This window comes from Trichosurus vulpecula, chromosome 7 (genome assembly GCF_011100635.1).
Source record: "Trichosurus vulpecula isolate mTriVul1 chromosome 7, mTriVul1.pri, whole genome shotgun sequence".
NCBI classification, from domain to species: Eukaryota; Metazoa; Chordata; class Mammalia; order Diprotodontia; family Phalangeridae; genus Trichosurus; species Trichosurus vulpecula.
In genome coordinates, this window is record NC_050579.1 from 15469792 (window position 1) to 15757055 (window position 287264).

Here is a 287264-nt window from a genome sequence, read left to right on the forward strand (position 1 = left end):
GGTAGTGACCAAAAAGAGCAAACTTGGATAAAGGAAAGTCATGGAATATTATTACGCCATAAAAGAGCAAATCAGAAAAAAGCCATGGGAAGACTTGTATGAAATAAAGCAGAAGGAAGCAAGCAGCACCAGAAAGGCTAGACATAAGGCCCACATGAGAGTCCATGAAGAGACACAATGAAGCCAAACATAACGATTATGCCTATTGATGCCCGTGGATCGGGCACAGTGTTACGCACGGGGCATGATGACAAAGGCAGGTGCTGAGGAGGTACACCACGCTACTTTTGGTAGAGAAGCGGGAGATGGAGACAACGTGTCACATGTGAGCCAGGCATGGAGAAGGTGGCTTGAGCCGCCTCCATACTGGTTTTCTTTGTTGCAAAGGAAGACTTACCCAGCTTGGGGGTGGAGGGAGGTGGCTGCCGGGAATGATGTAAACAATAACGGCTGCCGTAATAACCGCAGGTGGCATTTACATGGCGCTTTAAGGTTTGCGAAGCATTTTACGATTATTAACTCATTTGATGCGTGGAAATAACTGTACTGTAAGAGACGAAAGGTATCTGTAAATGTTGGGCTGGTTGGTTTGAAATCCCAGGGTCACCTTCATGCCTGAGGAAGCATCTAAACAGGGCTACTGCCCGCTGCTGGAAAATGCCACGAACCCAGGTCAATCATTGGCTCCATTAGCAATTCATTTTCTCTACCCTCACTGAATGCTGCTTTGGGGGAGGCTGGAGAGGACTGGGCCGGACCTGGGACTTCATTGGTGCAAGGCAGCTTCCATGGCGAGAACTCCCTTCTACGGATGCCTTTGGTACCCTGTGTGACTGTTTAGAATCTTCCTGAGTTGTCTTAGGGCCTAGGGAGGTTAAGGCATTGTTCAGTGGCTCAGAGTGGGCCTGGGCTGGGGGCCCAAGTCTTCTTGGTTCTGAAGCCAGCTCTCTATCCACTGGACCACACAGCTTCTCTTCAAAATTCTGCTCAAACTGTTTTATTCTTAAAAATAACAGTAGCTGATGTGTGCAGGGCATTCAGGTTTACAGACTCTCTGTGGACACTATTCCGGGTCAACCTTTTGAGGTAGACAGTGAGGTACTGGTATGCTCATTTTACAGACAGGGAAACTGAGGGTGAGGGACTTGCCAAGGGGTGCGTGGCTAGGAATGGGAGCTGAGCTTCTGGTTTCCTCATCTATATATTGAGGTGTTTGGACTAGATGTCCTCCAAAGCCCCTTCTGACCCTCAATCCATGACCCCAGGAAGTCCTTTTGCTCTACCTGGGCCTCAGTTTCTTCATCTGTTAAGTGAAAATTTGATGACTCCTTGATGACTTCTGAAGTTCCTTCCAGCTTGGAATTCATTATCTTATTATCTCGTAATTAGAAAAATGAGGAGCCGGAAATAGGCCGGAGTGTTGGGAAAGCTGGGCAGGGAAGGGTCACTGAGGGGACCCATGAGGGCTAATGGGGTGGGCCAGCCCCATCCCAAGTGTCTTAAACGACACCCTGCCATATGAGCCTGAGTCCTGAGTTGGCTCTGGGAAGACAAACGAGATGAGCAAAAACATTGCCAAGAAGCAGGACAAAGCATGACTCTGCAGTGGTCAACTCTGGGGCAGAGGATTGGAGATTAAGAGTCATCTGGGGCCTTACTGAGTCCAACAGCTTCATTTTGCAGATGAGGAAACTGAGGCTGAGAGAGGTAGGTGACTTGCTCAAGGCCACACAGCTAATAAGGGTCTTGAGGCAAGATATGAATCCTTCCTGGTACCAAGTCCAGCCCTTACCCATTGTAAAATTTGGTTAACTTCAGTTAATTGTAAATTAATGTTCAGTTAATGTAAATTCAGTTAAAGCTTCCCAAGGCATGGCTAGCCTGTTTGCTCAGCCAATGAAGCCATTCCTTCTTGACTCAGAGGTCTGCTTCTCATGAAGGGACCACAGGACAACAATCTTTCTTGTCTACACATTCCTCATGCTTGACTCCATTCTGTGATGATGTCAGCTGAGCTGGGGGCTGGGGGGAGGATTCAATCTCACCTCTCCTCTTTACAGGAAATTAGGCAGAGATGAAGAGGTGGGCACTGAAGGACATCAACAGAGTCCAGTATCAGGATCAAGGGGAGTTGTGAAGTCAAGTGTCCCATGAGTCATCAGCCTTTCTGGCTGTTGGGATCCTGGAGAATGTTAGCAGGGGACCAGGGCGGGAGAGGAGGGTAAGCTGGGTGCAGACATCATCCTGGAAGCCTGAAGCAAGTCCCAGGGACTAGATGTAAATGGAAGAGAAGTAGAAGGGTCAATCATGTAGACAGCCTTTGCGTGAAGAGAAATGGAAAAATGGCAGCTAAGGAACAATAAGGGAAGGAGAGACAGGAAGGAAGAAGAGGTCAAGCCTCCCTCTTCTTCTTCCATTGATTTGGGGTTTGGTGCAAAGATGAGGCCTCCATGGGAGAAGACAATGGGGGAAGACCCAAGGTCAGGTGAAGAAGAAGAGAGATGAGAAAAAAGTGATGAGAAGATGAAGAAAAGTCTGTCCACAATGGACGCAAGAGTCCCACAACATATAACTGGTATTCCTAAGAGGCCAGGAGCCACGTCCTGATGCATTTGGCCTGTGTGTGATGGATGATCTCAGATCGGGAGCCTGAAGAGACCCTAGAGGTTATCCACTCCAACCCCCTTCTCTTACAAATGAGGAAGTTAATGCCCAGGGAATTCATAGAACCATAGATCTAGAGCTGGAGGGCACCTCCACGGTCATCTACTTCAATCCTCTCATGTTATAGATGGGGAAACTGAGGACCAAAGAGGTAGACTTGCCCAAGATCACCCAGGTGGGAAATAGCAGAGGTAGGCCCTGACTTCATACGCAGTACACTTTACCACACTACGATGCCAGTGAGTTGGGAAATTTCAGCTGAACCCAATTGATCCTTCTTATGGGGGTCCTCACCTGAGCAGCATAAACAATGACACCCAAGACTTAAATCTGGAAGGCTAGCTTCCTTACTAGTAACTAGGCTGGCCTTCCTTCTGACAGTGGAAGGAGCAACCGACAGCCTCATGGTGAACCCCTCCAGGCTGGACAATCCATACCTTCTGGTGGAGATTTCCTTTCCCACTGGACAGATCTGGGCAGAGATGAGGCTGGCTGAGGTAAGGATTTCTTCATTGGCTGGCTTCAGGATTTGAACTGAGGAGCTAACCCTAGCATAGATGGCCTCCTCTGTGAGATGGGTCCTAGCTTTGAATCCCCAAGAGCAGGGGAAGGGCTAGTGACAACGGAAGCATTGGAACCCATTCATCATGCCCATGGGTGCTTCTGGGACTGTCTGGTATAGGAAGGAGGCCACACAAAGTTTTCTATAAACCTCTTCCCGGAAAAGCGGTGGCTTCTAGACAGGTAGGAGTTAATGTGGTCTACGAATAAACGAAGATTAATCCTCAACAACACTTAATGCAGCTTAGAATGCGATAAATTATTCACATCTCCCAGCCTAATAAGCAGGCAATAGACCTCTCGAGCTATAGTTTACACCTGGGCCCCTCCTCCTAGTTAATCATCTCGAGAACACCCGACTTAAATAAGTGCCTGCTTCTTCTTCCCCCTCCCCCAGGCCCTCCACTAAATTAGATCATGCATTCATTTCATGGGATCCTGACATTTACGGGAGTCTCACATTAAGATAAACATGTTATGAAATGTAAATGAATAGATCCCTAACAGCAAACTGAACTCTAAGTCATTAGAAAGCTAAGGACGGTACAAGAGAAGGAAATGCACCTCCCTCCTCAGGGCAGAGAGGTGGAGGCTTACCAGGGCAGAATGTTGTACATGTTGGCAGACCTTGGACACTATATTGGGGCTCGCTGTTGAACTGTTTTCCTTTGTTATTAGGAGGAGGAGGAGGAGGAGGAAGGGGGGTGCATGTTCAGATATGACTGTGATATAAGGGCAAAAGACATCAACATGATTTGTTTAATAAATAAATAGATATAGATAAACAAGTACATGGACGGATAGGCAAGTAGATGGACAAATGGATAGATAGAAAGAAAGACATGGGTAGATGATAGGTAAGTAAATAGAAAAGTAGATGGATACATAGAGAAATAAGTAGATGGATGGATAGATAAGTAGATAAATGAATAAGTAGATGGATAGATAAATAGATAGATAGGGAAGGAGATGGATAGATAGATAGATGGATAGATAGATAGGGAAGGAGATAGATAGATAGATAAGCAGCATAATACAGCGGCAAAAGGACTGGCTTGGAGTCAGAGGACTTAGATTCAAACTTTGCCTCTGTCACTACCTCGTTTCTGCCTCCTGGCTTCCTTCTAGTCCTAGATAAAATCCCACCTTTGATGAGAAGCTTTTCTCAGTCCTCCTTAATCTTAGTTCCTTCTCTCTGAGATCCGACGTAGCTTGTTTGTACAGTTGTTTGCATGTTGTCTCCCAAATTAGACTGTGAGCTCCTTGAGGGCAGGGACCATCTTTTGCCTTTCTTTGTATCCCCAGTGCTTAGCACGGAGGAGGGGCACATAGTAGGTGACTATTCACAACATGGCCGTGGGCAAGTTGTTTAACTTTTCTGAACCTGTTTCCTCTTCTGTAAAAAGAGGGAGTTGGACAAGATGGTCTCTAAGGTTTCTTCCAACTCTAGATTTAGAATCCTATGACCCCTTAACATGTTACAAAGGAGCCCCATGGCTAGGCAGGGGCTGTTGGAATCCCAATCCCTGCTTTAAGGGAAGAAACAGTTCTCTTCCGGGCAAAGTCCCAGGAGGCTCCTTTGCACTTGGGATACCCCTACCTATATTTACTTTGAGGTAATTCAATCTTCCTTTGAAGGTTGACCCCAGTGGCTCCCTTCCCTCCAGAGACCGGCTTCTGTTTGTAAAGGGGATTGGGTTCGAAGCTTCTGTGGGCTCTGCATCAGTGAGCTGCCATGAATAGAGCTGTTTGTGTTTAAAGGCTGACTAGTCACAAGAAATGTGCCCATTGACCCTGAGTAGGTCACTTTCCTGCTGAGAGCCTCAGTTTCTTCATTTGTATAATGAAGATGATAATAAGTATTTACCTCACAGGGCTGTTGTGAGGATCAAATTACACAAAGGTAAGTTAAGTTCTTTTCAAATTAATTAATTAATCAACAAACATTCATTCAATGCCTGCTATGTGCTCAGCGCTGTTCATAGGCATTAGGGATGCAAAAACAAAAGAAAAACTACAAGACTTAACGTACTACAGACATAGTAATTACTATTTTTATTATTATCTCATTCTCATTCCCTTTTTTTAATGGGATCCAGATCTTCTTCTCCTTCTCCTTCTCCTTTTTCTGCTACTCCTCCTCCTCCTCCTCCTTCTTCTCCTTCTTCTCCTTCTTCTGCTTCTTCTCCTCCTTCTTTTCCTTTTCCTTCTCCTTTTCCTTCTTCTCTTTCTCCTTCTTCTGCTTCTTCTTCTCCTTCTTTTTCTCCTCCTCCTTCTCCTCCTTCTCCTCCTTCTCCTCCTTCTCCTCCTCCTCCTCCTCCTCCTTCTCCTCCTTCTCCTCCTTCTCCTCCTCCTTCTCCTCCTCCTTCCCCTTCTCCATCTCCTCCTCCTCCTCCTTCTCCTCCTCCTTCCCCTTCCCCATCTCCTCCTCCTCCTCCTCCATCTCTTTCTCCCTCTCTTCTCCTCCTCCTCCTCCTCCTCCTTCCCCTTCTCCATCTCCTCCTTCTTCTTCTCCTCCTCCTCCTCCTCCATCTCTTTCTCCCTCTCTACTCCTCCTCCTTCCCCTTCTCCATCTCCTCCTCCTCCTCCTCCATCTCTTTCTCCCTCTCTTCTCCTCCTCCTTCCCCTTCTCCATCTCCTCCTCCTCCTCCTCCTCCTCCTTCCCCTTCTCCATCTCCTCCTTCTTCTTCTCCTCCTCCTCCTCCTCCATCTCTTTCTCCCTCTCTACTCCTCCTCCTTCCCCTTCTCCATCTCCTCCTCCTCCTCCTCCATCTCTTTCTCCCTCTCTGCTCCTCCTCCTTCCCCTTCTCCATCTCCTCCTCCTTCCCCTTCTCCATCTCCTCCTCCTCCTCCTCCTCCTCCTCCATCTCTTTCTCCCTCTCTGCTCCTCCTCCTTCCCCTTCTCCATCTCCTCCTCCTCCATCTCTTTCTCCCTCTCTTCTCCTCCTCCTTCCCCTTCTCCATCTCCTCCTCCTCCTCCTCCTCTTCCTCCATCTCTTCTCCCTCTCTTCTCCTCCTCCTTCCCCTTCTCCATCTCCTCCTCCTCCTCCTCCTCCTCCTTCTCCTCCTCCTTCCCCTTCTCCATCTCCTCCTTCTCCTCCTCCTTCTCCTCCTCCTTCTCCTCCTCCTTCTCCTCCTCCTTCTCCTCCTCCTTCCCCTTCTCCATCTCCTCCTCCTCCTCCTCCTCCTCCTCCTCCTCCTCCTCCTCCTCCTCCTCCTCCTCCATCTCTTTCTCCCTCTCTTCTCCTCCTCCTTCCCCTTCTCCATCTCCTCCTCCTCCTCCTCCTCCTTCTCCTCCTCCTTCCCCTTCTCCATCTCCTCCTCCATCTCCTCCTCCTCCTCCTTCATTGTCATTATTACTACCTAAATCCAACTCGCTTACACGTCACAGCGTCACCTCCCTGGTGTCACGGTCCTCTTCAAGAATGAAGGACAAGTAGCAGCAATTACTACCACCACCTCAGAGGACCACAGAATGTGAAGCCAAAAGGGACTTTTGCAGCCACACGACCCACGTAGCTTCAGGCAAGCCCCTTACCCTTCTCTGGAATTCAGAATTTTCATCCATAAAATAAGGAAACTATGCATCTATGATTGAGTCTAGGGCTGTCCAAAATGCGACTCTCAGTGTGATTTGTGCGGCCGCCTACAAGCATAGAAATTGATATAGATGCTTTAGTGAAGGAAGCGGAGCTACTGCAGAGCTCTCACTAAAATGGCAAATCAAAACATATTGCCTATTATTTCAATAAAAACCTAAGGTTGGACAGCCCTGATCTAGTCCAAGCATCTGATCTCATAAATGAAGAAACTGATGCCTGGGGAGTGACTTGTCTAAGGTCACACAGGTGATAAATGATTCTGTGCTACTCTCTAGCTCTGAGGATCAGGAGCAGAGGGAGTTGGTATAGAGGTAGAAGTCGCCTTAGAGGTGATCTAATCCAAATCCCTCACTTTACAGGTGGATAAACTGAGACAGAAGCAGCTAGGTGGTGAAGCAGATGGAGCACCTGGCCTGGGGACAGGAAGACCTGACTTCAAATCTGGCCTGAGATACTTATTAGCTGTGTGACCCTGATCCAGTCACTTAACCCTGTTTACCTCAGTTTCCTCATCTGCCAAATGAGCTGGAGAAGGAAATGGCAAAATACTCCAGTAGCTTTGCCAAGAAAACCCCAAATGGGGTCAAGAAGAGTCGGACATGACTGAAAAATGACTGAACGAGAACAAAATTGGGGACAAAGAAGGGAAAAGAGGGCTATAGAATGAGAAGGATGGACATTCAAGACAGGAAGAATGGGCCAATAGAGAAGACACAGAGGGTGATGCTGAGATAGTTTGGGATTGCAGTTCTGCCTTCCAATATGTCAGCCACTCCTTCCAGCTCCGTGTCCTCTTCAGCTTTGACAAGCACAGCATTGATGTCTTCCTTCAAGTCACTGATGAAAGCATGGAACAGAATGGAGTCAGCATAGAACCCAGAACACCCCACTAAAGACCGCCGTCCATGAAATGAGTCTCTTTGGGTCTAACCACTCGAGCAATTCCAAATTCACCCAACCCCTTGGTTATCCAGCCCATCGTTCCCCAATTTGTCCACAAAGACATCATGAGAGAGTCCGCTCACATGCCTGCAGAGTGTCTGTGGCCTTGCTCTGATCCACTGCTCTAGTAACCATCAAAGAAATGAATGAGGGTGACCTGGAGCAAACTATTCTCGTTGAAGCTTCAGGCTCTTAGTGCCCAGTGATGGGGGCAGTTAGAGAAGAGAGTCAGGAAGTCCAAAAGTTCAGATCCTACACTTAGATACTTAATAGTGGTGTGGTCCTGGGCAAGTCACTTCAAGACTTTGGAAGACAGTTTCTTCATCCATAAAGTGAAGCGGGCTCGCACTAGGTGTTCTCTTAGGTCCCTTCCAATTGGAAATCTAGATGAGATGATTGTTTCCCTTTCTAAAGCCTCACAAACCAGCCTTTTAATAATATATCACAGCAAGAGGACCTATTCCCCTATCCCAGCTCTATAACTGAATAGTTCTGGGGCTCTTTTCTGTGCCTCAGTTCCCTTACCTGTGAAACAAGAGGATTCAAACAAACCATCTCTGAGTCATCCCTCCACCCCGTTTTCAATTTTATGAATGATCTAGAGCTCGGCAAGAAATCAAAGTCAAGATCCCTGGGCTAGAGTGTGTAGATTCACCCTCCTTCACTTTTTGCACCCTGGGACTACATCACTATCTTGTTTCATTGTGTGCAAAGAACAGTAAGCCCTACAGCTCCAGGGTCTTCTCTCCTCTCTTAGACTGTGCTCCTTTTAAGGGACTAAGCCTTATTGTCTTGGTTCCCTCCCTCCCACCCTCCCCAGAGAGCTTACTGAGCACAATGCCTTCTTCTGTAAATGTTTTTTGAATGAATGAATGAATGCCAATATGCTTTAGTAACTTTCCATTCAACAGATTGGGTGCTTCAGCTGTTCTATTGGCCATGGGGGTGGAAGGGTTGGCTTATTCTATCATATTTCTGCCAACTCTCAGCCAGTCCATGAGCTTTCTACCTTGGCCACAGGGCAAAATGGTCCATTTGAAAGGGGTGGGGTAGAGGACAAGGTCTGAACCTGACCTGGAAGATAGGCAACTCCTGAAGGAGGAAACCTTATCCACTAATACAGGTCAGCGCCTTCTCTGTAGCATATAGCCTCACAGAGGTGACTGGAGCATTGTGAGGTGAATAGGGTCATGTGGCTAAGATGGGTCAGAGGCAGGACTGACTACAAGTCAGCTTCCTGGCTTTAAGGCCAGCTCCCTGTCTGTTGTATCTTGCTTCCTCTTTGTAAGAGGATAGAAATCTCTGAGCTTGCAGTTGAATCAGAAATAGTAGAAAAAGTACTGATCTGACAGCCTAAAGACTCAGTCCTCTCACTTCCCTGCAGTTCAGTTTCCTTTTTTCCCATTTGGACTGGTTGGAGCCCTATCAGCTATAAAAATATAGAGTTTTTTAGAGAATAACTAGAATCAACATCAATATAGCCCTCTTAAGGTGTGCAAATGCTTTAGAGATACGATCTCAGTGGAGCATCACTTGTAAGTCAGGTGCTATGAGTATCATTTTACTCCTTTTACAGGGGAGAAAACTGAAGTTTAAAGAAATGAAATGACTTGCCCAGGACCACACAGCTAATATTTGTCAGAGGTAGGATTTGAACATAGGTCCACTATTTGATCTAGCAAGCTGGTTTGCCTTATCTCTAAGTAGGAGGGTGGAAACATCTCTGCCTACCAAAGTCCCACTCATCCTTCATGGTTTAGCCTGGGTGTCCATTTAGTTCATGTTTATGAAATCATCTAGTTTTAAGATGCCACCTACCCATCTATAGAGACCAAGCCAGGAGGTGGCTGGTTTATCCGCTGGGTTTCGGCACCATCTGGTGGCTTTAGGCTGTAATTCTCAGTCTCTCTGTTGCCACCTAGTGGCCACTTATAAAACAAATTTTATATTTGTTTCTTGTTAACATTTTAAGCTACATAACCAAATCAACAATCCCTTATTAAACATCTAATATGTGCCAGGAACTGCACAAAGGACCAAGAGTATGAAGAGAGGCAAAATCCAGTCCTTGCCTTCAAGGATCTAGCAGTCTAATGGGGAAGACAATATGCAAACCTTCTGTAAAAAAGGAAGATGTCAAAGGCTGGATGAAAAACTGGAACACTAATGAGCTGTTGAGGCACAGCCGGGAGTTAGGAAGACCTGAGTTCAAATCCAGCCTCAAACACTTGCTGGCTGTGTGACCCTGGGCAAGTCACTAAACCCTCCTTGCCTCAGTTTCCTCTTCTGTAAAATGCACTGGAGAAGGGAATGGCAAACCACTCTAGTATCTTTGCCGAGAAAACCCCAAATGGGGCCAGAAAGAATCAGTCATGGCTGAAACAACTGAACAACAACATCCCAAAGAGATAAAAGAAAAGGTAAAAAGTTCCTCTGTATGCAAAAATATTTGTAGCAGTTCTTCTTGTGGTGGCAAAGAATTGGAAACTGAGGGGATGCCCATCAATTGGGGAATGGCTAGACAAGTTGAGTTATGTGACTATGATGGAACACTACTGTGCTATAAGGATTGGTGAGCAGTTTGATTTTTAGAAAAACTTGAGAAGACTTACATGAACTGACACAAAGTGAAGTGAGCAGAACCAGGAGAACATTGTGCCTGCATAGTAGCAGCAATATATTGTATGATGATCAACTGTGAAAGGCTTAGCTCTTCTGATCAAGACAACGATCCAAGACAATTCCAAGGGATTCATGATGAAAAAGGCTATCCACCTTCAGAGAGAGAACAGATAAACTTTGAGTCAGATTGATGCAAACTTTTTAAAAACTTTATTTTTCATTTGTGTTTTCTTTTGCAACATGGCTAATACGCAAATATGTTTAGCATGACCTCACACATGTAATCAAGATCAAAGTGTTTACTTCACAAGGAGGGGGGAGGGATCAGAGGGAGGGAGAGAATTTGAAACTCAAAATTTTTAAAAATGAATATTAAAATTTTTATATGTAATTGGGAAATATTTATTGAAATAAAAAAATTAAAAACAAACCACTGTGCAAACAAATGACAGACAGGATAAATTGGAGATAATCAACAGAGGGAAGGCACTGGCAATGATGTTTCTGGGAAAGCCTTCTTGTAGAAAGTGGCATTTTATCTGGTACTAAAAGGAAGCCAGGAGGCATAAATAAGGAGGGAGGGAACATTCTGTTTCTGGCATAAAGGAGAGCCAGTAAAAATGCACAGTTGGGAAATAGTGCTTTGTTTGAGGAAGGAATGAAGCATTTATAAAGCACCAACTATGTGCCAGGCACATGCTAAGCACTTTACAATTATTATCTCATTTGATCTCACAACAACCCTGGGAGGGAAGTGCTGTTATTATCCCTATTTTACAGTTGGGGAAACTGAGGCAGAAGTTAAGCGACTTGCCCAGGGTCACGTAGCTAGTAAGTGTCTGAGGTTGGATTGGAACTCAGATTTTCCTGACTCTATCTACTGTGCTACCCAGCTGCCTCGGAGGTTGCAGAGTAGGATCTACAAGACTTGGTAATTAATTAGATGTGCAGAATCAAAGATGCAAGATGCTGTAAGCCCGGATGATGGGAAGGATGGTCTTATCCTCAGCAGAAATAAGGAAGCTTATGAGAGGGAATGGTTTATTGGGGAAAGATGCTGAGATCTATCTGGGGCATGATGAGATGCCTGTGGGACGGACATCCAGCTAAAACTACATAATAAACAATCAGTGACAAGCAGCTGGAGCTCCAGATTGAGACTAGAGCTAGACGTGGACATCTGGGATTCATCTGTGTAGAGATCTTTGAAGCCATGGAGTGGATGAGATCACAAAGAGAGAAGGGAAGAGGCTTCGTTCAGCACCGAGCCCTGGGGTAGCCTCGTACACAGGAGCAGGAAAGAGACGGGGATTCTGCAAAGGAGACTGAGACGTATCTGTCAAGGTAGATGGAGGAGCACCTCCCCGCAAAACTGCTTTGTGAAGTACCAGAGTAAAGGATCTAGGAGGAGAGGGTGGTAGGTCAGTGTGTCAAATGCTGCAGAGAGGTCAGGATGAATAGGGACTGAGAAAAGGTCATTTGGCCATAAAGAGATCACTGGTGACCTTGGAGAGAGAAGAGGCAGTGGCTGTGACAGAACCTTCAGAAATGGTTGAGATGGAAGCCAGGTTTTAAGGGGTTTCAAGTTAGCAGGACATCAGAAAGTAGAGGCATTGGGGAGATGGCTTTTTCTAGGATTTTGACTGGGAAAGAGAGGAGAGATATAGAATGATTGATAGATGGAGGGGATAAACAGCAGAGACACCCAGGAATACAGAGGAGACAAATCCCATGAGAGGAGCCAGCAACAAAATGACTCCCCAGTGTCCCCCCGATTTGGGAGGGGCTGCTGCATGGCTGGCTCGGGAAGGGTCCGCTATATGCGAAATAATGATAACAAAACTAGTGTTTATTTATTGTAACTTTAGGGTTACAAAGTCCTTTATAAATGTTATCTCATTTTATTCTCACAATAACCCTGGGAGTCAGGGTTTACAGATGAAGAAACTGAGGCAAATAGAGGTGAAATGATTTGCCCAAGACGACAAGGCTAGTGTCTGAGTCTGGATTTGAACTTAGGAGAGCTCTATCTACTTCATCATCTAGTTCCTACTAAGAGTGGAATAGACTCAAAGGGAAGGGAGTAGAGCAGCATTGTACAGTGAGGAGACACGGACCCTTCTCTTTCTTCTCTGCAGAGGTGAGGGACTCCGATGATGTGTTGCCTACTTTTGCTAAGTGATTTTTTCCCCTCTTTTTTTGTGGGAAGGGAGAGCTCTTTGGGAAAAGAAGTGGGAAGGAATAGAATGGTACAAGCATGCTTTCTTCCTGTTTCAGAATCTTAACTAGTGCTTATATGGGAATCCCCTTTTCTTTACCTATTCTCCAACCTACATCCGGGTAAAGACTGGCATGAGAAGGACCACCCTCCTACACTCACTAAACTGGGAAATAAAAGTGATGTAAAAATAAAAGATTACTAGAAAGTCTTAAAAAGAAGAAACAGCAATGCAAGGTTCAAAGACAGCTCATCCAGAGAAACAATTATGGAGTCTGAATGCAGATTTTTTTTTAAATTTAAATTTATTTATTTAACATATTTAGTTTTCAGCACTGATTTTCACAAGAGTTTGAATTACAAATTTTCTCCCCATTTCTATCCTCCCCCCCACTCCAAGATGGCATATATTCTGGTTGCCCTGTTCCCCAGTCAGCCCTCCCCTCTATTATCCCACTTCCCTCCCATCCCCTTTTTCCTTCCTTTCTTGTAGGGCAAGATAAATTTCTATGCCCCATTGCCTGTGTATCTTATTTTCTAGTTGCATGCAAAAACTATTTTTTTTTGTTTTTGAACATCTGTTTTTAAAACTTTGAGTTCCAAATTCTCTCCCCTCTTCCCTTCTCACCCACCCTCCCTAAGAAGTCAAGCAATTCAACATAGGCCACATGTGTAACATTATGTATAACCCTTCCACAATACTCATGTTGTGAAAGACTAACTATATTTTGCTCCTTCCCAACCCATCCCCCTTTATTGAATTTTCTCCTTTGACCCTGTCCCCTTTCGAAAGTGTTTGTTTTGGATTACCTCCACCCCCATCTTCCCTCCCCTCCATCATCCCCCCCTTTTTTATCTTCCTCCTTCTTCTTTCCTGTGGGGTAAGATACCCAACTGGGTATGTATGGTATTCCCTCCTCAGGCCAAATCTGATGAGAGCAAGGTTCACTCATTCCCCCCTCACCTGCCCCCTCCCCTCCTCCCACAGAACTGCTTCCTCTTGCCACCTTTATGCGAGATAATCCACCCCATTCTATCTCTCCCTATCTCCCTCTCTCAGTATGTTCCTCTATCATCCCTTAATTTGATTTTATTTCTTTTAGATATCTTCCCTTCATCTTCAACTCACCCTGTGTCTGCTCTCTCTCTTTTACACATATATATATATATATACACACATATATAAAAACAAACACATATATACACATACATACATATATACATAGATATATACATACATACACATTCACTTATATATACATAAACATATATATATATATATATATATATATGCATATTCCCTTCAGCTACCCTAATACTGAGGTCTCATGAATCATACACATCATCTTTCCATGTAGGAATGTAAACAAAACAGTTCAACTTTAGTAAGTCCCTTGCAATTTCTGTTTCTTAATTACCTTTTCATGCTTCTCTTGATTCTTGTGTTTGAAAGTCAAATTTTCTATCCAGTTCTGGTCTTTTCACTGAGAAAGCTTGAAAGTCCTCTATTTTATTGGAAGTCCATATTTTGCCTTGGAGCATGATACTCAGTTTTGCTGGGTAGGTGATTCTAGGTTTTAATCCTAGCTCCATTGACCTCCGGAATATTGTATCCCAAGCCCTTCTATCTCTTAATGTAGAAGCTGCCAGATCTTGGGGTATTCTGATTGGGTTTCCACAATACTCAAATTGTTTCTTTCTGGCTGCTTGCAGGATTTTCTCCTTGATCTGGGAGCTCTGGAATTTGGTGACAATATTCCTGGGAGATTTCTTTTTGGGATCTATTTGAGGAGGCAATCTATGGATTCTTTCAATTTCTATTTTGCCCTGTGGCTCTAGAATATCAGGGCAATTCTCCTTGATAATTTTTTGAAAGATGATATCTAGGCTCTTTTTTTGATCATGGCTTTCAGGTAGTCCAATAATTTTTAAATTATCTCTCCTGGATCTATTTTCTAGGTCAGTGGTTTTTCCAATGAGATATTTCACATTGTCTTCCATTTTTTCATTCCTTTGGTTCTGTTTTATAATATCTTGATTTCTCATAAAGTCACTAGCTTCCACTTGCTCCAATCTAATTTTTAAGGTAGTATTTTCTTCAGTGGTCTTTTGGACCTCCTTTTCCATTTGGGTAATTCTGCCTTTCAAGGCATTCTTCTCCTCATTGGCTTTTTGGAGCTCTTTTGCCATTTGACTTAGTTTATTTTTTAAGGTGTTGTTTTCTTCAGTGTATTTTTCAGTATTTTTTTGGGTCTCCTTTAGCAAGTCATTGACTTCTTTTTCATGGTTTTCTCGCATCCTTCTCATTTCTCTTCCCAATTTTTCCTCTACTTCTCTAACTTGCTTTTCCAAATCTTTTTTGAGCTCTTCCATGGCCTGGGACTAGTTCATATTTTTCTTGGAGGTTTCTGTTGTAGGCTCTCTGACTTTGTTAACTTCTGTCTGTATGTTTTGGTCTTCTTTGTCACCAAAGAAAGAATGCAAAGTCTGAGACTGAATCGGGGTGCGTTTTTGCTGCCTGGCCATGTTCCCAACCAACTAACTTGACCCTTGAGTTTTTCAGTGGGGTATGACTGCCTGTAGACTAAAGAGTTCTATGTTCCACGTTTGGGGGGGAGGTGCCAGCTCTGTCACACCAGTGCTACTCCTTCCCCAAGAACCCCCAACCTGGACTGGGCTTAGATCTTCAGCAGGCTGTGTATTCCTGCTCTGATCCACCACTTAATTCCTCCCACCAGGTGGGCCTGGGGCCAGAAGCAGCAGCAGCTATAGCTGCCCCACCTCTGCTGCCCCCGGGGCTGGAAGCCGAACCTCGAACTCCTTCCACTCCTGCAGCTTTTCCCACTAACCTTCTCTGCTGTCTTTGGTGTTTGTGGGTTGAGAAGTCTGGTAACTGCCGCAGCTCACTGATTCAGGGTGCTAGGGCCCCCTCCGCCCGGCTCCTGGTCTGGTTGGTCCACACCGCTCAGGCTGGGCTCTGCTCCACTCCGTTCCCAGCTCCCAGCTCCCAGCTCCGTGTGGGAAAGACCTCACCCAGAGACCATCCAGGCTGTCCTGGGCTGGAGCCCTGCTTCCCTCTGCTGTTTTGTGGGTTCTGCAGTTCTAGAATTGGTTCATAGCCATTTTTTATAGGTTTTTGGAGGGACTTGGCAGGGAGCTCAGGCTGGTCCCTGCTTTCCAGCCGCCATCTTGGCTCCCTGAATGAAGATTGAGGCAAACTATTGGCTCTCTTTTTTTCCCCTTCTTTTTTGGTTTCGTTTCTTCTTTCTCATGATTCATTCCATCAGTTATAATTCTTCTTTCCAACTGGACTGTTGAAAATAAGTTCAATGCGAAGGTGTATCTAGAACCTATACTGGATTACATGCTGTCTTGGGGGGGAGAGGGGAGGAGGGGTAGGGAGAGAAAACTTGGAACTCAAAAACTTGTGGAACTGAGCGTTGTAAACTAAAAATAAAAAATAAATAAATAAAAAAAGAAGACAGCATAGTGGAAAGAATGTCCAGAGGACCTGGATTCAGATCATGACCTTGCTACTTATTACCTATATTACTTTGGTCAAGTGATTTCCCTTCTCTGGACCTCAGTTCCTTCATTTGAAAGATGAGGGGGTTGGGTTAGATAATCTCTAAGCTCTCAGTCTATAATCTTATCCAGCCTTCAATCCTCATGTGAAGAAATGTAGGGACCATCACGATGGAGAGTATTTGGATGAAAATTGAGAAAAACAGAAGCAAAATGGTTATTAGAATATGCTATAGACTAGTGGTTCTCATAGTGTGGTCCAGGGACACCTGGGGGTCCCTGAGACCTTTTAAGGAGTCTATACAAGGTCAAAACTATTTCCATCCTTATACTAAGAAGTTTTAATATCTAATACAGTAAATATCAGCAGATATAACTGTAGCCAGAATGGACTTTGTTTTCTTTGAATGACTCAGCTCGCCTCGTTGAGCTTCCCTGGACGCTGGGGCTTGCTCTTCCGGGGCAGGACCAGAGCTTCCTGTGTGATGAGTCGTGGCGCTGGCTGAGGGGGGGTGTGTTAACGTCGTCTACGCTGGGGGAGGGGCCAAGTCAAGAACCAATCGGCCCTGGTCGTTCAGGCGGCGCTTGATGATGTCAAAAACTCTATAAGAGGGGACAGGACAGCTTGAAGATCCTCCTTTCCTTTTCCAGTTGGAGCCAGAGACACCTACAGCTGAAGCTGAGCTGCCGGTAGCAGAGCTGACTAGAGGCTAGTGGGTAATCTTCTTACCGTAGAGGGGAAACATGTATACGATTTTGCCTTATACCATCTCGCTTCTCTGTGGCCTTCTGAGTACCCTTGTAAGGCGGACTTATTGGACCTGGAAGCTTTTGATGAAAATATCAAAATGGGGACGCTGGTTTGTGGGCTTGTTATTGTGGAGTGTAAATACATGCTTTAGTTCTCCTGCCTTCTGCCTAGACAATTCCTTATATCCTGTGGTTCCGGACCTTTTAGGCACATATGAGATTCTCTTTGAAATCATAAATTCTGCCTTCCTAATATAATAACCCACATAAACAAAAGCTCTTTGAGGGCTCCTTTTTAGGTCTTGAGACCAAAAAACCAAAAAACTAAGAACTGCTGTCATAGACCAACAGGACAGAAGGAAGAAATAGGTGATAACTTCAGGAAATAGGAACCTGGTAAAGAGGCATGATACAGTAGCAATAGGGGAATTTCAATTATCCTGACACCTATAGGAACTCTCTATTTGCCTGAAGCTGAGCATCAAATAACTCCTAGCTTGCCTTAATAATAATAATCTAATTCTTCTGAAAGTTAAGCAGCAACTTTATCTGTCTAGCAGAGAAGTGGGGATCTACTGGATCAGAGTGTTGTATACGCTATCAGACTCAGATACGGAATCAGGTGTTTTGGCTGAACTGTTTTTCTTTATTCTGATACCGAGTTCTGTTTTTGAAATGGTGAGTTTGAGAAAGATTCAATGGTGGAAGGAGGGATTTCCTAGAATGAGGATGATATAAAAACAAAAGACATTTTAGAAAGGTATTTTAAAAATCTATTCAATGCAATAAACAAAAATTAAGTGCTTGCTGTGTGCAAGTCACTTTTTCGCAGAAGTAGAAAAAATAGGCCCCTTGAGGGAAAAGGACCACTCTGCCTCAGGATTCATGATAGTAAAGGAGAGAACAGCTGGGCACAGGCTGACCTAGGCCCCAGATCTGAGGAAAGCAGATTTCAAAAGGTTCTTAGGGGAAGAATAAGAAGGTTCCACAGCTAATATTCTGAAAAAGTCAGCCCCAAAGAGGGCAAGTTCTTGATAATTAAATTTTGAAGCCGCAAAGACAATCAATTTCTTAAAAAAAAAAAGTTTGATTGATGCTTCTGACCTTTGTTGCTGTTTTGTTCTTCAGTTGTGTCCTACTCGTTATGACCCCGTTTGAGGTTTTCTTGGCAAAGATACTGGAGTGGTTTGCTATTTCCTCCTTCAGTTCATTTGACAGATGAGAAAATTGAGGCACACAGTTTGAAGTGACTTGCCCAGGGTCACACAGCTGGTAAGTTTCTGAGGCTAGAGATGAGTCTTCCTGATTCCAGGCCCAGCACTCTATCCACTGAGCCACCCAGCTGCTTTTGGCCTTTACGTCACAGTCTTTTCTGGGGTGGTCAATGACACAACTTTCCTTTTTTCCCCCTAACAAACTCTAGCTAAGACGAGTAAATGAAAATATTCAGTACAGTAACCATATGTGAAAATGCACACAATATTCTGCCCCAGTAGTCCCCCACCTTTCCATTGAGAGGAAAAAAACTAAGTATGTCTTATTATCTCTTCTCTAGGACCTTCACTCAATTTTTTTTACTTACTCATAGAAATCATAGTTAGTACTCCATAAATGCTTAATGAGATGACTTTCCCCTACCTTAACTCTGGTTCCTGTAGACTCAGCCTAAGGTTTTAAAATATACAAGAATGATGAGCCTCTTATATTTCATAAATTCAGTACTGCTTTGCTCCTTCTTTTGCCCCCACCTGGAATTTCCCCCAGGAAAATCTCCAAACAGATAGCTGAGGTCTGTCCCTCTACCTCTCAGTCATTCCCCACTAAGATTCTTATCTCCTTCCCCATTCTGGGAGACCGGAAAGGAAACACACTCACTTTATAATTGAGTATTTCTTTACTGCATGAAATAGGCAGATCATAAAACCCAGCGATGTGACTCCCCCAGCAGCTGCACAGCAGTCAGTGAGAAGGGCAGGCGTCCCCTGACCCCTTTATCTGAGGGGCACACGAGGCCCTTGGGGAGTCTCACTGTTGTGTTTAATGACCTGCCTGTTTCACGCAGTAAAGACATTCTAAACTCCAATGTGAGCATGTTTTCTTTTGTCAGCCCTGCTGCTGATGGCATTTACTCTTCCCAAAGGAACATTCCCTGAGTGTTAGCCGAAGAGTCGGCAGGTAGAGGAGAGTTGCTATTTGCCAGCATGCCTCTCCCCGCCCCCCGCCCCGATCGTATTGCGCCCCCCTTCCGAACTCATAGTCATCAAGAGGTGGAAATATACTGTTTCACCCCAGCTCTGGCTAGGAAGCCATTGGGGTCAGGGTCAGGAGCCTGCTCAGATTATTCCCAGGGATCCCTGCTCAGGAATGGGCTGCTATATCAGCTCCTTCTCCTTTGGGATTCTCTCCCTAAGGGAGGGACAGGGAGCCCTCCACCATGCCAGGCATGTTTCCCTCTGGGTGGTCTGGCGCCCTCGAACTATTGTTTTATACTTCTCCCTCCACTGTATCTATCAACAGCCTACAGAAAGCTGTCTATACCCATTATCTCAAAGCTTCACTCACTTCTCAAGCCCTTGTAATGTGTCTTTGACCCACCTTGACACTCAACTGGAGCTGAGCTCTCAAAGTCACCGATGAACTCTCCATTGCCCAACCCAAGGCACTTGAATCGGCCCTCATCCAGCCTTTGCTGCTGCTGTCTGGGTGTTCACTCCTCATCGGGTTTCTATGACATTACTCTCTCCTGCTTCAGTTATTTACATGTACCCATTCGAATGTAAGTACATTAAAGATAGGGAAGGGGTTCTGGCTTTCCTTTCTATCTCTAGAACTTGGTAAACATGGTACACGAAATAAATGTTTGTTGACTGACTTCTCAGTCCCATGCCCTAACTGAGGATATTCAACAAGGCTGTCCCCTGGGTCTTCTATTCTCTCTCTCTTTGTGACCTCATCAGCTCCCAGGGATTCATTTTGCATCTCTATGCAGAGGACTCTCAGATCTATAGATACAGTCCCAGTGTCTCTGCTGAGCTCTAGCACTGCATCACCAACTGCCTCCTGGACAGAGCCAATTAGATGTCCCATACGCATCTCAGACTCAGCATACCCATTGTCTTTCCCTCAAGACCAAAATCTTTCCCCCCAAACCAAATCTTCTTCTTTCTATTTTTATTTCTTCTATCTGTCTAGTCTACCTCTGTGCCCAACCTCGGAGTCATGCCCCATCCCTCACTCACCCTCTTCCCCTATATACAATCAAGTGCCAAATATTATTGGATTCCACTTCACAACATCTCTTGAATCCCTTTGTCTCCACTCCCACGGCAAATATACTTATCACCTCTCCCTTAGACTATTAAGGAGGAAGAAACAGTCATGTACATGTCTCTCCTGTTGGAATGTAATAACCTCCTAATTGGTATCCCTGCCTTCCTTCCCATCTTCCACCCAAAAGAATATTCCTAAATATAGGTCATTCCTCTGTTCAATAAACTCCAATAATTTTCGATTGCTCCTGGGACCAAAAACAAACAGCTCTCACTTCACAACCATGCTTTAACCTACTTAAAAATGTATGTTTAAAAAATTATTTTGTTAAATATTTCCCAACTATATGTAATTTTTTAAACATTCATTTTTTAAAATTTCAAGTTTCAAATTATCTCCCTCCTTCCTGCCCCTCACCCACCCCTTGAGAAGGCAAGCAACATATCGATTATACATGCAAAGTCATGCAAAACATTTCCATATTAGCCACGTTTCAAAAGAAAATACACAAAAGAAGAAACACCAAGAAAAATAAAGAAAGTTTAAAAAGTATGCTTCAAGCTACACTCAAGAGTTCATCCATTCTTCCTCTGGAGCCAGATAGCATTTTTCACCATATATCCTTCAAAATTGTCATCGATCATTGTCTTGATCAGAGTAGCCAAGTCTTTTACAGTTGATCACAGTTACAATGTTGCTGCTGCTGTGTACAATGTTAACCTGGTTCTGCTCACTTCGCTCTGCATGAGTTCATGTGAGTCTTCTCATCCACCTTACCTTTCTAACCATATTGTACATTATTGCCTTACCAGTTCATATAAGTCTTGGCATGCTTTTTCTGAAATCTCTTCCCCCACCATTTTTTTTTTGTCAAACAATAGTATTCTGTCACCTGGTGCGTCAGAGTTGGTTTATTTTGCTTTTCTCTAAACAACAGTCATTTAGAGCATTTTTTTCATATGACTATATATAGCTTTGATTTCTTGTTCTGAAACTGCCTGTTCATATCTCCTACTTATTAACTAGGAAATGGCTCTTTTTTCATAAATTTGACTCAGTGCCCTAAGTATTTGAGAAATGAGGCCTTTATTAGAGAAACCTGCTGTAAATTTTTTAATATTACTTTATTGTCTTTTTTAGCAAAATGTAGTTTACCTGGTTATCTCTTTCAATTAGGTCTATTTTTAGATTTCTATACCCCACTGAGTGTGTGTGTGTGTGTGTGTGTATATATATATATATATATATATACACATTACATATATACAATTACATTAAAAGTGAGATTCAAGTATTGCCCACTGCCCTCCACTTCATTTTCCCCTCCGCTATAAAAGCTCTTCCTTGCATGCCTCCTTTATGTGAGAAAATTTGCCCTATTCTACCTCTCCCTTCCCCCTTCTCCTAGCGTATCCCTCTTGCTCACCCCTAGAAATCATCCAACATGATTGACTCATAACCATGCCCTCTGTCTATGTAGACTTCTTCTAACTGTCCAAATAATGATGTTCTCAGGAGTTAAATGTATCATCTTCCCACATAGGAATGTAAACAGTTTAACCTGATTGAATCCTTATGGTTTTTCTGTCATGATTACTTTTTTATGCTTTTCTTGAGTTTTGTGTTTGAATATCAGATTTTCTATTCGGCTCTGGTCTTTCCATCAGGAATGCTCGGAAGTCTTCTATTTCATTAAATATCCATTTTTTCTCCCTGAAGAATTATATTCACTTTTGCTGAGTAGGTGATTCTTGGTTGTAATCCTAGGTCTTTTGCCCACTGGAATATCACATTCCAAGCCCTTTGATCCTTTAATATGGAAACTGTTGAATTTTGTGTGATCTTGACTGTGGCTCCATGATATTTGAATTATTTCTTTCTGGCTGCTTCCAATATTTTCTCCTTAACTTGAGAGCTTTGGAATTTGGCTATTATGTTTCTGGAGGTTTTCATTTTGGGCTTTCTTCTAGGAGGTGATTAGTAGATTCTTTCAATTACTATTTTACTCTTTGGATCTAAGCTATCAGGGAAGTTTTCCTTGATAATTTCTTGAAATATGATATTTAAACTCTTTTTATTTTTGATAATGGTTTTCAGGTAGTCCAATATTTCTTGATTTATCTCTTTTTGATCTATTTTCCAGGTCAGTTGTTTCTCCAATGATAGATCTCACATTTTCTTCTATTTTTTTCATTCTTTGACTTTGTTTTATTGTTTCTTGAAGTCTCATGGAATCATTAGCTTCCACTTGCCCAATTCTAATTTTTCAGAAATTATTTTCTTCAGTGAGCTTTCATACCTTTTTTCACTTGGCCAATTCTGCCTTTTAAGGAGTTCTTTTTTTTCAGTGAATTTTTGTGTCTTTTTTTTTTTTAGCCATTAGACCAATTCTGTTTTAAGGTGTTTTATTCAGTATTTTTTTCAGTATTTTTCTTCAGTATTTTTTGTGCTTCTTTTACTAAGCTGTTAATTCTCTTTTCATAATTTTCTTGCATTACTCTCATTTCTTTTCCCATTTTAACTCTACCATTCTTATCTCTTTCTTTAACTCTTCCAGGAATTCTTGTTGGACTTGGGTCCAACTGGCATTTTTCTTTGAGGCTTTGGTTGTAACTATTTTCCTCATTATTGTCTTCTTTTGAGTTTATGTCTTGGTCTTTCCAGCTACCATAGTACCTTTCTATGGTCAAGTTCTATTTTTGTCATTTGCTCATTTTTCTGGTCTATTTCTTGTATTTTTAACTTTATGTTAAAGTTGGCCTCTGCTCAGCTGGGGGTGGAGGAAGTGGGAAAACACCCGTTCCAAGCTTCAAGCTTTATTGTACTGCTGTTTTCAGAGCTAGTTCTGGGGGTCTGCAAGTTTTTGATGCATCTAAGGTGGTGTGATTCAGAGAAAGGTGTGGTCACTGTTCTCATGCTTTGGTCTTTACCTAGGAAGAACCTTGATCTCCTGCAGCCAAAAATATTAGTGATCCTCTTGGCCCTGGAACTGTGACCAGGGCCCCTGCTCCCTTGTGACCAATCACAAGTGCTCCTTCCTTCCCCAGAACTGTGACCCAGAACTGCTCATGGGTAATAGAGCTGCCAACCACTGCTGGCTGCACCCAGTGCCAGCAGAGGGCCCCTTGTAATCTCTTTCCGACCAGTTGTCCAACCCCCTTTCCATCTCTGGGCTCAGAGCTCTCAAAGCTGCTGCTTCTACTGCTGTTATGGCCACCTCTAGGGCCCAGGCCTGGGGCTACTGTCTCACCCTGGGCCTGCACCCACCCTGGTGGCACAGAACTCTCCTCCAAGAACTCCTAAGTTGTCTTGGGCTGCAAATATGTCTCCCTCTGAACTTTTGTTAGCTCTGCTGTCCTAAAATTTGATTTGAGGAGTTATTTTAAAGTTGTTTGGAGGAGAATGTTGGGAGAGCTCAGCTGGGTCCCTGCCTCTACTCTGCCATCTTGGCTTCACCCCTCCTTATATTAATTTTGTAGTATTTTTGTCTCCTCTGTTGGAATGGAAGGATGGCTTCATTGTTGTCTTTATGTCCTCTGTGCCCAGCCCAGTGCCTGGCATAGCAGAGGCACATAATGCTTGCTTCTGAGCGACTGCTTGGGCCTCCTGTCAAGATGACCAGCCCGTCTTTTTCACAGTCCCATTCAACAGGACAATGGCATTCCCCATTACTTTACATTCTAGGCACTAGCCTCCCACCCTAGCTAGGCACAGTGATGCAGTAGAGAGTGCTGAACCTGCTGTCATGTGATGGACATGAGTTCAAATCCCAGCTCAGCCACTTAGAACCTGTGTGACCTTGCTCCAACTTTCCTGGCCTTGGTATTCTCCTCTGTAAAATGGGAGTGGGGTAGGGTACACTAGCTGGCTTTCAAGGTCCCTTCTGGCTCCTATGATTCTACTCCATATAGGACCTATTCCAGGTAGAAACTGGAGAAACAGGAAGGAAAGCTTTGCTTTTCTCTCCAGGGTTCCATATTTATGGAAACTGAGGCTCTGAGTGTCTGGCCTGCCAAGTCACACACCTGGTGAGTGTCAGAACTCAACTCTGCCTCCAAATCTGATGCTCTTTCTTCTTTACCATAAGTGAGTGGAGGTGATTGTTTCTTATATGCGATGATTTGAAAAGCACCCTGACCCCAGCTGCTGATCAGAGTGCCTAAAATTTCACCATTAGAGTCATTCCTTTGGCCTCAGAGTTGTTTCTCTAGTAGGCCCCTTTCAAAATACAACTACCCTTGCACCATCATCATGAAGATGTTACAGATCAGTTTGTGCAACCATAGCTGCAACCTGGGAGATTGATAACAGGGTGACTGAAGAGGGCACTACCCAGAATTGTTGGACAAGGCAAGAGGCATGGGAGAATGGGGACCAGCCGGGGATCCCAAACAGCCAGACATCAAGATGAGGGCGTGAGGCATCTCCTGTTCTACTGGGGAGCCGCCTCTTCAACACCTCTGATGAAAGGTCTGGGGCCTCTGCTTAGACCCTCCCAGGGACAGGAAAGTTTATGTGATCAATCAGTCAGTCAATGAATTAGTATGAATTAAGCGCTGATGCTGTGTTAGGTGCCAACAACACAGAGACTAAACTGAAGCATCAGACACTGGGCGAATTCTGGATCCTGGAGCTAGGACACCAGGCTGGGCCCCTGCTGCCACCGGTGGGGACCCCTGGACTCATCCTGCCTCTCCTCCTCCTCCCCTTTATTGTCAATAAGATGACGTATGTAAATCAAATGAGACCCCATGCAAAACCCGTGGCAAGAGGGTCATCGATTTAGAGCTGGAAGGGCCTCCAAGGCCATCCCATTCAGTCCCTGAATTTTACAGATCAAGAAACTGAGGCACAGTGAGGTGGGGCGTGGAGTGACTTTCCCTGGGTCCTACTACTAAGAAGTGTCTTGATGTCTTCCTAACTCCAAGAACACACTGACCGTGATGTCTGTCCAAATACAAATGATGCCTGTCCATGTAGTCACACTGACACACGCACATATATGTACACACCGCATACGTGTATATTCCCATAGGTGCGCTTCCATGTACAAGCTCGCAAGTGTTAATAGAGGCACATAAACACATGTGTGTACGTGCGTGTGCAGATAAGGGTGTACGTGTTCACACGCATGCGCAGGCATTGTCTATTTGTGTGTGTGTGTGTGTGTGTGTGTGTGTGTGTGTATCTCAATATTTTGTCATCTAGGTACACAGACACATTAATACACACACACAAGCTATCATTATTTTCCAGACTGTGTACAAAGTCACTTAACCTTCCCGAACATCAGCCCGGGTCTACGATCTTATGAAAGCCTAATGAGACGGAATGAGGCGCCTGGCCCTTTTAATGGGGGCGTGGTTGGAGCCGCCGAGGGAGGAGGAGGGAGAAGAGAGGAGGAAGAGAAAGCGGAAGCCTCCCTGCGGCCGCTGCGCATGCGTGCTGCTGAGGGGGCGGGGCTCTTTGGCCTGTGACCGGAGAGGGTGCAGGTAACGCGTCGTGAGGGAGACCAGAAGCGGGGGGCTGGGTAGCGCGCGCAGGGGGCGGGGTGGGGTGAGGGTGGGGGAGCGCCGCCGGCCCGGAGCTTCCCGGCTTCCGTACCAGGCCCTGGCCCGTCCCGGGGGCGGGAGGAGCGCGTGGAGGAGCCGCGGGTCCGGTCGGGCCGGCAGTGCCCCTGCCCTCGGGGCCTGGGGGACTGCGGGGGAGGACAGAGGGGCGCCGGGCCCCTAGCCAGGTTAGATGGGAGCCGGGAGGAGGGGAGTGGCCAGGGCGGGGGGAGGGGCCGGCCCAGAACGCTGTAAGGATGACAGGTAGTGAGCCTCCTGTTGAGGAGTCAGAGTGACAGGCAGGTGATGAGCCTCCCTTGCAGGTAAGGATGACGGGTAGTGAGCCTCCCGGTGAGGAGTCAGAATGACTGACAGGTAATGAACCTCTTGATACAAGTCAAGATAACAGGCAGGTAGTGAGCCTCCGTGTGTGGGCAAGGATGACAGACGGGTAGAGAGCCTCCTGGTGCTCAGGTGCTCTTCACTCTCCTTGGAGCAGGTTGAGGGTCAGTCCAGGCCTCGCCCCTATGGCTGCAAATCCCTCCCTCCCTCCGGGGCCTGAGAGATGGGATGAAGAGCTTAGGAGAAGAAAGAAAAGGTGCTCCTGTGTGTGTTGGGGGGGAGGGGCGGCGGGCACAGGGCTCTTTTGATTGTTAGTGCAGGGAGCTTCCATTGTGGAAACTCCTTCCACCGTGGCCGGCTGCAGGCCGCTGCGTTGTGTCCTCCGTTCCACGTGAAGGCTCCTGGGCCGCATGAGGAGCTGACTCTATCCCTGGAGACCCCGGGTCAGCTTGTGCCTTTGCTGGAGATCTGCTAGCCGCTCTCACCTCCCAGAGTGGATTTCTGTGCATCCTCGTGGTCTCAGGCCGTGGCCTCTCGGAGGGCAGGAAGGGTTGCCTTGCTTTCTAGCCCTGACCCTTAGGGCCGCCCGATGAATGCTCACCAACTATCTCACTTGCCCCTGGTCACACAAGTAGGGTTTGCACTCGGGTCTTTGGCGCCGCTCTATCCTGACAGTGTCTTTTCTTCGGTTAGACGGCATCAGTGATGCGTGCTTCCCCGTGTCCTGAGCTAGTAGAATGCTCTCTCCTCCAGATCTGGAGCTGGAAGGGACCTTAGGGGTATCAGTCCAACTCTGGCTGGGGAAACTGAGTCCCATGGAGGAAGGGGAGTGGCCTGCCCTGGGGTCAGAGGTGTCAGGAGCACAAAGATGGAGTAAGACAGCCCACTCCTGGGGAGAGAAAGGCCAGGAATTACTCTATGAGGCGGCATGCGGTCAGAGGAACCAGGAAGGCCTCCTGCGTTCCTCACGGAGGAGGAAGTAACGGGCAGCTGCCATTCTCTGGGGTTCACAGAATGCTTTTATGCAGTTCTCTTTATCCTGGCATGTCTGGCAAGCAGTGCCACTGAGACTTGGTCCCATTTTAGAGGTGAGGAAACGGGTTCAACGAGGAGAAACGAGAGGGAGCGAAGACTTCATTTCTGCAGTTTTTCCCACCATTGCAGGCTGCTGAGCCAGGCCATCAGGAGAGAGCTCCCAGGGGCCAGAGAGTGGGGCTTCTGTGGGCGTTGATGGCCTGGAGAGGCCTAGGTAAGGCAGCTGGCCTTTGGCAGACATGCTTGCGAGTTAGTGTTGTCGCACATGTGTGTGTGCCTGTGTGTTACGTGTGCTTGTCTGTCTCTGGCGTGGCCTGTGATCAGAGGTGTTGGGCCAGTATGTGCCCTGAGTTACGTTCACGTCCGAATGGGGATATGTTTGTATGAGTATGGCCAGGGCGGGCCGTGAGGGCCTGTCATCAGGGAGGCTGCGGCTCCTGTATCTCTTGAGCTCCTCTGGTGTCTGTGCTAAATCTGGCACGGATGGTGGAGCTGAGGACCACCCAACAAGGCTGCCTGTGGAGGGGCACACAAATAGAGCAGGCTAATGATTCCATGCCCGCTGATCAGTAGTGGGGTCAGGCCCATGAGAGGCCATGGCCTTTCCAGCCTGGGTGAGGTCGGGAGACCCAGCCTTAGAACAAGAACATGATGAGGCGGGGAGCCCTGGGGAAGCTCAGGGGGGCATCTGATCACTTAGTATTCTGGATGGTTGGTGAAGGCAATGAGTGTGGATGGATTCAGGTGTAGACCCCCAAGCCAAGTGCTGGTGTAGCTGAAGCAGTGGAACCAGTGATGATGTTGGAGTCAGGACCTAGGTCCAAATTCTGACTGTCCCTTGCTTGTGCCAGGCCCTGAATGCCAGCATAAGGAGTTAGTGCTTCATGTAGTTGGCAGCAGGGAGCCCCTGAAGGCTTTTGAGAAGAGGAAGGATGTGTTTTTTCATTGCCTTCGTTCTTCCCCGTTCTCTTGGTCTGCCTAGGACTCTGTCCCTTCCTTGGCTTGGCCCTCAGGACCCCTTTGCTGCTTCCTCGGCCGGTTCGCATTTTTGTCCTGCTCTTCTGCTTCCCTCTGGGCCAAACCGCAGTCTCCACCGGCTCCATTCTTAGCGTGGAGATGACCAGATGCCCCTGGAGGAGGTGATGAAGCTGTGTGCCATCAGCAGGATCACCGATGTTCAATCATCCCATTTGTCTCCTTTTGGGGCTAAGACTCCTGGGGAAGGCAGAATCCACTTCTTTTTTCTCACTCCTGTATGAACTCTGCAGTCTGGCTTCCAGCCTCATTCAGCCAAAAACCCCCTCTCCTGAGTTCCCGGGGTCTTTTAATGGCCTTTTCTCAGTCCTCCTCCTCCTCCTCATCTTCTCTGTAGCTTTGGATGCTGTCAGTTGCCCTCTTTTTCTCTACACCCTTGTCTCTAGGCTGGCTCCTGGTTCCCCTCCTCCCTGACTGCTCCTGCTTTCTGCTGGATCTTCAGCCGTGTCATTCCGCTGACTGGGGAGGCTCCAGGACTCTATCCTGGGCTCACTTTCTGAATGATCTCAGTGCCTCCCATGCTTCCCATCATCATTTCTGTGCCAATGACTCTCGTGTCTCCAGCCCTGGCCTCTCCCTTGACCTCTAGTCTCACACCTCCAGTGGCCTTTCAGACACCTTGAACTGGATGTCCCGTCTTAAATTTACCATGTCTGAAACAGAGTCATCATCTTTCCACTTCCCCTCTTCCCAAATTCTCTGTTCCTTTCAAGGGTACTACCCTCTTCCCAGGCCCCCAGGTTCTCAGCCTAAGTGTTATCCTCAGCTCCTCATACTCTCTCACCATCACCCTCTACCCCATCACCATATCCAGGAACTTGCCAAGGAGGGTCGTCTCTACCTTTCTAACATCTCCCAAATATGCCTCCCCCTCTCCTCCTGCACAGCCACCCCCTGGTGCAGCCCCACATCATCTCCCACCTGCACTGCTGCAGCAGCTGCTGGGGGGGCAGGGTCTGCCTGCCCCACATCCCTCCCCACTGCAATCCATCCTCCTCTTGGCTGTCAAAGTGAGCTTCCTAAAACACAGTCCGTATCACCAGGGGCTCCCTACAGCTTCCAAGCCTTTTTTTGGTGTAGAACGCCCTTCATACCCTGCACACTCCCTGCCCTTCTACCTCCTTCTCGATGCAGGAACACCAATGAACAAGACCCTCCACCCCCCAGGTCTGCCACCCCTCCATCCCTTAGTTCTGCCACCCCTCTGCCCCCCAGCTCTGCTGCCCCCCCTCCACCTGATGCTGTCCAGCTTCCTTCAAGTCTCAGCTATGATATCTTCATTTGCAAGAAGCCTTTCCCCGCCTCCTTGGTCTCGATGCCTTCCCTCTGTCCATTCTTTCTGTTTTGTCCGTTTTAGAGCTTGTTTGTACCTATCTCCCAAGATTCTGTGCGCTCCTCAAGGGCAGGGGCTATCTTAGCCTTTCTCTGTATTCTGAGTGCTTAGCACAAGGCCTGGCACACAGTAGGTGGTTACTGAGTGCTAGTTGACTGAAAGAGCTCAGCAAGCAGGACCACCCAGCACCCCAGAGTCAGAGCTCCTCTGGGCAGTGTCCTAAGTGAGCAAGACCACCCAGCACCCCAGAGTCAGAGCTCTTCTGGGCAGTGTCCTAAGTGAGCAGGACCACCCAGCACCCCAGAGTCAGAGCTCCTCTGGGTGGTGTCCTAAGTGAGTGGGACCACCCAGCACCCCAGAGTCAGAGCTCCTCTGGGTGGTGTCCTCGAATCTCTTGATTTTTGTTTTAGCTCATTGAAAACTGGCAAGGTTCTTGACGCCTGGCATTGAGCCGGCACGCTGCTGCCTGTCTTTTAGAAAGAGCTCTTTGAGGTCAGAGCCTGGCTTTAGCTCTTCCGCCTCTCTCAAAGCCTAGCTCGATGCCATTGGCACCATTGGTGCTTAGTGTTTGCTCGTTGGTTGGTTGAAAAAGACCGACCTTAGGAAAGATCAAGATGCCAAAGTAAATTTTGCATCTAGACTGATTATTGTGAAGGCAGTTTTTCGGGTGCTCAGGATAAACATATTGAGCACCTACTATGTGCCAGGCACGGAGGATACAAAAAGAGGCAAAAGACAGCCCCTGCCTTCAGGGAGCTCACCATCTAATGGGGCGACAAATCCATTTGTACAAGCAAGCTCTACACTGGACAAAGAGCTAATACTAAACAAAGAGAAGGCACTGGAATTGGGAGGGGCTGAGAAGGCTTCCTGTAGGAGGTGGGCTTTAAAGAAGCCAGGGAGTAGAGGGAGGGTGTTCCAGACATGAGGGACAGAGAAACTCAGAGCCGAAAGATAGAGGGTCTTGTTTGAGGAGCAGCCAGGAGGCTGGGGTCACTGGATGGAAGAGTTGGTGTCAGGGTATAAGAAGCCTGGAAAGGTAGGAGGGGCCGGTTGTGAAGGACCTTGAATGCCAAACAGAACAGTTTGTATTTGTTCCTGGAGGCCATAGGGAGATGTACAATGATTGGTAGATGGAGGGGATGAACAGCAGAGAAGCCCAGGAATACTGGGGAGACAAATTCCATGAGAGGAGCCAGCTACAAAATGACTCCCCAGTGCCCCCCGATCTGGCTCGGGAAGGGTCCGCCATATGCGAAATAATGATAACAAAACTAGTGTTTATTTATTGTAACTTTAGGGTTACAAAGTCCTTTATAAATGGTATCTCATTTTATTCTCACGATAACCAGGGAGTCAGCGTTTACAGATGAGGAAACTGAGGCAAACAGAGGTGTTTTGCCCGAGATCACATGGCTAGTGTCTGAATCTGGATTTGAACTTAGGAGAGCTCTATCTACTTCACCATCTAGTTCCTACTAAGAGTGGAATAGACTCAAAGGGAAGGGAGTGGAGTAGCCCTGTACAGTGAGGAGCCTTCTCTCCCTTCTCTGCAGAGGGGACTCCGATGGTGTGTTGCCTAGTTTAGGTTTATCAAGTAGGGGGTCATGTGATTAGACTTGTGCTTTAAAATTACTTTGGTGACTGAATAGAAGGTGAATTGGCGTAGGGAGAGACTTGAGGCTGGCAGACAGCCCTCCCCCCCACCCCCACCTCCAGCAATGGCTTTGTAAAGACCCATTTCTACCTCATAGATCAATCTCATTTCCTTTTTATTACCAAATATTGGGCCAGAGAGATTGGGGGAAGGCAGTATTGTCTCTCAGCCCGTCTTTAGCATGGTCTTGGTACTCTTCTATACAACGTGCTTTTCGGTAGTCTAGGGGCATAACTAATTACGGAGTTGCATTTAAAAATTAAATTATATGTGGTTCTTAAGCCTGAGAAAGAGTAGGGAGGAGACTGGTGTTCTGAAGGGGTTATCAGCCTCATCAAGTAAGGAATGCTTCTCCAGTGTTCACATGGGGATATTTCATCATTGACCTGTAGGCTGGAATGAAGTGCTTAGATAAAGAGCTTGGAGGGAGGGGTCCAAGCTTCTTGGTGGAAAGGATTGGGATCTTCAGACGCTGCCTGTGTGGAGATGGGTTGGCCATGCGTTTGTTTAAACAAAAAAAGTGTCAGGAAAAACTGCATTGCAGAAAATGGCTTCTCCTTTATTTTTTTAAAAGAAGGATCAGTTTGGGAGGTAGGAAAATGAGCAACCCAGGTGGCAGAAGGACAATGGCTGGCCAGATGGGAGGGATAAGAAGACTCAGGTGACAACCCTGGAATAGAGACAGAAACACTGGGCCAGGAAGGAGGAGACCAGGCTGTTTGGCTTAGTTTAGCTTTGATCTCAATCCGGGGCCTTGCCTCAGTGAAATTGTGGAATGTAGAATGGACAAGGTGATCTATGAATGCCTCCCTCGAATGTTCCTAGCTCTGAGGTGTCCTGGAGTACACAGAGTGACAGTATGCCATTCATTGTCATCACCATAAAGAAACCCTTAATTTAACTGTGTGTGATAGATCGACAGAGGTTGTATAACCTGAACTCCCCAGGCCTGCCCCCTCCCCTACACAGACACACACACCGAAAGTCTTTGAAGGCTCCCAAGGAGGTCCAGTGCTCAGAGATCAATGGTACTTCATCTCCAGGGAATCTCAGAGCCACCTCCAGTTTGGGAATTTAAACCTGGGGGGACACTGACACTGAGTGCCATGGGTGGTTGGCATGCAGATCTGATGGCTGGTTAGCCAGATGTCATAGTGGTGGGGAGCAGAGGGGCCAATCATTTAACTTGGATACATGTAGCTGTGCCATCAGCTGGCACAGTGTGTTCCAAAGCTTTAGGCCCTGCTCCAGGCTGGAGTGATTGGGATCCCAGGATCTCAGATTTAGAATTGGAGCAGACATGGCACTGTAGTCAAGACAGGCAGAGCCTCTGTCTTCCATCTGTTTGTGAAGACACCAAGACCAGCAAATGAGCTGCTGGGGGAAGGATTCTGAGTGACTCCCTGAGGGACCTTGGGTGGACCCCTTTAGGCCTCTTTGTAAAAAGAAGGGGTTGGATTAGATGATCTCAAAAGTCCCTTCCACCTCTATATCTGTGATCCTTTGATCCTCTTTAAATATTAGGACAAGTTCTGAAGGTCCAGCCTTCTCTGGCAGATTTTGTGTGCAGGGTATACTGAAGTCCGAGAGCTTAAAGCTGCACCAACACTTTTGGGACACTTCGAATGCAGTATCAACAGCCAAGTTTAAAGATGGTCTAGAAACTATGTGGATTCTTAGCATCCCTTTGTCCATGGCTCTGTCCCCAACAGTGCAGAAATGGAAGGGCCACAAAGGACTGAGGGCCTCCATTTGTAGTTTTTTGTGTTTCATGGACTGCTGTGGCCACAGAATTCATGCCCAAGCGATGACCCTCTTAGTGTGCTTAGCTTGGCTGGTCCTAGGAAAGCAAGGTTGGACAGTTGTTGAGGTCATCCTTGGACCCTACCCAGCGTGGTAGAACCTGTCAGAACCTGTGGACCTCCAGATATAAGGGCACAGAACTCCACTCAAACCATCCTAGACTGGGAGGGATATACAGGTGTGTGTGGGTACAAATATATGTATTCTACCTATGTGTACGATAAATAGAGAGTATTTCTAATTATAAATAATTTGTAATTTACTTTTTTAATGCAACCCTATAATTAGTTGTGCCCTTAGCCTACTGAAGGATAATCTTGATAAAGGTGAGTCAGGAGACAGTAATTGCCTCTTCTAATCTCTCCAGGCCTAGTTCTCTCTCTCCCACTCCCTCTCTCTTCTCTCCTCTCCTCTCCTCTCCTCTCCTCTCCTCTCCTCTCCTCTTCTCTCTTTCTCTTTCTCTCTCATCCTTTGTATGTTTTTATTCTGTGTATACAGATAGGTAAGGTACAGCAGGTTTCTCCATGCTGGAAAGACTTTGAGGACAGTTGTAGCAGCTGCCCAAGTCTGTTTCTGAGGACCAGCTGAGCTAAGTACACCCAGAGGCTCATTACCAGTTACCGGCAGGCTGGTCCCATTGGGATGAATTCTGTGGCCATGACAGCCCATTAAACAAAGAAAACTACCAAAGGGGGCCTCGGTCCTGTGGGGTCCTGCCACTTCTGTATTGTTGGGGGCAGAATGCTGAGAAAGGGGCTGAGGGCTTCCAAATCTAGACCACCTACACATCTGCCTGAGGTGGTGTGTGTGTGTGTGTGTGTGTGTGTGTGTGTGTGTACGTATGCATGTATGTACATTCATGTGTGTACATGCATGTGTGCATGTGTGTGTCTGTACACATGCACATATGTATGTCTCAGAATCTTCTAGAGAAGATTCTCCATGTTCCCTCAGAACCAGCCTCCTCCTCTTGCAAAGAGGCTCAGAGAGGATGGGATGGGGCCTGTCCATGGTCTCCCATGCACCAGAAGGCTTTTTCTTACAGGCACAGCACCCTTCTCACTTCAGCCCATTTCCTCCTAAAGTCTTCAGTAGAGGAGGAAAACCTGGGTCCCAGCTTCCTCATTTGTAAAAGGACTGGCTGCTCTCCCCTCCCCCAAGGTCCTCCTCCTCTCTAAATCTTTGACCCTGTGACCCCAGTCATTGCCATCTTAGGACCAGGGCATAAATCTTTATTCTGGAAGCTTGCCTGTCTGCCCTGACCATGTACACAGCCACACGTAATCCTGATCAGTCTAGGTTAATTTAGGTAAAGGTCTATCTGCAAGTAAGACATTAGAGGTGGGAGAGGGGAAGATAGCAGCTTCAGTGTTGCCTCCACTACACTGGTGGTGGCTTCTCCTGGCCTGACCCATCCTTCCTTCCCCTCTGTGATCTCATATTCACCAATTCACTGGCCATTTCGAGCTTGGTTAAACCGTGTGTGGTGTAGAGAGAAGAGTGGTTTGGAGGCAGGGGGATGGGAAGTGCCGCATCTCTGCTGGGTGTGGGATTTGTAAGGCTAGGCCAACCCGGAAGGTTGTCAGTGACTTCTGTGGTCCCTGGGGGAGGGTGGGACTAAGGGAGCTGCTGGCAACCGAGGGGGAATGAAGGTGGTGAGGCCCCCGAGACACTCAGAGATATCTTGCTTAGAGGGAGGGTATTGATAACAATTTACCTAGGTTCAAAAGAGTGAAAGTCGATAGGATCCTAGGCTCACAGTTTTAGATCTGGAAGAGGCCTTCAGGGCTGGCTAGTCTGCCCCCTCCTATTCAGGATGAGGAAACCAAGGCCCAGAGTGGGAGCATACATTGTACATGAAGCCGCAGAACCCTGTGGTCCAGGTCTGCATTTCCCAGATGAGGAAGCTGTTAAACTGATGTTAACAGACATGTGAACTCAGATGTTAAATGATTTGTCTAGGGTTTCTATGAATAAGTCTGAGGTGAGATTCGGACCCAAGGCTCCATGCTGTTCTAATAGAGGCTTTGCTTACCCAACTCGTTTGGAATCTAAAAACTGCAGTGAATATAATTTGGGTGTTTTCTTTCCTTTCTTTGAAAAAGCTCTGAAGAGAGAAAGCAGCCTCCCTGTCTGGCCCTGTCTGAATGCAGTGATCAGACGCTAAGATGGCGAGTGAAGTCGATCCTGAGAGTGAAGGGGTGGTCCCTTCACCCCGAGGAGGGCTTGGGGAAGGCCTGGCCCAGGCCCTGGAGGCTTCACTCCCCAGACTCTCCTGCATAGATCTGGACAAGGACCTGGAGTTCAGGAATGAGCTGGTAAGAGCTCAGGCTGTTGTCGAGTAATGATTGTTGATGTAGGGGAGTCCCTGTGTGGAATGTCTCACTCTTGGAGCTCTGCTGATGATGGCGAGTGATTACATTTCTATGACCAGAGGATACATTCTGGCAAAGTCTCATCTCAGCACTCCAGCTTGCCAAGGAACCATGAAACTCGGTGTGGAGCACTTTCCTGCTGCACCCACTGTATGTGAGAAGCAGTAAAATGTAGAGATCAGGGGCTCTCCTTGGACCCAGGAGGACCTGGGTTCGAGTCCTGCCTCTGACCCATCCTGGCTGTGGGACACTGGGCAAAGCCCCTGAGCTCTCAGTGTCCCCGGAAGCTCTCTAAGACTGAGTTACAGGCCAGTCACCAGTCTGCATCTGGGGAAGGTTCCATTCTGGACTTCCCCCTACTGATGAGATCACTGGACCATCCTAGGACTCAGATTGACTCTTTGGGGATTTTGATAATGACTATGTATAGAGATTTCCTACTGTGGGATGTTGGGAGGTGGGGAGGAAGGTGGAGAGCCTGAACGCTGCTCATCTGCCAGCATGTTACCAGAATGGCAGAGGAGGCTGTCTGCCTTCCTCTCGACTCAGTGGTTACTAACATTGATTTAGCGTGGAGGAAGGAGATGAGGCAGCTCAGTCTCCATCTGGGATCAGTCAGGTCAGATCCCTTGGCCTGCCACCACCCCTAGCCCAGTTCGGTTATAGAAGAACCTTGTCATGACTTGACCATCCCTTTGTTTTTATTTTTTAGATCGATGACAAGGAGTTTGATATTCCTCAGGTGGACACCCCTCCCACCCTAGAAAGCATACTCAATGAGGTGGGTAATGAAGGTTCTTTATTTCTGTCATGAGGCTGTGGGATGTGCAGATCACTTTGATTGGGGCTTTACCGTGATTTCACTTGAATGTTTCATGTTTTGATCCCCCGAGTGCTTCCATAATCTCCCAAGGAAAACTAGCAAAGACTCCCATGATTTGTCTTAGTTACAACCGCTACGAAAAAGCTGCTGAAAGTGTAATCGATCTCTTTCCCCGTCTAGATCAGCAAGTGTGTAGGTGAAGGCTCAGGTGGTAGCAAGGGTCAGTTTATTCCATTGATAGAGGTGCATCCTAAGAGTAGTCGACCACGGAGTCTAGACACTTGTGGTCCACGAACTCGTTTTTAAAAAATATTTTGATAATTGTGTTTCAGTGTAATTTCCTTCCTTTGTATGTAATTTGCTTTATGGATTTAAAACATGATTCTGAGGAGTCCATTGGCTTGTCTGTGAGACTGCCAAGGGGCCCAGGACATAACCAATGTTAAGAGTTCCTGCACTGGAGGGAGGTCTCTGTGCTGCCTGGAGGAGGGGGATTCTCTAATCAAGGGCTGCAGGCTGGGAGCATTGACCCTGTCTTTTTCAGAGTTTCTGATGAAGTCTGAATTGTCCTGCTTTTGGGTTTGCAAATCTGAAATCTCAGAGCTGACACCCAGGATGACGGGATTCAGAAAAGTTCACACAGGCCGAAAGGATGGATGGGCCAAAACTAAGAAGTCATTGCAGATCGACGTAAAGGCTTCTATTTCTGGTCAAGACAGTTGCCTTAGTACAAAGTGGGGTAGATGCGGCTGCCCGGCAGTGTCTGCGGGAAAGATGAGGAAATTCCAGGTGACTGCTTGTATGATGAGCAAGAAGATCCGGCCCAACCTTCAGCTTCCCTGTAGAGGCCGTATAGGGTCCACAACAAAGGAGGTGAAGGTCTTTCGCTGCTCTGCTCCAGTCAGTATCATGTTAGTACTAGCTTTGGGCCCTACATTCTGAAGGGTGTCCAGAGGATAGCCACCAGGATGGAGAGGGACCCGGAGACTGTGCCGTAAGAGGAGCGGGTGAAGGAACTAATGATGCTGAGCTGGAGAAGAGGGCACTTAACGGGGGAGGGAGCTGGCAAGGGCATGAAAACTGCAACCCAGCCAGGAAGTGGCTAAGCTGAATTTGGACCCAGGTCCTCTCGTTCCAAAGCCAAGATTCTCTCTACTGCTTTGATTGACATGACATGAAGAAAACCAAAAGTAGTCTTATGGGCTCAACAAGGCACCTACTGCCTATCTACCAAGATCATTGAGTATCCCTTGAGAGATAGAACAATAGGAATGTTTACTGACCCTCCGACAAGGCATAAAACAGGTCAATGCATGCTTGTATCACTGTGATGGAGGAGACCCAGTGTAGAGATCTGCTCTGTGGATGGCGAATCCACTGCTCTAGTTTGTGGATGACGTGGTGCTGTTTACATCAGGCCCCAAAACACATCCTGAAAGAGATCTGGAATCCTCCACAGAGATGCCCAGACCTCCCCCACAGGAAAGATTAGATGGATGAAGGATATCTATTGACCAGATTTCAACATGCAGCTCAATGGACACCCTATAGACCTTGTCCAAATGGGACAGTGAGCTGGGTCTGGAGTAGAAGAAGAGAAGAGTGGCCTGGATCATCTTCAGAAAATGGCACAGCTCTCTGACTGACCCCATCACCACCAAGACCCATGTTCTCACTACAAGCAGTTTGTTGGTTTTGATGTGTGGCAGGATATGTGTCCCATATCCTGGGACATATAAGCCACAGCCTCTGAAGAACTAAAGATAAGAATCACATAGAGGGTGACAGAAAGGTGTGTGGTGCGTGTGAACAGGCTACAACCTATGGCCAGTGAGGAACGCTGAAGAGGAGTGGGAGAGAGGGATGCCACAGGAGGACTGTATGACAGAAATGGGCTGGCCATATGGCAAACTCGAGGGATGCAGAAGGATGACCAGGGTCTGTCTTCATGGGGCAGGGCAAGAGTAGCCATAGAGATAGGGATACAGAAAAGAGGAGTAAGTAGAAAGAAAGGTGTCAGTGAAGTATTTTTTAAAATATCGAGAAGAAAAGGAGGGATGAGAGGGGCACAGACAAGGAGGGCAGTGTTGGGTACTTCCAAGTTAAAATTAATGTATATTAAAAGGAACAAGCTATATGTAGTATTTTCTGGTCTTGTATATCAAAATGTTTGTATTTGTTGATAATTTTCTAGTTCATAATAAACAGTTTTTTCCCCTCCTGGTAGTGTTTTATTTTTTCCAATTACATGTAAAGATAGTTTTCAACATTAAATTTTTATAAGATTCACAATTGATCATTGGACAATATTACTGTTACTGTGTATAATGTTCTCCTGGTTCTGCTCACTTTCCTTTGCATCAGTTCATGTAAGTCTTGCCAGGTTTTTCTGAAACCATCTCCCTCATCATTTATTATAGCACAATATTCCATCATATTCCATCTTAATCATATACCACAGCTTGTTCACCCATTCCCCAATGGATGGGCATCCCCTCAGTTTCCAATTCTTTACCACCACAAAAAGAGCTGCTCTGAGTATTTTTGTACCTATGCATCCTTTTCCCACTTTTTTGATCTCCTTAGGGTACAGACCTAGTGGTATTGCTGTATCGAAGGGATGCACAGTTACATAGCCTTTCGGGCATAGTTCCAAATTGCTCTCCAGAATGGTTGGAGCATTTCACAAGTCCACCAACAGTGCATTAGTTTCCCCATTTTCCCCCATCCCCTCCCACAGTTGTCATTTGCCTTTTTTGTCATAATAGCCAATCCAATAGGTATGAGGTGGTACTTCAGGGTTGTTTAATTTGCATTTTTCTGATCGATAATGACTTAGAACATTTTTTCATATGACTCTAGATAACATTGATTTCTTCTTCTGAAAACTTGCCTCTTCATATCCTTTCGCCATTTATCTACTGGGAAATGGCTGTTATTTTTTTAAAAATTTATTTAATATTTTTAGTTTTCAGCATTGATTTCCACAAGATTTTGAATTACAAATTTTCTCCCCATTTCTACCCTCCCCCCCACTCCAAGATGGCATATATTCTGATTGCCCCGTTCCCCAGTCAGCCCTCCCTTCTGTCACCCCACTCCCCCCCATCCCCTTTTCCCTTACTTTCTTGTAGGGCAGAATAGATTTCTATTCCCCATTGCCTGTATATCTTATTTCCCAGTTACATGCAAAAACAACTTTTTTTTTTGAACATCTGCTTTTAAAACTTTGAGTTCCAAATTCTCTCTCCTCTTCCCTCCCCACCCACCCTCCCTAAGAAGGCAAGCAATTCACCATAGGTCACACATGTAAAACCCTTCCACAATACTTGTGTTGTGAAAGACTAACTATATTTTGCTCCCTCCTATCCAGTCCCCTTTTATTCATTTTTCTCCTTTGACCCTGTCCCTTTTCAAAAGTGTTTGCTTTTAATTACCTCCTCCCCCTTTCTGCCCTCCCTTCTATCATCCCCCCTTTTTTATCCCCTTCCTCCTCCTTTCCTGTGGGGTAAGATACCCAATTGAGTGTGTATGTTATTCCCTCCTCAGGTCATATCCAATGAGAGCAAGATTCACTCATTCCCCCTCACCTGCCCTCTCTTCCCTTCTAACAGAACTGCTTTTTCTTGCCACTTTTATGCAAGGTAATTTACCCCATTCTATTTCTCCCTTTCTCCCTCTCTCAATATATTCCTCTCTCATCCCTTAATTCGATTTTTTTTTTAGATAACGTCCCTTCATATTCAGCTCACCCTGTGCCCTCTGTCTGTCTGTCTCTCTCTCTCTCTCTCTCTCTCTCTATATATATATATATATATATATATATATATATATATAATATATATATATATATATATATATATATGTGTGTGTGTGTGTGTGTGTGTGTGTGTGTGTGTGTGTATGTATGTGTATATTTTTATTCCTTTCAGCTACCCTAATACTGAGGTTTCATGAATTACACACATCAGCTTTCCATGTAGAAATGTAAATAAAACAGTGCAACTTCAGTAAGTCCCTTATGATTTCTCTTTCTTGTTTACCTTTTCATGCTTCTCTTGATTCTTGTGTTTGAAAGTCAGATTTTCTATTCACCTCTGGTCTTTTCATTGAGAAAGCTTGAAAGTCCTCTATTTTATTGAAAGTCCATATTTTGCCTTGGAGCATTATACTCAGTTTTGCTGGGTAGGTGATTCTAGGTTTTAATCCTAGCTCCACTGACCTCCGGAATATCATATTCCAAGCCCTTCGATCCCTTAAGGTAGAAGCTGCTAGATCCTGTGTTATCCTGATTGTGTTTCCACAATACTCAAATTGTTTCTTTCTGGCTGCTTGTAGGATTTTCTCCTTGATCTGGGAGCTCTGAAATTTGGCGACAATATTCCTAGGAGATTTCTTTTTGGGATCTTTTTTAGGAGGTGATCGGTGGATTCTTTCAATTTCTGTTTTACCCTCTGGCTCTAGAATATCGGGGCAGTTCTCCTTGATAATGTCTTGAAAGGTGATATCTGGGCTCTTTTTTTGATCATGACTTTCAGGTAGTCCAGTAATTTTTAAATTATCTCCCCTGGATCTATTTTCCAGGTCAGTGGTTTTTCCAATGAGATATTTGACATTGTCTTCCATTTTTTCATTCCTTTGGTTCTGTTTTATAATATCTTGATTTCTCATAAAGTCACTAGCTTCCACTTGCTCCAATCTAATTTTTAAGGTAGTATTTTCTTCAGTGGTCTTTTGGATCTCCTTTTCCATTTGGTTAATTCTGCCTTTTAAGGCATTCTTCTCATTGGCTTTTTGGAGCTCTTTTGCCATTTGAGTTAGTCTATTTTTTAAGGTGTTATTTTCTGCAGTATTTTTTGGGGTTTCCTTTAGCAAGTCATTGACTTGTTTTTCATGATTTTCTTGCATCACTCTCATTTCTCTTCCCAATTTTTCCTCTACTTCTCTTATTTGCTTTTCCAAATCCTTTTTGAGCTCTTCCATGGCCTGAGACCAATTCATATTTTTCTTGGAGGCTTTTGATGTAGGCTCTTTGATTTTGTTGACTTCTTCTGGCTATATGTTTTGGTCTTCTTTGTCACCAAAAAAAGATTCCAAAGTCTGAGTCTGAATCTGAGACCGTTTTCACTGCCTGTTCATGTTCCCAGCCAACTACTTGACCCTTGAGCTTTTAGTCAGGGTACGACTGCTTGTAGAGTAGAGAGTACTTTGTCCCAAGCTTCAGGGGATGTGCTGCTATTTTCAGAGCTACTTCAACACAGCAAGCTCTGCCACACCAGTGCTCCTTCTCCCCCAAGAACCACCAGACAGGATTGCTGCCCAGATCCAGGCAGGGCAAAGCAGGCTTTGCACTTCCACTCTAATCTGCTGCTTAATTCCTCCCACCAGGTGGGCCTGGGCCAGAAGCAATTGCAGCTGTAGCTCTGGAAGCAGCCTCAGAGCTGCACCATCTCTGCCACCCCTGGGGCAGTGGCCGACCATGAACTCCTTTCACTCTGTCCCAACAGCTTTTCCCACTAACCTTCTCTGTTGTCTTTGGTGTTTGTGGGTTGAGAAGTCTGGTAACTGCCACAGCTCACTGATTCAGGGTGCTACACCTGTTCTGCCTGGCTCCTAGTCTGGTTGGTCCTGGTGCAGCCCAAGCTAGGCTCTGCTCCGCTCCCAGCTCCGTGCGATAGACCCTTCCCAGCACCCATCCAGATTGTCCTGGGCTGGAACCCTGCTTCCTTTTGCTATTTCATGGGTTCTGCCGCTCTAGAATTTGTTCAGAACCATTTTTTATAGATCTTTGGAGGGACCTTGGTGGGGGGGACTTAAGCAAGTCCCTGCTTTCCAGCTGCCATCTTGGCTCTGCCTCCACCCACCCCCCCAATGGCTCTTATTTTTGTAAATTTGCTCTGTTCCGTAAATATTTTAGAAATGAGAACTTTACCAGAAAAACTTGGAGTAAAAAAAAAATTTCCCCAATTTCCTACTTTTCCTTCTAATTGTGGCCGATTGGTTTTGTTTGTGCAAAACCTTTTTAATTTAATGTAATCAAAATTATCCATTGTACTTCCTGTGATCTTATCTAGCTCGTTTGGTCATAAATTCTTCCCCTATCCATTAAACTAACAGGTAATTTCTCACACACTCCTCTAATTTGCTTATGGTATTATCCTTTATGTTTAAATCATACACCCACTTTGACAATATCTTGGTATACAATGTCAGGTCAACCAGCACCCCCTATGTGCCACCCACTCTGATTAGCAGCAGTTGCTGTACTTGCCTTCCTCTCCTGATAAAAGACACAAATGAAGGATACGTTGATACGGTTCCTTCAGATGTTAAAACTGTGAGGAACTAGCTTTGTTTTGAAATCACAACTAACCATAAAGGAACAACTAGCTCTGCTTGCTGGACCATTTGTTTTCTACTCTAAATAGAGGAAAGCAGTCAGTCAGCCAGGCAGCATTTATGAAGTCCCTACTCTGTGCCAAGCGCTTGGGCCACAAAGGCAGCGGTCAGTCCTGCCCACAAGGAGCTCAGTCTGAAGGGAAGACAACAGCATTAGAGCTTCTGGCCGAGGGAGCGGCAGACATAGGGTTTCACTGGTCTAGGGACCTCTCAGTGTAGAGCCTCCTCTGCCCAGTGTAGGTTATCGGCTTCTGTAAGAGCCTCGGAGAGTTGCCTGCCACACCAAAAGGGTTAAGGGGATTGTCTGGGATTGCCAAATCAGTGCTTGTATCAGAGGCAGGCCTTACAAGAGTCCTCTGGAGTCCAAGGCCAACCCATTATTCACCACTCCATACAGCCTCTTCACATTTCACTCTGATAATCCTGTACCTCTCTCATAATGGCAGAAGGACGAATGTGGTAGAGACGAAAAAAAGCACAGATTGAACTTTATTTGGGATGTACATGTGGCTGGATTTCTGCCTTGACTTTTCTTATAATTGGCCCAAGCACTAAATATATGGGACTGTTTTCTTTCCCATTTTTTAGACTGATGATGAAGATGAGTCCTTTGTTCTTGAGGATCCCACTCTGCTAAATATTGACACTTTTGACACGCACTCCTATGACACGTCGTCAGTGGCAAGCTCAGACAGTGGCGATCGAACCAATCTGAAAAGGTAAGTAGGCATCTAGGCCAGTCCAGCAGATGCTGGGAATATTATCTTATTTTAAAGTTGTATATAGTGTCATTGCCAAGTCATGTGCTCGTATTTCTGCATAGGAGGCAGAAGGCGGACTTGATGGGAAGTAATAGACCAGTTGGGCTTTAAAGGTCTTGTAGATGGTTGAGGATTGGGGGCACATGTGAGGGCAGTAACCAAGGAGCCCCCTCTCTCCCCCAGCAGAAGCCACTCAGGCAGCCAGGGAAAGCAAGGCCAGCCCAGCACCCTGTTATGGGGAGGAGAGGTTGGACCTTGTTTGCTCCACTTCTTCCTTCCTGATTTAAAGCCAGCCCCAGCCCCGGCATTCCTGTATTCCCTCAGAGAGGGTTCAGAGGAGAAGCCCGAAGATGATTAAAGGGATGGAAAGGGGACCTTTGACCCTAAATAACTTCATTTTGACTGTCTTTTTTTTCTTCCAAAATTCCTGGGAAGAACATGAAAAGAATAGGGAAGTGGAGAAAGCCTGATGCACATAATTTATTGAATTCATGTGCATTCTCCAGGTTGATGCAGATGTCTGTAACTTTTTAAATGTCTTGGCCATGATGGTTCTGTAGCTCTTAGGTGCTGCTTCTGTAGGACAGGGACCAGGGCTGGCTCTCTTGGGCCTCTCTACCCTACATGCCCCTCGATCCTTAATAAATCCTTTTTTAGTGCTGATGAGAGAGGGAGGGAGGGGGCAGCTGAGCAAAGCAGAAAAAGAAATAAGACTGAGTCTGGGAAGGTGATTCTCTGATACTTAAATGGAGAGGCAGCTTCTTTGGCCCACCTGTCCTTTCAGAAGCTGACCACAGGGGCTGCAGCCCAGTTGGGCACCTTCCCTAAAACGTGAAGAATGAGGAGAGCCAGTTGTGGTGGGAAGAGGTGGGGCAGCAGGGGGCTAGGAGAAAGGGGGATGTTTCACAGTCAGCATTCCAGTGGGCGATTGTGTCATAGGGAGAGGCTGGTCTTCATCTTTGTCAGGCACCATCAAAGAATGGGAAGCACTTATTTTGCTTCTTGGTCTCTCCTGGGGCCAAGGTGGGCTGTCAAGGTGAGCTGGGAAACAGCCTAATGGGATGAGGAATTCTGGGTTTGAACTAGTAAATGACACGCTGCAGTCAGTCAAAATTTCTGCTTCATTTTGGTCTTAAATGTCTTAATTGGCTCCTTTCAAAGCTGCCAGACTTGGCCTTTCAGGTTTTAATCTCCTAATTTTTTGTTCTTTTTAGGAAGAAGAAGCTTCTTGACTCTTTTTCACTCCATGGCTCAGTCATGCGGCATTCACTATTGAAGGGGATCTCGGCCCAGATTGTCTCGGCAGCTGTAAGTGCGGGGTCTCCTTCCCTGGGCTCTGGGGCTGAAGCCACCCAGGGAAGCAAGAAGGGCAGAACTCTGGGCACAGTGCCATCTTTGGCTCCAGGCTTATGGGAAAGGCCTGGCCTGAGTGATTTTGTGTACCTGGATTTGAAGTGCACAGGGTGTTAGCACAGTCATGAGGGGCAAAGTGAAGGGAGGGCGGGCTGATGGAGGCAAGCCGAAACAGGCAGAAAAACAGCCTCTGAGCTAGGAAGTCCTCAGTTCCAATCCTGCCTTTGGCATATCCTGGCTCTTTGTTCATCTCCCCAAGTTCTCGACTTGCCTCGGTAGAGGAAGCCCCCCATGCTCAGGGGACTGTGGCTTTAACCCTGGCCCCTTTCTTCATCTTTCATTTGTTAGCTTGGCTGGTCCAGGAGTGTCTAAGTGAGGGAGGCCATTTCCTACCAAGAGATGGGCATTTGCTTGGTCTGTTCATGTAGGCAAGTGAAAGCCAGTTCAGCTTCATGGCCTGGAGAGAATTGAAGTGGTGTTTAAATATAGGATCCGGAAGGCTGAGGTCAAATGGAAATCATCTCCTGCAAAAAAAAAAAAAATAGAGGTTCGATATATTCTACCCAGGGGCAGCTAGGTGGTGCCATAGTGCACAGAGCACTGGCCCTGGAGCCAGGAAGCCTCATCTTCCTCAGTTCAGATCTGGCTGCAGACACTTACCAGTTGTATGGCCCTGAGCAAGTCACTTAATCCTGTTTGCCTCAGTTTCCCCATCTGTAAAATGAACTGGAGAAGGAAGCCACTCCAGTATCTTTTTTTTTTTTTGGAGGGGGGAAGGCAAAGCAATTGGGGTTAAGTGACTTGCCTAAGGTCACACAGCTGGTAAGTGTGTCAAGTGTCTGAGGCCAGATTTGAACTCAGGTCCTCCTGACTCCAGGGCCGGTGCTCTACTCACTGCACCACCTAGCTGCCCCCCACTCCAGTATCTTTGCCAAGAAAACCCCAAGTGGGGTCAGAGAGTTGTCCACAACAGAAACAGCTGAAGTCAGTATTTTACCTAAACTTTTTTTTGCCCATTTCACAAGAACACATCTGACTTCAGAGCCCTAAGTTGCCATGCCTAGGACCTGGCATCACAGCGCAGGAGAGACAGTGTTGAATTCAGAGCCTCAGGATCAGAGTTCCAGTCCCAGCTCTGCCCCTTGCTGTGTTTCTGACCCCAGGCAAGGTACTTCTCTTAGATTCAATTTTCTTATCTGGAGAAGTGAAGGTGTTGGAGTATCTATCCTCTGAGGTTCTTTGGGGGTCTGTGGTCCATGTAGCTTGAATTTCTGTAAGGTTAATGGGGAATAAGATTTTCCCTGCCCATCAATAGGCCTCACGTGGAGCCCATTAAGGGAAGCTTGCTTGCTTGTAGGAAGGCTTATGCACCTTTTATTAGTTTCTAATCAGGCGCTGAGCCTAAAGAGTTTATATCCTAAGAGGTGAGCTTTTGCTTTGGGGGTTCACTTATGAGAAAGATGTTGTAATTCCCTGGTCGAGACTCTGAGTGGCCGTATGTTCAGAGTTCCCCGACTCCTTACAGGTAAGGACTCTCTCGATCCAGTGGTGGATGTAAAGCTTTGATTCAGGCAGTGGAGCCCTGTCTGTTGGTCTTTATTTCTCTTTTCTGTATTTCCTGTGTTTGTATTTTATGTCATTAAAAAAGAAAGATTGTTGACCCCTGAAACAGCTGTCTTTTCTTAATAAAGCAGATAAAAGAACCTGCACTAGCAGCCATCCTGGCTATGTCAGTGGGGTTGCCATTACACTTTCCAGCTTTCTAGTCATTATCTTTTTTTATATTATGGCAGACTTTTGAGATGCTAACTCAGATTTGGGTGCCCTTTTCTCAGAGTATAATGACTGTTTTGCACTTTCTGTTTGGGCTAGAAAGAAATTCTTTACTTTTTGGAGATGGTGCCAGGTTTGATATGGAATTAGAATGGTCTTAGGAGACTTTAAAAGCATTCCACATCAGAGTTTTCCCAAAGAAGCATCTTGTACCAGATGGCCAACGTCTGGAGCATCCCTCCAACCTGGGCACAGATTGCAGTCGAGGCATGCACTGTGGACAAATGGAGCCAGTTTAGAAAGAGATGGACGGATGATGGAGGGAACTTGGGCAGTTGCCACTCTCTGCCTCTACATAGGACTTAGTCCTCTTTGCTCGGATGGGAACCACCTGTTGGGGGATCACGTTTCCATGACGCTTTCTGAATCTAATCCTCATGTAGGTGATGAAACCCATTCTCCCCTGAATTAAGACAAACCAGAGCAATCATTTGACCCACCTGTTTGGTTTAAAAATATTTTGAATAATCGAGATGGGCTGAAAATCCAGGCCTTGAATAATGATGAGGTAACTCTGTTGCTTTAATGAAGCTTCTTTTTTCTTGGGCAGAGGGGCCGGAGCCCTAATAGGTCCCAGCAGGCTTTTTTCCCTTTGTTCTTCCAGAACGGTGGCCAAGTTCCTCTGGTCCACTCACATGGGCACTGCTTCCAGTGGGCCAGTGGGCTAGGGGGCCGTTATGTGTCCTCTTCATCTCCACTTACCTGCTGGGTCTCTGGTCTCTTGGCCTTGACTGACACCATCATACAACTGCCAAGCTTCAGAGGTGGGCCGGGCATCTAGTTGTGTCCACATTCATAAGGGCGTTCCCAGGACAGCATACCCGGCAAATGGCCAGCTGTTCTTTGATCAAAGAAAGCCCCAGTGAAGGCGACCTCCCTCCCTGCTTTCCTGGCTGCCGCATTTCCCTTTGGACTAGCTTTCCTTGTTGCTCATTTTTCCTCAGTCTTTGAATCTTCCATCCATTGCTCCTACTTCTGCATTTTGGGGCCAAACAAAAAACACTCACCGTTCTTCCGAAAGATGACCATTCAGATATTTAGAGAGAGCTGCCATGTTTCCCTGAGCTTTTTCTTCTGTGCATCCCCATATGTCATGACCTTAACGTCCTTCACCTTCCTGGTTGCCCTCCTCTGGTTTGTTGATGGGTTTTCTAAACCAGTGCTTCTTAAACTTTTTCCACTCATGACCCCTTCAATGCTTCTTAAACTGTGGTCCCCCAAACTGAAGCAGATATGATATGACTAGGGCTGAGTACAGAGGGACTGTCACCTTCTTATTTAAGGAAATGATACCTTTCTTCCTGCAGCCCAAGGTTACACTAGCTTTTAGGCTGCAATTGTATTAAGCTTGGGGTCCATTAAAACCCTTACATCGTTTTCAGGTGAGCAGCTCTTTAACCATGACTCTCCCATCTAGTATTTCTGAAGTTGATATTTTGAACCCACGTGTAAGACTTACATTGATCTATATTCAGTTTTATCTTTTTGTCCCACTGTCCAAGCTTGTCAAAATCTTCCTTGGATTCTGACTCTCTCATCAGTGTATTAGTTCTTCCTTCTGTGTTTGATAAAGATACTATTCATGCATTTATCCAAGTCATTGATAAAATTGCTTAATAGCATTTGGCTAAGTACACATCTCTGGGACCCTTCACCAGAGACCTTTGCCCAAGGTGCCATAACAGTTAATCTGAGTAACTCTTTAGGTCCAGCCGTTCAACCAAGTCTGTATTTCCCAAACTGTGTCTTTGTCCTCCCACATTTCTCCATCTTTTCCATGAGAACAGCATGAAGGGGCTTGCCTAGGACATTGCTAAAATCTAGGCAGACTCTATCTAGCCCTTTCTCCTGACCTGACGTGTCAGCCACCTTGTCACAGAAGTTCATGAGGTTCATCTAATGTGCCTTGACTTTATTGAACCCATGCTGGCACGGGGATCATCGCCTCCTTTCTCCATCTCCTCAATAAGATGTTCTAAAAATACATTCTACAATTTTGCCAGGAATTATTGGACTCAAGCTCACTGGCCTATTGTTTGTGGACTATTTTCTTTCCATTTTTGAAAAGTAGGGCTGCAGGTGCAGTGTTCCAGTCTTGGTGGAGAGGTCTGCTTAGTTTGGCTGAACTGCTTTTTCCCTCTTTGTTTTTTATCCTTTGTGACAAAGGATGCCTCCCCGGACAGGGGAGAGAGAAGGGATACATTCAGAAACAAAGGTGATCTTTTAAAATCGATGTAAAAAAGAATTTTGCAATAAAAAAGAAAATCAGAACCCCCTTTCCCCTTCTACAGCCTTGCCTAGCGGCTCCTGCGTGGCATGATTTTTCACCGTCACTGATGACAGCTGAGCAGTTATATACACCAGTCTATTTAGGACCCCAGGAGGAGTCTCACATGAGCCGGGGGACTTCAGCTCATGGCGGGCTGCCAGGTGCTGTCCGACTCTTCTCATTCTGGTCTCAGCCATCAGTTCTCTGCCATTTTTGTTCCTTCTGTTCCGGTCCAGTATTGAACAGTTCAGCCTTCTCTCCAACCTTCGTTGTCTCATCCACATTGAAAGCATTCCCGTGCCTTATTGGATCCTCTTCTTTCTCCAGGATAGCTGCATAACATGTAGGAGACATTGCATTCCTTTCCCTTTGGACCACGGTATGGGGTAGTGGTTTCAACCATGCTTATAGTCATGAAATTACCCATCAGGGCTTCATGAAGTCTCTAGCCTGGGAGAACAACAATGGAAGACATGTGGGGGTGGTAGCATTCTTGTCTTGTTCTAGTGAGTCTCACTCTTTGGGGTTTTGTGAATGCTACTTTTGTTTGATCTCTGGAGTGTGGTGAATTCATATTATGTTCATTTAGAGAACCGTTTTATTTTGGAATGTCTTTGGAGATCCTAAAAGACCCAGCATGGTGTCCAAAAGTGAGGGCTATAGCTATTGGAGAGCCTGGAGTGTCTCTCTCTGGACTTCCATAACTCCCAAGCCAAGCTGCCTTGCCAGAGGGAGGCCTCAGCGTCTAGTAAAGAGAGCAGAGGACTGACGGGCTCAAGTTCAGAACCCGCCTGGTAAATGGCTGCCTCATGACCAGGTAACTGAGCAAATTACTTACTCCTTCCCAGCCTGAGTTTCCTCTTCTGAAAGATGGGGATGATGGCATCTACAGTGCTCACCCCCCATGCCGCCCCCCCCCCGCCCCAGTGGTTTTGAAGCTCAAATGAGATAGTGGATGCAAAGTGCTGTGCAGACCGTTGAGCACTGATCGAAATGCCAGCTGACCTGATTGCCCATGGTGGTCCTTTAATGGCTTCGGAGGGCAGAGCCTAGGCACAGGGGTGCAGACGACACTTTAGGCTTAGTGTAAAAAATAACTTGCTAAGTATTCAGCATATTTAAGAAAATGGGACGTTTTGAAAGAGTGTGGATTTCAGCTTTGAAGATCTTCAAGCCAAAGCTGGATAATGACTTGTTGAGTAGGTTTTATGGAGGATTCTTTTTCCGGTGTGGATAGGACTAGCTGGCCCCTGAGCTTCCTTCCAAATGCAACATCCTGTGATCTCTTCCATGTGCAAATTGCCATCCATCTACCTTTTCTCCATCTACCCATGTGACTCCTGTCCATGTCCTTTGATAATAAATAAATGAATGCCCTGGGGAAGATTTTGCTTCTTGGGGTCTCCTTTCTATTTGTAAACCCATTTATCTGACTTTAAAAAACGTATTTACTTATTTTTAGCTTTCATTTTAGAAAAATTTTGAGTTCCGAACTCTCTCCCTCCCTCACCCATTGAGTAGGCAAGAGAGGAAAGAAATATGATATCATTTATCTGAGCAAAACATCTCCATATTAGTCATGTTGCCAAAAAAAATGCTGGAAAAGTAGAGTAGAAGATTATGCTTCCATCTGTACTCAGACCCCATTAGTTCTTTCTTTGGAGGTGGCATTATCTTGGATCATTGTGTTGATCAGAATAGGTAAGTCATTCACAGTTGATCATCATATAGTATTGCTGTTACTGTGTACAACATTCTTCTGGTTCTGTTCACTTTACTTTGTATCAGTTCATGTGAGTCTTCCCAGGTTTTTCTGAAAGCATCACCCTCATCATTTCTTATAGCACAGTAGTATTCTATCATAATCATATGCCACAACTTGTTCAGCCATTCCCCAATTGATGGGCATCCCCTCAGTTTCTAATTCTTTGCCACTGCAAAAAGAGCTGCTATAAATATTTTTGTACAAATAGGTCCTTTTCCTTTATCTTTGCCCTCTTTGGGATATGGACCTAGTAGTATTACTGCTGAATCAAAGGTTATACACAGTTTTATAGCCCTTTGGGCATAGTTCCACATTGCCCTTTAGAATGGTTGGATCAGTTCATGAGTCTTCTAGTAGTGCATTAGTGTCTTAATTTTTCCGCATCCCCTCCCACAGTTATCATTTTTCTTTTCTGTCACATTAGCCAATCTGATAGGTATGTAGTGGTGCCTCAGGGTTGTTTTCCTTTGCAATAGTGATTTAGAGCATTTTTTCATATGATAATAGCTTTGATTTCTTCGTCTGAAAACTGTCCATATCCTTTCACCATTTATTTATTGGGGAATGACTCATATTTTTATAAATTTGACTCATTTCTCTATGAAGCCTTTATCAAAGAAACTTGCTATAAAATGTTTTCCTCAGTTTCCTGTTTTTTTCTAGTTTTGGCTGCATTGGTTTTGTTTGTGCAAGAACTTTTAAATTTGATGTAATCAAATTTATCCATTTTACATCCTGTAATGCTCTCTGTCTCTTTTGTCATAAATTCTTCCCTTATCCATAAATCTGACAGGTCAAATATTCTATGCTCCCCTAATTTGCTTGTGATAGTATCCTTTATGTTTAAATTATGTCTCCATTTTGACCTTGGTACATAGTTTGAGATATTATTCTATACCTAGTTTCTGCCAAACTGCTTTCCAGTTTTCCCAGCAATTTTTGCCAAATAGTGAGTTCTTGTCCCAAATGCTTGGAACTTTGGGTTTGTTAAACACTAGATTACTGTAGTGCCTTACGATATATTGTGTGCCTCATCTATTCCATTGATCTACGACTCTGTTTCTTAGCCAGTACGAGATTGTTTTGATGATTACTGCTTCGTAATACAATCTGAGATCTAGAACTGCTAAGCCACCTTCCTTCACATTTTTTTCATTAATTCCCTTGATATTCTTGACCTTTTGTTCTTCCAAATGAATTTTATTATTTTATCTAGCTCTATGAAATTTTTTTTGGTAACTTGATTGATATGGCACTAAATCAGTAGATTAATTTAGGTATAATTGTATTTTCTATTATTGGCTTGGCCTACCCATAAGCAATGAATATTTATCCATTTGTTTAGATCTGACTTTATTTGCATGAAAAGTGTTTTGTAATTGAGTATTTTATATTGTCTGCAGTTATTTTAAGTGGAATCCTTCTTTCTATCTCTTCCTGGGTTTTGTTTGTAAAATAGAAATGCTGATGATTTATACGGGATTATTTTATATCCTTCAACTTTGCTGCAGTTGTTAATCATTTCAATTAGTTTTTTAGTTGATCCTCTAGGATTCTCTAAGTGTACCATTGTATCATCTGCAAAGAGTGTTAGTTTTATTTCCTTTTTGCATATTCTAATTCCTTTGATTTTTTTTTCTTCTTTTATAGCTATAGCTAGCATTTCTAGTACAGTATAAAATAATAGTGGTTATAATGGGCATCCTTGCTTCACGGAAACCCAGATCTTAGTGGGAAGACTTTTAGCTTATCTCCATTACAGGTAATGCTTGCTGATAGTTTTAGAAAGATACTACTTATTTTAAGGAAAGCTCCATTTATTCCTATGCTTTCTAGTGTCATTAATAGAGAATGAATGTTGTATTTTGTCAAAAGTTTTGTCTGCTTCTGTTGGTGTAATCATATGATTTTTGTGGTTTTTGTTACTGATCTGGTCAGTTATACTTATAGTTTTCCTAATATTAGACCAGCCCTGCATTCCTGGTACAAATCCCACCTGGTCATAGTGTATGATCTTTGTGATATAGTGCTGTAATCTCCTCGCTAGTATTTTATTTAACATTTTTTCTTCAGTATTCATTAGGGAAATTGATCTATAGTTTTCTTTCTCTGTTTTTGCTCTTTTTGGCTTAGGTATTAGTACCATATCTGTGTTGTAAGAGGAATTTGGTAGGACTCCTTCTTCACCTATTTTTCCAAATAGTTTACGTAGTAATTCTATTCATGGTTCTTTAAATGTTTAGTAGAATTCACTTGTGAATCCATTCGGTCCTGGTGATTTTTTTTTTGGCGGGGGTGGGGTAGCTTATTGATGACTCGTTCAATTTTTTTTTTTATCTTAGGACAGGATTTTTTAGGTATTCTCTTCCTTTTCTGTTAATCTGGGCAATTTATATTTTTGTAAGTATTCATCTATTTTTTCTTATTGTCTTTTTTTGTCATTCAAGAATTGTCATTCTTATTGTCAAATTGTTATTTGTTGGCATATAATTGGGCAAAATAGCTCCAAATAATTGCTTCAATTTCATCCTCATTGGTGGTGAATTCACCCTTTTCATTTTTGATAGTGGTGATTTGGTTCTTTTCTTTCATTTTTTAAAAATTAAATTATCCAGTGGTTTATCTATTTTATTGGTTTTTTTTTTTCATAAAACCAGCTCCTAGATTTATTTTTTATTCAATGATTTTCTCACTTTGAATTTTATTAATCTCTCCTTTGATTTTCAGGATTTCCAATTTGGTGTTTAATTGGGGATTTTTAATTTCTTCTAGTTTTTTTTTTTCATTGATCTGTTGTTTCTCTCTTTTATCAGTGTAAGCATTTAGAGATATAAATTTTCCCCTAAGTACTACTTTGGTTGCATCCCATAAATTTTAGTATGTTGTCTCATTGTCATCATTGTCTTTAATGAAATTATTTATTGTTTCTATAATTTGTTCTTTGATCCACTCATTTTTAGGATTAAATTATTTAGTTTCCAATTAATTTTTAATCTGTGTTTCCTTAGCCCTTTATTGAATATGATTTTTATTGCATTATGATCTGAAAAGGATGCATTTAATATTTCTGCTTTTGTGCATTTGATTGTGAAGTTTTTTATGCCCTAATACATGCTCAGTTTTTGTGAAAGTGTCATGTGCAGCTGAAAAAAAGTTATAGTCCTTTCCATTCCTATTTAGTTTTCTCTAGACATCTAGCATATTTAAATTTGCTAAAAGTCTGTTCATTGCCATAACTTCTTTCTTGTTTATTTTATATTTAGATTTATCTAGTTCCGAGAGGGGAAAATTGAGGTCTCCCACTAGTATAGTTTTACTGTCTTTTTCATTCTGTAATTCACTTAACTTTTCCTTTAAGAATTTGGATGCTCTACCATTTGGTCAACTTCATTGGTACCTTCATATGGTATCTTTTAGCAAAATGTAGTTTCCTTGCTTATCCTTTTCAGTTAAATCCATTTTTTCTTTTGCTTTCTCTGGGATCATGGTTGCTACAGTTGGGTTGTTGTTGTTGTTTTTTTACCTCATCTGAAGCATAATAGGTTCTGCTCCAGCCCCTTATTTTGACTCTTTGTGTCTCTCTGTTTCAAGTGTGTTTCTTGTAAATAACATATTGTTGGATTCTGGTTTTTAATCCATTCTGCTATCTGCTTTCATTTTATGGGTGAGTTTATCCCAGTCACATTCACAGTTATGATTACTAACTGTGTATTTCCCTCCATCCTATGTTTCCCCTGTTTATCCTTCTCCCTCCCACCCCCCCCCTCCTGTCCCTCCTCACCACTGCTTCCCTTAATCTACCTGTCCTATCAACCCAGCATCCCCTCCCCTTTTACTTCCCAGTTGGATAAACTAGATTTCTATACCCAACTGAGTGCCTATGTTATTCGCTTTTTGAACCAGTTCCAATGAGGGTGAGGTTCAAGCATTGCCCACCCCCCCCATTTTCCCTTGCCACTGTAAAAGCTCTTCCTTGTGTGTCTGTTTTATGTGAGATAATTTTTGAAACTCTTCCTCTCCCTCCTCCCAGTGCATCCCTCTTTTTCACCCCTTAATTTTTTCTTTGAAATCATCCTATCGTAGTCAACTCACACCTGTGCCCTCTGTCTATGTATACTCCTTGTGACTTCCCTAATAATGATAACCTTCTTAGGAGTTACAAGTGTCTTCTTTCTGTATAAGAATGTCTACAGTTTAACCATATTAAGTCCCTTAAGATTTCTCTTTCATGTTTACTTTTTTCTGCTTCTCTTTAGTCTTGTGTTTGAATGTCAGATTTTCTATTCAGCTCTGATATTTTCATGTTTTCCCCAGAAGGATTATAGTCAGTTTTGCTGGGTAGGTTATTCTTGGTTGCAGTCCTAGCTCCTTTGCCTTCTAGAATATCATATTTTCTTCTCCTTTAATGTGGAAACTGTTAAATCTTTTGTGATCCTGACTGTGGTACCATGATATTTGAATTGTTTCTTTCTGTGTGCTTACAATATTTTCTCCTTGACCTGGAATCTTTGAAATTTGGCTCTAATATTTTTGGGAGTTTTCATTTTGGATCTCTTTCAGGAGTTAATCAATGGATTCTTTCAATTCTATTTTATCCTATTATTCTAGAATATCAGGGCAGTTTTCCTTGATAGTTTCTTGAAATATGTCTATACCTTTTTTTGATCATATCTTTCAGGTAGTCAATAATTCTTAAATTATCTCTCCTCAGTGTGTTTTCCAGATCACTTGTCTTTCTGATGAGATAGTTCACATTTTGTCCTATTTTTAAATTTTTTTGTCTTTGTTTTATTGTTTGTTGGTGTCTCATGGAGTCATCAGCTTCCACTTGCCCAATTCTGATTTTTAAGAAATTATTTTCTTTGGTGATCTTTTGTACTTCCATTTTCATTTGACCGATTCTGTTTTTTAAGGAGTTCTGTTCTTCAGTGAAACTTTGTGCCTCTTTTGCCATTTGGCCAATTCAGTTTTATAAAGTATTATTTTCTTCGGTATTTTTGTGCCTTTTTTTTTAACCAAGCTGTTGACTTTTCATAGTTTTCTTATATCACTCATTTCCCAATTTTTTCTCTACCTCTTTCATTTGATTTTTAAAATCCTTTTTGAGCCCTTCCAGGAATTCTTGTTGGATTTGTGTCCAATTCACAATTTTCTTTAAGGCTTTGCTTTTAGAGATTTTGACATTAATGTCTTCTGAATTTGTCTTGATCTTCCTTGTTGCCGTGGTAGCTTTTTATGGTCAGGTTCTTTTTTTCTTATTGTTTGCTCATTTTTTTCAGGTTATTTCTTATTTTTAACTTTATGGTACAGTTGGGCTCTGTTCACCTGGGTTTGGAACAGGTGTTGGGGGCCACTATCCTAAGCTTCAGGCTTTTTCATGCTGCTGTTTTCAGAGCTAGGTCTGGGGTCTGTAAGTTTTCAGTGTTCTCAAGGTGATGAGAATCAGGGAAAGGTGTGGCCACTGCTTTCCTAGTAGGCACTTTGGTCTCTACCCAGATGGGGCCCCTCTTACTTTGCAACTACAAGTGCTAGTTCTCCTCTTGGCCTCAGAACCACGACCTACAACTGTGTATGGACAATGCAGCAGGGTCTTGAACCCAGTGCCAGCAAAGGGTCTCCTGTAATCTCTTTCTGAACAGTTGTCTGACTCCCTTACCATCTCCAGGTTGAGAGCTCGTGGCACTGCCAGTGCCATCACAGCGTCCTCCAAAGCCTGCTGCTGCTGCCACTGTGTATGTTGTGCTCTGAGCTGGCTCTGACCCCGACTTGCACATCTTTTTTGCCGACCTCTTAAGTCATCTTGGGCTGGAGAACTCTTAGTCTGACCTTTTGTAGGTTTTTCCATTCTAGGATTCGTTTTGAAGCATGATTTCAAAGTTGTTTGGAGGGGAATGTTGGGAGAGTTCCGCTGAGTTGCTGCCTAAACTCTGCCATCTTGGTGCAGCCCTACATTTTTATTTAAATAAATGTCTTGATAACTACGTTTCAGTGAAATGGGTTTCCTTTGTAATCCTACGTACTAGAGAACGAACTTCCAGGTGGGTATGGCGGCACACACCTCTAATGTTTATCTGCCTTTTTCACCCCCGTTTAGGATAAAGTCGATGCTGGCTTACCCACTGCAATCGTAAGTGTACACTTTTTTCTGTCTTCATCAGAGCAAAGTAATTGTTGTTCCTTGTTTTTCTAATTGTTAATGTTTGCGCTGTCTGCATTTCTGAGACAGATTTTACTGGCTGGTTTCCATGATCAGTAGGTTTATCACATGTCACAGTTCAGTGTATTTTGGTGGTTCTTGTAGCCATTTAGAAGGACCATACCTGAAAAGCTCCCTGTTCCCTAAGCCTTGTGTTACGTCCCATGGAGCAGGGGCCAAGTGTGACTGGGCACAGAGGGGTAGCCAGGCCATCTATTGGTCCCTCACTGGACCAGGCGGTTGGTCAGGAGTTGGAGGGGGGTGGAGGATGGGCAGGGGAAGGGGATAGACACAGTGAGACCTCCTCTTTGAACATTGCTCCCTTTCCTTTTGTCCCCAGGCCGTGTCCAGTCTGATCGCAGTGGGGACTTCTCATGGATTGGCCTTAATCTTCGGTAAACACATTAACCGTTGTGCTTCCTTAAATGGGGAGGGAATATATCCGTGGGAGATGGGATGTCCTGAAGCACCGTTTGGAAACTGGCTGAGGAACCCGCATCTCCCTCATTAAGCCCACCAGCCTCATCTTCCCTCCACGCCGTATCTTGGGTTATAGCCTGCTGTGCCCCATCAGTGCAGGCCAGTGGTTTGGGGGTCCAAGGACTTGGGTAAAGATCCTGGCTCTGCTCCATAGGCCTGTGTGACCTGGGGAAGTAATTTAACCTTTCTGGGCCTCAGTTTCCACAGCTGTAAAATAAGAGAACTGTACTAAAGGACCTCTAAGGTCTCTTCTGGATCCAACCCCGTGATCCTCTTACCTGGAGTCTAGTAAGACTAAGAGGAACTTAACAAGTTAGAAGTAGGGTGGCCTAGTGGACAGAGCACCAGATTTGGAGTTGGGTGGATTTGGTTTTAAATCCTGCCTCTAACATCAAAGTAGCCTTGTGACCCTGGGCAAGTCCTGTGACTTCTCAGAGCCTTGTTTTCCTCATCTGTAAAGTGGGCGTAACTGAAATAATGAGTGTAAAGCCCTCCTCAGACTCTCCCCTCTCTAACAGTGTGAGCTGCTGTGGGTAATGAGGACACCAGAGACTGAGGATCGTTTTCACCCAGTCGGTGCCCCTGCCTCCAGGAGGACTTTTCCCATCTGGTCTTAGAGTCATGAGCAGCCTTGTTCCTAAAGATTTCCAGGGAAGAAGGTGCTGAACTGCCCCCTTCCTGGACTTCACTGTCTTTAACACTGTCAAGTTTTCTTTGTGTCTGTTGTGAGGGCCCCTCACTGGAGAATGTTGTGTTCTTCCTCCTTGATGCCCGAGGAGAGCCTTCAGTCCTGTCTCATGCACTTGTACTTGGAACGCTCAGCATCAGCCGACCACCCTTGGGCCACGTGTCCTGATGATCCTCGTCAGTGTTTCCTCAGGGACAGCCCCTCTTATATGGAATGTCCCACTGGGCACAGTGTGGGTTTGAATGGGGTTATGAACTGCCACATGGCTCCTCTCTGCTGACCTTGCCATACTCTCGGGTCACCTTCTGCCAGCGGCCACCAAGGCCACTCTTTCACCCTAGGAATGCAGGGCCACGTGTTTCCCATTGTCCACGTCAGCTGTTGGCCTTCCCTTCCTTAACGCTGCTTTGGCAAGAAATGCTCGTGTAAAAGACATTTTAAGTATTCTCCTAGACAGTTGAGGTGGAAGCCCACATTAATAAAAGAGAATATTGGCCATTGCAGAAAGGCCTTGGAAGGAATTCTGAGAGGCAGAGATCACAAGCTGCAAAATGGAGACGCAGAAGAAAGGGGTGGAAGGAAATAGAAAAAATAGGACTAACCCTAATGATCTTAGTTCACATTTATCTATGTCCCCCCTTTTTCTAATGTCACTCATTGGTTCTACAGAGACCTGAGGTTAGAGGCAGTGATGTCAAGAGGGTCTGTAGGTAGCACAGAACACTGCTAATAACAGATCAGCCAGTCGTTACTTTGGGATGCCATGACTTCCCAGTGGGCTTTAGCGAAAGTTTATCAAAGATGTCTCACCAGATACCATCCATTGAGGCATCTTCCTGCGGGTGCTCCTGCCTACAGAGGGTTTTTATCCAAGCCACCGTTGAGCAATGCCAGCATCATCACCCCTAATTTACAGATGAGGAAACTGAGGTGAGAGAGCCACCCCCACAGCCTCACGAGGAAGCCATGCATCCAACCCAGCGCCTCCCTCCTTCCACCATGCCACGCAGCCTCATCTTGCTACATTTTCATCTGCCAGAAAACCTCACTTTAAATGCAGTTTGTCTTCATTCATCTTGGCTGTTCTCCGTTTCTCATGGTCACATTTACTCTCTTTCAGCCTTCTTTGGTCGCTTGGCAGTGCACCATAGGCTTGTCATGCCCACACATTAGTCTCATAAAATCTCTTCCTTGACAGGAGCTAAGTGGAGTCCACTACATATATCTCTTAGTCCTTGGGTTCTTGGGGCCCAGTGCTTGATTTCCTTCAGGGCCAGGAAGGTTTCCCATAGCATGTACTAGTCCAAAGGATGAGGACATTGGTAATGTTCACTTTCCATTCCATGCCCTCAAGAAAAACAAATTTTGCCAATTGGAATATTTTGGGAGAGTATGTTAATATATTCTGGCCATAATTTATAATGGTGAAATTTAATAAATGCACCTCATCAATTACTGTAAATTTTTAATGTTTGGATAATGAGGTCTTGTCAAATGAATTAAAAATCCAATTGAAGGCCCTCAAAGAAATTCTAGTCTGTTGATTTGCTGGGAAGTGCTGAAGGTTCTTGAGGCCTGCGTGAGGTTACATCTAACCTTTTCATTGATAGTCATGGGAGAGAGTATCAGATGTTGAATTCTAATTATATAAGCATCATTTAGCTTCTCTCTGAAATACAGATGGCTTCATTAACAAGTAATCATTTTAAAGAGAGACAATTCACTATCTGTAGATAAGAAAACAACAGATGAGTAACAGATTCTGAAATGTGAAGATAGGCCACCTTTTCTGGAATTCCAGGGTAGACAACTTGTGTAGCATATTCAGGGTTTACTTTGGGGTAGGGACTCATGAACACTGACCTCTCTTTGGGGCTTGGAGGTTGGTTCTCTTAGCACGTGAGCTTTCTTCTCTTGTAACTCATTTCTGTGTTTTTCATTTGAACGTCCTGATCCTTCCCATGTCCCCAGGAATGTTTACACATTCTCTCACTTCTCAAACCAAATGCCTCAGATTCTGCATGAAGGCTAGAAATACTAGTTGGCCAGTAGGGCTCTGGTCATGTTGTCCCCACCGCCAAGGCTCCTCACTCCCTGGCCTCTATAGTTAACCAGACAAGCCGTCATGATGGGCTTGGAAATTGACTTCTTGCTTTTCTTTCTTTCTCCATCTTTTTCCCATGGACCGAAAAAGGAAAAGGTACAGTGAATGTGCGTTGTGCATGTGGCCTGCATGGCTTCCTCTCTTTCTTTTGGCCTGGTAGAGTGCTCCGAGGGAGCAGAGCCCCACGCCAGCTAGCCTGACAGCAGAGCTGGCACTGGTGGGCTGGGCTAGGGGAGACTGAACATGGCGAGGCCCCATGGAAGGCTGCCTTTGGTAAACGCACCAATCTGTGTGGATAGCGGACCATCCTCAGCTAACTGGCAAGGGCTTGCCTGGACTGCTTGGAGTGTCCATGGCCAGAGAAGTGGGGCGCAGACACTTCCTGAGGACCATTCTGCCCTCTCCTCCTCTTCCCTCCATGCTCAAGGCAGGAGGGCTTTAGAAGCTCAGGCAAGAATGTGGGTGTTTGTTTTCTTCCTCTCTTTACACACGGAGCTAAAGAGAGAGAGATGCCCACAGCCTAAGAAATGGAAAGATTGAACAGTATTCTTTCAGAGACATGTTATCATGTTTGAGAGGTGTTTTTACCTTGGAAAGGTTTTTGAAACTTGCACATCTGGGGTGGGGACGAGAAATGATTGAATTTGGAGTTGTGGAAAGAAGAGTCACAGGAGCAAGTAGAGAATTCAGCCATTCAACATGAGGTTGGGTGACTGCATTATCTACGTTGGCATTTACCCGTGGCTCTTGTGGGCTCCGCAGAAAACTACTGGCTAGTTCCATTTGTTTCCCAATTGGGTATACTCAGGGATTGCCTAAGAATAATATTAGCCTAAGGAAAAGGTAATTAGAAATATGTGTTGTAAAATGCGTATATACATATGTATATATATTACATATATGTATATGTGTCTATATATCTGTATCTCTAGTTCTCTACAGAGGGATAGACATCTATATTAAGTGAGATGTCTTAGAATCTAGTTTAGAGGAATTTTGAATTATTAGTGTTACATAGCGTCTCAATGTTTATTGTAGGTATTTTAGTGATAGGGACTGGCCCTGTGATTTCATTGGTATAGGGAATTATTGCTGGGTGAGGAGGGTCTCTTGATCAGTGCAGGTCAGCCTGCCCTTCGACGTGTAGATTTAGAGTTACCAAGAACAGAGATGTCCGTGAATTCCCAGCCAGATGAAATCAGGGAGTGTTTAACAGATTAAATAAAAATACGATACAACATATCACATAGATAATGTTCACATGTGGTTTTCTATGTCAGCATGAGGCTCATGAAGGCCTCTTTCTATTTGACTTTGGCACCACTGACCTAGAATCCTCAGAGGTGAAGGACTTTCCTGGGGTCCCACAGCCCAGGCTTTGGCAGCGCTAGACCGTAAATCTTCCTGGCTCTGAGGCTGCCTCTAACCACTATCCCCTCCTGCCTTTCATTGGCATTATAATGAATAAAAACAGTAATATCATACTAACAGTGCCACCTCACATTACATTCAGAAGTCTTAGGCTTTACTGTTCTACAGTGCTTTGTACTTTTCAAAGTGTTTTCGCATATTTGTTACTTACAACCACTCTGGGAAGAAGGTACAAGTATTACCCCAGAGATGAAATCACTTGCCTAAGACCCCACAGCCAGTTGGTGACAGCACCTAGGGCTTGGGTCTTCAGACACCTAATCAGATGGTCTTTCTGCTTGATTGTCTCTGCCTGACAGAATGTGCCATTTGGGATGGCTCTTAACATGGTGGTCCTTTTCTATCAGAGAACGGGAGAAGGCTCCCTCTTGTGGCACTGAGGTGAAAAGGAAAGCAGCCCAACAGTTGGGAGGGTTGGAATGAGGAGAGGGAGCTGGCCCCTACAGGCTGCCTGCATTGTGTCAGCACAGGCCCTGGTGGTTTCTCTCCATGGCAGTGGGGCCGTGTCTTTATCAGCAGGGACAGTGTTTGGATTTAACTGCTCCTCAATGGTTGATCGAGGCCTGGTGCTCCCTTTGTCTTGACTAACTAGAAAGCCTTAGAGAGCCCTTCCCATTCAGAGGTTCCCAAATGGCACACCCTAATTAGGAATCAGGGTCACAGAGAGGCGAACATTACTGAAACAACTCTGCAACAAAGAGGGAGGGCTTTTATAGAGTTGCTTTTGCATCATTGGTGGATCTTAGAATTGTTCTCAGCCCAGTTTATTTCAGAAAGCCTCAGTTGTGATCATGGTTCTTATAATTCTGAAAGTTAGTGCTGACTTTCCTTCCTCGACATTTGAAGTCTGCCATGTTGTGAAAGCGTCATGGAAGAACTGCTGAGCATTAAATGGGTCTGAAGCTTATCATTGGGTGAGATCTTTAAGCAGATGAAGGAAGGCCTTCTGGCACTGCTTGGTGATCCCTCTTTTGCCCACCTCTGGTTGGGGGGTAGCAGTTCCAGCCTTAGTTGGGGGGTCTGTTCCCACTTGTACACAAGGTGCCATTTATGGCCCTCTTCTCCCTTTCTGTTTCTTTTCAGCCCAGGCTCCTGCCTGATTCAAATGGCCTAAGCTAGAGGTGTATAGAGCCCCTTGTTTTCTGACTGATCTAGTATGATAGCCTATAACCTAATGCCTCAAAGTCTCAAGGATCTTTGAAAAACTGGGTACAAGTAAGAACATGGGGAAGGAGGGACCCTTATCAAAGGATGGCAGCACTCTCATCTGTGAATCTGTGAACAAAAAAAGTATCTGTCTATGAAATTCCTGCTATGTGCCAAGCACTGGGGCACCGATATAGAAATAGAAAAGGCTGGATAATCATTGCTCTCTCATGGAGGGCGATGATGGCCTGTCACAGAATGTTGAACTGCAGGACGAACCAAAGGCCAGAGGTTTAAGCGTGCTGTGGCATGTGGACAGCAAGGCCCAGAGGAGGTTTGGGTGAGGTGGGGCGTGGCCGCTGACTTTAAGTATGCAAAGGATTATGGAGGGAGAGGGGTCAGGTTTGTCCTGCTTGGCCAGAAGGGGACTAGGAGAAATGAGGGGAAGGTGTGGAGAGGTGGGCTGAGCAGCAGCCCCACGTGAGGGAGAACTTCTATCATACTGTGCCCAAGGGGCACGGCAACCTGAGGAGATGTGGAGAACGTCATTCAAGTGGGACCTTGTTACCATATGGGCACTCTTCCTTATTGACCAGAAATGTTTGTGCTCAGCTTGGGCGCAATCTTGTTCGTGGGTTTGGTTCTTAATAATTTGTGGACATTCCATAAAACGCAACCCATCCTCAAAGAGTGAAGATTTGTCCCCACTTGGCTTATTTACCAGTATGGGCCGGAAGCTCTGGGAGGGTTCTATAAGACATGATCCAGACACATTCTGGACAATTTCTGTATCTTTGGAGGGAGCGCGTAGTTCTCTGCTGTGAGGATTTTGAAGGGGAAAGTGGCCAGTAGAACATTGATGTTCTTGGGCATTTGTTAAAACGTGGGTCATACTCTTTGAGGGTAGAAACTTATGGGAGGAGTTGAATGGGAATAGTGAGATTGATACCCAATAAAAGGTGAAAAGAGAAAGGGAAGAACATCAGAGAATCCTTGGAAACCACCACAGGGAGCAGAAGGAGGTGGCTCTGAAGCGGGGCCAGAACCACTGGACTGACAGACCCAGCCATGTGGGAGCCTTGTCTTCTGTTCTCTGGAGCAGCAACTGGGCGTTTGCTGACCTTTGTCAAGTTCCTAATGATCAGGAATTTTTTTAAATGTCCTGCTACTTTGGGATTGTACTTTCCTGTTGGCAAAGAAATGTAGTTTTATAATCTTTAGATACGTAAAGTAATTAGAATTAGGCCAGAGGTGTGACCTGCCAGAAGGCCCACGAGCACTTGCTTTAATGAACAAATCAGAGTAATTTAACATGAACACATCAAGTTGTGGGGGACAAAGGTGGTGCTTCTCCACCCTCATGAAATGCAATTCTCTTTATAGATGCAGGTGGGGCAACTTGGCTCTCACTTACAAAGCTTCTGGGGTACTGAGAATGTAAGTGACTGAGCCAGGATCACACAGTTGGTGTGTGCCAAAGGCAGGTCCGTCTAACTCCAATGAGATCTCTCATTCTGCGCACACACACACATACACACACGCACACACACACCCCACTGAACAGGAGGAAAGCAGGCCTGTTCTCAGTGGTGCAGTGGATAGAGTTAGGGCCTGGAGTTAGGAAGTCCCAAGTTCAAATCCAGCCTCAGACGCTAGCTGTGTGACCTTGAACAAGTCACTTAACCTGTGTCTGCTTCAGTTTCTTTCTTATCTATTATCTGTTTTCCAGGGTTATTGTGAAGATAAAAGCCAGGGAGCGTTTGTAAAGCACTTTGCAAACCTTAAAGTACCATATAAATGCCAGTAATTGGTATTGGTAATAATAATGGATAGGGTGCTGAAAGCAGGAAGACCTGGGTTCAAGTCTTGCCTTTGACATTTATTGGGTTTCCATGGGCAAATTGCTGTACCTGTCTAGGCCTTGGTTTTTCCTTCTATAAAATGGGATCACATTATCCTCTGCCCAGAGTGGTCATGAGGCCCAGCCTATGGGAAACACATCCATTATTGGCACATAAGCTGGTGTTTCTGAGGTGCTGGAAAGTGTTCCTCACTCCTCTTGTCCCTGTCTGGCAGCTCCCCGGCCTAAACACTTCATTCATTTGGTTCACGAGCTTGATTGATGCCATAGGGAAGTAAACTTCAGTTTTACCTTTGAGCAAAGTAACACATTCTGGCTTAGTGGAGTCCAGATTACTGAGGCTTTTGAAGGGCCCAGGAGGAGATCGTGTTCTGAGGTAACATGGCACTATCAAACAATGAATAAGAAATCAATAAGTATAGAAGAGACAAAAGCTAGACCATTTACCCAGGGAGCCCCAGTGCTGGCATTGACGAGGCTTCCCTGAGGAGGCCTCCACCACACTCTGAGATGACACTGTCCTCGGTGCCATCAACGATGACCTCAATTGAGGAGCGTGCCTGGCTTAGGGTTTGAGGGAAGCTCACCACACTCAGAAGCAAGGCCGAGGCCCGCTCTGGCCTGATCTCTGTCGCAGCCTCAGCCCCTTTTCCTCTTTGCCTGATCTTGCCCTGTCCCCGTTCTAGCCTGAGCAGCAGATGCAGCTGTGGAGGCGGGAGGTGGGAGGATACAGAATGCACAGGGGTGCTGACAGAGCCCCGCAAAGGGCTCCAGACCAACAAGGAAAGGCAGTTTGCCTCGCCTGCCCCCCACGTTCTCCGTCCCTGGTTCCAGCCAGCGCCTCCATGACCGAGGACGTCTTCTCTTTTGTGGTCCCCAGATCAGAATCAAGCCCTCCGCCTCTGCCTGGGCAGCACCAGCGTCGGGGAACAGTACGGGGCCATCTCCGCTCTCAGCATCAACCACGACTGCTCCAGACTTCTCTGCGGCTTTGCCAAGGGCCAGGTAAGACAGGCCGTCTTGGTGGCCGCTCTGTGCGGTGACTGCCCCTGGGCGGGCTGTTGTGCATGTCCCACAGCAGCCATGTCCTCAAGCCAGCTAGAGAGACTGGAGCTCAGGAGAACCTGGGCTCAAATACGGCCTGCAGGACAGCACCGCGGCTCCTGTCTCTAGCCTCAGTTTCCCCATCTGTAGGACAAAGGGATTGGACTGCCTGCCTGCATGTCTGTCTGTCTGCCTATCTGTCTTTCCATCTGTCTGCCTTTGTGTCTGCCTGCCCATCTGTCTGTCTGCCCACCTCCCTGTCTGCCTTTGTATCTCCCTGCCTGCCTGCCTGTCTGTCTGCCCGCCTCCCTGTCTGCCTTTGTGTTGGCCCGCCTGCCTCGCCTGCTTCTGGAATTGCTGCCTGGTGCCTGAACACTAACGTGCTCAGGGCTGTCTCCTCACTTCTCATCTGTAGGGAGCCTGCTCCAGGAATGCAGACTTGGTACAATTTATACTAGTCCTACGGGGGCTCTTTCAGTAAGATAAACAAACCCTCAGAGGGATTTCTGGGCATACTTGGCACCAGGCTCAAGAGCGAGCAGAAGCCCTGTGATTTGGCATCCTCTGCCTGTCCTGGGAGCCCAGCATCCTGCCTGCGCAGGCCTTCACTCTCAGCAGTTTTTAGTCATGTTTTCCATTGAATTCTTTTGTAAACCAAAGGGAGAATATTTCCTCCAGAAGTTGGATGCTATCACCACCACCACCACCACTTATAGAGCTCTTTAAGGCTTCCAAAGCACTTCGCAAATATGATCTCATTTAATTCTTACCACAACCCTGGCAGGCAGGTGCTGTTATCTCCATCTCATAGATGGGGTAGGTGATTTTCCCGAGGTTTGAACTCGGGTCTTCCTGACTCCAGCGTGCTCTGCATTGTGCCACTGGGCGCCTCTCCAAAGGGTTTACATTCTGACAAAATATTGATTAGGTAATATTGCGTCTCATGTTCCTCTGAGAGTCTAGGGGTTCTTAACCTGGGGTCCCTGAACTTGTTTTCTTTTTTTCACCTTTTAATAACTATTTCAGTATAATTGGTTTTTTGTGTAATCCTTTATATTTTGTTTTATGCATTTAAAAGCACACTTCTGAGAAGGGGTGGGGGCGGGGTGGGGGGTTCATAGGCTTCAATGACCCTCTGCCAAAGAGGTCTGCGAACCCTGCCCCACAAAAGATAAAACCCTTGTCTTTGTGCTTTGAGGTTTACAAATCAGTCTCTTTGTCATGACTCTGAGGTTGGTAGTGCAGTCATTACCAGCCTTGTTTTTCAAGTTGAGTAAACTGAGTCTCCAAGAGGCAGGGACTGATGGCCCCACCTGTGGTCATGGTGAGCATCTGAGCCAGAATTTGGACCCTGATCTTCCTTGCCTTGAGTTGCAGTATCTCTCCACAATAATATACTAAGCTTAGTGTCCTGTATTGAGAAACCATATGGAATACATCATAATTTGTTTTCTTATTCTAAGATTTATTGAAAAAATAGAAATATGCAAGAATAAAAATGGTTTCATTTATATAGAACACTCTGTAATTCAAGACCCAAATGAAAAGCAGCTTTGTTTTTGAAAGCAGTTAATTGCCTTCCAGATGACCATGTGGGACTTGGCCAGCGGGAAGCTCTTGAGATCAATAACAGATGCCCACCCCCCAGGAACAGCAATTCTGCACATTAAGGTAACAGGGCTGTGCTTGTCTTTTTCACGTCATCCCCACATCTTGCACTGGTATCTTAGGAGTAACTGCCCTCCCTCGATCTGGCTGACCAGGGGTCCTGAGCCTGGAAGGCAGCCCTCTGTTCCTGTTTCTCCTGTTGAGTTGGGCCCTTCACTGCTGGGCTTCATAGGACAGCATCACCACGCAAGCCTGAAATAGGCCTTGGAAACTTACAGAGACTAGAAGCTCTGAGTAGTGGGACAAGGGTTTGAAGTGAGCCAATAAGCAGCACGAGGCCCCCTCCCCGAAGGCCCCAGTGGTCCCTGAGGGGGATGTCTGCTGTGCTGTGATTGGCCAGTATGCCCACTCTGTTGGCCCTGCCCCACAAAGTAGCTCCCCAATAGACAGACTGGCCATAGCTATCCAAGGTCAGTCTTAAGTCCTGAAAGCCAGAGAGCTTGGGGGAAATGAGGGGAAGCGGGACAGGCAAGAAGAGCCCAGAGAAGGGAGGAGCATCAGGCAGAGACTCAAAGTGATGTCTGGGCCAGTGACCCCCAGCCATGATGGGGCAGGAAGAAAGGACTCAGCAAAGGTTGGAGGCCTGATAGCTGGTCTAGGGAAATGGACGACTCCCTGCTCCCCGCAGCAGAAATCTTTGGAGGTGCAGCCAGGCCTCTCGTCTGCATGTGTATGAAATGACCCCTGCCCCTCAGTGGTCTTGAAGGAGGGTGCGTTGCTTGGGGGGGGAGGGGTGACTTGTATGTGGGGTAGTATGTTGGATTAAATGACCTTAAAGGTCCCTTCTAGCTCTGGAACTCTCTCAGACCCTATATGGGTGTAGAGGCCGAATAGGGAACATAAGGACCTGAACCTTGGAGGCCCCAGCGACCCCATTGTGCAGCCTTCTGTAGAAGGTCCCCATGACCAGTTGTGCAGCAGTCTGGGGAGATGGAGAGGCCCCCACTGGCCACATCTTTACCAGTAGCATGGGACCATTATCACTAACTTCTTTAAAGCATCCTGAATTATCATAATGCATTAGAAAGCTGAGAAGTAAAGCATGTTTTAGAAAGAATTCCATGAAAAAACTCCAAGACATTTATAAAAACAAGTGCAAGTTAGGGGCAGCTAGGTGGCACAGTGAGTAGAGCACCGGCCCTGGAGTCAGGAGGACCTCAGTTCAAATCCGGCCTCAGACACTTGACACATGCATAAGCTGTGTGACCTTGGGCAAGTCACTTAACCCTAGTTGCCCTGCCAAAAAACAAAAAAAAGTTCAAGTTAGACGAGGTCTTAGAGGTCCCCCCAACTCTGTGATTCTGGGCATTCTTTGTTCAGATGGCCGGATTCTGGATAAAAGGGTTTACCATACCTGTAGATATCCCCACATAACTTGACATCATGAGATTTTGAGAACAATTTTTAGAAAAATGAAACTGGATACTTTTCAAAATAAAATGAAGCAGGGTTTGTACTTTGCTCCCTGACCTAGCCGGTCCTGCCAAACACTTTTTTGGAGGCTTCAGGGCTTATGGTTTTCTCCAGGTTGAGATTCTCCAGAGGCCATAGGCCCTCCTCCAAGTGGAGCTTTCTGAGTGAGAATGAAGAACTGAGAGCCATGTGGAAATCACAGATTGATAAGGTGTTTTAGCAAGAGGTTTCTGGAGCTGTTATCACCATCGTAATACATGAATGATTCTATTGAGAAGCTGACAGAAAAATAATGTTCCCCCTCTGTTCAGTTTACAGATGACCCGACTCTCGCCATTTGCAATGACAGCGGCGGTTCTGTGTTTGAGCTGACATTTAAGTAAGAGAGCGAGGGCTGCATGACGAGATGAAATGAGAAGATTAACCGTGGCTTAACATTGTAGGAAACTGAGATAAGGCGTGGGCAGGCCTGAAAAGCTCACGGGATGGAAGCGGGCCAGGGAGCCTCTCGAGTGGATGAGATGCCTTGGCCAGCCCCAGCCGATTACAGCCTTCATGACCAGTGTAGACATGCTTTCGTTGTCTTGGAGACATCCAGGTCCCTGGCAGTTCTCTGTGAAATGGGCAGAATGAAACCCAGACACGAGAAAGCCATGGGGGAGTATTTCCCAGCCCGTCCTTTAACCTGACTTGGGAGAGGGAAGGAAATGTTGGGGCCCATCCCTCCCCAGCTGTGTGCTGGAAGCTCGCACAGCATAGCTTACCATGGCTTTGCCAGAGTTCTGGTTTAGGTGGTGAGGGTCATCTGTCTAGATCTGGCAGGGGCCTCGGGGATCACCCAGTCTAGCCCGTAATTCCCTAGGGCAGGGAGCAAGGCCCCCATATGGGGGTGACTGTGACTGTGCAGAGGTACTCCGTGCCCAAGGTAGGATTTGAACCCAGGGCCCTGCCTCCAAACCTAGCATCCTCACCCCCATCACTCTGCACAGCACAGTTAGAGGAGGAACTTTTAGTGATGGGAGCCAAGACAGACGCGCCAGCGCTCTCATATTTACTGTGATCGTCTTCTCACTCTTACTATCAATCAAAGATTAACTTTGACTTGGAGAAGATACTCTGTTATTTTGAAGCGTCCTCCTAATGCCAGAGGCTGGTGAGATAATCCTGGCACAGCCCTGTGGCACAGGGTATGAGGCCCACTGAAAACAGAAAGGTGGGGCTCCTGCCGCCCTGGAGGAGTCCAGCCTGCTCTGATGTGGACCACTAACTAGAGCTTGCACTGAACGGTGTTTTTCCAGGCTTCCAGAGCTCTTTACCAAGGACTCCTATTACAGATAACGAGCCTCTGAGAGGGTGGCTGCTGAAGGTCAGGCAGCTCATGAGTGGCGGGGGCAGGATCTGGGCCCAGATATCCACTTATGCCAGCGGTCCTTGTGGGGTCGAAGCAGTGCACACATGTGCACAGGTGCTCACCCAAAAAGTCCTCCTTATTAGGGAGGTGACTGTGGCCAGTGCTAGCCTGGGGAGGCCTCAGCCTGAAGGAGGCGCAGGCCCCGAATGCTCTGTGACAAAGGGTTTCCCTTCTCATTCTTCTTGCCCCTTGCCCACCTTGGCGGTGGGGTTAAAGGTCAACCAAGAGGCAACAGCAGGGGCTGGGCTGTTAACAGGGAAGTGGTGTCCACTTCTGGCCTTCTGAGTATTCCAAATGCTTTGGTCTGCTTGTGGAAACAGCTGTGGATTTGGAGAGACAGCCCTGCAGTGAGGCCGGAGCCCGATGTGGTGCCCCTGGGCAGGAACTGGTGCTCAGGCTGATGCTTCAGCTGGCCTGGGCCTTTTGTGGGCATGCTGAGCCCCCTCTCTGCCAGGGCTGCATCCTCCCTCCAGCCAGGGTTGGGGACAATGCATTTTTGTCTTTGCTTGGAACACAATAGGCACTTAATAAAGGCTTTTTGGTTGATTGGTCGAGATTAGTGCCATTGATTCCATGGCCTTTGGTATTCTCTGCTTGTCCCCGGCCTAAGCCCTGTTTCTCCAATCTGATGCTAAGCTTCTTGAGGCCTAGAGCTGCCTTTCTGTTTCCTGTATCATTTATAGAAGCTGGCAAAGTGGTAGACACAGGATAGCTGATTTTTAAAGAGAGATAAAAGCACCCCAAACCACCTTTTGATGTCTTCTCCCTTCGTGCTTTTCAGGCGAGTGATGGGAGTGAGAACCTGCGAATCCCGGTGTCTGTTCAGTGGGTCCAAGGGGGAAGTTTGCTGTATTGAGCCTCTTCATTCCAAGGCCGAGCTGAAAGATCACCCCATCACCCAGTTTTCCTTACTGGCCATGGCATCCTTAACTAAAGTAGGTCTTAAGAGCAAGAGGGCGTATACTCAGAGTTAGAGCATGATCTGAAGAGAATTACCTAGTTTATCTTGAGAAAAATCCTGTGTTTATTTCATTTCTTTTCTGTCAAAGATATTGGTCATTGGACTGAAGCCATCTCTGAAAGTGTGGATGACTTTTCCCTATGGACGGGTGAGTACGGGAGTCCTTTTCTTGCTGGCAAGAGGGGAAGGAAATGCGGAGGACCTTGGGAATGTGACTTGTCCTGTGAGTGCATGATGACAGGGGCCTCAGGGAGGCCTGTTCTCTGAAGACCTGGCCTCCGAGCCCCAGTTCTGCCCTGTGGGGTGCTCTGGGACATGGCAGAGGCGAGCCTTTCCTGCGCCCACTTCTTGTGCTCTGATGTGGGGGTGATGCTGCTCACTTCTCCTGTGTTGGTGGCCAAGTGTTTGCGCTTCTCTGTTCATAAATACTTATTTTCATTAGTGTGGATGCTCTGATTTCTTCTCACCTAAAATTCTGAATGTGCCTGACCATCTTTGTTTTGTTATTTGTACCCCTAGAGCTTAATGTTGTGCTCGGCCCACCCCAAACAGTTAATTAGGGCCTTTGCATTCTCAGTCCTTTACGTACACGTCATTCAGAGAACAATGAAGGAAGGCACTTCCAGTCCTCAGTAAAGGGGGGACAAGGAGGTACATATATCCTAAACTAATCTTTGAACATTAACGTTTCTGCTAAGAGGTCGGCTGTATCTGAGCATCTTCCTGGAGAAGCTGAGAGCAGCTCCTAAGAGAGGTGACCTTGGGATACTTTGGTATCAGAAATCTCTCCCAGAGGCCGAATCCATTTCTGCAACCCTTGAAACATGGCGTTTAAAGTATGGAGAGGTGAAAGGTCAAGTCAGAGGGCAAAAAGGGAGGTGTTTCCTTCCTTCCTTCCAAGGAGGCTTTGGCTTAGTGAAAAGAGCACTGGATTTCCAGGCAGAAGCCTAGGTTTTGAGACCCAGCCCAGCCATTCCCTGGTGGGGTCACACTGGCCAAGTCACTTAATGCTGTGTGAGCTTCCAATTCTTTGCCTATAAAATAAAGGTCACACTAGTAGTTGCCTTCCTTCCAGGGCTGTACTAAAATGCAATGAGATTCTCCACACATACATCTACGTGGATATACATGTATGTGCTTAGGTACGTATTTATATGTGTGTGCACATACATATGCTTTATGTGTGTCTGTGCATATTATATCTGTGTGTATGCAGACGTAGTATGTACACACGTTTTATGGCCATCTGTCCACCTATTGGAAATGCCAGAATGTTTCCTAGATGGGATGGCAGTCAGTGAGCCCTTCCCCTTCTAGGCCTGTCACATGAGGGGCTCGCACCAGCTGGCCGTTCAATCCATGGTCCTGGAGTCAGCTGCCTTGGGCATTTCCATCCTTCTAGTGCAGATCTCGCGGTTGATGCCTGCCTCCTGGGTGGTGCCATCTTGTGCACGCTCTCCATTCATAGGATTGATTTTTGTTTCCTTTTGGCTTAGATGGATCCCTCCAGCGTCCCGCTGCTGGCCTGGCATTTTGTGGCAGCCAATAATTATGTGAACCCCACGCTGGCCTTTTGCAGAGGAGACGTCGTCCACTTTCTGTTGGTAAGGCCTAATCGGGGAATGGGTCTGCTGTCCTGGAGGTGCCATTATCCTAAGATCTGCTTCCTAACTCACCTGTTTTTTAGTAGTGTGTCTACAAAACAAGCACTGTTGTGGTATTTTAATTGTGGTATTATTTAATTGTGCATGGTGTTGTCATGTTTGATGGGGTAGCTCCATTGTCCATAGACAGTGTAGCTGCCCTGGCATTCAGGACATGGGTTCAGCTCCCGGCTTTACCACTTCCTGCCCGGGTTCCCTGGGCACATCACATCCCCCCTTTGGGCTTTCATTTTTATAAAATAAGGGCAGATTGGTCCAAATGGCCTCCAGAGTGATTTTCAGCTTGCTCTCTGTGAACCTGCATTCCTTGATGGTGAAAAATTGGTGTAAACATCTTTTTAGACCTTCCACACCTTTCATTTTTCTGTGTCCTCTTTCATCCGTGGGTGGCTTGTCTCAATCGGGTGTCTCTCCAGGCTTTGTTTCGGTTTGTTCTTCCTTCTGCCTCTTGTTGCTTGATGGGGCAGAGCTGCTTGCAGCCCTCTGCAACCTTCTCTGGAAGATTTGACTAATGAGCTGATGTTTTAACCAGAATTGCCACAGGCTGCCCAGAGTTCTCTGCTTGGAAAGGTCGTCAAGTGTTGGCCAACTAGGGTGACATTTGGGCTCTTCTTCATTCTGGCAGTTTATTTACCATCATTAAACTGTGTGAAGTTACTAGAGTTAATGTCCTTCCTTCCCAGCAAACACCTCTCATTATCCCATATCAGTAACTTGTTTTAATGGGCCATGTTGGAATTGTTTTCCTTGACAGCCATATCATTTTCTTGTTCTTGTTCTTCTAGCTTTGTATGAATTTGTCCTAATAAATGAGAGGGAGAGAGTGTGACTTAGTGGGCAGGGAGCCAGCCTTGAAGCCCACGTGACCTGGGTTCGGTCCTGCCCCAGACACTCGTGGGCTGGGTGAGCTTAGCCCCTCAGTGTCCCAGACGGAGCAGCTGCTTCTCTGCGTGGGCAAAGGAGGCTTCCTCACCTAAAGTTCCCATACCATTAAAATCACAGGTCCAGTGCCTGGCCTCACCCTTTTCTCCATCCAGTAAGTCCAAGTGATCTTAGTGTACACAGAGGCGTCCAGAGTAATCGCCACGTCACTAGTGAGTCATTTCCTGCCTGTCTCTTAAAAATAAAATCAATTTCCCATGGTATTAGTCAGTGTTTGCCACGTCTAGCACTTTTGGACTATTTTCTGTCCTTTGCTTACTTGTGTCCCCAGTGCTTAGCACAGTGCCTGGCACGTGGGTGCTTGATAAATGATGCCTGGCTGTTTTCTCCCAGGAAGCATTCATGATGTTCAGGCACAAGGCTCCCAGGAAGTCTGCATCCCTCTCTGGCCTCTCCCTCCTTACTCCTGAGCCAGCCGGGTTTTTACCATCCCTGCCTTTGCATCGAAGTCACCAGATGCCACAGTATACTTTGATTTAAGTGGGAAGATTTTACTTTGTTCTTCATAGGACTCTTTCTTTTCATCCTCTGCAGCTGATGTTGGCACATAAGCTACGGTTGGTTTTCATGGTGGTCCTTTTGAACATACTCATCATGGGTGCCAAGAGACAAGATGACCACATGGCTCATAACATGATGTTTCTTGTTGCCCATGGGCACCTGGCAAAAGCCATTCTGTGCCCCCTCTTTCTTTGCCTCTCCAGAAGGGTGTCCCCCTTCCACTGAGTAGCAGCTTCCTTCTCTCGCCTCATTTTGTTTATGGCCACAACGTTCCTCCCTAGGTCATTAGGGAGGGCACCAACAGCTAAGTGCAAGTTTATAGAGGGTCTCAAAACTCTGATTCTTGGCACGCTTTGCTCCCTTTTCCACTGCTCTGACACCATTTCCCCACAAGACCAAAGGCTGTTTTGTAGTTTGCTTTGGGTCATGGGTGGCACAGACCAAAAAAGTCATTGCCAAGGGGTGTGCCTACTGGTGGTAAGCCTCTCTATACTTAGTGAGGCTGATCTTTGGAAAGCAGACTCTCTGTTGGGACCATTCTCAAAGCCTGGACACTTGTAGCCTTTGTAGAATTTGTGCATCCCTGGGTGATCCTCCAGGAGCCCAGGGCGGTGCCCACACTGCGAGGAAGTGCCAGGCCAGGCTCTGCGGAGTCTGACATTTGGACTGTGCCATCCCAGACCCACACGCAGTGTTGCGTAAACCAAAGACAGACAAAGGCAGCAAGGGTTACATTAAATATATGGAAGAGAGAGCTGTGCTGGAGGGGGTACCATTTTAAGGGCATTAAGGGATAAATCCTCAAGGTATCTAAAGATGGGGACAATATCAAAGACATGGTGTTATCACCCGAGAAGGGCAACCCCTCCATAACGGTGACTTAGGAGCTGACTTTTTCATCTCTTTAAAATTTTAATAAAATGATCTTCACACTGACCTAGGGCTTCTTTGGTGGGCTCTTAGAAGGGAATGGAAAGGCATAGTTCCTTAGGCCACATCTGTACCATCACACGGTTGATGGAAGGATATAAAGAATGGAACACCCCACTATTGACTGCAGAAAAGTGTTGATTCAGTAGAACAAAACGCTGTTTAAAGGCTGTCACAGGAGTCTCCCACACATGTCGGAATTATATGGATTCCTCGAACAGTATGACAGAGAAAACCTTTTTCAAATCTGGTCGTTAATGTTAAGAGAGGCATAAAACAGGGACATACATGCTTGCCAAAGGTAATCCAGAGGTACTGCTCTACCTGCTACAGAGGGGATCCTGCTCAGAGTTTGGGTCACAGAGGGATTCCTCCAGAAGCTTCTGTTTGGGGGTGACACTGGCTTGGTCACATCAAACCCCGTAACATTGCCAAAGCTCCTGGGTGAGATTCATCATCCCTCTAGAGAGGATGACTAAATTGACCACACAAGAAGAGCCAAGTAGATGAAGGATGCCCGTTGTCTAGACCAAGGTGGACAAGCCACCAGTGGAGGCCATCCCTCCATAGCTGTGCCTTGGACAAGCACTAAAAATGAACGGTGAATTGGGCCCATAGTTGAACACGGAGGGATTTGGCTAGACTGCCTTTGATAAATGCAGGGTTTTTTTTGGTGGCCTCCAGATCCTCCCAGAAATGAGGGCTCGTCTCATTTCTACTAGTAGTTGTCCATATGCCTGTAAGACCCCAAGTAATCAGCTGAGGCCCTCCTAGAGGGCAGAGGCGAGGTGCATGGTGGGCATTAGTGGCCTACCACACTTCAAGGACCAGAATTTCATAGAAGCAGCCTAAAGGGGGACCGAGATGTATGAGTGAAGAAGGAAGATGGGCCACTCACGTGTAAGACTGAAAAACAACAGATGACCAGCTGCCATGCACAGCGGTGAACGTGAGTGAGGGCAAGGACAGGAGCAGCCAGCATGGGCAGGCATGGAGCGTGCACACAGCCGTCAGAACAGCTGAGCGTTGGCAGTTTTTAACGTTGGAGAGGCAAGCTGTCTCCTCTTTCATCTCCTTGCCAATGAGTGAGATGGTGTTTTTTCAGCCTTCTGTCCCTTTGTCTACTGAAGAACAGATGTTGTATACATATGCATGTATAGATGTTTATGTGAGCACAGTTACATTTTGTGCATGTGTGTGAACATGTGGCACACACATGTCCTCCCAGACGGATGAATAAGCACCCTTAGTGATGTTAAGTGAGCCCAAGCAGCCAGCCCAGAGGGGAGATGTTCCGCCCTCTCTGCCCCCGCTCCCAAGGCTCAGACAGTGAGAACGGTTCCCTTTTCAGCACAGGTAGAGTGATCTGTGCTTTACCTGCCCATTCTGGTGAGGGATCTGATGGAGATGTGAGGTCTTAGGGGCTGTGGCCCAGCAGGATGAGGGAGCCTTGGCTGCTTCTGATGTGGAACGCTGAGCAAAGCACCAGGAGAAATCCTGAGGCTTATCTCAGGAAGACAGAGCTTAATTGAAAAACACGTCAGTTTGTGGCCGTCGACCCAGTGTTTGTTAAATATGTAGGATGTGACCAGCAGGACGAGGAGGAGAGGGCAGAGAAGGATGCTAGAGTGTGGCTGGGGACCAGGGCAGGATGAAGGGAGGTCACTGGGAGGAGGAGAGGTAGGAGATAGATGGGAGGGAGGGGTGAGGCAAGGTGTGGAGGGCAGGGCAGATACGAGCCACCCACAAAATGTGCTGGCAAAGAGGAGGCATCCCAAGGCCCAGGCGTATCACACATCAGAAAACTCGTGAAACTGAGTTCATCTGGATCGTGTGCGAGTGAAAGTGGATATAGCTGCAGTATGGAGCAGCCCCAACATCTGCTTGGCTGACCCATGTGCTGAGCATTTTGGCAAAAACTCTCATCCGTTCCATAACTTCACTGAAGTCAGAGCCATATTCCTGTTTGTGGAAAGGCCGATTTTGGCAGGCTTTCTAAGATACTTTCAATAGCAAAGAAGTGTTGTGGGTTTTTTTTTAAATTTTAAGTTAAATATTAATACATTTTGTTTCAATGCAGCAGAACTTCCCAACACCTCTCTTCCCCCTGTAAAAATATATCCTCTGAAAATAGGGAGTTTATCATTTGCTAACAGCAAGGAGGGATATTCTCTTTAACAACTTGGACAGCATAGTGAAAATGTGACTCTTGTATTTGATGGCAGTTTTATTGTTTCTCTGTGCTTAATTTATTTACATCATAGTATTTGTTGTATATGTTGTTCTTTTGGCATTATTTTCTTCACTATGTATCACTTAATACAAATTTTCCCATGTTTATTTTAATTCTTCATATTTATTTTTTCTCATGGCACAATAGTACTCTATATTCATCCACTGTAATTTATTCAGCCATTTTCCAGTTATTAGGCACATTCTTTTCTTTGTCCCAGTGTATTGGTAAAAATAATGTTGCTTTGAGCTTTTTTGTACACACAAGTTGTTTGGGTTTTTTCTTTTTTTGCTGTCAGTCCCTTGGGGTATAGCCTCAGTACAGGGGAGTTTTGGGGTCGAAGAGTATAAACATCTCTTGTCTCTGTCTTTGCCCAGACTGTCCTCCGGGCCTGGAATTCACTCACTCTTCATCTCCATTTTTTGAAATCTCTGGTTTCCTTTAAGACTGTTCCAGCAAGACTTTCTACATGATGCCTTTCCTGATCCTCCTGCCCCAAACTGCTAGTGTACTCCCCCAAAAAACTACCCAGCATTCATTTTGTATACATAACGTAAATGCTTATACACATGCACACCATGTGCACATATATTCATGTTTTCTCCCATTACAATGTAAGCTCCTTGAGGACAGGCACTATCTTAGTTTTGTCTTTGTATCTGTAGCACTTAGCATACCTATCACATAATAAATGCTGTTAAAAATTGCTTGTTAATTGATGAATACAAACACCTTAATAACTTCCCTTGCATGATTCCACATTGTTTTCCAGAATGATTAGACCAATTCACAGTTCTACCAGCAGTGAAGTAATTAATGCACCATCTTTCCATGACTGGCTCTCTTTGGAGCTTTTCAAGCTCAAATGGGGATAGTGGATATCCTTGCTTTCCCTTGACATTACTGGGGAAGCTTCCAGTGTTTTTCTGTTATAAATAGCACTGACTCTTGGGTCTAGGTCAATATTCTCATCATACTAAGGGAAGGTCCTTTTATTTTTATGCTTTTGGGGGCATCTTTTAGCAAGTGCTGTAGTTTAAAAGATTTTTCCAAATCCTCTATATATTTTATTATTTTGTTTTTAATATGATTAATTAGATTTATCGTTTTTCTATCATTTGAACCAGCCTTGCATTCCCAATATAAATCTAGCCTGCTGATGGTGACAAGTTTTTTTGGTTATTAAGAGTCTGCTAATATTTTGAAGAAGGCTAGCCTCCTACAGTGGGAAGAGCACCAGTACCTTAGAAGGAGATAACCTGGGTTCAGATGCTTTCTCTGATGCTTATTATTTCTTGAATAAGCTTAGATAGAGGTGGTGTGACCCTCCGGGCCTTCCTGATCTCATCTCTAAGTTAGATGACCTCTAAGGGCCCTTCTAGCTTGAAATCTCTGATCTTATTTTTTATCCAACTGGCTTCCTTTTCTGTTTCTCCCATGGTGGACACGCCATCTCTGGGTCCCAGGGCCTTTGCTATGGGTCCCCCAGGCCTGGAATGCACTCACTTCCTGTCTTGGCCTCAAAAAGTCCCTCTCTTCATTTAGGGCGTAGCTCAAGGACCATCTTCTTCAGGAAATGAGGCCCTTCCTGACACCCGCAACTCCCTTCCCTCCCAAACTGTCTTTTACAACGCTTTGGATATGCTTGCACGTGTTTACACATGTACCTCTTGTCTCCCTCATCAGACTGTAATCTCCCTACAAACAGGGAGTGTTTTGTTCTTTGTACTTCTGTCCCCAGCACCCAGTCCAGTGCTTGACACACAGTAGGTGCTTAATAAACACTCGTTAAATGACCAAGATAACAGGGGCCTGGATTCAGGGAGGACCCAAAATTGGCCTGGAAAATGCAGCAGGAGCCCCCCTGTACTTGGACGTGGTTGGAGGGGCCCAAGGTTAAACCTGTTCTGTTTTTCCCCATCGTAAATCTTGTTCGGTTTGAACCATTCTTATATTCAGTCGTAATTAAGGCTGTTAACGCGCCTAGTCTGAGTCTGTGCTTTGTTTGGTTTGTCCTCAGGTGAAAAGAGATGAATCAGGCGCCATCCACGTCACTAAACAAAAGCACCTGCACCTGTACTATGACCTCATCAACTTCACCGTGAGTGCTCATGGGGGGTGGGGGCGGGGCGGTAAGTTGCCGCTGGGGACGAGGTCACCGGGCAGGAATGAGAGCCGGCCTCGGGGCCCACTTCCCATAGCTGTGCCCCCATGCCACCCGGGCCGGCAGTGCCCTTCTCTGCCAGGCTCAAGCCGGCCATCCTGCTCACAGACTCAAAGGCGGAGCCTTCTCTGGGGCCTTGTTGAAGCAGTGAGGCAGTACGGCCCGGGGGGGGGGGGGGGGGGGGGGGGGCTGCCTGGCACAGGGTACGAGGCTCTCCACGTGTATTCGGACCCAGAGAGCCAGCTCCCACGCGCGTGCGCACACGATCACAGCCTGGAGCCTCTCCGGCCCCCTGCTGGGGACTCCCCGGAACAAGCTCACAGCACAGCCCAGTCGGCCTGTTGGGCTCTCACCACCACGAGGGCGGCCACTAGCAGCCAGAGCTGTGCTCTCTGCCTTTCTCCTTCTCTCTCCCCCTCCCTCCCTCCCTCTCTCTGTCTCTGTCTCTTTCTCTGTCTCTCTCAGCATTTCCTATGACATCACTTCCTCTTCCTGTCAGCAAGCGCTTCCCACCACATGTGACTTAGGCTTCTTCCTGTGACGTAATCAGGTCACGTGGCCTATTAATGGGCGGGAAAGCTCTTCCGCTCTGAATTGCTGCCCCACGTGTCCAGACTTGTTTGTTCAGCCCAGCTTCACCCAGGGCTCAGGCTCCATGCGCGGACAGGGGACGGCAGGCCTGGTCTGCCGGGGAACCCGCGCCTCCGTAGTTCTGCGGCCTGGAGTCGGGCATCCCAGGTTCCGATCTGGCCTCATGTGCTGTGACCCGGGGCGAGTCCGTCGGCCAATCAGTACACACGCGCTAAGTGCCCGCTGTGTGCCAGGCCTGTGCTGAGTGCCCCGGCACGCACCGAGGAAAAGAGGAAGCTGGGCCCTGCCCTCGGGGAGCTTATAATCTAATGGGGAACACAGAAGGAAGCTAGCTGAAAGGGGGAAGGGGGAGAAGGCGCCCAGCATGGGGAAAGCCACCCAGAGAAGTCCCAGGTAGTGGAGCCGCCTGAGCAAGGAGGTTTCTGACCCAGCTCACGGCCCGACCCTGAGGCCAAGTAAATGCAGGAAAGGGAAACTGAGGCACGTACTCCCAGCAAAAAGCAGTGACACATATAACTGTTAACAGAGAGTGGGACAGCCAGCGACCCCAGTGCGAAGGGGGGGGGGGCTCTCTATTGACACTCAGGAAAGGAGGGGGAACATTACAGTGGGCTGCCCTGGGGAAGGTGGGTTGGCATTCGGGTGTGGCTAATCAAGGAATGATCCTTGTTTTATGGGGTGCCTTCATCTGCCTCTTACCCTAATCTTGGCTGGAAGCTCAGAACCCCCAGGTTGGCCGTCTGTCCCCTTGGGGGACACCAGGCCTCCCCTAACTGGACAAGGACCGGCAGGGACAAGCAGCACGTCTTGGGGCGGGGTGGCACCAGGTTAAGCTGGTTAGCGCATGGCCCCAGAGCTCTCCTCCAGCCACACCCTTAAGCTAAGGGGGGGGGGGGGGCACCGCCTTCCTGAGCCAGGGGAGTTCAGGCAGATGCTGATTCAGACTTTTGATCTTCCCATAACCCTCCAGTTGGAGGGACACAGGTGGGGAGGAGGTAGAATTCCCAGGCTGGGGGCATCTTGCAGGATGATGAGCTTCCTTGGGCGTGGTGAGAAATCAAGGAAGTCCCAGACTAGTGCAGCCACCTGAGAAGCGAGGAGTCATTTAAGCTCAGTTTGCCTCAGTTTCTTCATCTATAAAGTTGGGGCAGTAATAGCACTTACCTGGCTAGGGTTGTTGTGAGGAACAACTGAGATCTCATGCGTAAAGCACAGAGTCTGCCTAGTACTGGCACTTGGTGGGCGCTGTATAATTGTTAGCTATTATTGTTGTCAGGGCAGCTGGATGGTGCTGGGGGTAGGATCTGGAGTCAGAAAGATCTGGGTTCAAATGAGACCTCAGACATCTATCCGCTAGGCGACCCTGGGCGAGTCACTTAACCCTGTTTGCTTCGATTTCTTCATCTGTAAAATGAGTTGGAGAAGGAAATGGCCAACCACCCCACTATCTTTGCCAAGAAAATTCCACACGGGGTCATGGAGAGTCGGATACACCTGCCTGATGGTGTTTTCTTCACACAGTGTCCCAGACTTGGGCCCCGTCCCTGCCTCCATGACTCGCTCATTTCCCACAAACTCAAAAAGGAAAAAGTTTTACGTTGTGTTCTTTTCCTTTCTCACGATGTGTGACCCTGGCTCCTTGTGGCCTCAGCCTGGGGCCACTCATCGTGGCAGGGCAGGGGCAGCATCCCTGGCCTCCTCCCAGCAGCCGACCTGTCCCCTTGTTGACGGTCTCTTTGGCCCTGTGCTTGGGTTGCAGTGGATCAATTCCCGGACGATCGTGCTCCTGGACAGTGTGGAGAAGCTGCATGTGATCGATCGGCTGACGCAGGAGGAGCTTGAGACGGTAGAGATTTCCGAGGTGCAGCTGGTCTACAACAGCAGCCACTTCAAGTCCCTGGCCACGGGAGGCAACGTCAGCCAGGCCCTGGTACAGAGGGGTAGGGCAGGTGCCGGGCAGTGGGTGAGGCCGCTGGCCTCCTCGTGGCTGTGCTTCAGCCAGCCTGGCCCAAACACAGCCAAAAACTCGACATGGCCCCTCTCCCTCCATTCCATGTGTCCCAGGCTGGGACCCTAGGCTTTCATGAACTTCCCCTAGGGCCTGAGGATGGTGGTGGGAGTTTCTCATAATGAATATTTGTTGAATTAATTTGGTAAGCTAGTAATGACCGGCATATTTAATTGGCACCTTCTCCATGACTTTTAGGCTCTGCCCCAAAGTTTGGGGTTCTAGCACATAAAAAAAAAATATGGCCATGTCCCATAGCCTCCAAAAAGAGCATGTGAAGGGTACTGGGCCTGCAGGGAGAATCCATCTCAGCCTTAATGACCGCTCTTCCTATGCCTGGGCAATCCCCTAATATGGCAGGTGATTATTGTCTGCTCTGCTTTGGCCTCCTTTGTTTCCTTCTATGTGGAGGCCTGAGGGGTTTAGGAGTTCATACATGGTTTTTGTAAACAACAGGTTGGTTTGGCGGTTTTTTTTTTAATTGGTTAAAAGGTAAAAGCTCCCAGTTCAATGACAGAACATCTGCCAAGATTTTCCCTTGAGTTGTGATGTGAGGATCCTCCCTGGAGGAGATTAACCAGCCCTCTGCCCAACCAAAAGGATGTGTGCACATGGGTCTGTGGGGGCACAGAAAGGATCGCTCGTGACAAGCATGTTGGTTTTCTAGCAGATTTATTTAATGTGATATTTGTATACCTAGCTTTCTTTCACACCAAATAGGACTTCTGTGTGTCTCTCCTAATGTATGTGGTTGTTCTTTTCCTAGGCTCTGGTTGGAGAGAAAGCCTGTTATCAGTCCATCAGTAGTTATGGCGGTCAGATCTTTTATTTAGGAACAAAAGTAAGCCCTGTCATCTCTGCGTGTGTGTATGTGTATGTGTGTGTTTGTGGTGGGGGTGGAGGGAAGGCTTGGTGATGGCTGGGAGGTTGCAGAGAGGATTATGGGATGGTGGGGGAGTCTTTTGGCTGTGGGGCTTGTCCCAAGTCAGGTCCTTTACATTTCTCATCTTCAGCATCTATAAGATGAGGATGTTGGCCTAAATGCCTTCTCCAGCCCCTTCCAACCCGGGGAAGTGTTCTCTTCACAGCTAGCGTTCATCCATTTCAGTGGGATTCTCCCCCCGTCATTGCAGGGCTCTCTTGACCGCCTTGTCCAGTGAGACTTCATCCCCCATCCCTGCTCCAACCCTTCAGCCCTCAGCCTGTGTGTGCTTAAGCTGGCATTGGCTCTGCTGGGAAGGGATGGAGGGTTCCCAGGAAGACACAAGACTGGGACATGTGACCATGTGTGTCCCTTGAGAAGTTTATTTCTGGGGCCTGATACGTGGTCCTTGTTTTCTCTTGTTTTCAGTCTGTTTATGTGATGACGTTGAGGAGCTGGAGAGAGGTGAGTTTGAGTTACGAGCGGTGAAGACACAGAATGTGAGTTACTTCATCCTCTGTCTTAGCAATCTTCAGGCCAAACCATCCAGCATTTGCTGATGCTGAGAGTCCCCATTTTCATGTCTTTTCATGTCCAGGGCAAGTTTATGTGGCCATTGTGCTAGTGAGCTCTTTAAAAAAATATTTACTTAAGAATAGAAAATGCCCAAGATTGAAATCATCTGTGAGCCACAGTTTCTGAAAGACACCAGGCCAAGATAATATAGAATGTGAGTCACGGCCTGGCCCGATGGACGGAGAGCTACCAGCCTGGGGGGCAGGTGTGACCTGGGCAAGGGTCACATAAGATTGGGAGTTACAGGCTCTGCCCACTTCACTACCAGCCCAATCCCTGGGCATCACCCAGAGTGATGAAGCTTCTCCTCTTCCCTTGCAGAGAGTAGATCATCTCCTGAAACAAGAGTGTCTGACAGAGGCCCTGGCTCTCGCGTGGTCTTTCCATGAAGGGAAGGCCAAAGCTGTCGTTGGTGAGTCCTCTCTGCCTGGCTTCTTTTTATGGAATCCCTCTAAGCACCACAGATGCCTCATGAACCAGAAGGTGGGAAGGCGCCTTCCTGGTCTTCACTCTGAGAGGAGGTGGGGGCAGGTACAGTTCAAGAAAACATCCCTTTTCCAATCGTTTATTTAATGAGCAAAAAGCTACTGAAACAAGAAAGGAGAGGGCCACTGTCCTGGAGGTTGGTCTTGCTTTCCCAAGGCATGTCCCTGTTGGAATGTCCCGCCAAGCTCCAGCCCTCCTGAACCCACTCAGAATGCTTGGATCAGCTCTTGAGTCATACTGGGTTTTATTTCTGCAGGCTTGTCGGGGGATGCAAGTAAACGGAAGGCTGTTGTTGCCGATCGGGTGAGTTCCTCCGTGGACCGTCTCTGCAGACCCAGATTGGAGAGGCTACATTAGCTTAGCTCTGCTGCGATGCCCCAGGGTTACTGTAGATGGGAAGGATGTGCTTCCTCCAAACCTGTTAATCATGCCCAGGACTCACTTTCAATGATCTCCCAGTTTTTGCCCACTAGTAGCCACCTTTGATGGGTGCAAGTTTCCCCACTTTCCAGGAAATCAGATCTTTTGTGGAACTGATAGAGGGGATTTCTCACCTCATTCTGTCTGCTCTCTAACCCTTGTCTTGTGGAAGGGACCCCCCGACCTTGAAGGAAAACTCGGAGATCTCCAAAGGAACACTGCTGTCACTTAGGAAAAAATGAATCCAGTCTGACACCTACCTTAGTGCCAAAGGTCACAAAAGACAGCTTTCTCCCTCCCCCATCTTCTCTCTGGTGAAGATTCAAGTGGACAGTGAAATGACCAAAAGGTCCATAACAGGAAAGACAAAGAAGGGGCAAATATTATCCAGAGTCACAGATGACCTTAAAACAGAATTATCGGTTGGTCTGGAGTATGTAATTCTATGAGTGTGTAGTTTTGAGATGATTATAGGCTGCTAGATTCAGAGCTGGAAAGAACCTTAGACAATGATGGGGCTTCACCCCCTCCTTTGACAGATGGACTGGGGACAGCAGATGTCAAGTGACTTGCCAGGGTCACACAGATAGAAAGTGTCCACCACAGGATTTGAACCAAAATCTTCCTGCCTCCAGGTCTGGTGCTCTGTCCACCCTCTCACACTGCCTGGGATGGTGGCAAGATTAGGAATCAGAGGACCAGGGCTCAAATTTGAGCCCCGCTAAGAGCAGCAAGGTGGCGCAGTGAGTAGAGCACCAGCCTTGGAGTCAGGAGGACCTTACTAGCTGTGTGACCTTGGACAAGTCACTTAACCCCAACTGCCCTGCTTTCCCCCCTCCAGAAAAAAAGAATTGAGCCCCACTGCTCAAGGTTCTCCTGTTTCTTCTCTGCCAGACTTTCCACTGAGTGCAGAGACTACAGAGAAAAAGCAAATACACCCCCTGTCCTCATGGGGTTTACATTCTGATGGGAGAGACAATACCTACAGAAGGGCTGTGTGTCCTTCCTTGGGCAAGTCACAACCTCTCCAAACCTTAGTTTCCTCATTTGCAAAATAATGCAGGTTAGATTAGATGATCCCTAAGACCTGTGGTCTAGTCCAGCCAGCCATTCCTTACAGAGATTCCCTCATAGAGGGATCATGCCACCAGGGCTCAAATGCCTCCAGTGACCAGACTCTTCAAGATGAGGGGGATCATGATGGGGATGATGATGACAGATGATGACGACAATTAGTGGCGATGATGATGAGGAGGAGGATGTGGCTTTAAAAAGGTTAATCATTTTGTTAATAATGCTAGCATTTCAATAAAAGGATTGTCATTTGGCCGGCTCTCTCTTAGACCAAAGGTGATCATGGTGGCGGCTCATAGCTTATATGCCCTTTGAGAAGAGGAGTGTTTCAGAGGGTGGCAATCCATTCTGATTGGTTAACAGTTAATGAGAGAAGTGAGCTCACACCACCAAGGGCCGAGAGTGACATCATGTCCGTCTTGGACAGAGACTATCCCTATATCCAGACCACCCCCAGCTTTGGACCATCTAGACAAAAGGATCTGTCTCTGCCCGAGTTTGATCACTTGGAATTCACCTTAGACCAGAGATTCCTTGTGATGCTGGGTGGGGTCGGATAGAAGAGAAGGTTAGTTCTACCTTCAGAGACTGAGGTCTTGAAATGAGGACGATCAAAAAAGGGGGAACTTGGAACCTCCCCAAATCATTGGCTCTCAATAATCATTTCTCTCAATGATGTTGAAGTGATCATGGTCACGATGATAGTGGAGACAATACAGGGACAATGATGATGTTGACAGCTAGTCCTGTAGGCGTTGCGGTTTCGTTCTCTGCTGGTTGATGTCCATGATGTTTCTTTCCAGATGGTTGAAATCCTCTTCCACTGTGCAGACCGAGCTCTGAAAAAATGCCCAGACCAGGGCAAAATCCAGGTGATGGAGCAGCATTTTCAGGTATGTTTGAATGGCATTTGTCTCTCTTCCCATGGACAGAAGGAACATTTTCTCGGTATGAATTATTTTGGTGGCAGCTTCTTCACATTCTAGTTTTTAAAACTATTCTTAAGATATTTTTTTTGCTTGAGGACATTTTTAGGCCTTTTTTTTTTTTACATAAATTCTTAGGTTTTCCTGTGGAAACAAAGGAGCAGAATATCATAGGCTTTTAACTACTTTTTACTGGGTTGGGGGAAGATGCTTTTGAGGCATCAGGAGGTCTCAGAGCTTTGGGTACATTCAGGAGGGGCAGGAGGTCCGGTCAGTGAATGATTGGCTTGAGAGCTTGCTAATTGGGAAGCTCAGGACGCCACAGATCATCAAGTAGGAGTGGGCGGTGGAAGGGGGAAGGTTTGAAGACAGACTTCCCAGGATCGCTTTTTGCTCAAGAGCAGAGAGAACAGGTGGTTTCCAGGAGCAGCTGTGGAGGCTTGTTCATTATCCTGAGGCCCAAGCACCGTGGGCCCTGGCAGCAAGGAGCTGTATTGGGAATTGTACTTGATGTTCTGCAGAGCTCTAGGGTATTTTTCTTTTTTATTTACTTGCTGGGGGTGGGGAGAGATGCATAAAGAATTTGTGTGGGGAAAATCCAGTGGAGAATCCCACCTAACACCCCCTGAAGCTGGCATTTGCCCCCATTGCTGCTGACCCTGGGCACCTCACATGGCACGGGTCCTCACCGGCTGGGTCATGGACAGTTTGCCTAGGGAGAAGGGCTCAAGGGCCGTGGGGTCCCAGCCTGCCAGGAAATGTCAGGAGTGGGCTTTGCTTCCCGAGGCGAAGGCCTGCTGCCCCCTGCTGCTACAGCTTGGACATGGAAGGAGCCACGGCAGGGACCTGGAGGGGCCACGATAGTGCTGGTTTTCCTGTTTGAGGCCACAGTCATTTCTAGCTGCTCCAACACTGAGTTATCTCCTTCCAGAGGAAAAGGGGGGAGGGCTCGAGGGGCCTTGCTTGCGGGACCAGCTTGCTTAGCCTTAGGAGAAGACAGAAAATCTAAGAGAGAAGGCAGGTGGAGAAACAGCAAAACAGGGGCTTTGGAGGAGGTGAAAGGGAAGAGGGGTCCGGAGGAGTCAGGCAGAGGGCAGCCATGGCAGCAGGCCCCTGGCAGGGCTGGTAGTGCCAGGCCAAAGGGGTCCACTGGAAATGTGTGATCTAAGCTTAACTGGGCCCTCATGGGAAGCCCTCTCTTCTTCCCGATTGTTTATTGATTGTCTTTCTCCCAGAGGCCGCTCGGAGCCTTCTCTTCTCTCCTCATCTTCCCAAGTTCAGATCCTGCCTCAGACACTTAGTAGCCATGTGACCCTGGGCAAGTCACTTCACCCGTTTGCCTCAGTTTCCTCATCTGTAAAGTGGGGGTAATGACAGCACCCACCTCCCAGAGTTGTGAAAAACCAAATGAGATCATAACTGTAAAGCTCTCAGTGCACAGAGTAGCACACAGCTGGTGCTCAATAAATGCTTGTTTCCTTCCCCATCGCTGGAGATCTTCAGTTTGGCCATTTGTCAGGGACAGTGTCGGGTCCCGGAAGAGGTTGTAGGGCTGATGAGAAGTGAATCAAAGGGCTGAGAGGCGCTGCCTTTTTCTCACTTAGATTAAGGGCTCAGACGGGAAATCACCCCAGGTGGCTAGCTGGGAATGTAAGCGCAGCTCCTGCCCAATTGCCCTGCAGGTGGCGCTCGTCGCCTTGCGCTGGCCCAGCCCATTGTCTCGTCATGGTGGCTTTGGGGGTGGGAAAATGGTTTCTCTGAAGTTTGCTTCAAATTCTTGAGTAAATGTTGTTGTCCCGGGTATTGATTGATAATTCATTTCCTTTGGCTCTGGGGCTGTTTCCATTTTTGTCAATCTGGGGCCTTTGCTTTTTAAAAAGAAGATACTTGAGTAACCCTGAAAGAATGTGGTGGGGGGAGCCCCTTCATCTTACAGATGAGGAAACCTAGGCCTAGAGAGTAGGTGGGATCAGGCTGCCATGAGCTCACTCCTTAACTGTGGGGTGGGGGGAGGGAGGCCTGGTTACAAATCCCCTGCCCGGCTGTCCTGCTGCTTGGATTTGTCCCCACAAGGGAATGAGAGATTTGTGGTGAAATTCAGTGTGCTGCTTAGTCATGGCCCTGCTGGGCCACTCCAGGCACCCTGTGAAAAGAGAGAAATGAAATGAGGGAGGCAGGGGCTATGCTTGGGGAACAAAGTGAGAGGCAGGAAGGTATCATGGAAAGAAGCTGGCGCAGACTCTGCCAAGACCTGACATGACCCAGTGAGTCTGGGCACGAGGGCTGACTGAGCTTCGGGATCTTCACTGGCACCAGGGGCCCACGTCCCTCTAGAGCAGACCCAATCCCATCTCTAATCAACCGAGAGTGTTCTCTCTAGAGCGAACCTCACCAGGCTGGGGACTGAGCCGATGGCGCTTCTTGGGCCTTTAGTCACTTTTGGAGGGTGTCTGTCCTTGTGGAATGATGCTCTTTTTCTTCATCTTAGTTGCCAGGGATGGCTCACGGCATAGGGCACTGGAGGAGGGGAGGACCCCACATTTACAAACAATGCTGAGTTTTAAAAGCTGGAGAAAAAGAAATTCTGTGAAGGGATACCCGCTTCTCTGGCTGGGGACTTGAACTCATTTCAAAAGCCCAGTGCTCTCTCACTCCCTTCTTAAATACCTTGGTTTTGATTCCCTCTTTGTTCTTTTAAACATGTCTTTCCCAATTTTAGAGTCATTCTCCTTGAGAGAGAAGATGACCACATTGCAGTCGGTGGTTCTACATTGTCTGATTTTTGCGGATGCTAAAAGGAAGGTGCTTTGTAAAAACCCAATGCCACAAAGGGAGGTTGTATAGACCAGTAAGCTCCCTCCAGGATGGTGTGTGATGAGAGCAAAGGACTGATTCAGACTGTGTACTCCAGGAGAATCTGAGGAGGCTGAGGACACTTGAATCATTTTGCTTGGTGGATCAGGGCAGGCTTCCTGGAGGAGGTGGTGCCAAGCTCACAGGAAGAAAAGGATCCCCAAAGGCAGAGATGAGATGTATGCCAGGTGTGAGGGACATTTGGCATGTCAGTTCAGGAAACAGCAGGTTGTCCAGCTTGTCTGGAATGTAAACAATATGTTGAAAAGTGCTGTAAAAGTAGGACAGTGCCAGATCCTGGGGGGCCTTAGATCCCAGGCTCAGGAGTGGTCCTTTGATCCCAGAGATGGGAGGGAAGCACTGGGGGTCCATGAGCAGAGGAGCGGTATGGTGTGGTCCCCCTCAGGCCTGAGAAAGATCCGTAACCATAAGCTGGAGAGAGGAGAGGCCAGAAGAAGGTTTAGGCTGAAGCCTTTCTGATCTTCTGGACAAGAGGACGAGTGGTGAGTGGAGGCAGGAGCCCTGGGAGCAGAGAAAAGGGGATGGACACCCGAGATCATGTGCTCCTAGACTTAGGCCTGGGGGTGACCTCGCGACCAGCTACTCCCTCCCTCGTGTTACAGGTGAGGAAGCAGGCTGACGAACCTCAAATGTGGCGCAGGTGGCTTTTGACTGCATATTAAGTGCTCTTTGCCCTGTCCTCCAGGGAATGTAACAGTGGAAGTCACATTGATTGAAACAACATTTTTAAGGTTTGCAAGATGCTTTTGCGCAAACACCCTGTGAGGCAGGCAGCATAAGCCTTATTCTCCTCATTTACACGTAGAGAAACTGAGGCTCCAAGCCAGCTTAAGTGACTCGCCCAAGGTCTCATTGCTAGTGAGCGTAAGAGCTATGATTTGAAACCAGGGCCTTTGGTGTCGAGGCCAGGACTCTGGCCGCTCCCTGGAGAGGATGTTGTGGAGCAGCTGGCAAACGATGTAACGTGGAAGGTGAGAGAAAGTGGAGAGCCAAGGCTAGGTGTGAGGGACAAGCCTGGGGGACCAGATAGGTGGTGTTGCCCTCCACACAAGCCCAGGGCCAAAGGATGGATCTGAGAGGCCCAGGACACGAGGCCAGGGGAGAAGCCAGAGTAGCCCTTCCCACAAATGTGTTCTTAAATGCATAACAGAAAATAAACTGGAAGACAAAGGAAACCAATTCTGTTGGAATAGAGACGTAGTTTTTTCTACTCCAAGTTCATGGACCCCTTGGGGATCAAATCCCAGGATCAAGCCTTTGATTTGTGAAGAGACAACTGGATTTGGGAGTCATCTAAATAGAGACAGTACCAGAACTCATGGGAGCAAATGAAATCACCAAGGAAGAAAGCAGAGAGAAAAGAAAAGAGGTCCCAGGCCAGAGCCTGGGGGCCCCATGGTTTGGGACTGGACAGAGGAGGCAGAAATGGTAAAGACCAGAATGGACGCTCAGACAGGTCTTGGAAGGGGCTTTGGGGCTCAGCAGTTAGCCAGTTGTTGGTGACCTCGGAGAGAGCGGCCCAGGTGCGTGGTGGGATTCAAAGCTCCTCAGTGGGCCAGGGTGAGAAGCGTGGGAGCAGAGATGCAGAGACATCTGAGCTTTCCAGAGGAAAGTGACCAATATTCCTTTTATATTTATCCAAAGAGTGGACAAGGTGAGTGGAAACTGTGAACTTAAACATTCTTACTGGCCATCTTCATAGAAATGCCCTGTTCCCTCCTGTCTCTACCTTATGAGCGTATTGAGCCTGAGAACAAACTTGTGGAGTCGGGAGGTAGATGCGAAGATTATCCCCATTTTACAGATCAGGAATTTAAGGCAGAGAGAGGTTAAGTGACTTGACCAAGGTCACACAAGTAGTAAGTAATAAAGGAAGCCAGGAGTCCAAATCCAGTGATTTTTCCATTACTTTTTCTATTCAATTATATTGTTGATTCTTAAGTAGGAGATCTGGACCTCCCTTGGGGTGACACATTGGAAAAACAGCCCATGTTTGTGCCAGTATGTGATGGCGGAGAGTTTAAGGAGCCATGGAAGGTGTTGACCCTGCAAGGAGCTGAGCAGTGAGTGGAACGTGAAAAAATGAAGGCAAGAAAGTGGAAGCTTCCTTCCGGGATCTTGGTAGTGAAATAAAAGGGAGAAAAGAGGTTGGTCGTTCTCTTGATGGGATAGCAGGATTAAGTGAAGGTTTTTTAGGATGAAGGAGACCCAGGCATGTGTTTAGGCAGCAGGGAAGGAACCAGTAAAGGAAGAGACACAAGAAGGAGGAGGGAGAGAGAATAATTCCTGGGGGTAAGCAGGATAACCTGATTATTTATTCCTGAGTGACCGAGAACTCTACTGAAATCTAAACCTGTCTCTGAGTTGGTCGATTAAACAGTTGCATTTCAAAGACATAAAGTACCACTAAAGTCTTTTGGGACCATTTAAAAAATGCTTTTTATTTTGGTTAACACCTTCCTGGGAGAAATGGTTTCCAAGAAGCCTGTGCCTGCCACTGAGCAGGCAGGTGCCAGAGGGGTACAAAGGCAGAAGCAGGAGCATCATTCAAGGCCCTGGCGGCTGAGAGCGACCAGGTACAGAAGGAGGGGAGGCCCTGGCTTTCCATCCCACTCTCTTGGGTTCTTCCTGAGAACTCGGTAAAGGTGGTCTCTGGGGCCCTGAGGCTTTCCAGGAGGAGACAGGGCACTTCTATGAAGAAGGCCAGTAAGAATGTTTAAGTCCACAGTTGCCACTCACCTTGTCCACTCTTTGGATAAATATAAAAGGAATGTTGGGCACTTTCCTCTGGAAAAGAGACATGTCTGCATCTCTGCTCCCACACTTCTCACCCTGGCCCACTGAGGAGGCAGAAGGCCAAGGCTGAGTGCCTCCCTTCAGGTGTGCCAGCCACGTGGGTCCCTGGCAGGCTTGGCCTGGGGCCTCTGGACTCTGAGCCTCAGGTCCTCTTTGCAGGCTCTTATGCTTCCTGCAGATTTCTCTGTTTGAGCTACTTCTCACCATCCAAGCTCTGGGTAACTAGGAAAAGTATCCATAGTTACACCAAGCGTTGCTTAGCAAGTTTCTAATTCTGTGAAGTCATTGCTTTTGAAGCGTGTGAAGGAATTCACCTTAATTCACCAAGCATTTATTAATCCCCTGCCCTGTTCCAGGCACTTTGAGGTGCTGAGGGGCAAAGGCAGGAAGTAAACAGTGCCCCGCCCCACCCCCCCACCCCCACCTCAAGCAACTACTTTTGGCTTTGCTTTGTTTAAACCACTGACTTCTGATTTTGTTGGTGGGGCGTGCCTAAGAGCTCGGAAGGGTGAATGATCCAGCCAAGTGGGGGTGGGGGTCAGTCCCAGAGTGACTTAGGAATGCTTCTGGATAGCACAGGGATTTCCAGGTCTCAGGGCCAAAGGGTGGGTCAGATCCCGGGGTGGGGGTGGAATGGGGAAGAAACCTTGGCAAACCCAAGCCTTTGGAATGGAGCCCTCAGACTTCAGAGGGACTCAGGAGTCTCAGGAGAAAGTCACTGCTCTTTAGGAACATCCAACACGTCAGTCTTTTTCAAATAGTGTGCCTTTTTCAGTAGTGCAACTGATAGGCGGCTTTTTAAAAATAAGTTTTTATTGATGTCTTCAGTTTCTCACATCACCTGTGAATCTCTCTCCTTCTCCCTCCCAGAAACCCTTCCCATGTAACAAATAGCATTTTTAAGAGAAAAAAAATCTACATAAATGATTGACATATTGAAAAAACCTTTAAACCCCAGGTGTGTGCCACCCTGTGGGCCCTCCCCCCTCTTCTCACAGCTCCTCATTCGAGGCATGTTTGAGCTTTGTAGTCTTGAACTATTCACTTTTCACTTCTTCTGTGTGGTGATTCTTTCATTTGCCACATTGTGGATACTGTGTGTTCTTTCCTTGGCTCTCCTGACTTCCCTCTGTATCAGTCAGTGTAGATCTTTCCATACTTCTCTGTATCCGTCACACACGTTGTTTCTTACAGCATGGAAATGTTCCCTATTAGTCAGTACCACAATTTGTAGCCATCCCCCCATTGGTGGGCATCACTGGTGGAGGGACAGCCCTTTGCTGTCCCTCCGAGTCAGGAAGACCTGAGTTCAAGACTGCCCCTAACACCTGTTGGCTGTGTAACCCCGGGCAAAGTTACAAAGCTCTCTGGGCCCAAGCAGTTCTCTGAAACTTGAAGTTTCAGAGGTGTTTCCACACTGTGAGTTCCCTCCACTGAGGCAGTTACAAGTCTGGACCTCCACAAGTGTGCACTCCGCTGGCCCATCATCCCTATGCTCTTTCCTGACTATGTGGATAGAATGCTGGGGGCCTCTGCCCCGTCCCTTGCAGATCCTGTCATCATCCCAAGGAGGGAACATCTCTCTCCTGAGTGCCAACCGTGAACAAACTGAGCCCACCAGTCACCAGGTGTAGTTGATGGGGCCTCCAGGGCATCTCCCGCCTCCTTCCCCTTCTCTCCACCGATGCAGCCACCACTCCTTTTGTCCTGATCCCCTCCAGCCCATCCTCTGTGCAGCTGCTGGATTGATAGTCCTAAAACATAGATTGGACCCTGTCACACCAGCAGCCCCCAATGGCCCCTAGAATAAAACACAAATGGCCCCTCATAATCTGTCTCCAAACCACCCATCCTAGTCCAGTCACATAGTACACCTTTATGCGCTGTCTCAGCCAAACGGACCTGGCCACTGTTCCTAATCCACAATTCCTTCTCCCCCCACATGCCTTTGTGCCACCTGGCCTTATGCCTGGGGTGCCCACCCTCCTCCCCACGGTCTCTTAGAGAGCAGCACCTGGGCCTCCTCCTTCTGGCCCTAGCCTTTGCCTGTCCACCCAGCTGTGGCACCCTGACAGATTACTCTGCTTTTACATACTTTTATGAACTTTGGACTTACACATACATGTGTTATTCCCCCTGTTAGAACTTACCCTTCAGAAACAAGGAGGCTTTTGTGCCTCGAGCATAATAGGAACTTATCAAAATGTTTGTGGATTGATCCGTGAGAGGTTCTAGTTGTACAACCTCTGTGACCTTCCTGAATCTTGCATCTCTCGTCTCAGAGGGCTTCCATGATGATCCAGCGGGAAACTCTGAAAACCACGACGCATCAGACGCCCACATGTTGTCATCGACGAGCTTGGGTCCTAAAGGATTCTAGACCATGAACTTGAATCGGAGCAGGTGCCGGATCCTCTGGGTGGGATTGGAACAAATAGCACTGAGCTGACAGGAGTCAGAGCATGTTCGTTTTTATTATTTGGAGCATCTTTCCTCTGCCTTCATCCTTGTGTGCTCATATTGGCATTTCTCTACCCTTTACCCCTAAGCCCAGAGCAAAGTTTATGGAGGCTGCAGTATACACAAGAGAACTGGAAATCCTGTGGGATTGAATCGAGTCAAAGTGTGAAAATCAAACCCATCTCCCTTTTTCTAACCCAGATAAAGACAGGAAAAAACGAAGCCTGGCTGCCGCTGTTGTCTCACTTGGGTGGCATCCTTTGGAGAACCATGTTCTAGCCCTTTCTCAGTTCCCTGTCTTCTTGGAACACCACTGACCACGCTCTTCGAGGGGGATGTTCTTCAGTCTTCTCATTCTCTGTGCTCACACAGGGCCCTGGCCATGCTCTTCTCTGGCTACAAGCTCTGACCTTCCTTCCTCTGACCTTACTCTCGTATCATCCATCTTTCCCAAAGCCCTCAGACCCATGACCCTCTTCTTCCTGCTCCCAGTGATGGCTGGTCCTTCCCTCTCAGGCAGTAGTTGGCACTGGCCACACTCTTCTGCTTTCCTTATCACCTCCTGTTGAACCAGCTCTGTTTTGTGCTGTCCTCTCTCTTTGAACCCCTTGGCCTGTTGTACTATCACCAACCCTTGGCCCCTGCAGGGGAGCCCTGGAAGCCATGGCCCTGGAGAAGGCAGAGCAGGAGCCAGTGAAACCCAGAACATTGGTCCTTCACCTTCCATCAGCAGGACCAGAGGTTTCCTTGAGTTGAGAGGAGTTTGGCCTGGTGGAGGCAGGAGAAACATGTCCCAGTGGGCAAGCAAACCCTTTTACCTCAAGGAGCCTCTGTTTTCTTATCTGTACAGCAAGGATACAAGAATGCCCAGGGTTGTTAGGAGGAGCCGTGTGTCAAGGGTGCGGATCCCACTGTAGTAGGGGTTGCAGTAGAAGGGAGAGGAAGCTTCCTAGTGGAGGATAAATCACAGAGCATGGCCTGACACGCTCAGGAGAATTGGGTCACTCTGACCCCTCTTCCCTCCTCACACCACCAAGAAGAGCTGACCCCCCCAAAATGGAGTGACTGCAAACACTCCCTTGGCTGAGGAGAGGTGACTAAAGGCATCCCTGTGACCAGACAATGTTTCTGTGCGTGCATACACTCACACACGCACATGCGTACAGCACACACACACATTCACACGTACACCCCTTTATGGCATTAATTAGACCCCTTGTAGCCCATAATGTCCATGGATCCTCAGTTCTAACCCCCTACTGAAAGGACATTCCTATGCTCTACGAGCTCCGGGGGCCTCTCCTTCCCTCTCAGTGGCCATCAGAATTGGTCAGCCATCAGGGTGGCATCCTAGATGGGGCATCAGGAGGGACCTAGATTAAGGACTCGGCTCACCTAGCCTCCTGGAGCTAGTAAGGTTCTGAAGCAGGGTTTGAACTCAGGTCTTCCTGACTCCCTGGTCCAGGGTCCTGCCCATAGCTGCCTCCTAGCAGCTTCAGAGTAGCTGATCAGGTAGCATACCCAGAAGTGGCCGGCTATGACAAGTGCTCCTCTTCTTCTAGGTGAGGGCCTCATGGGGGCGGGGGGGGGGGGCGGTCCAGACAGTGCATCTACACCTTCAGTAGTCTTGCTGGGACATGGAGCCAGCTCGCGAGTGCTGGCCCAGGAGGTCCCGGCCAATTGTGGGCCAACGGTGGTTTCCTCAGACGCCCTGGTCTGGCAGCGTGTCTGTCTCCAAGCAGAGGCGGCCGTCTAACGTGTTCTCTGGTCCCTCCACAGGACACGGTGCCGGTTGTTGTTGATTACTGCCTTCGGCTGCAGCGCAGGTGAGTAAGGGTTGCGTCCTGCCTGTGCGCCCCGTGAGGACCCCGCGAGGGCCCCTGCCCTGCTTCCATTCTGGTGAATTTACCCGACTTCTGGTTTGAATAATTTTCTGCCCATTCAGCTAATGCAGATTAACCGCCCCCCAGAAGTTATTCTTCTGGGGTGTCCAGAGCACCCCCAACACCCAGCGGATGGTTCTGCTCCTCCCACAAGCACAAGACTTGACACTTAACAGTGAGGAGACATTTCACAAATAGAACATGAGCAGTCAATTTTTGACAGCTCACTCTAGGAGAAAACCTGTCATTTTGTCACAGAATCTAATTTGAACAAATCCCATTGGATGCCACTTGGGTGCGCGATCACACCGAGGCTCCCGCCTTCCTCCTCCTTGGGCTGTGGTCCTTCCCCCCCTGCCCTGTAGCACCTCACACATACATGGCAGGCCCAGTGCTTGGGGCTGGGGCTTCACCCATCAACAGAAGCTGTCCCTGCCCCCGGGGCCTTACAGTCTCCCGTGAGCAACAGCTCACACGCAGATTGTCTCTCTAAAATGGGTTCCGAGCAGACACAAGGGGATTTAAGGCTGTTGGGGAGAGTGTTCTCACTGACCCAGAACCTCAGATGGAGTCACCTGTGAATCCCAGGGCAGAAGGCTTGAGTTCGAGTATCAGCTACAGATGGCATCACACCCCCTGCCCCATGCCTCCATGTCCCCTCTGTCACTGACCTGAAACAGCCTCCCCTGCACCAAGCCCAGCATGCCACGAAGTCATGGAATGAGCCCAAGTCTAGCATCAGAAGCCAGCTCGTGGCAAGGCGGTGTGGGGTAGCTCACGCTCGAGAGAGCAGTTTCTCCTTTTGTCCTTTATTTGACAACACTTTCTGAGCTCCTCTCCATCAGTCAGGGGGCATTTATTAAGCTTACTCCATGGGTGTGCTGAATGCTGACTGCACAAAGAAAGGGAAAGAATGGCCCCTGCCCTCGAGGACCTCACAGTCCAGGGGGGGGAGGGCACACGCAGACAGGTGATCTGAAAAAAGGCCTAGCAGCAGCCCCGCAAAGAAGGAGCTTATGGCTTAGGTGAGCCCAGAATGCAGTTCTCAGCCCCCAGCCCATCCCACCCACACATCATCGGCTCTGGCCCGTTGGCCGGCAGAAGGACACAGGGTTCTGTGGGGGACAACGTCCACCTCTCCCTTCTCCCCTCTTGTTTTCACTTCTTACACATTTCCTTTTAGCTACAGAGCCAAGATATTAAACTTGCGTATGTGTGTATACATGTGCGTGTGTGTATACACATGCTTGTGTGTGCACACATCTATACTCCTCCTTTCCATTGTGAGTCCCCTTAGGGCAAGGAAAACATTTGTTTTCACATGCACATGAAAAGCAGTTCTTCACAGATACCCATCTATTGAAACTTTTGATTTAAATTCTTTACAGGAACCAGCTCTGGGACAGGGTAATGAGACATTTTGTTTTAAAGATGTGTTCTTTATTTTCATAATTTGGCCTAGTTCCAAAAATTCCATTGAGTCTGGTTCTCTTCCCACTTTTCTTTCTTTTTTCTCTTCCTTCCTTCTCTTCCTTCCTTCTTTCCTCCCTTCCTTCCCTCCCTCTTCCTTCTCTCCCTCCCTCCCTCCTTCCCTCCTTCCCTCCTTCCTTCCTTCCCTCCTTCCTTCCTTCTTTCCTTCCTTCCTTCTTTTAAAAGACAGTACAAAGACATCTTTCTATTAAGGGTACTAGTGACTGGGGATTGTTAGCTCGGTCAAGAAGATGCCTCAGGGCTTTCTACAGAGAATTTAATGATTTGCCATTTTAAATATAGAACCATGGGCCCAAACCACAGATGGAGTTCCCCTAACCCATGATCAATATGAGTAAACACAGTTCTGCCTACTTTTTCAAAGCTAGAGACTGTATAGATGTAGGGCCCCCTGTCCCCAGGAGCTTCTGAGAAAAGCCAGGCAGAGGCAGCTCCAGACCACCCACTGCTCCATGAGGGGTTATCGTTCCAGAGGCTCCTCTCTGCTATGCGTCTGCACCAGGGGCATCCAGAGCCCAGGCCAGCCCAGCGGGTACCAGCATGCCCCCGGTGGCCAGGGGTTCCTGCTGCCTCTGGCCGGCTGCCAGCCCTTCCCTGCTTCCTTCCTGACATGGGCACCTTGGGGGTGGGGCATTGTAATGAAGGGGAGACTTCCCCTTGAGTTCCCATTGTTCTTCAGAGGGCAATCGGTTTTTTTTCTCTCCTGTTTCCATTTTCACCCTCACCTGAGCTTTTCTGTTGCAAGTGCATAGGAAACATCTGCATCAGCTATTTGACGTATGTGAAGTGAGGTTGGTATGAGGAACGGGAGGGGGAATGAGCAGCCAGGGGGCACCATAGAGCATGGAGCGCCATGCCTGGAGTCGGGGAAGACTCATCTTCATGAGTTCAAATCTGGCCTCAGACACTGACTATATAAATGGCCCTGGGCAAGTCACTTAATCCTGTTTGTCTCAGTTTCTTCATCTGTCCAATGAGCTGGAGAAGGAAATAGCCAACTACTGCCGTATCCTTGCCAAGAAAACCCTACATGGGTTGTGAAGAGTCGGACACGACTGAAGGGACTGAACAACAAACGTGCTTCTCAGTATTAAGGGGGAAGCCCTGTCTGGCCCCCAAATACTTCTGCCTCCTTGGTGAATGTAAGCCATAGTCACACTCATGTGCTAAAAATCCATCCTTAGTTTACCCGCATAAAGGGAAAGCTCCTTTGATGGGCGTTCAGGGTCCCTCCCTAGCACCCTTCCTTCCAGCCTTATCTTTTTTTATTCCACTCCAACCTTGCACTCTGTGTGCCAGCCCTGTCTTCTGAACACACATTCCCACCTCCACACCTTTGTTCACATTGCTTCCAGTGCCTGGAATGCTCTCCCTCCCCTTCATGGTCTATCAAATTCCCCTTGATCTTTTAAGAATAAGTTTTATTGGTAACTTTTGTTTAACATTGCCTACCTCTCCCATGTGTCCCTCTCCCCCAACCCATTCGCATAGAGCCATCCTCTATACCAGGGCTGTCCAAAATTCGGCCCATGGGCAGCATGCAGCCCACAGTGTGATTTATGCGGCCATCCACAAGCGTAGAAATTTACATAAATGCTTTAGTAAATGAAGCTGAGCTACTGCAGAGCTCTCACTAAAATGGCAAATCAACATATATTGTCTATAAAAACCTAAGGTTGGACAGCTCTGCTCTAGAACAAAGAATATCTTCTAAGAAGAAAAATAGGAAGAGAAAAACCAATCAGTATATTTAAAAAATAAGAAAACGTATACATTGCTCTACTGCCAAGGACTGGGGTGGGGGGGGGTGAAGGTGGGGGAGGAGCGGGCTGCTTCTCTCCGCAGCTCTGGGGTCTGGCTGGTTCTCGGTGATTTTCTAACTTTCCATTTCCCCTGTCTGATGGCGACATTGTTGGAGTCATTGTGTATAGTGTTTCCTTTGCTTCATCCTACATCAGCTTCTCTGTATTCTTCATGTCTGTTACTTACCCACAGTAATACTCAATCACAGTCCTGACCACCATTTATTTCAGCATTCGCCAATCAATAGGCCTCCACTTTGCTTCTAGTTCTTTGTTACCCCCACAAATGCTCCTGTAAATATTTTGGTGTATGGGGGGACATCACTCCTTGGGGTATAACCCTGTTAGTGGCATCTATGGGCCAAATGGTATAGACATTTTACCAAGTTTGTTTGCATAATTCCGTATTTTTCCTCCTGATTCACAGCTCCACCAACAATGCACAAGTGATTTTCCCACATCTCTCCAGCATTGACCCTTCCTGTCTTTTGTTATCTTTGCTATTTGTTGTGTTTGGGGCGAAACCTCAGGATGGTTTTGATTTTTCCTCTTCATTCCTTGAAGTCAGCTTAAAATTCCACGTCTTCCTCTGGACCTCTCATAGCCTGTTGATTTCTTTCTGTTGTGCTTATCCCACATTCTTGTGTGTTGTGGTTCTCTTCCCTTATATCTTAACCCCTTTCTAGATGGCAGGCTCCACGAGGGCAGGGGCTGTGTCTTCTCTGAACTTTGTGTCTTCCCCAGGATAAATCTCAGACTCAGTATACAGTGAGGACTAAGCAACTTCTAACCTAATTAGTGAACAATACCCAAATGCCTTCTTTCCAGAGCGTTGCTAATTTGTGTAAAAGTAACATACGCTTGGCTTGAATTTGGCCATTTCCTTCTCAGTCCCTAACTGTGTGAGCTCATGAGCATAGAAATGTCTCAAACGGAGAGATTAAGTAGAATGAGGCTTAGCAGAGAGGGTGGGGGTCCTCAAGAAGACAGTCCCTGCCAGGCCTGTAGGGTTCAGGCCTGATTGCCTGGGGCGCCAGTCTGAGGGCAGATGTGCATGGCTCTGCCAAGCGCAGAGGGCCAAGCTCGGGCAGTAGGATCTAAGGGAGGAGGGGCAGAAGGGGGTGGTTGGTGGTGGCCATTGTTGCTTTTTTAGCCCCCAAGTATTAAAGCCAGTCTGTTTTCCAACACACTCAGAGTGAGGGAAGAAGGTGCCTTGGAATGACTTGGACTCTTCCTTCCCTTTCTCCTTTATCGTAGCATTTGACTGCTGGAGCCCAGGTCTCCTCTTTATCTTTGCCGCCACTGTGGGCTTTTGTTTCTCACAAAGATGCTTTCTGGGTCGCCTTGTTTCCTCTGTTTTCAGCATCTCTCGCCTCCTGTTTCAGTCCCCTCCCCCGGGCTTTGTGCTCTCTGCTAAAAGATGTCATTAACTTCCCTGGCTCATTTTTTTCACCACATGCTCTCCATCCCCAGAGCGAACCAGTCCAGCATCGCCTTTCAGTTCCTGGCTGCTCATTACTCTTCGGGTTCTCCTGGGCGCCCCCAGCCCCTTCAGGCACCTCACCTCGCCGGTGTGGGCCCACTGCCAATGGGCCGAGACCATTCTGATTAAAAACTAAACTATCAGGGAAAGTTCCCCTTTAAGTATGAAGCAAACGAATAGTAAATTCCAAAGTTCTACCTGTGCATCTTAGGAAAAATGGATGGATTTTTCCCCCGAGGACATTGATTCTTTCATTTATTCAGTATATTCAGAGGAACAGCACAGGACAGTGGAGAAGGTACCAGCCTTGGGCCCATCCTGCCTGGGGGACCCCTGCAGCCCCCCAAGGTTTTCAGCTGACGAGCAGGTCCCTGCCTGCATTCGTAGAGGGAGGGTCGGTGATCGCCTGGACATCCCTTACCCGTGAGATCACAGGCTCAATCTAAAAGCAGTTGGACTTTTATGTTCACAGATAGACATATTCAGAAAGCATTTATTAAGCGCTTGCTGGGCTCTGGGAAAACAGTGACAAAAGGCAAAGAATCTCAGGGCTCGAGGAGAGACAAGTGCACTAATATACAAAGGCAAAGTGGGTCATCTGGGGGAGAAAACGCTAACAGGTCAGAGAAGTCAGGAGGAAGGGCTTCCTGGAGGAAGCTGACTATACTGCATTGCATGGTGGGGTGGTGGGGGGTGTGGCAGAGGGGGCACCATGACTCTCATCAGGGAGAGTAAGACTTTGTAAAGGACAGGAGCTCATTGGAAGGCTTGATGGTCATTGGTAGGTCAAATGCCTACTATGTGTCCTTAAGCTACCAAAACAAAAGCTGGGCCTGCCCTCCAGGAGTTTCCATTCTACTGGAGGAGTGTAACAGGCACAGATCAGTGAATGTGGGATGGATACAAGATAAATGCAAAGTAATTGGGGAGGGGGGGATCTGGGAAAGGCCTCATGTTGTAGCAAGTCGGGTTCCCCAAGGCCAAGGAGAGTGGGAAGGGGCCTACACGATTGTTTCTCCCCTTTTGTTACAGGGATCTTTTATTTAGCCAGATGTATGACAAGTTCAGTGAGAATTCTGTGGCCAAGGGGGTCTTCTTGGAGTGCCTGGAGCCTTACATTTTAAGTGACCAGCTGCTGGGAATCACAGCCCAGGTGATGAAAGATTTGCTCATTCACTTTCAAGATAAAAAGTTGATGGAGAATGTGGAGGCCCTGATCGTACATATGGACATCACCAGCCTGGACATACAACAGGTGAGTTCCGCCATCTTGAATGCCTGGGACTACCTGATAGACCCAAAGCAAACACACGGCAGTTTGTGCCCTCAGGCTGATACGCCACTGGAGGTATAGCATGGACACATCTGTATCTACCGAGTGTCTCCTGTTTGCCAGGCCAGTGCTAGGCCTTGGGGCTACAGAGACAAAAAGAAACGATCCCTCCCTTCGAGGAGAGCTCACGTTCTAGCAAGGGCATGGTATTTACACGATTAGTATGTACAAGATTCTACAAAATAAATAGGAGCCCAGTGGGTGTATGTTGGGGGGGGGGGGAATGGGTCTGTGACAGACACTGGCAGTGTCAGGAAAGGCTTCTGCAGAGCGAGGATCTTCCTTATTACCTTGGGCTCCAGGAGCCATTTGTTTTGTTTTTAAAAATATCTTAATAACTGTATTTTGACGTGGTTGATTTCCTATGTATCTTATTTTATGCGTTTAAAAACATGATTCTGAGGAGGGGTCCCTAGGCCTCACCAGCCTGCCAGAAGGGTCAAAGGGAAAGTGGAGAACTCTTGGGATAGAAGGTCTTTTAGGATTGGTGAGGCCTGGGCCTGTTTGTAGGCAACAGGGAGGAAACCACTGGATCGTAAGGGAAACAGAGGGCTTGGTCAAAGGGGGATGCTGTCAAAGGAAGGGGGAGGGAGGGGATCAGGGGCCCTCCTCTGAGCAGGCCTTGGCTGTCTCTTTGTTAGAGCCTGACATGAAGGAGGAGAAGATGTGGAGTGGGGAGAGCAACACAGAGGGGTTTAGAGCTGTTGGCAAGGCGAGGTGAGGGAGCTCCCCCCAGTAAAAGAGGGGGTTAGTTTCTACAGAGAGGGTGGTGGAGGAGGCACATGGAGGGGATGCTGCCATGGCCTGAGTTGGCACAATTGTGGTGTCCTCCAGCAGCATTTAGCAGGCCACGGATGGTTATGGAGAAGGCATACAATGATAACCCCTGGTTGGCAGATGCCAAAGAAGGAGCGCCAACTGGACAAGGTGCTGAAGAAGCCAAGAGTATTGTTGGACCTGGCCAGCCATAGGGTCAGATTGGGAGGCCTGAGGGCTTGAGGGCCTTGTGATCAGGAGGAAGCCTAGGTTTCCAAGCCATGAAGTGGAGGGCCAGGCAGGTATTGTCCAAGAGGGCTGTGGCATGGCCCTGGATCCTGGAGGCAGGAGCACTCTGGGTGTGCCCCTGCCCTCCTGCATCTGCAGACCTTCTTACATCCTCAGTTTGTACCATTCAGGGGTGGGAGAATCAGGGAAGGGAAGCCATTGGAAAAAATGCTGCCCTTGGAGTCCTCGACCCTGGGCAAGGCTCAAACGTTCCAGACTGTGGAAGGGGCAGGGTTTTGTGCCATCAGCCTGCCCAGGCCTGTGTTGGCAACCAAAAATGGGCTCCTTAGCACTTAGTCAACAAGTGCCCTTGACTAGTTTGGCTTTTTCCCCTGAACTGAATGCTGTTTGTATGTTGGACTGGAGTAAGCTTGTCGGCCCCTTCACCTTGCTTCCCTTGCTTAAGCTGATGGAAAGAACCTGTGCTTTCCTGGTCAACCTCCTCACCTTGCTTAAGCAGATTGAAAGAACCTGTGCTGTTGGCAGCTTTCTGGGTGTTGGCTGTGGGTAAATCTTATACCCCCACAGAAGCTGCCAGCCGGGTTGTTGACACAAGGCCCCGCATTTTACCAGTGAGGAGACTGAGGCCCCGACACGTCAAGTGACCTTCCGAAGACCACCTAGCACCTCAGGGCCAGGGAGAGAAGAAAGCCGGGTCCAGAGTCCTGCCTGAGAGTGACGCCTCTCTCGAAGTCTCTGGCTTCCTCGTCTGTAAAGTAAAACTAATGATGCTGTACTCCCTCCCTTCCCGGGCTTGTGAGGACAGCACCAGGGAAACCTCCAGGTGCCATGGACCCTGAGTGAGGGTTCTGTTCTCTGCAGTATGACCACCTTGTTTCCTGCTGGCTCAGTCTGTAAGCTCATGAGGGCAGAGCCCAGAGCACCTTGTCTTGTCGTCCATTGTGTCACCAAGCACAGTATGGGTCACATAGGCTCGGACGTGCAAGGTGCATGAGCTGACCAGTGTCTTATGAGGAGTCTTAGCCCACTGTGGAGCACTCCCTTCACTATGGAGCACTCCGCTTTGATCAGCAAACTCTCTCTGGGAATGCTTGGTCTTAAGTATAGGAAGAGGCTAAGGCCAGGCTTGATGGCTCCAATAGGATTGATCAGTGGCCTCAGAAGAGAGTCCCCACAGCTGACTTGTGATAGTGCTATGTCCTTGTCACTGGGTGTGACCCCAGCATGACGCCTTGGCAGCCTGGCTGTGTCGCACACTGATGACAGCTGACCTTTGGAGAGCGCCCACTGTGTGCCGGGCAGGCACTGTGCTGAAGCGCTTTACAAATACTAGGTCATTGGACCCTCACAACACCCAGGGAGGGAGGGGCTATTATGATCTCCATTTTACAGATGAGGAAACTGAGGCAGGAGGAGGTGAAAGGACTTAGCCAGGGTCAGCAGCTAGTGTCTGAACTGGATTTGAACTCAGGTCTCCCTGACTCAAGGCCTGGCTCTCTGTGCACTCTGTGCAACTGCCTCTATTTACCTTAAACCTTTGCAGTTAGACCAGGCCCTGAAGCCCCTTCCTGCTCTAAATCTGGGATGGGGGTTGAGATGTGAGCCAAGGCCTCAAATGGAGTCAGCACCTCCTACCTGGGGCTGCTCCTGCACACACCCCTCGCTCTCCTCTAACCCCACCCCAGGCTGGTGCAGGCCCTCATCCCCCTCTCTGCAAGCTTCCTGGGGGTCTCCCCATCTCTCCTATTCCCACTTTGCCACTGTGAACTTCCCAAAGCTCACAGCACCCCACTGCCCAGCCAGCTCTGATGGCTGCAACTGTGGGACCTCTGTGTGTCATTGAAGACTCCCCAGTCTGGCGCCTTCATCTGCCTTCCTGTCACGCCTCAGTCTTACAGCTGTGTGACTTCAGATCTGGCCACCTCCTGCTCCTCCATCATCTCCTGTGGTGGAGAGCGCATGCACTAACTGGTTGCTTCCTGCCCTGTGTTCATGTAGTTTCCCTTACCGGAGTGTCAGCTCCTTGGGGCCATTTCTGCATTTTTCTTTGTCTCTCCAGCACATAGGACTTGGCACACAGTAAGCGCTTACTAAATGCTTGCTGCTTGATTTCTCTTCCCTTTGGAGCTGCCGTCTCCCATGCAGGCGCCCCTGGCTTGGTCACTCAGGGTCATCTGCTCCTTTTTCAGGTTGTTCTCATGTGCTGGGAGAATCGCCTTTACGATGCCATGATCTACGTGTACAACAGGGGTATGAATGAATTCATTAGTCCAATGGAGGTGAGCTTGCTGGCGCCCAGCGGCGGCCCTCGCTGGGATTGCTCGGCTGTTCTTCATTGGGTTTTGAAGATTCTCTGTTGCTTTCTCCCAGTCACTTCTGGATTGCCACAGGAGATTTCTGGGCCCTGGAGCTAGTTATGTGGGTTGAGCTTGGGATTTTAAATCACCATTTTGTCCAATGTCAGTTATCCTTCCTTTCCCTATTTGGATAAACAGCTAAAAACATTCCAGGTCCTGTTTCGCAGCTTTAGGAACAGCCCTTGTCTGGGTGACCCTTAGGAGTAGCTCGTGACAGCTGCCTTTTCAAAAACTTTGTCAAAGAAGGTGAGGGTTAGCCACTGGGGAAGGGAGCCAGGGAACAGGGAGAAGGGCCTGTGAGAGTCTTGCCTGCCCGGCATTGGCAACATTAATTTTGCCTTAAACGGTCTGCTCACATCCAGAAGTGAGCATTTGAGAATCTATGGCTAGTTTTACCAGGGACATAGGAGAAAGGGATGGAGGGGGCCAACAACACAGCCCCAGAAGGAGAGCTGTGGAGCCTGGACCGCTAGGGGATCACTCTAGCCTTCCTTACTACATGCCCTAAATGATGGAGTTGATGGTGGTGCATCAGGTGTGAAAGGTGCCCCAGGTGTTCTCTCCCAGAAGAACAGGACTGACTTTAGCCCTGGGATGGAAGAGGGGAGAGGCCCCAGAGTCTCACTGGACCTTTCAGTGGTATCGAGGCAGGCAACCCCCTCTAAACTTTGTGCACACCTACCCTGTGCCCCAGCCCCCACTCATACCTAGGTAAAGTTAGATTGGGGTTGAGGGAAAGCTGTCCCCCAAGTGGTCCCTTGCCTTCCTTGAACTGTGTCCTGGATGGTTTTTACCTGGCACCTTGGTCCTTCAGCCTAGCTTTGCTGGAGGGGTCAGGGCCAGTCTGAGATGGCCTCATTGTTTAGTGACTGTCCCACAGGCCTCAGCCCAGGCACCTCCTGCCTCCCTGAGCACCCCAGACCTCAGCCCACACTGCTTATGGTTGGGAACAGAACTTCTAGTCACCATCGAATTGGATTCTGAAAATAGACATTGATTCAACACCATCTCCTTGGAGAAAAATGCCTCCTGGAGATTTCCACATAACATCCTTTGGTTTCTCCTTCCACATGAAACTATCTCTTCCAACCTCTGTGGACATGTAGAGATGGCCCATGTGGGAGCCCCTTTCCTGGCCTTCGCAGCTTTCCTGACAAGGAGATGGCTAGCGGTCATAGTGTTCACTCTGGAGGATGTGGAGCTCGCTGGAGCATTGGGATAACCTTGGCCAGTCCCCAGCCCCAGGCTCACTGTCACCCCTAGGATCAGATGCCAAGTCTTAGATCCCTCCCTGCCTTATACACCAGGAGGTGTATACACTTCAGCACTGGTACCACGTACTCCATCCGCCCCCCCCACCCTGGGCATTTCCCTCCTCCTTGTCTCTGTCTCTTGGCTTCCTTCACATCCCAGCTAAAACCCTCCTTTGAAAGAAGCCTTCCCTGGCCTCTGTTAATGCCAGCACCTTCCCCCAGTCATCATCTCCTGTTCATTCTTTGCTCTTCTAGCCACACCACTTAGCAGTTTTTAAGCACCTACTATGTGCTAAGTGCTGGGGATACAAATAAGGAAAAAAAACCCAAGAGTCCCTGTCCTCAAGGAGCTTCCAATCCAGTAAAGGAGACAATACACAAAAAGAAAGCCAAAAAGCAGGGGGGTGCGCAGGAATGTTCCCTGGCAGAAAAGGCCTGGAAGAGCAGCTCACTGGGGAATGAGCCCTGGCTCTCGAGAGAGCGTCCCTTCTTTCCTCTCATGCCTGATCACCACACGTGTTCTTGGCTGACCGCTGGACAGCTCCCAGGACAAGAAGGATGTTGCAGCACATATTTGACCATGATGCCCCCAACCCTGGGCCTGTATCTTAGTCGGGGTGACATTCACACCCCTAAAGAGGGAAATGTTTTACTTGAGGGAGGTGGAATTACCCAACCTAAGTGTTTCCTTGTCAGTGACCCTAAAGGATGTGTCTTTGGAGCCAGGCCTGGGACATGTGCCAGCCCCAGTTCTGTTGCTTCAGATGCAGAGGCTGTAGGCAGGGACCTGGTTTACCTCTTACCTTCTGAAATCATTCTTCTGTTCATTTTAAATGCAGAAACTTTTCAAGGTCATTGCTCCTCCTCTGAGTGCAGGGAAGTCTCTCACAGGTAGGCAGTATCTGGTGTGAGCTTGGTACAGTGGTACAGATCCCCAGGGCCCCCAGAGAAGAGGGAGAAAGAGGGGAGCTGAGGAGGCAGGATGGTGGGAGGATGGGAGGGCGCCCTAAATGTGGGGGAAGGCCTGAGGTGCCTTTGCCCTACAGTAAGCACACATAGGAATGGAAGGGCTCAAGGCAGGCTGCCAGGGGTTAGGAGGCCCTGTGATACAGAGGGGGGATGTGTGATGGCTACCGCATTTTACATAGAGGAAAGCTGAGTCAGAAATGCTCCCCACTGCCTACATGGACAGAGATCCTTAGCAGTGAAATCAGGAGGAGAAGCCGCTTGTCCTCTCTCCAGCCCTTGCTTCCTTTCCACAAGCCCTCACCTTCTGATATATCCCCTGGTTCTCCTGGAATCCACAAAGTACACTTGGAGAAAGGCCATAGAGGGCATCCATTTATTGCCTGCATCCAGCATGGCTCCTTGCTCCAGTGTCCCTTGAGATCCACCTCTAGTCAGTCCTGGCCAAGGATGAGGAACGTGCTGCTTTATGAAATCATTCCACTCATTTGTGTACTTCTCAGTGCTGACCAAAAAAGTCTGCCTCCACACCCCATTGGTCCTGGTTCTGCTCCCCAAGACCAGCCAGAACCAGTCAGCAGTCCCCCCGAGGCCAGGATTCCCTCAGCTCCAGGCCCACTTGGCCCCCAGCCAATTATCACTTAACCTAAGAGCCCTGGAGGCTTCCCCTCATTCCACTGCCCATCTCTGGAAGACCTTGCCAGTGGCAGTCATCCATTGATGTGCCTCTTCTGCACAACCCTGGAGGCCTTCTCCACTGATTAGGTCCTTTTCCCAGAAACCATCCCCTGTCAAGCCCACTGTGCCCAGTTAGGGGTGTAAGCAGGGAAGTGCTGAGCAGTGATGCCAGGGCTCAGACTCCCTCCCCTTGGGCTCCCCCCTCCCTGCCAGCTTCACTGCCTATAGGGACAGAGGGAGAATTGCTAGAAATGTTTTCTTTCTGTTGCAGATGAACAGGTTATTATGGGCAACAAGCTTCTTGTCTACATAAGGTAAATGGCAGAATGGAGCTGCTGCTTTCTCTGCCTTCCCTGAGCCCCCAGACGGAGATGCTAGGCCACATCTTTAGATTGCCTTTTGTGTAGATCACTGATTGAGACCCAGAAATCAGACCCTGGCCTCAGAGGCCCCCTAAGCCAAACCCTCTCCTTTTACAGATGAGGAAACTGAGTCCCACATACCCAAGCGACTTGCCCAAGGCAACAATGACTTCCCCTCCCCTGTGCCACCCCCAGCCACCATCTAGCCCCAACACACCTACATGTAGTGGGCGGGGCTGGCTTTTGTCCTAAATAAAAGATTGATTGATATCACTTCTGGCCGCTTACTCCCCAGCCAGGGCCACCCAGAGAAGCTCTCCTTGCTCATCTCACAGCAAACCTGTGAGACAGACTCACTGCCCTGGTTTTCCACTTGCCTAGACCACTTTGGTTGGTGACCAAGCAAGAACCAGACTAACCCATGTGAGCTCAGAACCAGGCCCTATTTGTATCCAGGACCCCCCCCTAGATATTCTGAAAACTTCAGTGTGAGCCCCTTCCCTTCACCCTCCCAAACTTTGGGCTCTCTTCAAGAACTGAACCCAGATAAGTCCCTAAGAATGAGTCTTCAGATGATCCTGGTCTGTGGCTGTGCTGGCCAAGGCCTGGGCCAGAGTCAGAGCAGCTTCCGGACTTGGGCGGGGGCAGGGGCTCCGTGTGTTCTCACTCAGACCCTGTTCTTCCTCTGCAGCTGCTGCTTGGCAGGTCGTGCTTATCCCCTGGGTGACATCCCCGAAGACCTGGTGCCCTTGGTTAAAAACCAGGTAGGTGCCACTCCATCCGCTGTGACTGGAGATTCCTGGGAAGCCTCCACAGGCCCATTGCTAATGTCCATCACGGTGTCCCTGAAGGGGCTGAGAGAACTGTGGCAGCCCCTCAGCCGGCCTCTGCAGACCCCAGTGGGGTCAGGGCTGCTGTCAGACGTCACCCCCTCTCCATTTGCAGGTCTTTGAGTTTCTGATCCGTCTGCATTCTGCTGAGGCCTCCTCTGAGGAAGAGATCTATCCTTACATCTGCACCTTGCTTCACTTCGATACCAGAGAGTTCCTGAACGTCCTCGCCCTGGTAAGTGGCACCTTCCTAGGCTCATAGGGCCTGGGATCCACCTTGGAGATCCCCGGAGGAGGAACAGAGCTCAGGGTTAGTGACTTACAACACAGTCAGAACCAGGATTTGAACTAGGCTTTGAGGACTCCACCCTTGGTGCTCTTTCCACTATATTGCAGCCCCTGCCATGGAGCTTGGCTTCATGGCCAGAGCCCAACTATGCCCAGAAGGGGAAGGGCCTGTCTGTGCCTGGGCTCCAGGGGGATTTGGAGTTGGGGAAAAGTTACATCTTTATTTTCTTTAACTTCTGACTGAAAATTTTCGTTTCCTTCAATTATCCATTTTTAAGAAACAAAACCACCATTCTGCTAAGGGAGACACAGGCACCACCAGACTGTCCAAGGGGTGGGGTCTGAGACTTAGACAGGGTGACAAGGTCCTGAACTGTAGGGTGAGGCCTGAGCCAAGGGGTGCAGGAGGGGATCGAGGACCTGCGGGTCAGTGCTCGGGAGAAGGTGGTCAGACAGGAGAGTGGAAGCATCGCAGAGGAGGAGCAGAGGGCTGATGGCCTGGGGCACCTCTGAGAATTGTCTGGGTTGCACTCTGGGTTGTCAGGGGATTAGAGGCAGCAAAGTGGCCAGAGCTCTAGACCTGGAGGCAGGGAGGCTCGAGCCCCAATCTGGCCTCCTTTGTCTGCCTCAGTTTCCTCATCTATAAAACTAGAATTATAACAGCGCCTCCATCCCAGAGTTGTGCGGATCACAGGAGATCAGATAAGCAAAGCTCCATGTAAGTGTTTAAGCCATGAGCATTGTGAAGGCAGGAGCCACCTCACCGGAGTCAGCCTCTGCAGCCACCTCTGCTCTCACTGAGCCTCTGACAACACTCCCTGAGAGACCCCCGCCCAGTTTCTCTGTAAAACACCCAGAAAGCTCTAAAGCACGATACAGAAGTTGTCGTTAATAAGAGTGAGAATGATAAGTAAACAATGTCTCCTCTTGTGCCTTGGATGGCGGATGGCTCTCTGCCCTCGGTAGGTGCTTAATAAACGTTGAACTGAAGTTTGAACACACTCAGTATATGGTGTTCCTGGTGCTTTGCAAAGAGTTTTGACTCTGTAACCAAGCAAGTCTGCCTTGGTGTATAATGAGGGTGGTGTGGATGGTGAGTGTTAAGGACAGTGTAGGTGGTGTGGATTGTGTGGGTGGTGAGGGTGGTGTGGGGAGTGAGAGTAGTGTGGATGATAAGGATGGTATGGATGGTGTGGGTGGTGATGGAAGTGTGGATGGTCTGGATGGTGTGCAGTGAGGTGGGTGTGGGTGGTGAGGGCACGTGGGTGTTTTGGAAGATGAAGGTTGTTCCAGTGAGAAACGTGGGGTGCCACAGCCCAGCACGTATCGGCTTCCCGTTCAGTGAATGTCCATTCACACACATTACATGGGCTGAAGAAGCAGCACCACCAGCGTGAACGACTCGTGTCCATCAGTCAGAACTGACCAAAAAGGAAAAGGATCAAAACCAACTGAACAGACACCAATAATAATGAGAACCAACGAAGACGCACCAAAAGTAAGAGCTGCTTGTGAGCCGAGGCTGGAGCACACCCAGCCCATAAAGGATAGACGGTTAAATCTTTGCAGGAGGAGGCTTCAGACCAATAGACGATGATGGTTCAGATACTTGGTTAGTAAAGGCCTGGAACCAATGATGCAAAGCTGTGGCATGTGGTGGAAGGCAGTGCCAGAGTGGGAGGAGAATTGGAAAGAAGGCAGAGATGGTGCTGTAAAAGCAGGGAGACTGCCAGCCTTTACTGAAGACGGAGGGGACAGCTTCTTGTTCAGGACATCTCAGCACCAGAGCCATCAACCGACCCATCACGAGGTGCAGAAGATGCTCATCCTGGAACCAGACTTGGCCTGGGAAACATTCTTCAAAGTGCCCCTTGATGCCCGGCATAAAAAGACCGAGAGAAGGTAAGCATTTAGCCTCATCCGCATCAAGCCTCTCCTAAATTAACCAACCACACATAAAAGCAAAACGCTAACCACTCTCTCACATTACAGGATTCATGCTACCTGCATGCAACTCCCCAGGACCGGGAATCTCTTCGTGGCAAAGAACCAACAAATCTATCAGACTCTGCAGCGAAGCAACATGATGAATACAGCGAACCATCAGAACGAGGGATAAATCCAACTGTCTTTCACAGTCCGGCAGAGTACAGATTCATCGAAGCAACAGAAACCACAAAAGACTTTGGAGGGTGGATGAGAACAAAGTGTTTGAAGCAGAAAGAGCACCATTTCCCATGGCGCCCACGCCAAAAAAAGGTAAAAGACGATCTTTACTAACTGAACATTCTAAAAGTTAGAAAGAAACCAGCCTAACCAAGTAAAGTTGGAAGACAGTCACCAAAACATAGATTCAGTAACCAAGCAAGAGAATGCTTCCAGCAGCAAAGGGCTTCAGAGCGAGAGCCAAAGGACCAGGCTGGGCAGCGTCAGCCATGAGTGACTCGGCAGCTGCGGGCATTGGCCAAGAAGGGGGAGGGCAAACTCAGAGGGGAAGCACCAGACTGGGAGGGGACCTAGACATGAGTACTGGGGCCTTCTCTAATACAGCTGAATGGAAATTGGAGGGAGAGCATGTAATGAACATGTCATGCGGACAGGCAGATACATTTCAATATGCCAGAAAGTGAATCCTATCGTTATCAGAGCAGAGACAGCATTCCCAGCCATAAGAACAATGCAGGAAGAGAACACACGGGCACAAGTACTAACACCCTGGTTGGTAATTAATGCAAATGCCTGGGGTGTCTGGTTAAGTCCAGCAGATTTCCACTACCTAATGACCCATCTGTTCAGACTTAAACCTAGAAAGTCTAGAGCAAGAAATTTTCAACCTAGCAATAAAAACAGTAAAAGAGACTGGTCCAGAAGGACAGAAAATCAGACAGTACAACAACAGCCTGACAGCCACGTCACAAGTAACAGAAGACACCAACAAGGTAATGCCATGGGGTTCAGACGGCCCAACGTGAGACCCACTAGTCTGGATCCCATGGGGAATGAACCAGCTGGGCTTACTCTCTGGACTTTCCCACCATATTCAGCCAAAGAGAAGGTCAAAGAAAACCAGCCTCCAGACCAGGCATGGACTCACCCTTTCTACCCACAGAGCACACAGTACCAGTAAAAATGATGAGAACTGGAGACCGCTTCCCAACAAGAAAATACCACTTTTAAACTAAGCCAACCAGACTAACAAAAATATGGCAGGATGCCAGACAGTTAGGAAGGGCAGCACAAATGAAAGCAGACTGCTGTGAAGGACAAGGAGCAGAAATCACCCCAAAACAAGGCTGAATAACTGAAAACTTCACTTACCGTGAAGCATACGGACAAAGAGAATTTACATCAGGACTCCAATTTCCGGAATACTCATTGGTGACAGGGAGAAGGGGGCCAGCCATGCACTCAGGACCAGCAGGGACAGAAAAGGGGAATGTATACGTAGATTCCAACAGCCCATAAAGAATAATCTGTGAGTATAACCACAGAAGCAAGGTAGTTAAATGAGGACGAGAACATGATTGTTTGAAAAACCAGCCGGCAGAGGATGGGGAATCCTGGGCACAGGCCAGAGGCTAGGACGTGCCACCAGCAGGAGAGGACAGACTCCTAAGAAATGTCTTGGTCAACACATCTGCTCCACGGACTGGAGGAGACGACCCAGGACCAATCTACCCATCGGGAAGAATATGGGCCAAACAAGCAGACATCACGTGCAGTCGTGCCATTTGTTTATGAAAATGATGCACCAGGCCAAATATTTGTAAAACTCGCACCAAACTGGACAGATGAATTTTCAGATTCAGGAGTAGCACGAAGTAGAATGATAACATGTGCTAAGTTTTTCTGGAAAGGAAAGCTTGTAATGAAAGGTAGTTTACAAACAGCACGACGGTGGAACGTGTGTTCATTTCACCAGCCTGGTACTGGTGGAACCACTTTCTGGAAATACTTCCCCAGCGAAACTGGAAAATTCAACTTAGCTGTCGTGGAAGGAAGAAAAGAACCGCACATCATGTACTAAAAGCTGTCCACCACTAAACAGAATAAACTCGCTCATTAGTCGATTTTTAAAAATCTAAATAAAAATAAGTTTAAGCAAAACAAACTTTCTGTGTCTTCTGTTGAAAACCAACTAACTTTGCACATCCTTTAATTGGTTTGGAGGGTGGGAATGCTCCCATTTAAGATGAATGGGGAATTTAAAGATGACTATTTCCATTACTCGTTGACCAATTAATTGCCTTCTCTTTCCTTTCCATCTTTCCTTCTTTTTCTTCATTTTCTACATCATTTAGAATTATCGTTTTTCACTTCTCTCTGTAACTTTCTTAGGCAGACCAGTTTTCCTGAGGAATTAGCAAGCATTGTATACAGCAGGTGCTTTAAAATGAATCCTCCTCCAGTCACAGAATGAACGTCGATGGCCCTTCTAGCATCAGCTTCAGCTGGACGTGTGAGCAGGAGGGGGATGCTGGAAGTCAGGCCATGGGCTACAAGATGAGAGAAGCTGAGACAGCCGTGCCAGGGGAGGGGGGAATACATATACCACCTGCCCATCCACACCACCCACACCACCCACATCATCCACACCATCCACACGATCCTCACCACCCACACCACCCTCACCAGAGAAGGGAGACAGAGGGAGTGGGTGAAGGCCTGAGGATAGAGAGGGAGGCACACTGCAGGACCCTCCCCCAGAGGTGACCGGCAGCCCAGCTTGCCCTTGGCCACAGGGTGCAGGGGCCCAGCCTAGCTGATGGAAGGACCCTGACCTTGCTTCAGAGATGCTTGTCCTGCTCTTTTCTCATCTTCCTCTTTGGAAGCCATATCTTTGGTGAGAAGGGAATAATAGATCCTGGATGAGGGCATCCCAGAGTAGTAAAAGCCTCCTTCTGGCCCCTCCCAGTCATGGTCACTCAGTGGCTTGGGAAGGAGCCTCTCCAAAGGGAGCTGAGCTTGCTCCCGTGGCCACCATTGGGCCTAGAGTCAGAAAGACCTGAGTTCAAATTCAGCCTCCAACATTTCCTAGCTGAGTGACCTTGGGCAAGTCCCTTCAACTCTGTGTGCCTCGGTTTCATCAGCTGTAACTCCCAGGGTGGTTGTGAGTATAAAATGAGGTACTATGTGTCAGACACTCCACAAACCTTAAAGTTCTATAGAAATGCTGGTTATTGTTGTCATCGTCATCATTAATAACAATGATAGACTCTGAGCCATTACTAGGGCTGGACTCCAAGGGTTCTCCTGCCTGGCGGAGCTGAGGGGAGGGCTGAGCATCCCCACCCCCCCACCCCTGCCCTCGTGCCAGCCCCTTCACCTCCACCAATCTGCTTTGATTCGTCGTGCCTCCCTCCAGCAAGAGCGATTTTCTAATTAGAGGAAACATTGCCGGCAGATTACGATCTTGTAGCGCTCAGTCATTTTGGTGACAGTTGTTCACCGCCACCAAAATATGCCATTATTTGTACCACAATATTCACACTGTGAGGCATTACCACTTAATGATGTTTACAGAAATATGCTTTCAGGATCTATTTCAAAGCCATGAATGCACGCTGCCAAAGGGAAGGATGGATAAAGAAAGCCACTGGCGCCTGCTGCGGGTGTGTCACTGTAGTGCTTCGTGCATTTGGACTTGGGGGAGGCGTGTGTGCCTCCGGGAGGGCTCTGCCTCTGTCTGCACCTGCCGACTCACGGCTTCCGCCAGCACCTGGAAAGGATGAGATGGCGACACCATCCAGTCCATCCCCCTGCTTCCAGGCAGGGTGGCATTTAGAACTGAGCAGAATCTCTCCTCCTTGGAAAACCCTCCTGTCTCCCTTGGTAATGCTCCCTCTGAGGCCGCAAGCCCTTCTAAGTGAAGATCACTGGGTTTCTTCCATCAATCCGTCTGTTCTGCCTTTCAGAGTCATCCCATTTCTCACCAAGAGCGAGGTCTTCAGCCACCTTTTCACCTGCCAGGGAATAAAGACTCTCCTTCCACGTTTCTGTGTGCAAATGCAAAGGCCTTTCTCTCAGAGCTGAGCTTCAGCCATCTTCAGGGGTCATGTTGGTCTTCCTTCATAGATGAATATGTTCACTACAGCCTAGGAGGCAGCTTGGGCAGTGGATATAGCACCTCCTCTGCTTGGAGTTAGGGTTCAAAGCCTACGAGGATAAGAGCAAGTTGCCTGGGCCTTGTTAGACTGTCCCTTGGATGGCCCCACCTCACCCTCACCCCGCCTCATCACCGCCTCCTCCTCACCCCATCAGTACTTTGGGTCAGGGGCAGGTGATGTCTTTAACACAGGTGGAATCCACTTGAGGGCCACGTTCAAGGATAAAGGGCTTGGCAGGGGTTGAGAATAGGAACTGTGCTCTAGACAGAAGATTTTTAGAACCTGGACAGTTTCACCATGGCAACTTTGGGGAATGTCTCCAATGTCACCTTTTCTTGGTTGTCATGGAAATCACAGAAGTCATTCTCCCTGACAATTAATGTGCTGTATTTAATGGCCGTAATCACCCTTAACTTGTGGAGCCTGGATGCCTGCTGGGCATGTGCCTCTTCTTTCTTTCTCTCCCCAAATCCTCCCAAATTGTGCACCATCTAATTCAGCTCATTTTAACAAACTTTTACTAATCCCCTCGCATGTGAAAGACTCTGAAGATACAGAAACCAAATGAAAAGCAATCCTGCACCTCAAGGAGCTGACATCCTGAGCTGGGGCCAGGAGTGCAGGAGAGGAAGGTCATACAACTTGTACTTTTTAAATTGAATTTTTATTTTGAGTTCCTAATTGTCTCCTTCCCTCTACCCCTTCCCCCACCCATTGAGAAGTCAAGAATTATCATACCCATTATACATATGAAGTCTTGTAAAACATATTTGTGCTTTAGCCATGTTCTGGAGAAAAAAGCAAGAAAAATAAGAGAAAAAATTACATGCGTTTATTAAGTGCTTACTGTGTATGAAGCTGTGAGCTAAGTTCTGGGGATCCAGATAAAAACAAAAACAAAACCTTGCCCTCAAAGAGATCTCCTTCTAATGGAGGAGACGATATGCAAAGAGCTAGGAGTCCAAGATAACATGGAGAATTTTGTTGTTCAGTCCCATTCTACTCTCCTTGACCCCACTTGGCTTTTTCTTGGCAGAGATACTGGAGCAGTTGGCCATTTCCTCCTCCGACTCATTTTACAAATGAGGAAACTGAGGCAAACAGGGTGAAGTGACTTTCCCAGGGTCGCCCAGCTAATACATGTCTGAGGCTGGATTTGAATTCGAGTCCTCCTGACTCCAGGCCTGGCATTCTGTGCCCTGTGGTGCCCCCAGTGGCCCTACGTAGAGAATAGGTGGCAGCCTTTGAAAAGGGGCCTATGTACACATTGGTTCTACAAAGGCAGCTCAAGAGGGAGGGGACGGTGATGCCCCCATCGTCCCAGCTTCCCTCTCTCCCTGGGGATGGTTTTCTTCCTCCTGCTTCCTTCTCCTTAGTGTTTTTCTCTGCCCTCTTTTTATAGCTTTATTTACTAGGAAAAGTCCCAGAATTTCATGCAGAATCGCGTGCTCCAGACTTCCCCGTGCCATCCGTATCAGTGGATGCTCATTAAGCCTGTTTACAAAGAGAAGCTGCATAGAGGGATAATTATCTTGTCTGTGAACTTATTTGCCGTTTATTTATAGTTATTCCAGGGAATGATGTGGGGCTGCCTAGGAAATGTGTAATTAGCGATTTGTAACGGAGAGCGTTCCTTCTCCTTTGTAGACTTTTGAAGACTTTAAAAATGACAAGCAAGCTCTGGAATACCAGCAGCGGATCGTGGACATCTTGCTGAAGGCGAGTAGGTTTGGGATATATCTGACGATGCTGCAGGTGAGCATCCACCTGCGAGGTCCAGAGTCGGTGCTGGCCGCTGCCAGGTCTGGCGAGCCCATCTGCTCACTCAGATTTACTCTGGAGGAACCCAATTAGGCGCTGATAACATCCCTGACGAGCCAGTCTCTGCGGTTGTCAAGGGTGTCACCAAGGCTCCCAGATGACGTGTGCCAGCTGATTAGGAAGGAAGGGAGATGACCATCCCCATCCAGGTCTGCCTGGAGCTGGGTGAGGAGCTATTTTGAGACCTGAGCTGTCACTCTAGTCCCTGCATAGACGATTTCCTCACCTTCTGTCTGCCTGGTCCCCGCTGGGCCGTTGGCTAATAATCCTGCGGGAGCCAGGGCTTCTTTTTGACGCTCATCCCTTTGCGATAGAATGAACTTCCCCCATGTCTAGAAGGATTAGAAAGGATTTTGTACGAAGGGGATGAGTGGTCTGTCTTCTTGACCCTGTCGTGGGAAGAGACCAGACCTGCTTCCCACTAGCCTCTTAATGCCCTAGTTTGGCCACAGAGATTTTCCATTTTCAGAGAGCTCCCCACAAGCATTTTCTCGTTCGATCCTCACGGGAACAGAGGCAGCTGGGTGGTGCCATGAATAGAACGCCAGGCCTGTTGTCAATAAGGCGGAGTTCAGATCTCACCTCACACACTAGCTGGCGACCCTGGACAAGTTACTTAACCTCTCTCTGCCTCAGTTTTCTCTTCTATAAAAGGGGCCCACAGTTGCTCTGAGGATCAAAGGAGATAATATTTGTATAGCATTTTGCAAACCTTCAGATGCTCTATAAATGCCCACTAGTGTTAAATGAGTAAGTCAGGAATCATTCTCCCCATTTTTCAGATGAGGAAACAGAGTCTTGAATTAAATGGTTTGCCTACCGTCATATGCTAGAAAATGGCAGAGCCAGATTAGAATCCAGGTCCTATGACTCATAGGCTGGTGCTCTTTCCACAAAACCACATTATGAATCCATGTGCTAGACCGCACCATGCAAAAAAGGAGCTTACAGTCTCTCCTGTTCATTTATAAATATATCCAGAATGGATGCAGAAACAAATACAAGGTCATTGGGAAAGAGAAAGGCCCTAGCAGCTGGGGAAAGCAGGAAGAACCTCATGTGGAGGATGAGCCTTGAACTGGCTTTTAAAGGAAGGCCCAGATCGGAGGAGGCCTGGAGATGCCAGCCAGCCTGAGAAAGGGGTGCAGGAGGCGGGAGAGGAAAGAGATGTGCTTTGTCACTTTGCACTGAGGAGGCAGAGCCTCTGCCCCTCTTGGGCAGAATGGGAGCATGGCAGCCTCCCAGCGAGCCTGTGATTTGGGGGGGTTTAAATGCTCTGCTTGTTCTGGAAGAGGGTGAAGCCACCTCCTCTGGAGCGTCTGAGCCAGTGCTGGGCACGTAGCATTCACTGACCAAGAGCTCCGAGTTTGTGCAGCCTGGGGAGCTTCCTTCAGTCCCTTTCCTTATTGATTCTGGGACAGATTGGGTGATATTTGTGACCTTGGGTTCTGGACGCATTATCATCATCAGTGAGGTGAGGATTGAAATGGAAAATGGCGGTGATTTCATAACTAACCCCAAGTCAGAGATAGTTGACTCACAAATTTGAGACAGCTGGAGTTTAAAATGGCCGTGATTAGCTGGGGAAAATGGTCAGAGTGAATATAGGCAATCAGTGCAAGTTCCTTACCATGCTAGGGAAGCCAGAAAGAGCCGAGCTCAACAGCATTCCCGTGATAATGCACACCAGCGAGTACCACCACCGGCATGCCATCCTAAGAGATGTTGCTGCTGCTGCTGCTGCTGCTTTATTTGGCGGCTCCAGCATGGACCCTGGGAGTGGCTTCCCCAGATTTGCACTGATTGAGCCACATCTATTGGTGAGAACCCCAGACACGCACAGGTCAGTTCAGTGCAGTGGAGGTCACGGGCCAGACAGAAGAATCAATAACCACATAGCTCTGGAGATGAGCCACCAGGTGGTCAGGTCCTGTGCCCTATGCTTGCTGCAAGTCAGCCTTGCAAGTAAAAAGTAGCAGATGTAGGGGCATCCATTCTCAGCTGAAAGGGTCTTCCGAGGTCGTCTGGTCCAACCTGCTCCTTTCTAGCTGAGGACTGGGGCAGGGAAGTTGTCACCCAGCTGATGAGTAGCAGCACTGTCTTTGTCCCTGGAAATCCTAGAAGGAAGAAGGGCCTTCTCATTTTGGGTATCTGAATCAGCTGGAAGAAGACCACAGGAGATGATGAGATTTAGGAAATCAGACCCCCTGGGGAAGGGAGAAGACCCAGACTTAGGTACCTTGGAGAGAGAAGGCTGCATCGTTGTAGGGCAAGCAGGTAATTTTTTGTCTCTATTAGGAGTATTTTAGGAGAAAATGAGTTGGCAGAGCAGGAATGCAAATTAGATGTGAGGAAGAACCTAAAAATGTAGTCATGTTGTGCTGGATTTCCTGAGAAATAAGCCTCTACCTTGAAGTTGTCCTATAGGGAATCCAGCAGATATGGCCAACCACAAACAATGTCATCACTGGCTGTGGATTCTGGGTGAGAGGCAGGTCAGAAGTGGTGGCTTCTGAGGCTTCTTCCATCTCAGAGGGTCTCTGAATAGAGAGGTCCCTGTGGATTTCTGGGTTAAAACTGAATTCGACAAGCATTTATCAAATACCTGCTGTGTGTGAAGGAGAAAGGATTTTGGTGGGGGTGGGTTTTTTTTTGTTTTTTTTTCAATTCCTGCTTTTAAGGAGCTTCCATACCAGTGAGAAAAGCATGATCTTTAGTACTTTGCAGTGTTTGTTGAGAGCCAGTGGGAAATTGCCTTGGAAATGCCAGTGTTTGTTAGGAATTTCTGAATAGGAATATTTTAAAGAGAGTCATTCAGGCTAGAAGGAAGAGGGAAGGCTCAGGCAGGTGGAAGTTTCCTACTTTTTTGCTTGTTTTTTTTTTTTTTTAAGGAAAGAGAATCATCTGGAAAGACCCATATGTGACATTAAAAAAGGTTTAAGAGACCTAGTTTCTGGGTAATTTAATCATTGTATTAATAAGGCCAGCAGGTTATTAATAAAAGGAAGGTCATTTGGCTGTCTCTCTTAGCCCAAAGACCATCATGTGGTGAAACAGCAGGTGATCAGTGGGGCTGAGAGTGACCCTTACACAGAGAGATTATTTCTATTCAGACTACCCCCAGTTATGCCAGACTACTCCCAGCCTATCTAGACAAAAGGATCTGTCTTCACCCAAGCTTGAGTAGAGCACGATGGTCTTCCCTACCTTAGATTAAATTCCTTGCAAGGTGGTGTTATTAATAATCATTTCTCACACATGTGTATAATAAACAGATAGACTGGGCCTGGGAGACCCTTGAGGACAGATGGAAATGCCAGGAACTCTTTGGAACCAGGTCAATGATAGACCCCTGGAAGGCCTAAAACTGAACTTAGATCAGAGGGTCACTGTTGTAGAGCTAGGAGGGAGCTCAGAGACTGTCAAGTCCAGTCTTCTCATTTTACAGATGAAAAAACTGAGGCCCGGAGAGGTCCAGGGACTGGCCCAGAGTCACCCAGGGAGGAAATGGCAGAACCCGGATTTGAACCTAGGCCCCGTGACTCCTAAGTCCAACCCTCATTCTGTTGCTCCCCACCATTCAGATATCAGAAGAAGAGGGGAGAAAGGCAGCCAGAGCATGAACCTTCACAGCAATCACAGGCCTTATGGTTGGCAGGGATCATGAGGTTTGTCGAATCTAACCCCTCATTTTATAGATGAGAAAACCAAGGTTCAGATGTTCAATGATTGCCAAAAATGACATTGCTAGTTAGTGGCCAGGCCCAGGACCAGAATATCTTGGGTTCTCTCTGTTAAATTGTCTTAATGAGTTAGAAAGGCAAGTGAGAGGCTTACGAGCCTCTCCCCATCTTCCCCCCAAGCTCAGCAATGTCAGGCTTCCATTGGGAGTAATTAGCCAACACGCCAATGCTCTGTTTAATAAAGGCATTCAGATAACCCAACTAGAAGCAAAGGTGGGTGTATCCCATTGATGCTCCTCACTGAGAAAAGAGGGTACCAGTGGAGAAGGAAGAAAGTGGGAGAGGCCAGGGCCCACACACATATGGGCCTTGGTGGAAGAACATTGCCTCTGTTTTACCTTTGGGTCATGGCTACAACGAGGGAGTTGGAGACATTTGGTGGATGAGACACGGCAGCCCACCCAGATTGATGATTGTAGCCTACAGCTGCTCCCAGAGGCGGGTCGATGGTGAGGTGGCTGGAGAAGCCAACACACCGTCTGGGCCCTCGGCCAGCCAATGAACAGAAAGAGTGGGTATGGGGCTGGTGTGCGCCCACTTGCTTTAAGGTCCTTCCCCATTGCTTGTTTGGGTTGGCTGTCTTCTTTTTTAGGCTCACGGGGTCATAGATTTAGGGCTAAAAACATCTGTAGCACTTAGCATATGCAGCCTTACTCTACTTGGGCCCCTTTCCATACTGGTGGTCAGCTCAGTCTTCACATAGTTAATAAAAAATGTCATCGCAGACCTGCAGCAGTGAGGCAGTCTTCCCTTTCGAATATGTGTTATTTGTGGCAAGCCAGGTGGTACAGTGAACATATGTGGTCCTTTCACTCATCAGGTCATGGTGGAAAATTCAGATTTTACTCCTTCCCAAGTTGGGTGTCTCTTCACCTTCCTTGCCCGACAGCTGGCCAAGCCTGACAATACACTTTTTGTGAACAGGACGCTTTTTGACCAGGTACGTGAGTCTGACTGCTAGAGCCAGCTGGGCACTGACATTTTTCCTATTCCTTGGCTTTCAGAATTGCTCAGTGGGCCATATTCCTTAATGTGTTGTGAGACTGGACAAAGAGGATCTTTCTAGTATAGATCAGTTCCAGAGTAGGCAATAGTACTTCTGAGAACAGGAGCTTTTCTTCCTGGTTGCCCATCCTGGTGGAACTAGGTCCTGGTCAACGGAGTTCTCCTGGCCTGAGCTTTTCAGAGACAAAAAAGCCTTATCTCATTTGGGGAAGAAATGGGAAAAGAGGAGCAATGTCAGAGACAGGCTCTTGGGCAGCCCCTCACATCACTGAGGAGGCCCAGAGCCTGACAGTTAGATTTGAGAAGCCTTTGCTCTTATCACTACTCAGGACATTTCCAAACTGCAGGGAAAACACGATTCAGGCAGAAATTAAATTGTCTGCATGAATCGGGCCTGCTCAGGCCGACAGCTCCTCTCAGGGTTTATGTAGAGAGTCTGTCCTTCCAGCTGGCCATGGGGGTACCCGGGAGCAGAGACTGGCAGGAGGGGAGGGGAGCTGGAGGCCAGCGGGAAGTGATTCCTATGGCTGTGGCATCGTGGGCCAGTCTCTAGTGAAGGTGTCTTCTTTCGAGCCAGGTCCTTGAATTCCTCTGCAGCCCCGATGACGACTCCCGGCACTCGGAGAGGCAGCAGGTAGGACTCTAGAATATTCTCTAACTGAACTTTGGGAAGCAAGATGACGTAACCAGAGGCAGTCGTGGCTTTAGCTGAGGGCACTGAGAGGGAGGGAAGTGCCTAGGGGCCCATGTTGCTGGTATCCCAAGGTCAACCTTGGAATTCAAGAGACTTGGGTCATTCCAGTCCCCAAGCCTCTGGAAGGGCAGAGCTCGGCAAGCCTCTGATAGTCAGCTCTGCAGGCCACAGGCTCTGCTTTCTTCCTTTGAATTTTTGATCCAGATCTGTGATTTCTTCATTGTAGGGAGTTCCTAGGATGGAAACTCCCACCACCAATGCAGAACAGCTTGTCTCACTCAAAAGAAGTGAACAAAGAACTTTTTGTGTTAAATGGAGATCTTCTGTGAGGGCCCATGAAGCCAACAATGAGCTGGGGGATAGGGAGACCCACAAGGCCTAGAGCTACACCTCTTCACATGCCCAGCCTAAGGCTCCCTTGCAGCCTCCTTAGGGAGATGTGGGGCTTGAGGGGTGGGGAGCTCAGGCACTTTGGAGAAAGCAGCAAGGGAAAAAAATGACAAACAGGAAACATGAAGCTAGCCTGGAAAAAGATTCACAGACTCAGGAAATGTGAGCACTGCAAGGGACATCTTATCTGACCCAAGGACATAAAACTAGTAAGTGGTGGCCAAAACTGGCACCCAGATCCTTGGATGCCTCCCAGGGCACGGGCTTCCCACACAGTCTCTTAGGGCATCACCCGTGATGGGTGTCATAGCCAGCCAGCATGGGGCTGCATGGTTAATCCAAGAGGGAAGGGGCTTCAGAGAATTGTTTGGAGCGTGCTTCGTGTCTGCCATGGATGATGGTGCCACATCCCCACAGATGATGGTACCACATCGCAAAAGCTGCAGTGTCCAAGACCCAAGGAGTGACTTCCTCACCTGCAGGATCCTGGCCTAGTGCTTGTTAATTGTACTTTATGAGGCCTGTTTAAAGATAGCTTTTCATTAGGCAGTGGGTTGGCACCCACTCTTAGTACCTTCTTAATTCTCATACTGAGGACTGCATTGGAGTCTTTGCATCCCATCTTTCTAGAAAGCAGAGTCCACACTCACCAAAGGTGTGCTGGGTCACAAGAAGGCAGAAAAACACTTGGAATAAATCTGCCTTTTGGAAGACTATGGTGTCTAGTGGTATTTTTAGTTCCCTGGAGAGCCAGTCTGGTGGAGTGTTGCCCTCATGGACTGGCTAGGACGGGGTCATTTGCAGCCAGGGTCATGTCTTGAGTGTGCAAATCTATCCAGCTGGGCCTTCCCCACAAGTTAGCTCCCTACAAATCAAAAGAGGTGCTCACTTCAGTTTTAGAATTTTTAACTAAAATATCATACTGTCAGCACTGTGGTGTTAGGCCTGAGATGTCTTTTCCCTTGTGTCTGTAAAAGCAAGCCAGAAGCCAAATGAACTCTCTCCTTCTGTGGACCTTCCTGGATTCATGATCGTTTCCATGGGCTGCCCCCCTCTTCAGAGCTTGGGGGGAGGGGGGAAGGAGTAAAAATCAAAGTGAAAATGTTGACCGTTCTTTGCAACATCTCCAGGTCCTCCTTGAATTGCTCCAGGCTGGAGGGATCGTGCAGTTTGAGGAGAGCCGGCTCATCCGGATGGCCGAGAGAGCCGAGTTGTGAGTCATGCCAAGATGGCATCAGCACCCATTCCCTGGCTTGAAGCACATTCTATCGATGCCCTGCCGACTCTTTTGATCTTGGAGGAGATGATTGTTTAGACAGTGAGACCATCAGAATAATCACAATAAGTCTGAGGCAGCAGGCCCTTTGTTCAGAACCGTCCCAGCACATGAAGTTCCTGGCCTCAAATATAGCCATAGAGCCAAGGGCCCTGGGCACATCTGCATGGGCCTGGTGGTCACATAGCCTTCAGGTGCTAAGTAAAATCTCTGCCCGATGTTTCCTTGGCATTTACCATAAATCACTCTCAGGAGTCACTCCAACTTAATTTTGGCAAGAAAGGGTTCAGACCTGTGGTTTTATCAGCCCTGGGGGCCCCGGTACAGAACCTCCCTTCCCTAATGTAGCTGAGCAAGTCATCTATAATTTATAATCTTGGAGACCCACTTGGGGGCCTGAGAGATCTGCCTGGGGTTACAGATCTTTTTTTCCTTCAACACACTATTGGCCATTTTGTCAAAAACAGGATTTGAACCCAGGTCTTCTGGAACACTCCAAGGCTGTCTGGCTGTCCAAGGACCATGCTGCTAATGAAGCAGACCATAGGGCAGACGTTCTTATCCTACTGTTTATATCTGCCTCGGTCATAAAGCGTTGCCTTTTCCCAGCTTTAATCCTCTGAGAAGAGGAAGCTTATTGGGAGCTCTTGGCGCTGTTAGTGGAGGAACTGTCTGCACTTTTCCTGAGACCTGTCCAGCTGCTGCTGCCCAACATTTCACCAATCCCTACAGAGGTCCCCTTTCTGAGGCCACGTGTTACCCTTCCAGTAGGAGTGAGCAGGGCCCTCTGATGACAGCCATTCCTGCATTTAACCAAAGAAATCCCCCCCTTCTCCCCACCTGCCCTCTGTCACTTGCCTCACCCTAGGCAGTGAGTGTCCACTGGACCCACTTGCCTCTCTTCTTGTCTTCAGCTACCAAATTTGTGAATTTATGTATGAACGAGGACACCAGTACGACAAGATTATTGACTGCTACCTCCGGGACCCGCTGAGAGAGGTGAGCAGAGAGAGTGCTGGGCTTCCTTCTCCTCAGAGGCCTTTATTTCCCTAGACGATGTCACCTTTGTACTCAGGCAGGTAGAGTCGTTCAGCCATGAGGACCTCCTCAGGACCTCCTCAGGACCTTGGGTTGCTCATCAAACATGGAACAGAATTTCCCATGTCACACCATCTCCCGCCATACTTTGGGCACCGGGAGTTCCTTAACGAGGGTGCTCCCCACGACGCTGATTGCAGCCCCTCCATAGACAGTCTAAGTGTATTCTGTGGCCCAGGCAGTTCCTCATTCTTTGCAGCCCTGCTGATGATCAGGCCCAAGCTGGTCCTTAGCTGTCAGACACATAAGTTTTCCATGCCCAGGCTCCTGCCAAAAGCCTCTCTCAATGGCCCCCAGGCCTCTGACTGCTCTGGCTGGAGGTGTGCCATTCAAGGGCTCTATTCTTGGTATGGAGAGCCAGCAAGGGAAAGGCCCAGAGGCAGGAGATGGAGCCTCGAGGATGAGGAAGAGGTAGAAAGGCAGTGTGGGGGGAGGGGAGCACAATAATACCAGAAAAGAAGGAAGGGGGGCCAAGTGGTGAAGGCGAGTTTGTGTTTGATCCTGGAGATAGTGGGAGCTGCCGGTGTTTGGGGGTTGTCATGGTCAGATCTCCCTTTCCTGGAAATCCTTTGGTGGCAGCAGGGGAGAGACCAGTCACCAAAGGGGACCATAAGCTAAGCTTTGACAGGTATTTAATAGGAACTGAGCGAGTTTTTTGTACCCCTTTCAGGAAGAGGTCTTTAACTACATTCATAACATCTTGTCCATTCCTGGGCACAGCCTGGAGGAGAAGCAGTCCGTGTGGCAGAAGGCCATGCTGCACATCGAGGTAAGGCGGGCCTAGATCTGGGTCAGCAACGGCCCACTTCCCCAGGCTCTTTGTGCCCTTGCTGGTCATAACTCCCTCCACTTTGTCTTGGCAGATTTCATTCTATCACATCTCCTCCTTTTGCTATCATGCTCTCAAGGTCACTCATGTGTCCTTTACAAAGCCAGAATCACTTGTCCCTGTGGGCTATCCTGGATGCCCACACACTTCTTTCCCAGCTCCCCCTTGGCCTCTGGATCATTTTTGGGAATAAACATGGAAATCGTCCCCACCTTCCCCTGGGGCAGCTCAGGAAGCCTTGACCAAGAGGGCAGCATTGCATCCTCCCCATAGCAGGTTTCTTTTCTGTGGGGCCATTTCTCTGACCTTGGTGAGAAGAAGAGTCACAAATTTGGGCACTTCCCTGGCCCCAGCACCAAGTGTTTTTTTGAGTTGGGGGAGCTCGGCCCAGTGAGCTCCCTTCAGGCAGGATCTTTCTGGAAGGTCCAGAAGGGGTCTGAGAAGCTGCCTGACCCTCACTGGGGCCCCAGACATCTGTGGTGAATTGCCACTGACAGTGTATAAGAAGTTCTGGGGTCAGTCTTTGAGGGCCCAGAACCTGACATGCTTCAGAAACCAGCAGTTCCAAATTCTTGTGAGAGACTACTGCACCACGTGTGGGGTCTCCCACCCCGTCCTCACCTTCCTGAGCAGAGATGGCAGACAAGGCCTGTTTTCAGGAATGACTCTCCTCAGAGCTTCTCGTGCTCTTGGGGCAGTCGGGGTCCAGGGATAGGGATATCCTCAGGTGACTTATTTGAAGCGAACTGTGCACTCTTCCTTTGAAGCAGCAGGGCTCTCCCTGGGGACAAGCCAGCCCTGATGCTTCAAAAAGTGCCACTTCCAATCAAGGGCCCAGAGACTGTCTGAGACCAAAGCTCGGACAGACGTGTGAGCAGCCTCTTGAGGGACACGTCGGTGAGAGGACAGTGAGCAGCCGCCCCTTTTCACTTGTCCACTCCGAGCGAGGGGCCTGCGTGGAGTGAAAAGAGAGTCCTTCCTTAGGACAGAAAGAGCCACAGCATCTCTGGACACGAAGGCCCAGCAAGACTCTTGTTCCTCTGAACTTTGGAGAAGTGGCCCATGGGAAGAGCTGGGTCTGGGTTCAAGTCCCATCTCTGCCTCTTACTGTGTCTATAAAATAGGCACAAGAATTCTTTGTCCGCCCTCTTACAGGGTTTCTGTAAATATTGATGACGATGACGATGATGACACTTAGGTGGGGCTTTGAGGTTTGCAGAGCACTTTACTTGTGTTTTCTTGTTTGATTGTCCCAAGAGCCCTAGGAGGTGGGCGCTACTATTACCCCATTGTACAGGTCAGCAAACAGAGTCCCAGACAGGTTAAGTGAGTTCTTTGCTTAAGATCACCCCCTGTGGGGTAGAATCTGAATTCTAGTCTTCCTAACCCTGCTGTGGAGCATCAGCCACTGGCCTGCGCTGCTTTCCCAAGAAAGCTGTAGGATCATTTTTATCACTGAGTGAGCGCAGGCTCCAATAGGCCTTGTGGCTGCTCGGCAGGTTCTCTCGGCCTTCTCACCTACTTGATCGCTCGCTCTGCGGACCACAGGCCCCGCTATTTGCACTACAGAACTTGTGGTGGGGGCTGGCGGTGCCTGGAATGAAGGAGAGGCCTAACATGACTCGAGATGAATTAATCACCAGCAAAACTAATTCCTCAGCAAAAAGCCTGTGCTGGAGAAGCAGGAATTGTTTCTTCTGCACCACAGTCATTTCTGCTAACTGGCTATTTTGTTTTCTCCTCAATCTGCACTTTTTTTCACCTTTGAGCTTCTTAATGTCATTCGATGCTGCTCAAATTTATTTAACCAAGGCCTTATTAATTACTGGCGCCTTAAAAACGGCCAATAGCTGTAAGATCTCTGGGGGCAGAAGCCATGAGGAGGGTAACACCAGGGCTTTGTGGGGTCTTGCTGCTATAGGCGTGGAGAGGAAACAGGCTTAAGACCCCTTTAATTCAGTGTGGGTTCTGGAGCCCACATGAGGGCAATCTTAAAGATTAGGCTCCCATTTCCCATTTCCCAGAGTTAGGGTTGGATTTATACACTCATGCATCCCAAAAGCAAGGTAGCTGCAGGGTAACTATTTTTAAGTTGTCATCGGGGCATAGGAAGAGGGAGGTTAGCAATCATCCTGGTTTGGCTAAGAAATGTTGGGGCCCCTGGCCCAGAATCAGTCAGGACCGAGCTTTCTGGGCTTCCCACAGTGGACTCTAGAAGCGCTGTTTAGTCCTAGCCAGCACAGAGCAGCTCGGGCCTGTTTACATCCTCATTCTTAAGGCCATTTCAGACACACCAGACAGGGTCACTGAATATGTTTGTTTTTATTTTTACTTCAGCCTGTGTTTGCAGACTTTTCGTGGGTGTCTGAAAAACCCCAAGCCTCTGGTTCTGGGCAGTGTCCACTCTGCCTGTGGAGGCCTTGCTGCTAACTTGGGAGAGGCTGAAGGGGCTGGTCAGCTCCCCCAGTAGTTTGGTTTAGTTTATAATTGAATTCTATTGTTTAATTAGCAGCTTTTGTTTTCTTTTCCTCCCACTAACCTCACTGAAAAGAAAAAGAGGGAAACAAAGTCATTCTGACCGGAGGCCTAGTCCTCCCAGCGCTCTGCACGTAGTAAGTACGTCCAGCACTCCCTACTGTGTGCTGTGCTTGGCTCATGAAAGACATGGGACTGAACCTGGGCTGTCACATGAGCAGGATTTGCCCGAGATTTCAGGTGTCTGGAATACCATGAACAAAAGTTTAGAGGGGGGAAGTGATGGCCTGGCTTAGGAAAAGAGGCTAGCTCTGGCAGAGTAGCTGGACATGAAGTTGAAAAGGTGGGGCAGAGCCCACTTGGGAAGGATCTGTCCAAAGCCAACCGGAGCTCCCTGAGCAGCTTCTTTTATTCAGGCCCAACCAGAGAGACTCAGAGCCAACTCTGGGCAGAAGATCGTGAAGCTGACTAGAGATGGCAAAGGTGCTCAAGGAAGAAAGTGATGAAGCAAGGCCTGAGGTTGCTGGTTTGTGTTGTTAGCAGGAAAGCTAAGTGGCAACCTCCCGCAGTCAGCTGGAGAGGAGATAAGGCTGAGCCGTGCTCATCCAGGCTCAGGTTGAGGCGGGTACTGAGGAGAGATCATTCTGGGGGAGAGGTGCTGGAGAGGAGAGCTGAGACCCCCATTGCATGGAAGGGCCAGCAGAGGCTCCCAGAAGCCCTCTGAGGAGGGGGCAGGGTGGGGTTAGGGGCGTTACAGGAAGATGGGGGAGACAGAGCAGGGTCTTCAGCCCCAAGGGAGGGGCCGGGCCTGCCGGATGAGCATCCCTGTAACAACAGCCCCACTTGGGTCACATTTCAAGAGGCTCCTGTACCCCAAAGGCAGGATTCCCAGCAGACAGCTCTGCCACCAAACAGACCACACCTCCGGATGAGTGGTCACTATGATCTAAGCAAGGCCAGCCCAGCTTTGTACCAAGGTCCCCAGGAGGCGCCAGAAGCCCAGTGCATTCTCCCATGTCCTAGAGCAGCCAAGTTCAAGCCTAGCACCTTCTCCCTTCCTGCTTCCCTCTCACTCACGTTGTGGTCTCTTCTTTGCTGACCCTAAATAGTCACTGTTTCCACTCCAGGCCTGGGCCTCCCGCTCCTGCCACACCCACTGCCCAGCCTCTGGCTCTCTTTCCACCACCCGCCCCCGCAAAGATCTCACCCATTTCCATGGATTCTGGTCACTGTATCTGAAGGGGTCCCTCCCGCTTCTCCCACAGCCCTCTCCCGCTGAAAGGGTTCTGGATGACAATCCAGCAAGGTGATCGAGCAAGAGGCTTCACAAAACTTGGTCCCCCTGCTCCTCCAGATCATTGTTCCCACAATCCCTTAAAAGCAACAACACTTAAATTGTTAGCGTTTGTATTGTGATTTTTAAAATTTCATTTGGCCCTCCCAACAGTCCTGGGAGAGACAGTCTAGTATTCCCGTTTTACAGATGAAGAAACTGAGTCTGAGAGAGGTTAAATGATTTGCCCAGGGCCACTCAAGTATCTGAGACAGGATTTGAACTCAGATATTCTCTGTGCCCAGGAAGGCCAATGCTCTGTCCAAAGGGCCACTTCATTGCCTCCAAACAGGAGCCATCACAAAGTCCCTGCCATCCACCCATATTGCTGTCTCCCCATCTTTGTTGGCATGGAGCTCCAGCTTTCCCAGGGATTTAGCACCCATCAGGGTCGATCTCCTGCCGTCCTTCTCGTGTGTCTGTGCTGGGAGCCTTTTTGACATCCTGGGCTCAGCTCCCAAGCCTCCCCACGTCTTGTACCCCCCAGTGCAGCTGCACCCCCCAGAACTGCGCCATCGGGAGGAGAGGTGGTGTGGCCTTATAGTTAGTGCACTGGACTTGGAATCAGGGGGCCCCGAGCTTCACGGTCAGGTGGTCATGGGCTCTTCAAGCCATGCTTTCCAGTCTCTCAAATGGAGATGATGCTTCCCCTGCCTTCATCACAAGGCTGTTGATAAGACAGCAAACCTTCAAACTGTACCAGTGTTTGATTGTGACAAGCCCCATTGTCCCAGTCACCACCTCCGAGTCCCCTTCTCTGTCATCTCCCAGGCCATCGGCCCCGGGGTGCTGGGGCTCGTCCCCCACATCACACAGACCGCCCAGCCCACGCTTCCCACCTCGGGTTAGCTGATCTAATCTCCTGCCATGCCACCATGGCGTCCTCTCTGCCGTATTCCTCAGAGCAGCTCTGCTAACTGCTCACCATGACTCAAGCCCTCCACCTCACCTTGTACCCATTGAGCACCTAAGAAATGCCTTGTCAGGGGCAGCTGGGTGGTGCAGTGAGTAGAGCACCAGCTCTGGAGTCAGGAGGACCTGAGTTCAAATCCGGCCTCAGACACTTGACACATTTACTAGCTGTGTGACCATGGGCAAGTCCACCCTCCAAAAAAAAAAATGCCTCATCACATGTTCAGTCAGGACCATGGCCATCGGACCCATCTTTGCCGCCCTCAAGACTTCACCCAGGTCACCAAGAGGAAGGGCCCTCCCTTCCCTTGAGACTACCGCCTCCTTTCTTCCTCCTTGAAATCCCTTCTTGTCTGCTCCAGACCTCATGCCCCTCTGCATCCAGTATTGAGTATCTGCTCTTCTCTGGCGGGCTCTCTCGTCCGCTAGCAGCCCTGCCTGCGTCCCCTCCTGTAACACAGGAGTGCCCTCCATACATCCGCCTTTTCCCTCCTTCTGCTGATCACCGGATTGCTCAAGGGGAGCCTGAACTTGCTGCCTCGGCTTTCTCGCCATCTGCTCATTTCCTTGCCATCCGGCCTCCTCCCTCCCTCTCTCCCTGTCTTCTCTCTCTTCCTCTCCCTCTCCCTCTCTCTGTCTCTCTCCTTCAGAGGTCACTAATGACATCCTCTTGCTCACCCAGCCTCATGGTCTTTTCTCAAGCTCCATCCTCCTTGACTTCTTGGTGGCACTTGGCGCTTGACCCGCCCTCCTGGAGGGCTTTCTCTTGACCCGCCCTCCTGGAGGGCATTCTCTTAGTCCTGCTCCTTCCCTACTCCCCTTCAGGGTTACATTCACTCCCATGGCTTTGACTAATGGTGTCTTTTGGGGCAACTCCCAGTTCTACGTCAGAGACCCCACCTGCCCTGCTTTCCCGGGGGCATCTCAGATCAAACTTGACTCTGCCCAGGAGCATATTCTTCCCTCTGATCCTGTTTCTGCTGGGGTACCACCATCTCCCAGGCTTGAGATGGGGATGTCGTGTCTGCCACTTCCCAGCCTACAGAGCCTCTCGAGTCTATCACCAGCCTGCACTCCGCTTTCTGTGCCATCCCCACTCACTCTTCTCCTGCATCCTCCCCAGCCCCGCTGGTAACTGCCCGCTTTCCCTAAAAGTAGCTTTAATTACGTGCCCCTCCTTCTTAGAAACCTGCAGTAGTTTCCTGCCATCCCAGCTCCAGCCTGTATCTTCACCCTGGCTCATCCTCTTTCCTTTCCCACATCTAGGACTTTGGTCTAAGTGGACCATGTGACAGTTTTTAAACAGACTGTGCATTCCTGCCTTTGTGAATTCACTCTGCCTGAAGTGCCAGAAAGAACAGTGGAGAGGGAAGGGATCAGACATGGTGTCCAGCCGTCCTGGGGCCTGCTCAGGACATCTCAGTCAGGGATCTTTTGGCCCCACCCTGGGGGAAGCCTCCTGTTCCTCCACATCGTCCATCCCACTTTGGCAAAGGCCAAGTCGTCTCCAGGTTCTTCATTGGAACGAGCTGCTAACAAGGAAAGCGGGTCAAATGTCTCTTCTCGGCCCTTCTGTGGCCCTTCAGGGGCACCTTTTCTCTTCCATTCCTTCCAGTGACCTTTGCGTGCCCAGCTTTTCTGATAGATGAATTCCAGCTTGTCGAAGTCCTTCCCCAAACATGCCCCCAAGGGCCAAGGAAAAAGCTGCGCTGTCGCCCTTGGGTCTGTACCCTGTGCTTTCTTGGCTCTTCAGTCAGACCTTTCGCTGTTGACTCATCCTGACCTTTGAGAGCCCCAGCTCCTGGGCCTTTTTCTCCAGAAGTGCCGAGCTTCTCCCAACCAACATGGTCCTGTTGTGGCTGCTTCAGCCAGGTTTAGAACTGTGCCTTGTCTCCTAGTCAGTTCTAAAGGGTGAGATCTGGCCCCTCAGCCCAGCAAGTGCAAATTTGTTTATTCCAACGCGGAGCCCTGACCTTTATGTGGCAGCTGAACACGGACAGGTCCCTTAGTCCCTCAGAAGATCTGACCCCGCTCCTCTCAGAAGGGCATCCTAAGCCTTCATCTTTGTGTCACAGCCACGTCACAGGCCCCAGAGGCCTCTCAACAGCTCCCTCCAGGCCCTCAGAATGTCCCATCGTCCAGGCCTTGTCTCCTTTCTGTCCTGGTTCTGCCTTTGCCTGGTATGGTCAGCCTTTCATTGTTCTGGTGCTGCCTCCTCTAGAAAGGCCTCCCAAAGTGATCTCCTTCACAGCAGGGATCTTGAAGTCATCACCTCTGTTGTGCTCAGGAAGGGTTTGTCAAATGAATTAACTGAGCTGCCTTTCCTTCCATCTTGTTCCCGTCTGCTCCCAGCTCTGCCACTTGCCTGTGTGACCAAGTCACTCACCTCTCTGCATCTCCGTTTCTGCTTCTGTCAGTTGAAGAGGCTGCACCCAGTGACCTCAAAGGTCCTTTCTGGCTCTAAATCTTTTTTTAAAAGATGTTATTGACGTCATTGGTTTTGACATGACCTGCCTTTCCCAATCTGCCCCTGGCCTGGAGAGCTGCCCCTTGTGCCCCGCAGTAACCGCCTCCTCCCCCAAGCCTGATGTCCTCTGCAGGAGAGGGAGGGGTTGTGCCTCGTCTTTCTCTTTGGCCATGCTCGTGTTCACAGCACGGCATTTCAGGTGTTTTGTTGATGCAGGCAAAAGGTTCTTTGCTCCATTTCCCGTGTGCTTCTATGTCATCATAACCCCTTTTTCATACAGTAAAGTAACAGTCCATTGCTTTGTTTTCTGTTCTTTGTGGCTGTTCGGTGTGACCTCTTTGACCAGCCCTAATCCTCTGGCCCACTTGGTTGGCATTGTAGATACTTTGTTAGCATACATCCAAATTATTTTCCAGAATGGTTGGCCCAGATCGTAGGTCCACTAACAAAGCACTAGTGTGCCTCTTTTCAGCCCTTCCAATATTAACTACCCCATCTTTCTTCATCTTTGCCACCTGGTTGGGTATGAGGTGAACTCTCAGGGTAGTTTTGCTTCTAGTCTGTGACCCTGGGATCCCATGAACTACTTTGGGGAGTTGGCCAGTTTTCTTGCTTCTGCTCTGATTTCAGCTGTTCTCAGAGAAGCCAGAGCTTGAGCCCCTGCCCAGATGCCAGATCCCTGGCTTCCTCTGCTGCCTTCTGGGTTTCCAGCTGAGCCCATTCCTGACCTTCTCCTTGCCCGGGATGGCACACCTGGGGGTCTCTGGCCAGGCCCTGTGCAGCTTATATCAGGTCATGGGGTTGGCTTAGACCTCTGGCTTGTGAAGGGTTTTTTCTGCTGTAAATCTTCAAGTGACACTGAGTGTTTTCTCTCCTTATCCAGGAGCTCGTGTCTCTGAACCCCTGCAAGGCAGCAGAGTTGGTGGCCACCCACTTCTCTGGGCAAGTGGAGGCCGTCATTCACAAACTCCAGGTGAGTACGGCTCCTCCCTAGGAAGGAGCAGGAGCAGGGCACCAGGTAGACCAAAGCCTCCTGGCAGTCGTGATTTCTGGGCCTTGGAAAACAACTGCTGAAGGAAGACATGTCTTTTGGGTGGGTCAGTTGAGCACATGGCAGCTAGTTTGTCCTTTCTCATGGGGTGGACCCCTGGGGCAGGGTCCGGGCAAACGTAGGGACCTCATCTCACAGTCATTTTTTAACTATTGGAAGGAAATGCTCGATTTCAGTTCAAAATTAGTAAAACTCAGAATGTCATTTTTCCCCATCCAAGTTCCTAGACCCCCTGGAATTTATGCACAAACCTCTCGGGGGCGGGGGGGTGGGAGTCTCTGGCCTAGGGTTAGGAGTCCCTAATCCAGTCTTGCCCCCTCACTTTTAGGGAATTTACTCTTCTTCAGTTACTGGCTTCCCACAGTCCCAGGTCATGCTGGTGCCTAGGGGCTTTGTGGTTGCCAAGGGGAAGTCGTTAACCAATGGAGCAGGCCTGCAGATTCCTTCATCGTCCACTGTACTTCTGTTGACATCTCCCATTTCCATTTCATCATGGGTCTAGAGATGAACATGGAATGCTTCTCTTGGAGTAGTTCCTCCTGAAGCATTGTGATCTCAGCAGAGCAGGCCTGCCCCCTGTCAGCCCAGAAGTTTCATGCTCCTACAGCCAGCATGGGGAGCTTTTCCTGGTCTGTCCCCACACCCCACCATGCCCCTTCTGGGGCCCCAGTGTCCCCAGAACCTTCCAGCTGCCTCCCACCAGAGCAGCAGGCAACAGCTGGACACTCAATTCTGTCTGATAAAACATCTTGGTGCCCCCCACACCCCATTAGGGACAGGATCACACAGGAGCATTGCCAGGAACTCTTTCCTGAGGCCTTTTGGGAGGCCTTTGCCTGTGTCGGAGAGAAAACCAGCCAACCAGTCAAAAGGCTTTCTGCCGGGCCTTCCTAGGGCCTTGGAGGTCATGTGCTGATTCTTCAGTCTGTGGTACCCTAGAACCAGTCCCCAGCCATGGGAGAGGGGTCGTTGGTCACTGTGGGCAGGACTGTTGGCTTAACTTTACTCTTTTCAAGGGTGCTGGCCCTCCACTAGGCCCACTGTAGTACAGTCATGTGCCTCTTGGCCCAACAAGATGGGGCGATACTGTTGGTGCTGGAGCAGAGCCATCTTTGCTGGGGCCCTCCTGGGCACCGCTCACCAGCCTCCTCTGGATTTGGCCAAGCAGGATTCACCATGGCAGGGAGGAGGAGATGAGGGGAAGTGATGCCTTGCTATACTTTCTAAGCTGCCTGGGAGCCCTCAAGAGATGGGGCCAGATCCCCAAGAGCTTCCTGAAGCTCTGTCTTTGCAAGGGGTGGGAACCTTGGCATTGGGACCCTCAACAAGCCTGCCTCACAGTGCCAGCCTCAAGGCAGAATACTCCATGAGTTTTTGCTAGCTGACCGACTGATCATATACTTGATTTTAATGCTTTTCTATTTGTTTTTTTTTTGTTTCCCTCTCAGAGTCCATTTTTGCTTTTCCAGTTTCTGAGGAGCCTTCTTGACCCAAGGTATGTGTGTTGGTTCCCTCAGACCTCACTAATAGGGCCAGCTCAGGCTGGGGCAGATCAGCCAAAGAGGGTTTTATCTCTGTCTTTGAATGCATTTTTGTCCTGGGGGGAACCTGGCTGCATTCCCAATATATTGTGCAAATCGACTGGTGGTGTCCCACTGCAAAGGCCTCACTCAGCAGGATGGCTGCTCTGCTACTGGTCATGTTTTCGGTAGAGCCAGTTACCTGGTTTAGAAAGTGCTTCCATGCAGGGTCTCCCTTGGTCCTCCCACCCCCTTGTTATGCCCTGGCCTCAGAGGGATGAACTCTGCCTATGGCCAGTCACCTAGATGGGGGTGGTAAGAGGCAGGATTGAAGCCCAGCACCCTGCTTGACTGCCAGACCAGCACTGTCTGAAGCATCTCATGTCAGAATGAGCACAGAACCTCCCCTGTTCTCATAGGCCATCCAAATTCACTCGTTTGGACCACCATAAATGGCTGTTTCAGAGACATGGTTCAGACTGCCTTCTCTTGTCTCTTCTGCTAAGGCTGATTTTTAAATAGTCTGGATAGAGGGGCAGGGATGGAATTAAGACTCCAGGCAGCACCGCCTTGTCTTCTCTATTCAATCTGAGAGTTTGCCAGATGCTGCCTGAATTGGAAAGTGACCTTAAACATCAGAATGTCCCCTAGAACGTTATGGTCTGAGGTGGGATGCCATGAGCATCTCCCATCCAGCCCACTCATCAGAACTCATTAGTGTCCTGTAGACAGGGGCCAGAGCAGCTTGTGACTCAAGGCAGGAAAGGATCATGATCCCAGGGGCTTCCAAAAAGTAACCTTGCTTCACTGTTACTTCCATTGTAAACATGTGACTTAGACAAGACCCCACTTTATTCTCCACTAGTTGTGACTGGGTTCCTACTTCCCTGAAGTTGCCCTCCTCCTCTTGGACAATGGCTGTTCTGTGCCTTGGCTTAGGGAGGGTGGGGTGCCTTTTAAAGTCAGACCTCATGGGCAGTCTTCACTTGCCTCCCTGTTTTCCCCTCTCATCAGGCCCCTTCAGGATTGTGTCCTCAAAGAATTGTACTTGGAGGAGCCCCACTGTCCCTACAGCCTTCTCTTTCCTTTATCCTGGTCACCTCCCTCCCTAGCCTGCTCCCCTTCTGGCCTTCCTCATTCCTCTTCTCAATCAGTGTCCTCCCCCTCCTTCCCCACAGCCTGTCAATCACTCTCCTTATCCCTTGTACCTCCTTCATCCCCTCTCAGGCCTCAGCATCTCTACCTGGGCCTCCCTTAGCCTTGATCCGAATTATACAGGAAACCAGCTGGGAAGCAGATGACGCTTCCCCTGAGCTTCCTCTGCCATTATAGAATCTTCTCTTGGTCCCCATCCCCTTCTCCCCCTCCACAGATTCTCTCAAAACTCCATTGGCTTTTCCTAGCTGTGGGTTTGGGCACTATGCTGGGGACCAGGGGACCAGAATCCCTGTGCTTATGGGTTTGACTCAATGGTCACCAACCACTTTTTTGTGGTCAAGCTTTAGGGTTGGTTTTCTTATGTTTCCTTAAGTAATATCAGTAAGGAACTCTAAGCCTCAGATTGAATTCTCCAACTGGTCTCTCTGGGGCCACATCTATGTTACCAGAATTATCCTGCTTAATGCAAATAATTGAGCTGGCAAATTAATTGACCTACAAAGACTAGGGGAACATCTGCACACAAAAGGATTGGGTGTTTGCAAGTAACTAAGCCTCCAGAAGCAAATTTCTTGCCTGATTTGAGACTCTAAAGGGCTCCCATCCTCTTCCAATTCTGTGACCTGGGACAGCTGCTCCCCAAAGCAGGGCTGGACCCCCCAGCCCAGCCTGCTCCTCTCAGAGGAGCCCCCTGGAGGGTTGCTCAGCTCTCCCTGGATTTGCATCCAGATGCCCAAGTCCTTTGTGTAGCTCTGGGATACAAAGGGATGGAGGGAGGCTGAGGGGGAGAGGGCTGTGCCAAGGAAGAGAGAACAGCCACCATCCTGTCCTCCCCTTTTGGGAGGGAGCTTTTCTGGGTACTGGAACTGTGGCTTTTGTGAGCCATTCCCTGGGGGTGGGCCCCTGAGGCAGTAGTGGGTAGGGGGCAGCCTGCACTCCCAGGTCCTTTATCAGAATCACATTCAGTTGAACAATGCAGAGAAAATGAGAGATCTGAGCAAGAGGCAGATAGAGCTTCCGGAGGGTGATTTTCCTTTGGCCTCCCTCTGAGTCTTCACATCTGGACTCCCTGGGCTTGTTGGGAAGGTGCTCGGCTAGAAGATGGGTCATCTGGGTTTGGAAGACAAAGCCTTGGTTTCCATCCAAGGGAAAGTTGTCTTCTCTCCTAGCTGGGAAGCCCATTACATTCATCCCCTTTCGTGCATTCATGCATTGCACATACAGCTTGCTAATTCGAGAGCTCTGCTCCTGGGCCCTGGGGAAGGGGGGAGTATGAAGGGGAGGGGGAGCTAAGGCTCCATTCCTTCAGTCCTGCAGTCTGCTTCTGGTGCCTTAGACTGATGATGTGTGGGAATCAAAGCAACCCAGCCCTCTACATCTGCAGTGATGGCCTGTCTGGCCTCCCCCTTGCAGAGGTATCGAGGACAATGCAAGCCGGGCTCTCCAGACCTTTTTTTGAGGGGGGAGCATCTACATTTCTAAATGTACCCCCTCCAACATGTGGATGCTCCCTTTGTTATAAATGTTATGCATATGGTACTGTACTCTTAATCACGTATATTATAAATTGTATGCAAAGAATAGAAATGAAAAGAGCACGAGATGTGTTAAACCTGAAAGTTTGGTTGAAGGAGGCAAACAGGCTGGGTGATAGAAAAATCAATGTTGTTTATTATTTTCCCTTAAAGCATAGCTAAGCTAGCTTACTTGTACGTACAAGGAGTCAGAGCATAAACTCTGGCTGTCTGAACAAAGGAATGAGAAAACTTATATACGTTATTTTAGCAGACCCAGCAAGCCTGTGTTACCTGATTTTTTTAAGACCCCCATGTATGTTTAACCATGATACAAGAAGAGGATTTTCCTTAATGGAATAGGGTTGTAAAGAATGTTGACAAAAGTCAGTTAATATTAAGCGAGGTAGTCTCTCTTGGGGTTAGGGTCTCATCCTTTAATGGCTAACAGGGATAAGAATGTCCTTAGGTCAGTCTAATCTGGTCTTGTTGACAGTGGTAAGGGTATTTCCTGAGCAAACTTTTAGAGAGAACAAAGAAGCCCAGGTCCTGGATCTTCATCCAGTTACTCATTAATTCAGGCTCTGGGTCTGGTTGAAATTAAAAATGATATAAAATAGTATAATATTTTTCACAGATGAAGTATTTGTTGTAAGAATCAGTAGGGACCCCCTGGAGTAGGATTGGTGGGGAGGGGAGGCTGTAGGTGCCATAATCAACCTCCTCCAAGAAAATCACTCTGGCAGCTGCATGGAGGATGGATTGGAAAGGACAGGCTGAAGATGGACCAGGAGTAGCTGCGGTGTGAGGGTCTGGGTCAGAGCAGAAGCGGAGAACTCTTGGCGACCAGGAGCCCAGGGACCCAAAGCAGGAGCAGGAGTGCTGAACATTAAGACCACTGGGGACCAGGTGATTTCCATGGTTCCTTCCAACACTGCCCTCTATGATCCTGGCTCCCAGGCTTGTTGTAAGGGATAGGCTTGGTAAGCCTTCTCTTGCCTAAGGTTCTCCCCTGCATTCCTTGTCAGACTAATCAAAGCCCATTTTGTGGAGCTGTTCCCTGCTTGAAATGGTAGCTGGCCTTGAGTGCCTCTGCCTGACTTAACTTTTCAACCTTTGCATCAGCGGCGTCTCAAAAACCTATGTGTTCTCTGCTCCAAAGAAAACCGTCTTCTTGTTGTGCCATGAATGTGCCTGATTCATTTCTACTTCCACCCACCATTTCAGGTCTCGGCCCCTCTGGGCCTTCTTCTTCTGGGGGTCTTCCTGTGCCGGTTCTTCCATAGGGTGTCTCCCTTGGGGCCACAGGGCTTCCTCAAGGCCTTTTGGTTCTTAGTGGACAGCAGACCATCATCTGGGCTCTCTCCAGTACCAGCGATATGGCCAGCACTTCTGTAGCACCTGAGGGTTTGCAAAATGCAAAAAGCAACTATGGTAGGGAGCTGCTATTATTATATGTTGTGCTACACACACACATCTGTATGTGTATCATGTACATATGGAAAGTGCTCTGCATGCATTAAATCTCATGTAAACATGAGCTATCATCGTCATTGTTAACAGTGCTCTGATCTTCTGCATTCTTTTGACATCTTCCCTCCTTGGAGAGACGTTGAAAATCATTCCACTGTCTCCCACCACCTACCGCGTGCCACATCCAGCGCTTTCCTCTTCCCTTCATCATCCCATGTGGCCACTTTTTCATTGAATTCTCTGAATGTAAAGGTCTATGTTTTGTAGCATCTGGTCAAGTTCTTCACAACATTTCTGTGTTCAGTCCTCCAAGAGGGACGTCAGCTACAGCTGTCTCCACTGTGGTATCGCTGCCTGTCTTGACCATGAGCACTGAAAGACTACCAAGGATCCCATGACACAGTGTTTTTGGTTAGCTTTGGGAGGCCGGTGACACCAACTCCACCAGCTTCCTCATCTGCTTCTCCAAAGGCAGCCTTCCTTCTGTCAGTCAGGCTTCTTATCTCGTCTCCTCTGAATGTGTCCATACGGTGGGTTTCATTTCCTCCAGTCTTGTTTCAGCATCTTGGACAAGGATCTCATGGTCAGAAAACCACGTAAATTGACATTTGTACAGTCTAACAATGTGTATGTCACAGCCCCAGGTGGAGGCACAATTACTTATTTAAAGGAAAATACTTTTCTTCTTATTTCTGTATCCTCATTATTGTTCCCCATCATGCTAGATACTGATGAACTTTATTTCAATCTTGTATTGTTTTACATGGCATTGGATTTAAATCTGCACAGCAGTAGGTATCTGAATAGTACTCAGGCCCCACGTAGTTTTTGATACATAGTTTTCTAATGTTCCTTTATATCATTTTAGGGCTACTAAAAAAATTGGTAGTTTGGTGAGTTTCAGTGGGTTTTTTTTTCTTTTTAATATCCTGAAAACCATGAAGACAGTCCATTAAACAAGAACCTTTTGGGGTTACTTTCTTAAATATAATTTTTTCAATTCATGAGTCTTTATTTCCCTTCCCTTCACTGTCTCCTTCCCCTAGCTGAATCATAATAAAAAAGAAAACCTTTTAAAAATTCATCATCAAATAAAGCAGATTCCTTCATTGTCCCAAAGTACACATCTCATTTGGTGTGCTTGCTCCATGGACTACCTGTCCCAGCCAGGTCTGGACCCCTGTTCTCCATCCAGGACATTCCATCTCCCACCCTCAGGCTTTTGTATGGGCCATCCTTCAGGACTTCCTCGACTCTGCCTTTGGCTTTCTTCCAGGCTGGGACACCTGTAGGCCAGGTCTTTCTTGCGCTAACCCTCCCGCCCCCCCAACATGCATCCAGTTGTCAGCACCTGTCCATCCCTGAGACTAGCTTGTGTTTACATTGTAGGTACTTTGTACTGCCTCACAGTATAAAGTATTGAATGAAGGAAGCTGTGTCTCCTTGGGGCAAGGAGATCCCGGCTGCTTTCTCTGCCTGCTCAGGCCATGTGAATCTTGGCATGATTTTCTGTAAATTCTTCACAGAGGGTCTTCCCAAGGGCCTGGGGGCTCTCTTCTCATTCTTGACTCATTTTCGAATACCAACCCAACCCTCTGGCCATCCATCATTGTCTTGTTCTTGTCACGTGGCTGGTTTGCCTCCTTCTCCAGCCTCACATGACCTTGCACAGCACAGGGGAGAGTGGGCTAGCTCCAGACCTCAGTTTCCTCATCTATAAAGTAGGGGAGGGGTGGAGAAATACTCGGACTCCGCCGCACCATTGCTGGTTGGTTATATGATGTTCCTTGTGACTCTTCAGAGGTCCTGCTGGATCCATGGCCAGAGTTTGTCCTTGGGGAAAGATTGACGTTTCAAGGATGGGCGCAGCTTGGCATCTCTGGGATCTCAGCAAGCTGGACGATCTTGTCCTCCCATTCAGTCCTGGCCCAGATCGTCATCCTGGGGCAGCAGCTCTCAAGCTAAGCAGGCAGATGGGACTAATGGAGAAGGTGGTCTGTGTAACAGGATGAGCTTGTCATTCCCACAGGAGGGCCGGTCTGTCCTTAGAGAAGGACTCTGGCCTCCTCACTCCAATTACAGGCACCATGAGGCCTTCTCCACCCACACAATGACAAAATAAGAACGTGTAGCCCACCCCTCCTCCACCAGCTCCCTGGGCACTTAATGGCAGTAACTCGTGATGGAGCCGTGAGATCCACCTGGCATTTTCCTTATTCGATGGTTTGAGGCCGGCACAGGCATTGTGCACTTACTGAGCTCAGCCAGAAAGACAAATGGTTCTTTCCATTCTCAATTATCATTAGCTCTTGTTGATCTCCACTTATGAAATCCATTCTGCCCACCTCTGCTGAGGGAGTCATTGAAGCCGTAGAATTTATTTTTCATGAATATCAGGGGATGAATCACTTTGCTGAGGTGGTCAGTTACATTAAGACAAGAGAAGTGAAGACTCCCCCACCTCCTGGAGCTGGGGCGCAAGTGTCCTATTACCTCTGGGTTCCATGGTGGGAGCCTCACAGTCATGTGAAAGTTAACCAGTATGGCCAGGATCCTGTGTCTCATGGAAAGTTTGGAAGGACAGTTGTGGCCATGTGAGAAAATACTGGCATCTGTTCACACTGCAAGCAGGGCAGTAAATCGAGGATGGACCCCAGAAGCCGTCTGGTCTGGTTTTTTACCTCATCACACAACCCCCCATCCAAAAACAGTACAATTCCACAAGCATTTATGAAGCACCTGCTATGTGCCAGGCTGTCAAGACAAAGACAAAACAGTCCCTGTACTCGACGACAAGTGACATTCTGCTCGAAAAATAGAACGTGTACAGAGATAAATGTAAAATACATACACTGGCTATTTGGGGAAGGGCGGACAAGGACACAAACAACTGGGGGTCCTCAGGAAAGATCTCAAGGAAGCTGCAGCCTGAACTGAGCCATGAAATGAAATGGGTGGCTCCTCTCCACCCTTCCAGTCAACACGTCATTTTTCAGCACTCTGCACACCTGTCCCAGGCACCGTGCTAGGCACAGGAGACACGGGCAGAAATGAAAGAGCCCTGCCTGTAGGGAGCTTGTGTGCCACTGGGAAAGCAAAAGTGATCATCAGCCAGCATTGATTAAGCAGCTCCCTGGGCTTGACCCTGTGCAGGGCATGAGCCCCTTGGCACAAAGCATTGACGTTCCGTGCAGAGAGACACCAAGGACATATTGAAACATATTCAACACGGGTGTGAAGTTAATCAGCCTGGAGCGGCTAAATCCAAGGGAGTCTGGGTGGAGGGATGCTGGATATCAGGGGATAAAAGTGCAGCAGAGGAGGTCTGAGCTCATCTTGAAGAAAGGCCAAGGAAGTAGAGAGAGCCTGGCTCAGGTATCTGACACAGCTGGGACAAAGGTCTGGAGACTAGAGATCATGTTGTATGGGAGGCACCACAGAGGGCAGGACTCGGAGGGATGTCCATCAGGGCTGAAAAGACAGGTTGGAGCAAGCCTGTGATGGACTAAACAGAACTGTTTGGATTTTATCCTCAGGGCAAGAAGGAAATGATTAGAGCTGGTAGGCAGCTAGGTGATGCAGTAGACAGAGTGCCAGGCCTAGAGTCAAGAAGACCTGAGTTCTAATCTGACCTCAGATACTTATTAGCTGGGTGATCCTGGGCAAGTCACTTCACCCTGTCTGCCATCTGTAAAATGAGCTGCAGAAGGAAATGGCAGTGGGGTCATGAAGAGTACGACAGGACTGAAAAATGACTGAACGAGAGTTGGTGGGAGGGTGGGGGTGAGTGAGGCAAGGTGCATGGCCATTTCTGGACTGTAGGAAAGTCACTTTGACCGCGGCGTGTAGGCGACACTGGAGCGGGCCCAGGAGGCCTGCGTGATCACCCGGCCGAGAGGTGAGGAGTGGATGAAAGAGGTCGTAGAGGCCAAAGTAGCTGCATCTGGCACCTGCTCAGCCCGTTAAATGGGAGAGGGAGCTCTCGTGATAGTGCCTGAGGTGCCTTCAGCAGACGCAGGGAAGCTGGGAGGAGGGGAAGGGACATGGTGACTTGGGGATGTCTCTAGGATATCCAGCTCTGTCCAGCAGAGAGTTGGTGATGTCAGCATGAAGCTCGAGAGAGATGGGTGGAATCTCTCAATATGGGAGTCATCTGTGGGAGCTGATGAGGTTACGGAGAGAGGGCAAAGAGGAGGCCTGGGGTAAAATCTCAAAGGCTATCCACATTACATGCAGGCAATGAGAGGCCAACAAGACTGAGAAGGAGTGGGTAGACAGGCAGGAGAACCAGAGGGAAAGAGCATCCTGACAGGCCAGCAAAGGAGAGCCAAGCATCCCCAGTGTCAGATGCTATAGCCAGCTCATGAAGCATGAGGTCTGAGAAAAGACTGTCCCATTTGGGGACCACAAGGGGTCCTTGGTGGCTGTGCAGAGAGTGTCGGGGGAGTGATGAAGCTAAAACCAATTAGTAGAGAGTTGAAGAGTGAGAGAAGAAGCAGAGCTAGCCAGTGTAGACAGCTCTTCCAAAAGTTTGGCCAGTCACACATCATATGATCTAATACCGATTTGATAGGCCCCTATCTTTGCTACAGACAAGAGTAATGTATTTGCAAGCCATTTTTGAGAGATTTGACCCACTACTGGCTTGCTTTTTTTAAAAAAATTAGCACAAGATTACAAGCCTTGTGGTAATGTTAACATGATTTTAACTAAAAAGCTAGAAAATCAGCTTATGGTATTCATGAAGCGCTGAATTGCTAGATCCTGGAGCAATTTGTTTTTTGTAGTTAAAATATCTATGTAAGTTTTTTTTTCTAAGCATTAACAATATCATGCCTTTCTTTCTGTGCCATGAATAATGCATTGAGACCTCAGTCTGAATGGTAAACATAAAGGAGGGTCAGTCGCCATCCCTGCTGGCTCCAAGAGCGGCAGAACTTATGGGTCTGAGCTGAGATTAGCAGCCAGAGGGAAGGAGACCTGCCAAGAAGGGCACAGAGGGAGGTGTAGACCCCTCTCCTTGGACACCTTGACTGATGAGCTCGAGGCAACAAGGTTCTGTGGGGAAAGCGCTAGATTTGGACATGGCTCCCGTGCCCAGCACAGCGCCTGGCACGGTAAGCAATGCCCTTAATAAATGCTGGCTGATTGGTGAGCCCTGGCTCTGCCAGTTAATACTTGTCTGACTCTAGTCAGGTCACTAGGGACCTTTGGCTCTCCTTCGTGGGCCTCAGTTTCCCCATAAGGGGATTGGATTAGGTGACTTCTAAGGTCCCTACTTCCATGTGGCTTGTTGAGAATCAGGAGGAAGCACCAGATGATCTGTGCAGCTTAGTTTTAGTCCTTTCATCCAACATAAAATATTTTTCCTGTAAAACATTCCCAAATCAAGATGGGACTTTTGAGATGTTGTGCTGCCTTTCTTCAAGGCCGGCCTAGAGGTGCCTCCTTTTCCGGGAAAACCACACACAGAGGGCTTTGTCTTGGAGTAGTTCCTGCCATCAGGAACAAAGAGGGTTCGACCTGGACCCTAGTCCGTGGTTGTGCTTCTTGTCAGGGTAGTTATGGGAGAGGGAGCTCTTAGCGAAGCTCCTCTCCTGTATAAATGTTGCTTTCCTCACAGCCAGGGCTGTTACTCACATGGAGATTCCCAGAGGAATGGATGAGATAGGTGTGAAATGCAGAGTGAGGTTGGCTGCCATGTGTATGGTGGCATAGTGAATGGAGAGTTGGCCTAGGAGGGATGGGACCTGGGCCCAAGGCTTGCTCTTTGGCCTACAGCCTTGTGACCCTCAGCAAGCCCCCTCCCCTCCCAGGACCCCACAGCTGGCCGAGACGGTCATAGACAAGCTATTGGTCTGCAGAGCGGAGGGGGCTCAGGGCAGTTCCATAACTACAGGACAGAAAAAGAATGGACAAATGGCCCCGCAGGTGGGTGGTGGGAGGCTGATAGGGACAGCTTTGGGGAGCTAAGTGTCCCCACGGCCAAGCCCGGGGAGAGCAGCCGGGATGGAAATCCAGCAATACTGAAGATGAGTTTGCTGAGGACTGTCGGCCAACAGCCCCAGCTCGTCCCCCCCCAGTGAAGGCCCAGAAATCCACTCATGTGCTTCGAGTGATGTGTGTTCACATCCTCTGTTCTCCTAAGTGGTTTCGTCAATAATATTCAGAAAGGAGTTAAGAGCCTTGATTCGTCAGCAGGTGTTTGGGCTGCAGTCTCGCATTTGGCAGATGCATGGAGAACGACTTGACATTGATGAGGGCCCCAAGGGCAGTGGGACCGGACATGGCCTCTCTCTCCAGGCTATTTAATGCATCACCTTTAGGCAAAGAAAGCCGTGGATGCTATGAGCCCCTTGTTCTGGGAGTCTTTCTCCTCCTTGAGTGGAGAGGCTTTCTTCCTTAATGCTGACCCCTTTCCCTTCCTTTGGTAGGAAGCATCATCTACATCCACCCCCCAACCCCATTCTGGCCCTGCATGTCTCCCCTTGAAGGCTTCACCGCTGCCTTCACCAGCCAGCCCTGAGCATCTGCTGGGTACAGGGCTGAGCTCTGAGCTATTCAGGGCAGGGCTGACGGACACGGAAGGCAGGGAGTGCAGACCTCTCTCAAACACACACACACAATTATGCCCGTCACCAGCCACCTATGGTGATATCCTGACCTGCTTAACCAAAAGCCAGAGAGATGTCTCTCATTTAGCAGAACATAGACTTCTCATCAAAAGAAACTGGGCATTTCATTCCTCCAAAAACCATTGATTAGTCAGTCAACAAACATTTATTATTCACTTCCCATGTGTGAGTCACTGTACTAAGCACTGATGGGTTGTGACCCGAGTCTAGAATGAAGCCAGAAGGTGGAGGTGAGGAAGGAGGGCATTCCAGACATGGGGGATCGCCAGTGCAAAGACAAGGAGTCGGGAGATGGTGTATTCTGTGTGAGGAAAACAGGAGGCCAGTGTTGCTAGGCATGGAGTCCATGGAGGGGAATAAACTGGAGAAGACTGGAAAGCTAGGAGGGTTTCACTTGGCCCTTCCTAGGACCCTGTCCACTTTGTGAGGAGCCACAGTCACAAAGCTCTTAGTGTCAGGAAGTTCTCCCTGGTATCTGACCTTGGTCCCTTCTGCTGGGATTGAAGCATCTTTCGGAGTAGCCCTGTGCACCCTTGTGGTCAATTCATTGGTGCGGCCTCTCCTGCGTCACTCAGTGACACGGGTCCTTTAACCTGTCTCCTGAGGGTTTGGTTTCCAAACTGCCTGTCCTTGTGACAGCTTCCTTCTGCCCCTCCTCCGGGTTATCTGAATAGAGCCCACCAGTGGTGGCTTCACGAGGCTCATCTGGGCCCAGCTCCTGAAGGCCCCCACAGCAGGGAGAACAGGACGGTGGTGTGTCGACTGTGAATCAGACCCTGGGACGGGAGGCAGCTTGGGCAGTGGCCTAGGAGCCAAGGGACCTCAGCTTGAGGCCTGACTCCACCCCTCGAGGGCCTTGGGCCTTTACACAAGTCGCTAACCTTCCCCAGGCCTTGGTTTCCCCCTCTGTAAATCAGGGAAAACGGTGTTTGCCATGTGATCTTCACGAAAGCAGCGGGTGTCCTGAGCGCAGGGCTGGACTTGGGGGCAGGAGGGCGTGAGTGTGGTCAGCAGGTAGAGACCACCTCTGACGGTCCCTGGGCAGCTCTCCGAGACTATGGAAGTGACCGAGGAGTCCCTGCCACACATCAAGACTCTTCTCATCCTAATTAGGATGATTAATGATAGCAGTAATAACAGTAGCATTCACACAGTGCTTTAAATATTATCCCGTGTGATCCTGACAAGAACCCTAGGCAGGACATGCTACCGATATCCTCATTTTATAGGCGAGGAAACTGAGGCAGATAAAGGTCGAGGGTCTTACTTGAGGTCACACAGCTGGCAAGTGTCTGGATGAATTTGAACTGGAGTCTACCTGACTCCAGGCCCAGCACTCTGTGTACTGCACCACCTGCCTTCCTAAATCACAGATCCTGAGTTTTAAAAACTTATCTGCTGGCGTAGTTGGGAGGAAATCCTTTCAAAAGGGTAAGGTATGATATTTGAAAGACGTGACCTTGTTCTTGGGGCAGCGGAGGCAGCCAGGAACTGCCCCTGGCTTCCGGAATCAGAAAAGAGCTGCTGGCCAGTCCCACGCTGCTCAGTCAGGGATGTCCTGCTGTGGCGTCGAGCTCCTGAGCAACACTGGGCATCTGTCGCCCCTTCTCTCAGGGCCTCCCGTCCAGTTACTGTCCCCAGGCTTTGAGTTGTTTCCTTTGACCGCCCCCCCTCGGGCCGTGGTCAACACTGCCCCAGTGCAAAGGTCCTGTGGCTTTTCTCTTTTCAGGGAAGGAATTTCCATGAGCCAAGAGTCCCTACAGGTGGCCCCTGGCATCACAGAGCAGTTCATTGAGTTGTTGTGTCAATATAACCCTCACCAAGTGATTGAGACTCTGCAAGTCCTTGAGACCTACCGGCTGGAAGAGACCATTGAGGTAAGGCCTTGGCCTGGGCTTTGGGCCGGGATCCAACACTTGGTTTTATCCTGGGCTGAAAGCAAGACACCTCGCTACCACTGAGGACGTGCCATTGTCCCTGGGGACCCCTGTGCCCTACTCCGTGACCTAGAGCTGGAAGCCAGGTACTCCTCCCCTTCTGAAGGGAAGATTTGTGTGGGATTGGACTGTCCACATTTCCTCACTAATTTCAGATCTTCTAAATAGAGATAATCTTACCACAGTGTGAAAAAGAAATCCGAAACTGTAGAAATAGGCTGGTGAGGGAGCAAAGCTCTCATTTTCTAATCTGATAACTTTGTCATCATTTTTTTTGGTGCTAAGAGGACATCCTCAGCATTAAAAAAACTGAGAAAACTGGAATCTTCCCTTTTTTAGATTACCCAGAAGTACCAGCTGCTTGAAGTATGTGCCTACCTCTTAGAGAAGAAAGGAGATGTTCATGGTGCTTTCTTAATAATGCTTGAGGTAAGCTGATGTCCTGAGAGAGTGAATCGTATTATATTTTAAAATGAGTTTCACAAGCCTATTGAAAGATTCTCTGCCTCTGGCAGTCTTCAGATGGAATTGGCTCTCGTCTCACCAGGGATGAGGTGTGGGCCTACTTGGATTAGGAAGAAGGTGGATTCCAAGATTTCTTCCAGCCGTGGGATCGTCAGACTAAGCAGAGAGCTATGTGGGCAGCCTCCCTAGGCCCATGCTTCTGCAGTATTTCAGGGATCTGGGGTCTTGTCAACCTGGCTCCCCCTACACCAACAGGGAGTGGCTGGCCTCTGGGCCCTAGTAGGGATTGTGGGTGAAACCTTCATCACCCTGTGGCCATTCCGATGGTGAGCCTATCTCACTGTGACTACCAGGCTGGTCCTTGGACAAGTAGGAGGCAGACGGTCATCACAGCAAGAATACTGTACTTTTGGTGCCATACTTCAGATGCCAAAATGGTGTGCGGGGCAACCAGAAGGCATCATTCAGAAGCTCATCTGAGTAGGTTCATACTCTTCTGCCCATGCGCACGAACCCAGGCTTGCTTTTAAATGTAAGCCAAAGTCTTGGTGGTGGTTAGAGGCTCCTTACATGAGTACAAACGAGCAGGGCCAGCAGGCCTGCCTGGGGAATCCAAATGGCTCTGACCCGAGGGGATACAGAGTTTCCCCAACCATTTAGATTCCTCACTTTATAGCTAATTTTTTCTGTACAGGTTTATCTTTTCTCTCGTACCAGAAATCCTCACTTTTATTTCTCAGGAATAATAAACACACACACACACACACACACACACACACACACACACACACAGAAATTAACTTCCATCGTCTCATTGGAGAGGTATTTTAACCTCAGTACTGTACTGAGCCAAATCACTTGGGAAATTAAAAGAAAATGTTAGGAATTTGCCATTAAGTGAGACCAGCATGACTTTAATGCATAGTTGTTGTGGACCTGTGCTGGTGCTAATGTGAATGCAAAGATGAGGAAGGCGTGCTCCCTTCCCTATAACCATTGCTCAGCAAGCATCCATTAGCTGCCTGCTCTGGGCCAGCCTGTAAGCCAACGTTCTGCCTTTCTTTCCTCCCTTCTCAATCTCTCCCTTTGCCTCATACTCATTCTCCCATAGGCTCTCTCCTTCCTGAAAAACTAAAGGGATGGTTTTCCTCTCCTTCTGAGCCTTTGAAATGATTAAGGTACACCACATGTTTCTCTCTATTTTCATCCTCCTCTCTCAGCCTTTGATGCACTCTCACCTTCTGTAATTTATTCCCACCAACACTGCCCCCGCCCCCAAAAAACAAAAACCAGTGATTCACCAATGGGCAATGTTGTGAGGGTGTTGTAAGATTTAATTCATGATGTTTCAGGCCTGTTTTTCCACTATCACTTCTATTTGACTTAAGCTTTCAATCTTGTCTCCTTGTGTACATTTAGAAAGAAATCTCCTAGTGATCTCTCTGTTGTTATTTATTGTTATCCTTGAGTCTGCACTTGTTTACCCTTCTCATATTTCTATTGTATGGCATGTTTGAAAAGCAAATAATCTCTTTCTTTTTTTGAGGAGTTGTAGCAGGTTTTGTTTTTGTTTTATAATTTCTTTATTTTTAGTTTTCAACATTCATTTCCATAAGATTTTGAGTTTTAAAATTTAAACACCCTTCCCCAAGACAGCGTGCAACCTGATATAGGCTTTACTTAACTAATCATATTAAACATGTTTTCACATTATTCATGATGTAAAGAAGAATTAGAACTAATGGGAAGAAGCACAAGAACTAATGGGAAGAAGCACAAGAAAGAAGAAACAAAACAACAAAAGAAAAGGAGAACAAATAGTCTGCTTTCATCTGCATTCAGACTCCAGAGTTCTTTCTCTGCATGTGGATGGCATTTTCCATCATGAGGGTCTTAGATCCTTGAATAAGCACACAATCTCTTGAAGAATGGTTTTCTTTCCAGGAAGGTTTTGAATGCCTCTTTTCTTACTGAATGTCTTTTTTTATTTATGATTAGATTGAGATTTGAAGGGAGATCACCTTGGACTGCATCTTGCATTCCTTTGCTCTTTGGAACACATTATTCCGTTCCCTCTTACAGTTTCTGGTGGCTGCAAAGTAGTCTTGCATTATTCAAAATTTTTGTCTTTTGTATTTGAAGGTCTCTCTCCTGGTCACTTACAGAATGGTTATATTTAACCACTAGGGGCATTGGTGCTGTGTTTGGAGGCAGTCTGTGTACTCTCAGGATGGTCACTGTCTTCCGTGTTCAGAAGTTCGGGGCAGTTTTCTTGTCTCCTCTGTTCTGCTGTTCAGTTTTTTTCAACTCATCATGTTCTGGGTGACCTGCAGTCCCTTCGCTGCCTCCACATCTCATCTTCAAGGTCCATCTGTTTTGTTTGTACAGAGATCGTGTTTTCTTCTAGGGTTGTTGCTTCTTTTCTTCCAGACTGTCCTTTACTTTCATGGGTTTGCCTCAGTTTCCCAATCCATTTTCCTCCTTTGTGTCTTTAATTAGACTCGCCATCCTGTAGTCAAGTTTTTCTTTTCTGCTAATTATTGGTGCTGTGCTGTCTGCGGATTCTGCTTTCACAAGTTCTAATTTCTCTTTTAAACTCTTCAGGAACCCCTACTGTGGTTCTGTGCTTTCTTAGGAGTCCACAGGGTCCTCAGTCTCACCAAGTGTTGATTCCTTTCCCTTTGTCCCACAATATTTATTCACAGATGCCTGAGCTCTTTCCCCTGATCTGGAGACAGATTCCCATCTGCTCTCAGCATATCCTCCGCTGGTTTATCTGCTTATGCTCAAGGTCTTTGACTGGGTTTGCTTCCTCTTGAGATTTTTCTGTAATTTCAGTCTTTCTACCTTATTTTCCCCCATTACTCACTTTCTGACTCCCTCTTCTTCGGCAGCTCGTTGGTGCAGTAGATGGAACACTGGACCTGGAGCCTGTAAAACCTGAGTTCAAATCCTGCCTCAGACACTAGCTGTGTGACCCTGGGCAAGTCACTTCACCCTGCTTGCCTCAGTTTCTTCTCCTGTAAAACCTTCCTCTCAGGGTTGTTGTAAGATAGCACAGTACCTGGTACACAGTAGGCATTTAATAAATGCTGATTCCCTGGGGAGGAGATATCAAAGTGTCTCTGCCTCAAGTGACCACTAGGGGACAGACCTGGCCCCAGCTAGACACGGGGGCCCTTTTCCTCAGGTCTGTTGGGTGCCACACCTCATGCAGGCATGTGTCCTGTACCATCTCCCTGCGCTCCTCCGTCCTCCAGCCGAGCTCTGCTGTGGCCTGAGCACATTCCTTCCTTCCTGATCTCAGTGGCAGTGGGGAGAGAGGAGGGTCCGAGTGGGGGGTAGAGGGGTGAGAGATCAGGGGTCAGACATGGATCTTCCACTCTTAGTTCAGCAGCTTTCCACTTTGTTTGAGGGCTTGTGTCCCAGACCTTAGAGATAGCTGAACCCACTTTATTGCTGCTTCCTAATTCCTATTTCAGAGGGCTCGGGAGGTCATGAGGGTCAAAGAAAATGTCTAGCCCCCCATCTTGTGGGTCCTGTGACCGAGAAGTCTTGGTCATATTGATTTCCTTGACCTTCGCAGCCACTCCCACTGTGCTTGCTGCAGTCCACTTAAGCCCCCAGATTTGGGGGGGTGCACCTCTCCCTAGCCAGGCCTTCTCCATCTTGGGCTCCTGAGAAGCGTGTCTTTGAACCCAAGCGCAATCCTTTATATAGATTTCTGTGGAGTTTCACAAGGTCAGATTTCACCCAAGGTGCTTGTCTGTCCGGGTCTTCTGGCATCGTGACCTTGTTCCCCAGCGCGTTAGCTCTCCCTCCTACATGTGACGTTGAAAAGCACGGTCTCTGACACAAACACTAACAAGCAAAGACACATGCAGCTCCTGGCACGCTCCCCAGGGCCTTTCTTCCACCAAGACCTGCTTTTGGGGGGCAACCACCTGCCAGTCCTGAACTCACTTCACAGTATTCTCATTAAGCCTACATCTGTGCATCCTTTCCCCAGAACAGCGTGAGAGACTTTGTCGAATGCTTTGCTGCAGTCTAGGTCAGCTCTTATCTACGGCATTGCCTGGTCCACCAGGCTCGGAACCCTCTCTTGTGGCATGTTTGAAAAGCAAATCACCTTCCAAAAAGGCAGCATGCCTTACTGGGCGGGACTCATCTGCAGCAGCCATGCTGGTGTTTTGCGATCACTGCTTCCTTTTCAAGATGTCCACTGGCCATCCCTTAAATTGGTGTTCCAGGCCAACTTGCTGATGGCCTATGCTTAACAGCCCACGTTCTCTTCCTTTTCTGGGAATGTAGCAGTCTTGCCAAACCTCTCCCGGTTCTGTGTAATGATCACCAACAGGGGCCCAGCACAAACACCAGCTGGTCCAGTCAAGACTTGGAATGTCATAAACTGGCCAATGCCTCAGTGTCGTCCTCAGGGCCATTTGTGCTCTTACCATCCCCTTCCCCAGATAAGGCATCACTCCCTGTCCGCCATGTTTGCCATGTCTTACATAGGTCATAGTTGAGCAGTTCTGCCTTCTCTTCCTCATCCACCATTTTCCCTCTTCTGTGACTAGCCATCTTCTCCTTTCTGGAACCTTCTTTTTCACAGTGAAATGGTTTTTGTTTGTTTTTAAAAAGGTTACCAAAAAAAACCCTTCCAGAGCCATATGTCAGTCTTAGGCACCATCCCCCCAAGGCTAGGCTATCTAAAACTACCAGCAGATATGTAATTCCTGGCCCTTGTATGTTCAGTGTTCATCAGCTCCCTCTAGAGATGGACAGGATTTTTTGTCATAAGTCCTTCAGAGTTGTCTTGGATCATTGTATTGCTGAGAATAGCTAAGTCATTCACAGTAGATACAATGTTGCTGTTACTGTGTACAATGTTCTCCTTCCTGGTTCTGCTCACTTCACTTTGTATCAGTTCATGTAATTCTTTCCAGGTTTTTCTGAAAGGATCCTGCTTGTCATTTCTTACAGCACAGTAGTATTCCATCATAATCATATACCACAACTTGTTGGCCCTTTTTTAAAGGGCTATACCACACTTTGGTTTTACAAACATGTAGAAAAGGTGAAAACAGAGGCTGCCAGCTGAGGTTACACAGCACAGTTTGCTGATCTCTTTCCTCTTCCTCTCCTTCAGTCTCTTGGGACAGCTCCTTTTCCTCTTCCTCATGGGTGGTTTCTCTTTGTGCCTTCAGAATTCTATTCTTGAGGAATTTACCTCTCTCCTTGGCTTACTTCACCCCATAAAATTTTAGTTTATAATACCCTGCTTGAACCTTTTGAAATATGGCCTCCTAGAATTTAGATGCACATCAGATCAAGAGAGGCAGTTTCGGTTAGTGGCTAGAGGGCTGGGCCTCCAGTCAGAAGGCTCTGGGTGCAAATCCTGCCTCTGACCCTCTGTGACTCTGGCCAGTCAGTGAACAGCTCTGAGCCTCAAGTAAGCCTTACAGCTTATCTGCCAAGTAAATCATATGACCTGCTTTGACACTGAAGTCCTGGGCACTGGACATATTGCTGTATATCAGACAATACCTGGCTTTTTGTCAGACAATTCTGTGCCACCATCCCCCAAGGTTCCTGTCCTTTCTACCCTAGCAACCAGCTCTTCTACACTAGGGAAATTCAGATCCAGAATAGGAGGTCCCCCTCTCTGCTGCTGCCACCTTTTGAAGGATGAAAAGATCATTAAGGCAAGTCAGGAGTGTGTGAGTTGGTCTGCTTTTGGCTGAAAGGGAATTCAAGCAGATGTCTGGATAATGAGCCTCCTTCATCACGGCTGGAGCACATACCCATGCCAGGCTTGCGATCTGTTTCCCAAACCCAGCCTCTTTCTTTGTTCTGGCCAGGCGATCTGGGCATGGTCACATAGTACAATGAGCATAGCTGAGTAGGCTCCCCTCTGCTTCCCCTCTTGGCTTCTCAAGTGCCCCTCCGTGATGCCCCTCTGGCCTTTTCTCTAGCCTCTTCCTTCTGAAGAAGACGCCCTTCCAGGGCCGCAGGTCAGTCACTGGCATCGTCCCACCAAGTCTGGGCTACCTCTGAGTAGATTTTCAAAACCGCCAGCATGTCTGTACTTCCTGGTCCTCGTACACCCCAACTCTGGTCAGAAGCCCCTCCTGTAGTTTACACCATGTTCCAGAAATCCCATCCTCAGGTCCTGCCTTCCTCTGCAGCCATTCAGTTCTCCAGTGGGCCTTTCTTTTCTCAAGTCCTTGCCTTCTCTTGTCAGCAATGACAGAAATATGAGTGTGCCCCTGAGGTCATTGGCGTCATCCGTAGCCGTGCTTTCTAGATTCCTTCAGGCAATATCATCTTTGCTGACATGAATTAGCAGCTATCAGATGCAGCAGGTCTTAGGAAGGGCTTCGCCCCATCGTGGCTGTGTGCCCTGGGAGGCAGTGGACCTCCCTTGTTGTCAGGTACCTCTCAGCATGGAGGCGACAGCTTCCACTTCTCTTCTCTTCCTCTGGCCTTTCTCCCTGGATGGACCTTATGGATTCCCATCATCATTCTTTAAAAAAAATTAATTTATTATTTATTTAGTTTTAGCTTGCTTTTTTTTTAAACTTTGAGTTCCAAATTCTCTCCCTCCTTCCTGCAAGGACGGTGGGAAGACCGCTACAAACCGATGCAAAGTGAAGTGAGCAGAAGCAGGAGATCATTGGACACAGCAACCACCATATTGCGATAATGAGCAATTGTGCAAGACTTGGCTGCTCTGGCCAAAGCAGCGATCCAAGACAATTCCAAAGGACTCTTGATGAAAAGTGCTCTCCAGCTCCAGAAAGAGACGGATGAGCCCTGAGTGCAGATCAAAGCACTTTTTTTACTTTCTCTGTTTTTCTTGCTTTCGTTTTTTGCAGCATAGCTAATGTGGAAATGTTTTGTGTGACTTCATATGTATAATGGGTTTCACATTGCTTGGCTTCGCAATGGGGGTGGGGGGAATGGGATGGGGGAGAGAGAAAATTTTGAGGTCAAAATAAATTTATTTTATTTTTAAAAAGAAATAAAGTGTTTGGGAGACAAGAAATATGGACTATTTCCTTTATCCCCTAGAGACTACAAAGCAGGCTCCAGGAGTTTACAAAGGAAAGTGAAAGTAAGTTTTTGATTCCTGGTGTTTGATTCTCTGCCAGCTTGGTCTTGGATAACCTCAGCCCAATGGCCTGTCCCTCCTTCCACTTCTTCCCAGGATACCTTGTTAAGTACATTTTCCTCCTTCTCTGATCTTTGACATATCAGATAAGAATTTTCTTGAAGACAGGAACCACGTTGTTTCCTAGAACACAGGAAATACTTGGTGAAGGCAGTATCCCTGATTGACCCCCAAGATTACACCTGTGGCATTTATGAGCATCTTTTTTAGAGTTATTAAGGTTTAAACACCAGCTTCACAAAGAGCAGACCTGGTAGATTTGGGAAAATGTTGAAAAAGTCACTTCCCCCAGTCACTCCGACAGTCCAGACTTGTCTCTCCAGCCGTGTGCCCCATAACTATATGTTTGCCATCTCCTTCTGTGCTCATCATAGTGGGCGTAGGGACAGGCATCTTGGAGGGAGCAGCATCTGAAGTGGGCACCCACGATGTAAGACTGCTCAGGTGTGCTGTTCTCTTCTGACCCATCTTCAGGGCCATTAGCACACCGAAGCTGGTGGCCACCCTCCAAGGACCCACCAGTGGGCTTGGGGTACAGCTGATGGCTTTGGGACTGTGCACTGAGATGGGCTACGCCTTCCTCAGTAAGTTTTCCGTAGGCTAGGAGAATTGCATTCCCTGACCACATATCACCTAACAGTAGAGTAGGGCCCAGAAGTTTGGCAGGGGGCATGGGGAAGGTAGGCAGCCTGAGACAGTTTGATTTGCTAATCTGTCGGGTGGCTCATCCACCCCCTGGTGGATAAATGAGGGTCTGCTGTCTCTGAGCTAAAGACCAGCCTCCGGCTTCAGTTCTCCAAAATGATGTGGCAGGTTTTGCATGGAATATCATTAAGTTTGTTCTATTATTTTATCATTCCATGAACCTTCCTGTCCCTTATCCAGTCTTATGCCTAAGGGTCGCAGTTCATAGAGGGCATGTTGCAAAGACCTGAAGTTGGGCAAAGAATACAAATTTCATTTCCTCCAGGGGTATGAAAGGGAGGAGTGTGACCTTCTTGTGAGATGTTCCATCTTTTTTTTTCTTCTTCAATCCAGACTCCCTCGAGGCCCCCTCATTGAAGGATGTGGAAGAGATCTTGGTGGAGACAATTGCCCTCTGCCAAAGGAATTCACAGAGTTTGAACCAGCAACAGCGAGAGGTAAGAGGGCTCCTCGCCAGTCTCCAGGGCTGTCGCAGGCCTTTCAGGTTTGGAAAGAGGAATTAATTCTTTTTACGTTGCCCTCTCAGCCACCTGAGTCTAATTAAATTGGATTTTAATCACTGTTGAGTGCTCCCAGGAGTAACAGATTCCTGACATTATTACCAGGAGTGCTTGGCCTCTTTGTTCATGCAGAAGGCTTCAAACCCTTGAGGTGTCCTCTGTGCTGAATCGGGAAAGCTAGACCACTTGCCCTGGGCTGAATTTCTCAGTCTCCCATATAGGGAGGACGCAGAAATGTCAGCCGCCCTTCCGTGCTCCAGTCCCTGCGGTAGAAACGGAAATGAGGCCCCAGAAGCAGCACCAAGGAGTTTGTGGGACACTTGGATTGTGAGGGGCTGCGCAGGGAAGCTGACTCCCAGAAGGAAATGGGAAGGAATGAAGTTCCTCTCGTAGTGGGCGCAGCTGAAGAAATGCAGCTTGACTAGTGAAGAACAGAGCCGGGTTGCTGGGTGCTTAGTGTGGGCTCCTGCCTAGCCCTGGCCCTACCCCATGCTCTGACTGCCAGCGTTGGGCTAGACGAGGGCTCGAGTGCCAAATCTGGCTACCGCCCCCATAAGGAAACAACTGAAAAGTCCTTGTGTGGTCTTAGCTCGGGGGCCACACAGAAATAGGAGGGGTTGGTGGACTGCCATTTGCTGAGCCCAGACTAGACTGTTCCGGCTTCCAGGCTGCCACTGGTGGTGACGGTGATGACGGCAGCTGCATTCATTGGGTGCCTTAAGGTTGGCAAAGGGCTTTACAATTATTATCTCATCTGCTTCTTGCAACAACCGTTGAGGTAGGCGCTGTTAGCATCCCCATTTTACAGGTGAGGAAACTGAGACAATCACAGGTTCAGTGACTTGCCCAGAGTCACACAGCTATTGTCTGGAGCTGGATTTGAACTTGGGTCTTTTCCAACTATGCTCCAGCCCTCTACCCTCTGCACCCACCCCCTCCCACCTGCCTAGAGATGAAAGAAAAACAAAGGTTCCATGACAAACCTTCTTTTAAGTCACTCAGAATTCTCCCTGGAATGGGGGTACAATTTCTCAGCTACATTTTTGCCAGCAGTGCTTCTTTCACAGTAAATGGGAGAAAACCTTGCAGCAGGGCCTAAGGCCCGAGTGGTTTGTGGAATGGGTGCCGGGGGCTGAAACCAGTTTTCTTATTTATTTCTCAGATATTATATTGATGTGTTCAGCCAGACACTAGGATAAACCCATCTCTTGCCGCAGCAGTACAAAAAGATTGGCTTGTTAAGACACTCTGTGACCCCATTTGGGGTTTTCTTGGCAGGGATACTGGGGTGCTTTGCCATTGCCTTCTCCAGCTCATTTTATACATGAGCAAACTGGGGCAAACAGGGTATAGTGACTTACCCAGGGTCACCCAACTATTAAGTGCCTGAGGCCTTCCTGACTCTAGGCTGGGCGCTCTGTGTACTGTGTCACTAGCTGCCCACTGAGCCACCTACCTGTCCCTAAAGACCCAGAAAGCTTGGCAACAATGCACTGAATTCTGTAAATAGTCTCAGCAAGAAATAAACTTAATAACAAGGCTACAAATAAAACTCAGATCCTCATCCCTTTTGTTCAGTTCAACACAACGTAGAGACTAAAAGTCTTCAAAATGAATGAATGCTCATTGCCCAGGACAAATCCTAATTCATGAGTGACTGTTTGAAAAGGTGGAGTAATTGAGGAACTGGAGGGAACCCCAGGCCTGGGGTGGCAGGAAGCAGCGGCTTAGCGAGTAGCTGAGCATTCCACAAACCGAAGCCTGCCCTCCCTCCCTGCCCCCGTGTGACCCCCACTTAATTCTCTCTCACTTCTGTCCCTTCCCGTCTTCTTTATTCTCCATGCTTTTTAACATGTCACTAAAGGCGTATTATTAATCCTCGCGTTCCCTTTCAAAGACATAATCATGAGTCCTCTAATGTGGGTTTGACGTGTCTCTATGGAACAGGAAGTAAATCCAAATGGATTTTCTCTTATTTAGTAAGGGTCTACCCTGATCTATGGCTTGTTAACACCAGAATGATAATACCATTTTTAAAAATTAAAACAGATGTTTAAAACTCCTCTGATAACAATACCTAACCTGAAACTTATGGGAAAGTCCTGTCACTTTCTCTTCCTCTTGTGTCTCACCCCCTCCTCCTCCTTCTCTGCCCTTTACTACATTTCTTCCAACTGCTCCTCTACATCCGTCCGTCATCTCTCTCCATCACACCCATGAGGCGGGAACAAGGCAAGGCTTGGGAGGCTCACTTGACAGACTTCCTTCCCAGTGTCTGGGAGCTGTCCATGTTGCCCAGAGCAGTGCACCAGCTGTGTAGGCTGCTGCCTTCCCTTCACAGTGGTGCTCCTGGGCCTTGGTCAGAGGCAGGCAGAGGAGCCTCCCATTCTTGTACTTCGTCTGTTAGGAGAAAGAGCGTGATGTGGCAGAAGGGAGGGCTATTTATGTGATAAAAAGAAGAATGCCTTGGATTCCAGACATCAGCAAGTGTACATTTGTCATCATCCTTCTGAATGCTCACTGGCCCATCCTGGCTTTAGGCACGCTCATCATCCTTCTGGACGCTCACTGGCCCATCCTGGCCTTGGGCACACTCATCGTCCTTCTTGACGCTCACTGGCCTGTCCTGGCCTTGGGCACGCTCGTCATCCTTCTGGACGCTCACTGGCCCATCCTGGCCTTGGGCACGCTCATTGTCCTTCTGGACGCTCACTGGCCCGTCCTGGCCTTGGGCACGCTCGTCATCCTTCTGGACGCTCACTGGCCCGTCCTGGCCTTGGGCACGCTCGTCATCCTTCTGGACGCTCACTGGCCCGTCCTGGCCTTGGGCACGCTCGTCGTCCTTCTGGACGCTCACTGGCCCGTCCTGGCCTTGGGCACGCTCGTCGTCCTTCTGGACGCTCACTGGCCCGTCCTGGCCTTGGGCACGCTCGTCGTCCTTCTGGACGCTCACTGGCCCGTCCTGGCCTTGGGCACATTCGTCGTCCTTCTGGACGCTCACTGGCCCGTCCTGGCCTTGGGCACGCTCGTCGTCCTTCTGGACGCTCACTGGCCCGTCCTGGCCTTGGGCACGCTCGTCGTCCTTCTGGACGCTCACTGGCCCGTCCTGGCCTTGGGCACGCTCGTCGTCCTTCTGGACGCTCACTGGCCCGTCCTGGCCTTGGGCACGCTCGTCGTCCTTCTGGACGCTCACTGGCCCGTCCTGGCCTTGGGCACGCTCGTCATCCTTCTGGACGCTCACTGGCCCGTCCTGGCCTTGGGCACGCTCATCGTCCTTCTGGACGCTCACTGGCCGTTCAGCATTTTCCTGATGCTTCCTTTCTCTGTGCTCTCAGCTTCAGCTTCACTTGCACCAGCTTCTCATCAGGAGAAAGTTTGTAGGCTCATTGTTCCACCATATTTAGGGCCTTTGTTGTTTGAATTTGTTTCACAAGCAAGAGCTCTCGCCATTAGAAACATACCTTCAGTCTTCATCCCGCGCCCAGCTCACCACCTACTTTCAAGTTAGTTAACCTTTATGAGCTCGCTTTCCCCATTATTTCCAAAACAAGAAGGGATCAGCTCGGTGGCTTCTAAGGTCTCTTTTAGGGGTAGATTCTACAGTCTGTGGTTCTTATAAACATGAGATATCCGTGCATTTACTGTCTGGGTTTGTGTAAACCCAAACTAGTAGGAAACGACCCCATAGCATTGGAATGTCTCTTCTCTGGGGTTTTCATAGTGGAAGAGGGCTGAGTAGAGGCTCTAATGGTCACCGCCCTTCTGAGTAGCCGAGGCTTTACTCTCCTTTGGTCTGATTTTTCTCATAGGCTCTCTGGTTTCCACTGCTGGAGGCAATGATGGCCCCTCAGAAGTTGTCCGGCTCATCCACTCCGCCTCGACATGCAGAACGTAAGGCCATTCAGAAATCTGAAATCAGCATTAAGTGTTTGCTCAGACTTTGGCTCAGCTCCCCCTCTTCTGCTTTTGTCTTTTCCCCCCTGGTAACATGGCGGTCATTTGCTTTGAACCCTAATAGTATTGTGAAATGTCGCTGCACGTGGCTGGATGTCTCAGTGTCTCTTCCAGAAGAGTGACGAGGTTAGCTGGAAAGCTGCCATTTCCTCTCACTAATCATCCTTCTCTGTACCGCTCTCTCCCTGTTACAGCTCTGAAGTCTCTGACCATGCAGGTATTGAACAGCATGGCGGCCTTCATCGCTCTGCCATCCATCCTGCAGCGAATCCTCCAAGTGAGTACTGGGAAAGAGGAGAGACTTCTGGGGCCCGTCCAGGCCAGTGTCCAGCATTGGCGCACATTCCATACTCTTGGTGAATGTGTCATGTGCACTGATGCCCTAAATGCCTCCGACTCTAACCCTGACCCTATCACCCCTGGTCTTCACCAGGCTGGGTAAAGGCCTTCCTCCTGCCTTGGGGCCTAGTCCTGCTCTTGTAGCACCAATCACCCCTCCAGGCATTCCACTAAGTAAGAGAAGGTGTTTATTGTGGTTCTCCACTGAATTATGCTCTTTTACTTAAAAAAAAAACTATTAAAACAAGTACATAAACATGTACTAATAGCCAATTCTGCTTGAGAGAAAGTAACAAGGTGGTGGGAGTAAGGGTAGTCTGGCATCGCAGAAGCCAAAGCAGGAGAGAGACCCTGGAAAGAAGGGCTTAAGATCAAGAGCAGCAGTCACACCCCGAGAAATGGAATCTAAGGGCCTTGAAAGTTAGCAGGAAGGAAGTCATCGCGAGCCTTCACGAGGTCGTTTTTACTGGGTAGGGAGCTAAGGTACGAGAGACTTAGTAAAAGGAGATGAAGGCGTCATCTGAGTGGGCATTTCCCTCCTTTCGGTGAAAGCAGAGTCATGGGGCAGGAGGCTGGGCTTCCCACCCTTGGCAGATCTGAGCATGTGTGGAGGCAGGAGGCTCCTGCAGACTGCAGCGAAGGAGGCTGTACCCGAGGGTCAGGAAGAGGCAGGATCAGGGGTCAGAGAAGGACAGAGCTACCTTGGTCTCTGCCGCTGAAAGAAAGAAAGAGATGGAGAGGCCGGGGTTCATGGGTGGGGGGGGGGGGACTTAGGACGGCCCCCACCGTGAGCACAGAATGGGCTTGGAGGCTTGGTCTAGGCCAGCTGCAGTGGGCAGTGGGCTTGAGAATCAACAAAGACGTAATGAAGACTCTCCAAGCAGCAGCAGGGCAGGTGGAGGGGGGTTGCATGACCTGGAAGCTGACCAAAGTGACACAAAGTCTTGTGTGTTCACCAGGGGCTCGGTAACACACCTGGGGTGGGCAAGCTTAGGGATTGGCGCACCATCATCTGGGATGGCAGCACAGTGGCCGTGCAGACCCAATGAGAGTGGGGGAGTCACTGGAGCTGCCACGTAGAGGTGGAGCGACTGAACACAAGAGAGTGAAGAGAATGACAAGGAGGGAGATCCTGGGCAGCCCTGGGTTGGGCAGCAGCGAGCAGGGGGTGCCCTGCTGAAGGTGAGCTCAGGGACGGGGGCAGGCTGGCAGAGGCAAGCGGGGGCAAGGACAGGAGGCCAGGGGCTTTAGGCACCATCTACAGAGGCGTCCAGTACAGCAGGGACGGAGGGATGAAGGGGCAGAGAGGAGGAATGGGGGCCGGGGCAGAAGGAGCAGCTGTGTGACGGATGAAATGGGCCTTGGCTGGTGCTAATAGCAGCAGTGATGGAGTTAGGGCCTAGTGCTTCCGTCTGGCCGTGGTGCTGGACAGCAGGAAGGCCCCCTCCCTCTCCCAGCACCAGGCAAGTGGGAAAGGCCAGCCTGGCTGCGGCGGGCCAAAGGAGCAGGGGAGATGGCGGCCTGGGCCGAGAGAGCCCGGCATCCCTGTTGGCACAGAGTGGTTGGGATTGGCCGAGTGGCGCCAGGCGTCTGTGGGAGTGGAGTGGGGAGCAGGGTGAAGGGAAGGGAAAAGAAACCTGACAAAGGGGTTGAGGGCCTTGGTTTGGGTAGATGTGGGTTCTTGGGCCGGGGGGTGCGCATGAGAGGACAAGGGTGGTGGACAGTGCAGTGGGAGGAGCAGGCTGGCCAGAGAGTCACCGACCAGGGAGAGTTCCTGGAGCTGGAGTGGGGAGGAAAGCTTCTGTCTTTTCTCATGCCCTCTGCTGCCGTGGTTCTGAGGCCTCCTGGGGCAGTGGGGAAGGAGGAGGAGGAAGCACAGGGCAGGGTAGGGGGGAGAGGGGCCCAAGGATGTCCTCTTCTTCCTCACCTGCCCACTGAGACCAGTCTTACCCTAATAGGTCCAGCTTTATCCTGGAGCTCTGTGTCCACGGAGTCATCTTTCTCTTATCTATCTTCATTTCCTGCTTTTGTGACCCTTTAGATTCCAGTACAAATTCTCTCCCAGCTTGGGAAAGCATGTGCCTTTCCTGGTTAATGCCAGACGGCTGAAGGTTCAGATGTGACTCACAGCTGTAGCTGAGACCCAGTGGATAAGCAGCAGGAAAGCGCTTGGCAGTTCTTTTGGAAGTCGTTCCTGTTCAGTCCTTTTCAGCTATGTCTGACTTCTGTGACCCCATTTGGAGTTTTCTTGACAAAGATACTAGAGTAGTCTGCGTGAGGAAACTGTGGCAAACAGGGTTCAGTGACTTGCCCAGGGTCACATAGCTACTAAGGGAGACTGGATTTGAACTCGGGTCTTCCTGACTCCCAGCCCTGCACTCCAGCCTCTGAGCTGTCTTTTGTGAGACTCCTTTTCCAAAGGGCCTTTCTGCGCTGGGGGGAGGGCAGTCTCCCCTCTGCTCAGGATTCTCTCCGATATCTTAGGGCCAGGATTGAGTGCCCGCTGAGCTGGCAGCCTTGAGTTCCCCACCGCCATCTATAATTTATATGTTGTCCCAGCAGGAGGCACTTTTCCTGATGTTGCCTTTCAATTATGTATACTGAAATGGAATGTCCTGACAAATATAGAAATGACCTGCAAAGATGTCTCCCCGCTTCCCAAAGCTAACCTTAGAAATGCTCTGTTTTCTGTAATCCCCAAATTGCCCGACTTGTTCTGTGCTAGATAGACGAAGACTTGTTGAGTCTGTGTTTAGAGGTTTCTCAGATTCTCTGCTGGTTGTTGACACTTTGCCAAAAGGCCAGATTTATTTGTAAAGGCATTAATTGGCTAGACAAAGTGTGCTTGGCTCCCAGTTACCTAAATGAGTGCTTCTCCAAAGTGGGGGCTGTGTCTTGACCCGGAGAAGAGGGGTCACATCCTACTGTGCCTCTGGGGGCCAGCTGGGGGACTTGTCTCCAGCACAGCCACGTTTGCAGATGCTCCCCCTTCTCCCTTCAGAGGCCAGCATCAGCCGGTCAGGAGCTGCCCAGATACCATCAACAAAGTCCTCCTTTCTCTGGTCCCCAGGGCACCTCTTGGCTATGACAGGTCCCCCTTGGAGGGCAGGTCATGTGCATTGAGGCAGTAACGAATGGGTGAGGTCTCTCTCATCACTCCCATTGTCATTTGGATTGGGACAGAGTGGGTCACACACAATAAACAGAAAGGGTTGGTTGTGGTTGTGGACTGCCTCCCAAAGCTAGCTGTGTTCTCTTCTCCTCCCCACCCTACCCCAACAAAAATCCCAACTGCCTTCTCCCAAACCTCCCTGCTTGTGTCATAGGCCCTGCCCATCACCCAGCAGGGCAACCTTCCTGTCATCCCCAATCCCTCCCTCCTTCAGCCCACGTATCCAGTGCAGGGGGGGCGGTGCCACAGACTTCCAGATCTTGTCTTTTCTTCATCCACAGGCTCTCCTGTATACTTGCCCCCTCAGCTCCTACAACCTCAAGCCTGGCTCAGGCCTCATTGCCACTCACCTGGACTCTTGCCGTGGCCTCCTAATCAGCCTCCCTGTCTCAAGCCCCTCCCCATCCATCCTCCCCACAGCCCCCAAACTGACTTTCCTGAAGCACAGGTCTGACCTGGTGTCCCACCACCACTGCCTCTGGTGTCAAATATGATTTCATCTTTCTCTCATCTTCGGGGATTTCTTTTTCTGTGCACATTTTATTACATACAGAATTATCAGTGTATGTAATTTATGGATAAGTAAATACACACCTGTTGGGAGGGAACGTTTCACCATGTTTTGCTTCTGGTGTGGAGACATTGCTCCAGAGTTCCATTCGTGGCAAGGCTTCCCTTCCTCCCGATGCTCCTGAGCTGGTTGTGTCTTTGAAACCCAGTAAAACACACCCAATTCCCCTTGAGCATAGCACTGCTCACCCACTGACCTCCTGAGCATTTTCTCTGTTCCAGAGGAAGCATCCCCAGTTGCTTTGGTACCTCTCTGGGGACTTTTTTCACCCTGGGCATCATCTTGTGGGTAACTTGTAGCTCATTGGGGTCCTTCCTGACGTGGGGCATCTTCTGGCCAAGGCAGAAGACAGCCCCTTTGTTCTGGACTGCTTCTCTTAAGGCAACCTGAGGGCCTGGTCACTTTTGTGACCCACCAAGTTCCTGCTGATTTGTATTCCTTTATTTATCTACTCAGCAAACATTTATTAGGCTCCTCTGTTACGTGCTTGGCCCTGGAGATCCAAGATGAAAAAATGACCATCCCCTCCCTCAAGAAGCTCCCGTTGTGTGGAGGGAGAAGAATGTGAAATTAGTGTAGACGTGTACAATACAAGGTAGGGGATCAGGGGGCAAAGGAGACATCTGGACGGGGCTTTATCAGTGTTTGGGAAAGCAGGTCATCATTTCAGGTCACCCCTGAGCCTTGCAGAGAGAGGCAGAGATGAGCAAGGAGGGTATCCCCTTGAAGGAGAGGCATATCTGACCCAGGTAGCAGACTCCTGGCTTTGTCCATTCAGCATCTCAGCCCAAGGAGCAAAGAAGTCTGATGGGAAACTGGAAGCCCCAGAGACCAAAGGCTTCTAGGATGGAGCCAGGGCCTCATGAAACTGGCTGGAGTACCTCACTTTCATCCCTCTATCCCCAGAACCTAGCACCATGTCTTATAAAAGTCAGGGTGAACCTGGCCCACAGGAGCCCAGGTTCCTAAGCACATCCTGGAATTCACTAAATGTTTGAAATGAATGGATCAGCAGCGTGAACCAAACAGGGCTGAGGACAGTGAATGCTGGGTGATGCTGCTCCAGAAAGACACCCCGCAGTTGGCACAGACTCGTTAATGTACCACTCTGTGTCTGGTCATTCAGCCAGGCCCAGATCTCCCTAACTTGGCTATTAGCCTTCTCCAGTCTCTCATTTTCTCCCCCAGTCTGTCTTGGCAGCCCCCAGACTTGCATCATAGAGATGGTGTGGTGCAGTGGGAAGAAGGCTAGGTACTGAGCTGAAATCCTGGCTTTGTCCCATCCCCATAGGACTCAAGTGAAATCACTTAACCTTTATGGTCCTCCATCTCCTCAGCTGGAAAATGGGGAGGTTGGATGAAATGATCTCAAAGGTCCCTTTTGTTTCTAAACTCTAGGATTCGATGGTTTTGTCAAATACTTTGCTGAAATCCTATGCATTCTCCTGTTCTATCAATCTGCAGCAGCTGGAGGGGAAATGGAGGGGAACCAGGGCACAAACCCACTCTAAATGCACGTAGCTACCAACTCGGTAGCCTGGAAAGGCTTTCAACAAGTGTTCAGTATTCATCACGCTTCTTCGTGTTTGGTGCTGGGGGGGATAGAAATCCCAACAAGAAGCATTCCCTGCCTCCCTGGAGCTTGGCCTCTCCTGGGTATCCAGGCCTCCAACCGCTGGAGCCCATGCGATATTGGGGCAGCGCACAGGAGTCATGGGATGGGTCTCCGTTGGCAGCAGAGGCCTGGTGGAAACATTAAACCAGGAACTGACATGGGGTAGGGGCGGTGCCGATGCTGGACTTGGAGAAGGAAGGAAGTGGCTGCTGAAATAGAAACCAAGGGGAAGGATGGAAAGGGGCCTGCAAATGAGAAGCTAAAAGAGAGAGAGAATTGTTTTAATAATACTTTGGTTTTCTATCACCCACATTTCCCAGTGTTTTCCCCCTCTCCCTCCCGGAGAACCATCCCTTATAGCAACGAATAAAAACTGGAGGGAAAAAACCAATTCAGAAAAACTGCCTGCTATGTTTTTAAAAGTCTGAGCATTAATCATAGTGTTCTGCTCTCGTAGACCCACCCACCCACCTCTGCAGAGAAGGGGTCAGAGGTGCCTTCTAGGAGAGAATTATTTTTAGAGTATACCCGGTTGCCTTAAATTGGCCCTTTCATTGCCGGTGTTTCAAGTGTGAGGAAGCCTCGTGCCTTCCATCCCTCAGCACAGAGACAGAGCCCCAGAGTGGGGAATGGGGCTGGTCTTCACACACCATCAGTGTATTGGCTTATTCCAACTGACTCCATCTGCTACAAGGGAGGGTTCGGTTTGGGCAGCAGCAGGGCCATGGGAAACAACAGCATATCTTTAAATAAGACAACCAGAAGAGTTATAACTGGGGTGGAGGGGACACCACGCGTGGCCTGCAGAGTGGAAGAGTGGATGGACAAGAGAAGGATGGCTCCTCTCTCTCGGAAAGCAGCGTCTTCCAGAAAGTATTTGAAAATATGCAAAATAACTTTGCTTCTTTCTTTTGGATTTTTTATTCCCTGCAGGATCCAGTTTATGGAAGAGGAAAACTTGGCGAGATCCAAGGACTCATCCTGGGAATGCTGGACACCTTCAACTATGAACAAGTAACGTTGCCCATTTCTGAGTTTCTGAATCTGCCCGGGGCTAGAAACAAGCCTTGGCTGATTTTTAGTATTTTGGTACAGATTTGCTGTTGGGAATTTATTGTGTAGAATGAAAATGAGTGGGGAGGAGGGGGGATCGTTCTCATTAAACCGGCTGTTTGTTTTTTCATATTGTTTACATGGAGTAATTGGCCTAAAAAAACACCCAGTGACAAAGGAAGAGCTTGTTAAGTCATGCTCACTTTTAAGTACATACAGTACGCATCGTGCCCAGCACATAGTAAAAACTTAGTGACTGACTGATTCATAGTTTAAAATCAGTAGTAAAGGAGACAAATGGACTTTCTACATTTGAAAATTCGTAATTCTATCTTACCAAAAAATAAAGACAGACTGAGCCAGCATTCTGGAAGGGCAGTGAACACCTCATTGATTTTGGTAGTTGCAGTGACCCCTGATTCAGGTTCGCCATATTACATCAGCCTCTTAGTAAGTCCCAGACAGGGCAGTTCTGGCCTGAAGTAAAGATCTGTCATTTAGTGACTGTATCCAAGACTTTGCTAATGCTTATTGGCAATGATGGCCGGGCCTTAGGAAGTTTAGTGGGCTGGGGTGGCAGTGCCCTGGGGCACTTTAGTGGGCCCTGGTGGCGGTGCCCAGGGCTCACTAGGTACCCCATTTGCCTCAGATCTGAAAAAGAGAAGCTCCTTAGATTCGTTGGTGGTCCTAGGCTCCTTGTCCTTGAACCCAACCCTCTGTAGCCTAATCTAGCCCCTAAGCTGTGTAACTTGCACAGGATCGCACAGCTAGGAAGTATCTAAGGCCAGATTTGAACTCAGGAAGAGTCCTCCTGACTCCAGGCCCAGTGCTCTGTCCACTGCACCACCTGGCTGCCCTTCAGTGCCCCCAGACCCCTCCTAAAACCATAGGTTACAGAGCAGTCACAGATCTTCAGCAGTGATGAGAGCTCTCTAGACCTATGAAGTCATTGGTCCAGAACAGAAAAAACAGCCATGGGAGCCTCCCCCCAAGACTGGTCTGAAGGTCGGATAAAATAAAGTACATCAGCTAGCTCAGGCCCAACGCCATCATTACAAGTGTCAAGGCTAGTGGGAAGGATGGGGGGACGGGGCAGGGTGGCTGATGACAGCGTAGCTGAGGTACTCCTTGGTTAGTCAGGCTGAGAGTGCCAGGCAGCAAGTGATTGTGAACCCCTCCTGTGTGCTGCAGCTGCACCAGCCACAGAATGGGCATGGCACACATTTAGAATGAATAAATTTAGAGAAACACAGAATGCTCAATTCCAAGGTCGTTTGGGGGGACCAGAAGAGACCTCCTCAAGAAGACAGAGCCTTAAAGAAGGAGAGGGACTCTGTGTGGTGGCAGTCAGGAGGGATGGTGTTCCAGGCATGGGGACTGGCCAGTGCAAAGGCCCAGAGGTGGGAGATAGAGGGTCCTGTTAAAGGAACAAAAAGGCCATTGTGGCTGGACCTCTGCCTGGGGGAAGGAGAGCCGTGTCCAACGAGGCTGTAAAGATGGAGTCAAAGCTTTACAGGCTAAGCGGGAGTTTCTAATTTATTCTAGAGGAACTGGGAAACCACTGAATTTAGTTGAGTAGGAGGTTACATGATCAGACTTGCACATTGGGAATATCCCTCCGGCATCAGTGCATGGGGTGGTCTGGAGTGGGCAGAGACCACATCAGAGGCTGCTGCAGTCATCCGAGTGGGAGGTGGTGGGGGTCTGAATATGGAGGAGGGGTCAGCTGGGACAGCCATCAGTGAAGGTAGAGACAGCAAGATTTGGCAGCAGATTGGGCATGGGGGAGCCCAGGAGGATGCCAGGATTGTGAAGCTGAGATGCTGACAGATGGCAGGGCCCTTGGAGAAGTAGGAAAGTTTGGGAGAGAAGTCGGTTTGTGGGGAAAACTAATGTTCTGGATGTGTGAAATTGAGGTGTCTCTGGGACATCGTTTGTCATGCCCCACAGGCAGTGAGTGGGTGACCCAAGACTGGAACGGGGAGGAAGTGACAAGTAGATCTCAGAGTCGTCTTCTCTGATGTGATAAGAGACCCCTACAAGGCAGCTGTATCTAGGAGAGCCATCCTGACAGACCTGCAGGACAGTCTGGATAAAGCCAGGCCTTTACCCACTAGTACACAAGTCAGGGGAGGGTGTGCTTCCCAGCCAGATAGAGAACCCCCGGGGATGTGAGCAATACCTTCGGGGGTGACTTCAGTCACTTCATGGCCCAAGCACAGGTGAAACTGAGAACAGGAGGGAAGCAGGGAGCCAGAGCAGGCCGATCACACCTTCCTCTAAAGGCCATTTCAGTACAGTGACAAAGCCAGGCCCACCTTCTGCTGCCACAGTCACTGGTGGGCCTGGAGGCCCTGGGGGGCTGAGGGGGAGGCTACAGGCAGGCCCCCCCACCCTACCCCCGACCATCCTCTCAGACCTGGCCTCGCAGCCCCTTCGGCTTCCTCCCAGTGACGACTATTTGGCCTTCTTACAACTTGTAGAAATCCTCAGGGTTTTTGAGTAGGAATCAGGGGCCTTTGCTCCTTTTCTGTCTGCTTTATTTTCCCATCCTTTTTCTTGGCCTTCCCAGACACTCCTGGAAACAACCACCAGCCTCCTAAACCACGACCTCCACTGGTCACTCTGTAACCTGAGGGCATCGGTCACTCGAGGGTTAAACCCGAAACAGGATTACTGCTGTGTCTGCCTGCAACAGTACAGACGGCGCCAGGAGGTGGCCGATGACATCATCGTCTTCAGGTACGCGCCTTCCTGTGCCCGGGCTGGTGGGCCGCGTGTTGGCGCCATTGGCCTTCAGCGAGGTTTCGGCCCAGCCAGAGACGTCTCTGGTGAACTGGGGAGGTCACCCCGAGGGGCATGGCAGAGACGGCCAGCTGGGAGTGGAGGGGGCGCATCTCCCCAGCCGCTGCCTTCCCCTGTGGGGGTCTGTACCCTGGGAGCTTCCAAAGCCAAGTCGGGCCTCTAGCGAGCAGTGACAGAAGGGACAGAGCCCTTGGGCCACAGAGGCCTCCACGGGCCTTCCTTCCCAGGATCCTCAGAACCCTGGCAGGGAAAGGCTATGAGCACCCATCGGTGACGGAGGGTGGTCACTCATCCACAGTCACACGGGGAGTGTCCTGACCCCACGTCTGGCGCTCGGTTCTTGGAGCCGTGAGCTCAGGTCCAGAAGTGAGAAAGGAGGCCTGCCTTAGCCCCAACCTCAGAGCAGGGCCCCTCGGGCAGGGCGGGCCCCCAGGCCCGGGGAGCAGAGGTGTCCAGAGTGGGGGGTGACCAAGGGCCTTCATCTTACAGCTGTGGCCACCTCTACCACTCCTTGTGCCTGCTCAACAAAGAGTGTGCCGTGGGCGTGGGCGGCCAGGCCCGGTGGACCTGCTACAGGTGCAATTCCAGCAACAAGATCGGGAAGCTCAGTGAAAGTGCATCCAGTGTGAAGAAAGGACAGCTCACCCAAGCCCAGGTAAGAGCCCGCTGACCACCAGGGTCAGCCATGACCACACCGAGGTCCAGGGAGGTCAGGGGATCAGAGACAGATCCTGGAAGGGCCTTAAAGGTCAGAGAGTCCAGCTCCTTCATTTGACAGATGGGGAAACTGAGGCTCAGAGCAGAGAAATGACTGGGCCAGGACCACATAGCTAGGTACTTCAGACAGACGGTCGGGTTTAAACCGAAGCCTTCCAGACTGAGCCAAGAGCTCCGAGCCACTTTTAATTCTGGCTCCGTGGTTCTTGCCTCCCCAAGGGCCCTCAGCTCATCCTCCCTCTGTCCTCAGAGGGCCAGGTGGCCACATGGGGTGCCAAGGCCCAGGCTCTGGGGATTTGGGGCCACATCTCTGTGCAGAGTGGATCCAGTGCAGCCACGCTTTCTCTCTCCACCCCCTCCACAGGCTGACAACACAGAGCCGGCCTTCTGAGGGCGGTCAGTCAGGCCCATTCGGCTGGAAAGTCTCCCTTCATGGGCTTCCTTTCTCCCTCCATTTCTTAATTGTATTCCTGGCACTCCTGCCCAGCTTACACTGGGGCAGGCCTAGAATCATGGTCTAAGACTAGGAGGAGCCTTCCAGGTCAACTGGTCAAGCAAGCCATCAATCCAAGCCCTCCCACTCCCCAGGGGAAGTGACCTGCTCAAGGTCACACTGCCAGGAAGTGAGAGAGCTGGGATTGGAACCCAGGGTGGCATTCCATGTCGTATCATGTGTATAAATTCATAATAACAGCAAGAAGTGACATTTGTAGAATTCCTTATATAGCTTGTTTTATACGCGATTCCATTTGATCCTCTCTCCTCCCCCCAGTGAAGTGTGTTCCCAATTTTACAAATAGTAATGCCAGTCATCCTTGCTGGCATTAACTTCAAGAAGAAATCCATTCTCTGGACCAGAAAAATAAAATAAACAAATTAATGACAGACCCGCAGAGGCATGCAGTGGCTCCCGCATCCTCACACCAGAAGCGCCCATGCTGTTCATCTGTCTGCGCTTTGGCAAACAGTCACTGAGCCAAGCGCCTCAGTCAGCAGTGTAGACCTTTGTGGTGATGGACCTGCCCCAGGGGGCTCGGAAGCCCCTCCTGGCACTAAGTGAATGCATTAAGCAGTTGTCTTCTCTGCAGCTGGCAGATCCGCTCTCATCAAAAGGGAGCCCACCAGCCCAAGCCCCCGTCTGCCGGCCCTCTTCCCCCAGAGGTGGCAGGCAGTTCCAGGCAGCTGCAGGAGAGAAATTAGGAAGGAGCTTTCCCCCGGTAGGAAAGGTGGGTTTGGTTTTCCCATTTTTGCCCAAGGTTTTCCACCTGAAAAAAATTCACATTTTTCTTGGTGGATATATTTCGAAAATCCTATTCATTGGAAACGATTTAGCTCCTCAAAGTAATTATTTATTCAGTAGATGATCTTTTATTTATGATCTCCAGCCATCATTTTCTGTTAACGATCCATAGTACATTGCTTGTTTGTTTTTTTATTTCCTGTTCTGGCTAATTTATAATTTTATTTTATATTTATGCAGCCAAATAGGACTGCTGGTGCAGTGCCTGTTTGGGGGGATCTTTCTGCTTTAAAAATAGATACTCCCCATTATAAATACATTAGCTGGGACATTCAGCGGCAAGAAGTGAGGTTTTAGTGCCTGGTAGCAGCAACATTTCTTTTTCCAAAATACAGAGTGGCCCAAGATGAATGCACTTTCAATTGGATCTGTCCTCAGATTCACAAGAGCAGAGGGGTGATAGTTTCTTATCTATAAAAGAGAAAGTGCCTTGGGAATACTTTGTGCCTTTCCAGGTACTTTGTAGCCCTGCCCCAAGGCCAGCGTCATGCAACCTGGAGGCACCTGGTACAGATGGGCTGGGGCTTAGGAAGTAGACAGATGGCGGACAGAAGGCCTCAGCAGCCCACCCGCCTGGAGCCTACGTGCTGCCAGTGAGAGGAATCCCCAGAACCCATCCTGTGCTCTGCTCCAGGATCACGGGAACAGCGGCTGCCTGGCCTCTTCTGGAAATGGGATTGAGACACACCCTGAGTGTGAGGGAAGTGCCACTATGCTTATTTAGGGAATTCTTCAATCAGCCACAGGTTCCAGCCTCACAAACAGATGCCTTTGACCAAATAAGACAGCCAGGTGAATGTGGGCCAGTCCTCACCTCGGTTTCCTCATCTGTAAGGTCAGAGTTCAGGCTGGTTGCTCGTCCTCACCTTAGCACTCTCTGATTCTTTATTGGCATCTCCACTCAGACAGTGCAGAGACAGCAAGCTGGACCCAGAGCTGAAGAGCAGGGCAGGCTGGATGCCTTTGGAAAGACCCTGAGCTCTGCGTTTGAATTCCCCTGCTGGTACTTACTGCCAGAAACTTCCTGAGCCTTCTCATTTTCTTCAGCTGTAAAAAGAGGGGGCTGGACGGGATCACTTTGAAGTCTATTCCAGCTCTTGGTCCAGGATCCTAGGACTCTGCAAATGACCCCAAGCCTTGCTTATCACACAGTGCTCAGCCCTGGTCCCTGAAGACCACTGCTGACCGAAGCTGCCACCTCATGCTCCCAAGTGGCCAGATGGACACCGATTTTCCTGGCTGTGCCCATGTGATATATGGGTTTGCTTTTCTTTTTTCTCACCCAATGGGGAAGAGGGGGAGAAAAGAGATTTTGGTGGATGGAATTAATTTTTTTTAAATGACCCCAAGCTTCTCCCTACAACAAAGGCCCATCTTCTTAACACTACTCCTCTTTTGATGATTTTGTATGATGATGAGTCATAGAAACTAATTGTCTCTGAGGAATTAAAAGGGAATATCTACTGAAGGACTGTCAAAAAGCATGTGGTAGGCATGTTAATCAGGCTGAGACACCTGACCAGCCATGAGCCCTGCAGAAGAAGCAGCAGAAGAGCTACAGCCGGGGAGACATACAGGTCCTCAGTCATGGGGCAAGGAACAGGGATAACCAGGGAGGCCCTCCTGTGTGCCAGGTGCTGTGCTGGGCAAAAGAGAGCCCCTCCCCTCAAGGAGCATACAGTCTAATGGGGGAGACAACATGCAAGTATACGTGAAAACAAGTTATATACAAGATAAATAGGAAATGATGAACAGAGAGTTACTGTGGGGATCAACTGGGACAATATTTGTAAAGTGGTTAGCTTGGCCCCTGGCACAGGATAAGCTCTATAAAGCTTATGGCTGTCATTTTTATTATAATTACCCAAAGTTTCTTCTTAGAGGAACCCCAATAAGTGAGGAGGAGTACCCGAGTGCTTGAGTCTCCAGATGACAGCTCTCTTTGCACAGTTACTTGGGACCTTCATTGTCCAGGTTCATGTCCATCTCTGGACTCATGGGTGTTAAAGGTCTGCAGATCTCCTGTTCATTGTACTTTAAACTGAGCTGTCGATTTGGGTGGGAGCCTGCCAGGAGACATGGAGCTCTCCTAGTGAGCTCCTTGACCATCTGGAAACTCTTGGCCCTCAGCGATAGTCTGGGCGGATGGTGGTTTGAGTCCTGGGTTCCAAACGGCATTCGAAAAAATAAGTAATGATCATTACTCTTAAAATTCCACAGAATTAAGTAGAGTAATTCAGAAGAATATGCTGTATTTGAGTGATGTACAGCATTTTAATCAGAGTCTGGGGTAGGGGAAAGGTCCGGCGGCACCCTTTGGCTTCCAGTCTCGACTCTGTGGAACGTTGGGCAGTCATTTGCCCTCTCTAAGATCAAGAGCTTGCTCATTTTTGCTCTTGTGTGTAAAATATAGAGTATTTCCAGACAGAAAGCCACTTTCTACCTTTCTAGCAACCCCATCTTCTGGGTAGAAGGATGCGGATGTGCTGCTTCATAGGCTTGCTTTTCTCCGACACAGGCTGTCCTGTGTGTGAGGGAGGCTTTACTGGGCTCCTCTCCCCTCCCAGCCACCAAATGCTGGCTCTCTCCCTTCAAAGCATCCTTTGTATGGATGGGGCACGTGCTTTGCCTTGACTTCTCTGTGCATGGCGCATGTTCCATTCCCCAGTAGCTTTGTCTTCCTGTCTGTCCCCTGGCACATCATATCTACTTAATAAATGTTTGTTGTGAAATGGATTGGATTGAAATGAATATTGAGATCATATAAGAGTTCTTATTTGATACAGTTATGTAGATAATTTTGTTCAGGGATCTGTTATTAACCAATAGTCAGGCCTAAAACTGGGACTGACGCTTCCTGAGGTCTTTGCTGCTTTATCAGGATGTCCTGCATGGAAGTCGCAATGGAAGAGGGCTTACCGCTAGACGGGCAGTCGTCTGATGGCCCCAGAAGACTCTGAAAAGAGTCTCAGAAAAGACCATGGGAGCTCATGCACAAGAAGAGCCAGGTCCAGGAAGAGGAAGGAGTACAACGTGATGTGCTCCACGCTGCCCTCCCACTCTGGGCTATGGGCTTGGCCCTGGTCCTGCACATAAGCAATGATCTGACCTCCCTGAGCTCACTCAGTGGAATGAGAGGAGACTGGAAGCAGATGGCAGGGTAGTCCCCAGACACTCCTTTACACTCAGCCCCCTCTATGAAACACCGGCATTCTCCCCATAGGGCTATGTGGCTACACGTCCTAGAGCATCCCTGTGTCTGAAGGATCAGAACTATAGCTAGCAGAACAGGCAGTGGAAAGATGCATGGATGGTCTAGCGCAGTGCTCAGTAAGCCAGCCCTTAGGCCCAGCCACTGTGTCAGCCATGGCTGGGGTAAAAAAGCTTCCCTCCTATTGGGGTGGGGGAGTGGAGAGCAGACCATCTCCTGTAGGAGAGCCCTCACCAGAAATCAGGGTTTTGTAGGGTTAATTTGATGCTTGTCAGAGCTTGAGCAGCCACTGGTGAGGGGCGGTACTGAGGATGTGGTGGGCAGGAGGTTGAATTCCCTGGGATCTGAGCCCTGCATTACTGTTTCTGCAGCTGAAGAGTGTGGCCTCCTGCAAACAAAGACCTTGGTCACCGGAACTGTTGCCAAACCATTTCCCTTCCCTTCTCCCATCCTGGATTTGTGAGATTTATCTTTTTAATTTAAATGCCAGATGTTTATATTTACCCCTGTGAAATTTCCAGGTTTTTAATCTGGGCCCAGCACTCCAGCCTGACAAGGTCATTTTTAATCCTGATTTAGCAAACATTTGTTAGACTCCTGCCCCTCACCAGGCCCTGGAGCTGCAAAGAGAGAACTAAGTCACTCCCTGCTGACCAGGAGCTTCCGTTCTCCTGGAAGGATCCAATCAGTAAAGAGGCAAGCAGATCTAGGGCATATCGTTTGAAAGGGAGTGGGCCAGAGCAGCCTTGCAGGAGGAGGAGATGCGGGCCAGGTGTCAGGGAGGCCAGTCTGGCTGGAACGAAGTCAGGAAATAGACTGAAAGGGACTCACAATCTCTGAAACTGTCTTCTGGTCATTAAGTGGGCCCCCCAGTGCTTAGCACAATGTAGGCTGGTGTTTATTGGATTGCATTGATTACAATAGCCTGCAGTTACATAGAGCTCTGATTTACTAAGAGGTGCTCTCACTTGGTCCTCACCCATTTTACAGGTGGGAAAACTAAGGCTGAAAGAAGTGGTAAGTAACTGAGGCAGGATTTGACTCTGGCCAGCATTCTCCCCACTGAGGAGTTGGACTTTATCCTCTGGACAATAGGGAGCCATGGAAGATATTTGAGCATGGGTTTGGCAAGGGAGTGGGAATAAGGCAGGCAGATCAGAGAGGGGCCTGGCTGGAGGCAAGGAGACTAATTAGGAGGTGATTGCGGAAGATGGTATGGAAGGAAGAGCAGCATCAGGATTCATTTTTTGTCCTTTGTGACATTAATTATCCCTTTAAATGCCATATTCTCTGAAAAATTGGGGAGCATCTCCCAGACTTCTTTGGCTGTCCATTAAAAGGTTACACTAAGAACGGCAATAACCAGTGTTAGTCCAGGAGAAGAGGTGAAAAAATGTGCCTCCTTCCTTCCTCTGGGCAAGTGGGGGGCCAAAGGCACAGTACCTCGGACGTGCTCCTTGGGAGTGCTGGCTTTGCTGAGCTGTTTGTCTTTGTTATAAGACATGACCCCCAGGGACCCAAGAAAGTGGATCTCTCCAGAAAGGGACTGTGCTTGTGAAAACAGAAGTCATCGGTAAAGCCACCACATGTGGAGACCACTGTCCACACCATCAGCCAGGCCTGCTTAGTCCCAACCCCTTCACTGAAACCCTTCTGAGTCTAATGGTCCTGGGTTTCCTCCTTTGCTGGTGTCTCTGGTCTCTTGGGCTCCACAAGGCACACTGTGGGTCTTGGGTCATTCGCATTTAACACAAAATGTATAAATTGCTTTAGGGTGTCTCAATTACTCTTGTTGTCCCCAAATTCCTTGAGTTTTAGTCATAGAAAACTGAAGCGTAACAAAAACGTCCTTGGCTTTTTTAGGTGAAAATGTCTCCTTCCTGTTCTTCACCCCGAGGAGATTCTGCTGCTAAGAAGGTAAGGCTCACTCTCTTTTTCCCTTCCTAAAACTTTTATTCCACTTATGTCAACTTAATGCCCATGTTCTTAACAATCATATTTGGCTTGTTCGTGAAAATTCCATAAGACATTACACAAACCTAGCCAGCATCTCAGGTTATTTCCCTGTTAACTATTACAGCACATGCATGTTAGGCCAGTATCAAAAAAAAAAATCACGAAAGCAAAAACCTAAAGAAAGTTAAATCCATGGAGTTTTGTTTTACTGCTGTGCTCTCTATGCAGTGACTTCTTTACCTGTACATTTGTTCTGAGGTTGCCTAAACCATTTAAATACAAACAAAATGAGGGTAGCAGAAATAATGAAAGCGAGCAGCAGGTAACTTTACAAATACGGAATGTGAACCATTTCTGCCCTTCTCCCGAGTAAACTGACTGGGTTAAAACTTTGTCTTAAGGAGCGTTTTTGCGATTTCAGTCATAGAGGTGTACACGTTGGGATTGTGTATTCCAAAGACCCATGGAGTGACGTAGTATCTGTGGGACATCTATGTCTACCACAGCCTTGAGGGCTCCAATCCTAAAGTACCCACAATAACGGTACCTGTGGCTGGAACCAGTTATCCCTCTCTCTATCCACCGACCATGAGAAGCCAATATGGAGGCAGTTTTCTTTGCTTAGGCATGGAAGCTGTTTTAACACTGGCCTTGTAAAGTCACAATGGACCAAAAGTACTACATAGGCCAAACATGTATAAAAATTCCATATCCCCATGTTGGCCGCATAACTCCCCAAATGCTAACTGGCTCCGCTCCCCCAATATTAAACATAAAAACCACATGGGAAATATAGAAATCCAAACAGAGGTAGCATAAACCTGTCACAGCTATCTGTGGGATAGCACGGATGACCAGATGTCATTTTAAAATGAAGCAGACAAAAGTTGGGTGCTTCAGCTTCAGCTCCTTGGGTGTCCAGTGTCCACAATGTCATTGCATTATTAGCATGCTGTCTTTGTATGATTCTTCACTTCCATGTATCAAGTTCAGCGGTGGCTTCATCAGAAGCTGCCTCTGCAAGGAGCTGGCTTTCTGGAGAGTTCAGAATCTCATAAGAGGGCACAGAGAGGTTCAAGGCCAGCCCCTTTGTTGGAGGATGCATTGGCTACATCTCCTTTTTGCTGATTTCAAATGTTTCTTGATATGCTTATTGTGGTCGATCCACTGTTCCGTTCTTGTCATCACCAGCCGCGAGCTCCACCAGATAATGGCAGCCATCTCCTCTCCTTTTCAAACAGAAAACTTTGCTTTCTGCCTGTGGAGCTTTAGGACTCAGGCCATCATTGCAGATAGCTATTAGTTCAGACTCGGTTTTCTCTTTATTCTCGGGCCTTCGGCTCTTTTTTCTCAGGCCCTTCCGTCTTTTGCTCAATGCTTGAAACACCCTCCAAGATGACCTTCGGGCCCCTGTGACATTTTTGTCAGTGACAGAGAGAAGGTTCCTATCCTCACTGGATAATTCAGCTCCTTGCTCAGTGACAGACTTCACGCAGGCTGCCCTGGCTGGCTTTGTGTCTCTCGGCCTACTGAGGCCTTCTGCACCAGCTCATTTTTATCCATGACTGAATGTTCTGTGCCTGAAGCGAGTGGCAGCGGGCAGACAGATGGGTGGGCTCTGTTGTCTCTGGGTGGCGGCAGGGCAGCTGCGGGGCTCCCAGGCTCCGGCCACTCCACCCTTGCTCTCCTTTTCAAGTGGTAAAACAAAGAGCCAACATTCCTTGGACTTTGGATCGTCCTCTCTCCCCTGTCCCCATTCACTGTTTTTGTCTCTTCTGTTAAATTTTGCGTCAAGTGACAGCAGTTTTTCCAGTTGCTCAGATCCTGTCAGAGGTGCCCAAGTAGAGGCCTCAGCAGGTAGATGCTTCCCCATGCCTGCTTTGGCCCTCTTCAGAAGCCAGAGCCTGAGGGGGTCAGGGCCAGTGGTCTCCTCTCTGGCCCCTCAGGGCCATGCGCTTACAGAAGAACAAGTCCAGGAGTGTATCTAGCTTCCCTCAGTCTAGACAGTCGGTATATTATCACTAGTGTAAGGAGGTTCCCCTGTCATTGGTGATCTCCTGTATCACTCACCTCCCCTCGGACCACACAACCTCATGTTGTCCATCGTTCTCTAGGCTAGGTGGCCTTTGTCCCCTGCCCATGGGTTTGTGTTAGTGCTTCCTGTGGGGCCCTCCACGCTTCGGAGGAATGAATGTCTCATGCTTCATAGTTCTCTGCCTTGGTACAGTGAGCACGTTACCGCGGTGGGCTGGGACACTGTGTCCAAGCAGACTCCTCAGGGATGACCTGTCCCGACTTCCCCTTGGCTTCCGTGATATTTCTTCCTCAGTTCTTCTACCGTTCTGTGCCTTTTCTAAGTCACTCACATTTCATAATTCACCATGACCCATGCCTGCTACATGTTTGCATTCAAGGCACCGTGCCTAGGTGCTGGGGCAAAGATAAAAGCTAAATATGGCCCACCCTCAAGGAGCTTACGTTCTCGAGGGGGTGGCGGGGGAGGGTGCAGTATGTGTACAAGAAAGTAAAACCAAAGCTTATGCAAAGTCATTTCTAAAAAGAGAAAGTTCATAATCAGAAGTGTGTCTTCTGTGTCTTCGGTGTCCGAACTGTGCTTCAGGGTTTGTGAGGGAAAAGGGAGGAGGGAGCCCGTCTAGACGTGGGATGTCATGGATGGGGCACAAGTGGCCGGCCATATGGACTAGAAGGGCGGAGGAAGATGACATAAGCCTGGCCAGGGAAGGGTGGGTTGGAGAGGGGTAGGCAAGGGGCAGGGAGACCCCTTAGGAAGCTATTGCAACCTCTCAGACAAGATGTGATACAGATCTGAACTAGGGTACAGGTTGTGTGAGTAGAGAGGAGAGGGTTGATGGAGGTTTGTGGCAGAAGTAGAGTCAGTAAGACTTGGAACTTATTGGATATGGACAAAGGAGAAAGGGAGAGAGAAAGAGAGGGGGAAGGAGAGAGAAGGAAAAATGGAGAGAGAAGGAGAGGGAGAGAAGGAGAAAAAGAGGGAGAGAGAGAAGGAAAAACAGGGAGAGAGAGAAGGAGGAAGGAGAAGGAAAGGGAGAGAGAAAGAGAGATGGGTGGGAGGGAGAGAAGGAGAAGCGGAGAGAGAGAGAAGGAAAAACAGAGGGGGAGAGAGAGAAGGAGGAAGGAGAAGGAAGGGAGAGAGAAAGAGAGATAGGTGGGAGGGAGAGAAGGAGAAAGAGAGAGAGAGAAGGAAAAACAGGGAGAGAGAGAAGGAGGAAGGAGAAGGAAAGGGAGAGAGAAAGAGAGATGGGTGGGAGGGAGAGAAGGAGAAATGGAGAGAGAGAAGGAAAAACAGAGGGAGAGAGAGAAGGAGGAAGGAGAAGGAAAGGGAGAGAGAAAGGGAGATGGGTGGGAGGGAGAGAAGGAGAAACGGAGAGAGAGAAGGAAAAACAGGGAGAGAGAGAAGGAGGAAGGAGAAGGAAAGGGAGAGAGAAAGAGAGATGGGTGGGAGGGAGAGAAGGAGAAACGGAGGGAGAGAAGGAAAAACGGAGGGAGAGAGAGAAGGCGAGGGAGTGAGAGGGAGAGGAGAAGAGGGAGAGGGAAGGAGAGGAAGAGAAAGGAGAGGGAAGGAGAAAGGGAGGGAGGGAGAGGGAGAGAGAGAGAGGTCAATATGGATTCCAGGCTTGAAATATTGAAATGGGGGGTGGAGGAATTTAATTTTAGCTCTTTTGAGTTTGGAAGGCTGTGAGACAAGAGAGGTCCACCTTGAGGGAAAAGCAGGATCAGCAAGTGGAGGGTTCAGGCCGAGCATGTTTTGTGGCAGTAAGGAAAGAATCCATGAATAAAGAGAGAAAAGAAAGACGGGAGTGCTCCAGACTTCTTTGTGCCCCAGCTGCCCTTTGTCAGAGATAGAGCAGAGAGAGGATGAGGGATGAAGGAAAAGAGGGAGCTCCCAGCAGATGGTCTCTTTTCTTAGCTACAGTAGGAAATTTGGGCCTTTGTGTGGAGGAGGTCTGAGGAGAGATTCAGAATGACTGGGCCTGAGAGGGTCAGCCAGGGCAGAGTCAAAGGATTGACAGGCTCAGGGCCCATTTGAGATCTGGTAACCTGCATTTGTAGGGAAACTCCAGCAAGGCTCAGTAGTGCATGAGCAAGAGCAGGAGAAGGCAGCTGGGGATAACCCAGGGTTTGCGTTTACAGAGGCAGTACTCATGGTAAGATTACGGGGCAAGGAAATAAAGAGTTAATGATCATGGATTGAACTGGTCAACTCAAACATCAGAAGGGAAGGGAGGCCAGAGCAGGGGTGAGGCCCTCAAGAACAGGGAGGGCTGGAGGTCCTTGAAGACACAGGGAGGACAAAGGGTTGGTGTGGGGGATGTAGGGCAGAGAGAGACGCTGAAGGATAGGAGGGGCCCAAAGAACAGGACCCTTAGAGGTGCTGGTCACACAAAGCTGAGACCATCTGTGTGGCTGATAGGGAGTGAAGATGGGACCAAGAATTGTCAGAGTTGGGAGGGCCTTCAGTGGGCTTCCAATCCAAACCATGCCTGAAAAAGAATCCTTCCCAGCCTCCCTGATGAGCGCCATTAAGCCTTTGTTTCCTGATGGCCAGTGAGGGAGTTGTATCAAATGTTGCCTTTGTAGTCACACAAAACCATCTGAATCCCTCTTTCCCATGACACCTATTCCTTACACTCCCCACAGTCCAGCCATGGTGGTCTCCTTGCTGTCCCTCCCACACAGCAGTCCACCCCTCCTCTCTGCCTTTGAACTGACTATGACCAGGCACGGAATGTTCTCCCTCACCTCAGCCTCTTAGGAGCCCTTCCTTCCTTCAAAGACTCAGCCTAAGGCTCTTCCTTGCCCCCTCAGCTGCCCTGGAGTGCCTTCCCCAACTCTACCATCCATCCGGCCACGTCTGCATGTATCTGGTATGTACCACGTACGTACATGGCGTCTCTTCCATTAGCACATGAGCTCCTGGCCAAAATACAAACAGAATTCGTTTGGAGGAACAAAAGATCTAGAACACCAAGGGAAATGGTGAGAAAAGGCAGGAATGAAGGAGGAGTCGTGCCACGCTGTAAAGCAGCAGTCGTTAGAATCGTTTGATACCGATTCAGAAATAGAAAAGCAGATCGGGGAGCAAACTGGACAAGGAAAAGTTAGAAGTCATTGATCTCAACAACCAAGTATTTGATAAACCCCAAAACACAAACTGTACCAGAAGGAACTCCCTGTTGGGGAGAATTGTTGAAAAAACTGCTGGAAAAGCAGTCTGGCAGAAATTCAGTCAGGACCAGCATCTTACACCATAGTCCACCATACAGACACCTCTCACCTCTGATTGGGGGCTGGAGGGCAGAGCAGTGAGCTCCTCCCAAGGTCTCCCTTCCTAGAGAACTCAGGCTTTCTTGATGACTTTATTTACCATCCTATGCTGCTTTGCTTGGTGTAGACCTGGAACCTCATGCCCCTGGGCCAAGTCCTTCCTTTTGTGTGTGGTCTTCCCCATTAGATTATAAGCTCCTTGAGGGCAGGAATTGTCTTTCTTTTTCTTATTTGTATCCCCAGCACTTAGCACAGTGCCTGGCACTTCGTAGGCACTTGAGAAATGTTTATTAATTAGCTGACTGAGGAGGGAAGGTCATGACCAGAGTGGTCCTGGGGCTTTGTCCAGCCATGGAACTATGGGAAGGAGAGTTCAGTGGAGCTATGGCAGTCCTGTGGAGAGGCAGCTGCTCCCCAGGCTTGGGGCTCCCAGCTTCAGGTCCAGTCTGGTCCTTCTGCCTCTTTACTGTGGAACTGGCTGGGCTTTCATCCCTTCTAGCCCACCTCATCAGGGATGGGAGCAGGGCTGTAGGATAGCCTCTCCCCACCCCATTCAAGCACAGCCCATGCCTGGTCTAGCTATGAACCAGTAAAGGAAGTAGGGAAAGTGGGCTGGGTGGTGCGGAAGGGCCTCATTGAAGGTAGTGCCTAGACCACCTTCTGCCAATCAGCAGAGTCACATAGGGCAAGTTCACCCCACTTCACATACTTACTAGCTGTGGGGCGGCTCTCTCAGCTTCAGTCTTTTCATCTATAAATTGGACATAAAAATATCCCCTACCTCCCAGCCTATTTGAGAATCAACTGAAATAAGGCATAAGAACATTTTTTGCACCTTAAAGCACTCCTATAAATGTTAGCAATGAAGAATGAAAGTTCCTAGCTTGGGAGATTTGGGCACAGATTCCAGACAAGAGAGGAAGGGACAGTTCTAGAACAGAGACAGCCCCTCACAGAAGTCCCCATGGAGTGGATGGGTTAGTGGATCTGTTTTCAGACAACCCCAGGAACAAACTTCTCTTTCTAGCCTTATCGTCCATCTTCACAGATTCAGGGTTCTGACCAAACTGGACCCTGTTCCCTGTCCCCTTTTCTCCCTGCCCTCTCCTGACTCCATGTCTTTGCTCATGCTGTTCCCCTGTGCCTAAGACAGACTCATGTGGATCTCTCCCTTGAGAGCCCAGTTGTGAAGCCATCCGCACCTCAAAGGTCTAAAGTATTTTCCCTGGCTTCTTCACTCTCATCTGTGTCCCCAGTGCCTAGAACCATGCTCATCACATAGTAGGTGCCTCCAGCCGTGCTTGGTGATCACATGGACACCTATGGGATGCTGACCATCCTCAGTGCCACGTTGGTCTCTAATGGCAAGTGTTGGGGTACAGACCAGGATGGCATCACTCTGCTGGCCCATTTATTTACAGCTGCTCTTTGAAAGGATTTTGGTTTGTGTGTCTCTCCCCACCTACAAGAACACAGCTGAACAAAAGGCAAACAGACCCACAGCTCCTGGTGCATTTTCTCCCTCATTCTTTCTCTGATAATTGGAGTGTTTGGGGATGGAGGCGCTCTCTCCTTGGCCTCTTTACAATTTCATCCTGCATCTGCGTGAAACAAAGAATTGTAGAACAGAAATACCAACTTGCTTGTTCTGTTGGCTAACAGCAGGTTTCTCCTTCAAAGGCTCTGTGCCAAAAATGTGGTCCCTTTTCTCTGCCTTGGATACTGTCTCCACTGAGACTCTTCCAAAAGGAGAAAATAAAAGAACAAAACTAAACCATGTTGACAGAGAAAAGAAGCCCGTGTTCAAACTGATATTGGCTCTGTGGAGATCACAAGGACACTCAGGGGCTGAGGCAGCTTTGGGCCGTTTCTTGCTTCTGGATCCCAGTGAAATGCCATTGTCTGAAGCACCGCCCTCCCCTGCTCTCCGACCTCAAGCGGTCCTGTCTGACACGCAGAAAGGGTCAGCCGGGACCCATTGTTATCTCCCAAACTGGCCGCCAGTAGGCTGTGAAATCGTACCTCAATGACAACAGCGCTTCTGCCCTTTCACCCAGAGACCCCACTGCTGGACATCACCCCAGGGAGGGCAGAGACACACAGGAAAGGGCCCAATAGACAAAACATCCCTCAAGGTGCTTCTTGTGTTAGCTAAGAAATAAAGTGGGTGCCCACTGCACAAGCGTGGGATCGGATTGCGTCAAAGGAACAACTAATATGAAGCATTTGGAGAAACATGGAAGGAAGTTCCGTAAGCAGACAGCCCAGAAAACAATCTTCACTATTACTATAATGATGTAAATACAAAGGATGTTGTAACGTTAATAGTAGTGTATACTGATGGACACAGCTTTCAGGTGGCCAGAGTGCTTTACAAACGTGAAATGGCTGTTATCCCTAGCCCCATTATAGATGAGGAAGCTTACATGGGTTTTAGAAACTTGCCCAGGGTTGCACAGCTAGTCGCTGTCAGAAACAGGATTCGAACCCAGGTGAAGCCCCAAACTGTGTTCATACTGCTCTGCTCAGAGACAAGCACTGTGTGATGATAATAACCTTCCCTGACCCCCGAGCAGAGCTAAGAAATCATGTTTTCTCCCACACTGGAGGATGCTGGTAGGTGTGGCCTCATGGCTCACCAGGTGCAGAGGAGGGATGGAGTTGGCAGGGGCTGATGCGAGGCTTCCCAAGACCAAAGGAAAGCCACCTCTTGGGACCCAGAGCTCCCGTCTCCCTTCCTTGGGTTGCACTGACAGCCCGAATCGAGGCGCCATCTTTGCTCATTGGCTGCCAGCATCAGACTCCTACCATACAAAGCCAAAGCCTTGGGAGCACCAACCAAGCACAGGAGAAGGAAAAGCCACAGAGACTGTGCCACCAATGTCAATTTGGTCACATACTGGGTCAACAATGAGCAGTGTGTGTGTGTGTGTGTGTGTGTGTGTGTGTGTGTGTGTGCGCGCGTGTGCGTGTGTGTACACAGCTGTTTTCTGAGGTTGCCACTATTCTTGCCTGTGTCATATCTCAGCATACAGGTCCGCTCCTGTGACAGCAGACCCTTAAGAATGTGTCTAAGTTGGCTTTGATTTTTTTTGGGAGGGGGGCGGGGAGACTACTAGAATCTGATGATCTCGAATGGGATTTGAAATGTGAGACTTGAGCTCTGGCTCACCCCCACTGTCTAGCTGCCTGTTCCCCCCCTCCCCCTGCCTTCATCTTCACCATGTGATTTCATCCTGTCTCCTGGTCTTCTCAGGGCCCAGCTCATTGGGCATCTCAGGCACCTGTGCAAGGTGCATGTACTGAAGACCAGCGCAGTGCATCATCCTGACCACTGCATGTCCTAATCTGGACAACCCGCTTTCCCTCTCAATATTTCAAGGATATGTGGTTTGATCAGGTCGATACTGCAAAGATAGGGGTCATGGTCTGTCTACAACGTCTAGCTGTTTGTTAGAATCTTCCCGTGGCCCCAGGAGCCAGCCTGGTGATGAGCCTTTAGACTGGTCCCTAGACGACAGATATGAATCTCTGCTCAAAGCCTTCCCACCTTCGTAGGACCCCTCTGGCCCAGAGCTTGTACCCTTCTGGCCTAGCCTCAGAACTCGTTCCCCACCTCATTGGGCCAATGCATTAGGGTAGGCCTGGAGTGGAGGATGCTTCCTGGATCAACTTTCTTCCTCCTTTTTGCGTGGCTAGACCAATCTTCGGAGCGACTGTGTGTCTCATGAAGAAGACTCCACGGTGCTCCAGGAGTGTCTTCTACAAATTCCTTTTGCATGTGGACTTGGTTATTTTGTATCTGGATAGGAGACACCTAACTAAGGAGAGATTTTGAGGTGGTGTTCTGCTCTACCAAGTAGAAGGCTTTCTGTAGTGAAAATGTCCTCTTGACATCTTTCATTCAGCTCTGTAATAATCACGCCAGGTCAGCTGTGGAGTGGCCTCTGCAGAAGCCTCTCCGCTCTCTTCCATGCCATGGCAGGGTTTATAGGTTAGTCTCATAAAAATGTCCGATGCGTGAGAAAGTGAACAGGCATGTGTATCAGTGGCTGTTAATAATAAGGGCCAAGGCTTTTCCCAAGCCTCTGTCATATGCCTGAAGGACTGATGCCTCTGTCCTCAAAATCCTGTTACTGTCAGCATAGACATGACCTGGTCTGGCTCTTTTTCCCGCCTTTGTTTTCTTGTGTCTTTCCCACATCCTCTAGAAGTGCACCTGGGACTGTGTTGTTAGAGTCCTGCATCCTTGGTGACAAAAGGAGCTGAGCTTCTGTAGCTTTCCTCTGCTTGTCGTCCACCTTCTGGGGTCATCCTTAAATGCCCTCAGATGGACGGCTTCGCTCCCCTAGGCCTCTCACCAAGTGTTATTGAAGTGACTGTTCCCTCCTCTGCTTCTCTCTCCTGCCCAAATCTTCCCTACTTCCCTGTGTATTTTCACAAACTTGTATTTAAACCTCTGGGACTTGGAAAGGCCTCCTGCCGAGGGGGAGGGGATTTAAAGGAAGCCAGGGAAGCCGACCCATGTGCGTCCCCAGGTTGGGAGGTGGACCGTCGCAGGCAGTGGACATCAGGAAGGCCAGTGTCACTACATGACGTGATGGGGGCTCGTGCTAAGGTGATGGTTGTGTGAGCAGAGATAAGGGGATGTCTACAAGAGATGTTGTGAAGGGAGAAACAACAAGTCTTGGCAATGGATCAGATACAGGGCGAGTGAGACTGGAACTGAGGAAAGAGGTTGGGGGACATATGGATGGTGTAATATGTTAATGTGTAATGTATGTAATATTAATATGATATCTTGACATGTAGTAGATTACCTACAATGTATTTCATCACATATTATGTAGGTTATATATTGTATCATATAACGTATATTAACGGGAAAATCCTTTCTGTATGCTCATACATGTGTGTTTGTGTATGTATGTGTGTGTATGTATGTAGCCATATGTACATATGTTTGCATAGATGTCTGTTGTTTTTGAACCCATGGGGCTCAATGACCAAGCCAATGAGATAATACTGAAGAAGAAGAGAAGAGGGTGCAGGATCAAGCCTTAGGAGACCCCCCTGGTGAGTGGGCACGATCTGGATACAGACCCAGCAGAGGAGACTGAGAAGGGCTTGTGGTTTCTGCTTCATTTGCCTAATGTTCTTGGTGCTCACCAGGTATAGCATCTTCTTTTTCTCTTCCGGAGGAAGCTCTTTGTGATGCGTAGGTGGCCAGCTTCTCTGTAGACCATCGCCGTCTCTGGCCTCTTTCATTACTTGTGAATCATATTTTCCAACATTTTTCACTGACCTTGAAGTCACTGAGTAACAAAGCATGGTGTTTTACTTTAAATTTGGAAGTTCTTATCCAATTCCTCGTGGAATTTCTCTACCTCTTCATCTTCTGCAGCAGATGTTAGTGCATAAGCCGCTGTATTTGCACGGTGGTCCTTTTGAAAATCTCTGTCATAAGCACTATTATATAAGATGAGCAAATTCCAGGAAATGATGCTTCTTGTTGCCTTTGGATACATGATTAAAAACTAATTCCCCCAACTCCTCTGTTCGCCTCTCAGGGCTGTCCGCTGTCAGCCGTCTTTCCACTTAGCTGCAATTTCCTCTGGGTTTCTGGTTTTATATAACAAAAACATCACAACCGAGATGACTCAGCCCCTCCCATCACACATTTCCTCATGGTCCTCGGACAGGGATCTCACATGGAGAGCTCCAGCAGCTAAGTGGACATTTCTAGATTATCAGGAAGCCCTACGATTCTGAATATCCCCTTCCCCCTTTGGGCCACTCATCAAGCTTTTTTTTAATTATTTTTTTTCTCAACACGTACATTTGTAACAAAGTTTGTTGTGGCTATCACAGTGTTTTATTTACTGATTCATATGAAATGCTCTCGTATCAAGTCCATGCAATCTAAGTAAACTTAGATCAGAGTTCAAAAAAAAAAGAAGGAAGTGGAAGGGGCCCACAGGGCTGAGCACGATCTTGTGTCGGTCTTTGCTGCCTGAGTGGCGGTGGCCAGAAACAGTCATCATACCAGTGCTATGCCTCCATGCACTTAGTGAGGCCAGTCCTTGGGAGCCTACAGGAATGGTACTCAGAGCTTTTCCAGCCTGGTGGACCCTGCAGGTCTAAGCTGACAAAACTCAGCATCCCCTTCATTCCAAGCTCCATGACCTGCCCCTTCGCTTATCACCATTAGATCATCCATTTAGAACCAGGAGGGACCTTGGGTCATCAGACTTAACCTCTCCTTTTACAGGTGAGGAAACTGAGGCCCAAAGAGGAAAACTGACTTGTCCAGTCACTCGGGTTCAAAGTGTCAGAGGCAGGATTCACACACGAATCCTCTGGCTCTGAAAGGCAGCATCACGCTCGTGTTTCTATTCCCAATCAAAATTCAAGCCAGCCTCTGGCATCCCAGGAGGTCCCAAGGCCAAGACTCGAGGCCACTTTCTGGGGACGCTGCCCTGGTGCTTCTCACTTAGGCGTGGGCTTACCTCACTGGCCTTGGAGGTTCCTTTCAGCTCTAGGTCTGTGAGCCTAACCTTGACCTGCCTTCAAAATTGTCAGAGGATTTCAGTGGACTCCATAGAGTGTTCTCCACGAATATACTGTATTGACTCTTTATTCTTTGAAAATCCTGCATCAGCAGGTTCTAGACAGATGCCCGCTCCCCCGGCCCGTGCCAGACAAGTCTTCTGCTTGCAGAAAATGAACACTGAAAATAGTGCTTTGATACGAGGTGACCTGTAGCAGTTAGCCAAAGGAGATGGAGCGCAGTGAAGTGGTTTTTTTTCCTGACTCTTCTGTGAAACCACCCAGACTCTGCTGCTTTCTTAAAGAGCTCCTTCAGACAAGGGGTTCTCTCAGACCCCACTTTCATCATTCCCTGGGGGTTAGGTGCTCAGAGAGATGTGTCCACTCAGTGTAGGTGCCTGGGGCCTTTTCATCAATGTGGCCAAACTTGCCCCTGGCACTTCTTTGTCCTGTAGCAGCTCTTGAAGGAGCCCCCTGGCTGGCACAAATCCTGGCCCTCACTTCTTACTGCCTGAGACAGTGTTCTCCTCCCAAAGGGTCGGACCCACCTCCAGGAAGGGGCATAAGCTCTGGCAGCAGGGACTTGGCTTATATTGAAATGGGCTATTTTCTCTCACTTACGGAGAGCTGGAAGGGACCTCCGAGGCCAGTGAGGTGAGTCCACACCTAAGTGAGAAGCACCAGAGCAGCATCCCCAGAAAGTGGCCTCGAGTCTTGGCCTTGGGACCTCCTGGGATGGCAGAGGCTGGCTTGAATGTTGATTGTGAATAGAAACATGAGAGTGTTGCTGCCTTCAGAGCCAGAGTTCTCATGTGTGAATCCGCCTCTGACACTTAGAACCCGAGTGACTGGACAAGTCAGTTTTCCTCTTTGGGCCTATTTGCTTCTATTAAGAATGTGATAGAGTTGAAGCTGGTGACTGTCATTGCCTGGTCTCTCAAACACCATGTACTTGCTCCAGTGGATACAAGTGTAGGGAGCTGATTTCTCTCTGCTGAGTAGAGGTAAGGCTATGCCACCAACGTCATCAGCAACACCAGAATTCAGACAACTGTCTGGCAGCAAGCATTTATTAAATACCACTGTGTACCAGGTATGGTGCCTATGCTAGGTGCTAAGTTTACAAAGACCAAAAAGGAGGCAGTTCCAACTCTCAAGAAACTTACTTTCTCTGAAGGGAAACAGCAGGTACATATAGAAGTTTGTGCAGAATAAATACGAGGAGTTAGGGTGAAAGGTTTAGGAAAGGTGCTTCCAGCTGGGAGAAACAATTGGGGGAAACTTCTAATTGCATCCTAAAGGAAGAGAGAAATTCTTAGAAGTAGAGGTGAGGAAGGAGGAGCATGCCAGGGCAAAAGCACAGTGGTGGGAGATGACCTGTCCAGACAGAACAGGGTAGTCTAGGTGGCTTCAGTTCTGTCACAGGTGGGCTCTGCTGCTGTTTTTGTTGGGGGTTGAAAAAGAAAGGAAAAGGCTTCACAGCATTTGTGTTTCCATAACAACAGAAAAAACTGCTTGCAGTGTCAGCTAGCCAGACCTGAGACCAGCTGGTTACCGGTTGGACAAAAGTGAAGGGAGATGTAGACAGGATAAAAAGACAAGGATGCTTCAGACTTGGCCTCTTCTCCTGCTCTGAGGGCACACCAGTGAGGGCTGTCCAGAAGTGGGGTTGCAAGCAGTGGCTAGATGCCAGATTTCTGCTCTACCCCCTCCCCCAAGCTACTTGGGGCAGGGCTGGGACTGGCAGCTGTGGAGGCCCCTTCCTGCTCTAAGATTGTGCAGAAGCATACTGTGGTGGCAGAAGGCAGACATTAGCCCTGTTGCTTCCTTTATGTCTTCCCTGCAAGCACGCAGAACCACCCATTTCCCAAACAGGAGAAGGGCAGCATTTCTCTATGAGAGGCATAGTGTCTATTCTGGACCCTCTTCTTAGGATATTCTGTCCAAACAGTATCCAGATGTCTCCCAAGGACCAAAGAGTAGATAGAATGGAGGGCCTGCCATGAATCCTGCTTTGTCATAGGCATGGATGAACTGGCTCCCAGCAGGCCAGGCCAAGGTGTATTTGGAGAAACAACCTCAAAAAGAGGGATGGAAGGGGTAGCGAGGCACTGTCATTTCCCATCATGAAGGGCAGGATTAGGGCTTCTTCTTTGAGGCTATGGAGTACAAAAGCAGGACCAGGGAGTTGGAGTGAAAAGGAGCTGGGCTTTAAATCCAATGGCCCAGAATGGAATGGGCTGCCCTCTGGGATGGCAAGCCTCCTGTCCTGGCAGGTGTTGAAACAGAAACTAGATAATGGCTTGTCAGGGGTGCTGTAGAGGACCTTCACACAGGAGATGAAGAGAGGGGAAGGGAAGAAGGGAAGGAACATTAATATAGCACCTGCTGCATGCTAGGCACTATACTAAATGCTTTACACATATGATCTCATTTGAGACTTGAGTGAGCATTTGTACCAGGCTACTTTCCTTCTAGCTCCAAGCTCCTCGGATTCTCTGAAAAACAACTCAGATAAAGGCCATTGGGGAGGAGTGTGGCTGGTACCAAGTGGCTGCTTTATTGGCTTGTTCAGTGCCTTGAGGTTGCTATCAATCCTGAATTCAAGCTGGCACTGTCAGCGTTGTCATCTCTGCCCTTGGCACCTGATGAAGTTTTATGTCACCACCTTCTGTGATGGGCACTAGGCTCATTGGAAACTTGCTTAGCGGTCCACCTGACGGAAAAGTTGATTCTCTGAATTGTAACAGCAAATGGGAAAAGGTCAACTGTGAGGGACCTCTTCTTTTTTCTTAATGGTGATAACAGTTCTTTTCATCTGTAATTGTGCTCTTAGCTCCGAGCTTGATGTATTTGACGCCTACGGCACCCAGCAGATGTAGCTGTTGGGAGCTGAAGAGACCTGTGGTGGTGGAGGGTGGAAATAGGCTATTTTCTCCCACTTAGAGAAGAGACCGCTCAGGCTGGATTGACTGGCTTTGTGACTTTCACTGAGGAGTTGAGTAAGGTCACATGTGTTTATTTTCTCCTGGGTCTTTGTTTGCCTGCAGCTCCATTCTCCCAGGCAGCCTTTGGACCACCCTGGGATCCGCCTCATGAGCCAGACTGACCTTGGGGAGAAAACCTGGGTCAATGCTGTCCTCTCAGTCTGCTCTGCCCCAGCCCCTGGGATCAAGTTACTCTGGGGCTGCTCCTCCGGCAGAGCTCTTGCTGATGGAGCTTTCAGCAAGCAGATGGGATTTTTTCCTTCCAGCAGAGTAGAGAAAGCCACTAACAGCCCATTATCCTACATTAAGACTCTCAGCAGCCCCTCCTTCATGCATTGGCTGAGTTTGGGGCTGAGTGTCCAGGGGCCTCTCAGCTGCTCTTGGGCACATGAACATTGGGGGTAAGCCCTGCAGGAGCCCAGGTGGCAGCCTGTTTGGTACCCTTCTCCAGCCCCTTCTTTCCGGTCCCATCATTGGGGCTTTTCTGTCCAATGCCATGACCTTCGGACTTGATCACGTCCCAGATGTGACTGTCGCTGGCTGCTGAGGCCTCTGATTCATGCTGTTTATTCCTGAAAACCCATCCCAACTCCAGACAGGAGCGCTCTGCTCTCTCAGTTTCTAGGTTAGCCTGGCTCACTGGTTGTCCCTTAGAATGGCTCGAGAAGAGTCTCACCTGCCCCCCAGGAAGCCAGTCAAGGCATCTTTTCCTGTTCATTCATTCAACAAGTGATTATCAAGCTCTCACCATGTAACTCCGTGCCTCTGCTTCCCCAGGCAGTGACTGGAGCTGTTCCAAATCCAGATCGAGAACTGGAAGGGACCCCAGAAGCCACTGAGTCTGACCCCCTTGTTTTATAGATGAGGAAACTGAGGTCCAAGAGGAATTAGCATCTAACCTGAGGGCACCGTAATTATCAGCCATCAGAGTCAAGGTTGGAGTCCACATCCTGGGCCTCCAAGGAAATATTTCAGCCTAGAGATGACTCAGCAGGGGCAGACAGCACAGCTGTCCTCAAGTAGTCAAAAGACCCCCAGGTAATGCTAATGTTCTGTTTGGCTCCAGAAGGCAGAAGCTGCAGCAGTGAGGAGGTATTACAAAAAACCAACACGGTCTTCATGTAAGGGAAAAGGCTTAGCCACCAGAGAGGCACCAAGTGGAGGAGCCTGCCTCCGGAGGGATCCCCCTCACCAGAGCTGGCAAAGCTGAGGCTGAATGACCGCTGTCCAGGTGACGGCTGGGCTGGCCAGCCACTGCGTCCCCTTCTGTGATTCCTCACATGGCAGTTGACTTGGATGAAAGCGAGAGCCCCGATCTCTCTATCCAGTTATGAGAGTAGCTACACAGTGTCTGGGAGCAGGGTTACTAATCCTGAATCATGTTAGACAGCTGGGTTCTGCTTTTATTATAACGTGAGGTAACCTAGTTATGTTTCTCTTTTCCTCTGTTTGTATTGTATTCTCTTGCTCTTCCATCACACTCTTTGGAAAAGTTTAAGCTAAAAAGGCTTTGCATGTACAGATCATCCTGTGAAATGGGCCTAGACCTTCCAGCTCCCACGGGCGAGTGCTCTGTCTCCTGTGACTCATGTCACAAGGACCAGTTTTCGCAGCTAAGCCTGGACTTCCAGCTGACTGGTTCATCCTTCCAGGTCCCTGCCATTATCATGTGTGTTTCACCGATTATGCCTCTGATGGAAAAATCATTAAGGACCCAGCACCTCTGCAGGGCTCTTTGTCATAACTGCTCCGAGAAAGCAGCATCCACCAGGATAATTGTTTGCCATTTTCTTCTTAAGTAGGCAACAGTCGGATAATCAAAGAGAGGCAGCCTTAATCACACCCACCAAGGGGACACTTTCCAGGTTTGCACTCATTTCACTAAGGCAAACACTTAGATAGTAACAAGGCACAGACCCAATGGCTCTGGTCAGAAGTCTGTCAGTGCTGCCTCTCCCTGACCCCATCGCTGTGGTTCAACCTCTGTGAAGTCTGTGTTGTCCCGAACCACCCCCACCTCGCCATAAAGAAAGCTCATGTCTGCTGTGAATGGTCAGCACTTCTTGGACCAGGCCCTGGGGATTTCGTCCACATCAGGACTCTTGGCTCCTGTGATACAGACAGCCCCTCATCCCTCACTTCTCATCTGAGAGCATCTTCTGGGGCCCTCGGAGTTCAGATGACAACTTGCCTAGAGTCACACCGCTTTGATGTGTCAGGAGGGTGTGACTCTGAGGCCTGCCCTCATCCCACTGCTCCAAGCCGCTTCTCAGTCATTCTGATCATTCTGTGTTGTCCTGAAGTCATCCGTGAAGGTGCCAGGAGGGCATGGGGGGGCTGGGCCACACCAGGTCCTCTGAAGCTAAGGCTAGGATCCCAGGTCACTTGTTTTCCATCTGGCCGCCTGGTGCAATGACCTTTATTGTTATTGTTAATGATTTCCTGAACTATCCCAGCATCCACCGCTGATGCTGACTAACAAAAATGCCTCCAGCTTGGGGTGGGGGTAGGGAGGCCGCAGCCACCAGTTATTTCTTAGTCTGTTTGTCAAGTTGAGGTTTCTCTGCCCACAAGGAGAGCTGTGTTGAGACGCCAGCATCTTCTCGGTTACAAATCTGATGTTTTTTGAAACAATAGACAAGATGTAATGAGTTTGACTATAGAACAGTATCCATCTGAAATGTAGGCTGCACCCTGCAATTACATAATCACTTAAAAAACAAACATCCTTCTTTAAGCACAATAAAAACCAGCTTTTCCAATCCAAGACTCAGCAAGCTGTTCAAGCCAGAACACCCCGCCATGAACCAGGCCAGGGTCAGACCCTGACTTGAGCCTGAAGGCTTCAATTGCAGGGCTGAGGTGTTGGCAGAACCATTTTAAAGCAACTTTGAGGCAGGATTTTATTTGTGAATAGCACATGGAGCGCCGAGTCAGTGGAATGCCAGCCCTCATTTGGATGTCATGGTCAAAGAACAGGCTATATGGATGGCACTTCGCCAACTCTCAGGTTCCCTCGAGATGCCAGCTTCTATTGTTCCTCTGCTAAATACAGAAGACCCTGAGGATCCAGAGTGTCAGGGCTAAAGACCTTGGAAGTATGGAGTGGGGTGAGGGGAAGAAGATAGCTTCGGCTGCCTTTTTATGTGTTTGGTATTCACTGACCCATTCAACATACTATAGGTTGCTTGCAACTAGGGTCTTTCTGACTTCTGTCTTCATATCCCCAGAACAGTGCCTGGCACTTAGTAAGAGCTTAGTAAATGATTGCTGACTCAGGGAATTCCACTTTCACCCTGTGCTGCCCAATTTGCTCCAGTAAAGGTTCCTTGCATGTTCCTGAGTCTTAAAGGGCCTGGGTCCCCATTCTCTCACTCTCCCCGCCAATTCTTTGTCATACTGAGAGATCTCTAAGCACACAAGTCTGTCACCAGGCCAAGGCCCGAGGATTCACTGCCAGAGCCATGGAGTACAGCAAAAAGAGGTGAGGGCTGAGAAGCAGAATTGGAATTAAAATCTCAGCTCTCTGCTCTTCATCCCCTCATGACCTTGGGCAACTGGTTTAACAAGTCAAGTCAACAAGCCGGTATTATCGAGTGCTCATTTACTGTGTGCCAGGAGCTGGGCTGAGCTTTCCCTCCGTGGGCCCTCATGGCTCTAGGACTGGAAGCCTAGGAACCCAGGGTCCCCAAGGCAGGATATAGTCCATGTTCACAACAGACAGAGCACCTTGAAGGTCCGTGTGATCCGATTCTCACCTTTCTGGCACCACAAGCCCAATGGCGTATTGTTTCATGACTTGAATCACCAAAATGCCTTTTTGTACTGGGGGGACTGATTCTCCTAAGACATTGAACCCCATGTCCCGACTTGGTTTGACCCACTCTGTTTAGTGAGTGAATACATAAGAAAAGATGGCCTCTAGAGACCAGCTCAGGGAAATAGGCCATCGGAAGTTGGCCTTCAAGCCAGTTCTGGGGCTGGGGCTGGGGCTGGGGCTGGACGTGCTGCACAAAAGGCCGATGGATCTAGAAAGACAGAAATTCTTTTCTTTTCCTTCTGACTGATGTCATTCCAGCTCTCCCTTCTACCACATCCGAGAATCGCTGAGCTCTGAAATGTGCTTGGGGCTTTGTGTCAGCCCAACAGCTCCTTTCCCTTGGGCTCTTGGAGATCATCAAGACCTCATTTTCCACCGGATTTGCTCTAATGCAGTGTGTGGCAAGGTCGCTGGCCGGCTGTCACCGCTTCTGCTCGTGATGCTCGGCTTCAGTTTAATTTTAAACTCCTATCACTGGACTTAATTACGCTGGAAGAAAGAAAGAGAGATTTGCTGGAGAAGATAGTGTCAGATGTCTTTTCCTTCCCTTCCAACAGCGAAATCGCGTCTAATCCAACCCTGGGCTTGGGGTTTGGGATAATCTCAAAGTAGTGGGAGAGAGACATTTTCTATATATCGATTTGCCAAGTGGAGATTTAGCTCAAATCATGCTGTTTCCTGCCTCGTTGTCTATGTGTGATTCTTATGTGGCAAATCAATTATTCTGGGCAGAATTCGTGGACAGAATCTCTGATTTCCCGTTCTGTATCCTCCTGGGTCACCATGGCCCGGGTGCAAGGGTGTTGCCCTCATTTGCTCCTGGTTTTGCAATGTAATCCATGATTAGCTTTTAATTAGAGTAATACCTTGTTCAGAATTTTAATTTCCAACATCCTTTCCCATCTATTCTCTCATAGTTTCCTTCCAGCATCCCTTAGAAATAAGATGAGATAGAGAGTTGGTATTCCTATACTAAAATGGGAAAGCCGGCCCACTGAAATCAAGTGACCAGCCTGATGTACTGAGGGCTTGGCAGCAGAAGGGACTAGACCCACGCTTCGGATCTCTAAGGTGGGACTAGTCCCACCTTCTTCATCACTATCATTATTATTAACAAGTATTCATCAACATACATTTTAAGATACAGAGAACAGGGGATTGTGGGAGAAAATGCAGACTTTTGCGCAGTTTTCTTTTTTGTTTTTTTAAGGAACGCACCTCCCAAGTTAGAGTGGTAAAATTGCCTCCTGCCCTCCGGCACTTTTTCCTTCTGTGAATTTTTTGAAAGAGGCTTCATTAATGCCCTTTTATTTTCATGCCTGTCCCTACCCACTAACAGCTCACCCTCCCCTCCCTTGCGACAGATAGGTTACAGCAAAACAGCCCTCCTGGGGCCGCGCCTCCTTCTGCGCCATCACCCCCATCAGCGCTTAGTGTCTTTGTCTGCCTCTTGGAGGTGCCATGGTGATGCTTCAGCCAGCGCTCGGCTCTCTCTGAATTGTTTCATCCTACCTCATCACCATCTTCATTGTCTGTGTGTCTCTCGTTCTCCTGGTTCTGACTCGTTTTCCTCTGCATCAGTTCGTGCAAATCTTTCATATGTCTGAACCCCTCATTTCTGGTGATGCAATAAAACCCCATCCTGTTCACACACTATGATTTGCTACGCATTTCCTCGCCTGATGAGAGCCTGTTTTTATCTGTAAAGTCCTGTGTGCTACTGCTGCGTGCTGCTGCTGATGTTGTCCCTACTACCAGGGACTGCGATGGACATGGCGATGGGTTCTCCAAACCTGTGGTCTGTGAGTGAAGGGAAGAAAATCCATCTTGTTCGTTCACACCGTCCCCTGACTCAGCTTGTTTGTCCCCCACGTGGAGGAGCCAGTGGCCGGCATTTGGGCCTGAGTGCCAAAATCTCTCACAAAAGAAATGGAAGTGAATGCTGCTGTTCTGAGGGGCTGCCAGTGGGGTATTTCTGTTCCTGGACGAGGACGAAGCCATGCAAGACTGGTCCTCTTCCCCCTGGCCACATGACCACCACCCCTGCTAGCCCCCATTCTGCCCACACCTAGGGCTAGGTGGCTGGGTTGGGCTTCCTAAACAATAGCAAAGGCCTTGGCTGCTGGATACACTCACTCTTGTGTGGCTTTGTTTTTCAGAAACCCAGAAAGCTCCCAGCTACCATTTAAGTAACTTATCATTAGCTTAATTGGGATAGAAGACTATTCTAAACACTGACTCCTTTGGCTTTCTCCCCTCCCCCCAAGCTGTCCTGACTCTTTTGGGGGCTCTCGGCCCCATCTTTTCTTCAGCTGATGTTTAGACGTCAGGTGTTAAAACAGCAGAAAAGTGTCTGATAATTGCTTTAAATACCAGCTGCCCCCCATGCAGTCTGAGCTCCATCACTCCTGCTGTCACCTAGAACTGAAGACCCCCATGTTTCTCTTCCCCTTTTTCCAAAATCCTGAATGGATTCAGAGGCATCTGGTCCACTCCAAGCCTGAATGGGAATTCCCTAATGAATGCTCCCTGGGCTCTGGCTGAAGCCCTCCAGCGTGGAAGCGGCCCACCACCACTGAAACAGCCCACCAGTTGCCTCTGGCCCTGCCGTCTGGGACCCAGCAGACAAAGCCTTCTTTCACATGACAGCCCTTCAGATGCTTGAAGACAGTTCTCATCCCCATCCGCATCCCCAGGGTCTTCCCCTCCCCAGGTTCTGGATCTGGTGGGGAATCGATCTCCCCTTCCTGGCCACATTCCACCATAAGGTACAGCTTCTCAGAGGCCTCCAAATGGGGCCCATCCACATCAGCGGAGAGCAGCAGAATGCCCGCCTTGCTTGTATTGGACACTGCCTTTGTCAGTCAGTCGACAAGCAATTATCAATCGCTTGCTGTGTGCTGGGCACTGTGCTAAGTGACCCTGGGAATACAGAGAAAGGCCAACACGGCCCCTCCCCTCAAGAGGGATCGGGCTAGATAATGCTAAGGCCCATGCTGCTTGTAGGGTGCCCACCTGCCTCCTCCTGGCATCCGCTGAGTTGCCTGGCACCATTTGGAACAGGCAGCAGAATGGAAGCCCCTCGAAGGCAGGGCCCACCTGCCTTGGTCGCCCAGGCCTCCCCCACTGTGGAGATAGTGCTTAGGTCCCAGCAGGCACTGAATGAGAGCCTGCAGGTTGGGGGGCTAGGGTGTGGCTCTGCTTTGCCAGGTTCCCAGTTTCCATTTTTGTTCCTCCCGATGTGGTGGCTTGTTCCCCTGTGCTGTGTGTGTTTATAAACTGGAGGCTTAGAAGGCCAGGACTTGGGCCAGAGGCACCAGGGGTGTCCAGTGCCTCCCCACCCCCATGACAGGGATAGCCTCTAAGGAGGGAGGGAGCCCTAGAGGGGGAGGGGGCCTGGGGAGAGCCAATTAACGCTTCTGTCCTCTTTGGTTTCTCAGACCCAGTCAGAACCAGGACTGGATCCTCAGCAGATCCAGGCTTTCGACCAGCTCTGCCGCCTTTACCGGGGAACCTCCAGGGTAATGTACTGATTCCTTTCATGTTCGTCTTTGATTGCCACTCTTCTGATTTATTGTTTTGGAAGCTTGAGTTCTGTCTCTGGCCTCCTTCCCAGCTTAGAGAATGCCACAGGAAACCCGGCCACAAAAACATCCCCCGGCTTCCAGTCCCAGCTCTGCATAACCTGGACAAAGCCACTTCAGCCTCAGCATCCTTGTCTGTAAAGTGAGGCGTGTGGCAAGAGGCTTTCCTGTTGGGATCAGCAGACCTGGGTGCAGATTCTGCCCTGCCACTTAATACCTGTGTGACCTCAGTCAAGTCACTTTTCTTCCTCTCAGACTCAGTTTCTCTATTTGCAAAAGGAGAGAATTGACCTTAAATGTCCCTTCCAGCTCTGAACCTGTGCTCTCTGATGGGGGAAGGGGAGATAGTAGCTCAATCAGAGGGTAGCACTGGGAGCTGGGTGAGCAGGGGTTGGGGGGCTTCCTCAGCCCCTGAGGATGGCCAGGCTCACCAGGGGGAGACTCATGAGCAGCCCTGACTCAGCTTTCCCTTTGGAAAAAAAGGACTGTATAGGTCCCAGAGAGGGTCAAGAAACCTGTTTCATTGCAGGGTAGTCGATCTAGATGACCTTATGATCCTGCCCCCTCTCCGTGGTCAGCCCTGGGATGAAGGGGTGGGGCTGATGATCTCGAGCCACCACCACCCCCCCCAAGCTACACCCCCTGCAGCCTCTACTCCAGACCTGTGATCCCCCCCTGGCCATTTGCACACATGGCTGTGGCTCAGTTAAAGGAGCAGGCTCAGCCCAGAGCTCAAGACCCCTCCTGGGGAGCTGCAGCCAGCTGCCCAGAGCCTGGAGCAGGTGGGCAGGCAGGCCCTGCCAAGGACTTGGGGCGGCAGCAGGAAGGAAATCAGCAAGAGGAAGAGGGGGGTGGCGGCCATATCAGAACAGCGACCACCGCCTCTGGCCTGTTATCCCATGACTGAGATCTACCCCCAAATGGGTCCTTTTTCTAAAGAGACAGCCCCCCCCCATAAACATCTGTGTGTAAGTATGAAAAACTGGGACCCACTTAAAGGTCAGGCTAGACGAGGCAGGGCATGTGAGTGCCCTGGAGACCATTAGCAATGACAAAACGTTTCTAAATCTAAGGGCTGGGGCACACGCCTGGGTCCCTGCTGGTGGAGGAGCTCTGAGCTCAAGGTCAGGTGGGTCAAGCTGACCGATGTCCAGCCCCAGCAGACTGAGCGCCCAGGAGCCGTGGGGCCGCCAGGCAGAATTTCAAAGCCTGGGCCTGCGCCGGGTGAGGAGCTGGTGTTGCTCATTCCTTTTTCAGTCATTTTCCAACTCCCTGTGGCCCTATTTAGGGTTTTCTTGACAGAGATACTGGAGCAGTTTGCCATTGCCTTCTCTAGCACATTTTACAGATGAGGAAACTGAGGCAAACAGGATGAAGTGACTTGCCTAGGGTCACACAGCTAGTAAGCATCTGAGGACAGATTTGAACCCAGGCCTTCCTGACTCCGGGCCTGGTGCTCTATGCACCATGGCACCGTCTAGCTGTCCATGAGCTAAGGTGACCCAGTCTTTGAAAAAGCAATCAAGGTCAAGAGATGACCGATGAAGAAGGAACGAGAAATGGGCAGAGGCAGGAGGACAGGCTGGGTGTCAGCCAGTGCTAGTTTTTTTAACCTGAAGAAGGGAAGTGGATGGAAAGGGTAGAAGGAGACAGGGGAATGACAGAGAAGTTTGTTTGTTTTCCTTGGAAATTGTTCTGAATGTTTCATATTGGGGGGGGGGGAGGCCCTCTGCCAAGAGCCCCGCATTGGAGTCCGGGGACCTGAATTCAAATCCTGGGTCACGTGGCAGTTACTGTTGCTAGACCAGGGCAAGTCCCTCAGCCTCCCTGGCCCGTAAAGCGATGGCTAGAGCTCAGCGGCCTCTGGGGGCCTTGCTGGCTCTAACTCCACAGGTCCTGGGGGAAGTTGTCCAAAAAAGCGTAGCAGGAAAAAAGCCTGGCTCGGCTGCGGCTGCTCTGTGGCCCAACGCTGCCCAGCTGGGGATGAGTTTGTGTTTGTCCTTTCATAACATCCCATTTCATCAGAGGCCCCGCCGCCTTCCGGTCCCCCATCTCTCACCCTGGTATCGTTGTCCTCTCCCTAGGCATCCAGTTGCTCCATGTCTTCGGCATCTCTTACATCCAAGTACAGACTTCTCTCCTCTCCCAGCTACCTCTTCCCCCTGTCCTCTGTCCTCCCCCAGCTGCCAGACACTCCCCTCCTCGATAAACTCCAAAGGCTCCCCATTACTTCAAGAATCAAAGGGGAGCTCTGTCTGGCCCTGGCCCAGCCCTAGCCTGCTTTTGGGGGTCTTATTATACGTTCCTCTCCTTCACCTCTCTGAGATCCAGCCACACTGGCTTTCATCCTGATCGTCATAAACAGTACTTTATCTCCCACCTCCATGCATTTGCGGAGGCTGTGTCCCCTGCCTAGACAGCAGGCATTCCTCACCTTCTCCTCAGAATCCCATATTTCCTTCAAGATTGGGCTCAGGAGCCACCTTCTTCATGAAGTTGATCCTAGTCCCTGCTCCCAAGGCCAGCGCCCTCTCCCCAGTGCCATTCCTCATCTCTATTTTTGTGTGTGCCTCTGTGTGTATGTGTTGTCTCCCCCATGGAGGCTTCTTGGGGGCTGGAGCTGCTTTAATTGTGTCTTTGTATCCCCGGAGCCTGGCACATAGTAGGTGTTTGGGAAATGATTTATTGATTGATGGAAGGTTCCGTAGACCAGTGTTTAGACTTCCTGGGGCTGTTCTGGGGGAGAAGGCTGCTGTTCCTTCCTGGGGGCCCCCTCCTCCTCTGCCCTGTCCTTCCCCCCACCCCAGACAAGAGCTGGATCCTAACCCTGCTGAGGGCAGGATGGGCTGGGAGCCCTGCCCAAGCCCTGGATCAGGACCCAGGCCCAGGATGAGGCCACCAGATGAGAGAAGACAGCAGAGATAGGAGAGTGATCAAAGGGAGGAGATGAATTATTGCTAATATTTATAAAGCACTTTGAATGAATGAGGGAGGACTTCCCGGTGTCATGCCCTGTGCTCCATGGTGCTGGGGTCACCAGTATCCCAGGCTGAGGGTCCTTGCCCTCAGAGGACTCAGATTCCAATGGGGAAAGGGCTCAGCTGCTCAGTCAAACATTCCCTGGGGTGAAAAGTCCCATTTCTCAGAATCATTTTTGGGGCCCAGTGACCCTGAGGGAGTCTGCCCTCACCTGCACCCCAACCCCCAGTTCTCGGGGCTCAAGGAAGCCCATCTGACATTGTCCTTTCATGTCTTCCAGCTGGCGCTCCTGACCGAGCTCTCTCAGAACCAAAGTAGTGACAGTCACCGGCTCCTGGGGGTCTCCAAGAGCGGCCCCACCCTCAACAGCATCTTCCAGAATGAGAACTTCCAGCTGCACCTGACCCCTCCTCCCCTGACTGAGGACTGAGAGGACAGTGAGAAAGCATCTGGAAGGAGCCCCAGCCACCTGGAGAGCCTGAGTCCCTTTATCTCCTGGTGGCCACAAGGCCTGGGCCCTTCAGAGACCACCCTCAACCCACCTGTCCCAGCCTCTGGCTCACCGGTTCTGTCTGTCCTTGGTTCACTCACTGTCACGTGTCTCCCTCTGGATTCCTCGGGAATTGATGAATCAACACAGAGGCCCCAGTTCCCCACGATGTTGTCCTCTTGGTGGAGGGCAGAGCAGAGGGACCCCAGGAACCCCAAAGCTCCCCTCATATGTTCCCTGCTCCAAGTCTAGGATGGAGAATCGTATGTCCTCACGGAGGAGACCCAGAACTGCCCCCCAACCCCAGGCCTTCAACAGGCAGGTGCACAAGGGAGCAGCCGATCACCCGGACACCTCCATCACCCTGAATGGGGTCCAAAGAACCATGGAGAGGAGGAGCTGGCACAGCCTACAGAGGTCAGGAGACATAAAACTGGCTCTTCTTTGGATTTCGGCCCCTGTGGCCCCATCACAATAAATGTCTCTTTAACTCTGGGCAGCCTCGGTGTCTGTCTATACAAAGGAGGGAAAGATGCTCAGGGCCCATGTCAGCTCCAGGGGAGCCACATCAGGCAGAGAGGGAGCCAGGGGTTCGGCTGCATCAGAGCCCCTGCCCTGCCGTGGGTGGGAGTCCACTCCCCCCACCCCCAGGGGCCAGCAAGCATGTCAGTCATTGCTGGGGCCAGAGCCAATGGAGAGGGTATGGGGTAGGGGCAGGGGACTCGGGCTGTCATCCCATGCTGTCACCAGCTTGCTATGGGACCTGAGGCATGTTAACCCTCCCCCAGGCCTCCCACTTCTCCCTTTTATCGTAACAGGGACCTGATCCCTTCCTGCCAAGGGTAGATGTCGTGACAACAACAGCCAAGTCATCAGTGTAGAAAGAAACACAGAGAGTTCCTGCTAGGAAAGGCAAGAAAGGAGTCGCTGTGGTGGTGATTTGGGTCGGTATCCTCAAAAAATAATGGGCCGGTCACTGGAGTGAGAGATTCACTGACAGATGGGTGGCTGACACTGTCAAAGAAACAGGAGGGACTCGAGGTGGCAGACCAGTGGGAAGGGGATGTCAAAGTGGAGGGGTGAGCCCCACAGGTTGGGCAGCCGTGTGTGTCATGGGAGGGAACATTAGCATGGGGATGGTAGGAACATCAAAGAGACCACCCAGCCCTCGACCATCAGGGCTTTTAGGGAACCCCAGAATCTCAGTGAGGGCAGGGAAGTCAGTGCTGACCTAGTCCCGCCTGAACAAGGATCCCCTCAGCGGTGTCCCCATCAAGGGCTCCAGGGAGGGGGGCACCGTCTTCCTCTGATGGAAGCCCAGCCAAGATTGTCCTTTCTGCCTCTTTGGAGGGCATCTGCTCCTAACAAGCTCAGTCCTCCTCAAGCCCCTAGCTTTTTCCTTCATCACACTTCCTAATTGGGACAGAGCCATCGACACTCCTAGGAGGAGTGAGTTCTATGTTTCAAGAAAGTGTGAAAAGGGGTGTTTTGTCAATTTGTGCATTTTGCTTCTTGTAGGGTTGGAGCTAAGATCCTAAGATCCCACCCAGGCTTAGGGCCAGAAGGTGCCTTAGAGGTCACCCAGGCACTGACCCCGCCCCTCTTGCAGAGGAGAAAACAGACCCCAGAGAGTCCAAGTAGCTGACCCAAGGCCACGCCACTATTAAGCATCAGAGACAAGATTTAAACCCAAGAATTCCAAGTCAGCCCTCTACCCAGTACACAAGAGGGGTCAAACACATGGCCACAGCACTTCCAGGGCAGCCAAACCAGATGAAAATGCAATTGGAAAACATTTAACAAAACTGTCTGAAATACAAAACACCATAGAAGCTGTTACCTTGTGGTCTTCTGAGTCAATATGTGGCCAGTCCATTTCTGTTTGAGCTTGATGCTCCTCCCCTTCACCAGATCCTAGTGATTTTTCCAGTGGGCCTGAACACCTTCTCTGTACCCTCGTGTAAAGGAGCTGGGGACACAGACTCCATCCCTAAGCCCAGTCAGCCATGGAGGCTGCTTGTTTTGGGTTGGCAAGCCCAAAGCTGAGAGTGTGGATGGCTGAGGCCACAGTGGTCACCATATCCTGCTGTTGGCACCACCCTGTGGGACCAGAAGCCTCCAGCATGTTACGGGTCATCGGACAGTGTCCATGCCCCATTGTCCAGGCTGTTGCAGCAGCCTGTCAAGAAAAGGACTCTAAGAACTGGGATTAACAGTCCCTTCTTCATGATAACTCATGCGGTAAACTGTGTGCCCGCCTCCATTATGCGGTTTGCTGAGACTGGAGTGGGGGTGCCAGTCTCAGGTGGAGGGTCCCATGGGCTCTCACTGTGTAAGCAGGATGGAACAAATGTCCCCTAGGAAAACCTATCCCAAAAGGCCGCCATGGACATGACCCTGTGGAATTATCCCATGGCAGCTATCACCATCCTTTCCTAGAAACTGCCTGATGCCATCTGTCCATCCAGAAATGATTCCATTCCCTCCAAGCCCCACGATTCACTGCCCTTTGGCAATAGCAATCATTCCTCACCCCCACTCTCCTGGGTCCATCCCCCATGCCTCAGACACATAGAGTTAGTAAATGCATTTTGACTGATTGTCTAGCAAAGTCCTCCACTCCTGAGATCAGGCCCATACATCCAACTGAGCCCAAGCCAAAGGCTCCTGGATACTTACGTGCCTTACCCAATTATCCCATCCATCCCAAGAGGACCTCCTTGTCCAGGGAGTATAAGCTTTCTTAGTTCTTCCCGTCTCTGGATCTGGTACATGTTTGTTCCTGCCTGGCTTTTCAAAACTCTATCTCTCGTGAGACTCCTTACTCCCAGGTTTCTTGACTATTAATTCATACAGCACATAGCAGGTTCACTAACTTTCTCTGCTGTGTAAGCAAGATAGCTATTTGTACAAGGGGTTGTTATTAGGACACATTTCCATTCAAGGAGCAGATCTCACTGTGAAGGGCAGGGAGTGGCCCTGTGAATTTGTTCTGCCAGACTCAGACATATGTTTTCAAACAGCCAATGGAGGATCCTGTTCAGCCTGACTATGCATATCTGTCAAAACAAGGGTGGATTTGGAGTCTTGAACTGGGCAGGCCCCTTAAACGTCTCAGTGCCCCTTAGCAAGTCTGTAAGAAAGGGGCTTTTAAGTGTGTTTGTGTCATGGACTCCATGGACAGCAGACTGGAGGAGACTAGGGACCCCTTCTCACAATAATGCTGGTAAATTTATAAAATAAAATACATCGCACCACAAAGGAAGCCCCGAGCATTGAAATACAGCCATCAAAGTGTTGTAAGTTCCAAGTCCGTGGACCCCAGGAGAAGAACGTCTACCCAAAGATTCAAAGTTGCAGAGATGATTGTATGCAGTTATGATATTAAATTTTAATTATGTTGTATGCATGAAGTCCCAGGCAACAACTATATGCCAGTCACTCTATGAAGGAGCCACGAGGCATCTTCCACATAGTGGCTCCTTGGCCTTAGTGAGAAAAGCAATCTCTGCCAATGTTATATCGTGTCACCCCTAGAGTTTCTCAGAGAGGCATCCCAGAGAAGGAGGATATCAGGGACCTGGTGCACCCAGACCCCACCAATGTTTCCAGGGCTTTTGCTGTGATTGGAGTCATCTCCAGTCTGACTGACGCTCGCAGAGAACCCTGGAAGCTGGGGGCCAGCCCCAAAAGCCCTGCACCCATCCATGCCTCTGGTCCAGAAGTTGTCACTGAGGAGTCACTCCATAGGGGCTGGTGTTGACCCCAGCATGTCCAGGGCTTTCAGGGGAGGATCAAGACCAAGGGCTCAGAACCTTTTCTGCATCACAAACTCCTTGGATGACAGTTTGGAGAAGCCTGTGGAACCCTTCTGAGAATAATGCAATGGAATAAAATATGTAGGATTACAAAGCAAACCCATTATATTGAATCCCAGTGATATGTGTGTGTATATTATATACAGGGGAGGGGGCGGGAGATATATACATATACATATACATATATATGTATATATATATATGTATATATATATATATACAGAGAGAGAGACAGAGAGAGAGAGAGAGAGAGAGAGAGAAGGAGAGGAGGGGGAGAGAGAGAGAGAGAAGGAGAGGAGGGGGAGGGAGAGAGAAAGAAAGAATTTTAAAAACCAGCGTCAAAGATCCCAGGTTAGCCCTAATCCTGGGGTATTTGATTTTGGAGCCTGGGCCATCTGAGGAAGGAGTCACTCGAGGGCCCTGCTAGGATGTGTTGTGAGAGGTCCTGGGCTCCTCAATCTCCGGCATTGTTGTGATTGGCACTCGATACCCTCTAGCTGTGTGAAGGTGGGTGCACAAGGACCCAGTCTTTCTCACTGAGCTCCTGCCATCATAGGAAGAATTCCCCAAATGGGACTGAAGAACTCACTCTATTAGAAAATGTAGTAGTCTCCTTTTGATTCGATGTCGTGGTCCCCAGGGAGTTGAATGCACAACATTGATCAGCAGAGCCAAGGCTGAATTTGTTTCTCTCCGTTCCCCGTCTTCCAAATGCCCCTGTTTCTTTTGAGAGTGACATCATCTCCTCAGTCCTCCAGGGTCCCAGCCTTGGCATCATCTCTCGTTCACCTGATAGCACCAGTTAATTGCCTAATCCTGGCCTTCCTAACGCTGTAGCTTCTTTCGTATCCAAACCCTTCTCTCATAGATCATAACCCTAACTGGGACCCTCGTCTCTTCTCACCTAGGTTATTTAATTGATCTCCTTGCTTCATCTCCACTCACTCCAACCCATCCTTGGCTCTTCTGCCGAAGGGATTTTCCCTAAGTTCATCAATCAGTAAACATTTATTAAGTGTCTACTGTTTGCCAGGCACTATGCTAAGCACTACGGATACAAAAGAAAAGCAAAAGACAGTCCCTGGCCTCAAGGAGCTCACAATCTAAGTGGAGAGACAACAAGCAAGCAAATATAGACAAAGCAAGCTCTACAAAGGAAATAGAGGAAATCATTAACGTAGGGAAGGCGCTGGAATTAAGAGGGGTTGGGGACCTGACTATGTGTCAGTCCTCTGCTCAATAAACTCCAGGAGTTCCCCATTGACCCTGGAATCAAATATCAATTTCTCTGTTTGGCAATTAAGACCCTGTACCACCTACCTGCCCAGCTTCATTACTCTCCTTCCTTAACATCCTAATTATGTGTTCCTCCGGTGAATATTAAAATGAGTTTGCCTTTTCCAAGTGCAAGGGGATTTAAGCATGCTGGGAAACAGCGGGGAGCTGTTTGGGGATTCATCGGTGCCCCCAGATCACTCACAAAATTAACAGCCACACAGTAGACGATACTTTGGTAACCAAGGTGGTGTGTTCCATGAATGCCAAATGGTACCAGGGTGAGGAAGCCGACCGACTCGTTCAACACCAACAGCTTGGGACAGATCAGTCAAGAAACAATCATTAAATATAGACTTTGTGCCAAGCACTGTGCCAGGCCCTAAGGACACAGAGACAAGAGGAAGCAGCCTCCGAGCTTGAGGAGCTAACATTCCATCGGGGAAGTATGTACACAAAGGAATACAAAATATATGAAAGAATGAATGCTGAAACTAGCTTCCATCGGCCCCACATATGCATAAAGAAGTTCCCCAAGGGGCCCCTTTGCACCTGTGGAGCTCCCCAGGGAATGCTCAAATAGTATTTGTTTTCATGAGAAGAAATGAAGAGCCCTCACAGTTCATTTTTTGCTCAACCTTCCCCCAAGTGACCCCTCCCCTGCCAAAAAAGGTAAAACCCTCTCTACTGGGCATTCAAAGCTCTTCTCCATTTGCCTCCAGCCTCTTCCCAGGATTCTCACACATTGCTCCCCCATACATAGTCTTATGTTAACCCGAACTGGCCTGCTTGCTGCAGCATGCACAGGACCTTCCATCTCCAATCTCCATGCTTTTGCCCAAGATGTCCCCAGTACCTGGAATGCAACCATCACCTCATCTGCCTTTTGGGATCCTTTATTTCCTTCAAAGCTCTGCTCTTGGATTGACCTTGTGGATGACTTGTATTTGCTTATATGTGTACATGTTATTTCTCTCAATAAAATGAAATTCCCCGAGGGCAGCGGCTCCTCCATTTTTGTCTTTCTGTCTCCCGAGTCTTGGCAGACTAGAAGACTGGGCTGAATCTAATAAGGTGAAATCCAATAGGGATAAATGTAAATTCTTACAACTAGGGACAAGAAATGCAGAGTGGAGAAGACATAGTTAGAAATTGCTCTGAAAAAGATCTGAGGGGTTTAATGGACCACAACCTCAATGTGGTGTAGCCTCCTGAAAACCAATGTAATTTTGAGCTACATTAAGAGGGGATAATTAACTTCTAGCACCAGAGTGGTAGTAGTCCCAGCGGACTCTGCCCCATCGGACTTCATCTGGAGCCTTAGACTCAGTTCTGGGCAGCACGTGGATATTGACAATGTGGAGAAGGTCTACAGGAGGGCAGCCAGGAGAGTGAGAGCCTTGAGTCCAGGTCAGTGAGGTATGTTCGAAGGAGCTGAGGATGTTTGGCCAGAAAAAAGAAGACAGAGAGTGGGGAGTGGGGAGTGGGGAGTGGGGTGTGGGGCGTGAGCGCTGCCTCCAAGTACCTGAAGTCGGGTGGACAAGGGATTACATTTGCTTCATTTGATCCCATAGGGCAGAACCGATTGTGAAGGAACCAATCTGTGCTTGATGTAAAGGAGAATTTCCTAACAGTTAGAGCAGTCCCAAAGTGCGACAAGCTATGAGGAGATGGAGAGTTTCCCCTTCTTGGAGGTCTTCAAGCAAGAAATTGGTCCTTTCATGTGGGGTTCCCTCCAACCCCCAAATTCTGTGACTCTGCATCTGTAGACCTCGGAGTTCATTCATTTAGTCATACCTGATACTGGCATGTTCTGGGTAGCCATTTATCTCCTTCAGAGAAAGTAACCGTTTTGGGTGGCCATCTTCCTACAACACACTACAGATTTCCTAGCCTTTGAAAGGATGTGGAATAGAATTTGATATCTTCTTGATGACTGTCTGCTGTAAACATCAATTACCTCTGTTGAGTTGTCATGTAATCAAGGTGTGTAGGTCTACTTCCCCCACACTAACTAGCCCCAGAATGTTATGCTCTCTGTTCTTGTGTCTGCTTTTTATAATTTTCCTATGTCGTTAATGTCAGTCTGTCCGCTGGTCAGGTTGGTTCTTCTGCTCTCCTGTGGGGGCTATCTGGGAAGGATGCCCATGAGCAATCTAGTTCTATCCTTTCAGAAAAGTTGAAGCATCTCATCTCATTAGGTTTGTTATGGGCATAGGGGAATCATTTTGTATTTATATGTTTGCACTCAGCTAAGAACGTTCCCCGACACCATGTGTTTGTTAGTCCCCACTGAAGAGCTCTTGTTTTCTCCAACAGGATTTCATTTATTTAGCAGGTTCTGCCTGCTAAGCATCCTATTGTCCATTGTCGGAAAGGTCCTGTAGATACAGAGAGCACTTGTCCTTATAGATTTGCAGTGTTGCAATCTTGTTAATAGATCCTTTGAGGGAAAGGGAGAAAAACCAGGACACATTTGAAACTCCAGGCACCAAGATAACTATGAGACAGACCCTACACTCAAAATGCCTGTAATCCTAGCACGGACCGAGAAGCGACGTGGGGGGAGGGGGGGGTGGAAGGAGCAAAGAGACAGCGGAGGCTGGAATTTAGGAAAACCTTCCTAGTAATCCAAGCTGCCAGAGGGGGAAGGGACTGCCTCCCACTGGAGGTCTGCTGGGTGGCCATTTGTCAGGCATGTTATCCTGGGAATTCCTTCCTGGACCATTGAACCAGATGGCCACTGAGGTCTCTTGTCATTCTCAGATTCTGCAGTTCCATGATATATGTATAAATAACATAATGGAAAATCTAACTATAAGAGATATACCCAGGAAAAGTGCTAGAAGGAATCGAGGAGGGACTCCACTTTGGGGGGAAAGCAGGGAAGGCTTCAGGGAAGAGGCCAGACAGGAGATGGGCCCTGAAAGCAAGAAGGGACTCCAAAAAGTTGAGTCGGAAGAGCTGAAGAAATTCTATTTCAGGCTTGGAGAACAATGGGAGTGAAGGCAGGGGATCAGGAAGTGATGAGTGGATGAGTTCTAGTCAACTCAATAAACATTTATAAAGTGCCTACTGTTTGCCAGGAACTGTGCTAAGCACTGCGGATACAAAAAGAGGCAAAAGACAGTCAGTCCCCCGTCCCCCTCCGCAAGGAGCTCACAATCTGATGCGGGAGACAATATGAAAATAAATATAAGTAAAACAAGCTACATAAATAATAAATAGGAAACGAATGGGATAAGTAGGAAAGAATTAAGAGAGGGAAGGCACCAGAATGCAGAGAGGCTGGGGCTGCAATGGAGAGGATGGGGAAGGGAGCACCAGAAAGGCGGGGTCATGGAATCAGAGCTAGAAGGGATCTCTGGATCACAATCACAATAATGAGCATTTATAGAGCGCTTCAAAGTTTGCAAAGCACTTTTGATATGTACTGTCTCACTGGACCTTCACAATGACCCTGAGAGATAACCAGTGTGACTATTACCCCCATTTTACAGGTAAGGAAACTGAGGCAGAGGTTACACAGCTAGTACATGTCTGAGGTAGGATTTGAACTCAGACTGCCCAGCTGTCCATTCTCCCCCTGACCACTGCCTGATTTTACAGGAGAAAACCAGGACCCAGGGAGATTGTGAGTGCCCCCTGGATCATGCAGGTAGTAAGCTCTATTTTGTTTTTGTTTTGGGGGGGTTTTGGAGGGGGGAAGGCAGGGCAATTGGGGTTAAGTGACTTGCCCAAGGTCACACAGCTAGTAAGTGTATCTGAGATCAGATTTGAACTCAGGTCCTCCTGACTCCAGGGCCAGGGCTCTACTCACTGCGCCACCTAGCTGCCCGAGGTAGTAAGCTTTAGAGGTGAAATTTGAACCCTGATCCTCTGACTCTTAAAGCCCATGCAGGTAGACGTGGAGGGCTCTGAGTGCCAGAGTCTCATTCAACTGACCCTGGGTTGCCACCACAGGTTTTGGGGGATCAATATGATGGGAACCACACCCAAGGGACATAACAAAGACAGCTGTGGGAAGGATGAAGCCAAGAGGAAAGAGCCTGTAGGCAGGAAGGCCAGTTAGGAGGCCAGGCCAAGGGAATGGTCCAGGCCAGAGGAGAGGAGAGCCCGACTTGGGGTGACTGCAGAGCTGAGCCCCAGGGGAGTTCGATGGGAAGCTGGGAAGGCTTCAGCAGCAAGGGCAGATTGGGGGCAGTTTCCGATCCTCCAGAGAAGGGAAGGAGGGAGCAGATAAGAGAAATACTGTCAGGGTTGGCTTAGCAGCTGCTTTAACGTGGGAAACGAGCAGAGGGAGAGGTGAAGTGGGAGTCCCAGGTGGCATGTGTGAGTAGGAGGGCAGCAATTCTGTGGACAGAAATAGAGAAGCTGGGGGGAGGGGGGTCAGGGAAGGACTGGAGGGGGAGGGGGTAGGGGGCAGGAGATAGGCAAGATAATGGTTCAGGGTGGATTGGGTTGGTTTGTTTTTTTAATTAGACCTGTAATTTTATCAGTATAGGAAGCTAACTCCCAGGGAGGCAGATCAGCCCCTTGCCTGGGGCCATGAGAGGTGATCTGCTTAGGGTCACACAGTCTGTATGTGTCAGAGGGCAGGACATGAAGCCAGGCATCTCCAACTTCTCTAGACACGTTATATTTGAGGTGCTCATGGGACATTCAGGTGGCACAACCCAGTAAGCAATATGGACCTAGAACTCTGGGGAGGGTTTAGGGGTAGAGGTATAGATTTTGGAGTCATCCCTAAGAGAGGTGACCATGCTCCAGATAGGTGAGGCTGTCTGCTGAATTCCAGTTAGGTGAATTCGCACCCTTGCTCCTTTTCTCACCTGCATCCCAACCTAGAATCCCGGACTAGAACCTTAGAGCCTGAAGGAACACTGAGGGCCACAATATTCCTGACAAATGGTCCCCCAGTCTGGTAACTCTCTACTGAGGCAGCCTCACTCACCTTCTGCACAGCTCTAATTATTAGGAAGGTTTTTCCTCATTCTAAACCTGAATCTGACTCTGCAGCCCTTTAAACATCTAAAGATGGCTATCACATCCTTTCTAAACCTCTTTTCCAAGCCAATGTCCCCCTTTCCTCCACTTGGAAGGATCTACTTCATTTTCATCTTTGTATCTCCAGTGCCTGGCACACAGTAGGTTCTTAATAAATGCTTGTTGATGATGATAATGTTGGTACAGGAACTCCAGTTGTCTCACCATTCCAAATGCCTTCACTTGGGCATGAGTCAGTTTGTTAATGTCCGTCCTAAAACTTAGCAGCCAACACGGAATATTGAAGAACCGGTCAGAGCAGAGGTCAGTAAAACTCTCCTCTCCCTCCTCCTGAACACTTAGCGTCCGTTATTGCAGTCTAGAATCATAGCAGCTCAAAGAGCCAGACTGCATCAGCATTAATGACACATATTGAGTCCACACTCCATTAAACACTCAGGTCTTTTTCACGACAACTCTGTTCTCTAGCTAGACTTTCCCCCATCCAGTATTTTTGCAATTGATTTCTTGAACCCACACATAAGACTTTTCATTTATCCCCATATAATGTATAGTGGTTGTATTCTTGGCCCAAATCTCATTGAGAGAAATGCCTTTGCCTGTCTGCATGATGGTCATATCCTCAGTTTTGCTTTTCTGATTAAATTTTAATCCCAGAAATTGGCTTTCTTCAGCTCCTGGCTGTTCTGCCAGAGAGAGGGCAGTTTCTCCCAGTGCTGGGTCTCCACCTTGTTTGATACTACCCATGGAAGAGTTCATCTTAAAACAGACACAAAGTCCCTAGCAAGGTATCAGAATTGACTCTATTCCACCCTGTAGGAACCAACCTCAGTGAAAAAAAAGCCTAGATGGGGCAGTATTTTCCCATCTGGCCTTGAGAGATGTTTAAGAAAAACAAAAACACTTTTCCACAGAGAAAGTCAGGAAAAGTCTTTGAGTCACTTAGCTTTGGGGCAGTGGTGCTGACTGCCAGCACCTCCCTGGTTATGTTTGGGCCGGGTCGTCAGTGATCAAGAATCCATGGCTATTCCACCTGCTGGTCCAGGGCCCATAGGGCTCCTAGCTGACCGCTGTTCCTGTGAATGGATCCCTGCGCTAATCCTCGCTCACCCCGGTACTGTGTCTCTCCCAAGGAAGTCATCTGCTGGTCAGAACTGGAGCACCGATGAGCTTAGCTGGAAGGTGCAATCTCACCTTCTTAAATTCATCTCGTGCTTCTAGCCTGCTGAGCGCTTTTCTGCCTCCTGCCTGGGTCATCCATCGCGGCTCTCCCACCCTCTTCTATGCTGTCTATAAATCTGCTGAGCATGCCATCTCTTCTATCCAAGCCACTGATAAAAAAAAAAAAATTTAATGGAGCAGCACCAAGGACAGATCACTGAGGAACTCCCCTAGGGACCTCCCTCTGGGTCCGATGACGTAGAAAGTATTCAAAGTCCGACACCATAGACAAGAGACAAAATTGCGGGCAGCTGAATCACTGGAGCTTAGACAGCAGGGAGTTTCTTGCCTTTCTCCTCCACGCACAAACACTAGTGAAATGATTCCTCTGCATTCACATTGCACACCCACCTCACCTTTGCCCCTCGGAAGCCCTGACTTCCACTCAAGGCTCCACTCTGGCCACCTCCTACTGGTCTTTCCTGATCCTGAGTTGTGAGTGATCTTTCCCTCTGCCTCTGCTAGGTGGCGCCACTGTGCACAGAGCGCTGGGCTTAGAGTCAGGAAGAGCTGAGTTCAAATCCAGTCTCAGACGCTAGCTGTGTGACGCTAGTCAAGTCACCTAACTTCTCTCTGCCTTGTTTTCCTTCTCTGTAAAATGGGCATGATAACAGTGCCTACTTCCCGGGACTGATGTCGAGAGGGATCAAATGAGGTGGTAGTTGTAAAGTGTTTGATCTGAGTTCGCGGGCGACTTGAGATTCCTAGGCATGGTGAGTTGTGGAAAGGGTCCCTCGCAAGGAGGTGGGCATGCAACATGACACCTTGCTAAGGAACACAGAGACTGCTCCTGCTTGGTCTCCAGTGACTAGTGCAGCCTCCAAGATGGTTGGTGTTTCAGATTGGGGTGTGTGTGTGTGTGTGTGTGTGTGTGTGTGTGTATGTGAAATCAGAGTATGTGTGCGTATGTGAAATATTGTTAGGAGAGTTCCCCCCCCCCCAAGAATAAAAGCGATCTGAGACACTAACTTAGCCATATTTTTAATCCCTTTGCATGACCAGTAAAGGTAGGAAGAAGAGTTAGGGCCAGGGTTAGTCCCACATGCACATGCACATACCCCAGGAGCAGAAGCACCTGGCGTTAGTATTCCCATGTTTGCACGACCAGAGAGGGCATTCAAGGACACGGTTCCTCCTGGGAGAAGGGGGATTTTTAATTTCCCAAGCAGCCTAATCTCAGAATCTAGCCAAGGAAGACAGATCTCCTGAGCAGTGCCCACTCTGATGTGGTCCCATGGGACTAGCCCTCCCCCCCACCCAAGGGATTACCCAAAGGTGATCTCAATCTCAATTCAATCCTGAATCCCACTGCTCAACCACCCACCACCTAAAGGAATATTTCATTAACTGTGGGCTTCTGAAAGAAGGAAAGCATTGCTAATAAAGGATTTCCAGGCAGATGAAAAATTCAATCTATTGGTGAGTTGGCACCATGTGAGAGGAAGTGTTTGTTCAATTTCTGCCAAGTCTGTTTTCCTTCCCTTGGGAGTTAATGGGCCATTTGAGTGTTTCATTTATGGGCTCCTGAGAACCTTTGCATCGTATGCATTTTCTTTGGCAATGACATACAGCCTGTCCCATAGCCAATAACCATATTATAATATTGAATGTTTGCATGAAGTTGGAGCCCTTATTATTGCTATTTGGGGGACACCTAGACCCAAGCTGTGACTAAGCTTTATTCTGGCTATCTCCTTGGAGTAACACTCCAGGGTAGGGGCATTGAGCCAAAGAGTGCAACTGGTCCTCATGGGATCAGGCTCCCAAGATCAGGCCCAAGGTCCAGCCCCATCTTTGAGCTTCCTTGGGCTACTGTACTTATCCGTTTAGATGTCTTATCCTCCTGAATAAATTTAAGTTCTTTGAGCTTCGAGACTGGTTTTCCTTCCATCATTGTGTCACCTTACCAGTGTGTACCAAACAACAGGTGCTTAATAAATGCTTGAGATTGGTCTTCCTTAGATTGTAAACAATCCCCCCCCCCCCGCCCCGCCAACTACCACTAAGGGGTCTGTCCAGCACCATGCAAAGGTGTCTTTTGCATTCCACTGACATTTTAGATCAAACCTGGTGAATATCCTTGGAACTAATGACCCCTGTGGATTAAACTGTCTTCAGTTTCAACCAACATTTGAAGGAAATCTCACTCTGGGACCAAACCTTTTTCCATTTGGGAGGTGGTCTTCAGATTCAGAGTTCATCTAGTTCAACACCCTCATTCTACAGAGGAGGTAACAGGCCTAGAAAGGTAAAATGACTTCCCCAAGGTCATACAGATAAGAAGTGGTCTCCTGGTAGAGGGTTAAGAATGATGGATTTGGAGGCAAGGGACCTGAGTTCAAATCCTAGCTCTGCCTCTTCCCTTCTCTGAGCCTCAGTTTCTTCATCTGTAAAGTGAAGGAGTGGGATGAGATGACCTCTAGGTCCCTTCCAGTTTTAAATCCTTTATCTTCCAATCCTTTGACTTTGAACACACTGACACCAGGGTGGCCCTCATCTTCTATACCCCCCAAATGACAAGTGTGTGCTCGTAAAAAGAAGGAGAAAAAGGTTTATTTTACAAGGCAGTTACTTCCCTAAAGCAGAATACAGAAAGGAAACAGTTGAGCTAGCTGTAGGAAAGCCAAATAGAATTTTAGGAAAATACAGAAGTGGACCGATCAACCCTGTGCTTCCGACTCAGACAGAGCGTTAGAAAAGTAGCACAGGAAGCAGCCATTACAAGTAGAGAAACAGCTTAGAAAAGTGAATAGACACAATGAGGATCGGGAAGTCTTGTGGCACTAAGTCTTCTGGCTGGATCACCTTTCAGACCGTCCCATCCACTCTGAGTGGGCAATGCTCTGTGCGCCCACTTCTGCAGAAGAAAGAACTCCCTGCCCCAGCGACTCTGCTTTGCTTATCTGAGCTGTTGGGAAAAGTGGTTTGGATGATTCCCCCAATGGTGAATATTTTAAAAAATCATCGCTCCTCACATATGGTTTGCTTCAATATCTGGAAATTCAGAACACTTCCCATAAAATGATGGGGGGAAAAACCAAGTACTTTTTAATTGCAATTAAAAAAAAAAGTTGTTCTGCTTTTCCATTCAACTTAACAACCCCCTATTCACCCCACACCATCCCCCAGTCCATGGGGAGGATGGGCTATATTCAGTGTGCTGAACCTAAAACAGAACTGGCCTCTCTCTCTCTCTCTCTCTCTCTCTCTCTCTCTCTCTCTAAACTTGCTTGTTCACACTTTCTTGAGGGACGTTGGTAACTAGTTTAAAAGGTTCTTTCTTCTCCTGGCTCCTGCTGATGAGGAGTAAACAGAGCATTTAAGAATAGTAGGGGATAGGACCAATAAGAAGGGGAAAGTAACATGTGGAAAGGCAGATAGCCTAGAATTCTATTTTACTCAGATATGATTTAATTTGGAAACACATATTCACTAATTTTTTGTCTTGCTTAGTAGTACAAACCATGGGTATTTTGACAACTGTTAAAATTATTTGGTTCCCTATTCTCTACTCCAAGGGAGAATTAATTGCCATAAAGATTTTGGGGGTGGGCAGCAGTCGGATGCCAGGTTTTTGATGTTTCAAATAGACTAAGAAGTGAAGGGTGGAGGGGGAAGGAGGTGGTAATAGCCCTAAATTTATCTGGACTGAAAGGGTGCCTTAGCACTGCTGCTTCATTGAGGGGAGGGGAGGGGTTTGGATGTCTTTGTCAAGCTTGAACCAATGGTTCAAGTCAACATCTGGCTTCTCTCAAATTCTCATTTCAACAACAAAAATACCAAGTGTGGTTTCAAAGCATTATTATGATTATTTATTGTTCTACAAAAGTACTATGTGCACATATTAGTAATACATGTGTACACATGAAGAAATAGCAGAGGTTTTCAGTGCTTTTCACTGCTTCTGTTGAAGCCCTGTCCCTCCGCACCCCATCCACCCTTTTCTTTAAAGGTTCAGCTCAGATATTGTCCCCTCTAGGACATTTCTCTTTCCCTCCTCCCCAAGTAAAAAATTTCCCCACCCCATCCTCATATTTCTCAAAGTGCTTTGCTTGGATCTCTCCATTACATTGGCCTTTTACCCAGTTTCATTGGCATAGGGAGCCCTCAAAGGAGGGAACTCCCTTTGCACCTTTTCTGCAATTTATACTCTTAGAGTTTCCTGGGATTCAATGGCTTCCCCAGAGTCCCACAGCCAGGCTGTTTCAGAGGCAAGACTGGAAAAGTTGGCTGTAGCCTAGAGTTAAGGCTGGTCTGTACTGTGGCAGCCCTGACTCTAGTGACTCTTGGCTCTACCCACCCCCACCCCCAAAACCATCTCAGCATCACCTTTAGAACCAAAAAGGTCTTTTGGGTTGGGGGAGGGGAAAAGGTAGGCTCTCTATCCATTATATCACCCGGACTCTGTCTCTCTTTTGTATCATAGTTGTGTTCCCAGGGAGCCCCATCGCCCTTACCCTGTGAAGTCCTTGAGAGAAGTATGCTGCCATCTCAATATTATATACCCAGTACCTAGGATTGTGCCTTACATATACAGTAGGTGCTTAATAAATGTCCCTGATGCCTCCTACAAGAGGCCTTTCCTAACTTCTCCCCATTCTCAGTTGTTGGTGCTTCCCATCTACCCACCCCCAAAATTATTTTGTATTTACTTTGAATTATTCCATATTTATTTAGTTGTGTTTGCGTCCTTCCCCCCAATTGAATGTAAGCTCCTTGCGGGCAGGGAATACTTTGCCTATCTCTGTATCCCCAGACTAACACAGTGCTTGGCACAGAGTAGATAATCAATTCTTGGTGATTTATAATGTGTTCAATTGAATCTAAGAACTAATTACTAGGAAAGAAGTGTTAACCCAACTCTCTATTATTATTTTCTCTTAAAAAAAGGTATGAGCCAACTGTTCAGAAATTTAAAAACAAGCTGAGGTTACGTAAAAAGATAAAACTCATATAGTATTGCTTCTTCATAATCTCCCACTGGACAGCTTTACTGTCAGCTTGGTGAAAGCAGGAGACCAAAGGTCTCTGCAGGAGCCACAGGAAACAACCCAGCCAGCCTCAGCCCTTTGCCTCCCAACTGGCAAAATCCTAGACTCCCACCCAAAGAAACCCAAAGTGCTTAGCTCTCTGATCTCCCCACGGGGCATCAAGATCACGGATTGTGGTCAGTCCCTACAATCTAAACGTTTTCTAAAGTGCCGATAAATAGGTTTATATAAATTAGCGCTATAGTATTAAGAATACAGAGGTAAGGTTTCTCATATGATACAGAACAGAAAGGGCTTCGAGTTTAGCCCTAAAATACACACTTGGACGTGTCCTCAGGTCAGTTGCCTCTGGAACGGGAGCCTCTTCTCCCCGACAGGCGCAATGTTCGAGAGAATTCTTAACACAGTGTTTGGACCCAGGGAAAACGATCTTTGTTGTGCTTATTTAGAAAGTGTATTTAAGATGTTTGAGGACCCAGTTGTGTCTGACAACCAGGATCCCAGGTTTTTTCTCCAACTTTATGTAAAGAGGAGAAATTGATCCCTGGCCAATTATGTCTTACATCTATAAAAAGACTATGGGAACCTCCTTTGATTCCACAAAGACTGGGTGCCGATGTTTCATGTCTGTTGGCTGCTCCTATTTGGACCAAGAAAAAAAATACAAAAAACAAAACCAGCCCGCATTGTCAAAAATGTGGTTGGTTTCTCTGGCAGTAAAAGTGTTTAAAACCAGGGACTCAGGTATGAGTCTAAAATATTTCCGATCAAGGATAGTTCAGCTGCAGGGACTAACCTAGAGTCCGCATGTGACCCAGAACTGGCCACTTTGTGTGTATGTGTCCGTGTGTGTCCGTGTGTGTGTGTTTCTTCTTTCTATTCCAGCTGTAGTCTGCCTTATCAGGTGAAGGCTGAGCGGATGGCTCTCTGGGGGAACAGGTAGCTACTGATGCCCAAGGTATGAGGCACTGGCTGGATGAGCTGACCTGTGAGGTCCTTTCCAGTATAATGGAGGGGAGATGTCCACAATATTCCCATACCATTCACTGGAATGGGGATATGGACCAACAGCTCTTCAGGGGCTAGTAGGCAAGGTTACTCAGAGCTGAGTGGGGTTTTGTCCCATAGACCAGAAGTACCCCAGGTGTGACTAGAGAGTTGTGAGGGAGACAAGTGTGTGGCCGGCAGAAATCTGTCCCAGGCTCCAGAGTCACACCAGGCCAGGTCTTGCTTGTTTTTACAGGCAGCCAGCTCTAAGGGAGGAGACTCAGTTGTCCAGAGCAACAAGAGCAGACCTTACAGAGCACTTTAATGTCCACAGAAAATATCTCATTTTTATGATCTCATTTAAGCCTCACTACAATCCTGTGAGGTAGGTGCTCTTGGTAGTTTCATTCCTATTTTATAGATGGACAAACTGAGGTTCAGAGAGGATAGTGACCTGCCCAGGGTTGTGCAGCTGGTAAGAACCAGAGGCAAACTTTGAATCTCGATCTCCTTTGACTCCTGGTCTGCTTTTTCCACCAGGATAGAGCCCATCAGCTGCTTGGCTACATCTCAGAGCCTGGCTCTGGCCCTGACCCACACTAGCACACAATCTGCAGGATCCCTCCTTTCCTATGACCTGCTTCCAGGCTAGAAACAGCAGACATTCAGACCACTGGACACAGAAGTGGGAGGTTTGGGCTGCATCTCTGAGAGAACAGAGGAAGGTCTTATTAATAATGGTTTCAAAGGAAACAGCCTCTCTCTGTTCCTGCCCCACTATTTTCCTCTCATACAAGGCTATTGTGATGATCAAAGCAGACTGGGTGAGAGCCCACCCTCTGTAATAAGGAAAGGAAAGCATCCAAGTCCAAGCCTTGCCGAGGCTTTGGTGTCTCAAGGACCTGGGGAAGTTTTCCTTGGAATGGTGGTGGCTGGCTTACAGAGAGAATGAATGGTGTTCAAGAAGCTCAGAAAGGGTTCTGGGAGAGATGAGAAAGGAGGAGAGGTGAAGGGAGAGGAAAGGAGAGGGAAGAGGGTAAGGAATTTTGAACCTCTGTTTCCTCATCTGTAAAAGTGAGGGGGTTGGGCTGGATGACTTCCAAGAAATCTTTGACCAGAGGAGGTTATAGGCCTCAGTTTCCTCATTGGTAAAATGTGGGGAGGTTACATTAGTTGACCTCTGAAATTCCTTTAAGTAACAATTGAAAGAGAAAAGAAACTTAATGGAAAATGAAGATAAAGCCCCTGATGGTTTCTCATCTCTTAAAGTGGAAACTGAAATAAATTGAGTGAGAAAGAAAAAAAAGAGAGAGGAGGGAGGGAGAGAGAGAGACAGAGAGACAGAGAGATAGAGAGAGAGAGAGACAGAGAGACATAGAGAGACAGAGACAGAGAGACTTGAATACTGATGAACTCCTGCTTAGCTGGTCCTAAACTGTCTGTTATATTAGGGGTTATATTACTCTAAGGATATGCACTCTACTTGGTCAAGAAAACAAATGTGGTTCTTGCTGGGACACTAGCAGTCCAGACAGGGCACCAGAGTTCTCTCCACCCCCATATGTCCACATGGAACATGAGGTGACATGTATGGAATGCAACCGGTCTATCCCAGATATCCACCTCCTACTGCCTTGGTGGTAAGGAGCCAGCTCAATGACCAGTTATGGCTGGTCTATACTATAGCAGAATAGAAGGGGCCAAAGAATGCTTCCCCACTGTCAACAGTGATCATCCATCCTCTGGCCACTGACACCATATTAGAGATTTCTCCAATTCTTGACCAATATGGAGGAATGGCAAATATTTTATATGAAAGGCTGTTAGGAAGAAACTTCAAAGTTTCTTTGGAAGAACCAAAACTTAAAATAGAAATTCTCTTTGAACTCTATGGCTATTCTTGTGGGGGGGAGAAAGCATACCAAAAAATGAATAATATCATAGTGAAATAATTTAAGAGTATTTCATAAAAATCTTTTCTCCTTAGCTTGGCATGGCAGGCCCTCCCACCACCTAGTCTCCTTCTTTATTTACCACCTAGTCTTTATTTCAGTTTATTCCCTTCCACTGACTCTGAATTCTAGCCAAACTCAGCTTCTAACTGTTCTCAATCTCCTCCTGCTCATCTCCCACCTCCTTACATTGCCATAGGCTGTTTCCTATGCCTGGAATACCACCCCCCACCTCTGCCTGTCTAAATCTCTCTCATTAGGCAAATCTCTCTCCTTCTCTGAGCCTCAGTTTTTTTCCTCTGTGAAATGAAGGGTTTAGACCAGCTGGTATCTAAGTTCTCTGCCAGTGCTAACATTCTATGGTTTTCCTTCAAGGCTCAACTCAGATGCACCTCCTCCTTGAAGCCTTTCCTGATCTTCCCTCCATACTTCTGCCTCCTCAAATGTTCATAGATCACTTGGCCTCTCTCACACCTTACTCTACATTACATTAATCTGTCTACATATTACATTACCCACCCCCACCCCTCACCCCAGGGAAACAATGTATTCCATGAAGGAAGGTACCATTGGTTTTCATCTGGTATCCCTGACACCTAACAGTGTCTCATTCAGAGTGGGCACTTAATATTTGCTCAACAGAATTGAGTTAAATTGAATTCTCAGAATTTGCATTAAAATTCCATGCATCAAACTGCTTTGTCCTTCTAATTTCACCAAAGCTGTTTTCAATCTTCCCATTACTACCCAATGAAGTAGGGTTAGATCAGCCCTCTGGGATTCATTCCTCACCTCCTCTTGGCTGTGCCCACTTAGGCTCATTCACTTTCCATTTCACGGATGAACTCTAATAGGGGCCAGAAGAAAGGCCCTGGGACCAATTCTGCCATTAAATAGCTGTGACCTGGGCTGGTCACTTTCCCAAAGCAGAGCCTCTGTTTCCTTATCCATCAAATGCAGGAGGTTAGATTGGTAACTTCTAAGGCCCCTTTGACCTCTGTCAATCTATGAATCATGAAAGCTAAGAGCACCTAAACAGCCTCCTAAAAATTCTTCCTAAAATTTTAAAGGGAAAGAAGAGAGAGAGGCCAAGATGATACCGGGCAGCCAAGCCCTTAGAGATATACAAAGATTTAAGGTTCAACACTGTCCACTTTCTCCAAAATTAGCAAAGACTAGGGTTATATTACTCTAAGGATATGTGTTCTGCTCGGTCAAGAAGACAAATGTGGTTCTTTCTGGGACACTAGCAGTTCAGACAGGGTTCTCCCCCATCCCCATGTTCCCGTGTGGAACATGAGGTGACATGTATGGAATGCAGCCAGGGGAATAGATGTCTATCCCAGATATCCACCTTCTACTGCCTCAATGGTCAGGACCTAACTCGATGACCAGTTATGGCTGGTCTGTACTATGGCAGTCATGGGACTTGGCTCTAGGCCCCCAACACCATCTTAGTGCCACTTTGAAAACCAACATGGCCTTTGGGGGAGGGGTTAATGACCGGAACAGAACGGTTAGCTAGAATAGAACTAGCTTTGGAGATGAAGAGGGCAGGGTGAATGGCTATTCACTGGGATCACAACGTGGATAAGTAGCAAGATGAGGCCGGAAGGTTGACACTGTAAAGGATACACAATGTCTCCTTCACCCTCGAGTAGTTCTTATAAAAGTCTTCATGATACGTTGTGATCATGACCAAATAAAAGAGGGCCACCACGTGGGACACCAAACATAGAAAACTAGAATGTGATTATAAGCTTCAGAGAGGGCGCTCTGTCCGACAGAGAAGGACCAGGGGACCCACGGAGGCGTTACAAGTTCTCGGGGGTTAGGGACACAGCATAGAACGTCCGCTGCGGTGGAGGGGAGACACAGCGGCCAAAGCTTGTCCAGCAGCGATCCCTGGGCTACAGTTCCCTGCCAGTGTCTCTCTCACACAGTGGTTTCTATTGTTTCGATGACTTCCAAGTCGGACTGGGATGGAGACAGGAGGGGGCATTCATCCGGCTCCCAGCTACTCTCCGGACTGTAATCTTCTTCCGAACTCAACTCTGCCCCTTCCTCTGTGTCCTCATCACAGGATTCCATGTAGTGAGCCCCAATCGCGTTGATCCCCGAGTCCTCAGAGCTCGAAGGAGAAGAGCAGTGATTTATTTTTGGTGTATTGCTCTCTTTTGAAATTAAGGCATCGTGTGCAGAGACCTCCTCGGGGCTCGTGGGGTGCGGGGGGGACAGGGGCTGCTTCTGCACGTAGCACATCTTTCCATTAATGCACTTGACCTGATAGCTGTCGATGAAGAGGTCGGAAATCGTGCAATACCTCGGGGAGTCACGGGGCAGGGGAGGCCGGAAGACGGATGCGAATTTCAAGAAGTGTTCCACGAGGGAGACCGAGATCTGAATGCTGTTGGTGGGCTCTCGGGGTTTGGCAGGAATCTCAGTGCTGGGAAGCTGTTCTACGGGGGTCATGGGCTGATAGACATATTTACCTGTGGGGAACACAGAAAGAACAGGTGAGAACACAAAGGGTCATGGGTTGCTGTGAGGGCCGGGCCCCCGGGTTGAAAAACCCCATTGTCTTGTCAGCTATTTCGGGAAAAGCATCTCGAATCAAATGCGTAATGTGAAATTACTGCAAATTTGTTTTTAAAAAACTAGGCAAAAAGTTTTAAAATAATAGCAAGCAGCAACTTTCATTTAAGAAATCCAACATTTTTTTTTAGCAGTACTGTAAAATCAGAAGCTGTGTGGGGCAGTGGAATGCACACTGTCTCTAGAGACAAAGAACTTGCATTCGAAACCTACTTCTTGTGCTTAACTTGCCTGTGTGATCTTGGGCAAGTTACTTTCATCTTTTTCAGCCTCAGTTTCCCAATCTGTAAAATGTGAGCATTGTACTAGATGACTTCCGAAGGTCATTTTAGAGCTCTATAGCTATGACCCCATGCTCCTCCCTACCAGTCCAAAGCCTCCCCTTTGGAAATAACATGCCTTAGGTGGTATCACATCGGTGGTGTCATTTTGAATGCAGTTCAATCTATTTACATGCTCATCGTCTTTCTTTCCTTTCCCTCTTCTGTCATATAGTCCTTAGGGGCAAGAACCAACAAGCATTTACTAAGCACCTACTATGTGCCATGCCCTGTGCCAGACACCACGGATGCAAAGTCAGAAGTGAAACAGGCTCAGCTTTAAAGGCACTTACATTGTCTCGGGGGATTACAAAAGGTGGGTATGTGCAAGATAAATGCAAAGCAATTGGAGGGGGGAGTGAGCATTCACAGAAGAGAGGAGCTCAGGAAAGCTTCCTGTATAAGGTGGCTTTGAAGGGAGTTTGGGGCCCTGAGTCACAATTTCAAATTGATCTTTTTTTTAAATTTCCGCTCCCCAAATTAAATGAGAACTGGTAAAAACACAACTGCTTTATCACCACATTTTCCAATTTTAGTCCAATGAAAGACATTTTGATCATTTTTTATAACAAAAAAAATTACAGGAAAGTTTACTATATTATGGCTTTTTTAAAATCTCTGATGTTCATAGTATGTCAGAGCTTAAAAATACCTTAGAGGCCATCCAATCCAAGCCCCTCATAAAACTGAGGCACAAAGAGATACAGTGGCTTGGCTTAGTAAGTGGCAAAGCTAAGATTTGAATGCAGTCCCTGTCATTCCAAATGTGGAATTATTTTATCACTTATTTTATAACTCCCTCTTAGATTCCTTCAAAGCTCAGCTCAAGGGCTGCCTCCTACAGGAAAGGGGGCTTTCCAGAGCCCCTCCACCAGCTGCTACTGCTCTTGGCCCCAAACAATTGCCTTCTATTTACCACGCGCGCGTGCACACACACGCACACATGTGTGCGTGTGCGTGTGTGTGTGTATGTGTGTATGAAATAGTTATCTGTGTACTTGTCATTTCCCCCAGTAGAAAGTAAACTTTTTGGTCAATGGACAACTGCTATGTTTTTATCTTGGTGTCTCCAGCACCTTGGACAGCATCTGGAACACAGCAGGTTCTTAGGCGTGGTCCATCGCCTACCTACCACACCACCTAATTCTGGACGGGTATTAGAAAACAATCCCACAAATGTTGCAAAGAAGCAGCATTTCCCCACTCCTTTCTGATCAAGAGGAAGAAATTCCTGGTGGGAATGATAGAACTGGAAAGGAGCTTAGAAGTCAGATAGTCCAATCTCTCCCTCAAAGCACAAATCCCCCTACAACATCCCTGGCAGCAGGTCATCTGATATCTGCTTGAATATTGTAGAAATGACCAAATCACCACCTCACCTGACAAGGCTCCTTGTTGCACAGCATTCCCAGTTAGAAAGTACTTACTAAAATGAAGCCAAGATCTGCCTCCCTTTATCCCCATTAAATTTCAGCTTCCTAGATCCAGTCCATGATTCCCTATTTTCTGAAACTCTGTACCATAAAGTTTTGCTAACTTTTGCTTTGTGATGGAAAAAAACGGCAAGATGTGTTCCTCTCCTTCCACCCAAACTGATTTCAGCTCTGCTGTCTGGATTCCCCTGGAATCAGTCTGACCTTCCTTCCATATAACATCACTTCAAATACTTGGCTAAAGCTGCCACAGCCCTGATAATCTTTCTCTTCCCCAGGGTAAACATCCCCAATTCATTCAGCCGTTCCTAACATATATGGTTTCCTAAACCTTAACCATCCTAATTGACCAGCTCATGAATGCATTTCAGTACGCATATGTCCTTCTTAAAGAGTGGCACCCGCAAGGGGGAAGCTAGGTGGAGCAGTGAGTAGAGCACCAGCCCTGGAGTCAGGAGGACTTGAGTTCAAATCTGGCCTCAGACACTTGACACACTTACTAGTTGTATGACCTTGGGCAAGTCACTTAACCCCAATTGCCCTGCCTTCCCCCTCAAAAAAAAGAGTGGCACCCCCAAACTGAACACACATATATACAAGATGTGGTTTAACCAGAGAAGAGCACAGAGAGTTGGACTGTCTCTTCTTTTATTCTGGACATGATCCTTCCAATAATACAGCCTAACATCTGGAAACTGAGGGCAGGGTGCCCATCAACCAGGGAATGGCTGAACAAGTTATGGTATATTTCCTCATCTTACAGATGAGGAAACTGGGAAGATCTGTATGAACTGATGAAAAGTGAAGTGAGCAGAACCAGGAGAACAATTTATACAATCACAATACTATCATAAAGATAATCAACTTTGAAAGACTTGGTAATTCTAATGAACACAATGACCAACACAGTTCCAAAGGACTCATGAGGCAACATGGTATCCACCTCCAGATAAAGAACTGGTAGATTCAGAGTATAGTATTAAAGCTGCTTCTTCTTCTTCTTCTTCTTCTTCTTCCTCCTCCTCCTCCTCTTCTTCTTCCTCCTCTTCCTCTTCTTCCTCTTCCTCTTCTTCCTCTTCCTCTTCTTCTCCTTCTACTTCTTCTTCCTCTTCCTCCTCTTCCTCTTCTTCCTCTTCCTCCTCCTCCTCCTCCTCCTCTTCTTCTTCTTCTTCTTCTTCTTTTTCTTCTTCTTCTTCTTCTTCTTCTTCTTCTTCTTCTTCTTCTTCTCTTTTCCTTTTTTTTTGGGAGGAATATGGCTAATGTGGGAATTTGCTTTGTTTAACGACACATCTGTAATGGGTTTTGTTTTTCTTGCCTTCTCATTGATATGGGAGGGGGAGAATTCTGAAATTAAAATAAAATTGAATGGAAAAAAATATTGTTTAATATAATGTCAGAGTCACTTCCAATTGTCATCCTAAGCCTACATTTGGAGAAAATCTCTAAGTCTCTGTCATGTGCATAACTGCTATCAACCTCCTCCCTTCCAGCACATTTGAACATGACTTTTTTAAACATACGGGCAGGACTTCATTTATGGTTAGCCCTCTTGAATTTCATCTTGTTTGATCTGGCCCATCTCTCCCTACCAAACCTTTTTGTATCCCGATTTTGTCATTCAGAAAATTCGCTTTTCTTCTCACCTTGGTGATACCTCAAATTTTGATAAGCTGCAAATCTATTTCAAGGATTGCTATTCTAATAATAGAATCACAGACTCATCAGAGCTGGAAGAGACCTCAAACACCCTCTAGTCTGGGGATTCTTACCCTGGGGTCTGTGCCTTCCTTAATTTTAGAGCCTTTCTTCTGAGACTGCCCTCCATACATCCTGTACAGAGTTTGTTTGTACATAGTCATTAGCATGTGGTCTTCCCCATTACTGGATTATGAGCTCCCTGAGAGCAGGGTCTGCTCTCTGCCCTTTTTTGTAACCTTAGCACAGCTCCATCACACATAATAGTTGCATAATCAATGCTAGCTGATGGACTGAATGACTGATTTTAATATTTCAGTATCGCCAGTTTCCTCTGTAATCCCCTGTATTTTATGCATTTAAAACCATGATTCTGTGAAGGGCTCTATAAGCTTCACCAGAGGGGTGCCCAAGGGGTCCAGGACCCCAAACATGTTAAGAATCTCTCTCTCTCTCTCTCTCTCTCTCTCTCTCTCTCTCTCTCTCTCTCTCACACACACACACACACACACACACACACACACACACTGGCCCAACCATTACCTAGACAAAAATCCCTTCTATCTCATCCCTGACAAATACTCATTCAATCTTTGCTTGAAGACCTCAGCAATCAGGGATCCCACACCCTCCCAAAGCTGTCCATCCTTCTCACTTTGGGATAGCTCTATTCCACAGGGTAGATTTTCTAAATTAAATGTCATCTTTCCCCAAACTTCAGGCTTTAGCCCAATACCAGAAATACTTTGACAATTTTTACTTTGTAACTTTTTTTAAAGGGCAGCAACTCCATTTTCATTGCATTAAAACAAAGTTTGTTGGTGTTTGTGGCGTTTGGAGCTAGACAAGACCTCAGAGGCCACCAAGCTCAGCGCCCTCATTTTCTAGGCACAGAGATGCAGTGACTTACATATGGAAGAGCAGAGCTGGTCAAACCCAGGCCCTCTGGCTCTGAGGGCAGCCTTCTTTCTACTATACTACATTGCCTGGAGTCCTGAGGGACCATCGACAAAGAGGTTACTTTTCTTTGACACCCTAGGAATTTCCTTATAGGGACTTTTATACTAAGGAGACTGATTTCCTATATAAGGGTGAATTTAAGAGGGAAAATCAATGAAATTCTAGTATAATAAAATTTGTGGCCAAGAAGTGAGTCAACAAGCACTTTTATCTACCAGACAAGGGTAGCTAGGTGGCACCATAGTGCATAGAGCCCCAAGTCTGGAGTCAGGAATACTCTTCTTGAGTTCAAATCTGGCCTCAGACACTTACTAGCTCTGTGACCCTGGGCAAGTCACTTAATCCTTTTTGCCTCAGTTTCTTCATCTGTAAAGTGATCCAGAGCAGGAAATAACAAACCACTCCAGTGTCTTTGCCAAAAAATACCCCAAATGGGTCATGAAGAATTGGACATGACTGGAAATGACTGAACAGCAACAATCACCATCTACCGGGCACTGTGCTAAGGACTGGTGACACAAAAAAGGGCCAAAAGCAAAATGCTCTCAAGGATCTTATGTTCAAAGCGGGGAGACAACCCTAATGGCCTTAAGCTCTTCAATGTATGAGCCTCGTTTGCTTGGGGTGGGTCCCCATCATTACAGAAGTGACTTCAGAGACCCTCTAGTCCAACCCCAACCTGAATCCTCAGTGGATTCTATAACCATCTCCAACAAGACAGACAATGCCAGGGATAAGGAGCCAATTCATTTTCTCCCGAGGCAGCCCCCTTCATTTTTGGATGGCTCTAATATCAAGGAATTTTTTCCTTAAGGTGAGTCAAAATTTGCTTCTATCTATTCATCCTAAATTTTGCCCTCTGGCAGAATAAATATAATCCCTCTTCCCTATGACAACCCTTCAGGTATTTTAAGACAGTAATTATACCTCCCTCTCCAAGTCTTCTCTATTTCAAAGAATAAATCGGTTTAACTTTTTCTTTATTCTGTGTCAATTTAATGAAATCTTATCTGTTGGGAACAATAAGACAAAGATGTCACAAAGTTCTGGAAGGAAGCTCAGAGGACATTTGGTCCGAGCCCCTCCTTTTACATACAAGGAAACTGAGACCCAAAGAGAGGAAGTGATTTAAGGTAACACAGGTAGGATCCCAGATCTTGAGCTGAAGGGACCTCAGATGTCATGTAGCTCCACCTCCTCATTTTACAGGTGAGGATACTGAAGCACACAGGATTGAAGTGACTTGCCCAGAGTCATGCAGGAAGTGCAGGGCTGGCATTCAAACCTGGCTCATAGGATCCTAGCTCTAGGGTCTCTGAGGGACCTCAGAGGCCAGCTAGTCCAACCCATTCATTTTACTGGAGAAGAGCAGGGGCTTGCCCACAATCACCCTGGGAAGAGAACATCAGAGGCAGGATCTGAACTCAGGGCCAGTGCTCCTTTCACAATACCACACTGCTTGTCAGTATGGAATGGTAGAAAGAGAGCTGAGAGCCTGGTCAAACCCAAGCCTCAGCCTGAGTCCCATCTCTACGGGACAGACAAGTTCCAGCCTCTCAGAGCCTCAGTTCTTTCATCTGTAAATGGGGGCAGTAACCCACCCTCTCTCCCAGGGTTGTTGTGCGGTGGAGATGGTCTTATAAACTGGGAGTTATTATTACATGGTCTTAAAATGCCTTTTCCCCCAGAAAGACAGAAGAGGGAACTGCAAAGTCCCGGTTTCTGTCCTGAATTCAGTTGATTTGTTGGCAAGCTCACTAGGTGACAGGGCCCTTCCTGGCTACCCCTGACCAGCAGGCAGAGGTTCCACATTGGGCAGGCTCTTTCCCAGACTCCTGATTCAGCGCATTTCTGGCCCAGCACACCAAGCAAACGTTCTTCTTGTCTTTCATTGTGTCTGGTTGTCCTCCCTGCCTATCACACCACAGGCTTACAGAGGACCTGCTCCTAGAGCCAGAGAGATCAGGAAGCTGACTGGGGAGCAGCACGCACAGGCTTTCACCACTATATCTGGGCACTCCAAGGGACAGCTACAGATCTCTGAGTGCAACCTTCCACCTGACTGATGAGGCAGACCATTGACAAGCATTCACTGTGTACCAGGTGCTGGGATAGGCACTGGGGGTATGGAGACAAAAATGAAATGGCGCCTGCCCTCAAGGCATTCAACATGTACACTTAGAATATACTCGATATATACAAAATAAATTGGTAACAAGTATTTATTAAGTGCTTACCATGTGCCAGGCACTGTGCTAAGCACTGGGGATACTGATACAAGAAAAAAGAAAGTTTCTTGCCCTAAAGGAGCTTACACTCTAAGGACAGAAAACAATACAAAAGAAAGCTAAATATGGGAGGGTAGGAGGCCTGGGGGGAACTTACCAATAAGGTAAGGGGGGGGAGGAGGCTGACTAGCAGCTGTGAGGATCAGGCATCATATATGAGTTGACAATTGAGCTGAACTTTGTCAAAAACAGAAGTGAGGAGGACAAGGTGCATTTCAGTCCCGGGAACAAAGTGGGCAAAAGCCTGGAGGCAGGAGATGGAGGAAGGTGACTAAGGAGGAGGAGCAAATGTTCCAACTTTTGGATTCAGACTTTCCAAGGTACTATGCCATCTTTGAGCTAATTGTTTCTACTGCCTAACTACTCAAGCAGGAGTTCCTAACCCCTTTAACAATCTGGTGGAGCCAATGTACCCCTTTTTAGAACCGTGCTTTCAAATACATAAAATAAAGGTTGCTGTTGTTCAGTCCCTTCAGCCCTGTCCAACTCTTCATGACCCATTTGGGGTTTTCTTGGAAGAGATACTGAAACGATTTACCATTTTCTTCTCCGGCCCATTTTACAGATGAGGAAACTGAAGCAAAAAAGGGTTAAGTGACTTGCCCAGGGTAAGCATCTGGGACCAGGTTTGAACTCAGGTCTTCCTGAAAAGACTCAGACAGGACTAAACAGCTGAACAACAGCTAAGCCAGAGGTCAGTGGAATTCCTAAAGGATCCTCCCACCCCCACCAAACAATGAAATCAGCTGCGGTCCAATTAGATGAAAACACCAGGATCAAGTACTCTTCCCAACTGTCCAGAAGATGCCGTACTTCCTTCTTGAGGTATAAGGAAACATTCTGAAATGGAGAAATTCTATTTGGGAGAAACCTCTCCTGGGTGGATGCCCTGGCCCCCATCACCCGGGATTTAAATGAAATTCATGCAAGCCTAATGAGTCTCCTGCTGGAGACCCAAAAGAAATTTCATATGTGGATCTTGGTGCTCCCTGCCGGGTTCAGAGGATAGGGGATTGTAGGAGTATTGTGGAAGGCTTCCAATCTGCCGAGGGCCAGAAAGGACAGCAGACTGCATTGTCAGGGCACTGGGAACAATGAAGAAATTAAAGACCAAGTCGAGCTTTCGTGTGCTTAATGATTTTTGAAAATTATCTGCAGCATTACTGTGAAATCTTTCCAGGCCCTACCTGGGTAATGCTCTTCTCCTATCAGTTACAGATGAATTACCGATATGCCTCAGCAAAGTGTGCTTGCACACCAGGGAGCTCCCCACACTCATGAAATCAGAGTTCCAGACTCAAATAATTTTGTTTGCAAGATTTTAGGCAAATCTTTCATCCAAGACTGATGACAGAATCACACTTGGGGACTTATGAGGAAAAAATAATAAGCAGTGGAAAATAGGAACCTTGTAGAGTGACTCCAGCTGAGAATTATGGGTGGAAGCATTCAAGGTAGCCTGGCCAGAAGCGGCCCAGAGAGGAAGCTCCCCCCAGAGAAGGAAGCGACGCGTTCAGACTGCTGTCATATTGGATACCCACCACTGGGGCTCATCGGTTATACTAGAAACAATCAGGGCTTCCCAGAACACAGGGCAAGCAATGAGCTTGGGGATGTTCTCAGTCATCATCTTGGAAGTTTAAAAAGAACGCCATTAATCAGGAACCAAATAGGATTTCTATGAATTACTCCTTGTACCAAATGTGGGATTGAGATGTTTGGCACAGACTTCTTGATGCATAATGGATAGAGAGCTGGACCTGAGTTCAAATCTAGTCTCAGACACTAGCTGCATGACCCTGAGCAAGTCACATAACCTCTGGATGCCTCAGTTTCCTAATCTATAAATGGGGATAATATTGGCACCTACCTCACAGGGGTGTTGTAAAGATAAAAATAACATTTGTGAAGCATTTTGCAAAACTTAAAGTGTTCTATAAATGCTGGCTACGATGGTAGTGGTGGTGGTGGTAGTATTGTTTCAGAACAAACAAGTGCTACAAATTTTCTTTTCTGAAATCCACAGTAATATTTTTAAGAGCTTCATCTAACCATCTATGGGGTGAAAACAAAGTGGATGAAAAATTTGTATTGCCCACATTATGACATGGAGCAGGAAGGTCATTGATTTAGTTCATATCCATAATTATATACAGAGTATTGCAAAAGCTCAAAATTGCACTAAGACTTTTGGGACACTCTGAATTTATTTATATATAATATACTGTATATTACAGTATAGATTCATGAATAATGTGAGTAGATATACTGTGTATGCATACATGCAAATATATATATTCTGATATATACATATAAGACATGTATGCTTACACAAGACATTTGTCTCTGTAATAGAGATGATCGAGCTGAGAGGATCAGGGTCAAGAAAGGAATCCTTCCCTACAGATGCTGAGATCCCCCAGATGCTCCTGTTTGTGCATGCTATCATGTTGATTGCAGCAAGCTCCAGGGCACTGAAGAACCCCATGGAAGAGATCTCTATTCACTCCAAAGAGTTTATAAACCCTGTCCATTCACACAGGAAAGACCAAGTGGATGAAGAATATCTATTGACCATATTTCAATATACATTTGGAAAGCCATTCTATAGAGTTTGCCCAACAGTATATCTGAGACACACAGTAGAGATAGACAGTGAGCTGGGTCCAGAATGATAATGGAGGAGGAGAGTGGGCTGGATTCCTTTCAGGAAATTAAAAAGCTCCTTTACTTGCCCCAAATTTTCCATGAAAACAAAGGCCCATCTCTCAAATATAAACAATTTACCTGTGTTACTCTCTGGCTGCAAGATAAGGAACACCACTGCCTCCAAACAACAAAAGGTGAGCATCACACAGAGGGCAATGAGAAGTGCATGGCATGTGTGAGCAGACTGCCACATAGAACCCATGAGAAGCTCCAGAGAAGAGCAGGGGTGAAGGACGTCATCAAGGAATTGCATAAAAGGAAGATGTGATGGGCTGGTCACATGCCAAGAGTGAGGGATGGCAGGTGGACAGCCCAAGGCCTCCACTAACATCCTCACAATGTTAGCAGAAAGGAAGAATGGCCTCCAACACACTGGGAGGAGCCCTCATGGGGAACTTTGGGGAGAACATAAACAAGATAGCAGGAAGGAAATAGACATGCATGGATTGTGTTCCTTCCATCATTGGAGGGAACTCCTGAATCAATGAGACTGCAGGTCTATTGGGGGTTTTGAGTGTGTAAATATATATGTATATATACACATACATACATATTTATATGCATATACATACATATACACATATGTATTACACACATACATGTGTGTATATGTCTACATATGTGTACTACCAGAAAATAGATGAGTTGGTCTCAGAATTGAGCAGAACAAGATCATTGTGAATTGCTTGTGGGAAACTGTCTTACCTTCAATGATCCCAAACTCCTCACTAACACGAAAACCCATCCTTTAAAAACAAACATCATCCTAGTGATAACAATGTGGCTATATATCATGGAACAGCATAATCTCTGAAGAATCAAATGACAGGGACCTCCAAAGGCCAGTGGAAAGATGCATGGTGGGCATACCTAACGAGGCTGTAGCATATTACTGACCATGACCTGGGTGTGAAAATATTGGATGCCACTCTTGAAATATTAGAAGAATCCAAGGGAGGTGTGTCTAGCATGCTAGAGAGATCCTCCTCGAAGCTATTAGAAAACACGGAGAAGAAGTGCCAGGACAAGAAAGCCTCTACAGAGGGTGTTGTAATCTATGACTGTGGAGGGAAATGAAACCACAGGTCAAAATTTCTTCTCTCTTTTTGTCTGGACCTGTGATTTTATGGATCAAAGTAATAGAGAATTCTGGGAGAAGTGAGCAGGGCCTTTGATGTGCAAATTGACCAAGCTGCTAAAACTAAGAACAAATTAAAGTAAGGAAAAAAGGATGAGCCAATGTTAGCTTACCGTAAGGAGGTGGTGAGTCTTCTCTAGATTCCAAATCACACCTAGTGTTAGAGTTACTGGGAAAACAAACAAAGGCTAGCAATTTGGGGGAAGAATCCCTTCAAAAGGAAATAGATAAACAATAGATATACATTACCGTGTAACATGCAGTTGTAATATCCCATGAGTAATATGATATATGAAGTGATATGTAATGAAGCATGATTCATGTCTTTTACTTATTCAAAGATTAATTGTTGAACAAATTAATGAATGGATGAATGGAAGCTGTTAGCAGGAAACAGCCAAGGGACAGTAAGTGTAGAGTTAATGGTAGAGCAGGTTTACAAGGAAACCAGAAAGATCATGGCCATGTTGAAGGGTGGGCAGGTAGAGGGGGCAGAGGGAAGAGTAGTCTGAGTTCAGTGGTGGCAGGCTTGCCTGGTCTCTGGGTGGGGATTAACAAGGGAATGGAGATACAAAATGGAACATCATGAACAGGGAACAGTGATTATGCCAATTTGACTGGAACAGAATGTGTGAGAGAGTAACATGAAATAAATTGGGAGATGCAGGGTGGGGCTGGGTTGTGGAAGGCTATAATACTGGTCTGAAGAGTTTACATTCCATTCTAGAGATGGTGGAGAGCCAATGTAACTTCCTGAGCCAGACAGTGCCAAGGCCAGCCCTCTGTGACTTTAGTATCCATTTAGGATGAATTGGAGAGAGAAGAGCCTGAAGGCTATTGCAATAGGACAGGTAAGACATGATGAGGGACAGAACCAGCATTGGGGGGAGGGGTCAATAGAGAGAGGGGATGGGATTGAGGGATGTTGTGGAGGTAGATAAAACAAAATTTGGAAACTCATTGGATATGGAGGTGGGAGTTGAAGGGGGAAGTGTTGAGGACTGCTGCTACCCTAACTAGAAGGAGGGTGGTGCCTCGACTGACATAGGGCAGCTACGAAGCATGGAGAGTTTTAGGGGAACGATCATGATTTCTGTTTTGGGTGTGTTGAGTTTAAGATGCCTATGGGATATCCAGTGACAAATGTCCAAAAGGCAGATGGGGACAGTGATACTGGTCAACATTTACATAGAGCTTTAAGGTTTGCAAAGTACTTTGCAGATTCCTCATTTTAACCATGTGAGGTTGTGCTATTATGATCTGCCTTATACAGATGAGAAAACTGAAGCTGAGAAAAGAAGAAGTGACTTAATGAGTACAGCACCAGCCCTGGAGTCTGGAGGACCTGAGTTCAAATCTGGCCTCAGACACTTGACACACTTACTAGCTGTGTGACCTTGGGCAAATCACTTAACCCCAATTGCCCTGCCTTCCCCCCTCCAAAAAAAAAAGTGACTTGCCCAGGGTCACAAAGCTATGTAACCTCCCTTCATCCTCACAACAACCCTGAATTCATCCTGATGATTAACCCTATTATTCCCACTTTACACATGAGAAAACTGATGCTCAGAGAGGTTAATGCAACTTGACCAAGGTCATACAGGTAATAAGCAACAGGGGCAAGATTCGAAGTCAGGTCCTCAAACTCCAAATGCAGTGTTTTTTCTACCACACAAAGCCAAGAGGGAAACTCCAGGCCCCATCAGAAACAACCTAAGCCCAAAATACAGGTATTGGGGTCTCTCCAGAGCCCAGACGGGGCACATATGAGCCCTGCCGGGGCCAAGTGGGAAAATGACTGCACTCGCCCACCTAGGAGATCTCACCACACTCAGCAGTGTTGTGAGAACGGCACTAGAAAACCACTGCTATCCTCTACTACAGCAAATTTCATGGCCATTGAGTTTCTCTTGCTTTAGGGTCTGTCAAGTCATCGCTTTCAATGTCAAAATCAATGCACTTTGCAGTACTACATGCGGCAGAAAGAATATTTAAATGTGAGGGCCGATCCGGTGCCAGACATTCTTAAATGGTTGTCTGTTTCCTGAAACTCCTTTCCCAGAATGCTCTAGTAAGAGGCAAGGTCAAAAACAGACAAGGTCTTTCCAATGTTTGGTACCAGCTCCAGGGGCTAGTTCTTAGTCATTGAGCAAAGATCAAGGGTTGATAATGATTCCAAAGGAGACAATACGTTTTTTGCTACTGTTAGCTCTTTTCGTCTCAGAAGATTCCTGTGTTCTGGGTTCTATTCCCCAATCAATCAGAGGAGGTTATGGAGGGGTGGATCTTTGGAGGCATTGTGAGAGCACCTCCCCAAGGAGTATGACCATGTCCACTGATGCCTGGATGAGAGGATGCAGAGAACTCAAGATGATTAGATGCTTGGAACTCAAAGCACTATTGTTGAAAGAACTATACATCTCAGTGGTCTAGAAAAGCAAGCTTATGAACCAGAATGGTCTATTTCTCTCTTGAGATTCTCACTTGAAATTTTTTTTTATACCTCCTTGGTTCAGAACATATTTGATTAACACTGTTGTTCAGTCATTTTCTGTCATGTCCAACTCTTTATGACCCATTTGGGATTTTCTTGGCAAAGATACTGGAGTGGTTTGCCATTTCCTTCTCCAGCTCATTTTACAGAAGAGGGAACTGAGGCAAATGGGGCTAGGTGACTTGCCTAGGTCACCCAGTTAGTACGTGTCTGAGACTGGATTTGAACTCATAAAGATGAAACTCCCTGATTCCAAGCTCCATCCACTGTGCCACCTAGCTACCCTTATTGATTAAGCTTTTCCTTCCTTAATACTTCTTCTTTCCTTCCTCTGTCCCGTTTCCTACCTTCCTTCCTCCTTCCCTCCTTCCTTCCTCATTACCTCCTTCTTCCTTCCTTCTTTTCTTTCTTCTAATGGCAATCTATGAAGCACTTATGACCCCAAGCTGCTACCAGTCATGAATGAAGTCTAAAAATATCTTTTCCCTAGAAATCCTTCTGCTGAGGTCATAATAACAACAACATTTATATTGTGCTTACTATGTGCCACACTCTGTGCTGATGGCTTTACAATTATTGTCTCATTTGATTCTCACAATGACCTTGGGAGGTAGGTGCTACCATTATTCCCAGTTTGCAGATGAGCCAAATAGAGGTTAAGTAATTTGCTCAGGGTCACACAGCTTCAAGTCTTCCTGATTCCAGGGCCAGCACTCTATCCATGATGTATAAAATAATTCGAGTCATCTGTTGCCAGTGGATGAGAATTTTGCAGTGAAATAACAACGGCGATTATTTTGTTTTCTTAATTTCAGGAATGATTCCAGTTCAACTCTGGTGTTCAGCAATTAGCTGAAGTCATTTTGAATTTCTTTTTTTGATACAAGTAGCTTACAGCACTTTTGAGTGAGCGATTACCGGTCTCATTTAGGAGGCGCTGAAATGTTCAGTGATAGAGGCAATCAGCCCAATGTCATCTGCAAGGACTTCACCATCCATTTGGAATCCCTCTTCCATTTGGCCTCTGTGCTAGTCGTCGTCCACATCTGTGGCCAATCCCTTTCCCTGTTTCACCTCTCACTGGATATTTATTTCTTAAAGTACTGTGCTCATGAATAATGGATATCATATTGCTTGCCTTCTCAAGGGGTGGAAGAGAGCAAAGTATTTGGAACTCAGAATTTTAAAAAATGAATGTTAAAATTTTTAAAATGTAATTGGAAAATATTTAATAAAATAAAAATATATATATTTTAAAAGTACTATGTTCTCATTACTAATTAGTTCCATTCTATCAGGAAATGCCCTATGTTTAATACTCTCAATTTTCACTTGAGTTTGAATAAGTCATAAAATATATTTGAAAACTTGCCAGAACTTGGTTTTTCTGATTTGATGGGCATTTAAATGGCCTCATCAATAAAGCTCCTACTTCATCCCTTCTCCCATTAAATCCCATTTCAAGAATGACTGAACAGCAGAGGCAGGGGACCAGAGTCCGATGGATCTGATCACTACTGGATATCTTTCCTTAATTGCTCTTCATCACAAAGGAGGGTTCAGTCTGCAGCGGGAATAGAAATGACTGTGTTGGGGAAAAAGGCATCATCAATAAAATGTATTTTAAAAATTCTAATGGAGATTGAGTGAACTCTCATGGTCTTCTACTTATGGGTACAAGTTTTTTTTTTTCCAGTTAGAATATCCCTTTTTTTGAGACTTGACAGCTTTGTTTGCTGAGAATGCAAGAGAAGTAAAATAAAAATTGATTTGACGTCATTATATCAAAATTTAATAAATTTCCATTGGCAAGTCATTCGAAAGACCAATAACCCACAAGTCAACAGTCCTCATCCTGAAGGGAAGTGAAGAAACCGTGGGGAAAATGTAGTATCTAGCTTTAGAGCTGAAAGAGACCTAAGAGACCATCTGGTGCAACTCCCTCATTCTGGGAAACTGAGGCCAAGAGAAGTAAGTTGACTTGCCCGAGATGACACCCGAGGTGAGTATCAAAGAGACAATTTGAATCTAGGTCATCTGATTCCGAATGCAGTGTTCTTTCCCCCTGTACTAAAAATGACAAAGGCATGATATGGGAAACAAACCTGGAGCCTGCCCTTCGCTGGACTTATGAAAACAGGGCAGGTCCAGAGAAAATCAACTCACTAGTGCCACTGAATATCCTTCCCTAGAACAGTGACCTCAGCCCCAGAGCAGAAGGGCTACAATTCTAGAGGACAGTCGAGATCTCTGGGCGGGAGGTGGGGCTCCCTGAAATGAAGGGCTGCTTGGCACTCTAGCAAGCCCAAGTTCTTTCCTCACTTGGGAGGCAAGGAGGAAGAACACCTTAACCTCAAGGTAAGTCTGGAAAATTATAGAAGTCTTTGGGGAAGGCTGGACTCACCACGCAAAGGAGAGTATCTTGACCCTTTTGTGACTCTGTCAGTTAAATAACGTCTGTGCTATATTCTATGTTATATTTACCTCAATGCTACAAGCGAGAACTAGGCATGAGCCATATTCTAATGTTCTTGGTGGAAGCCATGGGTGGCAGCACGAGCTAAAAGCAGTAGGACTATCGAAAAAGCCCCCGAACCCAAGCACTGTGTTGTCGCTGTCTGGATTAGATTCTTAGAGCTGCTTTGAATGCCATACAATAGGGAAGCAAGAGTTGGCAATTTGCCAACCATAAGGTAGGGGCAAGAATAAGTTGGTTGGGGGTGGGGGAAGGTACCCTCTAGGATCCTTTGATTCCCTGGGCTTGATTATATGGGGCTGCATACGAATTTAAACAAAGTGGAAAATGAAAGAAATATTATAGCAAAGGAACAGAGAAAATGGAAATTATCGAATCTAGAGCAGAAATTAATTAAAAAGAAAACAAAAGAATAAGTGAATCGATAAAAAGAGCTATTTTTTAAAAGACTGATATCACTGGAAAGCTAGTTTAATCAAAAAAAAAAGAGAGAGAAAACTCAGATTACCAAAATGAGAAATGGAGGAAAAGATCATAACAAATGCAAAAGAAATTAAGAAAATTATCAAAGACTACTATGCATAGCTCTATGCTAATAAATTTGAGAACTTAAAAGGAATAGATGCATATCTACAGAAATATAAGACACTAAAACTGAGAAAATAGGAAATGGATAAGCTAAATAGACAGCATCAGAAGGAGAAATCTGGCAGGCTAATAATGTGCTGCCATGTTCAAGGACGGGGGCACGCAGGGTGGGGGCAGGGAGAATATCAGAAAAGAAAGACTCACAAGCAAACTCTTTGAAACTTTCAGAAAGACAAATAATTCCTACATTGTACAAACTCTCTAGACACAGAGAAAGATGGCATCCTACACAATTCCTTCTATGAGGTCAAATAGTCAATGTTGAATTCCAAATGGATATTGGTGAATTTTTATGGCGAGCAAGCCGGATGTTATTAAAGGACTAAATATCATTAAACAGGGAAAAATATCTATTCATACAAAAGTGTTCATGGCTACTTTATTTTGTAATAGCAAAAAAAATGAAATGGCCATATGTATAACCATTGGGGAATGGTGTAATAAACTGTGGTATATTATTCTAATAGAACGCTATTGTGCCATAAAATTACAAATACAGAGCATACAAAACTAATGGAAGAATTTTATAGGAAGCAAAGCAGAGCAAAGATAGCAAAATTAGAAGAGAAATATACATATTGGCTACAGCTATATCTTTAAAGGAGAACAGTAACAAAACTATAAATATGCAGATGGGAAAGAGATTGGAAGAAGAGGGGCAACAGGCAAGAAAGTCGTTGTGGCTGTTATTTTGTTAATTTTTTATGTAAATGGTTTGGAGTTTGAGGTTTTATTTTGTTTGTATATTAGGGAGTTTTCTTCCTCCCTTTGCTTATTTCCTTCACAACAATCCTTCCCCAGTGCTTCAATTGTGGACAGTGATGACCTTGGGGTCCTTGCATTTCCAGTGCCTGACACATAAGAAAGGCTTTCTGACTGATTAATGTGCATGTGGATTATTCTCAGAAAGATGCTAAAATAGTGATAATGACCACCAGGATAGAGGAACTTGACCTGTGATTTCACTGACAATGGGAAATACCAGGTGAGGAATCTTCACCTAAGAACAAGATATAGACAAGATAAATTGGAAATGATCAGAGGGAAGGCGCTAGGAGTGGGGCATATGGGAGAGGACCTTTGTAGAAGCAGAGATTTTAGCTGGGAGAGCATTCCAAGCATGAAGACAGCTAGTGAAAATGCCCAGAGGTGGACAAGGGAGTGTCTTGTTCAAGAAAAAGCTTGGTTCCTGGCACGTCATAGGCACTTAATAAATGCTAGTTAGTCAACTCATTCCTCATTTTGATGCTGGCTCTCTAACCACTAAGCAGTGATGCCTCACTGTAATAATGATCCTAACAAAGGAAACTTACATAGCACTTTGGGAGATGAAAAGTAGACATAGTAATCAGTGGTTATCGGTATGTAACACCCCTTCAGAGCTACCTCCTCCCCCACCTCCACCAGGCACTCCCAGCTCTGCAGGTTGGGTCCCTTGATTGAGGTACCAAATACCTTGGGATATTTTCTCATTTGACTTTTTGTAATCATTTACATTTCAGGAGGCATTTTTCAGGCTGGTTACTATGAGAACATAAAGGAACAAACTAACCACAACTGGATGACCTTGCACAGAGCTGTATCCATAGAAACAGAAACATCTGGACAAAAACAGAAGAATTCAATTGGGCTCTATTTGGCATATCCAGATGCTTGGAATAACGAAGGGAATTTTTTTCACTATTCATTCTGATGACTGACATCATCTGGACCCAATCTGAGAGGATACCACTTGAGAGCAACAAATAGATATAATGCATTCATTTATCTGTTCAAGGAATGTTCACTTAGACTTGCATTTATTATAAAACACAACCTCCAACCTCCCCCAAGATGCTGTAATTAATAGGACTTGAAGAATGGAGGCTGGCTTGCAGTGGGAGTCTAGTAAAATACAAACTCCTTGAAAGGAGAGACTGTCTTGTTTTTGTATTTGAGGTGGTGCAGCAGACAGAGTGCAGAACCTGCAGTCAGGAAGACCTGAGTTCAAATGTAGCCTTCGATACTCTCTAGGTGCGTGACCCTGAGCAAATCACTTAACCTCTGTCTGCTTCAGGTTCCTCATCTATAAAATGCTGAAGATAATGGCACTTATTGGAAGGATAAAATGAGCTCTTTCTAAACTACTTTGCAAACCTTACAGCACCTACGTGCATGCTAGCTATGGTCATTACCTTTGTGTCACTGTTGCTTGGAACATATTAGGTGCTTAATAAATATTTGTTGAATGAACCAATAAAATGTGAGCTCCCTGAGGGCAGGAGCAGGTTTTGGGGTTCGTTTGTTTGTTTGGTCTTTGTACCTCTGACACTTAGCCTAGTGTCTGGCATATAGGAGGCACTTAATAAATGCATGTTAAATCGAACAGAGCTGAATTGAAGAGAGATGAGTGGCTCGAGTTGGTGGACCAGTTATACCCCACTTAGTGTCCTTTTTAAATGAGCAATGCACAAAAATACAGGATTGGGGAGAGGGTCAAAAAAATCAAATGTTGGTTCTGCCATTAACTCCACGAGTGTGATCTAAAGCAAGAGGTGGCTGATGGCTCAGTGGTAAGAGTGCTGGGCTTGGAGTCAGGAGGGCCCAAATTCAAATCTGGTCTCAGACACTTCCTAGCAGTGTGACCCTGGGCAAGTCATTTAACCTCTATCTTCCTAAGTTTCCTCAACTGTAAAACAGAGCTAATAATAACACTCCCTTCCCAGGGTCAGTGTCAGGATCAAACAAGATAATGTTTATAAAGTGATTGGTAAACTGCCCACCTTGCCTAGGTGCTATAGAAATGCTTATACTCTGGGCCCATCTCTTCATCTGTAAAATAAAACACAAGGGCTCTACATAGGGACGACTAAGGTCTCACTGGTCATCCTCCCATGCTGTAAAATTGCTGAAGTCTTTGAATCTGTCCGCTTCACTTTCCCTGACTGTTGTGACTTCTTGGATTTTCATCTACAAAAGGAAGAGGATTGGAGCCTTTGTGCTCTGGAAAAATCAAAATAAAGGAATTTTCACCAAAAAAAACCAGTTTATCGTGTTATTCCTCTAGCAAAAGGAAACTTGACCCTCCCAACTCTCCCTTTCCTTGCCTCCATGGCTTTACCCCGTGGCAACAGAGAAGGACTTCTGGAGCCTTCTCTTCAGTCATTATATGTACTGCAGGAGAGGAGTTTCTTGGTCAAGCAGTTGATTTTTTTCTGAGAACCTGAATGTTTCTTGGGGGCTTTGGGAAGCATTAAGTGTTTTCCCCATGTCTCTTTAATGGACATAATTAAAACAGTTGAAGGATATAAACTCGTGTTCTTTGAAAATAGCCCCTCTAAAACTGCTCATCTGTTTTCGGCATTATTATTTCGTGTTAATCTCATGAGTCAGGAATGCCTCCAAACATTTCCCAGCAAAACACCTTAGACAGCAACCAAGTGACTAATCGAGTTTGTGGCTTATAACTTTATTTGAAATGCTATAAAAAGCGGGTTGGATTGTGTGCTTGAGCTGCCCATCTGTGCCATCAGTGGGGGGTGAGAGGAGGGGAACATGAAGAAAGAAGTTACCGAAAAACAGTTTTGGAATGGTCCTCAGAGGACATTGGCCCCAGCTCTACATCTCAATGAGAATTCCCTTGATAAGATGCCCAATGAGAAAGCTTCTGCCAAAAAGCAGTCCCTTCGAATGGGAGCCACTTCCTCCCAGGGCAGCTCGTTCTATTTTTGGATGGTGCTAATTGTTAGGAAGATTTTCCTGGCATCGAGCCTAAATCTGCCTCTTAGCAACTTCCCCCCATTCCTTCTGGTTCTGCCCTCTAGGAGCATCCAGAACAAAGCTAATCCTCCTTCCATGATACAACCCTTCGGATTCCTGAAGACAGCTCTCCTGGGCGATCTTGGAATACTGGGACCCACAAGGGGTCTTTACAAAGGACAGAGCCAATCAGCACTCCTCTCACCATGAGTGTAGCTGCTCAGCTGACATTTTTACCAAGGAATAGTTCCTCCTTAGAGCAGAGTATATATAGTGGCTTTGAGTCAACCTTTTGTTGGGTTCCCTGTGCTTAGCAGTGTCTAGTACATGGTTATTTACTGACTGGCCCAAAGAGCTGCCTCAGGAACTGAGAGGGTAAGTGCTGGCCCAGGGTCACCCAGCTGGTAAGTATCAGAGGACAGATCCTGGCTCTAAAGCCCTCTCTGTATCCACTCGGCCACACTGCCCTTGCTAAGTCATATCCTAAAAAAAAACTGAAGACAAAAGAAGATACCTTTCACAACTATGGCTAGGGGAAGAATTTTCATTTCAAAAGGAGGGAGGATTAGGTAAAATAGACAGTTTTGGTCATATGAAAATTTAAAGTTTCTGCACAAGAAAAATAAATGCAGCTAGAGTCAGATGAGAAACAATTAATTGAGGAAAATCTTATTAGATTTCTTTCATAAAGTTTAGAAATGCAATTTAAAGAACTGATATAAATGCATGAGAATGAGAGCCATTCTTTAATAGATAAATGAAATGGCCAAAGGATATTAACAGACAGTCCTCAAATGAAGAAAAACAAGTTACCAACAACCAAAGAGAAATGCTCCAATCGACTGAGGAAAAAAAGAAATGCCCATGAAAGCAACTGAGTACCCACCTCACATCCACCAGATTGCCAGAGATGACAAGGGAGAAGAGCAATTGTTCCAGGGGTAATTTTGATTGAGCTATGAATTGGCTCCACCATTCTGGAATTTAATATTATTATTCTTTTAAATTAATAAGCCCTCCCATTTCTCCCCCACCCCATTAAACATTTAAAAGGAATGAAAGAAAACCTTCATAACAAATATGCATAATCAATCAAAATAAATTCCCATGTCCAAAAATATGTCTCATTCAGCATGTTCAGTCCATCCCCTCTCTGGCAGGAGATGGGTAATGTCCCTGGTCTTCTGGAATCATGGCTTGCCATTTCATTGACCAGATTTCCAGAGTCTGTCCTAGTTGTTTTCCTGTATAACATTGTTCTCGTTGTATAAATTATTCTCCTATTTCTTTTCTCTTCACTCTGTATAAGCTCCTAAAGGCCTCCCCAGTTTCTTCTAAAACTGTTCCTTTTGCTGTTTCTTATGGTATGATAACATTCCATTGATAGTCACACACCATAACTTATTCAGTCATTCCCCAATAGGGAGGAGTCCCCACAGTGTCCTTTTTGTTGTTGTTATGACAAGAAGAGCTGCTAGAAATATTTCTGTCCATGTGGGTCCTCTTCCTCTTTCTTTGATCTCTTTGGGGTGGAAAACTAGTAGTGGTATCACTGAGTCAAGGGGCATTGCTTGTGGGGAACAACTAGCTATATCCCCAAAGTCACTATGTTTTGTACACTCTTGGACCCAGTGATGCTGCTCTTAGGCATGAGCCCCAAGGAAGTCAAAGACTCATGAAAAGGATGTGGATGTACAGGAATATTTATAGAAGCACCTTGTGTTGTCTCAAGGAGCTAGAAACAAAATAGGTGCCCAACAACTGGGAAATGGCTGGACAATTATGGTATCTGAATTACTGCAGATTTAAGTCATAAGAAATGATTGTGACAGATTCAGAAAAATGTGTAAAAATGCATATGAATGGATGCAAAATGAAACAAGTGGACCCAGGAGAAAATGCACTTGATGACCACAAGAATAATGTGAAGAGAAACAGATCTTTGAGAGACCCAAAGCAGAGGCCAATCATGGCTTCCCAAGGATGGAACATCCCTCCCACCTTTTGGCAGAGAAGGGGTAGCCTCAAGGTGCAGAATGACACATGCAATCTCAAACATGGCCCATGGGATCATTTGTTTTATTGGACTATACACATCTGTTTCAAGGGAGGGATTTGGGGGGTGGGGTTGGTGGGTAATAATATACATAAAGAAAGGCACATCAGTAAAACATTTTTAAATGCAGAAAAAAAGACATGCAGAAAAAGACACAAACAGGAAAATTTGTTACTACTTTATTCAAAGATAGATAGATAAATAGATAGATAGATAGATAGACACATATACAAATAGTGTCCCCAAAGTCTTAGTGCAAATTTAAGCTCTAACAGCTTCAGATGTATAAATGCTATAAACTTACAAAAAACAAAATTTGAAAGGTTTATTTATTTTATATTGATATGTTTCTTATTAAAATACAACATAACTACCATCCTGTGCTATGCATCTCTCTAATTGATTTCCAATCCTTGTAAAAACTTTCATCGACTGTTACCCAGTGACTGAAAGTACTGCTTTTGAAATTTTAGGCTCAAAAACATCCCAAGACTGAGGTTTTGAGACAGACCTGACAGTTTTGATATAGTCCCACAAGAAAAAGTCTAATGGAAATAGATCAAGGTGGCTAAAGAAGAAAACATATCCTACTGATCCACAGGTCTGAGAAAGTATTATCTAGAAACTGTCACACGCCTAATGAATAGAGACAAGTGCTGTCTTGTCAAAATTAAAATTTTATTATTCAAAATTCACAAAACTAGACATGGAAAAAAGAAATATAAACAATTCTATATCTGTAGCCTTTATAGTTCTGAAGTTATTAAAGCTTAAGACTGCACTAAGATTTTTGGGACACCCTGTATATTTATTTCAAAAAGAAAACCATATGTAACGTTCACAATTTCTCATAGAATTCTCTTCCCTTTGCTAATTTATATCTGGAAATGTTTGTTTGCTTATGCTTGCTAAGTTCATAATTTAAAAAAAATTAAGCCCACACATCCAAGAAAATAAAAATTAAGCCAAACAATCAGCTACATGCAGTGCCAATACAATTTTTAAACACTATAGAGCAGCTAAAACTTACAAATAACAGATGTAAATGGAAAAGTAAACTGCATAATATATTTTGAGAGGTCCGTAAGTGGATAAAAACACGTTTAAAGAAGTTAAGCGAAGATGAACAAACACTGGTTTAAAATGCCTCCAGAAAGTGGGGGGGGGAGGGGCAGGGGAGATCACAAGAGGAATTGAAACTAGAGTTAAAAGATGCTTTTTAAAAGGAATGAGAGAAAATCATTTTAATGACCAATATGAAAATATAAAAGAACTTGAAAAATCTACACAACAGCCAAAAGCACATGTACTCGAGTGGAAAATAGAATTGCAGACAACCCTGGGCAAATGGAAAAACAAACTCAAAGAGTGCTTGAAATATTAAAAGTTTTGCCAAAAAACAATGCATATTCAAGTGATAGACTTTGAAGTTAAAATGCAGCTATCATAGGAACAAGTATTGACATATTAGAAATTTAGAAAAACCAGAGAATCTAAGTACTATGTGTCAAGAAATTGTTCAAGAAAAGTGTCTGGAATCATGAAAACAAGCTACAATATACAAATAGAAGTCATTGGACTCCTACAGAGAGGAGCCCAATGTTCAACGTGCCTAGACACATTGTAGCTAAACTTTAGTACTACAATGACAAGGGGAAAATGCTGTGAGCCATGAGAAGAAATAACATACCAAGAAACATCCATTCTGACTACAGTGGTCTCCTCAAGAAAGACAAGACACAATCAACCATAACTGATACAAATTTGGGAAGTAAGTGCCTTGAAGGGAGAGAAATAAACATTTATATAGCACCTACTATGTGCTAGGCACTGTGCTAAGTGCTTTTTACTCATTTGAACCTCACAACAACCCTGAGACATAGGTCCCATTATTATTCTCATTTCATAGTCAAGGAAACTGAAGCAAATAAAAGTTAAATGACTTGCACAGGACCACAGAGCTATTAAGTGTCCGAGGTCACATTTGAACTCAGGTCTTCTTCATCCCAGACCCAGCGCTGCATCCACTGCACCACTGTCTGCCTCTAAATGAACCCAAAATTATCTCCACAGCAAAATACAGGAAGTTGGATGAAAACAAGAGATGCACACCAAAGAAGCATTTGCAATTTTGAACAGAAATATCTGTACTTTGCAGAAGTCTGAACAACTGAACCATCAAGACAAAAAGATAAGTATATAACAAAATTTATGCTCTTCAAACCAAGATAAATCAGACGCTCATAAAATCTAAGATTCCTCAATGGATGGTATGGGCAAAAATCATTAAATGTTTCAGAAGAGTGTTTCAAATAAATAAAAGAGGAAAGGGAAAAATAAGAGAGGGAAGGGCAATGAAGGTACTATCTTTGATGAATGGAATGCCTAAGTTAAAAAAAAAGCCTATGTGGACACAAGTATAAGACAGAGGAATTTTACATAATAGTGTTATTTATATTATGGTTTCTATTAATTTTGTTAAGTTTGAATGAAAAAAATAACATTTATGTCCCTTCTGATAATTCACATAACTTTTTAAAAGAATGACAAAAGAAAAGGAATGTCTAATCAATATAAGGCTAAATGTAAATAGACTTAATTCTCTCATAAAATAAAAAATTTACATAACAGATTAAAAATCAGAATCCAATGATATGTTACTTGCAGGCAGCACACAACCTAGGATGATCTCAAGAGCTTTAAACTGAAGCATTTAAACTGGAGCAATGTCTCGATTCTACCACATTAGCCCTAAATCATGAAAAGCAGAGAAAGCACTGACAATCATAGAATCATAGAGCCAGAAAAGTATCTCAGAGAAAATTGAATTCAAACCAGAAGACTTTAAGAGAGATAAATAAGGATGTTTTATTATACTAAAAGGTTCTACCTAAAATGAGAATATGTCCATTTAAAATATATATGTGCCTGAAAATTCTGTAGCAAAATTCATAAAAAGAAAACCTCATGGTTTCACAAAATGAAATAGCTAAAAAGTCAGTAACAGCCAGAGATTTTAATATTCTACCATTAGAATATGATATGTCCAACTAAAATAGAAAAGACTTCACAGAGCTGAATGGGAGCATTGAAGAAACTCTATCTAATAGGCACAATAGAGAGAATTCAACCAAAAAGCTTTTTGAAAATATATTTTAAACCCACATAGAACATACACAAAAACTGATGAAGTGCTGGTGACAAAGAAGATAAGGGGAAAATTTGAGCCACTGAAATTTTATAAATTCCATTTCCAAATCTATATGCAAAAAAAAGTTAACATTGAATAATGATGCAATATACAAATGTATAGGTTCATGTTAAAACTAAAAAAAGAGATTCATTAAAGGTTAGTGGAACACAAAAGGAACCAATTGTACAGGATTAGAGGGATTTTAGCCTCGGGTCCCCAGCTAAAGATATATGGAAAAGGTCATTTATTACCCTCCTCTCCCTTCTCTTCTTGGACCTCCTTGGAACAGGATCTGACAGAATAATAGTCTATGCACCTAGGGCCATGGATAAGGTATTTACCTCTTTCTGGAGGTTGGATAGGGCTCTTAAACAAGAGGGTTATCAGTGGGACAGTGGATAGAGTGGTTTTGGAGGGCTTGGAGTTAGGAGACCTGAGCTCAAATCTGACTTCAGACACTTACTAGTTATATGACCTTGGACAAGTCACTTAACTTCTGTCTGCCTCAGTTTCCTCAACTGTAAAATAGGTATGATAATAATGGCACCTACTTTGCAAGTTTGTGGTGAGGATCCAATGATATAATAATTGTAAAGTGCTTAGCACAGTGCCTGGCACATAGTAGGTGCTTTATAAATGTTAGCTTTTATTAAGACTATTATTTTCCCTTGTGAAAGACCAATGGCAGCTGGGTGGCACCATAGTGGATAGAGAATCAGGAAGACTCATCTTCCTGAGTTCAAATCTGGCCACAGACACTTACTAGCTGTGCGATACTGGGCAAGTCTTCCATTGAGTGATGTGGGAGACACTGGCAAAGGACTGCCCAACATGACTTACCTGCATCAAAGAGGGTGCTGTGCTCTATAAGCAAAGCGGAATTTCAGTAACCCAAAAGAACCATGACATGCTCACATTTATAGATATTTCCACTCCAAATGTACAAGTATAAGGGACGACAAACAACCCTGGGCAAGTCCTTTCTACCCTGTTTGCCTCAGTTTCCCCATCTGTCAAATGAGCTGGAGAATGGGGCAGCTAGGTGGAGCAGTGAGTAGAGCACAGGCCCTGGAGTCAGGAGGACCTGAGTTCAAATCTGGCCTCAGATACTTGACACATGTACTAGCTGTGTGACCTTGGGCAAGTCACTTAACCCCAATTGCCCTGTCAAAAAACAAACAAAAAAAACAACCAAATCAGCTGGAGAAGGAAATGGCAAACTACTCCAGTATCTCTGCCAAGAAGACACCAAATGGGGTAACAAAGAGTCAGACTCAATTAAAAACGACTGAACAACGACAAGAAAGACAAATGGATAAGCACAGATTTCAGGAATACCTTTGAATTGGATGTCTTCTGGGTGGTCTGTCTGCAGTTGGAGAGCTGTGATTTTAGGTGGATGCCTTGAACAAAGTTCACTTCACCTGCCTAGGCCTCAATCTGTCTTCTCTAAAATGAGTAGGTTAGATGAGATGGCCTCTGAGGGCCCTTCCGGATCTGGAGCACCGATCACATATATAAATTAAATAATACAAGCTAATTTAGAATGATCCTCTATTTTTCACCATCACACACCACAGTCAACCTAAATTGACATGAATAACAGAGAACTGACTCGACCACTACCACTGATCACTGGTGTCCTTTGTAAGCCAATGCATTTTATTTTATGCATCTGAGAATGAATCTGAGGGGTCCCTCAGAATCACCAAACTATTCCCAAAGGGATCCGTAGAATGGAGAAAAACAAAACAAAAAGGAGGGGGTTGAGAACCCCTGAACTAGAGCCCCATTGATCCAACCCCCCTCACTGTACAAATGACGACAAGGCAGTCAAGTGACTTGTCCAAGGTGACACCAGCAAAGCTGCCTCTTAAAGACAATGATCACTTGAGAGGACCCAGAGAACAGCATGAAATGTGAATCTACAAGGAAAGGAGCTGTCCAGAGGCTCTGAAAAGATCTGAGGAAGCTTATTCAAAGAAAAAACACCTGAATGAGCCACCACATTCACCAGGTTTGCTGGGATTCACCTAGTGCAGAGTAACCTGAGGCAAGTGCAGACTGAAAGTTTACTGTAAATTCAACAGAAATCAGCAAGCATTCACTAGGCTTCAGGTTGTGGATACAAAGACGGAAGCTAAATGCCCTCCAGGAGTTTACAGACCATTTGCTCTTCTTCAATCCTTTTTTCAGTCCTGTCAGCAGTGGTTTGTCATTTCTCTCTCCAGCTCATTTGACAGATGAGGAAACTGAGGTACAGGGTTAAATGACTTGCTCAGGGTCACACAACTAGGAAGTGTCTAAGACCAGATTTGAACTCAAGAAGACAAGTCTTCCCGACTCCAGGTCTGGTACACTGCACCACCTAGCTGCCCCTTACATTCCATTAGGGTAAGACAATCAGTACTCTTGTTAAGTAAAAATACCGCAGTTGCCAGTGAGGAGTCATGAAGACCTGAGTTCAAAATCCAGCCTCAGACACTATGCCAAGTGCTAGGGACAAACAGGAAGTTGGTGCCTGCCCTCAAGGAGCTCACAGTCATAATAAGGACTCAACATGCAAACAATTAGGAATAAACAGGATACACACAGGACAAATCAGGGCCATCTCAGAGGGAAGGTGCTAAGATGAAGGAGGACTAGCAAAGGCTTCTTGCAGAAGGTGGGATTTTAGCTGAGTCTTGAAGGAAGTGGGGGAGCCAGGAGGTTGGAATGAAGGAAACAGAACATTCTAAACATGACAGGTAACCAGAGAAAGAGGCCAGTGTCATAGAATATGTGGAGATGAGTCAGGTCCAAGAAGATCAAAGGAGAAGGAGAGACTAGGTTAAAACCAACACATTTTACCTTTGACCCCAAAGTGATAAGGAGCCACTGGAGTTCATTAAGTCTTGTAGTCTTGTACTTAGGAATGTTGGGGAATGTCAAAACTGACCAAGAAACAAGTGAAACTTTGGCAGCCAAGAAGGTTTCCTTATACACAAGTTGGCCATCTCATGGAACCAGGATCCTACCATTCTTTGGTACCAACTTAGAAGGAAGGAATTTTACTGTATTACCAGATTTCCATCCCCACAAAATGCTGATGTACTAACCATCTATGACAGGACCTGCAGCCTTGTGAGTGAAGAGCAGGCTCTCCAAGGGGAATTGATGCCATAAGGAATGAGCTAAGTCCACACCAAGATGAGCAGAATAGAGTAAGTGGGCTCCGCAGCACTAGGACTGAGCAACAAGAGAGGAACACCCACAGATATTTTGGCTTTGGGATGAGCTCAAAGTGAACAGCTAAAATAGCTGCCTCCTCCAGTGTGCCTGGAGGAATGAAATCGAATCCCTCAATTAAGGCGCTGTGACGCAACCACAGACTACACACCCAGCTTCTTCCTGCCCCTGGAAGTTACTGCTCAGGCAACCAGACTCATGAAGGGTACCTCTTGGAGCTAAGAGCAAGGAGAAGGCTAGGGAAGGAAATTCACTTCTCCAAATGCAAAAGGAAAATAGAGAGGGTTTCTTAAATTGTTGAACAATCTAACGATGGCAAATAGTTAGGTGCCTCTATTACTCAACCAAACTAGATCAATTTAGAATATTACATTGAAGAAGTTATAAATCACAATTCTGTGAGCATCATGGGAGGCAGCACGGTAAAGGAGAAAGAGCTCTGGGGTTCCAATTCTACCTCTGGCACTACCTGTGTGACCTTGGCCAAGTCACCCTCTTGGGGACTCAGTTTCCTTATAAGTAAAATGAGACGGTTGGACTAGACGACCTCTGAGGTCCCGTCCAGCCCTACAAGCCTATGATCTCCAAATGTGGTGTGGGATCACACTTGGCCAGGAGTGTGTTCTTGTCAAAGACTACCTCATCTTTTTCAAAACAATTTTAACCAAGTAAAATGAAGCTATGGAGAGATTAATGATTTCAGTGGTATCATTTTGGGGGAGGGAAGAGATCGGGGTTAGGTGACTTGCCCAGGGTCACACAGATTTGAACTCAGGTCCTCCTGACTCCAGGACTGCTGCTCTATCCACTATGCCACTTAGGTGCTTCAAATGGCACCATTTTTGAGTTGTTTCATCTAAGAATCTTCTAATCCAATAAGCACTGATTAGGTTCCTACTGGGTGTTTAGATGTCCAACTTTTGGGTAACTACAAGGCACACCTAGAAAAGGAGGCATGGCAGAATCTCGCTGTCCTTTCTAAATTCTCTTATAAACGCTATTTCATGTCCACAGTCCCTGTGGACTCGCTTGGGCCTTCCATTGGATGTAAGAATGTTTTGCTTCATTGAATGGAGGTTGATAAATAAACTTTCCTCTCCCATGAAACAACTAGGTTGTACCTTCTAACCATGGCAGGAAAATGAAATACTGTAAATACTATAATCGAGACATGTGATTTTACAGGTATAGGGAACTCCTATGTAGAAAGTCTCTCCACTGATGAAGATTTTGAATTACCTGTAATTGAGAGTCTTAGAGTGGCTAGCAGAACTTTGAGGTTAAATGACTCAGCTGTGGTTGGTCAGCTAATAATGTGTGTCAGTCTTGGAAGACCTAAGTCTTTTGGGGGATAAAAAGGCACTAGGGAGACAAAATAAAACTCTCTACCCTCAAAGAGCTTATATTCCACTTGGGCTTGGAGAGATACAGCATCTAACCAGACATGCATATACAGAATATTTTAAGAGTGATCCTTCGGCAAATCACTCTATCTCCCTTGGAATCTAAAATGAGGGGGTTTCTGAAGTTCCTTCTAGATCTAGAACTAGAACACCTGGGTCATGAGCACATGACCTCTCTGAGCCTCCTCTGCAAAATGAGGGCATTGAACTCCAAATTCCCTTCTGGCTTAATCCAGAGGGTTCAGGAGAGGCTTCCCTTAGGAGGCAGCCCATGAGCTGAGGCTTAATGGAAGTCCAACAGCCCAAGATCCAGAGGTGAGCAGGTGTGGAGAGCCTTCCAGGTGTGGAGGAGCCAGTCCGCATGCACAAGCGCAGATGTACAAGATGGAACACCAAGTCCAGCTAATAGTAAGTGTGCCAATTTGGCTGTAGCATAGAGAGTGTGAAGGGGAGTAACGAGAGAAAAAAAACCCTGGAAAGGTAGGCTGGAGCCAACTTAAATGCCAAGCAGAAGAGATAATTTAAGTTGTGCCCTTTAAGACAACCGAACTTTTTTGATTAGCCAGATTTCATAGAGATGCTTTCTGAAATGTGTTGTCTAATCGCTGGTATTAAATAAAGTTTACAGCACATCATCTGAGTTCTCCTTAGCAGCTCAGGGGCATCCTTCTGAACACCAACCAGCCGCTCACTTATAAAGCATCTAATGCAGCGCTGCTCTCAGGGGCTATTGTACTGCACTGGGCCTGTTTACTCGTCCCCTAAATGGCCCCAGAATGCCACGCTGCTCCTTTCTCTGTATCTGCTTTCATTTTCCCCTTCTGTCTCCTCCCTTGCTGTCGAGCTGTCACTTCTCAAGCTATCAGTTTCTCAGCTATTTCAGTGCCTGAATCTAGCATCTCCATCCTGGGTTTCCAACCTGCTCTTTCATTTCCTGCTTCTAATCAGCTATGGACTGGGAAACCACATAACCAAATTTGTTATAACTATGTGTAAAGTAAGAGTCAATAATGAGTGAGGGCCCAGGAAGGGGGCAGGGGGAGTCTTTCCTGTGGCATATAAGATATGGGGTTTAGTGCATGGGTTTTCTTACAACTATTCCAGCATTTTGGGGCTTTTTTTCCCCAAGTGTATTTTCACATGTTTAGCCTTATTCCAGATGGTAGAGGTCACTGTCCATTGACCCATCAATCAAAAAAATCTGTTCAGAACCTACTATGAGCCGGACACTGAGCTAAGCTACAGGGATAGAAAGAAATTATCATTAGGCATTACTACAGTTACTTTATCATATCAAAGAGAATTAAACATATTGAAATTTAAGTATACATGTACTCTACCCACCTCCCTCCTGCCCCACCCCTAACAACTGAAACAAGATTTCAGTACTATTCCCAAAGAGGGCATCTCCTAAATGTTTGTTACAGTCATAGATTTAGAGCTGAAAGGGCCCTCAGAGGCCATCGAATCCTACCCCCTCATTTTACTGTTGAAGAAACTGAGGCCTCGAATGGTTGACTTGCCCAAGGTAACCTGGGTGGTAAATAGAAGAGCTGTTATTGGAACCAGAGTCTTCTAAACTCTTAATCCAGCACTCTCCACTGTCCCACATGGCGTCCTTTGGATGATGATAAAGCCAATGGAGGAGGAGAAACAGAGACAGCTGTGTCTACAAGGCACCATAGCTCAAAAAGGAGGGGGGAAATCTTGTCTGGTTTTGTTTTGTTCACAGTGTCCATGATTGTGGCATCATGTAGACACAGCCTGAATGGCGCACCCATTAGCATTGCTAGCAATCTACAAACATTATTCATTACAATCTTACATTAAGAGGGTGGATGGTGGAGTGACTGGAAGGCCAACCTTGGAGCAAGGAAGGTCTGGGTTCAACCCTCCCTCTGACACATTCTGGCTGTGACCCTGGCTGTGTGACCCTAAGGAAATGACTTAACTTCTCACTGACCCTAAGGTAAGATGTAGAGTGGGTGCCAATCTACACTGGTAGAGGGACCTTCTTCCTCTGGAGGTTTGATCCCCCTTTCCTTCCCCTTCTCCATTTCAAAAGAGCACCAACCTTAGTATCAGTGGACCAAGGCTTCACAAAGGTCCAGAAAGGTCTGGGTACTTGCCCAGAATCACACAGGAGGTAAGTAACAGTCCTCTGCACCTCACAGCTCTGAGATCTAGAGCTAGAAGGGATCTCTAAGGACACATCTCATGCAACTTCATTTTGCAGAGAGGGAAACTGAGGCCCAGGGTGAAGTACTTACTTAGTACTGAATCATTAGTAAGCATCAGAAGCAGCACTGGAATCCAGATCCAGGGACTCCAAAGGCAGGTGGTGGTTGTTGTTGTTGTCGTGGCTGTTGTTGTTTGGTGTCCTATCCTCTCACTACCTCTCTCGAAAGATTGACGAGAGGAAAGTCATTTGTAAAATATGAAGTGTCATGTACCAGTGAGATCTGGGGATGATTCTCGACTATACTGCTAAACACCAGAAGTGAATTTGTCCAAGGAACAGGATGGTCAATGAGAAGAGAGTAGCTCTCAAATAGAATCACAGTAAAAGCTTTTTTACCCAGAATTTTTGGTCCTTGATCCCTCAAATCTTGGGTGGATCTGTTTCTTCCCTGATATAGGTACTCCCTCCAACGATGCAGACTGCGACCCATTCATGCCTGTCCACTGTGTGCAATCTCTGCCTATGAAATCTCTGCAATTTTCCCACCAGGGGCCCACCCAACATGATGCCTTTTTGCTAGATATCTTGACATCGCTTAGATACCAATGGGATATACGAGCTGTCTATTGGTTATCCTCTGGCTGCATGAAGGATCCAGTTCTTTTTTCCAGTCACACAGTTCTATCCTCTCTCATCCTTCATGGACATTTCTCTTGCTGAACTTGTCATGTTCTGTATCCTAAATGAAATCCATAATCATTTGAAAACATTTAGCCTCACTATCTACAGAGGAAAAACTAAGTGGATGAAAAATGCCAATGGTTCAGAATATGACATGAAGTTGGATGGACCATCCATAGAGCCTGCCTATCAGGACCCACCTCTGGGACAGACGCTAAATAGGGACAAGGAGTCAGGACTCGAGCTGCGATGAGGAGGTGGAGGGCTGGGGCTGGCTGGATGATCACCTTTGGAGAACTACACAATGCCTTTAATGGCCTTGAGCTTCTCCCTGAATCAGAGTAATCTTTTTAATGATGATTTCATGTAGTAGACAGAGAGCTGGCCTCAAAGCTGTGTTCAGCCTCTGACAGCTGCTGGCTAGATGACCTGGCCCAGTTACTTCACCTCTCAGTGCTCTAGGCAGTTTTTACAGAGAAGATGCCAACCTGCATTGACAGGAGGAGCCTGCTCATCTATATCAATGAAATTATGTGTCCCTCTTCTCCCAGTGGGAGAGTCTCCCAGTGACATCATACGGCTTCAAGTCATGGAATACTCCAGTCTCCAAAGAATGAAAGCAGAGAGTCCCACAGGCAATGGAGAAGCTTGTAGTGAGCATGAATAGGCAGCAACACCTATCCAGCATTTCGTCATTACAAGGATGCATATAATAATCAATCATCAAGCAATTATTAAGCACCTACTGCATGCCGGGCATGGTGCTAATTGCTGGGGGTACACAGAAAAAGTGAAAATACTTCTGCCCCCAAAGAGCTCAATTTATAATCATGGAGACAATGGATACATAATGGGTATATACTAGAGAGAGACAAGTATCCAAAGTAGATGCGGGTAATTTATAAGAGAAAGCATGGCAAAACCCTGATGTACCATCTGAATTCTCCTATAAATTGTATTTTATGTCCCTGTAGATGTGGCTGGGACTTCCAATTGGATGTAAGAATATTTTACTTCACCAAAAAAGAGGCTGGAAAATAAAGGTTTCTGCCCCAACGAGACAACCAAGTTATACCTTTCAACTATGGTGGCCAAAATGAAAGACAATACTTTGTTCAGAATTTGTTCCCCACACACCATCTCAAGGGTGCAGAGGGGCAAGGCTGAGGCTCCCCTCGGGAGTAGCCACAGAAAGGGGGTCTGTTGAGTAAGTAAATAGCAACAAGAAGAATGTTCCCTTATTCTATTTGCAATTCTAAATGGAATGGTTTCCGAAGTAAGACAAGGATACAAAAAGATACAAAGAAACATGGGAAGACATATACAAAGTGATGCAGAGGGAAGAGGCTACAATCCTGATAAAAATAACACAATGGCAGTAGCAGCAAAATCTGGAAAAATACACGGAAGGAAAAGGACAGGGATGAGAAGAGGGCATTTGTTACTATTTTGTCCAAATTCATTCATTCACTGATCAAGTACTTATGAAGGACCCATGTTGTGTTAGACGCTGTGCTGAGTGCAGGAGACGCAGAGATAAAAATGAAACAGTCCTTGCCCTCAGGGAGCTTATATTCTATCTGTTAAGGAAATACAAACTATCCACAAAGTAAAATGGGGGAGTCACTAACAATTGAGAAGATATTAGATCGTGTGATCATAGAGCCACAGCTGGAGAAGCCAAAGAAGCCACCTAGTCCAGCCCTCTCGTTTTACAGATGAGGAAAAGGAAGGCCAGGGATTTTAAGTGATTTGGCCATAGGTTCATAGTGACCAACAAAGGTAGGATTTGAACCCAGGTCCTTGGACCCCAGGAAAGGCCTCGTATAGGAGGTAATATTTGAACTGAGCCTGGAAGGGAGACAGAAGGAAGAAGAATATTTCAGGAATGAGAGACAGACTGTGCAAAGACATGGAGGCAGAAATTGTCCTTTAGCAGGAATGTCATGTTAATATGTACTTTTTTTTCAAAATCGAATTTATAGTTTTATATCCAATGGATTTTTATTTTTGTCTCTGTGTTTAAAATGTTTGTTTTGTTGTTGGTAGTAATGCTGTTTTGTTAATGTTACTAAGATTAGAGGAGGGGAACGTAAGCCAAGATAACAATAATATGGGCAGAGACCTTGGTGAATGGAGGTGCTAATTATAAACCATTCTCTACAGTTTATAAAAACAAGACCCCTAAGATGGAACATGTTGTTAGCCTGGAAGAGAATGATTTCTAAATGCGAGCTGACTGACTGATCTCCATGCAACAAGGTAAGTGACTGGTCTCTGCCCATATTACAGCTAGATTATTATTTTTTTCCTTCTCAAGTTATTCTTTTAAAAATTAAATTAAATTAAAAATTAAAAAGACCCCTAATGAGAGGGTATGTTGTTTGTGTTGGTAAACTAATTAATTGTATTAATAAAATAAATTAATCATTTAATTAATTAAATTAATAAAACTGCAATTCTATGGCAATATTCTTTTGCCTGATTAATGAAGCACTATAATATGAAGGATGACAATTCTGACAAGGGGAAAGAATTTCTAAAATGCCACAAACATATAAATGGCAATGTCAACCACTAACTAGATGGACACACATAATTATGATCATCATAGCAGGATAGGTCAACCTTAGGATTGAAATTATGGAACTTCCAAATGGGAAAGGACCTCAGGAGCCATTCAGTCTAACCCAGACATGGCCAAGAATCTCTTCTAGGATATTCAACACTCATGGCTGGCTCATGCCAAGATAATCAAACTGACATTACCTTCCCAAATTTTTTGAAAATTTAGTACTATACCAGTCAAGCTACCAAAGGGATGCTGTACAGAGCTAGATAAAAATAATAACAAAATTCATTTTGGAGGACCAAGAGAGAGAATTTTAAGATAAATAATGAAAAAAAAGCAAGAATGAAGCAGAAATAATATTTCTAGATCTCAAATTATATTATAAAGCCCTTGTCACAATTATATTATAAAGTGCTCATCACAACCATTTGGTACTATTTTAAAAGTAGCTAAGGAGATGAATGGAAAAGAATTGATAAGAATCAGAAGTAATCAAACTCAATCACTCAGGCAGTGTTTGATGAACTCCACAGCATAAATTACCTTGGAAAGAACTCCCTATTTGACAAGAATTTCTGAGAAAACAGGAAAGCAGTCTGGCGGAAATGAGGTTTAGACAAACATCTTACACAATACACTTCACAATAAATTCTCATAGTCATGTGACCAGAATATTAAAGATTGTACCCTATAAAAATTAGAAGAAAAGCAGATAATCTGCTTTTTCCAACTCTAGATAGGGATTGTGTTCTTAACCAAACAAAGAATAAAGGCAGTTATAGGAGATAAAATAGATAATTTCTGTTAAATGCAATTGAAAAGATTTTTGCATAAACAAAATTAACACAACTAGAACGAGAATAGAAGTAGATAACAGGGGTGAGGGGGGTGGGAATCTTTGTATCCAATATCCCCATAAGGATCTGATATCTAATATACAGACTAACAGAAATGCATGAACAAAATCCACTCTCCAATAGTTAAGTGGTCTGAGGTTATAAATATACAGTTCTCAAAAGAAATCAACAACATATGAAAGAACATTCCAAATCATTAATAATATAGGAAATATACATCAAAACAAACCTGAGGTTTTACCTCAAACCCAACTGACTGGCAACTGTGACAAGAGCTGGGAAGAATGAATGTAGGGCAGGTTTTTGAAAGATGGGCGCACTAATGCATTGTTTGTGGAGCTGTGAATTGGTTCAACCTTTCTGCAGCACAACTTGGAATTATACAAAGGGAGTGAATAAAATGCCTGTACTCTTTGAACACAGGTTCCGCTGCTAAGGCATATATCCCAAGGAAGTCAATGACAAAGACAAAGCTTCCATATATAACAAAATATTTATAGCAGCACATTTTATAGTAGCAAAAAAAATGGGAAACAAAGACAGAAACTAAGAATGAGAGAGAAGAAGAAGGAGGAGGAGGAGGAGGAGGAGGGGAAGGAGGGAAAGAAAGACAGACAGAGAGAGGTTTCTAGATTCTACAACCATTCTGAATATGATTCATGTTGGCTACTGGACACAACTGTCACTGCTCTTAATAAAAATGGCCTCTAGCTTTTGTCCTGCTCTAAGAACATAAAGGCATCATCACCATGATCATTATCATTATGACAGGTTAAATGAAATGGAAAGAAAGGTGGCCGGCTGCTCCTACAGCCCTCGTCTGTCGTCAGCCGAGCTTCAGGAGGCTGATGGGAAGCGAGGCCCTCCAGCATGCACGCTCCTCTGAAGGCTAGTCATGGAAAGGCAGGGCTACAGTTGTTTGCAGGAGCTCCTCCCTCTTTCCATCTCCGGAGGAGTCTTGAGGGTATTCCATGTGTAGAGTGAGCAAGCAGCTTCAAGTGCACCGACGGTGCCAGGAGCCACTTTGGAATAATCACATCCCTTCAAACTCAATGTACTCTAGCTGTAGAAGGGGCCAGAAGTCACCCATGCCCTTCCCTGACAGGCTCTAGCGTGTTCACCATGGACTCCCTGAGAACAAGCTGATGGGAGTCAACCCAGTACAAAGTGTTTCACACAAAGGGATGTGGGCACCAAATAAAAAGGATGATCTAAACTTTGAAAGGGAACACAATTCACCAGAGAATCAAAACAATAAAATGTGATGATGCACAAATGATGAAGAAGAAAAAAGAAAGGCAGACTGAGGCAACATGATTCAGTGGAAAGTGTGCTAGATTTGGAGTCAGAGCAGTCTTAGGACCTGGATTCAGATCCCACCTCCAATACTACCTGTGTGACTTTGGGTAAGTCTACTAACCAGTCTGAGCCTCAGTTTCTTCATCTGTAAAATAAAAAAAAATTGGGCTAAACAACCTCTGAAGTACCTTCCAGCTCATCATCTATGTTCCTGTGATAGTAAGTCCCTTGAGCTACCAGGGCCTCAGTTTCCTCATTTGTAAAAAGAAAGAGGAGTAGAGATCACCCTCCCTTCTCCACATCTACAATCTCTCTTACTTACCTCCCAGGGGGTGTGGTAAGGATCAAATGAGAAAAGACATGTAAAGCACCTGATAAATGTAAAGCACTATATAAATGCTAGCTATTAAAGTATCAACCTCGCAGGCCTCAGTTTCTCCCTCTGAAAAAAGAGGGATTTGGATTGGGGGCCTCTCAGGTCGCTTCCAGCTGGAGATCGAGGATCCTCTGATTTGAACAAAGCCAGTGAGGCTGTTGGGAACTCTGTGATAAGCCCAGCATAATGTGATAAGTCCAGCAGGTCTATAAAAGATCACTGGCTCATAGAGCTCAAGCCTTAAGGGCCCTCAGAAGTCATACCCCTCCTCTGACAGATGAGGAAACTAAGGCCTGTAGAGATGAAGTGACCTACCCAAGATTCCCTGGGTAGGCGATAACTGAGCTGATGTCTGACTCCAGCCTCCCTAGAGACAGATGCGGCTCTCTCAAAGAGCATGTGACCCAACTGGAGATGAAGGCGAAACCCTGAAAGAAGAGTGGCAGGGAGGTCAAAGCGTGGAGCCATCTGAGATTCCAGATAATGGTTCCGATGACAAAGAGGGCTTTAGAAAAAGCTGCTATTTGAAACAACGAGAATGAGGAACAATTTTAAATTTGAAAAACCAAAACAGAGGGAGAGATTTCCAGATTCACCAGCCACTCTGAATTATTCAGTTTCGGGATATAATTGTCCACACTCTGAACAAAGCACCAGACTGGAAACTGGGGACCTGGCTCTATTTCAGGAGCCCCTAACCTTTTCTGTGTCACTCCCAGGTCCATCTGGTAGCAGGCTGGTGAAGCCTGAGGACCCCTTCTCAGAATCATGTTTTTAAATGCATACAAGAAGATGCATAGGATTAGAGAGGAAGCAGTCTATATTGAAATACAGGGATCAAAATAGTTCAAATAAGCTCACAGCCCCCAAGGTAAGAACCCCTGCCCTTGTTCCCACTCCTCCACTTCCTAGCTCTAGAGAATCAAACTGGCGATCTCCAAGAGCTTAACTCACAGTCCAAGCATTCAGCTCATATTTCACATTCATCTTCCAGGGAAGAGCCTATCAAGAAAGTACAGAACAAAAGATAAAAATAGGAAATTGTTGCCAACATAGATGAGGAATTAGGGAAAGAGAACACAGTTGTTCTAAGTGGTTTCATGTTGCTGGACCCAAACAAACAGCATCCCAGGAATTCAAATTCAAAAAAAATGTTATACATGTATGTGTGAAATACTGCAGTGGATGCTGAGAGAAGCCAAAGATTAAAAAAAAAAAAGGCATGGTCTCTTCTGTCAAGAAACGAGTTAACAAAACCCACTGAAATCTTGAAACCTATCTTGGTCAGTCAACAAACATTTACTAAGCACTTACTGTGTGCCTTTGTACAGGTTCTCCCTCTCCCATATCCTACCCTGTGCCTGGAAGTCTCCCTCCTCATCTCTGCCTCTTGGAACCTCAACTTCCTCTCAAAGGTCAGCTCAAGTGCTACCTCTCTTAAGAAGTCTTTTCTGATTCCCCAGGTTCACAGTGTCCCGCATTCCACACACCCCCCCCCCGAAAATCAATCAATGTTTATTTTGTTTATTTCTTATATTTACTTATCTATGAACATGATGTGGAATGGAAGCTCCTTGAGAGCAGGGGTTGGCTCGTTTTTTTATCCCTAACCCAGTGCTAATCCCTAACAGTAGGTGCTTAATAAATGCTTGTTGATTGATTGATCACCAACAAGCCTAAGAAATAATAAATAAAGCATGGCAGACTCCTGAAGACAGGCAAACGTTATCCTTATTTTCAATAAAGGGGAAAATGGTAGACTCCAAAAACAGCAGACAAACAGAAAGAAAAACAACTTGGAAATTCAGAATACAGACCTTTGGTCACAATTCCAGAGGACTGAGGAAAGAACACACCATTCATCTCTTACCAGAGATAGGTGATAGACTTAAAATGCAGAGAAAGACTTACATTTTTTCTTTTTCTTTTTTTTTTTTTGGAAGGACATACATTTTTTAACAGTCAATGTGGAAGTTTGTTTTGCTGGACTGTGCATACTTGTTATGAGAGAACTGTGCTTCAGAGAAGTCATCAGATGATAGATATGAAACTGGAAACTCCAGATTCAACATTTCTCTTTTAAAATTGTTCAACAGAGAGTGAGTGAAAGGGAATAATAAGAAACGCTTGTAAAACGAATTGATTTATATTTTAAGAGAAAAGAAATTACTTTCCCAAGGTCTCATGGCTAATACTTGGTGAACCTAGCACTAGAACCCGAATCCATGCTTCCTTGATAATTCTGGAGACTTTGATCATTCCCCCTTCTTAGATTTCATCTTTCTAGAGTGAAGAGTCTTAAACTGCCTTTAAAAGGTCATCCCCCTAAATGCCTGGACAGTTTAGTTGCTCCTCTCCAGCTTCATGATATCTTTCTTGGCAGATATCCAATTTTACAATTCTTTCCAGGAGACCTCAAGCAAGATTCCAGATGAGGCTGCACCACAGCTCTGGACAAGGAGAGGATATTAGGTTTTGTTCCCGCTGTTCTCTCAGTGACACTACGTACTTTCTTGCACTTAAAAAAAATTAACAGCAACACATTAGACCAATATCTTCATGTCATTGTCTACAGTGACTTTCTGAAGGAACAAATGGACCGATCAGAGCCCATAACTTTGGGGTAAAACAGCTTTGGATTATGGTATATTGTTCCACTCACCATCTTTTTCCAGACCACCATTCCTAGCCCTGACCACCATTCTCCTATGTAGGTTGTCTCCCCATGAGAATGTTAGCTTGTAAAGAGCAGAAATTATCTCACTTTTGTATTTGTAGCACAATATCTGGCACATAGTGTTTAATAAATGTTTTTTTTCACTCATTCACTCACTACATTTCCTCAAATACATCCCTTTAAACTTGTCAATCCAGAAATTCCCAGGCCAAATGTTCATTCAGTCACCAATTCTTCAAGCTCTTCTTGTGGTTTTCCCAACAGACCTGGCATTTGGCTACTTGGAAAAGCTTGATGTGATCTGTAACCTAGAGATTTCACTATGCATGCCTCTTTCAAGTTTTTTGTAACAATGGTAAATTAGGTAAGTCTCTGAGAGAAATTCCTCTCTTTACACTTTTCCAATCAGAGCAATGGCTTCATCATTGCTGTGCTTGCGTGTGTGTGTGTGTGTGTGTGTGTGCGCGTGTGTCTGAATCTGTGTCTGTGTGTCTGTGTGTCTGTCTGTGTCTGTCTGTCTGTGTCTGTGTGTCTGTCTGTGTCTGTCTGTCTGTCTGTGTCTGTGTGTTTGTGAACATAGTCATGCGCATATAAGGAATCCGAGCCATCTTCCAGAAAGAGAATGGTGAAGGGGAATGGGAAGAGACAAAGATCAGAGGATCAAAGGCCATTAAACCTAATCTCTTCACTTTCCCTAAGAAGAGACTGAAGCCCCTGAAGGTTAATGACCTGCCTAAGGTCACATGGGCAGTGAACGGCAGAGTGAGGACTTAAAGCTACTGTCTCTGACTCTAAATCCAGCCCTTCTCTGTTTTACCATGATCCTCATGCCAATGGCAGACATAGACTTGTAGCTTCTAGAACCCTGGACATACTAGGTCTTCCCCTCCCTCCCTATATCTGCTTCATAAATAGATTAGTAAAACATAATTAAAGTGTAAACTCCTTGAGGGCAGGGGCTGTTTGAATCATCTCTGTGTCTCCGCCACCAAGCACAATGCCTGAAACATATTGGCAGACACTCGATAAATGTTTGTTGGATTGGACTGAATCGATCTCTTTGCAGCATGGCAGAGATGCTGCCAGGGGATGGGAAGGATTGATACCCTGTCACTATCTCAGCAGACCAACCTTTTAAGCAATTTTGTCCAATAGCATGGCAGAAACAAAGACAGGAAATTACCCTGGTAATTACCGCAAGAAGGCAGCAACATGGCACAGTGGAAACTGAGGTCAGAGGACCAGGGTTCAAAACCCCACTTTGCCCCACATTAGCTGTGTGACCTCCAGAACTTGTTTTCCTATCTGTATAATGAGGGGCAGCTTGGTGGCACAGTGCATGGAGGGCGGGGCCTGGAGCCAGAAAGACCTGAATTCAAATCCAGCCTCAAACACTAGCTGGGTGACCCTGGGCAAGTCATTTAACAGTCTGCCTCAGTTTCTTCATCTGTAAAATGAACTGGAGAAGGAAATGGCAAAACCACTCCAGTACCTTTGCCAAGAAAAGCCCAGATGAGGTCACAAAGAACAGCAACAACAAAATAATGAGGGACTAGATGATCGCTAAGGCGCCTTCCAATTGTTAACCTATCATGGTAAGCATAAGAAAACCATTTGCTCATCTAGTACGCTAACCAGCTTTTCTCCAAATGTTCCAGATTGTTAACTGGCAATGCCTTGAATCATGGCCCCTGGTGACTAAAGCAACTGGTCCAACCCATTACCCTAGACTAGATACCCTAGGACTCTGATACTGGACCTTCCTGCTTGTGTTACCACAGTCAACTACTTGGCAGGTATTTGGGGGGAAAGGCCTATGTGCCTAGCCATCACACTCAATTGCTAAAAGCTGGAAGAAACCTTAGGAGTCATCTAGGCTGACCCTCCTCATTTAGCAGATAGGGAAACTGAGGCACAGTGATAATAATTTATCCAAAGTCACACTCATAATCACCATCAGATTTGCACCTGGGTCCTCTAGCTCTAGAGCTAGGACTCCTTTTACCATCCCCCACTGTAGACTGATAAACCACAGGCCAGCCCTACAAGCTCCCCTTCCTTAGAAAGCTCAGTCTTCACCAGATTCCCTCTATTTCCATCCCCACTCCTGCATTTGAGCTTCCTAACCTCCCCACTGTTCCTGTGACTGATTGGGAACCTATCCTGTTTAACTGCTCTTTCCAGCGGTTGAAGAGGAGGAGGCAAAGACTAGAAGGCAAAGAAAAGATATGAGCATCCCCGCAAGGGACCCAGAATATAGGGCTTGTGACCTAACCTTCAACTTGGCCTCTCTTATATTTGCCAAACAAACTCTTCATAATTCAATTCAAATGTCCATTTCTGTTTCATAAAGGATGAAGCTCTCATGACAACGTGCTTTCCCCTGGCAACCCTCAGCAGGGTTACTACTTAATTAAACACAAATATTTCCAAATTTTGAAAAACGAGAATTTCTACAGTTCACTTTATGTCAGCAGAAAGCAGCTACTCCCCAAAGTTCCTATTGCCGAGACTGTGGTGGACATGATAATTAGAATCTTTTTAAAATTTTACTTAGTGATTCCAAGGACGTGACCAAAAAAATATAGGCCAGACACCTCCAACAAAGGCGGAATTCTGACTAAACGGCTCATTAAGTTCAATTCATTCCAAACTGATAGACAACAGGAAAGTAATGAAAGGCCTGGTCCATTTGGTCCCTTAAAAAACCCAACAACAAACATTGCAAATCTTCCAGACCCCAATGAGTGTTTGTTTTAGGAATTGGTGTCTGGGTTGGCTTCCTCACTTACTTTCATTTTAAAATTTTAAAACATCTGTGTGTGTGTGTGTGTGTGTGTGTGTGTGTGTAAGTCAACTGACAGCCTGGGATGGTGCTTTATATACCCAGCCCAATATGTGTATTTGCATACATATGTATCCAACTCTATGTTTGTAGACACAAGGTTAGGTAAAAACAAATCCGCACACACACAAACATGCATGCACATAGGGTATAGATGTATACATGTATTTATATGTATGTATAAACACATACATACACATGCATGGACACATACATGGAGGGTTGGGGTTGGACACATATATGCCCATGTAAGTCTGGGTGTACACTTTTATGTACGCACACACATGTATATACATGTGCCTAAATACATAAACATATTGCACTGGTTATGAATACTTAAGGATTTCCACAGTTATATACACACAGTATAACACATGTGTGTGCATATATTTTATTTCCTCATATGCATGTAGAAATATATGCATACACAGTTACCCTGACGTAAAGCTAGTTATAAGCTTATATATATACACACACATATATATATTCATATATAAGCATACATAGGGTTGGATAGGTGCACATATATACATTTGTATATATGCATAAACACAATATACAATTAGTTATGCACAAATACAAATTTAAGGTCGAATATAAACACACATACGTGTGTGCGTATACACAGGTCCCTAAACACATCTGTGATTTACATACATCTATCTCTCTGTATATTCACACACACCCCTCTAGAGGCTTGGCCGTCGAAAGCATCCCCCCAAACTGCCAGCTGACTTCGGTGCCCCTCTCCCAGCTGCCGCCACACTTTTTTAGTTGTCTCTAAAAGCTTTGTCTGAGAAACGAGACCCAAGGGTGATTTGGAGAAGGGGAGGGGAAAGAGAAGAGAGAAGAGAGAAGAGCGAGAGCAGAGAAGAGAGAGAGAGAGAAGGAGAGAGAGGGAGGGAAGGAGAGAGAGGGAGAGGAGAGAGAGAGAGAGAGAGAGAGAGAGAGAGAGAGAGAGAGAGAGAGAGAGAGACAGAGACAGAGAGAGACAGAGAGACAGAGAGACAGAGAGAGAGAGAGACAGAGAGAGACGGAGAGAGACAGAGAGAGACAGAGAGAGAGAGAGACAGAGAGAGAGAGAGAGAGAGAGAGAGAGAGACAGAGAGACAGAGAGAGAGAGAGAGACAGAGAGAGAAATATCGCCCAGTGGACAGGGAAGAGAGTGAGAAAGAATCCGAGAGCAGTGAGCACCAGACGCAGGCAAGCTTCCCTCCCAGTCTGGGAAGGAGGTCAGCCCCTGCCAGCAGGGCAGCGGGCTCTATTTTCAGCCAGGCTGGCCCTCAGGGTGGGTAGCAAGGCGGGAGTAACCCCCACGTTGCAACCTCAGTGGGAGGAAGGGAATGGGAAGAAGAGTCCGCCTCTGGGAAGGATGCCTCTGCCTCTCTAGCCGTCGGGGGTGGCACCACCGGCTGGGCTAAACCTTGCCGGTCCGGGGCGGGGGAGGCAGGGAGGAGAGTGTAAGGCGGTGAGATCGCTGGCTCTCCCGGTCCCTGGGCTCAGCTGCGTTCCGAGATCATGGGGTCCTGGGGCAGGGGGAGGGGGGGTCATAGAGGGAGGAAAGGCTAAGGACGCGGGCACTTACAGTGGCACCAGCCTAGGTGACAGCACCAGTGCAGCTTGAAGCATTTGCCATGGCTGTGGGTGGCGCAGATGGAGAGCCCGTCGCACGGCTGGAAGTCGGGTCTCCGCGCCGCGCAGCTCCGCGCCAGGGCCTGCGCTTCGTCCACTTTCTCGCTCTTGACACCCCTCTCGGGCCCCGGCGCCGCCTCGGCCGAGCTCATCTCCCCCGGCCCCCCGCCCTGGGCCCCTCCGCCTGCTCCTCGGGCCCCCCGGGTTCCCCGGGAGCAGCGTCCCCTCGGCTCCCGGCGGGCCCTGCAGGAAGCAGCCGCTGCAGCCCCCGGTAAGCTCCGAGCCGAGCAGAGCCTAGCGGAGGAAAGCAGAGCCCGCGAGAAGAAGGGGGAGGGTCTGGGGGCGGGGCCGGGGGCGGGGCCCGGGAGGGGGAGGGGAGCACTTCGAGGGGTGGGGCCCGGCCGGGCCCGGCTGGGCCGCGGGCGGGGGTCCGCCCTCCCCAGCCCAGCCCAGATCCGAGAGCCGGCCCGCGCTCCCGGGGCCTGCCTGCGTTCGCCCCTCCTCGACCGCTGCCGCGGCCACTACCACGGCCAGATCACTGAACGGAGCCCCGCGCTAATGCGCGCTCCCTCTCACAATCTTACACCTTCGCAATCACACACTCACGCACGCACACACCCTCCTCTCGGAGCTGCTGTCCCCTCCCTCCAAGCCCCTCACCCTAGGCGCGCGTGCACACACACACACACACACACACACACACGCACACACACAGTCTTCCTTCGGGGAACAGAGGCCCTATCTTGGCCACTGTCACACACCTAGCCCTCCAATATTAGGGTCCCTCTCATACATACACTCAGAGAGCTAGTGTAAGAACACCCCCACACACACTACCCACCCAGGGCGCACACAAAGGCTGACCCACCCTCTGACGGCGAGCTCACCCCCCCCCTCCACGTGCCCACGCACGGCGCCGGGAGGGAGGGGGCAGCTCGGAGAGGGTGTTGGGGGCGGGGGGGGGGGGGTTCTCCGAGTCTCCCCTGGTCTAACCCAGCCGGGCCGGGCCGCTTCTTCCCTTTTTCCTCAGCCCTGCAGCCTCCTGGCCGCGCCCTGAGCCCAGCCCAGCTCGTACCAATCTAGCCTCCCCGTGGACCGTAGGCAGAGCCCCGGCCACTGCCACGCATGCAGTCCCAGCCCAGCCTTCCCCTCCCCTAACAGTACAGTCCTGTTCCACCCTGTCCTGTCCTTCCTCTCTCTTTTCCTTCCCTCCCCTTCCTAGGCTACGGGGATTCCTTATTTGTCTTCTCTCCTAGGCTGTGGGAGGGGGAGGGGGAGGGGGAGGAGAGGGGCGGGGGGCGGGAAGAGGGTTGTAGTGTGCCTATGGGTGGGGGGGGCGGGGAGGTGTCCCTGCTCTGGTTCTCTGTGCATGTGTGTCCGTGACCTTTAGAGCATAGGAACCTTTTCGGGGAGGGGGGGGGGAGGCCCCCGAACGGGAACCAGGACGCGAAGCTGCAGGCGGATGGATGGACAGACAGACACGCCGACTGGCTGACCGAGAAGCAGAGACAAAAAGACACACAGACTGACAGAGAGACAGAAAGATAGACCAAGTCAGAAAGTCAGAGAGCTGGACAGAATGACAGAGACAAAGACTTGACAGGCTGAGTCAGAAAGATAGACACACTGATGGAGACAGATGGACGGACAGATGGACAGTCTGATTTCTAGGGCCAAATTCTGCTGCAGGGAATCCCAGCCGACCGCCTGCCCGCCTGCCAATTCCCGGTCTGGATCCCAGGGAGGAAAAAACCGTTCCTTGACTCCCGGGAGGGACCCTTCGGAGCCCAGCCTGGAAGAGTGGGGACCGTGAGCGCGGCAGGGGGTGGGACCAAAAAGCCCATCCGGATTAATGGACTGAGGCTTGCCGGGCTTGAGCTGAGGGAAAATGCTAGGCTCCTGCCCTTTCAGCCAATCGGCTAAGGCTGTAGCAGCATTTGCATCCAGGTCCTCATCCCTCCATGCCTGAATTCCTTTCCTGTCTCGCTCTGATAGGAAACATTCTGGCCAGGAAAGAGCCAACTTCCTACTCAGGTACTTCGGCGGCTGCCAGGGGAGGTGGCAGACTTAACCTTGCATTTAACCTTGACAAGAGGATGGGAGGGCGAGGGGCGGGGAGGGGGGAGTTATATAGACACTTACATCGGGTACCAACCCCCCACCCCCGCCCTGCGCCCCCCCATAGTGAATTTATTTTTGGAGTGGAGGGAACAGGGATCCAAGGCTGTAACTCCCGTAGTTTCTGATCTGCAAAAGAGAGCCGAGTTCTGATGTATCAGGCATCACCCCCAACTTAGGGGGCAGCCATGTAAAGCCTCAAACATCCCTCCAGACCCTGTTGGGGAATATTTCTTATTCCTTGTAGTAACTCTAAAGCAGTGCAATGCCAAACCTAACTACGGTCTGACAGGGAGAGAGAGAGAGAGAGAGAGAGAGAGAGAGAGAGAGAGAGAGAGAGAGAGAGAGAGGAGAGAGTAGGGGGAGGGGGGAATCCTCAAAGTAAGATCCTCAAAATCCTAAAAAAAATAAGTCAATGGAAGAAAGTGCTCATTCATTACTATTGATACTATGACCCTCCCCCCAATTTTCGTTCTTATTCGAAGGGGGTCACCCACCGGGGAATACAGGGGAGAAAGCATCTAAGTTCAGAGCATGCAGACTCAAATGCCACTTCTAAGGCTTAGCACATATAGGACACTTCACCTTTCTGTTCCTCAGTTTCCTAATCTGTAAATTGCTGAGGTTTTGTCTGTCCAGGCTTTGCTCCCCACCTCTCTCCTCCCATCAGGAACTAGTAATACAAGCAAATCAGGGAAATGGAAGAGAATAAACATCTAGATAGCACCTACTTACTATCTGCCAGGTACTTTACAAATATTGTTTCATTTGCATCCTCACAACAATCCTTCAAAGTAGGTGCTTTTATTATGTCCACTTTACAGTTAAGGAAACTGAGACAAACATGGGTTCAGTAACTTGCCCAGGGTCACACAGTTAATAAATGTCTAAGGAGGGCAGATTTGAACTCAGGTCTCCTTGACTCTATCCACTGAAACACCTAGCTGCCACCAGGTTCATCATTGTATTATCCTTAAGTTCTGTGTCATGGCAGTCCCTTTTCAGAAGGGCAAGAGTAGTGTGAAGGAAATTGTGCTGGAGAAAATCTAGAGGAAAAGGTCTCTAGAGACCTAGATTTAGAAACCTAGTTCTGACACTTACTAGGTGTGTGACCTTGAACAAGACACTTCCATCTCTCTAAGCCTCAGTTTCCTCATCTGTAAAATTAAGTGGTTGACCAGTGGCCTCTGAGTCCCATAAGCTCTGCAACTGTAATGCTGTGTTGTGTAAAGTGGGAATATTAGTTGCACTCCTTATACCACAGAGATGTTGTAAGGAAAGCATTTTGTAAATGTTTAGGAGTCTTAGAAATGTGTTATTATTGTAGATCTATAACTTAAAAGAACTACTGAGGTCTATTCCAACCCCCTCATTTTAAAGATGAGGAAACACCCACAGAGGGGAAGACACTTGCTTAGGGTCACAAGTAGCAAGGAAGTGCATTCCAGTCACAGGGGACAGCTGGATTCCAAGATTCCAAGCTCAGGGTTCCTTCCATTTCCCCACTGTGGCCAACCTTGACAAGTAAAAAGGTGGGCTCAAAAGTGGGCAAGTCATGTAAGCCCTTAGTTTCCAAGGATCTGCATCAGAGGAGAGTTTCCTCACAGTTTCTCATCAGTAATGACATCATAGATCCAGACCAAAACTATATTTTTTCCGGAGATTAACCCTCTTTGGTTAAAATTGAGAACATACTCACCCTCTTCCCCTTTGGATAAAGTTAAAAATATGCTCACCCTGGGTGGCGAGGTGGTGCAGTGGATAGAGCACTGGCTCTGGAGTCAGGAGGACCTGAATTCAAATGTGCACTCAGATATGTACAAGCTGTGTGACCCTGGGCGAGTCACTTAAGCCCAATTGCCTATCTTATGGTCATAAAGACCCAGGACCAAATAACAGCGGCTTATCAACAAGGTCAGTTATGTCCAACACTTAGAGGTCCTGGTGCCTCCCTTGAAGTTAGCTCCATGATGGGAAGCTGGTAACGCCACTTTTCTAGGAAATGGCACTCCAAAATGGCTTGCTTAATTAGCCTCCCACTCCCTAGAATGCCATCAGTGGGGAGTGTGTGACCTTTCAAAGGAACACACATCTTCAAGGCTTTGTCCTACAGAATTTAGTTTTACATTTTTTTCATTTTTAATTGGGACTCGATCAAAGCAAAAAGGGGAGCTCCTTCACAAGGGCAGTTGAAACCTCAGAAACATTCTCTTTTAAAAATTAATGCCTTTTGCTCTGGGGGTTTTGTTGTGTTCATTTTTTTTACATCACAGTAATTTCCTGGCATACCTCCTCCTTCCCACTCCCCCACTGAATCCTCCCTTGTAACAAAGAAAAACAGTTAATGAGGAAAGCCAAAACACACCTGTCCTCCCCAACCTGTCTACCGAGAGGAGGGATGTGTTTCATCCTCTGTTCTGTAGATCCAATTTTGTGCTCTGCAGTTAATGAGTTTAGATGCTTATTATGTTGGTGTTATTTTCTCTTACCTTATTGCAGTCATTGTGTGCCTTTGAAATGGGACTGCAGTCACAGGATTATAGATCTAGCCCAGGGCATCATTGAGTCTGTCCCTCTCCTCTTACAGATGAGGAAACTGTGGCCCAAAGAGGCTAAGTGACTTGTTCAGGGTCACACAGATCATTTTCAAGGCAGGATCACAAGCTGTTCATGATTCTTTGAATTGAATATGACAATTTTCCATTATGTTCACATGAGAGGAAGCAGGGTATCATTGCAAAAGAAGCAGCCTTGGAATCAAGGAGAACTGGGTTCAGGGCCCACCCTTGGCACTACCAACTGTGTGACCCTGGACGTGTCACCCTCAGTGCCCCAGGCAATTCTCCAAGACCATGTTATAAAACAGCTACTATAAAACATGTTCTAAAACATCGATAGAGTTCCTCATATCAATGAAAGTCTTGGTCCCTTCCCCCAAAGAAAAACTGACATTTCATATACCATCATTTGTTTCACTATTCCTTAACCAGCAGCTACTCATTTCTTTCCATTTTTTTCTCTTTGCTACTACAGAGTGCCAGTAAAAATACTTTCTTAGATAATGTACTTTTCTTTCTTTCATTGACCTCTGTCAAGTATATGCCAAGTATTGGGATCCCTGAGACAAAGGGTATAAGCAACAAGATTGTCCTCTTATTAAAAATTTAGTGGGCTAAATAAAAGGCTTGGGCAATCGTCACATTTACTTAAATGTATATGCATGATACTGATGCTGTGGGTGCACCCTCTGCGGGAATGGATTGCAATCCATTTCTACCCCCTTCTCGGGCTGCCTGAGTCTTGTTCTTGTAGATCCATAGAGGATCTATTCAAGGCATTGGAGAGATCCTTTTCCTCTGGGCCTTTTGACATCTCATGGATGCCAGTGAGTGCAACATTCGGGCTACATCGTTGATTCTACCTCCCTCTAACCCATCCCCTTTTATGACCTCACGTGTTCTTGATGATAGGATAGGGATAGAAAATGGACCCATGATCTCATTAACCTAGGGAACTCTCAGAAGAAGAAATTCTCTCTCCCCAAACAGGTCAGCATTTTCTCTGCAACTGACACTGTTACAGAGCTGCCTGGGTGATGCCTTTAAATTTAAATTTAATTTAATTTTAAATTGCTTTTGCTCTTCTGTTCTTTTATTACATCACTTTTTCTTCCTAATCATATCCCACCACAAATCAAACCCTCCCTTAAAACAAATAAGGACAATCAAACAAAACAAATCAATAATTGCTCGTGTCTGAAAATGTATGCCTCGTTCTGCACCCATAGCCCACCACCTCTCTTCTGACAGGGCAGGGCCAGCTTTGATGGTGTCTTTTACACACTCCATAGACACAGGTCATCACTGGTCATATGTTGCAGCCTGATTATGCCCATTATTGCCCTTTGGATCCCTCATAATCAGTCACTAAGCACACCTTGAACACTTTCTATTTACTTGGTTCTATGGACATGGGAATGAAATTTCTCTTACAATCTACCAAGGGAAACAACCTATACCCATAGAATTATCTACAACATATCAGTCAGTCAGTCAACGACAATTGTAAAGATGTGCCAGTCATTGACTACTAGGACCAAAGTGGAACCGGACCTGTCCTCAAGAAGCTTCCATTTCTGGAGTTGGACATGTCTGAAATCATAATCTTCCATGATTCACAGTCATTATATGGATGGCTCCTGCCGCAAAGAGCTGCTTAAAATCATTACTAGTTCTGATCATTCATTTCCCAATGGGAACCAGCCTAGGCTTTCTCCTGTTCAGCTCTGAAGTTCTCCCATGGCTGTAATCGCTGATTGCCTGACATTTTTTTGTCTTGGGTGTGTTTATGTGAAGAGAGACTTTGTTTGTGGTTAAATTAGCCCATCATTTCCCTTGATCTCCCTTTCTGTGTTTCTCACAGTGCAGTATTGTGGGATCTCACATCAGACCTGCAACCTGAAGACCTGGACTCAAATCCCACCAGTTTCTCCTCCAAGATATGGAAAAAGAATATTTGTATCTGGTACCTTCCTCTCTCAGGTCACATTCTTTCTATGTTCTGTGTTGTTTGTATGTCTCCATTACATGTTGTCTCTTTAACTAGAACATAATCGTTTAAGAGCAGGGGATGGTTTTGCTTTTTTGGTTTGTAATTGCACCCAGTGCTTACAACAGAACCTGGCACATAGTAAGCACTGAATAAATGCTTATTGACTGATTGGCCAATGGTACCAACCACTTCATAAGGCGGTTGTAAGAAAAGCATTTTGCAAAACAAAGTTTTATATGTGTATATATACACACATGCACATATATAAACAAAGGTATACACGTGTCTATATATGTACATGTGTGTATGTGTACACGTATGTGTTCGTATGTGTTTATATATACTTATAAATTCTATTACATGATATAATATATTAATAGAATCTATCCATATACTAATATATTATAGCATGTATATTGCATAATACATAACATTAATTATAATGTAATAACATAAAATATTATTATTGTATTATATATCCCATATAACATATGATTACATTCTATATTCTATTAATATATTATATGTCATATAACATAAGTATATATATAAATATAGACATGCCCATAAACACTTCTATGTATACACAGATATACAGGCATATATGCAAATGTGTGTACCTGTGTTTATGTATACCTGTCTGTTTCTATGTATGTGCATATTTATGTTTATATTATATGACATAATATATTAATAGAATATATTTATATACTTATATAACATATTGGGTACGTTAATACTGATTATGATATCAATATTTTGTGATTGTATATTATATGTAGCATGTTATGTGTAATATATTCTTATGTGCATTGTATGTATATATAAACATATGGATTGTTTCTGTAGGCCAAAAGAGACAGCCATAGCACACCACAGTCACCGAGTTCAGTCCTGAATCTAAGGCCCGGTGGCTGGGTGGCCCTGGGCAGATCCCTTCCCATCTTGGTGCTCTTAGGCAGCTCTCAAAAGCTAGAAAGTACCAACCTACATTGATGGAAGATTTTTCTTTCCTGGAAGCTCCCTACAAACAAAAAATTCTAGATCTTCTCCAAAGCCCCTAAAGGCCTGGTCAAAGAATGCAAGGAGGGAAAATGGCCTTCTTTGCACACCTACTACAATGCCAACGCTCTCCCACTTAGAGCACAGGACCTTCGGAGCCAGTCCTGGCTCCTCTTTGTGGACAGCTCCCAGACCTCTGCCTCTAGCCTTAACTGCTCCCCGTACTTTGGGTCTGCATCACCAGACAGCTCCACCCAGGCGCCTCAACCTTAATACATTCCAAACAGCATTCTTCATCTCCTTCCAAAACCTGTGCCTCCTCTTACCTTCCCATTTATGTTAACATATTCACCATCTTCTCGGTCCCCCAGCCTCCACACCATATTGTGATACAATGGAAAGAGCCCTGTCTAGAGACAGAAAACTTGGGCTGAATTTCATCTCTGATGCTTCCAACCTGCGTGACCTTGGGCAAGTCACATCACTTCTTTGGCCCTCAGTTTCCCCATCTGAAAAATGAGGAGGAACTAGGTGACCTTTAATGTCCCCTCCAGCTCTAGATCCACGATCCTATGAACCTTTGTCTTACTTTCAGGTGGTGAGTAGCAGGGTGACAAGAATAATGGGTTCTGGATCAGACAACCTGGAGCAGAATCCCAGCTCTGTTATTAGCTATCTGAATGATCTTGGGCAAATCACTGCTCCTCTTCTGGGCCTCAGTTTCTTCATTTGTAAAAAGTAGATGAGGGGACTGGACTTGATGCTGCCTAAGGTAACTTCCAGCTTGAATTCTCTTTCCAACCCTTCCCAGAGGTTGAGTTTAGCTTTGAAACGCAAGCATGCTGGGTGACCTTCCAGTTGTGAGGTGACATGCAAATGGTGCCATTTCTTTTATGGAGTCATCTCTTTTTTTGCTCAATGATTAGCAATTATAATAATTTAGCTTTAATTGGCTCATTTTGATAAGCAGCTAGAGGCTAAAATGACAGGGGAAAACAATGGATGACTCAAGATTTGCAGCTGAGACATCTGATTTTCTCATGAAGCCCATAAAATGTGAAAATGGGATGAGCGTTAGCCCAGAGTCAGCTCCTGACTAATTCCAACTCAGGTCATCTGATTGCCAAACCCACAATGCTTTGCAATGTGTCTACCACCTCTCTAGTCAACTCCATGCTCAGGTGGCACCCAGGGAGTGGAGAATTCTAGTGCTGAAGGACTGAACTTTCACATGTTTCACATCTTTTGTTGTTTGTCCTTCATTCTTGAAAAGAACCAAGGCATCAGGGATGGAACAAACACTGGAGGAGTCACAGGATAGAGGTTCAAATCTTGGCTCTGCTACTGCAAGCTACGTGACCCTGGCCAAGTCACATCACTTCTTTGCACCTCCTCTTTAAAATGAGAATAGGGTTCCCAAGGAGATCAGTAGCAGCTTGAGCGTGTCACTTAATTTAATCTAGAAAATGAGGGGTTAGACAAGATGATTCCTGAGGTCCCTTCCAGCTCTTAATCTATGATGCCAAAAAACTTACAGTCCAAAAATAAATAAATAAATGGATTGGGGGGGAAGGAGAGAAAGAGAGAGATGGGGTGAGAGATAGACACAGAGAGGAGAGAGAGGAGACAGAGAGGGAGATAGCGAGGAAGAGATGAAGAGAGACAGAGACAGAGAAATAGTGAGGAGAGAGAGAAACAGAGAGAGAAAGGAGAGAGAGAGAGAGACAAAGAGATAGAGAGATAGTGAGAGGAGAGAGAGAGAGAAGAGAGAGAGAGGGAGAGAGAGGGAGGGAGAGAGAGAGAGAGAGAGAGAGAGAGAGAGAGAGAGAGAGAAATGGTCTACACACATCACAATATTCATAGCATTAATCTCTGTGCTAACAACAACAAAGAGAAAACTGGATACAAAGCACGTGCCTATCAGCATGGTGCAGTGGAAAGGCTGGTTGGCTTAGAGTCAGAGGAGCCAGAGGGCTGCAGACCCTGATATCTGCAATGCAATTGGTGTGACCTTGGGCACTTGATCCCCAAGCCTTTATTAAGCAGCTGTTGTGTTCCAGGCACCCCAGTGCTAGGCAGCTGGGGATGCAAATACAAAGAACGAAATGATTTCTACCCTCAAGGAAAAGTTGATTAATTTCTCTTGCCCCTTAGTTTCCTCATCGATAAAATAAAGGCTTTGAACTTAATGGCCTCTAAGATCCCTTCCTGCTTTAAATCTGTTATCCTGGTCAAACACATGTGACGTGAATGAATGAATGAGCAGTTGTTAACTGCTTACCAGGTACAAAAGCACTGCGCTGCGTGATGAGGAAACAAATAGAAAAGCAAGAGAACCCCTGTTCTCCAATGGAGACCCTCTGACCATTGTCTCTAACCTGGATCTGTTCCATCTTCCCATGCTCTGCCTGAACCCCAGGCAGAGGTCTCCTGATCTACATTGGAGCTGAAGTCAATAGAAGCTAAAACAGCATCTCTCCTCCTCCCCAGCTGGCTTCCCCAGAGACCTAGAGATGCTGGCCCTCTGCTCAATGTTTCCTGACATTTCCTTCCCCCACAGTCCCCAGGGAGAGCAGCTGATCTGCAGCAGCAGCCTCCAGGAGCCCCAGGAAAAGTCTACCTGGCTCCCTGGGGCTCCCCATGCCTCCACAGGGGCATCTGAGAGCGCATGACCAGGCAGAAGCTGGAACAGTAAATAGCTTTGGAAAAAGGAGGAAAGTGATGGAGCGGAAAAAGGGGTCAGGGAATGGAGAGGGAAAGTGTTGTGTGGAGTGGAGCTTAAAAGCCAAGGATTTCACATCCTCAGGCAAGTCTCGTTGCTTTTTCTTTGTATCCCCAGAGCTTAGCACAGTGCGAGAACACAGTAAGAACTTCATAAAAGCACGTTGATTAATTGATATCTAGGTAGAAAGAACATCACAGTTGTAATGGACTGCACGAGGTCCAGCCTAGTGATGTTCGGGAGGGCCCCAAACCGGGTAAACCTAAGGGCGGGGGATTTTTTAGCCATAGCGTCCACGAGAGAGGCTGAGATCAGAGCATCGAGAGATGGGAGGGAACTTAGAGATGCACCATCTAGTCCAACTCCCTCATTTTACAGGTGAGAAAACTGAGGTCGGTAGAGGGAAATCTGCTTGCTCAAGATCACACAGGTTGTAAGAGACAGATTCAAGGTTCAAACCCTGTTTTTTTTTTGTCCTGATTCTTCTTTCACAACATGACTTAGAGATTAGAGTCACTGGATTGTGGGGGATGAGGAAGGTACTCTTCTCTCTACCTCTCTGTCTCTCTCTCTCTCTCTTTCTCTCCTCTCTCTATCTCTCTCTGTTCCTCTCTTCTTCTTCCTCTCTCTCCTTCTTCTTCTTCTTCTTCTTCCCCCCTCTCTCTCCTCCTCCTCCTCCTCTTACTCCTCCTCCTCCTCCTTCTTTTTCTTCTTCTTCTTCTTCTTCTTCTTCTTCTTCTTCTTCTTCTCTCTTTCTCTCTCTTTTACACTCTCTCTCTCTCCCCACCCCATCCATTTATTTATTTATTTTTGGATCATATGTTTTTTAACATCATAGATTAAGAGCTAGAAGGGACCTCAGGAGCCATCTTCTCTAACCCCTCATTTTCTAGATAAAGAAGCTAAAGCCCAGAGAAATTAGGTAGTGTGCTCAAGCTGCTACTGATCTCCTTGGGAACCCTGTTCTCATTTTAAAGAGGAGATGCAAAGAAGGGATATGACTTGACCAGGGTCACATAGCTTGTGGTAGCAGAGCCAAATTTGAACCCCTTCCATATGAATAATGTGGAAATATGTTTAATATGATTGTACATGTATGGCCTGTATCAGAATGCATACTGTCTTGGGGAGGGGGGAGGAGAGGGGAGGGGAAATTTAGAGCTCAAAGTCTTATAAAAGTGAATGTTGAAAACTAAAAATAAATAAATTAATTAATTTTTAAAAATATTCAGACCCCGGTCAGAACTCTGTCCATCTCCTTAGATTCTTGTTACCTTTTTCCATATTTCCATCCCTTTCAATTCCACTTACCCCATTTCATACTCCCAAATCCTTGGATCCAAGTTATAAAGTTCTGTACTCCCAGCCCCTAGGATTCCAATTACCCCAGACCCCATTATCATCCTGACTTTAAAAATAATCCATTTTATGTTTTCTAGATGCCTTTTGTCTCATCCTACCCTCTGCCCCACAGAAGTCTCCTCCACACCCCACTCTAGTTTCCTTACCCCATTCATCTCTCCTTCTCTCTTTGTGTCTCTGCTTTTCAGTCTCTCAGACTGATTTATAATTTATGTAAATCAATAGAGCTGATTAGGCAAGTAGTTATGCAAATACTGTACTCTTGCCTTTTCTTATCCCAATTCTACTAATATAAAAGATAAGTAAAGAATGTGGCTCAAAGCTGTAAAGGCAGAGCTAAGTGCAAAGACTAATGAAACCTGAACAATTTAAACCCCCATGAGCATTTACATCTATTTTTGGATGGTTGTTCTCAAAAGCCCTCTACAAGGGCGTGGATCAGTCATATGTATTGGACACATCTCAGCCAACATAGTAGCGTGATCAGCACACACTGTGGATTCAAACTGTTACTCCACTGGTGAAGGAAATTCCCAGTGGGGAAACCCCCTTCACCAATGCAGATTGCTATTGTAGGAGACTAATAAATGTTTATTAAATGGAATCCCATATTTAGTATAGAAAATGCTTTGTTATTATAGGATGTAGAGTTGGAGCCTTAAGCAGGATCTCTGACCCAATGACTCCAAGTTCTCAATATCTAGCTCCCATTTTCTCTCCTGGGCTACTGTCCTATGGTGATAGTTGCCTATTGAACTTCACCTCAAATTCAACATGACCAAAGAAAAAGCCATTCTCTTCCCCTCAAAATCCTCCCTTCCCAACTTCCCCACTACCAGGAAGGGCCCCACCATCCTCCCAGTCACCCAAACTCACAACTCCTCACTCTCTCACCCAGACCTTGTTTCCATCTCCCCAATATCTCTCACATCCATTCCCTCCCTCTTTCTTCATACCTCTACCCCGCTGAGGTCAGAACGTCATTACCTTATATCTGAACTATTCCAACAGCCACTTGGTTGGTTCCTTATATCAGGTTTGCCCTCTCTCTGATCTAGCCTCCCCACGACTGCCAAAATGATTTTCTTAAGGTACAAGTCTGACCATGTCGCTTTCCTTCTCAATAAACCTCTGTGGCTCCCTATCCCAGTCCAGGAATAAATATGAGTCCCTCCGCTTGACATTTGAAGTTCTTCACCACTTGGCCCCACCTATATGTACAACCTTATTACATGTTCTTTCCCTTCTTTCACTCTAAAGTTCAGTCAGTCTGCCTTTCTCACTATCCCTCATCCATTTCCCATCTCTGTGTCTTGGCACTGTCAATTCCCTATGCCCACAATATGCTCCACCTTCACTCCAAACTCTCTGAATTCCTAGTTTCTTTCAAGACTCACCTTCAGTGCAGCCTTCTAGGTGGTGCCGTGGAGAGAGTGCCAGTCCTGGAGTCAAGAAAATCTGAGTTCAAATCTGGCCCCAGACAGTTACTAGCGGTGTGACCCTGGGCAAGTCACTTAACCCCTGTTTGCCTGTTTCCTCATCTGTAAAAGGAAGGTAATCAGATAACAAGGACACTCTCAAGGTCTCTCTTAAGAACTTTGGAATTGATTGCACAATACGGGAGACACTGGCACAGCACTGCTCAGCATGGCGTGCCCACATCAGAGAAGGTGCTGTGCTCTCTGAGCAAAGCAGAACTGAAGTAGCACAAAGGAAACACAGGATCCTCAAATTTAGAGACTCCACGCCAAATACTCACAGACTATTTGTACCCGACCTGTGGTAGAGCATTCTGAGCTCATATCGGTCTGATCAGCCGCAGGTGGGCACACTGAAACTTGGCTCTACCACAGTGATGTCATTTTGGTCCTCTTGGAGAACGAAGGACAACCACCGACCAGCCAATGACCTGGAGAATGAAGGTAATGATAGCACCTCCCTCCCAGCGTTGTTGTGAGGATCCAATGAGATCATAATTGTAAAATGTTTAGCACAGTGCCTGGCACATAGTAGGTGCTTTATAAATGTTAGCTATTATCATTGTTAACCTTCCCTGATCCCCCTAGCTTCTAGTACCACCCACCCCCCAATTATAAGGCATTGATTCTGTATGTATTTTTATGTGTCTAGTCATTTTCAGTTGCGTTCAAGACCTGAGTTCAAATTTGACCTCAGACACTAGCTGGGTGACCCTGGGCAAGTCACTTATCACCATTTGCCTCAGTTTCCTTATCTGCAAAATGAGCTGGAGAAGGAAAAGGCCAACCACTCCAGTATCTTTGCCAAGAAAACCCCGAATGGGGTCACAGAGAGTCGGACACAACTGAAACGATTGAACAACAAAGTACTCTTCGAGTTGTGCCCTATGGCTTAGAGTCATGAAACACCCCAATCTCTGAAGAGCCATGGGAGAGGCGCATCAAGTTGTGGGTAGATCATCACACACTAGCAGCGAGAGACTGTGTAACAGATCTCTTCAGAGAGAACCATGACTGGAAAAGGAGGCAGAGGCAACAACCAACAGATAGCCAGCTCTCATTCTACATTGGTATCCATGCAGCATCGGGAGCCCTCACGTCTCCAGGACATTGGACAGTTTTTCTTTTTCTTTTTTCTTTGAGTGGGGAAGGCAGGGCAATTGGTGTTAAGTGACTTGCCCAAGGTCACACAGCTAGTATGTCAAGTGTGGCAAGTGTCTGAGGCCGTATTTGAACTCAGGTCCTCCTAACTCCAGGGCTGGTGCTCTCCTCACTGCACCACCTAGCTGCCCTCGACAGACTGTTTTTCAAGAATTTGTGGGAAGACATGGACAAGAGAGTCACAGAGGCTGAAAGAGCATGAATTGCAATCTGCACCTTTCGAAGACTTATCCACACCAGGGAGATCATAGATCTGCTGATAATAACTGTCATCCCAACAGACAAAAAAAGTTAAATGTTCTTAGTATATCCCGAATGTATAATAATATTTTTGGTTGGACTTATGACTCCATCAGCATAGAAACCTGACCTCCCTCACAAACTCCCTCACTAAGGCAAATTGGCCAATTGTCTCCACATGTTGTCTAAAAAATACACTTCCCTCCTTTCCTTGAAGAGGTGAGGGACTATAGGTGTGGAGTATTACCAGAACTATCAGACACTTTTGGATATGTTGCTTATTCTTAGTTGCTGAGAATTGCTTTTTTTCTTCTTTTTGTTATAAGGGATGCGTAAGGGAGAGGAGAAAGCATATGGTACACAGTAAGTGCCGTATAAATGTTAGCAATTATTATTGAATTCAGTCCAAGCTGCCTCCCAGGCTGGCCCTCTGTCCATAACTTCACAATTTCTGTAGCCCCTTCTGGTCTCTACCTCCTCCTGTTGTGTTATTCTTAATAAAACTGGTGAAAACAAACAAACAGACAAACAGATATATCTTTTTTGATCACAGTTTCTGACATACGCTGGACTCTTTTATCTATTAATTGCCTAATTATACTTATTAAATTACTTGTCCATTTTATTTAGCATAAATAAGGCTGATGTTTCATGAACTATGGAGTATGTGCAGGTAAGAATTACCAGTTTGTCTGTTCATTTCCTGATGTTTGCTCATGTAAACATAAGAAGCAGAGATTTGGTTTAAATAATTATAGGCCTAAAGTATTAGTGGATGCAATGCTGATGATAATCATAAGGAATCTAATTATTCCAATCAGCATCATCCACCAAACATATATGAAGTACCTAACATGTGCTAGGCACAAGTTAGTCACGAGCATTTATTAAGCACTTACTATGTGCCCGGTGGGCAGCTAGGTGCCTCAGTGAATAGAGTGCCAGGCCTGGAGCTGGGAAGACCTGGGTTGAAATCTGTCCTCAGACACTTACTAGCTGTGTGACC

At 47.3% G+C, this 287264-nt stretch overlaps 2 protein-coding genes across 4 annotated transcripts; one reads left to right on the forward strand and one right to left on the reverse strand.

Annotated features, from left to right (window-relative positions):
• The first annotated feature begins 25538 nt into the window (after positions 1–25538).
• On the forward strand, positions 25539–205376 carry VPS8 (VPS8 subunit of CORVET complex). 3 transcript variants are annotated; one of them, XM_036767389.1, is made up of 48 exons: positions 25609–25646; positions 35014–35226; positions 35996–36064; positions 43094–43224; positions 44481–44574; positions 56581–56613; positions 57023–57077; positions 60045–60050; positions 65273–65397; positions 67021–67107; positions 68829–68896; positions 70710–70863; positions 70978–71037; positions 72386–72493; positions 79180–79260; positions 81674–81844; positions 82689–82763; positions 83274–83309; positions 83742–83832; positions 84163–84209; positions 86204–86293; positions 96236–96282; positions 102148–102370; positions 105643–105732; positions 107903–107954; positions 108979–109021; positions 109761–109833; positions 110015–110134; positions 117942–118013; positions 122679–122798; positions 123441–123497; positions 125078–125160; positions 126138–126222; positions 126992–127090; positions 135221–135310; positions 136837–136883; positions 149418–149565; positions 149965–150054; positions 157165–157207; positions 158303–158406; positions 162279–162360; positions 162618–162700; positions 169054–169134; positions 171746–171915; positions 172468–172633; positions 179070–179123; positions 201266–201346; positions 204669–205373. In XM_036767389.1, exons 2-48 carry the CDS (start codon positions 35077–35079, stop codon positions 204816–204818), a joined length of 4284 nt encoding a protein of 1427 aa, XP_036623284.1. In that variant the 5' UTR covers positions 25609–25646; positions 35014–35076; the 3' UTR covers positions 204819–205373. The 3 variants fall into 3 exon arrangements, with proteins under 3 accessions (XP_036623286.1, XP_036623284.1, XP_036623285.1); XM_036767391.1 differs by lacking the exon at positions 60045–60050 and having other exon boundaries at positions 25539–25646; positions 204669–205376; XM_036767390.1 differs by lacking the exon at positions 25609–25646 and having other exon boundaries at positions 35077–35226.
• Positions 205377–222568: 17192 nt separating this feature from the next.
• On the reverse strand, positions 222569–271776 carry C7H3orf70 (chromosome 7 C3orf70 homolog). Its single transcript, XM_036767758.1, has 2 exons — positions 271578–271776; positions 222569–226621 (listed from the first exon to the last, which is right to left on the reverse strand). The coding sequence occupies exons 1-2, from the start codon at positions 271774–271776 to the stop codon at positions 226065–226067; spliced, it is 756 nt and encodes a 251-aa protein (XP_036623653.1). The 3' UTR covers positions 222569–226064.
• Positions 271777–287264: the final 15488 nt, after the last annotated feature.

Bases quoted from the DNA above. Each gene is read 5' to 3' on its own strand.
- C7H3orf70 (XM_036767758.1), bottom strand. From the start codon at position 271,776: ATGAGCTCGGCCGAGGCGGCGCCGGGGCCCGAGAGGGGTGTCAAGAGC. The intron at 226,622-271,577 runs GTAAGTGCCCGC...TGTTCCCCACAG, and splicing joins TCACCTAGGCTGGTGCCACT to GTAAATATGTCTATCAGCCC.
- VPS8 (XM_036767389.1), top strand. From the start codon at position 35,077: ATGGCGAGTGAAGTCGATCCTGAGAGTGAAGGGGTGGTCCCTTCACCC. The intron at 36,065-43,093 runs GTGGGTAATGAA...CCCATTTTTTAG, and splicing joins TAGAAAGCATACTCAATGAG to ACTGATGATGAAGATGAGTC. The intron at 171,916-172,467 runs GTACGCGCCTTC...TTCATCTTACAG, and splicing joins GATGACATCATCGTCTTCAG to CTGTGGCCACCTCTACCACT.